The sequence below is a fragment of the Kogia breviceps genome, chromosome 11 (genome assembly GCF_026419965.1).
Source record: "Kogia breviceps isolate mKogBre1 chromosome 11, mKogBre1 haplotype 1, whole genome shotgun sequence".
In the NCBI taxonomy this organism is placed as follows: Eukaryota; Metazoa; Chordata; class Mammalia; order Artiodactyla; family Physeteridae; genus Kogia; species Kogia breviceps.
Genome location: NC_081320.1, coordinates 10,850,854 through 11,139,211, shown reverse-complemented (window position 1 = coordinate 11,139,211; position 288,358 = coordinate 10,850,854). Strand labels below are relative to the sequence as shown.

Below are 288,358 nucleotides of genomic sequence, written 5' to 3'. Positions count from 1 at the left end.
GTGAGTCCCATGCAGGCTCTCCCAGTTCAAGCCAGTGCTCCCTTTCTGAGTGGCTGGGAGGCTTTGAGTCGTAGACTCGTGTGAAGCATTCTTTATTATTTGGGCCTCTCTTATGAACATTGCTGAGGTCAGAGTGAGCTGTGAACGCAACTTTCACACAAGTGCCTTGGAGAGAATCGTGGAGCAATTGCACCTAAAATCCTTTTGTTTTTTCACTTTTGGCCACACTGCCTGGCACGTGGGATCTTAGTTCCCTGACCAGGGATCGAACCCGGGCCCCCTGCAGTGGAAGCACAGAGTCTTAACCACTGGACCACTGGGGAAGTCCCCTAAAAATCCTTTACTATACTATCTAGGTGGGGATTTTTTTCCTCTGTTCTCAAGGTCACCTTGATGGGAGGAAGCTTCCTCTCCCCTTTCCTGGAGGGTTGGGTTGAACACTTTGTTTTTCTCCACTCAACTTGCTGAGCTGCCCCCAGAGAGGAGCTGTGTCACGTCTGACTGGGGAGACTGGTGAGAGCCTGACACACCTTGGGCCACATCTGCAAGGAATGTGGCCACCATGTTGTTTTTGATAACAGTCTCTCTTTCTCGCCCCATCTGAGTCTCACCCTCTGGGAAGAACAGCCAGAGCCACTCTGTTTTCTTTCTGGGGGATATGCACAACTGGGGGAGAACCGGTCTCTCTTGACAGCCCATTTCTCTCCTGTCATCTGCGGGACTTAGTGGCCAATACTTAGCAGACCCAGCTCTCCCCTTTGGCAGTTCCAAGGGCTTCACCTGGGCAGGGATACTGGGAGTCCCCAGTTTGGTCTCAGGGACCAACCAGGTTCCCTAATCCAGCCTTTTCACGGAGCTATGAATTTTGTGAGTTTTGTGTCATTTAGTCTTTATTTTCATCAAGTTTCTTTCATGGCAATTCAGGGAAATTCAAGTTTTCTTGAGCACTGACTACCCACAAATACTCTTAGAAGTGACAACACTCCTTAATGAGTTTGCCCTCCATGGCCTTTTTGTAGTGACATCTCATGAGCTACATTGGCCCCCTTGTCCAGTCTTTGCTCCATAATGTCTGGGGCCTCAGTTGGGGAGACACAGAGGCTGAGACCAGGAATCATCCAAAGGCTTGCCTGTGTTTGTGGCAATTGATGCTGGCCATTAGCTGGGACTTAAGCTGGTGCTATCGGCCAGAACACCTACACATGGCCTGAGTTTTCTCTCAGCATGGTGGTCTCAGAGAGGCCATACTTCTTACGGTAAGTCCCCTACATACGAACAAGTTCTGTTCCGAGAGCACGTTCATAAGTCCAATTTGTTCGTAAGTCCAACAAAGTTAGCCTAGGTATCCAGCTAATACAATCGGCTCTATAGTACTGTACTGTAATAGGTTTATAATACTTTTCACACAAATAGTAGATAAAAACCAGACAAACACAAAAAATAAAGAAGACATTTTTAATCTTACAGTACAGTCCCTTGAAAAGTCCAATAGCTGGCATACCGGGGCTGGCGTCAGGAGAGTTACTGGCTGGAGGAGGGAGAGAAGATGGGAGATGGTAGAGCTGAAGGCTCGTCAGCAATAGGAGACGGAGGGCAAGCTGCAATTCCACTCACGCCTGATGTGATTGGGCACGCCAACTCACGTTTGTATCTTCGAAAGTTCGCAACTTGAAGGTTCGTACGTAGGGGACTTATTGTATATGAAGCTCTGGCTTCCAGCTACAAGGTGGAAACTGCCTCAGCTTTTATTACCTAGCTTTGGAAACCAGGTGTGACACTTTGGCTGCACTCTTGAATGTAAGCAAATTCCAAACTTGTCTGGATCGGTTATATCCCACCCCTTGGTGAAGAATGTCAGGTTCTGGGAGAGCAGGAAGGATCAGAGGTGTTCTTGTGACCACCTTTGGAAACAGAGTCTACCACAGAACAAGCAGGAGATGCAAATGACAGATGCTTCCTCCTTTGTCTGTCCTATTCTACGGGTGGACACAAGCTGGTGGGAGTGTTCTCAGGAACCATCAGTCAAGGAAAAAGTGGTGGGTTTCTCATATATTTGACCAGGAAATACCTGTGGAAGGCAGGGGACTCAGGGACCCTCGCTTTGGAACACTGCTTGCTGGCCACACACCCTGATCTGGACTCTTGAATCTCAGCTCTTGCGACGTGCTGCTGACGTTCGTGCAGCTAGTTATTTGGGGCTAAAACTACTGCCATGAAGGGGTGGGGATATAGGTTTCCATCAAAGTGCTTTGTGTAGAGCCTGCAACTCAGTACATGTTCAATAAAGAAGCCTGTGGTTACCATCGCCTGACTTTCTCATAATCTCTACTGAGGGTCCCACACAGGGGACTGATGTGTCCTTTCTCTTCTTCAGACCTATCTGAAGATGGTCTATGTACAGGAAGAAGGTTTCTACCTGATTACTGCACTAAGGGATTAAAAAGTCGACCCTCGCCCTTTCCAACTCAAGTTCCTAAGAGGCAAGGAGGTTTGGGATAATAATTTGGATATTATAGTATTTGTTCAAATAGATGGGAAACTGCCTTATTATAGTATTGAAGTATAGTTGCTTTACAACGCTGTAAATCACTGTACAGCAAAGTGATTCAGTTATAGATATATATATATATTATATATATATATTTTTTCAGATCTTTTCCATTATAGTTTATTACAAGATATTGAGTATAGTTTCCTGGGCTGTACAGTAGGACCTTGTCGTTTATCTACTTTATATATAGTATTGTGTATCTGCTAATCCCAAACTCCTAATTTATCCCTCCTCTCCTTTCCCCTTTAGCAGCCATAAATTTGTTTTCTCTGTCTGCCAGCTTGAATGCCAACATCAAATAAGCAGATGGTCCCGGCAATGTTTGCAGCCATTAAAAATCATGTTTTCCAAGAATATGTAACGACAGAGGGAAGTAGGATCTAATGTTAAGTGAATTGCTTTGATATTCAAAACTGTGCACCCAGGATGGTTTGGTGAGTCAGCTGTAATAACCACAGGCAGGGAGAGGGGTCAGGCAAACCCTGCTTATTCATTCTCACAGATGGGGAGACAGGGAGGAGGCCCCAGCAGAAGGCGAAGAGCCTGGGGGGGTCAGTTAACACCTAGCTGACAAGGTCAGAGGGGAAGGAGGGTCTTGCTGAGCAAGAAGGAATCAAGGCTGCTGGAAAGGGTTTGGGTAGCACCACAGACAGGCCTCTAACAGTGGACCATTTTCGCATGAGCCAGTCCGGTTGTGTCATCCCAAACCCGTCCTACCCCTTTGACTGGAGGCCATCGGTTGCTGCCCTCTTCTTTGGCAGGCCCTTTAGGTTCCCCTAAGGTCCTGTCTACATGGCTCTTATTTTTATTTTATTTTTAAAATTTTATCATTATTATTTTTTTGCCCTCTCCGCGAGGCTTGCAGGATCTTCGTTTCCCAACCAGGGATTTGAACCCAGGCCCACGGCAGTGAAAGTGCCGAGTCCTAACCACTGGGCCTTCAGGGAATTCCCTTATTTTGATGTTAGAGTGCTATCTGAAAGGCAATGTGAATGCAGTCTAGTCCCATAACTAGAGGATCAGCTTCAATGAATCTCTGTGGCTTCAAAAATAAATTGCACATGTATTTTTCAATTGTCACCACTAACTGTTGTAAATAAACTTGCTTTGGGAAAGGTTGATCATATCTGTGGGCTTATTATGGTCATATGAATGGAATCTGTGAACACAGATTTGGGTGGCCTTTGCAGACAGTGATGTTGCTTTATTTATAGCTGTTGGTTTAGACAGAAATGGAAAGAAAGGAAATTGTCTTTAAAAGGTGAGGAAATGGAAAAGAACAAATTCTGGTTCACAGGGACTGTTTTGATGTGCCATTGGCCTATCTCAGCAGCCCCTGCAAACCTAGGATCTCTTAAGGAGGGAATAAGGAAGAGAGTGCGGGGTTCAGGCTTCAGGAGCCTCTGCCGACCGCGGGTTTGGTCACCTCAGTGGCTTCTTGGTATTCAGGCAGAGGGCATCCTAGCCTTTGCTTCCCTTTCCTGCTTCCTTCCTTAGGTATTATCAGGCATCACTGCATTCATTGGTGCCTGTCTAAATTCCTTCTGAGCGAAAAGTTTTGGACATTCTTGTAAAAAACAAAACAAAACAGGAAAAAGATTTTTTTTAAAAAAGCTTGTGTTATTTCAGAGGAATACATGCTTACTTTTGAAAATATGCATGTTGACTCTTTGCTATAAATCCTTTTTAAAATAATTTTTTATTCTTAAATTGTTGTAGATTCATGGGAAGTTGCAAAGATGGTGCAGAGAAGCCCTGTGTGTTCTCCATCAGTTAACCCCACCGGTTACAACTTAAATAATTATGGTACAATATCAAATGCAGGAAACTGACCTTGGCACAATGTGTGTGTATAGTTTTATGCTGCATTGTTACATGTGTAGATTCCTGAAACCACCACAGCAATCAAGGTACAGAGCTGCTCCATCACCATAAATATCCCCTCGTGTTTCCCCTGATAGTCACACCCTTCTCTCCCCACAAACACTAATCTGTTTTCCATGTCTGTATTTTGGTTATTTTGAAAATGCTATGTAAATTGAATCATACAGTATGTGAGTACCTTTGGAGACTGCATTTTTTCATTCGGCAGAATTCCCCCCCCCCCCCCAGTTTCAACCTGCTATTCCTTTTTATCGCTGAGTAGTACTCCATTGTGATGTTAATTTTATGCGTTAACTTGGCTAGGTCACAGGTTCCCAGATATTTGGGCAAACATTATTCTATTTGTTTCTGTGAAGTTATTTTTAAAGATGAGATTAACATTTAAATCAGTAGAATTTGAATACAGCAGAGGCCCATAATGTGAGTGGGCCTCATCCAATTCATTGAAGGACTTAATAGTAAAAAGATTGACTTCTCCCAAGGAAGAAGGAAACTGCCAACAGACTGTCTTCAGACTTGGGCTACAACATCAACTCTTTTCTGGGTCTCCAGCTTGCCAGGCTATTCTGCAGATTCTAGGCTTGACAGTCTCCACAATTATACAAGCCAATTCCTTAAAATCTATCTATCTATCTATCTATCTATCTATCTATCTATCTATCTATCTATCTATCTATCTATCATCATCATCATCATCTATCTCCCTATCTACCTATCTATCTACCTATCATCTATCTATCTTCTATCTAACTCTAGAGAATGCTTACTAATACATTCATAGTATGATTGTACCAGTACATTTAACCATTCACCCATTCATTGAAGGACATTTTGGTTATTTCCGGTTTCGGGCTATTATAAAAGAAATAAGGTAACAATATAAATTTGTGTAAAAGTTTTTGTGTGGACATAAGTTTTTACTTATCTGGGCTAAACACCCAGGACTGCAGTGGCTGTACTATTTTACCTTCCCGCCAACAATGGATGAGAGATCCAGTTCCTCCAAATCCTCATCAGCATTTGGTTTTGTCACTATTTTCATTTTAGCAATTCTGATGGGTGTGTAGTGATATCTCATTGTAATCTTAATTTGCATTTCTCTAATGACTAGTGTTGTTGAACATCTTTTTATGTGCTTATTTGCCATTCGTGTATCCTCTTCAGTGAAATGCTTTTCATCTCTTTGCCCATTTTCTAGATATGAGTCAGATATACGGTTTTGCAAATAATTTCTCCAAGTCTGTGGTAAGCAAAATCTCAAAGATTTCCCTCCAAGATTCCTGTTCCCTGATTATTCAGTCAAACATTAATCTAGGTACTGCTGTGAAGGGAGTTTTCAGATGCAATTAAAATTGGTAAGTGAGAGACTTCCCTGGTGGTCCAGTGGTCCAGAGCTCCCAATGCAGGGGGCCCGGGTTTGATCCCTGGTCAGGGAACTAGATCCTGCATGCATGCTGCAACAAGAGTTTGCATGCAACAACTAAGACTTGATGCAGCCTAAATAAATAAATATTTTTAAAAGGATTACTGAGTGACTTTGAAATAGGGAAATTATGAATTATCTGGCTCAATGTAAGTACGTGAGACCTTAAAAGTAGAAGAGGAAGAAAGCAGGGGACAGAGAGAGAGAGGGGGAAAGAAGAAGAAGAAGGAGGAGGGGGGACAGGGAAGGGGGAGGAGGTCAGAATGATTTGAAGTGTGAGAAGGATTCAACCCACCATTGCTGACTTTGAAGATGGAGGAAGTGGATCATTAGCAACGGAATGCAGGAGATATCTGGAAACTAAGAATGACCCCAGCAAGGTAATGGTAACAATAGTCCTACAGATGAGTGAAACTGAACTCTGCCACCAACCAGAATGAGTCTGGAAGGTTAATCACCTGGGTCTCTAAAGAAACACGGCCCTCCTGCTAAAGGAGACCTAGAGCAGAGAAACCAGCCTAGCCTACCAGACTTCTGACCTACATAACTGTAAGAGAATGAATGGGTGTTGTTTTAAGCTGTTAAATTTGTGGTAATTTGCTATGGAAGCAATAGAGAACTAATATCCAGTCTGTAGTTTTTCTTTTCATTCTCTTAACAAGATCTTTTGAAGAGCAATCGTTTTTAATTTTGATGAAGTCCACTTTATTGTTTTCTTTCATGAGTTGTGCTTTTGGTGTCAAGTTTAACAACTCTTTACCAAGCCCCAGATGCTGAAGATTTCCCCCTATGTATTCTTACAAATGTTTTATAGTTTACATTCGAAATTTAAATATATGACCTATTTACAGTTAATTTTGTACAAGATTTGAGATGTGTCTGAGTTTCTTTTTTTTTTTTTTTGCCTTTGGATATCCAGTCACTCCAGCACCATTTGTTGAAAACTCTACCCTTCCTCCATAAAACTGCTTTTACACGTTTGTCAAAAATCAGTTGGCTGTTCTTGTGTGGGGCCATGTTTTGGTTTTCTATTCTGCTCCATTGGTCTATGTGTCAATTCTTCTGACAATACCTCACAGTCTTGATTACCATAGTTACATAATGTCTTAAAATTGGGTTGAGTGACTCCTATTTTATTCTTCTTCCTTGAAATTATTTTACCTATTCTAATTCCTTTGTCTCTTCATACAAATTTTTGAATAATCTTGCTTATATTTACAAATATTTTGCTGAGATGTTGATAGGAATTACTTTAAACCTGTACATCAATTTAGAGAGAATTGACATCTTTACTATGTTGAGTATTACAGTCCATGAACATAGGGTGTCTCTCTATTTGTTTAGGTTTTTAAGTTTCTTTCATCAGCAGTTTCTAGATCTTAGCATACAAGTCTTGTACTTATTTTGTTAGATTTATACCTAAATATTTCATTTTTTAAAGGGATTATAAATGGTATTTTATGTTTAGTTTTGGTTTCCATGTATTCATGTGAAGATATAGAAATACAATTAATTTTTGTATGTTAATATTTTACCTTGAGATCTTGATGAACTCCCTTATTAGTTCTAGGAGGTTTTTTTCTTGGTAGATTCCATAGAATTTTCCATGGAGACTATCACATCATTTGCAAAGAGCAACGCTTTACTTCCCTTCTGATCTGTAAGCCTTTTATTTACTTTTCTTGCCTCATTGCCTTAGCTAGAACTTCCAATACTACGTTGTTAATAGTGGTGCGAGCAGACATCCTTATCTTGTTCTTGATCTTAGGTGGAAAGCAGTCAGTCTTTCATCATTAAGTTTGATGCTAGCTACAGTAAGTCCCGTACATGCAAGCCTTCAAGCTGTGAACTTTTGAAGATATGAACGTGCGTTCACATGTCCAGTCATGTAAGTTAGTTCACTTGTCTGGTGTACATTGTCACATGCATGCATCCTCTACAAGTGGTTGTGCTTTTGTGTACTTTACTGTACAGTACTGTATAGAGTACAGTAGTACACTATCTTTATTTCAAGCCCAGGATGTCTGGAAGCAAGTGTAAAAGCAGCGGTGATGTATCTGGTACTGCTAAGAAGTGCCAAGCAATAAAGATGGAAACAAAAGTGAAAATAATTGAGAGAGTGGAGCAACAAGAGGAAGAAGCAGTAACTGAAGAACCAAAGAGATTCGCAATGAAGGAAATGACAAGGGGATTTTCTTTATCTGAGGAGGCACTGTTAGTTTTTGAGACACAGGACCCGAACCTAGAATGGTACACGAAGATTGCAGCAGCCATTCAGAACACAATCCAGTGCTACCGTGTCATCTATGATGAGAAAAAAAGAGCTACTACCCAGACATCACTGGATCATTTTTTTCAAGGTGGGTAGATAAAATTGAATCCAGCAAGGAACCAGAACCTGTGCCATTAAAGTCGGGCGTGAGTGAAATTGCATCTTGTCCTCCGCCTCCTATTGCTGACGAGCCTTCAGCTCTACCATCCCCCACCTCCTCTCCCTCCTCCCGTCAGTAACTCTCCTTGCCTGTTCACTCGATGCCAGCCCCGGTATGCCAGCTGTTGGACTGTACTACTGTACTTTTCAAGGGACTGTACTCTAAGATTAAAAATGTTTTCTTTATTTTTTGTGTTTGTTTTTCATATATGATTTGTGTGAAAAGTATTATAAACTGATTACAGTACAGTACTACATAGCCGATTGTGTTAGTTGGGTACGTAGGCTAAAGTTGTTGAACTTACGAACAAATTGGATTTACGAACACGTTCTTGGAGTGGAACTAATTCGTATGTAAGGAACTTAAAGTATAGTTTTTGATAGATGTTGCTTGTCAAGTTGAGGAAATTCTCCTCTATTCCTAGTTTTCTGAGAGCTTTTGTCTCGAACAGGTACTGAATTTTGTCAAATGCTTTGTTCTGCATTAAATCAGATGATCTTGTAATTCGTCTCCTTTCACCTGTTGATGGTGAACTACATTGATTGATTTTCAAGTATTGAACCAACCTTGCATCTCTGAAATAAACCCCACTTACCATGTGGTATTCTTTTTATATACTGCTAAATTTTATTTATTAATATTTTGTTAAGGATTTTAGCATCCGTAGTCGTGAGATACATTTGTCTTGTCTGTAGTTTTCTTTTTTATACTGTCTTTGTCTGGTTTGATATCAAGTAATACTAGGTTCATAAAATAAATTTCTATTTTCTGGAAGAAACTGTGAAAAATTTGTGTTAAAATGAAAAAACTTCCTTTCAGTGAAATCATCTAGGCCTGGAGATTTCCGTTTAGGAAGTTTTAAAATTATGAGTTAAATTTATTTATTAGTTATAGGGCTGTTCATAGTATCTCTTTCATCTTAGATCAATTGTGGTGGTTACTAATTTTCAAGGAATTTGTTCATTTCATCTTAATTGTCAAATTTATGCATGTAGTGTAATTTGTATTATTTCCTTATTATCCATGTGATATCTGTTATATCTCTTGTTTTATCCCCTTTCATTGATGATACTGGTAATTTGCATTTTCTCTTTTTTGCCAGTCTTGCTAGAGGTTTGTCAGTTTTATTGATCTTTTCAAAGAATCAATTTTTTGTTTCATTGATTTTCTCTATTGACTTTCTGTTTTCAATTTTATTGGCTTCTGCTTTTTCTGATTTCTGCTTTTCTAATTTCTGGTGCACCCCCTCACCCCCTGCAGGAAAGATCTGAACTGTGTCATGGAGGTGAAAGTGAAGAAGTGGTTGGGGGTGAGGAAGATATTTCCATCCCTACATTTGGAGAGTTGCTGATAGGAGGAGGGGATAGGTGGTAGGGAACAGCCCTAGGAATGGAGAAGGGGTTTCCAGACGATCTTGTACATTTGCTCTCCTTCTGTCTCCAGGCTGCTTTGTAGGGTGAGTTGGAGGCTGTGAGGAGATCAGACCACCCCAGACGCTTCCCGGACTCTCTTGAAGGGGATCCTGAATCTGGCAGGGCTCTGGGCACTGGAGGACACAATCCCTCTTAAATCTTTAAATCAGTCAGGAAGAAATGGAAGAGGAAGCGGAGACTCTTTTAGCCTCCATGTCTTGGATATGTCCCTCCCACTTTCAGCACCCATCTGGAGAATTCTGGAGACTCCTCATTTGCATTTAAAGGAATGTTTGCATAGGAGGATTCTTTCTGAAAATGTTTGCATTTGGGGACTCAAATCTCCTAACTAACTGGGTCCAAGAGTTCTTTCTTGTTTGTGGAGGTAAGGTGGCCTGGACAGCGCCCAGCCTGACCTCCTTCCCTGAAGTGGGATTTGTCTGTTCTTAAGCCTGCCCTGGTTATCAAGGAGACGGGGGATGGGGGTGAGCACTGCCACAGCACAGAAGGGCACTCCGTCTACTTAGGAAGACCCAGGCTGCCTTTCACATACAACCACACGCAGGGAAATCTTCCCAGACCTTTTGGAGTTCACACAGCCCTTATAAAATGGCATTTTGATGAGCTGAGCATAAATGAATTGGAAACATTCAGATAATATTTCCCCAGCGTTTAAAAACCAAGGAGAAACGTGCTTGGCAAAGGGTCCAAGGGACTGGGCCAAGAGTTTGAAAAATGATTTGAGATTTGTGATGAACTCAAACTACCACCAGTTTCTCTCGTCTCTGCTTCTGCAGAGAGCCCTGGAGAGGGGCCCTCAGTCAGGAGGGGAGGGGAGAGAGCCACTTTGAAACAACTGTCACCTAATGTGGGGCTTTCTTTCTGGGCTGAGTTTGCTATCAGATCTGTCAATCCATCCATCCATCCATCCATCCATCCATCCATCCATCCATCCATCATTCCACCCACCCATCCATCCATCCATCTCTCTATCCATCCATCCAGTGAGCAGTTATTAAGCACTCACTGTGTCCATTGCTCTGGAAAGACAGAATGTAATGAGCCTCAGCACCTGACCTTTCAGACCTCAGCGTCACGGTGAGAGAAGCTTGAAGACAGGCAGGGTCTTCAGGAGTCAGGGGAAGAATGGTACCCCTTTGAGACTGTCAGGATGATAAGCTTGCCAAAGTTTCCAGTGTCACCCTGGTGGGGGGTTAGGATGCCTCCAGGTTGGACTAAGGACCCACAAGATGAGATGCCATTTGGGATGGAAAGTTAAGGGAGGAGTTCACCCTACACTTGAGCCCAAAGCTGTACTAAACCTGCTCCAGAACAGTGGGATCTATAGACATGACAGCAGTGGGAGGGTCCTCTTTGCTAGGGGAGAGTCCCTCCCTCTAAACACTGCCCTAGGACCATTGCTCATTACCCCATGCAGCCTCCTCCACAACCCTATGAGGAAATACTCTTGTCCTCTCTTAGAAAACAGAGGCTTAGGGTGAGGAGTCAGCCCAGGGTCACCTGGCTGGAACAAGGGGAGCTGGGACCTCAATCTGGGCTCATTAGCTCCTGCACTAAGTGATGGGGCGCCTCTGTAGCAGGTGAGAGCAGAACCAGGGCACCAGTTGCTACAAAATCCAGGCTCTGCCATCAGGCTGGGGATGTAGTGTTTGACCTTAGCCAGGAAGGGCAATGGCTGTGAACGGCAGGTCTGTAAGCTGCAAGGATTTGCCGGCCCAGGGAGAACTCTTGGTGCACCTAAATCCTTGTTGGTGCGGAAGACAGAATCCTGGGAGAGATTTGGAGGCCATGGGATCTGATTTCTAATTACACTGACCCATCGCGTCCCCAAAGGGAACTTTTCATACTTGGACTTTTTTTGTCTTTCTTAGACACGATTATGTTTTGAGTCTGTGGTATAAACTTAAATACCGGGGAACCTAAGATGCATAGTTCAGACTTTTTTCCCCCTTGCCTATATCCCTTACTCTCGCCACTGTGCCCTGCTGGGTGAAAGGATTCTCTGAGTGACGTCCGCACACTGGCCTGCTTCTAAATATAGAATCACCACGAGTGCAACAGCTACAAATGCAGAGCAGAGCAGGGGTGTGGTTCCGGCAATGGAAACACCTGGAAAGCAATGGTGTTTGTGCCCTAATTGTCCAGACTGAAGAATGGCTCTTGGAAAAATTCCAAACAAATCAAAGTACTGTATAGATTTCTCTTGATATATGCAGTGGTGGCATTACTGGGAGAATCGGTATATTTTAAGCCACGTTAAAAAAAAAACAACAACGGGGTTCAGTTCAGGCTCAGATAACAATGAATGGATTTTCACCTACACAGATGTCAAGAATGTTCGAAAAGCACAGGAGATGTGGCGTGATTCTTTGCTGTGAAGGACTCTCCCGGAGTTCCTGATTTGTATCTGACAAATGCTGTCAGAGTCCCTCCCCCATCATGGTGACAACAGAAAAGGTCCCATCGACTTCCTAACTGTGCCCAAGGAGGCCTTGCCTCCCTTGATGAAACCCACTAGCATGAAGGAGACATTTTGGAAAGTATTCTCAGGTGGGCTGCAGATACCACAGCCTGTGTTTGGTAAAGGGATGCTTCTCTCTTTCCACCTGAGAACACAGGACTGTTTTAGACATCTAGAAACTTCTGAGGCCCATCCAAAATTAGCCCCTTTGAAACACAACACGTTACAATGGTTTTCCTGGACAGGTGATGTTTTTCTTCGCGTATGGCTCGACATGAGAAAATGACGGTCACATTCCCAAACAACAACCAACAAAAACACCTTGTAAAACAAACTGGTGCTTTAGAAGGCCAGCTGCTCTTAGAGCCCGAACTTATACAAGTGTTGCCAGTTTCTAAATATGGGGGTGTGAAAAATCATATGTTTCACCAGCCCCAATCACCATGGGGATAAAGGCAAAATTCTGTCTTCAGAATCCTTGGCGTGTCCTCTGATGTCAACAAGCCCCGCAGGCACAGCGTCTGGGTGAAGATGCAACGGGGGGCGGGGGGGGAGTGCTTGGGCTCTTTTGTGGGCAGCAGTTCTGGGGATTCTGAGGCACCTCCAAGCACAGGTGGGATCTGAGTATGAAGGGATCGGGGGACCCTGTCCTTGGGCGGGCTGGGACAACCACGCGTCCCTGGTGTCCCCAGCAGGGATTGGGGGCAAAGCTGGGAGACAGTGCGCTCTGTTCTAGACTCGGTTCCATCCCAGTTAAGAATCCAAACCTCTTTGGGAGCTGGCCCTTCCTCATCAGGAAGTTTGTCTGCATAATACAACGTAAGAGCTCCTGCTTCTGTACCTGGCCTGGTGATAGGGCCCAAGAAAACAGGAAAGAAGGGGAAGCTGGTTCCTTGCAGGAAGAACCCCTGAAAGTGACCCACCAGTTCTCCAAGCCTCCGTGTACCACAAGCTGTGCTTCTGAGGTGCCCTAATGGTCAGGGCTACACATGGTTGGAGCTGGCGTGCTGGGCCCTTCACGGATGCGGGTAGCCCCAGATGCAAGGCCGCTCTCCTCCTGATTCGCAGAGCAGGTTGTGAAGTTTGGACCAAGAAGGACACCAGCTCTATGCCGGAACCACACCCAGTCAATTCACTCTCAGAGGTGTGACAGCAAGTCTGTAGCCTGAGGGTTTGGGTGGTGAAGTTTGGACCTTTAGTCCCTACAACCCTGAATTCTCTTCCTCTTTTAATCCTTATCCTGCCACACAGTCCTAGGAGGGAGATGCTGTGAAGCCCTTGTTACACACCAGGAAACAAGGCCCAGGAAGGTTAAGTGACTTGTTGGAAACCCGCCAAGCCCCAAGGAAAGGCACCAAGATGCAGCCTGCTTCCAAGCCTGCAGCAGAGCTTCGCTTTCTGGAACCTGGCAGAATCAGCCTGTTCTGATGATGACAAACCTGGAGACCCAGGTTCCGGGACCTGCTGCCCGGGCGGGGCGGGGGGCGGGGGGAACCCTTCATGCAGCCGCAGGCCTTCCCTGAACGGTTGCAGCTCTCCACTTCCAGGTGTGGCCGGCTGGCGCTTCCTGCCTGGTGGCTGGGCGGGGCACGTGACCAGTGCTGGCCAATCAGCTGCGAGCCAGTGACGCTGTTCATTTAAGTGCTGTGTAAGCCCCTCCAACACAGAGGTGGGCAACATCTGGGGTGGAGGTCCCTCTATCTGTGGGGTCCCTGAGGGACCCCAGTGACCACCTAGTGGTGGGGCTACAGTTGAAAAAAATCAAGGCCCTCCCAGCCGTGGGTACCTCTGGGGTTATCTGGTGGAAAAAGCCACAGCCAGAGAATTGGCCATCTAGGGAAAGTGTTACTCAAGGAGATGGGAGCAATTCTAGGGAAACACTGCCAGAGTCGAGAGATTCCCCTCACGTGGCTGGATGCAGCGTGGATCTAGGTCCTTATCAAGGCTCTGCCGGCGCAGGGACCAATGTGGACTTGAGCGGGGGAGGGGTAACACGTTCAGTCTTCACCACGTCTTCAGTGCATTTTGCAGAATGAGTTAACGTATGGTCCTTGGGCGCGTGGTTTACACCAGGGCCCCTCAAACTCTGCTGTGCACATAGATTCTCCGGAATCTTGTCGAAAGGCTGATTCTGCTTCAGCAGATCTGGGGTGGGACCTGAGAGTCCACATTTCCTCCGGTCTCTCAGGTGGTCCTGATGCTGTCGGTCAGGACTGCACTTTGAGGAGTGAGGCTTTAGACACCAGAGTGCCTTCTAAGAGCAGTGAGCGTGGGTGAGATGATGGGGTCAGACCCGCCTGTGCAGGCCCCGGTGGTCTCTGGAGCATCACCTGGTGTCTCGGGGTGCCTGGGGTGTTCTGATGATGCTAATAGCTGCTGAGGAACTAGACTGCTGGGCCTGCACAGACACGTTTCAGAGTAGGCTGGGTTTTATTTTGGTCTCTGAAATTTTGCCAGTTTGGCCACAGAATAGATTGTCAGCTCCAAAATAAGTTTCACTTTCTGGCATATCAAAATGATTAGAAGTAAGAGATCTTTTCCTGCTCTTTTTGAATCAAGAAGATAATGAGGCCCAGTGAACCAAAGCCAAGGCACTGAGGTAGGTGGAATCCTAAGACGGGTCCCAAGATCCCGCCCCTGTACACACACACCTTCTCCCAGCTATTCAATCAAACACTAACCTAGGTGCTGCTCTGAAGGGACTCTGCAGATGTAATTAAGGTCCCCAGTCAGTTGAGTTTAGGGAAAGGAGATTACCATGGGTGAGCCTGTCCTAATCAGGTGAGGTCTTAGAAGAGAGATTTGAAGTGTGAGAGGGACTTGAGAAGGAGATTTCCTTTGCTGGTTTTGAAGACGGAGGAGGGTGTGTGTCAGGGAATGCAGTTGGCATCTTGGAGCTGAAAGTGACCCCTGGCTGACAGCCAGCAAGGAAACAGAGATGTCAGTCCTACAACTCAGTCATCCAACCACCTGCATGAGCCTGCAGGTTGAATCTTCCCTAGAACATCCAGAAAAGAATGCACCCATCTGATGCTTTGATTTCAGTCTTGTAAGATCCTAGGCAGAGAACGCCTCACCTAAGGAGATGTAAGCTGACAAACGAGTGTTATTTTAAGCTCTTAGGTTTGGGGTAATTTGATATCCCAAACGATCTGAAATAGGAAACCAATACGGTCACAAGAGGAGCTCTTTATGGCCTTAAGAACTTTATGGTGGCCCCGTGCACATGGAAAAGCCGTGTTCATTTTTTTAGATGGACCTTATGGGTCAGAATTGTCACAGATCAAGTGACTGGAATCTGAAAGGCATCGTTTTTCTACCTTAACGCTAATTTTGTATGTAAAATTTGGTTTATTCTTTTTTTCTTGTAGGAAAATACATAAGAAGAACTTTTATTTCCTTAAAGTGCTTTGCCTGGTAAAGACAGTTGCAGCATTTTAAGTACGGTATTTATGTTTTTCTGTTCAGTCCAGTAGGGAAAATATGGTTTGAGAAGGTTTGGTAACCACTTACACTCACAAAGGGAGATGGGGGCGGGGAGTGGAGGCGGGGTGCCGAAGCTAGGTCAGAATGTTGTCATACATTCTGTTGACTTTTTCTGGTTAAATGTTATTCGGGTTTGTAAAGGGGATCTCAGTTGCTTTCTTAGTCAGTCCGGACTGCCATAACAAGATACCATAGACGGGTGGCTTAGACAACACACATTTATTTCTCATGCTTCTGGAGACTGAGAAGTCAAGATCAAGGTACCAGCAGATTCCGTGCCTGGTGGGGACTCTCTTCCTTGCTTGCAGATGGCTGCCTTCCTGTTATGTCTTCACGTGGCCTTTCCTTGGCAGGTGCTAGCGGGGAGGGGAGGGTTGATAGGGAAGGGAGGGGGGGAGAGAGAGAGAGAGAGAGAGAAAAGAAGGAGAGGAAGAAGAATGGGAAGAAGAAGATGAAGAAAGAGGAGGATAAAAAGGAGGGGAGGGGGAGGAGAAGAGTGAGAGGAAAATGGAGGAAGAGGAGAAAAGGGGTCAGCAGAGGGGGAGAGGGGGAGGGAGACAAAGAGACAGAGCTCTCCTGTCTCTTCCTCTTCTTATAAGGGATCATCACGGGAGAGCACCACCTGATGACCTGATCTAAACTTAATCACCCCCCAGAGACCCCCACCTCCAAAAACCGTCACATTGGGGGATGGAATTTCAACATCTTAAATTGGGGGTGTGGGTCACAAACATTCAGTCTATAACAGTTGTTTGGATAAGAGGTATACAATAGCCAGTTTGATTACCCAGACGTGTTGGGGTAGCATTTTGCATGAGAGCTACCAAGAAAGACTCCTTGGAGGCACATCTCATTCCTCTGGGCCCCTAACTGCAGTCAACTGGGAACTCTGACTTGGGTGGTATCAGACTTTAGAGATTCTGAAGAGATTTCAAAGATGGGACTTTTCATGGATGATCTTACAAACTCAGCAGACTCAGCACAGTTTCCAAATAGCGCAAATATCATTTATTATTATTACTATTTCATAAGTGCCACGATGATTTGTGTTTTAATGGGGGCACAGATGGCTGATTTGGGGGAGAGTCCATGTGTTTTATTCTTTAATTCTAAGTTCAAGTTTTTCAACAGAACTGCCTTACTTTGGGGGAGCACTGCAGCCCCCTGTGCTATCTTTCCTCCATCTCAGCTCTCTTGACTCTCAGAGGAGGTAATGGCTGGACCTACGTTTGGGTGTTGTGAGGGGTCATTTAGGTAAAACCCATGTTGAGCGCTTGACTCGGGTGTCATTGAGGGATCGATCTAGACCCATCGCATCAGCAGAAGGTTGGGGGAAGTTGGGGAAGGGGTGATGTGGCCCGATTTGAGGTGTAGCAAGCTCTGTCTGTGGTGGACCGCAGGAGCATTACCCATAGGAAGGACCACAGAGGCTGGGGGGCACCAAGTTGCCTTCAGGAAAGGGGACCTGGGAGCTAGAGGTGAGGGACCAGGAGGTAGGATTCGATGTGGGTGGTGCAGAGGACAGAGGAGGCAGGCGGGTCTGCAAGGCTCTCAGCCAGGACACGTGGGCAGATGGAGGGAGGAGTAGGGGGAGGGCACAGCAGAGAGGGGAGGCGTGGCTTAGGCTCCAGTCTTGATGCACTGGATGCTCCTAAGTACCGTTTGCTGGAGAGATTTAGGTTCTGTTGGGAAAATTGTTAAGAGTTAAGGAGAGAGGCAAGGATGGGCTATGGAGAGCCACTGATTACACTTTTCTAACATCCACGTTTTTATTAAACCTTCCCCCACCCTGACCATCCCCTTCTGTGTTAGCCTCCTGTGGCTGCAGTAACAAATGACCACAAACCGGGTGGCTTGTGATAGCAGACATGTATTCTCTCACAGCTCTGGAGGCCAGATGTCTGAAATCAAGGTGTCAGCAGGGCCCTGCTCTCTCTGAAGGATCCAGGGCAGGACTCTTCCTTGTCCCTCTAGCTGTTGGCGATGGCCGGCTCTCCTTGGTGTCCTTTGGTTTGTAGATGCATCTCCGGCCTCTGCCTCTGTCTTCACGTGCTGTTCTTCACCGTGTGTCTCTCCTCTTCTTATAAGGACATTGGTCATCCTGGATCTAGAGCTCACCCTAATCCAGTATGACCTTATCTTACCTAACTATACCCGCCAAGATCCTATTTCCGAATCAGGACACATTCTGAGGTTCCAAGTGGACATGAATTTGGGGGGAGACAACTTCCTTGCAGCTTGCATTTCAATATCCACGTGAGTAGAATGTGGATACTAATTTCAGGAACACTATTGCAAATTACACGGTAGCATGAAAATGTTCATATGTAGCACCAGACTAGCGCAAAGCTGGGATTGCCCGTTTATGTGACGTAAGAGTAATGAAGCTGGCTCTGGTACTCCTATTTTTCTCCACCCAAGACCAGATCCAGAACTCATTATCCTTCCAGCTCCCTGCAAAGAAGCCGGTCATGAGAAAATATCATGCATCACAAAACTCTACTGAAAGTTTCCAGGGAAGGTGCAACTCCCAGTCACCAACTGGTGCACGGGGACTGGTCCCTGCAGGGTTATTTTTCTGACTCCTTCCTGCCCAGCCTGGCTCAGGGGCTCCTCCCCTCCTCCAGGAGATCCTTGCCCCACTTCCATTGTGTGGAGTTGTGGCGGGAAGCAGCTGCCCAGCCAGGGGCCAAGTCCCCAGCACCCCTGGCATCTAGATGGGACCCCTTGACCAGTCCTTGCCAGTGAAACCAGAGTGGACACGATATGCATCACCTCTTGATCCGAGGGGTTGTCCACTGGGTGGAAGCCACCGCAGGCTGATGGATCCCGGATCCCTGAATTGCCATATGGAAGGCTGCCTGCTGACCATTCATGGCCTGGGAGCAAGAAAGAAGCGTCCAGGGGAAGTCTCTGAGCTCAGAGGCTTATCAGCCAAAGCACTAGCATCCCCCCTCATGCCATCCGCAATGCAGCTGCCAAGTCCTCATCCCCCATTGCCAGGAGGCACTCGGTTCTGCCCCAGCTCCAATCCCAGCACATATCCCAGCCCTGCGCAGAGGTCAGTGGAACACGTGGTGGCCCAGGGAGCGGGGACCCCTCCTTAGAGGGTGGTAGGCATTATAAACAACCCAGAATTGGTCTGGAGAAAGTTAAACTTAGGCAAATATGATGTTTCAGGATGAACTGGGGATGGAGTGGGGCGGGAGGACAGCTTTGAGGGGTTGAAGGACGCTCTGCGTCACCCAGCACACGCCTAAGTCTCTCTCCTCCTACAGCTTCCAGACAGCATCCCCTTCTGCCACTTAGAAAATGCCAGCATCACTTTGATCCCTGACGTGACTTCATGTGACTCATTCTATTCTATGAGAGAGCATGTGCTGAGGGGTCTTGTGTTTTGGAGAACTTAGTTTTTTTTTTCACCTGCTCACCTGAAAAATTCGGTCCTACGTACAAGGCCATGGTACCACTGACGCGACCAAGATTTCTACCCCATCGCATCTGAGTAAAGGACACGCCTCCTTTTGGCACTGCAGCGTCACTAACGCACGTGGGGGTACTTGTTTCCCCACTTAGCTGTGAGTTTTAAAGCTCTCTCTTTTTTTAAAAAAAATGAATTAATTAATTTTGGGCTGCATTGGGTCTTCGTTGCTGTGTGCGGCCTTTCTCTAGTTGCGGTGAGTGGGGGCTACTCTTCGTTGCGGTGCGCGGGCTTCTCATTGCGGTGGCTTCATTTGTTGCGGAGCATGGGCTCTAGGCGTGCGGGCTTCAGTAGTTGCAGCACATGGGCTCAGTAGTTGTGGCTCGTGGGCTCTAGAGGGCAAGCTCAGTAGTCATTGTGCATGGGCTTATTTGCTCCTCGGCATGTGGGATCTTCCCGGACCAGAGCTCGAACCCGTGTCTCCTGCATTGGCAGGTGGATTCTTAACCAGTGTACCACCAGGGAAGCCCAAGCTGTGATTTTTAAAATGATGATGCAAGCCTGTGGTTTTTGATCCTCGTGTCCATTTAACTTGATGTCCTCTTAACTGTGGCCACTTTTGCACGGAATAGTGCTTTAGTATATTTTATAAGGCATCAGTTATTTTGGCAATTTCATTCACAGATTCATTTATTCAAGTATTTAATGAGCACATATTTTATACCAGGAACTGTTAGAGGCCCAAGGATCTAACAGGAAACAACCCCCAAGGTTTTTTTTTTCACTTTGTAATTAAGTTGTAATTAAGTTTACACTATTTCTTCTTACCTTCAGGTTTGCATTCTGCAGCTGTGTTTGAGGCTGGGAGAAGGTGACTTCTTCAGAACCTGGCAGACAGGGCCTGGAATTGTCCTCTGCCCCTGAGTTTTCCCTGAGTGGTGAGGGCCATGGGACTGCTGCCTGCCGGTCTGTGTATGCAGGACACTTAACCAGAGACAAGCAGTCAGTGAATTACTTATTTTGCATGAATCTTGCATCACTGTTTTGCATTTTACAAATCAACTCATGTTAGTGCAAACTTATCACACTCTTTGGTTTATCAAATACCTAAAAAAAAAATCGCTCCATTTCCCAAGGCAACAGCATCCTGGTCCCTCCACCCCTGAGCTTGCTTCCTCCTCCTTGGGCTCACCAACCCACTTCCCCAACTCAGCACCATCACATAACAGAAAAGCACAAGCTTGGGGCACTCTTAAAGGAGTCCTGACTGCTTAGGAGAAGGTAAGCAGAGGACGAGGTTTGGGGGTGAAGGTGGGCAGTGCAGGGCCAGCAGTTAAGCCTCCCACAAAGGCCAAAGGCAAAGGTCTATTCGTCTCCATTTAAGCACAGAACCGCCTTCATGGATTTTGTTGAGGCCCGTCCTTACTCTTATAGGGCTGAGATGTGGCCGTTTTCACATTTGCATTTGCTGATTTAAAATTGGAAAAGCAGGGTGGGGGGGGTGTGTGATGAACTGGGAGATTGGGACTGACATATATACACTAATGTGTATAAAATAGGTAACTAATGAGAACCTGCTGTATAGCACAGGGACCTCCACTTCGCTGAACGGTAGAAACTAACACAACAGTGTAAAACAACTATATCCCAAGTAAAAAACAAAAATCGGAAAAGATGGCTATTTTTAAAGCAATCAGAACATGGTTATTCTATGTGTGATTCTCCGCACAGCTGAAAATGTTTCTTCCCATCTGTCTGGGGCTCCATCACTGGATGCCCCCAGTGGGTGGGAAATACCAGCATAAACTTGAACTGGCTTGGCTTAATTGGCTGCATGGGGTGATATCCATCCCCCAAATGCAATTTTGCAAGCATCTGATTCTATGTGCGTAACCAGGGTTACAATCCCTGTTCTATGTCAAAATGTTATGAATGAGAAATAGGGGAAAGTCTTATTGCCACAAAAGTTACTATGCTAACTTTGAATAGGTAGGTCCTTAAAAATTCTTTTAGACTTACGTTTTCTGATGATAAAAGTGATATATGCCCACCTTCCAAATGTGGAAATCAACAAAGCACTAAGAAAGAGGTCAACATCCCATATGATCCCAGGTAGGATTTGCTTTCTCACTAGTTTTATTTGGGGCATCCTTAATTCACTAAGACATTTCCCACCTTCTCCCTCTATGTCTTTAGAGCAATAATTCTCCCCTGTTTCTTTCTTGGAATCTCCTGGATGCATTTGTCATCTCTCTGAGGATTCTCTTGCTGAGAGAAGGGTGTTCCCCAGATAGATGAGCTTTGGGACAAAGCTCTATGGAACCCACCCCAGGGAAGGCAGACCTTCTTAAAAAAGGTCATTCAAGGCAGTTCCCAAGGATGAGAGAAGGGGATGGACAAGGACCTTGGAAGGCACACCTGTAATAAAATTAAGACCTCCACCTGGCAAGCATGGGTCCAAGTGCTTGATGAGAATGAACTGGCTCCCCTGCTGGTGCGGTGATGCCCCAGTGCCGATACCACAGGAGGGGTGAGGATGGCTGAGTACCCGGGGGGTCTCCTGTGTCAGGTTTGGCCAGCCGAGGTGTTGCCCAGCCTGTGTACCCTGGCATCAATCACTCTTGTATGGCACCTGAGTGCCTGGCAGATAGTAGGGACCTGATAGGTTTTATTTGTTTGTTTGTTTTTGTTTTTGTTTTTTGGCGGTACGCGGGCCTCCCACCGTTGTGGCCTCTCCCGTTGCGGAGCACAGGCTCCGGACGCGCAGGCTCAGCGGCCACGGCTCACGGGCCCAGCCGCTCCGCAGCACGTGGGATCTTCCCAGACCGGGGCACGAACCCGCGTCCCCTGCATCGGCAGGCCGACTCTCAACCACTGCGCCACCAGGGAAGCCCCTGATAGATTTTTATAGCCAAAATATACGGTACTTTAAAATACCAACCAATAATTACTAGTATTGTAGGAAATGATGTTGTTTCTGAAGAGGAAGGTCCCCATGCTCCCCCAGCTCCAGAGGTCTGACTGCAAAATCCCTTCTCTGGGTTCCTCCGTTCATGTCCAGGCAGGATGGCCACTGTCTGGGTTTCTCTGGGTTTGTCATACCCATATGTGAATCACATACCTGTGTGAGATTTGCCACCCACAGTGTGCCCCCCAGGGCCGCGGTGCTCTGGTGGTCAGTGCAGCCAAAGCCCACGTCACCTGCAAGGTCAGGTACCAGGCTCCTGCACGTGGCTCCGTGAGTTGGGCTGGGCCCCTGTCCTCAGCTTGCTTCTCAGGCCTCTGAGGGATATTTCTTTCCATGAGTTCCACAAGCTCTTGTTTTATCTTCCTTTGACTTATATTTTAAAACCATTTGAGAACTAAAATACTGCCTGCCACGTCAGTAAACAAAGGACGTTTCAGCCATCAAGCCATCACATCACAGCCTCCTAGACTTTGAGCCCTGAGGGAACTCAGGATGAGAAAGCACAGGTTGCCCGCCCCAGATCGCTGAGGTGCACATCAAAGGAATGATCTCAGTGAGCCCAGAATCTTGCATCTTCCCATGCATAGAAAAGCGCTCAATTCCTTGCCATGAGATATCTGGTTTTCTTTTATTAACAGTAATCTTTCGATGTTCCAGCTACCTGGTCTTTGGTTGCAAAAACTCCTACATACCCTGGCTTCCCCACCTCCAGCATAGACATGGCAGCGCAACCTCCACCACCCTCACCACTCACACTGTTATCATAACACCCACCACTACCGAGGCAGGAACTAGATGGGCTCCAGGGTAGACATTGACAGCCAGCCTCCTGTTTACACCTCCAGATAGAAATAACAACAGGAACAGGGTAAACTGCTGGACTCTGTCTCCAGTTGACACTTTAAGATAACAGTAATGGCAGGGGCACCGAGGAGCTGAGTCCTGCCCAGATAAAAGATAAAGAGACCACATATACCTCATTCTCCCAACTACACATGCACAGAAAGGCTCCTTGGGGGTCAGTAAGGGAGGGGGCGTCATCCCATAATAGGTGGTCTCAACCTTCTCCTGGGCGTGTGTGCTGGAATCCATCTCGGAAAACAGTTGCACGCGCCTGTCCCTGTCGGGGAGGGCCCTAGGGCAGGGCAGGTGTGGAGAAAGAAACCAGATGAGTGGCCCAAGGTAAACAAAGAACTGCCCTCCATAAATGACTTAACTGCCTCTTTACTGCACTCCTCATTAGGGAGGACGCCCACACCCTTTCTCTCCGGCTGTGCGTCTCTGCCTTGCTTCTGTCTTAAATAAGCCAACTGTTTCTCTGTGTGCTCTCCCACTTGCTGTGCTGGGTCTCTAATATTAAACTTTGTACCTGTGTTTATAGTTTTTGCCTCCTTGAAACATTCTTGATTCCCAAAGGCGCAAGAGCCAGGGAAACTTTTCTTCTAGCCTCTAGTCCCTAGTGGTCTAGAGGCTATAGGATTCCTGGTTTCCACCCAGGCTACCCAGGTTCAGCTCCTGGGCCGGTAACTAAGATTCTGCTCCAAGCCACTGCTCACCGCTGTCTCCTTGAGATCGCTTCCACAATCACTACAGTTGCCACCGCTGACACTAATAGCGCCACCATGACCACCACCACCATCCCCCGACCCACTCCCCCCCACCACCACCATTGCAACGACACCAACATTCCAATGATCACCGCCACTGACGCCACCACCACCACCAATTACGTGACCTTCACACAGTTACGCCACCGCAATCATCACGAGCGCCTCTATCGCCGTCGCTACCATTACCATCACCACCACTGGTCACCACCCTCACTCCACATACGGGCAAGACTTCACAGCAGAGGTTTGCAAATCGCACTCGAGAAACCCCCAGCCTCTGATGAACCTCTGAGGGGTGGAGTGGAAGTGGGCACGCGGAGGTCACTAAGCAGATGAGGACGCAAGGCTCAGCCTCTCCAGCCTATGGTTCAATCTGAGAAACCCTCATTATTTGCTTTTCCTACTGGAGCTCCTAATCAAATTCCATCAAGGCTCTCAGATCCTAAAAACCGTTTAAGCCACACCGAGGAGGGCACACAATCGAAGGAGACATATAGTGGGTCTGTTTGTCACTGGGGGGGTGGGGTGGCTGTGGGCGGTGATGGGGAGAGGCCTGGACCTACCCTCCTGGGCTGGGACCACGGAAGGCGGCTGGAAGGAAGTAAGGGGAGAGAAGAAAACTTGAAGGCAGCAGAGTCAAAAACTGTTTTTGTTTCTGATGCGTATTCAGGATGCGATAGGTTAATCTAAGCTTGGAACAGCTGGAAGGCTGTGCAGTTTCCTGCAGGGCTCGGCGTGATGACAGGCTGTCCCTTGCAGCCCTGCCGCCCACCGCCTGGCCACGCTGCCCCCATGCCAGGATAGGCGGGATTTTCTGGGAGGGTTTCTCCCTCTGCATTCATTCTGAACACCTTATCCCTGGAGCTGAGGGAGTCTTATCTCTTTGGGATGATAAGTGCTGGACGGCTTTACCGGATAATTCTCTCCCTTGAAATGTTACTCTCTGGGGAAAAATACATACTCTCCTTAGATACGAAACATATCATGTTTTATTAAAATCCAGGCTGGAAACAGAGCTGAGACTTCCAAGCCGGTCCGGCACTGATGACAAGTCGTTCGTTAATCTACTCAACAATTGTTTCCTTGCCCTGCTGTGTCAGACACGGTCACACCGTGAGGCCAGTGTGAAATCGCCCACGTTCCAGATGCTAGCCGAAGTTTTCTTTCTTTTTCTGCTCCGAGGAGCAACTAGATGGGCCTAGGGGTGAGGATGGGGGTGTTGAGGCCAGAGAGGGATGTGTAATGAGGGAACCAGACCCCAAGGTCTACTTCTGGGGTGCGAGCTCACATGTCTACAGGCGGCAGGTGGTGGGTGCAGGGGGCAGCTGTCGGGCGGGGGTGGGGAGCTCTGGGGGACACAGAGCTCGTGACCCCTCTCAAAGGAACGAAGCTCCTCCGCTCCGGCCAGTCCTTGCCATGGGAAAATGAGAGCCACTGTTGGTCCCATCTCAGACGGTCTGATTCGCCCGCCCCCGCCCCTGCCTGAAAGAAACTACAATCTGAATTTTTTTAAATGCAAAAATGCCTGATTTTTAAGCATTGACAATGTATTACTTTTTAAAAATGATAATACTGTGCAGGTCAAATGTACACATTTGGGAATAGTATCTGGCTTCCAGATAGCTGGTGTGCTTTCTCTCCGTGTTTTGTTTTTGCAGTACGCGGGCCTCTCGCTGTTGCGGCCTCTCCCGTTGCGGAGCACAGGCTCGGGACGCGCAGGCGCAGTGGCCACGGCTCACGGGCCCAGCCGCTCCGCGGCACGTGGGATCCTCCCGGACCGGGGCACGAACCCGCGCCCCCTGCATCGGCAGGCGGACTCGCAACCGCTGCGCCACCAGGGAAGCCCTCTCTCTCCGTCTTTTAACCAATAAAGGACTTCTGGTCTCCAGGTGCATGTACAGGGAAAATGTCAGAATATCTATGTCTAAAGAGGACTTGGTTGGTGAAGATCCGTTTTCCCCGACACTGGCAAACCTTTAAGAATCCGTTGGGGAGCGGCCTTGATCTAAGATGCTTCTGGTAGGTCAGGACGCTCTAGGTCCTTTCTCAGGGCAACAAAGTGTTGTGCTCAGAGCGCTGGTCATGGGGTTCGGGGCTGGTATTTTAACTGTCACCAATGCTAATTGCCCCTGCCCCAGTCACCTGTTTCTTACCTGTAAAATGAGAGAAACGGGTGGGGTTCAGGGATTTTAAAATGTGTATGTGGGTGTGTTTAACACTCTTACTTAAAACTCGAGGATACCCTGGCGGTCCAGTAGTTAGGACTTGGTGCTTTCACTGCCAGGGAACTAAGATCCTGCAAGCCGAGAGGCATGGCTGAAACAAGCAAGCAAACAAACAAACAAACAAGCAAACTCAAAACCCCAGCAAATGATGCAGATGCGTTAAGAGCTTCTGCAGAGAAGGCAGGGGGAGGGGCTGCAGCCTCAAACTCCCCTCCCCCACCCCCGGCCATATCTCTTCCAGAATCTTCACTCTGAGTCTATGTTCCCTCCCGCTCCTCTAAGAGCCAAGCTTCTGGGGACCCACATTTGGACGGATGCCTTGAAAGAGGAGGGCTTGGCCAGAGCCACTTCTCGCTTAGAGAGGAGAGTGGAAAGTCCAGAACTCAAGGCAAGTCATCTTCAGAGGTAAAACATCTTTTCCTGGTGAGTTAGAACTCCCAATTCCACTGAGCAAAGAAACACAGCCTAAAGAAACTTCAGGACCAGGAGACGTGGTCTTGGAGGAGGCATGGGGTCAGGTACTGTTTGGCTATCATTCATTAGTGAAAAATCACAAATTCAGTCCTTAGGACTTTGATGGCAAAAATTATATGGATTATGTCCTGCTGGCAAACTGGGCCCTGGCAGTGCCAGTTTTGTACCGGTGCAGCTCCTCCGGCTGTGCCTTTGGCCTTCAGAAAAGCAGGGACCACAAATGTTGATGTGAAACGTTGAGGATAAGCTTTGGTAGAAAAAGCAGAGGGAGAGGGCATGCGGAGTGAACTCTGTTCTGAGACAACATTTGTCACAGGTGCCCTGGTAATTCCTGCTTATCCCACTGGCCTATGGTGTTTGCGAGGGGCTCTTGGCATCCTTGTCTCTAGTACCACCGACAGAATCCCTGCTTCCTGGGGGGATGAACACAGAGATAAAATGTGACACAGGTGGCCTCCTAGGTGGCTGCCAGCCCGCAGTTCCCTGAGGCCTTTCTGCTGGCTCAGCCAGTTCCAGGAGGGCCTGCAGTTCACTCCCATCAGGGCTAGATCTGCAGAGACTTCTGGTTTGTCCTCTGTTATGGACTGAATGTCTCCCCTCCAAATGTATGCCTCCAAGCCTAAACCCCCTGTGCCGTGGTATTAGGAGGTGGGCCTTTGGGAAGTGATTAGGTCACGAGGGTGGAGCCCTCATGAACGGGATTAGTGTCCTTGAAGGAAGAGACACAAGAGAGATGGTCTTTCTCTCTCTCCACCATGTGAGGCGGTGAGGCTACAGCAAGACAGCAAACCAGGGAGGGACTCTCACCAGATCCTGGATCTGCTGTACCTTGATCTTAGATTTCCAGCCTCCAGAGATGTGAGAATTAACTTGTTGTTGTTTCAGCCGCCCAGTTTATGGGATTCTTGTAGAGCAGCCCAAACAGACTAAGACAACTGGCCTCCAATTCTGCAGGAGAGAAATGCAAAGCTGGGTCCATCTTTCGCCTTCCACTGGCTCTCAGGGACCTTGTCACATCTCGGAACTGCAGGAGGCGGTCACCTGGGCAGTGTGGCTTCTCCAGGTGCTGGGTGAGAGGGCCTGGGTCCTCCCGGGGGCTCCCAGGAACGGCAGGCTGGCTGGGAACTCAGGGAAGGAAGAAGCTCCAGACAGAGCAAGAAGGGTCAGGTGTTACCTGAGAAAGGAAGCGAGGGTACAGCAGGGCTGGCGGTTTGAGGCCTCGGCCCAGCCCGGAGATGGGCCCAGATGGGACACTGGGAGAGGCTGCCAGCAGCTGGTGTCTGCACTTCAAAGCTGGTCCCAGAGTAAACATCGGAAGTTGCCCTTGGGCCAGAAACACATGTTTTCACAAATGAAACAAAGCGAGCCTTAGAAATGATTATCCCCAAGCAAAGAGGATTGTCCTTCTCTCTCCCACCCTGTTAGTCCCCGTCCCCCAAATTACAGTGAAAATGGCTGTGGTCAGGGCTGTGCGTGGATGCTTCGTGTACTGGCAGGAAGTACAGTGTGAGTCAAACGCACTGACATGATCTAAGTCCCCTGCTCCGTGATTTCCTCTGGCAGAACCAACGTCACAAATGGGAGAGTTCTGGGGAGACCCTCGGCATCGTCATGTTGAGGTGGGCTTTGGGAAGCACGTGCTTCATGCCCTGCATTTCCGAGACGAGGCCTTGAGGACCAGGAGAGCAGGGGGCCCTGGCCAGGACCACACAGTGAGCTAAGGGGCAGAGGCGCCAAGGAGTTGGAGCCAGAGGCCCGACTGAGGTCACGGCCGTGCCGTCTACTAGTTATGTCATCTTGTGAACACCTGCTCTCTCAGAACCTCATTTTCTCAGCTGCAAAATGGGAATAATAACGGCACCTATTCTAGCGTTTTGGTGTAGCTTGAATGGGTAAAAGCACGTTCAATGCTCAGCACACCGCCTGGGACGTTAATCATTTTTATTCTGCTATTATTAGTGGTCTCAATGCCTTATTCATTGAAATGATTAGTGACTCCTCCTTAAGGGTTTATGATTCAATTTAACAAAGGTTTACTGGATGCATACCATGTAGCCAGTAATGAGGCCACATGTATGGCAACTTGAAGGCTTTAGCCTGGTCCCCTGGAAACCTGCAGTTTCCACCTGGAGGCAGGAGTTGAAGAGATGGCAGTGGGTGTGGCTTTGCGTGTGGACTGGAGGGGAAGGGGCAGGACCTCTGAGCACAGGAGGAGCCAGGGAGGGAGGCCAGGAAAGGTGATGCTTGCAGAAGGAAAGCCAAGGAAGGGAGCCAAGCAAGGAGAGAGATTCGAGGGAGAATATTAGTAGGAAGTGGGCTGAGGCAGGGAAGAAGCTGACAGAGATAGAGTTGGTGTCTGTTTACGCCATTGAGTCGAGACCTGTTGTGTTCTCCCGAGGGAAGAAGGCAGGGTGGGGCTTGCCTTCAAAGCTTACACCCTAGAAGGGCACCCAAGGATAAGAAGTCTTGGGCAGGGAGCCCATGGAGATGGCTCTGTGCTCTTGGGGGTGAGATGACAGCCATTCCCTCACTATAATCTCTTTGGCTTCTTTAAGCCTCAGGGTCCTCATCTGTAAAGTGGGTCACTAATAGCACTGGCTTTATAGGCTGTTGAAGGGACCAAATGGGGAAATACACAGAAATAACTTAGGCCCACGCCGAACACATATTTAATACACGCTTGCCCTTCTGTTTGGGCTTCGGTTTTCTCATATTTAAAAAGGAAGATTACAACAGCCTTTCTGCTCTGGAAAGAAAACGAAAAGGGCCATGCGTGGGAAAGTCATTTGGGAATGTAAACTTGCAAGGTACTATTTATTGTTGGAGGAGACTTCAGTTCAGTTTTGTTGGGGGGACGGGAGGGGGGCACATCAGGGACACGGGGAACTTTATGCATTGAGTTAGGAGAACAAGATACAGACTCACACGCTGGGTTTTGAAAGAAAAAAAAATGGTCTGAAAGAAAGCTGTGTGTTTTCCCAACAGATTTGTGGAAGGAATGTAAAATCCCCCATCACTGGCCTCTAGTTTAATAAAAGAGAGGGAAACTTGATTTATGGGCCTGCCGACTGTATCAGCGACGTGCGGTAACGTCAGTGAGGTGGGAGATGTCATTCTGGGCAAACCGACCTTCCAGAGTGGGAGTGGGCTGCTTGTTAATTACCAATGTCTGCTAATCTTGAAGGTGAGCCAGGAGACATTTGTGCAACTACTTTTCTAGCAGTGATAGGCGGGTGCACATACTGCTAACAGAGGTTCACGTGTGTTCTACCCATCACATCATTGATGGTAAGTCTTTCAAAATTGTGTTTCCAAATGTCCCAGTCTGAGCGTGATGCTTTATGCCAGCTGAGAACTCTTTTTATTGGGGGAGGCGGTAGATAACTCCTCTTTGAGTTTCCCATTGTGAATTTCAGCCTGCAATGGGGCTAGGCTGTCTGCCCCTCGGTGATGAAATTACCCGTGAACCCGCTCCTTGGCGCTCCCGCAACAATCTGGTACCGTGTTGAACACGACGAGGACGTCCCGGAGCTGGAGAAGGTATGTGGTGGTTGTGACCACATCGAAAGGCGGACGTTCGATCAGAGAGAAGCTGGCGAGAAAGAGGCTAGGGAGGGAACTCCCTGGTGGTCCAGTGGTTAGGACTTGGCGCTTTCACTGCTGGCGATCACTCCTCGGGGAGCTAAGATCCCGCAAGCCGGGCAGCGTGGCCAAAACCAAAACAAAACATAACATAGCAAAACAACAACCACCAAAAAAACCTTTAAAAGAAAAAAGAGGCTAGGGAATGGGATGGCAGCCCTTCATCCAGGGGCTGGGAGGGCTGGAGGGTGCGTCCATTCCAATGCAAATTCACTGCCACCAACTGCGTATCCTACAATTCCCATCAGTTCTGCATTACCCAGATTTAGTGCGGACCCCAGAGGTTCGGGGGCTCAGTTCCACAAGCCCACCCACCACTTCAGACACCAGTTGCAAGTCCTGGGTCCCCAGGCTACTCCCACTTCAGCCTGACAACAATTTGTCTGACAACAAATTCCCCACGGGAATTTGGGGGTCCCGTGACCCTCTCTTCAGGTTCCAGAATTTTCTAGAATAACTCACGTTGTTCAGGAAAGGGCTGTACGTAAACAATCACCACTTTCTTATAAAGGGTACGAAGGAGCAACCCGATGAAGAGATTCGTAGAGCAGCAAGGTCTGGGTCGGGGGCGGGGGGGGAGGGGAGGGCGGCAGGTGCAGAAGTTTCTGTCCCGGTGGAATCAGGGTGTGCCACCCTCCTGGGACATCAACATGCTCACCAACTAGGAAGCCCCTCAGCCTCGTTGTTTCAGGTTTCGTCTGGGGTTTCATCACGTAGGCGGGCTTGAGTTAACCATTGGCCGCGTGACTGAACTCCATCTCCAGCCCCTTCCTGAAGACTGGGGGTGCGGTTCAGGGTTCCAACTCCAATCAGGTGCTGGGCAAGGCTCTGCCCTCTCAGAACCTGGTGGTCTTTCTAGGTGAAATGAGGATGGTGACAGGACCTGTCCTTGAGGGGTGTCATCCAGATTCGATAGAAAAGGCCAGTGAAGGCTGGGGGTCCTGCACCGCGGGAGGTCTGAAAGGGCAGGATTCGAGGTGGTGCTGCGAGCTCGAAGGGTATGGATAGCAGAACACCACACTGTTAAGACATCCCCCCAAAGCCCTCAAAGCTCTGCAAAGGTAAAGTTAGGGCACATAACTTTGTCAATATTTGGAATCTGTTGTCTTGGTTGCAAATCTAAATAGCTTGCAGACCCATGAGAATGATGATCGTTAGTACCCAGTCTGAGCCTTGATGGCCCGTTAGGGGACCAAGGCATTTTCGGGGCCATTTCCCTAATGGACTGGTTCTGGGAGGAGAGGCCAGGTCCTTCTACAAACATCCTTTGTCCAGGACTGTGAGGGACATACCCCAATCTAGATAGCCCTTAGACTTGACCTTGACGGCCTTTCTTAAGTTGTTATGATTCTCTGTATTACCCTCATTGATTCTTAGAAGGAGAAATGAGCTCTGCAAACACCTTGCCATATACTTAGGAAGTTGAGTTGATAACTGTGACCAGAAGTATCTTTTGGATATAAGATATGCGTCAAGTGAAACCCAGTTTTTCCCTCACTTCGTCCTCACCTGGGCAACTTCACGGCTAAGGCGTTTGCCACGGGCGCCCCGGGGCTGTGCAAAGGGAGCAGAGCTCCAGGCCTTGGAGCCGCTTAGTCCACAGAGACAGGATTTAGGAGATGGGACTCCTAACTCCAGCTGTGCCCGTACACACCTGAGCACCCTCGGAAAACGAAGTTCCAATTTCTGGACGTTGGTTCCTCGATGCCAATCAAGAGGTTCGACCAGATGGCATTTATTCCTTAGTTTTCCAGTTCTCACCGCCTGTGACGCGGATTCACGCCACCACCGCGAATGACGCTGCTTCCCGAGCATTTAGCACATGCCAGGCCTGGAGTCATCACTTCCTAACCCCAGCCTCATTCTCCCCGCCGGTGACTTCGGGAAGCCACACCTTATCCTCCTCTGCTGATGAGGAAATTGAGGCTCAGAGGCTGAGTCCACCGGGCGAGAGAGAAGCAGCTAAGAAAGAGATAAGGGGAAAACTGGCTTCATTAAAAACTGAAGACCAGTGAAGAGAAGCTGCAACAGAAAGGTGGGTGTGGTGGAAGACAGCTGGAAAGCTCTACCAAAAAAAAACGGGAAAGAGAGAGAGAGACCCCCAACCTCCTGCATAAGAGACTCTGCCTGGCTCGGGGCTGGCCCTGGCATCCTCACTTTGTGCCCAGGAGTAAGGGATGGTCCCCGGGGAACTCGGGAGCCTTGGCGATGACCCTCCGTAAAGAAACAGTTGCACCTTTGCCCCGCGGCTGATAACAAAACAAAGAAACATTCAAATAAGGTGACATGGAACAGAAGTGAGAGACATGGCAAGGTTATCTGAAGAAAAACAGAGCAGGTTTATCTGTGGGCCTCGGGAGGATTGAGCACTGAAGCTTTCTAACCTGCTCTCTGCACAGCCCCCCCCCCGCCCCCCCAGGATTATCTTGAAGGCAGGAGGGAGGAGAGGGAGCAGGGAATTGAAACCATTTGGTCTCGGGGCTGAGAGTGTGTTTTGCAGATTTGGCAAAGAAATGTTCAGTCATTACTTTTATTAACCCTTGCTTGGAAAACAGAGGGCACACGCTTTGGAATCGGCAGAAAGGCAAGGTGGCCAGCAAGGCACCAGGCCTGGGAGGCTTGCAGCCTGGTTGAAGAGAGCCATGCGTCTCCTTGCCTTTTTAGTAGATGACAAATTGTGTCACTTCCACTGGGGGATGATGGATTAAACGTACAGGTGGTTGCCAAAGTAACAGATGGTTCCTTTCCACTTTGCCTCTTGAGTGGCTTACTTTCCTATCTCATGTTTCCCCGACACGGCGCCCCTCACCTCTGTCCCCTGCCTTACCCACTTCCCCGCCAAACAACAAACACGATCCAGCCAGAAATCGTGGTACTTTCGGGCTCCGTATGAGGGTTTGGGTCAGAACTGGGCCCACGCCATGCAGAAGGCTGAGTGCCTTCTTGCGAGTGGCAGGTCTCTGCACTGTGGAGAGTCCCAGCCCATTGCTGGAGAGCTGGTCACCCCAGCAGCACCCGCCGTGGTGCTTAAAAAACGAATAAAGAGAATAATAAGTTTCCAGAGCGAGACTCTTGGGGGAGTGATTTACCCATAGCGTTACAAATAAGCATTAAAGGAAGAGGGGGAGAAGCTCAGGCATTTTTTTTTTTTTTTTTTTTTTTTAAGAAATCTGGTCTTTAATAACATTTGTAAACCTCTTCACCAACTGGAGACCCTTGCGGGGAGAGGGGCCTGAAAAACTCTTTTATGAGTCTGGCCAGTTGCATTCTTAGAAGTTCTTTTTTCTCTTCTGGTAGAAAGGCTTAACGATCTTTATGTTTTGCAGCATCTATTGATCGGATTTGGGTTAAAAAAAACCCTCAAATCTGTTCCCTGAGGTTGGCTGACTTCTCTTTTCTTTCTAAAAAAAAAAAAAAGGAACTTTTGCTTATCTAAAGTTGGGGCAAAATAGAATCTAAGACAAACCATGATGGTTCAGAGAGAAAACCAGCGACAAAGGAAAAATCCAAGATTGACAGAACCAGTGTCTGCTTAGGAAGAAACAGAGCGAAACACTATGAAGTGACACTTCAGGATGACGGCTGCTCTAGAAACCCAGCAGAGTCTGAGGTTATTACCAAGTGTCAGCAGAGAGCACATTCGTGTGAGATCTGAGCATTATTTTTTTTTTTTTAACATCTTTTTTGGAGTATAATTGCTTTACAATGGTGTGTTAGTTTCTGCTTTATAACAAAGTGAATCAGCTATACATATATTCCCATATCTCCTCCCTCTTGCATTATTATTACTATTATTATTATATTCACGAAGCTTAAGAATTAGCCGTGCCTATATTGACAAAGAATCACTGAAACATCATTTTTTGAACAAAAATAAATACCAGAGCTCTGGTTTCCCTTTTGAAAGACTGTGGGCGTGGTGCGTGGGAGGGGGTAAGGGGCGAGTTGGTGTGGGGTTCTCAACAGTCAGAAGCATCCCTGGGCAAGTCCCCGCCCTCCCGGGGCAAAACCATCAGATGCCGTTGCTGGCCGTAACCGCCTAACCCGAAAGAGTGGTGTCTGTGTTGGTCACTGAGCTGGGCTCAGTATGCTAATTTTTAAAATCTCACAGCAAGCCAGTCAGTAGGGTTTTTTTTTGTTTGTTTGTTTGTTTTTAACATCTTTATGGGAGTATAATTGCTTTACAATGGTGTGTTAGTTTCTGCTTTATAACAAAGTAAATCAGCTATACATATACATATGTCCCCATATCTCTTCCCTCTTATGTCTCCCTCCCTCCCACCCTCCCTACCCCACCCCTCTAGGTGGTCACAAAGCACCGAGCTGATCTCCCTGTGCTATGCGGCTGCTTCCCACTAGCTATCTATCTTACATTTGGTAGTGTATATATGTCCATGCCACTCTCTCACTTCGTCACAGCTTACCCTTCCCCCTCCCCGAATCCTCAAGTCCATGCTCTAGTAGGTCTGTGTTTTATTCCCATCCTACCCCTAGTCTCTTCATGACATTTTTTTTTCTTAGATTCCATATATATGTGTTAGCATACAGTATTTGTACAGTATTTGTTTCTCTCCTTCTGACTTACTTCACTCTGTATGACAGACTCCAGGTCCATCCACCTCACTACAAATAACTCCGTTTCGTTTCTTTTTATGGCTGAGTAATATTCCATTGTATGTATGTGCCACATCTTCTTTATGCATTCATCTGCTGATGGACACTTAGGTTGCTTCCATGTCCTGGCTATTGTACATAGAGCTGCAATGAACATTGTGGTACATGACTCTTTTTGAATTATGGTTTTCTCAGGGTCTATGCCCAGTACTGGGATTGCGGGGTCATATGGTAGTTCTATTTGTAGTTTTTTATGGAAACTCCATACTGTTCTCCACAGTGTATCAATTTACATTCCCACCAGCAGTGCAAGAGGGTTCCCTTTTCTCCACACCCTCTCAGTAGGTTTAAGTGGCTGGGTTTATGGATGAGGAGAGTGAGGTTCAGCTGAGCCACCCCTTTGAGGTCACCCAGCTGTAAGCAGTGCAGCTGTGAATAGGTTCAAGGCCATCTCTGCTCCCTGTGCTGCTGGGTCACCTGCACAGAGCCCCCTAACCCCGCTTCCCTGCTTTGAAGGCAGGGCCTTCGATGCCAAGCTGTCTGAATTTGGGCAGCTCTGCAGATGTTGGGGCCATGTTTCCACAGCTGACCCAAGAGCTTGATGCCTGACGCACGTCTGGGTCATCAGTACGAGAGCAGGGAGTTTGGGGAGGAAAAGACCAAAGATGGGAATATGATTTGCCTTCCTTCTCATGGTTCAGGACTCATGGTTGCTAGAGTTTTCCCCATGTGAGAGGCAGGCGTCTGGTTTTAACTAGATGATGAGCATGGAACCTCCAGGAGAGCGTGTGTCCATCAGGATGAAATACTGCGGTTAATGGAATTGTTAGAAATCAGAACAATGATTTTATGTCTTGCACTGCTTGGGGTAACATTTTCCATGTACGCAGGACTTTGTATTGTAACGGTTTGAGACATGATATTTTGTAGATGCCTTCTGGAAAAGAATATGGATGTTCACCAACAATGAAGACCCATGTTCCCTTCCCGGGGAAGGTGATCCTTGAGGCAACAGTGACCTGCCACTTAAGGCACAATGTCACAATTTAGCTACAATATTTTCCCCTTTTATTTCCTTTTTGTCCCCGTGGAATCAAGGACTTCACGCTTTCACATAAAAAGGAGCAATTCCCTCTGTGGCCATGCTTCTTTGAAGGGGTTGATTCCATCAGCTGTAAACAAAAAAGGGTGATGTGAGTGACTTGAGTGGCTTTCACAGCCTGTACGCTAGAAAACAATGGGCTTATTAACCTCCGCACAACCGATCTGTAACACATTCCAAATTGTGATTGAAAGCTGATATCTTAGAAATCCCCATAAATGATAAAGACAAGGTCCCTTTTGGAAAAGAAGCTGGTATACCTCAATGCAGACCTTCCCAGTTTGGAATAGTTCAGACTCCATTGATTTAGGCCAATTTACATCCCTGGGCTAGTTTACATCTGTGTTACATCCCACCTTCTAGCCCTTAGAAGATGCAAGGAATACTCATGTGAACCCCCCCGCCCCCATCTATATGCTTTGGAATGCTCCAGAAAGAGAGGAGGGAGGAAGGGGTCTCAGCAGTATAGCTAGGGGGCCAGTTCTGCCAGGACACTGATGAACAGCTTCGGAGACCAACGCAGAGCTGCTTCAAGTGGCGTGGCCTCAAAGCTTATGGAGCCACCGTCCCATAGAGCAGTGGTTAGAAACACAAAAGCAAGCTATTCTCATTACCTACTGAGGATAGTCGGCCTTGAAAAGTTCTCCCTGGGGGAAGACCCTTTTCTAGAGGTGGTAGTAATTCAGGTTCTTTTTTTTTTTTTTGCGGTATGCGGGCCTCTCACTGCCGTGGCCTCTCCCTCCGCGGAGCACAGGCTCCAGACGCTCAGGCTCAGCGGCCATGGCTCACGGGCCCAGCCGCTCCGCGGCATGCGGGATCTTCTCGGACCGGGGCACGAACCCGCGTCCCCTGCATCGGCAGGCGGACCCCCAACCACTGCGCCACCAGGGAAGCCCCAGGTTTTTTTTTTAAAGTTACTTATTTAGTTAGTTTTGGCTGCGTTGGGTCTTTATTGCTGTGTGCTGGCTTTCTCTAGTTGCGGCGAGCGGGGGCTACTCTGTTGCAGTGTGAGGGCTTCTCATTGCTGTGGCTTCTCTTGTTGCGGAGCACGGGCTCTAGGCACGTGGGCTTCAGTAGTTGTGGCACGTGGGCTCAGTAGTTGTGGCTCACGGGCTTAGGTGCTCTGCAGCATGTGGGATCTTCCCGGACCAGGGCTTGAACCTGTGTCCCCTGCATTGGCAGGCGGATTCTTAACCACTGAGCCACCAGGGAAGCCCAGGAATTCAGTTTTATAGACCAAAGAGCAGGATTTGGTGCTGAGATTGAATAAAACTTTTAAAGTACATGTGAACCTCTTGAAAAGAGCATCATTTACAGGTGATGAACTTTTGTTGTTTGCAGTCATTTCCATAAGAAGCTTGAGGTTAGTCTTCCTGTTAGCAATGTGGTGTCTTTAGGGGGAATCAGACTTAGAACGGCAGCCTCTTTCTCTGGAACATACATTTTACCCTCTGTGCGTGTATTCCGTGTTTTGGATTTGAAGTCCTTAAGAGTATTTCTCCAGAAATGAACCCAGTCTTGCAGAAGCTGACCTTGGGAATCTGTAGGGGTGACTTGGACTTGGATCATCAGGAGGTGGTAGAGTGGAGAGGTGAAGCATGTGGGGCAAATCCCAGCGTCCCTAGTAACTAGGGGTGGCAACTTGGCAAGATGCCTGCTTTTTTGTACCTCAGTGTTCTCATCTGTGAATTGGGGATGATGATGGTAAGATGTGCTTCATAGGTTTATTGGGAGAATTAAACGAGTTCATAATACATATAAAGTGCGACGAACGCTGCTTGACACATGGTGTACGCTCAACTGGGCTAGTTAGTGGTGCCATAGAAGTGGGTGTGACAGTTCCGGGTAGCAGTAGAATTGTGTATTGGCGTTTCGGTGCCACACAGAGTCACCTTCCAAAAGCTGCCTAACATTTCCCCCCGGTCATCTTCAGAGACACTTTCAAAGTCAATTGCATGTATGCACATTCCTTCCTTTTGTGCTGTCAGAAAGAAAGGAGTTGGATATGGTTCAAAACTATGGGGAGGAGGCCAATGAGATAACGTTTTCTATGTGGACCGGGGCAGCTCTTCTAAATTGTCTGTCTCTGATGTTCAGAGAAGCAGCTGCTCCATCTCAGCAGGACCAGCCCTTGATCCTGCCTGGCACAGTTGACAAGAGGGGGGAATCCTGGTTGTGCTTCTCGACTTTGCTCGCAGGTTCTGCTCAGCCTCACTCTCACCTGCGCTGCTGTCTCCTCGCACTCCTCCTGGTGCATTCTGGGTGGCCTTTCCAATGCTTTTTTTTTTTTTTTTTGAGAACCGTTTAATTTAAGTGTCACATACATGGAGAACAATGTGTGCATCGTGCTGAATTATTACAGGGTGAGCACACGCCACCTAGATAAAGACTTTGAGCATTAACAGCACCCAATATGCTCTCTTCCTGTCTCCCTCCAAGCATCACCTCCTCCAAAGGTAACTCGTCTCACTTCCCTCACAGTAGATTGATTCTGCTGGTTTTATTACACTTTGGATAAGTGGAACCATACAGTATGTGGTCTTCTGAGCTTGGCTTCTTTTGCTTAATATTCCTCCACCTGTGAGAACCCTCTGGGTTGTAGTTCTTTCTTTTCCACTGCTGTATAGAGCTCTGTTGTATAAATGTATTCATGAATTCTATTTATTCATCCCTTCTCCCTTTATGGACATTTGAGTGGTTTTCAGTTTTGGACCATTATGAATAGTGGTGCCATGAACATGTCTTTTGACAAATATATGTTGGCATACCTGTTGAGTCTGCATCTAGGAACAGGATGATGGGTCATAGAAGTGTTTATGTTCAGCTTCAGTGACCATTGCCTAACAATTGCCCAAAATGGTTGAACCAATTGATAGCCCCACTAGCAGTGTATGTGTGTTCCTTTGCTGAATATCTTTACAGATACCTGATACTATTAATTTATTTTCTGGAGTGTGTGTAGTAGTGTCTCATTGTGGCTTTGATTTGCATTTCCCTGACGATTAGTGAAGCTGAGCATCTTTGCATGGGCTTGTGTCCCTCTGTATGTCTCTTTTGGAAAAATGTCTGCTCCAGTCCTCTGCCCATTTGTTAACCTTTTTTTTTTTTTTAATGTTGATTTGTATGAGTTCTTTGTGTATTTTGGATATTAACCCCTTATCAGCTATACCATTTGCAAATATCTTCTCCCATTCAATAGGCAGCCTTTTTGTTTTGTTGGTAGTTTCCTTTGCTGTGCAGAAGCTTTTTAGTTTGGTGTAGTCCCATTTGTTTATTTTTGCTTTTGTTTCCCTTGCCTGACATATCCAAAAACTATTGCTAAAAGTGATGTCAAAGACTGTACTGTCTATGTTTTCTTCTAGGAAGTTTATGGTTTAAGTCTTTAATCCGTTTTGAGTTTATTTTTGTATATGGTGTGAGAAAGTGGTCCAGTTTGGTTCTTTTGTATGTAGCTGTTCAGTTTTCCCAACACAACTTGAGAAAAAGCTTTTTCTGAATCTATTGAGATGATCATATGATTTTTATTCTTCATTTTGTTAATGTGGTGTATCACATTGATTAATTTGTGGATATCGAATCATCGTTGCATTCTTGGGATAAATCTCACTTGATCATGATGTATGATACTTTTAATGTATTGTTGAATTCAATTTGCTAATATTTTGTTGAGGATTTTTGCATCTATGTTCATCAGTTATATTGGCCTATAATTTTCTTTTTCTGTGGTGTCTTTGTCTGCTTTTGGTATCCGAGTGATGCAGGCCTTGTAGAATGAATTTGGAAGTGTTCCTTCCTCTAAAATTTTTTGGAATATTTTGAGAATAATAGGCATTACCTCTTTAAATGTTTAGTAGAATTCACTTGTGAAGACGCCTGGTCCTGGATTTTTGTTTGTTGGGAGTTTTTTTGTTACTGATTCAATTACATTACTGGTAATTGGCCCATTCATATTTTGTATTTCTTCCTGACTCAGTCTTGGCAAATTATACATTTCTAGGAATATATCCACTTCTTTTAGGTTGTCCATTTTATTGGCATATAATTGTTTGTAGTAATCTCCCTTGATCCTTTGTATTTTTGTGGTGTTGGTTGTAACTTCTTTTTCATTTCTGATTTTATTGATTTGAGCCCCCTCTCTTTTTTTCTTGATGAGTCTAGTTAAAGGTTTATTAATTTTGTTTACCTTTTCAAAGAACCAGCTCTTAGTTTCATTGATATTTTCCATTTTATTAGTCTCTATTCATATATTTCTGCTCTGATATTTATGATTTTTTTCTAGTAACTTTGGGTTTTGTTTGTTCTTTCTCTAGTTCCTTTAGGTGTAAGATTGGGTTGTTTATTTGAGATTTTCCTCAAGTAGGCTTCTGTTTCATCCCATAGATTTTGGATCATTGTGTTTTCATTTTCATCTGTCTCCAGGTATTTTTTATTTATTTATTTATTTATTTATTTTTTTAGTGGTACATGGGCCTCTCACCGCTGTGGCCTCTCTCGCCGCAGAGCACAGGCTCCGGACGCACAGGCTCAGCAGCCACGGCTCACGGGCCCAGCCGCTCCGCAGCACGTGGGATCCTCCCAGACCAGGGCACGAACCCGTGTCCCCCGCATCGGCAGGCAGACTCTCAACCACTGCGCCACCAGGGAAGCCCTCCAGGTATTTTAAAAATTTCCTCTTTGATTTCTTCAGTGACCCATTTGTTGTTTATTGGCATATTTTTTAGCCTCCATGGGGTTGTGTTTTTTTGCAGTTTTTTTCTTATAGTTGATTTCTAGTCTCATACTGTTGTGGTCAGAAAAATTGCTTCATATGATTTCAATCATTTTAAATTTATTGAACTTTTTTTTGTGGCCTAGCATTTGATCTATCCTGGTAAATGTTCCATGTGCACTTGAAAAGAATGTGTATTCTGCTTTTGGTTGGAATGTTTTCTATATATCTATTAAGTTCATCTGATCTAATGTGTTGCTTAAGGCCAGTGTTTTCTTATTGATTTTCTGTCTGGAGGATCTGTCTATCAAAGCAGTTGGGGTGTTAAAGCCCCTACTATTGTTGTGTTACTGTCAGTTTCTCTCTTTATGTCTGTTAATATTTGTTTTATGAATTTAAGTGCTTCTATTTTGGGTATATTTATATCTTCTTGCTTGTTCGTAAAACTCTTTCATTTCTCCGTCAAATCTGAATGACTGCTTTGCTCGGTAGGATATTCTTGGTTGTAGATTTTTCCTTTTCCCACTTTAAATTTTTCGTACCACTCCCTTTTGGCTTGCAAATTTTCTGCTGAAAAGTCAACTGACAGTCTTATGGGCATTCCCTTGTCCATAATAAGTTGCTTTTCTCTCGCTGCTTTAAAGATTCTTTATCTTTATTACCTCTTTGATTTCATCATCAACCCATTGGTTTTTTAGTAGCATGTTTTTAGTCTCCATGTAAGCATTTTTCCCCTTCATTTCTCTTTCTTCTTTAACACTTGCCATTTTATTTATTTATTTATTTATTTATTTATTTATTTATTTATTTATTTATTTTTGCGGTACATGGGCCTCTCACTGTTGTGGCCTCTCCCGTTGTGGAGCACAGGCTCCGGATGCACAGGCCCAGTGGCCATGACTCATGGGCCCAGCCGCTCCACGGCATGTGGGATCTTCCCGGACCGGGGCACGTACCCATGTCCCCTGCATTGGCAGGCGGACCCTCAACCACTGCACCACCAGGGAAGCCCAACACTTGCCATTTTAATTACAACATGTCTTGGTGAGGACCTCTTTGGCTTATCTTGTTCAGGACTCTCTGTGCTTCCTGTTCCTGGATGTCTTTTTTCCTTTCCCAGGTTAGGAAGGTTTTCAGCTACTATTACTTCAGATAAGTTCTCTACCCCTTTCTCTTTCTCTTCTCTTTCTGGGATCCCTAAGGTTAGTATGCTTATTGTGGTCCCAGAGGTCTCTTAAACTGTCATCATTTTTTAAAATTCTTTTTTTCTTTTTTCTGTTCAGCTTGGGTGATTTCCACTACTCTGTCTTCCAGTTCACTGATCTGTTCCTCTGTGTCATCTAATCCACTGTTGAGTCCTACCAGTGTATTTTTATTTAGTTATTGTACTCTTCAGCTGTTTTTTTTTTTACATTTTCTAACTCTTTGTTAAACTTCTCATTGTGTTCATCATTCTCCCAAATTCACTGAGCATATTTATAATCATTACCTTGAACTTTTTATTAGATAGATTGCTTACCTCCACTTTGATTAGTTCTTCTTCTGGGGTTTTATCTTGTTCCTTTGTTTGGAACATATTCCTTTGTTGCCTCATTTTTCCTAATTCTCTGTGTTTATTTGTATGTATTAGGTTGGTCAGTTATGTTTCCTGATCTTGGAGAAGAAGTCATAGGACATGTCCTATGGGCTCAGCAGCACACTCCCCTCTGTTCATCAGAGCTATATAATCTAGGGGTGCCCTATGTGTGAGCTGAGTGGGCACTTCTGTTGATGCATGTCTGACTACTGTGGGTGTGCTGGTAGGTGGGGCTGGCCCCTGGCCTAACTGCCTGCCAGGAGCTGCCTCATATGAAGGCTGCCAGCCACTGGTGGTTATGGCTGGGTCCCAGTGCAGCTGGCTGCAGGTCCTGGGGGTCCCAGAGCTGATGCCGACCAGTTTGTGGGTGGGACTGGTCCTGCAGTGGCTGGCTGCGGATACTGGGGTGTCTGGGGCTGGTATCATCCCACGTGTGGGTGGGTATCAACTCACTCGTGTGGCTGCTGTGGGGCTCAGGGCTCTGGAGATGGTGCCAGCCTGTTGGTGGTGGGGGACCAGATCCCAGGGCTGCTGGATTTGGGGCCAGGGGTTCTGGGGCTGGTACTGGGCTGCTGGTAGGTAGGGTCAGGGCCTGTGGGATCTCGGGGCTTGTGTCAGTCCATTGGTGGGTGGGCTGGGTCCTGGGTCTGCTTGTGGGAGAGGCTGGGTCCCTGTTCAGCTGGCTGCTTGGCCTGAGGGTTCTGTGACTTGTGCCAACTGGCTGGTGGGCAGGTAAGCCCATGACCTTAATAGACTAAAGGAAGGAATCCAAAGTGGCACTTGCCAACACCAGTGTCTTTGTGGTAGAACGAGCTCCCCAAATGGCTGCCACCAGCATCTAGGTCTCCAAGGTGAGTCCCAGTTGCCTTCTGGGTCTCTGGGAGGCTCTCCAAGATCAGCAAGTAGGTCTGACCCAGGCTCCTTTCAAATGACTGCCTCCGCACTGGGTCTTGGAATGTGTGAATTTTTTGTGTGTCCTTTATGAGCAGAGCTCTGTTTCCTATAGCCCTCAGGCTCTCCATAAGCAAGCCTCACTGGCCTTCAAACCAGATGATCTGGGGGCTCATCTTCCTGGTGCAGAACCCTGAGGCTGATGAGCTTGTTGTGGGGCTCAGACCCCTTGTTCTTTGGGATGAAACTCTGCAATTATGATATCCTCCCATTTGTGGGTCACTTACCCAAGGGTGTGCTATCCAAGTGTTTGAGTCTTGACTATACTGTGTGTTCACCCCTCCAAGCCATCTCATTGTGCTTCCTTCCTTATACCTTTAGTTGTGGAAAATATTTTCTGCTATTCTTCAAGTCGTTCACATCAATAGTTGCTCTGTAAATAGTTCTAATTTTGCTGTGCCCATGGGAGGAGGTGAGCTCAGGGTCTTCCTACTCTACCACCTTGGCCACTCCCCTGAAATACCACTGATTTTTGAATATGGATTGTGTATCCCGTAACCTTGCTGAGCTTGTTTATTAGTTTTAATAGATTTTGTTGTGGATTCTTTAGGATTATATATATAATCATATATATCTATATACATATATATCTATCTATATCTATATCTATCTATATATATATATATATGACTATGCCACCTGCAAATAGATATAGTTTTACTTCTTTTCCAATTAGATATATTTTATTTCTTTTCTTCCTGAGATTTAGCTGATTTTTCTTTCCCTGGACTGCTGCAAGCCTTTGATTAATTTCCAGAGTTCTGAAAAAGTTGATTTTGAGAAATTTTGCCAGTTTTTATATTGCTTTTCTGGGGAGGCAAACTTTTGGAGGTCTTTACTCCTCCACTTTTGCTGATATCACATCAGTCTTTTAATTGGAACATTTGTTTTATTTCCATTTTATATAATTATGTCCATCTTATAATTTGTTTTCTATTTGTAATTTGTTTTATGTTTCTTTTTCTCTCCCTTATTGCTTACGTTTGTATTAATAAAATATTTTTATTGTCCAATTTCTCCTTTTCCATTAGGTAGTTATTTTTATATTCTTGGCCTTTTATACTTGAATATAAATAAATTTTTTTTTCATCATTTCTCAGACAATATTATTACCTTGAAACAGTTTAACTTTGTTTACTCCTCTCATGACTTTTGTGCCATTATAGTAATCGTGAATTTTAATCCTACATATATTTTAGTTTCCGTAAGGCATCATTATTGTTTTGTGCAATTAGTATTTGTTTACATTTACCCACATGTATGCCTTTTTCCTTGCTTTTCTTTGGTTTTCTGGTTTTCTTTTCTTTTCTGGTGGGGGGGAACATTTTCCTTTTGCTAAAGAGTATTTCATTCAGTGTGGGTTTTCTTCTGATGAATACTCTCAGGTTATTGTTGGAGGGACTTGAGGTCTGGAAGTGCATTTATTGTGCCTTCAATTTTGAAAGATATTTCACTGGGTATAGACTTCTTGGTTGTAAGTTTTTTTTTTTTTTCTTTCAGTACTGTTGTTGATCAACTGGAAGCTGTTTTTGTTAACTGTAAGTCTCACTGTTGCTCCTTTGAAGGTCATATGTCTTCCCCGCTCTGGCTGCTTTCAGGATTCTTCTTTTTTTGAGTTTTTGGTTTTCTGTAGTTTTACTATAGTATACCATAGAAGATGCTGTCAATGCTGCACATGTTTTTCCTGGACGTCTTTCACCAGTAGGTGGTTAGATTGAGATCGGAGCAGGGACATACTGAATGACACAACAATTACAACACTTCTAATATTAATATATTTGAAATAGCCATAATGAAGTTTATTTTCATGTGAATCTTAGATTCTTTTGTTCTAGAGAGATGATGAGCCAAGGCCAGTTCTTGGCATATAATTATCACTCTGTAAATATTTCAATGAAATGTTTTAGTAAATCTTTGAATGAATGAATGAATGGGCAGATGGTGGATGGATGGATGAATCAGAGCAAATTGATGGTCAGGTCAAACTGAAGAAAAGTGGGCTTTAGCTTTTGATCAGACAATTATCTAGTTTTCTTGAACAGGTCCCTGAAACCCTCTTGGGGCCACTTTCTTCAGGTCACTTTCTTCACTTGTAACAGGAGGGCATTGGCGTGGAACATCTTAAGGTCCTCTTCTAACTCTACTGGTCTATGAAATGCCTGGCAACAAAGTATCTGTGTGCACAGAGCTCTGAAGTCAACTGTCTTGGTGGCTTCTCGGCTCACCTCAGGGATTCCAGACAGAACAGACTTGACTAATTTGTAAGCTTTTCTGCACAATTTCCTCACATCTGGGAGTAAGGCATTGACACTGGTTGTCCTGCTCCACCCCAGATCAGACGTTTCCTGTGCTCCCACAGCTCCGGGTCAACATCTTTGCTTTCCTGCCCAGCTGTCCAGTCATGCAGCTTCCTGTGTGCTGCCTTCTTCACCTGTGCTCAACTCCCAAGTGCCTGGTATAACATCTGACACATGGTGGGAATTCAGTGAGTCATGAATAAAAGAATTATGTTCCTATATTTTTTTCCTGGGACAGAAGGAGCTCCGTGGCATAATCTTCTTATCAGGTGGAAACTTCTTTCTCTCCTCAAGATGTGGTTTATATGTAGTGGTGGGAAAGAGATAGTTTTTAAAAAATTAATTAATTAATTAATTAATTTCTGGCTGCATTGGGTCTTTGTTGCTGTGCATGGGCTTTCTCTAGTTGCGGTGAGCGGGGGCTGCTCTTTGTTGCAGTGCGCGGGCTCTAGGCATGCGGGCTTCAGTAGTTGTGGCTCGCAGGCTCTAGAGCGCAGGCTCAGCAGCTGTGGTGAACAGGCTTAGTTGCTCCACAGCGTGTGGGATCTTCCTGGACCAGGGCTCAAACTTGTGTCCCCTGCATTGGCAGGCAGATTCTTAACCACTGCACCACCAGGAAATCCCAAGAGATTGTTTTTTAAAAGGAAGGGAACCAGATTCCTTCAAAGCTCTTCCTTGCAGGTTAGCTACTAACTTATGGGGAAAGGGAGGAAGGCCCTTGGTTCAGCTTCCTCTTTCAATTACACCCCTCCCCATGTCCCTGTGCTCTGCATTCCTCGTCTGGATACCACTTCTCTCAGACTCAGAAGGCAAATAAGTTCCCATGCAAGAGGAAGATCCATTTGTTCAGGAGAGTGTTGTGTGCAGGTGTGATTTGGTGCTTGCTTGAGTTCTTGAAATCTCACCCAGCAGAGCTCACTCAGCCCCTTATCCATAGGTCTCAGCAGCAGCAGTTCTACTTTTGGCTTCTTGTATTTTCTTTGTTCCAGTCCACTGAAAGCCTGTGAGACACTGACTGCCTCATATGTTCAGCCTACTGCGAGGGGAACCCGTCACTGTCCATTGCTTACTCTTCCTGTATAGATTATTACAGAATATTGAGTAGAGTTTCCTATGCTATATAGTAGGTCCTTGTTGTTTATTTGATATATAGTAGTGTGTCTATATTAATCCCAACCTCCCAATTTATCCCTCCCCTCCCCTTTCCCCTTTGGTAACCATAAGTTTGTTTTCTAAGTCTGTGGGTCTCTTTCTGTTTTGTAAATAAGTTCATTTGTATCCTCTTTTTTAGATTCCACATATAAATTATATCATATGATATTTGTCTTTCTCTGCCTGGCTTACTTAACTTAGTATGATAATTTCTAGGTCCATCCATCCATGTTGCTGCAAATGGCATTATTTCATCCTTTTTATGGCTGAGTAATATTCCATTGTGTATATATATATACCACACTTCTTTATCCATTCACCTGTTGATGGACACTTAGGTTGATTCCATGCCTTAGGTATCATAAATAGTGCTGCAATGAACAATGGGGTGCATGTATCTTTTCAAAATATGATTTTCTACAGATATATGCCCAGGAGTGGGATTGCTGGATCATATGGTAGCTCTATTTTTAGTTTTTTAAAGAACCCCCCTACTGTTCTGCATAGTAGCTGCAGCAACTTACATTCCCACCAGCTGTGTAGGAGGGTTCCCTTTTCTCCACACCCCCTCCAGCATTTATTATTTGTAGACGTTTTAATGATGGCCATTCTGACCAAAGTGAGGTGATACCTCATTGTAGTTTTGATTTGCATTTCTCTAATTAGCGATGGTGAGCATCTTTTCATGTGCTTTTTGGACATCTGTATGTCTTCTTTGGAGAAATGTCTGTTTAGATGTTCATTTACTTACTTTTCAAGTAGAAAGTCCTTTCTGTGGCAGCCTTTACCTACACTGTGGGAGCTTAACCTTCCTTAAACCTGTTTTATTTGAGGAAAAGATGTCGTGGTTTGCAACCTTGTCTCCATCTGCTCCAGATGGGCGACCTCTGATGGACTCCTCAGAAAATCAATGACAAAGATTCCTCATCTGTACCAATGACAGCAGCGGACGTGAATGGAAGCTCTGGCCCCTGGCTTCAAATCTGGACCTCATGGTCCACTAACTGAGGCATCTTGGGACAGAACCCTGTCTCAGGCTCTGTTTCTCCATCTACATAGTGGGGACTTATTGCTGCAAATAATAAATGAGATGGTACACGTAACAGGCACAGCAGAGTACCCGACTCGATACATGTTAATGGTTGACATTGCTGCAGCCACTGAGACTTGGTAAATATTTAATACCCATTTCTTCCTCTCTTCTTGGCCTAGAGGAGTTTGGATAACAAGTCAGACTGTGATTTCTCTCTTTACTTCAGCAATCGCAGGAAGAATCTAAGCCCCAAAGTCATCTCTTCTGACGCCCCCGTGGTTCCCAGCAGAAGTTGCCAGCATGGGCCTCATGGAAAACCCATTATAAACATCCCCTTACTTTTCAAAAGTTCGACTTATGCCGGTCCACTTTTACAAAAGACCTACATGAGTACTCGTTTTTGCTCATCGAAAGAAATCCCAAGAGGATTTTTACTTAAAAGGCAGAAAGTTAAAGTAGCGATCAGCCTGTGTTTTGCTTTGAGCCATTAGAGGCAGCGCGCAACCCAGCAGCTAAAATAGCACCACCAAGTGCCTTCTCCTGGAACTACACCCAGCATCTCCGCATCAAGCCGCCGTAGCTTTGAACTGTGTCTGCCAGCCTCTGTGCTTGATCGCGATTTATTTTAAGCGTCTGTTAGCAAGATGGGTCCTAAGGTAATTGATGATTTGCTTTATGCTACTTCTGCTTAAGAAAGATTTCCTAGGGACGCTCCGCTTTTGGATAGCGGGGAGGGGGGTGGGGGCGGTTTGGGAGGGGAAGTACCCTTTTAGGAACTCTTTCCTTGTTTGTTATTTGCTGAACTGAAAGGTTCTTCATTCCAAGGACTGCCTACATTTCACGAAGTTGCAGAGTTCCTTCTTTAAAATAAAATGAGGAATTTCCTTTGGAGCAAAGTCCTGTGGGAAGGCAGTGATCTGGTGGGGCTAACACTGCGTCTTCATAGAAAATCAAGGTTCCTCCGTGGGTCACAGTTGCTGTGTCACGACCGCTCTTTGCAAAAGGAGGAAATACCATCAGTTATGAAAAACGAAAAGTCATTGAGGGATTAACGTTGGGTGAAACCCCTTTTGCAATTCAGTAGATCGCAGTCTTCAAAACCATGGTGTATTATGATGATTGTTATTGCATTTTAGAATTCTGAGAATTAGTGACAGAAAAGTCAGAGACTGTGACTCCTTCGTGTCAATTTGTGATGTTTGTCATCTTGATCTTCCTCAGACAGTAAAAGAAATCACACCACTCATTAGGTATTCTTTTTTACCCCCTCTGTTAACCAAAGACTTTTTAATTGTAGTTTTGTATATGGTTTGCTTGACTTTCTTTTTAAAAAAAGTCTTCTGAAGATGATGAGTTTTGTTGAAGCCAATGGGTTTGATCTCCCATGGCAGGGAGCGCCTGGGGGTGTGGACTTTGGTTCTAACCCTTTCTTAAGTGGCAACCTTTTCCTATTGGAGGAACAGCTGCTGAATTTGGAGACCCTTTTTCCCAGAGATGGGAGTCTAGAACCTAGCTCCCAGGGGGCTTAAGTGATCCTTCCCCAGAATGGGTCTCATAGCACGGCCCCGATTCTCAGCCCTGAGCCATTCTGCAGAAGGACGTGTGGATAGCTCAGTGGGCATCTCTGTATGTGTGAGCTGACTGAGTGGACACGGGGGACTTGATTAGGAAACATGAGTCATCTCAAGGAGTTAAAAAAAAAACTGAGAAAATGGACAATTCTTAAATCTACAAAGCATGCTTATTTCGGAGTGATACCAGCATTGCACTCCTACCATGTGTCAGGCTCAGGACCCACTGTTCTCTGTGCATTAGCTCCTTTAGAATTCCCCAAAGCCCTGCAAAGATTTCCCCCTTTACCAATGAGAAAATGAGGTGTAGAAAGGTGAAGGGTGAAGGGCATTGCTAAAAGTCCTAAAACTTAAGTGGTGGAGCGGAGGCAGAGTCTTCAGTGAGCACGAGGGAGAGATGACCTTAAGATGTAGCACGAAAAAAAAAAAGATGTAGCACGAAGGACTTAGGTTAGACACGAGACTCATTTGGGGAGAATAAAGCTCACTGCAAGGCTTTGCAGTGAGTTACTGTGCAGTCTTCTGGATGCCTTTAAAAAAGGCATAGGATGACTTTTGCAAAAGCCAAAAGATGGAAGCAACCCAAGGGTCCATGGACGGATGAATGAATGGATAAACAAGATGTGGTCTATACATAGGATGGAATATTATTCAGTCTTGAAAAGCAAGAAAGTTCTGACACATGCTGCAACATGGATGAGCCTTGAGGACACTATGCTAAGTGAAACAAGCCAGTCACGAAAGGACAAACACTGTATGATTCTGCTCATATAAGAGATACTTAGAGCAGTCCATTTCATAGAGACAGAAAGTAGAATGGTGGCTGGGGGGGGGTGCTGGGAAGAGGGGATATGGGGGTTATTGTTTACTGGGTATGGAGTTTCAGTTGGGGCGATGACAAGAGTTCCGTGGAGGGGTGGTGAGATGGTTACACAACACGGCAAATGTACTTAATGCTACTGAACAATACACGTGAAATGGTTAAGATGGTAAATTTTACGTTATGTGATGACCACAATTAAAAACAAATAGGATGGTTAAACGCAGTACTTCCTGAGGGTGAGGGCTGGTCTCTAGGACAGGTTGTCATGCTCTCAGAAGCTGTGTCACATGTGCTGGGAGAACTGATGTAACTGTCCTGTCTTCCCTGGGCCTGGCCCACGTCCCCTGATGTTCTCTTAATTGTTAACTATTAATTCTGCCTCATACGCTTAGCTCTTAATGTCTCACATGGCTGAGTATCCTCCACCAGGGCTCATCAAGCTTGTGCCCCTGGGAGTGATGTTTTTGTGGGCAAGCCTGGCTCTGTGGTTTCTAAGACGTTGACTAGGTTTCGTGTTGCAACCCTGGAAAGAAGGATTAGGTGCTTTTTGCACGAAAAAAACGTTGTGGCCTGATTTACATGTGGGTAAGTTTTCAAGAATAATTACACACTAGACTCACTGTGGAATGTGTGCTCCAAAAAAGGAAAACAAAGTGTGATGGTAGTTATGAGGCAGATGGAAACATCAAAGAGCTTGTACTTCTGTCAAAGTTCCAGAAATTTTGAGGCACAACTTGTGATGAGTCAAAGAGACCCTTTAGGTCAGGATTCAAGGTTTGGGGGGAGACATCCTCGGTGAATGCCTCCTGCTGGCACACTGAAATTTTCCTCCATTGCTACTTTGCAAATCTGCAAGGGTTCAAGTGCAAGGATTTGTGCTTTTCTCTGCCTTCTCTCTTCTCCACGGCCCTTAGTGCAGACACTAGTGAGGCTGGTGTCTTTTTATATACGTAGTACCTGTTTGTATTTCTCTTTGTGTAAATTGTCTATCCACACTGTCCTGTTAAAAAAAAGGTTTGTAATATATATCTGCTGTAATATAGATCTGCGCGGGCCTCTCACTGTTGTGGCCTCTCCCGTTGCGGAGCACAGGCTCCGGACGGCCATGGCTCACGGGCCCAGCTGCTCCGCGGCATGTGGGATCTTCTGGGACCGGGGCACAAACCCGTGTCCCCTGCATCGGCGGGCGGACTCGCAACCACTGCGCCACCAGGGAAGCCCGATCTGGAAGTTCTTAAGGGAGTAGTAGATCCAGAGCATTCTCATCACATTTTTCTTTCTTTTAAAATTTTTTTTAATTAAAAAAAATTTTAAAACATTTTTATTGGAGTATAATTGCTTTACAATGGTGTGTTAGTTTCTGCTTTATAACAAAGTGAATCAGCTATACCTATACATATGGAATCTAAAAAAATTTTTTAAATTAAAAAAATTTTTTTATTAGAGTATAATTGCTTTACAAAGTGTTAGTTTCTGCTGTACAATGAAGTGAATCAGCTGTATGTATACCTATATCCCCTCCTTCTTGGACCTCCCTCCCATCCCCCCATCCCCCCATCCCCCCCCATCCCCCCCATCTAGGTCACCACAGAGCACGAGCTGAGTTCCCTGTGTTATACAGCAGGTTCCCACTTCTATCTATTTTACCTATGGTAATGTATTTATGTCAAACCTAATCTCCCAATTCGTCCCACCCTCCCCTTCGCCCCTGTGTCCACATGTCTGTTCTCTATGTCTACATCTCTATTCCTGCCCTACAAATATGTTCATCTGTACCATTTTTCTAGATTCCACATATATGCGTTAATATAAGATATTTGTTTTTATACTTGAATTACAATGCTGTGTTAGTTTTAGGTGTACAATAAAGTGATTCAGTTATGTATATGTGTGTGTGTGTATTCTTTTTCAGATTCTTTTCCATTACAGGTTCTTTTGTTCTTTTCGTGTCTATATGAGAAGCTAGATGTTAATTAAACTCACTGTGGTAATCATTTCACAGTATGTGTAGGTCAAACCACTATGCTGCACATCTTAAACTTATACAGTGCTATCTGTCAATTATATCTCAATAAAACTGGGAAAAAAAGAAAAGAGAAAAAAATTTTAAAGACTTTGTTAAAATAGAATGATTATTATGCTTTACTAAGAGTGATAGAAAACAATTTAGAACAGATTTTCTTTTTACAATAGTAAGAGCAAAACAGCGATAAAATGTTCTGGCTAAACTTTACCTGCTCTGCTTGAATATGGATGATCAATTTTATGTAGAAACTGTTTCTCTAGGTAAAAACAGAGCACTATAGTATTTCTGGATCTATGTCATATGGACAGGAGGTTGTGTTAATATATATATATATACACACACACACACACATATATATTCTTTTGTTTGTTTGTTTTTTTGTGGTATACGGGCCTCTCACTGTTGTGGCCTCTCCCGTTGCAGAGCAGAGGCTCCGGACGCGCAGGCTCAGCGGCCATGGCTCACGGGCCCAGCCGCTCTGCAGCATGTGGGATCTTCCCGGACCGGGGCATGAACCCGTGTCCCCTGCATCGGCAGGCGGATTCTCAATCACTGCGCCACCAGGGAAGCCCCCTATATATATTCTTTATCGGATTCTTTTCCCTTATAGGTTATTACAAAATATGAGTATAGTTCCCTGTGCTATACAGTAGGTCCTTGTTGATTATTTTATATACAATAGTGTGTTATCTGTTAATCCCAAACTCCTAATTTATCCCTCTTCCCCACTTTCCCCTTTGGTGATCGTAAATTTGTTTTCTATGTCTGTGGATCCATTTCTGTTTTGTAATAAGTTCATTTGTATCAATTTTTAAATAATTTATTTATTTTATTTTTATTTATTTTTGGCTGTGTTGGGTCTTAGTTGCTGTGTGCAGACTTTCTCTAGTTGTGGCGAGCGGGGGCTACTCATCATTGCGGTACACAGGCTTCTCGTTGCAGTGGCTTCTCTTGTTGCAGAGCACCGGCTCTAGGTGCTCGGGCTTCAGCAGTTGTGGCGCGCGGGTTCAGTAGTTGTGGCTTGCAGGCTCTAGAGCGCAGGCTCAGTAGTTGTGGTGCACAGGCTTAGTTGCTCTGAGGCATGTGGGATCTTCCCGGTCCAGGGCTCGAACCCGTGTCCCCTACACTGGCAGGTGGATTCTTAACCACTGTGCCACTAGGGAAGTCCCTTGTATCAATTTTTTTTTAAATTCCATATATAAACGATATGTGATATTTGTCTTTCTCTGTCTGGCTTACTTAACTTAGTATGATAATCTCTAGGTCCATCCGTGTTGCTGCAAATGTCTTTATTTCATTCTTTTTGATGGCTGAGTAGTATTCTGTTGTATATATGTACCACATCTTCTTTATCCAGTCATCTATCAATGGACATTTAGGTTGCTTCCATGTCTTGGCCATTGTAAATAATGTTGCTATGAACACAGAGGTGCACGTATCTTTTCAAATTATGGTTTTCTCCAGATATATGCCCAGAAGTGGGATTGCATGTTCCTATGGTAACTTTATTTTTAGTTTTTTAAGGAACCTACATACTGTTCTCCATAGTGGCTGCACCAATTCACATTCCCACCGATAGTGTAGGAGGGTTCCCTTTTCTCCATACCCTGTCCAGCATTTATTATTTGTAGGCTTTTTGATGGTAACTATTCTGACCCGTGTGAGTTGATACCTCATTGTAGTTTTGATTTGCATTTCTCTAATAATTAGTGATGTTGAGCATCCAGTATGGTTTCTTATATGGGACATTAATTTCATGTAGCTGCAGAGTAAAAACAGTCTGCAGAGGCTGTGCTCTGATCAAGCAGTCGGCACCTGGAACACCATGACAACATCATTTTAGAAGAGGTTATGCATGGTGAGTTCCACATCTCTATCCAGACAGCTACTCATATGGCTTTCTATCAACATAATACTGTCAGGTTACTTATGCTGTGGGTTTTGGAAGGTTGTATTTCACTGGTGTATACCAAGTCTGGGCAGAAAACTAAGGAGAATGAATGCTGAAATCACAGACCTCTTCATTGACTTTCTTAGGGTAGAAAGAAAAGGGGAGGGGTTCTTACTTTTTCTGATTAAATTATTTATAATTCTGGATACTAATTCTTTATCTGTAATGCATGTTGCAAATATTTGATCCATTCTGTGCTTTTAAACCTTATTTTTGTTCTTGTTGTACACAATAGAAAAATGTATATAGTCCTTTTCTCTATAGTCTTTGCAATTTATTTCTACTTTACCCTAAATTTACAAAAACTTTTATCTTATATTTTTCATAATGCTTTTATAGTGTTTTATATTTGTTCTTTGATTCATTTGGAGGTCAACTTTGTGTGTATGGTGTGAGGTAGGGATCTACCTTAATTCTGTTGCAGTAAACTTGTTCCAATTGAATTTATTTAATCTCCACTAACTTGAGATCCTATCACTTTTGTATTCACTTGCTTACACACACACACACACAAACACACACACACACACAACTAAATTCTAAATTTTTGACTCCATTTAAAGGAGTCAGTTATTTAGCTATTGATCTAGTTTTCAAGAAATGAATCTTTGGTTTCATTTAGCAACTCATTTATTTATGCTTTTATATTTATTAGTTCTGCACTTTTTTGATATTTTGTGGTTTTTGCTTCTTGAGTTGAATGCTTAGTGCATTCATTTTCATTACATTTTTTCTAATATTTGCATTAAAGACTGTAAATCTTTTACAGAATAGCTCTCTGGCTGCAATTTACAGGTTTTGATAAGCAATGCTCTGTATTTGTTTTAAAATAGTTCACAATTCTGTCTGTTTTTGTTTTTTATGTTAATTTATTAATTTTTATCATGTAAGTGCATGTGTTTGAACTAACACTTTGCTACCAGATTACATCACTTTTAAGAGTTAGAGTAATATTGTGATCTTGAATGCTCTAGCAAACAGCTTGACAAAGCAAGACTAAATTAAGTCTTACATATATATATATATATATATATATTTTTTACATTTCAGTGACCACATCTCCTTGTTTTAGGTGTAAAATTAGAAAATTTATTGTACACTTAGCTTACTTGGTCTATTGTATCCTAAGTTTTGGGCACACTCTCTCCTCAAAAGTATCATATTCAATAGCATTTTAAACCTAAAGAGAGTTTGATGATACAGGCTTTAAAACAAATAAGCTTAACTTGAACCAAGTGTTTTAGGACAAAATATGTCAATTGTTTACAGATTGGGTGTGAGACAGGAGATGCAAATTCAAGGTACATTTTTTTGTCTACCTAAAATGTACATCTTTTACTCACTTGAAGACCCCTTTATAGAAGTAGCAAAATCAGCAGTCTTCTTTAATGTAATCAAAATATTCTTAAAGGGACAAAAAAGGATCATGTAGAAAGAATAATGTAAAAGATACTTATTTAAGAATAAAAGACTATGAAAATCTTTTATTATGTTCTGTACAGCCAGTGACTTCCACAAATTTTCAGCGATATAAAGAAGAAAAGCAAAGGGTATTTATATCTAAATACCCTCTAACTACAGTTCTTGATTAAGAGGTGGATATTCTAGGAGGGAAAAAAATACACTGAAAAAAATAACATACAGCAGTGGAAAATTTCAAGAGCAACAATCTGGGAGGCATGAGTAAATGACTTGGCTACGTCTGTTTTTTTAGAAGGTTATTTTAAAGTTCTCAGATGAATTGGGTTTTTGGTTCTTTTTTTGCTATTAATTTATAATTTATGGAATTGAGTTCAGTGAAGGTGCCCTGTGAGATTTCTGCTTTGAGAAACCTGTTGAAGTTTTCTTTGAAGTCTGATAGTGGCCAATTTTTGTGAGGGTTTTGTGTGTTTGAAATTAATGTATATTTTATGCTTGTTGGGTATGCATTTCTCTATTCAGTTATTCCTGTTAATTATATTATTGAAATCTTCTAGATCCTCACTTTTTGGGGATCTATTGTTGAGTTTCGGAAGAGGTGCATTAAAGCATCTGTTGTGAGGTAGGTTGACCACTTCTTGCCTTTCTTTCAGCTTTTAAATGAAATATTTCAAAATTAGTTGTCAGGAGCATCAAGGTTGCTGACTGTTATATAAAATTTACTTTTGTATTAGATATATTTTTCTTTGTCCTTTTTGATGCTTTTATATTTGAATTCTATTGTCTGGAAGTAATATTGTTCCAATGTCTATTTGTTAGTATTTGCCTGCTATGTTCTCTTTTTAATCTTTTCTTTGTATCTTTTTTGCATCATTTTGTTTCAGGAGTGTCCCCTAATCCCAGAATTTCTGCCTTTATAGAAGAATTTAACCTTGACTTTTTACTGATGTGTTTGAATTCATTCCTGCAATGTTGGTCTATGTTTTGTCTCTAAAAAGCTGCCTGTTCATCTCTTTTTTAATTAAAAAAACACATTCTTGCCTTCTGTGGATTGATTGCTTTCTTCATTTTAATCTGTTCTTTTTTATTCTAATAGATTGAAAATAATACATCTCAATTCTATATTTTTCTGGTGATCACAATTAAAACTTTAATTTAGGGACTTCCCTGGTGATACAGTTGTTGAGACTCCATGCTCCCAATGCAGGGGGCCCAGGTTTGATCCCTGGTCTGGTAACTAGATCCCACATGCATGCCACAACTATAAGGAGCCTGCCTGTTACAACTAAGGAGCCCACGTACCACAACCAAGAAGCTGGTGAGCCACAACTAAGGAGCCTGCCTTCCACAACTAAGACCTGATGCAACCAAGTAAATAAATAAATAATAAAAAACTTTGATTTACACATTGACAGTTATTTTCCCCTATTCATGTTGACTTAATTACATCTATATTCCTCATTCCCTCCTGTCCCATCTGAACAAGACATGAACCTTTTTACTTTCCCTCCTATCACCACTTCTCATTTTGAGACCATCTGGAATAAACATCAAGATTATTGTTAATTTTTTCCTACAGTCAATACCTATTTAGATATAACTCTATATTTTATTCTTTTCCTATCACTTTTTTTGGTTCCCTGACCATCTCTTAGATTATACTGCATTTTGCTGAAGGATATTTTCTAGTAATTCTTTCACAGAAGGGACCTGAATAGTAAGTTTTCTGTGTCTGTCTATTAATCAGGTGTTGCTGCATTAATGCTATATAGCAGTTAGCCCATGGTCCTGTGACTTATAATGACAAACTTGTATTTTGCTTACTTGTGGGTCAGCTGGAGTTTGGCTGCTTCTGGATAGGCTTGGCTGGGCTTGGTTCCAACTGTAAGTCAGATTTGGATCTGCTCCATGTACCTCATTATGGGACAGCAGCTCCTGGAGGCATACTCTTCTCATGGCAAATGAAAGGAGTCCGAGAGGCTAAGCCAAACCACATTCCAAGGTTTTGCTCACATATGATTGGCCAAAGCAAGTCACATGGTCAAATCCAAAGCCAATAGGGTGGGCGTATAGACCTCACCTTCTCTGCTGAGATGCACTTCAAGGTACCATAGCCAAGGGAGGGAGTAAAGAACTGAGAACAACAATCCAACTTACCATGACATAACTGGAATTTTTCCCCCTGATACTTGAATGATAGTTTGGTTGGGTATAGAATTTTCTGTTCCCCTCTCCTCCTCCCATTCCTCCTCCTTCTTCTTCTCCTCATTTCCCCCCTTCTCCTCCCTTTGTCCTCTTTTTCTTCTTCATAAAACCTGTCCTCTCTTATACCTAGAAGATTTTACTTGTAAGCGCACAGCAGGCTCTTGCACTGCACACTTTCCTGATGTGGGAAGTCCCCCCAGGCTCACTTTTCTTTTTAATATATCCTTTATCCCAGGAAGGGCCTGGAATTCTTTGTCAGCTGAAAGATGCATTTGTGTACTTGTTGAACATTGGTTGAGTGCTATGTGCCAGGTGCTCAGGTGAGAAGATGGGCATCTGAAGATTATTTGCAGAGGTCCTGCCTGGCAGGAACTTTTCATCCAGTAGAGTGAGACCTTTGTGTAGGGTTATGGTACTTACAAAATATACAATATCATGTCATTTCTGCTTACTGAGGTGGGGAGATGGATGGGCTGGTTGGGAGAGAGTTTATAGTGGCTGAGTCTTAACTGAATCTTGAAAAGTGAGTAGACTTTTTCTGAGCAGTGGAAAGGGGAGCTGTGAAGGAGACGGTGGCTCTTGACCCCATTCCAGGCAGTGAGGCAGTGAGTCTCCAGAAAGTGCTGAACAGGGGAGATATGCAGCTCCATGTGGTTGGGGGTTTCAGAAAGACCCATCTGGTAGCTGTGAGGAGGAGGGGTTGAATGGGGCAGGTCAGATGAGGAGCAGTGTCAAGAGGCTGTTTGGAGTCCTGGGAGTTGGTCAAGAAACTAGTGCCCATGAGGGTCTTCCTGAGTTGGAACCTCTGTACGCACTCATGTACATGCATACACACAGACACTTGCACACACTCAAGTACACTCACACACTGCCAGATGCATAAGCTGCTCGACCAAAGTCACTGCTCAAGCTGGTGTCAGGTCGCATTTATCATGGAAACATTTATCATGTCCATGGAAACAACAGCTCCTGAAAGCCAGTTTCCTTAAAAAACCATCTCTTCTTGGAGCCCTTGGGGACAGGAACAGGGCTGAGCCTGAGAAGGGGAGTAGACCCTCAAGGGGATATAATTGCCTATGTCATTCGGCTGCAAAGTGGGCAAAGTAGGCTTCAGCACAGTTAAATAATCATCTGACAGTTCAAGATGAAGTGATCAGTGTGTTTGGGGGAGGGTGGGGGGAAATATACATCCAAATAACACTTTCTATTGTGCATCAGAGGAGGCGAGAAAGAGAAGGAGTGTGTTTTGTCTAGTCCTAACATGTGTGCTATTAGTAAAGTTTTTACAGTCTTGGCAAAAGTTTACTAGGAAATCAGGGCATATGATTATTTCAGGGAGCCATTATGAATCCAAATAAGTGAGTTTAGAAGTATTTGACAGTCTGTGATTTTTGTTCAGTGATGTCACACATGTCCATTTACCAGTGGGACCTAATTCCAGGGCCTGATTTTGGGCGTCCAGGTTTCCTTCTCAGTGACTGGAGGTCCCTGGCATGGAGCCTCATCATTAAAATCTGGGTCTAGGACAGGAGTGTTCTACATTTTGGAAATGGTTTTATCCTGTATCTAGTTAATGCTAACTGTAATTGGATTTAATTTCCAACAAAATTCAACTGAAACCCCCTTTCACTTTCATACTATTTTCTTGCAGGAGAGTTACAATTAAGTTACCCACAGCATTGTCAGATTTTATTTTGGGTTGAAATGTCTCATGTTTGACTTTGGCACAGAAACAATTTCTTTTAGAGAGGGTCATAAAATATCCTTTCAGCTCTTCTCTTGTAATAGAAAAGTAGAAAAAAAAGTATCTTCACTTTTGTCTATTTTACCCAACAAGGACTTATTGAGTCCATGTCACAGAGCTTAAAACTGTTAGGTGTCGTGTGGGATGGGGTCTGTTTACAAAATACACGCCAAAATGCTCCGTTTCTCTAGAGGCCACGTTTCTAGCAGCCTTGATCATCTGGAACACAGCCAATAACAAGAATGTAGGAAAAACAGCCACCGAACTGCCAAAATATTATCAAAACACCAAGTACCCAAGCTCTGGCTCATAACACACACATATGTTAGGTGCCCCTGCCCAGTCAGTTTTACTCTTCATTTAGAAACAATAGAAATAATCTTGGCTAGATGATTTCCTTGACCCTCAGCACATTAGAACTAAGGATTGTAATGAGGAGCCTTCCAAAAGTAGGTGCCCTGCAGTCAGAGTGACAGCTGACAGGCTGACAGTAAGGCAGGAGAGAGGGGAGCTACAAAAGCAGGTAGAAGCAGATGGCAGGTAGGTCCACTTACTGAGCTGGACCACGGGCAGGAGACACAGTACAGTAACGGGTGGAGGGCACCAGGGAGAATTCAGATTTTGATCCATTTCGGGACTGTACAACACATTGAGAAAACCGTGCATCCCATATGATTAAAATAAAAGCAACTTTGGGACTTCCCTGGGAGTCTAATGGTTAAGACTCCATGCTTTCACGGCGGGGGGCATGGGTTCAATCCCTGGTGGGGGAACTACGATCCTGCACGTGGCACGGTGTGGCCTAAATAACTAAATAATAAAAATAAAATAAAAGCAACTTTGAAACTTTGGATTAAAGGAAGATTCGCTCTTGTGAGACATTATCTCAGGCTACCGCTGAGAAACCTGTAGGCTTGTAGCAGAGGTACCCCATCATCACGGCCCAGGCAGTCAGCAAGTCTCTGAGGGTTTGCTTCTGTCTGGGTAGCTATGGAAGCTGAGTGCAGGGCCCTGCACAGAGTGGGTGGCACACATACTTGTTAGCTCTTCTGGTGCCAAAACAAGATGGAGTATAATCACTCTCCTCCGTTCCCCTCTCCCCCAAAGTATAACCAAATACCCTGGAAATTATTAAAAAGACAATTATAAAAGGACTCAGAGCTGAAAAGGAGGAGGACGATGGGATAGGGACCTCAGGACTTGAGAAACAACTATGCGGTGAGTTCCTTGGGTTTTCATTTTATCTCGTAGACTGGGTGCAGGAGAGGTCTGCCACCTGCAACTGCCAACACGAATAGGCAACAAACAGACAAACAAGAAAAGCCTGCTGTCTTTGGCCAAAGGTCTAAGGAAGGAAGTCCAGCAGAGATCTAGTGGGGACCCCCAGCCTCAACTCTACAACCACAGCCCCTGCAGGAGGTCTGATCTGTTTACAGCAGGAGCAGCAAAGCCTTGGCCATTCCAACCCCTGATCACAAGCTGACCAAGTGGGTGATCTCATACACTCACAGCTGGAGCAATGAAGCCCTGTGTCTGCCTGTGCTCTACCCAGAAACGTAAGGAGACTCAGGCCCGATGGCTTCTGCCCCTTCCTCCCTAGATGGTCACCCGCAGACAGTAAACAACCCAGAGAGGCACCTTCTGCCCCTGCAGAAAACATCATCATAGGTTGAACAAGAGAACTAACAGCACCAGAAGAACAAAACTGACAAGATAGCAAAGTAAGTGCTCAAAAAACTAAACTGTCATTGGAACGAAAGCCCAAAAAAGTAGCACCGAACCTCTACTCTAAAACTAAACAGAGCAACTGCCTACTAAAATAGAAGACTTAAATAGGTCAAGATCAAATGATTAAAACTGCCAGGATACAGGGGGAAAAAACCCCTTCATCATACCAGGAAAACCACAACTTGAATGAAAAATGATAATTAGCTGGTGCAATTCCAAGATGACTCAAATGTTGGAATTATTGGACAAGGATTTTAAAGCAGCTGTCATAGAAGTGCCTCAACAATCAATTACAAATCAAATTCTTCTGAAACAAAGAACAGAAAATTTCAGCAAAGAAATAAATTATAAAAAAGAAGTAAATGAAAATGATAGAATTGAAAAATACAACAACCAAAATAAAAAACTTACTGGGTGGACTTAATAGTAGAGTGGAGATGACAGAGGATAGAAGCAGTAAACTTGAAGAGAGATCAATAGAATTTACTTAGTCTGAACAACAGAGAGATAATAGGCTGGAAAAACATTGGAGAGCCTCAGGGATCTTTGGCACAATAATAAAAAAGATTGAACAGTTCTGTCATTAAAGTTCTAGAGAGTAAAGGCTGAAGATATATCAGAAGAGATAATAGCCAAAAGCTCCCCAAATTGCAAAAGATATAAATCTACAGATTCATGAAGAGGAGCAAATCCCAAATAGGAAAAACTCAAAGAAATCCACACCAAGACACATCACAGTCAAACTTGTAAAAACTAAAGACAAAGACATATTCTTAAAAATAGCCAGAGAAAAATGACACATTAGCTTTAAAGGAACACTGACTTGAATGATGGTGGATTTCTCTTCTGAAACCATGGAGGTCAGAAGGAAGTAGCACAGTATTTTTCAAGTGCTGCAAGGAAAGAACCATTAGCCCCAAATCACATAGTCAGTGAGGCTATCCTTCAGGGTTGAAGGAGAAAAACACTCTCAGATGAAGATAATTTGTTGCTAGCACCTATCCTTAAAGAACACCTAAGACATGGATGTATACACACTACCAAATGTAAAATAGATAGCTAGTGGGAAGCGGCCACATAGCACAGGGAGATCAGCTAGGTGGTTTGTGACCCCCTAGAGGGGTGGGATATGGAGGGTGGGAGGGAGGGAGATACAAGAGGGAGGAGATATGGGGGTATATGTACATGTATAGCTGATTTACTTTGTTATAAAGCAGAAACTAACACACCACTGTAAAGCAATTATACTCCAATAAAGATGTTTTAAAAAAAAAAGTCATCCTATCCAGGATATATCCCAGATCAGTTAAATCATGACCTCTGTGGGTAGAACCCAGGCATCAGTATTTTTTCAAAATGAAAATTTAGTCTAACTATTTTTTAAAAACCACAACAATAAATTCCACTGTCTATATAATCAAAAAACAAACAAACAAACAAAAAAACCCCAGAATGCCTAAGAAAGCTTTCCAAACAGAAGGAAAATGATAATGATAATAGAAAAAAGGCTAGAACCATCAGAAAGGAAAGAGCAATGGAATGGATAAAAAGAAATAAACATAATAGGCTATCCTTCATCCTTCATCTCATGAGTTTCTTTAATCAGATTTTATGGTTTCATGGTCAAAGAAAAAGTTATCACACTGTTTGATGTGTTCAATATTTGTAGAGGGAATACTTTAAAGGTGATTATATTTATTAAATTGAGGTAATAAAGAGACCTAAATGAAAGTGAGATTTCTGTACTTCTCTTGAAATGGTAAAGCATCAACATCAGTAGGCAGTGATAAGTTATATGCATGTATAATAATACGTAGAGCAACCACTAAGGAATCTATACAAAGAAATACTCTCAAAAACGTTATAATTTAATAAAAATGAAGCATCAAAAATGTTCAAGTAATGCAGAAGAAGCCAAGAAAAAACAAACAGGAACAAGAAATAAAGGGAACAAAACAGAAAACAAATAATAGATTTCTTGGATTTTCTACATAGACTATCATGTCATCTCAAATAGGGACAGTTTTATTTCTTACTTTCTGATCTGTATGCCTTTTACTTCCTTTTCCTGCATTATTGCACTGGCTGAAACTTCAGTACCATGTTGAGTAAGAGTGATGAGAGCAGATATCCTTGTCTTGTTCCTGGTCTTAGCATCTGAAAGCAGTCTTTCATCTTTAAGTATACTGTTAACTGTAGCTTTTGTTGTTGTTGTTGTTAAACATTAGCTGTAAGTTTTTTGTAGATGCTTTTTATTAAATTGAGGAAGTACTTCTCTATTTCTAGTTTTCTCAGTTTTCCTCACGAATGGTGCTCAATTTTGTCAAATGTTTTTTATTCATGTATTGATATAATCATATGATTTTTCACTTGATATGTTGACATGATGGATTACACTGATTAATCTTCAAATATTGAAAAGCCTCAAATTCCTGGAATAACCCCACTTGGTTATGGTGTATAACTCTTTTTACATATTCTGCATTATGATTGCAAATATTTATTTATTTTTAATTTTTTGACATCTTTATTGGAATATAATTGCTTTACAATGGTATGTTAGTTTCTGCTTTATAACAAAGTAAATCAGCTATACATATACATAAATCCCCATATCTCCTCCCTCTTGCGTCTCCCTCCCATCCTCCCTATCCCACCCCTCTAGGTGGTCACAAAGCACTGAGCTGATCTCCCTGTGCTATGCAGCTGCTTCCCACTAGCTATCTATTTTACATTTGGTAGTGTATATATGTCCATGCCACTCTCTCACTTTGTCCCAGCTTACCCTTCCCCCTCTCTGTGTCCTCAAGTCCATTCTCTATGTCTGTGTCTTTATTCCTGTCCTGCCCCTAGGTTCTTCAGAACCATTTTTTTCTTTTTTTTTTAGATTCCATATATGTGTGTTAGCATACGGTATTTGTTTTTCTCTTTCTGACTTACTTCACTCTGTATGACAGACTCCAGGTCCATCCACCTCACTACAAATAACTCCGTTTCGTTTCTTTTTATGGCTGAGTAATATTCCATTGTATGTATGTGCCACATCTTCTTTATGCATTCATCTGCTGATGGACACTTAGGTTGCTTCCATGTCCTGGCTATTGTACATAGAGCTGCAATGAACATTGTGGTACATGACTCTTTTTGAATTATGATTTTCTCAGGGTATATGCCCAGTAGTGGGATAGCTGGGTTGTATGGTAGTTCTATTTTTAGTTTTTTAAGGAACCTCCATACTGTTCTCCATAGTGGCTGTATCAATTTACATTCCCACCAACAGTGCAAGAGGGTTCCCTTTTCTCCATACCCTCTTCAGCATTTATTGTTTGTAGATTTTTTAATGATGGCCATTCTGACTGGTGTGAGGTGATACCTCATTGTAGTTTTGATTTGCATTTATCTAGTGATTAGTGATGTTGAGCATCCTTTCACATGTTTGTTGGCAATCTGTATATCTTCTTTGGAGAAATGTCTATTTAGGTCTTCTGCCCATTTTTGGATTGGGCTGTTTGTTTGTTTTTTTTTTTTTTTTGATATTGAGCTGCATGAGCTGCTTGTATGTTTTGGAGAGTAATCCTTTGTCAGTTTCTTCGTTTGCAAATATTTTCTCCCATTCTGAGGGTTGTCTTTTCGTCTTGTTTATGTTTTCCTTTGCTGTGCAAAAGCTTTTAAGTTTCATTAGGTCCTATTTGTTTATTTTTGTTTTTATTTCCATTTCTCTAAGAGGTGGGTCAAAAAGGATCTTGCTGTGATTTATGTCATAGAGTGTTCTGCCTATGTTTTCCTCTAAGAGTTTGATAGTGTCTGGCCTTACATTTAGGTCTTTAATCCATTTTGAGTTTATTTTTGTGTATGGTGTGAGGGACTGTTCTAATTTCATTCTTTTCAATGTAGCTGTCCAGTTTTTCTCAGCACCACTTATTGAAGAGACTGTCTTTTCTCCATTGTATATTCTGATTGTAAATATTTATAAAGGATTTTTACATCTATTTTCATGAGTGATGTGAGCTTGTACTTTTCTTTTTTAAAAATACTCCCCTTGTTTTTGTATCAGGACAATACTTGCTTTATAAAATAAACTGAGAAGTATTCTCTCTTATGTTCTGGAAGAGAGTATATGAAATTGCTATTAAAACTTCTTTAAAGAAGTTTTTCTCCATTTATAGAAAACCATGAAGGCTTGGAAATATCTTTTTGGGGAGCTCCTAAATTTGACTTCAATCTCCTTAATAGTTGTAGGACTATTCAAATTGTCTGTTTCATTTAGGGTAGATTGTGGTGGTTTGTGCTTTTTAATGAATTGGTCCATTTTGTTGCCAAATTTATGCATGTAGAGTTGTTTGTAGTTTTAACCTTATAGACTTTTGATGTTAGCATATCTAGTGATGACTCTTCTTTCATTTGTAAAATTGGTAATTTGTATTTATTCTCTTTTTTCTTTGCTAGAATTGCTAGAGGTTGCCAATTTTATTGATCTTTTAAACAATCAGCTCAGTTTCATTGATTTTTCTCAGTTGTTTTTCTCTTTTACTTTCATTGATTTCTGCTCTTATATTTACTATTTCTTTCTGCTTGCTTTGAATGTATTTTGCTCTTTTATTTCTTAGGTTCTTGAGGTAAAAGCTTGGATTGATTTGAGACATTTTTCTTCCTAATATATGCATTAAGTATTATAAATTTCCCCCTTTTCACTGCTTTAGCTGTGGCTCACAAATTTTCATATGTTGTATTTTCATTTTCATTCAGTTCAGTGAATTTTTAAAAAGTCCTTTGGGACTTCCTCTTTAATCTATAGATTATTTAGAAGTGTATTGTTTAATTTCCAAGTGTCTTGAGATTTTCTTTATTGATTTATAGTTTCATTCCTTTGTGGCTGGAGAACACATTGTATGATTACCATTCTTTCAAATTTGTTGAAGTGACTCATTTATTGAAATGAATTTGTTTTATGGCTCAGGATATGGTTTGTCTTGGCATATGTGGGCAGTGGTAAAGAATGTGTATTCTGTCTTTGTTGGGTGGAGTGTTCTATAAATGTCAGTTATATCTTATCTGTTGATAGCATTTTTCAGTTTTCCTGTTATCTTTGCTGATTTTCTGAAGAGTTGTTCTATCAACTGTTAAGAGGGGGATGTGGAAGTCTCCAAAAATAATTGTAGATTGGTCTATTTCTCCTTTCATTTCTATCAATTTTTGTTTCACATATTTTATAACTCTGTTGTTGTATACACATTTATGATTGCTAAATCTTCTTGGTAGATTGATCCTTTTGTTATTATATAATGTGTCTCTCTGCTTCTGGTAATTTTCTTTGCTTTGAATTCTATATTCTGATATAGCTATTCCTTCTCTCTTTCAATTGAAGTTTGAATATGTACATATATACAAACTTCAATTGAACTTTGTAATATATACATATATCCCCACTGCTTTTTTTTTTCAACCCTGCTTATATCATTATATTTTAAGTGAGTTTCTTATGGACATCATATAATTAGGTCATGTTTTATGATCCACTCTGTCAGTCTTTGCATTTTAATTGGTATAACCATTTACAGTTGATCCTTGAACAAAATGGGTTTGAACTGTGTGGGTCCACTTATATATGGATTTTTTCCCGAATAAATAAATACCACAATACTAAATGATCCAAGGTTGGTTGAATCCACAGATATGGAACGATAGATATGGAGGACTGACTGTAGAGTTATACACCAATTTTTGACTGCACAAAGGTCAGCGGCCCTAGCTCCTGCATTGTTCAAGGGTCAACTATACATTTAATGTAATTATTGATTTGTTATGGCTTAAATCTGGCTTTCTTTTTTGGTTTTCTGTTTGTTCTTTCTGCATTTCTCTCTTTTCCCCTGCTTTTCTGTGGGTTATTTGAACATTTTTTAGAATTTTATAACTATAGAGTTTTAACTTTAGAGTTTTTGAGTGTATCTGTGTGACATTTTAATGATTGCTCTAATAATATATTATATGTACATAACTTATTACAGTCATCATTTTACCAGTTCAAGTGAAGTGTAGAAATCTTATCTGCCTTTATGTCTATTCACTCTCCCCACTTGTATTAAATATTAAGTATTTGTCTTAAATATTTCTGCTAAATATTTAGAACTACATTAAACAGTGCCGTATATTTTGCTTCAGATGTCAAACATAATTTAGAAAGCTCACGGAGAAGAAAAATATATTATATTTACCCATATTTTTGTTTGCAAACTTTCTTCCTGATTTTCTAAGATTCCTTTTATCACTTCTTTTTTTACTTATAGAACTTCCTTTAGTCTTTCTTTTGTGGTAGGTCTTCTGGCCACAAATTCTTAGTTTTCTTTCATTTGAGAATGTCTTGATTTCCCCTTCATTTCTGATATTTTTCCTACATATAGGATTTTTCTGATATACTTTCTGGATTCTAGGTTGACAGTTCTTTTCTTTCAGCACTTGAAAAATATTCCTCTTCCTCCTGGCCTCCATGGTTTCTGATGAGAAATCTGCTGTCATCTGAATTGGTTTTCATCTATAGGTAAGGTGTCACTTTTCCCTTACTGCGTCAAGGTTTTTAAAATTTTATTTAATTTTCAGAAGTTTGAGTATGATAGATATTTGTATGGTTTCTTTGGTTTTATTCTGTTTTGGGTTTGCTCAGTTTCCTGAATCTGTAGTTTATGACTTTAGCCAAATTTGGGAAGTTTTCAGTTATTATTTCTTTGAACAGCTTCTGATCCCTGTCCCTTTTCTTCTCTCTTTCCAGAACTCTGATGATATGAAAGACATACTTTTTGTTACAACCCACAGATCCCCATGGCTCTGCTTGTCTTTTTATTTTTATTCTAATTTTTCTCCCTTAGTCAGACTGAGTAATTTCTATTGTTCTGCTTTACAGCTCACGGATTGTTTTCTTCTGTCTCCTTCATTCTGCCGTTGAGCTCATCCACTGAGCTTTCAATTTCAGTTACTGTATTTTTCAGTTCTAAAATTTTTATTTGATTTTTTAAATATCTACTCTTTCTTTGCTGATACTTTCAACTTATTTGCTGAGTGTTTTTATTTTTTCATTAGTTTAAAGTGTGTTTATAATTGCTTGCTGAAGCTTTTTTTTTTTATGATGGCTACTGTAAAATCTTTGTCTGGTAATTTTAACATCTCTGTTACTTCACTGTTGGTATCTACAGATACCTGCCTGGCGGAGAGGGGTAGGAATGGCTCATTACTACTCCTCATGTGGCCTCAAAGGACATCATCAGTCGGGGAGGGGAGGCATTGGCCTCGTTACTGCTGGGCTCTGGTGAAAATCTGGTGACCTTCCACTCTCCATTGAGACTACCCCAGCAGGGAAGAAATAGAAGCTTCCCAGGTGGTGTCCATCAACACCACGTAGTGGTAGAGGTGCTCCTTATTGCATGGTGTGGGTGAAAGCCTCAGTTCCATACTCAACCTTATCTGACACCACACTGACAGGGAGTTGGGGCACCTCCTTAAACCTGCTGAGGATGGAAGTCTAGGCTCTCCATTTGGCTTTTGCTTGGTAGGAGTGCAGCCGTAGTTTTTTCTATGGTGTTTGATTGGAGTAGGATATTTACCATCTAAAAGTTTTCTGTCTTGCTAGAATGTCCTTTCCTTCTCCTGTCCTTTGGTTAGAGAGAGCAGGCTTTTGCTGGGGCTATTTTTGTCTGTAGTCTTTGGTGTTTTCAGTTTGCTTGGCTTCTTTAGCTCCAAGTCTGGGATATATGAGGCAAAAAGTTGACTCAGAGAATGCATTACTGTTTTGTTACTTGGGTTCTGAGTTCCCTAGTTTGTTTGCCTTCCCCCCACCTTTCAGAGTCTCTCTTTCTCTCTATATATATTATACTAAATGTCCAGGGTTTTTAGTTGGACTTAGCAGGAGGAACAGGAAGGAGTACATGGACTTCACCTTCCTGTAAGCTTAAATTCTGGCATTACATTTTTGACTATAAGAAACTTTCTCATTTAAACTAACTTGTGATTGGTTTCAGCCTGGTGGATTATTAATTTTTAAATGTGATCAAAGTCCAAATAAAATAAAAACATCACTAAAGGGGCTGTATTGAATATACCACCTACCAATTATACTGATTTTTTGAACCGTGACTAGCTTCTGTGAGCAAATCTTGTAATCGGAACCCTCACTGTAGCTTTCTTCTTAGAAATCTGTGTTGAGAAATGCTCTACTCCACTGGGCTTAAGTAGGATTAGCATCTAAACATGTTGCTTAACAAAGCTACACTGTCTATGCAAACTGATTTATAACGGGGAAATCTACTTTTGACATCTCTTTTTAAACATTTTAAAATTAATTAATTAATTAATTAATTTTCGGCTGCATTGGGTCTTTGTTGCTGTGCGTGGGCTTTCTCTAGTTGCCGCGAGTGGGGGCTACTCTTCGCTGCAGTGCATGGGCTTCTCATCGCGGTGACTTCTCTTGTTGCGGAGCACAGGCTTTAGGCACGTGAGCTTCAGTAGTTGTGACGTGTGGGCTCAGCAGTTGTGGCTCGTGGGCTCTACAGTGCAGGCTCAGCAGTTGTGGTGCACGGGCTTAGTTGCTCCGCGGCATGAAGAATCTTCCTGGACGAGGGCTTGAACACATGTCCCCTGCATTGGCAGGCAGATTCTTAACCACTGCACCACCAGGGAAGTCCTTGACATCTCTTAAAGGAACACATCCAGATAATTCATAACAAGCACATACTTAGCAGAGTTGGATTAGCAGGGGGAAAAGAAGTCATTCAGTAAAAACAGTAGATCTGCCATGTGTGAGAAGGATAGTAGGTCCTGGAAGATGGAAAAGGAGAAGTGGTCCCTGATCCAGCAATTCACTGTCTAGTGGGAGAGAGAGAGTGCAAAGAGTTGATTTCAGTGCAGTGGGATAGGTGCTAAAATAGAGGGAAGAAAAGTCCTAGAGGTACCATGACGGAGAAGCTAACTGTCAGGGAGGATGATTGGTACAGATGCTGGAAGGTATAACGGAGAGGCAAGAAGCAACATGTGGACTGAGATTCTGGGGACAATGATGGTGTGGAGGGAACAGTCGTGGGGGAGAACCCATTACTGCTGAAGGACGAAGTGGATGTGGATCCATGTCAGAAGACATAGCTGGAAATACAGACAGGGACAGATTACAAACAATCTGGATGCCCTGGATTAGTGAAAATTCTTTTTAAGTAGTTTCTTTAAAGAAAAAATGGTTTTGAGGAGTTAATACTCTTTAAGTTTTGATTTGTAGATTTGTAATAGTTAAGAATATGGAAGCAAGACTAGGAAGATGCAAAAAATGGGAAACCCTGTTAGATGTGGAAGAAATGGAGGTGAGACCCTCCAAAGGCATTGTTGAGTCAAGAAAATAGAAGAGTAGGGCAGGGTGGAACGCGTCTGCACACGTGATGGGAAATGTTCAGTGGAAGAGGCATCTTTCTAATGGTGGGTGACCCTAAGGCATAGAGCGGGGCTCAGTGGGGAGCCACAGTCAGGCTGCTTTCTCTTTGGTGCAGTAATGTTTTTACAGAGTGATGCATAGATGCCATGGGCTGCCTCATCGTGGGGTGGGTTCCCTGTTACTGGAAGCATGCAAATGTTGGAATGGTTGGCCAGCCACCCATTAGGTTAGTTAAGTTATTTGAAAATATCAGTATCCAGTGGGGTAATTGGAAGACATGATCTCCTGGGCCCTTTTTTAAAATTTTTTTTTTTTGTACTAGGCGGGCCTCTCACTGTTGTGGCCTCTCTCGTCGCGGAGCACAGGCTCCGGACACTCAGGCTCAGCGGCCATGGCTCACGGGCCCAGCCGCTCCGCGGCATGTGGGATCTTCCCGGACCGGGGCACGAACCCACGTCCCCTGCATCGGCAGGCGGACTCTCAACCACTGCGCCACCAGGGAAGCCCTAAAAAAAAATTTTTATTGGAGTATAGTTGATTTGCAATGTTGTGTTAGTTTCTGCTGTACAGGAAGGTGAATCAGTTATACGTACACATATATCCACTCTTTTTTAGATTCTTTTCCTACATAGGTCATTATAGAGTATTCAGTAGAGTTCCCTGTGCTATACAGTCGGTCCTTATTAGTTATCTATTTTATATATAGTAGTGTGTATATGTTAATCCCAACCTCCCAATTCATCCCCTCCCCTTCCCCCACTGGTAACCATAAGTTTATTTTATACATCTGTGACTCTATTTCTGTTTTGTAAATAAGTTCATTTGTACCTTTTTTTGAAGATCTATGATCCTCTCCGAACTCCAAGTAGAGTCTCATGTAGAATAAAATGGATTATGGGTAAATGTTTACTGATAGGCCAGGTAAAGATCACGGTGGGATCAAAGCATGAAACACTCTATCACTGTCCAATCGGAGGGAAATGGACACGTCACAGTTTTCATTATTTATGTTTCCTCCACATATCTTCCTTTTTAAAACCTTCACCGGCATTTTCCACCCTTGCAAGACTGGTCTGACTCCTTTAGCTGTACATTGGGAACTTCCTATGCGTTTAGCTAGGTGAACTCCTCCACATGAACCTAGGGTAGACCGTGTCCCCCGGCATGCCAGCCCCAGAATGAAATTTGTTCCAAGTTGGGGTTATTTTGATCCAGGGCCCTTCTAACCCATTTCAGATTCAGTATTTTCAGGGTTAGGAGGGAGCTTACCAGCCATGGGGAGAAGACAGAGGCAAAACACACCCTTTGCAGGGAGTGACGTGCTTTCCTCCACTGACTATTTTCTCAAATATTAATTCTCCCTCTTCTTCTTTTTCCCTTATCTCCTATCCATCCCTGGGACTGATTAATAATAAAAATGAAAATAAACAATAGCCAGTATATTGGATATTTGTGTTTGAAGCAATGTAATGCATATTTAATATTCTCAACAACCCTAGAAGTAGGTTTTAGTTATTTTCATTTAACAGATGGGGAAACTGAGGCCCAAAATGCCTAGGGAACTTGCCCAAGCTTGCAGCGCGGGAGCCTCTGACTCCTGAGCCTAAATTACAGAGCGTCTCTCTTGTGAAGCCTTAAAGGTTCAAAGATCATTTGCTTTTGCAAAATGGAGTGGAGGGTCTCCCTCCCCACCCAGATATATGGGACTGTTATAGGACCACGTCTGTGAAAAATGCTCCATCACAAGCGTTAGAGTCGATGAATTTTCACACACTGAATACGACCATGTGACTGCCACCAAGATCAAGACACAGAACGTGACCAGCTCTCCCGATGCAGGGCGACCACTGCTCTGACTTCCATCAACATAGATTAGCTTTGCCTGTTGTAGAACTCCTTATAAATGGGATCAGTGTGCCCTCTTTTTTGTCTGGTTACTTCTGTTCAGAATCTGTAAAACCCCGTGGTGTGCTGGTAAATTGTCTTTCAAAAAATAATTTATTTATTATTATAAATAAATAAAAGAAAAAAGAAGGAAAGGAATAAAAGAAAAAGGAATAATTTTTTTTTTTAAAAAGCAATACAATAAAAAGAAAGAAAGAAAGAAAAAGTTCCTATTTGTAGTGTTTGCCCATTTCGATGCTGTGAATATTCCCACCTTGGTGAATTTCAAGCCACCAATGATTTAACAATCAGTTTGCAAGATTCCAGAATATTCCACAGTCAGCTCTTATGAGCTGGTACAAGTCAAACCCACCATGTTATAGGAGTCATTCACGTTGTGGTGTATAGTTTATCATTCTTTCTCATTGTTGTTTAGTATTACAATGTGAACACACGTGGGGCCTTTTCATTATGGCTTTTTTGGCAAAAGTCACTGGTTTTCGGAAAGACCCTCTTTGGTGGATTCATTGCTGCCGGGTGAATCCGGTCCTGTCTCCACTGTGCCGGCACCTTTCCTGACCACTGGCTTCGGCCTCAGCTCTCCAGACAGGAAGCACCGTACCTGCTCCACAGGCTTGTCAGCACTCTTGGCACTCAGTAGGTGCTCAATAAATCTTCCTTGCATCCCTTTCTATCTATTTTTCATCCCAGGGAGGGTGACTGCACCTCAGGTGAAGCCATGTGGAGATGTAGGGCTCGACACCCCTGTGTGGATCTCTGCGGTGTTTTGCTCTGGTGCCCAGAGCACCTGCAGAATTTCTCAGCTTTATTTCCCTGTGGTATCTTTGTTTTTGTTTTTTTAATGAAAAAACATCTATATTAGAGTATAGTTGATTGACAATGTTGTGTTAGCTTCAGGTGTACAGCAAAGCGAATGTATACATATACATATATCTGATCTTTTTCAAATTCTTTTCTCATTTAGGTTATTACAGAATATTGAGTAGAGTTCCCTGTGCTATAGAGTAGGTCCTTGTTGATTATCTATTTTATATATAGCAGTGTGCACACGTTAACACCGAACTCCCAATTTATCCCTCCCCCTCCCCTTTCTCCTTCGGTAGCCATAAATCTGTTCTCTTAATCTGTGAGTCTGTTTCTGTTTTGTAAGTAAGTTCATCTGTATCATTTTTTTTTTTTAGATTTCCATGTGGTCTCTTTAAAGAGGAAGAAGAGAAGGAAAAGCAGGAAGAAGGGAGGGAAGGAAAGAAAAGGAGGGAGGAGGGAAGGTAGGAAGGAAGAAAGGGAAAGAAAGAGGGAAGGAGAGAAAGCAGCTGTCAGGTTTGTCTGCAGGCCTGGCCTGAAAGAAGACTTTTCTGTTACCAATAGATCACTTGCCCCAGCTGCTGTGACGGGCCCAGGAAATCTGTTCACACATGAAAGTGATGTTTGCTTTGTTCAGTGCTGCCTTCTTGCCTCTAAATAGATCATCACAACCCAAGCATCCTCCGGAGAGATACAATCTCCAGGGGAACATGAAAAGAAAACTCTGGGAAAGGCAGTCAAAAGAGTGACACAAATGTGACAAATGAAGGTCACAGAGTGACAATCTGTGAATATGCATATTTTTCTGGGTCAAGGGGAGGGGAAGCTGGGCCTTTTCCAAAGCCAAGTGCCTTGGGGGTCTCTGCAGCGCCAGGAGAGCCTCTGACTCTGAGCTCACCGCCCGCCAGGGCCAGGTCCACTGCCCTGAGGTCCTGGGGAAGGAACCTCTTCCAGGCAGTTGGCACCAGCGTCCTTTCTGTCTGAAGCAGGCAGGAAAGTCATCTCCCGGCTCCCTCATCAACTGGAAAAACACACCGGTGGCGGCCAAGTGAAACAAAATGCCCCTCCCAGCCTGGGAGTTCAACCCACATCCATCTGACAGCTGGCCGTGATGGACGACCGCATCTCCTTCCAAACCCAGAACTGTTGTCTTTGGATCTCCCACCAGCACCCCAATTCCAGGACTTGAGGCCTCCCAATGAAAGCGGCTGGTTACCGTGACCTCTTGAATCAATTCCTCGTGTCCCAAGGGCAAAGACCCTGTTCAGATCCCCAGCTGGAGCCCCGCTTCCTGGCCGTCTGTTTGTCGTTCATGCCACTGCTGCTTCCCTGGGGATTTGGGGAGGATAATCTAGAAGAGGCAGCAGGGTATAAGGAACAGAAACAGTAATAATCCTGGAACGAGCTGGATCTCGTTTTAAATCTGGGCTCTGCAATGTGCTGGTTGCGTGACCTGGGCAAATGCTAGCTCCCCTGGGTCAGGCCCGGTATAATTTCTTCAGGAGCCCTGCAGGGTCAGGATTTCAACCTACTTTCCACGGGGAGAGGTGGAAGGACTGCCAGACCATCTGGCCAAGGTGAGACAGAGCAGGATTTGAACCTGGGCTGGTCTGGCCACAGGGTCACCCTCTGTCCCCTACTCCACACTCACTGCCACAGGCTGGGAATGCATCTGGGCCACTGGCATTCCCATAGGTCTCATAACTCTTCTTGCGGGTGAGGGTGAGGGGGGCTGAGGAGCCCTTCCCGCCCAGAGGAGTACGCGTACTCCTGTTCACGGTGTGACATGTTCATTGCACCCTTCTTTTACAGTTAGATGCCAGGGTTGCTCCCAATTTTTACTATCATAAATGAGACTGTGCAAAGCATTTGCGGTCATAAGTCTTTTCTACGTCTGTATTTCCTTATGAGACATACCTAAAAGCTGAATTACTAGGTCACAGGGTATGAAAAACTTCAGGCTTTAATACCTGATGTCAAATTGCTCTCAATAAGGGTTTTGGTGGTTTATCCTCCCCTCAATCTGAGACTTTTTCCTTGTTACTGGAGGCTCTTTCTGAGTTAAGGTCAAGGCTGGTGTTTTGATATTTCGTTAATACCCAAAATACCCAGTGTGTGCGTGTGTGTGTGTGTGTGTGTTTGGGGGAGGAAGGGTTGCAAAATCATTGTCGATTAAAAAAGGAAGTCCTCAAAGTCGCCCCTTCTGTCTTCCTGACCTGTTGTTTGAATCCCTTAGCATACATGCAATGCACAGAGAATATAAGGAAATTGAAAAAAAAAAAAGAATCTTGTCTAGGATGGTGGGTTATGGGAGGTTTTCTTTTTCAGTCAAAATGTTTTTATAATAAAAATGGGAGGACAGAGGAATCTCCTCCTTAGCCAGAATGTGAACCCAGCTCTCTTAGACGTTAGGCATATCAGGATAGACCATGCCTGTCAATAAACTTTTTAGTTGGAAAATATGGAAGGAACGCCCTTTGTCCCACTTGGAATCCAAAGTCCAAACCTGGTCTGTCTGTCCTCTGGCACAGGTGGACTCTGATTCATCTGCTCTAGCCCTCGGCCTTGAGCAGGTGCCTCTCAGCTGTCAGGCCTCAGAGTGACGTGGCCTGGAGCCAGCCCTCTGGAGCTGACCTGGGATTTACCCGAGAGGAAAGAGCAGGGCTCGCAGGCTGCTCAGGTGGGCTCCCCGAAGAGCAAAGGTGATCAAGCTCTGGCGGACCCTGCTGCCTGGACGTGGGAAACAGCGACAGCCTCTCTGAATGGGAAGATGAAGGATGACCAGTGAGGTCCTGTTACTCAAAGCCCTAGGGACAGGAGGCAACGGATTTCACCTGATCACCTTCAGATTCTGCGTTGCATTTATGCCATTACAAGCGAGGGCGTCTACCATCTTCCTCTTACTTCTTGTCTCCTCGGTTACTGGGAATGGTGACGCCAGCAATCGACTCGGGAGGAGTGGTCCTGAGACGGGGGCCGGTGGCAAGCCCCTCCTGGTCCTTGGGCCGGCACTCTTTATCTAACATGTGATCTGTGCACAGAGAACTTTCATGGTGTCCTATTTTTCCTTTTAAAATCCATTTTATAGTAATGGAAATATATTACGACTATGCTATAATATATAACATTATATCCTATAATATATAGCATATATTATATAATTATATATTATATTTATTATACTTATATATTATAATATATAATACTTATATATAAGTATATATAATATATATACTTATATATAAGTATATATAATATGTAATACTTATACATAATGTAATATATTATCTAGTATAATATATATAAATATATTATACTAGATATTATATATAAAATATAATATCTTATATGTTATAGTATTGTTAGTACAATACTATAATATACAACTCTAATATAATATAATAAGAGAAATAGCAATAGAAAAGAGTAAATGAGAATGAAAAAACCGTCGTCTATTCGGTCAGAACAACACCATTAACATCGGTTATAGGTTGAATCATGTCCCCCACAAATTCATAAGTTGAAGTCCTGACCTCTAGTACTTCAGAATGTAACCCTATTTGGAGATAAAGTCTTTTTTTTTTTTTTTTTTGCGGTACGCGGGCCTCTCACTGTCGTGGCCTCTCCCGTTGCGGAGCACAGGCTCCGGACACGCAGGCTCAGCGGCCATGGCTCACGGGCCCAGCCGCTCCGCGGCATGTGACATCTTCCCAGACCGGGGCACGAACCCGTGTCCCCTGCATCGTCAGGCGGATTCTCAACCACGGCGCCACCAGGGAAGCCCGAGATAAAGTCTTGAAAGAGGTGATTAAGTTAAAATGAGACCCTTAGGGTGGGCGCTCATCCAATCTGGCTGCTGTCCTTCTAAGAAGAGGAAATTGGGACACACAGAGAGGCACCGGGTTACACGCACAGAGGGACGGCCAGGTGAGGACATAGCAAGAAGATGGCCAGAATCTGCAAGCCAAGGAGAGAAGCCTCGGAAGGAACCAGTCGTGCTTACTCCCTGATCTCCGAAGTCCAGCCTCCAGAAACTGAGGAATAAATGTCTGCTGTTTAAGCCACCCTGTCCATGGCATTTTGTTATGGTGGCCACAACATCCCTCTCCATCTCACACACAGTTTAATAAAATTGGAGCCATTCTGCACATACAGCTTTAGACCATGCACTTAACCTCGCCTTGTGGGCATTTTCCAGTGTCCGCTGTTCCCTGTTCCCGGGAAGATAAGTTTCCGTCCTCGGATCTGGGCATTCGAGATCGTGCGCAGATGGCCCTTCTGCTTGGCCACGTGACCTGCTGGCTGCTTCCCAGACTTGCCCCGTCTCTCCTGCTCTTGCCAACCCCACCCTCCCTGAAAGTGCTTTCGCCTAAAAGTCATTCTAGGCCTAGATCATACCTAGAGCCGTTTCACCATGCAGCCTGCTGGCCACACGAGGGCAGGGCATAAATAAACCTACCTGGGTCCCTAGCACTTATCATGGTCCCTCTAACATATATTGTTTTCCACCAACCTTAGAGGATAATACCTTTTTAAAAGGGAGGATTGAGAATTATGGGCAGAATTAAATTACTCACGGGCCTCTGTCTTCTGTTTCCACGGATGTTAGAGGAAGGATATATATTGTGAACAAGTTGGGTTTATAATATAAATAGGAATGCAAGCTTGGTTATGCATTAGAAACAAAATCAATGTAATTCACTATATTAACAGGATGAAAGGTTAACTTAACCAGATCATTTCAATAGATGCGAAAAGCATTTAACAAAGTCTGATACCCATTCATGATAAAAATTCTCAGCAAACCAGGAACGGTAGGGAATTTCTTCAAAATGGTAAAAAGCATTTACAAAATTCCTACAGGCAGCGTCAGACTTGGAGGTGAAAACCTGAATTATTTCCTAGACCCACCTCTCCTCCGGGAAACCTTTCCTGACTCCCGACTAGGTCAAATGCCCGTTCCCTCCGGGGCAGCCCCTCCTCCAAAACAGTGAGCACAATTGCAATTGAAAATGTGTGTGCCCCAGTGAGGTCCCTGTCTGGTTCCTGATCTAGGCACTAAGCTCTGTGGGTGAAAGCCTTCTGCTGGGTGCGGCCCCGTGTCCACGCGGGGCCGAATGAACCACACGGTGAGGGAGGGGCCGTCTGCTTGCACGGCGCTTCAGGCCTGGTGAAGGGGGAGGTTTCTCACAGAAGCACATTCGTACACATATAAACTCCACAGGAAAGACCAATGCTTCTAGTTCGTTCTGGGCCACTGCCCCATAGGGAATAGAAGCTAGCGCTTTGTTCTTCTGACTTGCGAGAGTTTTAGGGCTGGAAGGGCTATTGAGGGTCATCCTGACCCAAATTGTTAGAGAGGTCACTAGGGTCGCGATCTGAAGTGTGTGCACCAAATGCACCCTGAACCCTAGTTTGGAGCTGACGACAGTAGTGAAAACTGCCTAGGAATGAGGTCTGGGGGCAGCAGCCAGTTCTCATGTGGTGGCTCTTTATAATCCTTGCCCCTGGGGGGACTAACACCTACACTTTGAAACGGCTGGAGGAGCACTGCATCTGCCAGCATCCTGGGCCAAAACCCATGCCCCGTAGGCTGCTGGCAGGCCTGCCTTTGCTCTGGTCATCGGAAAGCTGGCTTAGCTCTCTGGGGTCACCTGACCAGGAGGTAGGCCCTGGCCTAACCCCTTCTCCTGCTTGGAGGCTGACTTTCCCCTTCTTTCCCAGGACAGGTAGGCAGCTCCTTATGGATTAAGGCCAGCAGCGACATCCAGCTGATGGGTGTTGGGAGGAGGAATGGCAGGTCTGGGAAGCTCTGCTGGCAAAGACTTTGTATGAGAGTCACAAGACAGCAGGGGTGGAGGGTCAAGGAGGAGAGCTGGGAGTGGCTGGGGAGAAGCCAAGGCCTGTGCACCCCAGCCCTTTGGAGACATGTGTCTCCCCCACTGGACTAGGCTGGTTTCTGCACTGTTCCTCCTGAACTGTCTCATCCAACTGCTCCATATGGTCAAGGGAATGGAAGTGAGGAAAGAACAGGTGCATTTAATCCACCCATCAATTGTGGATTTTCTAAAGGATACATAACCCTCATGTTTGTGGATTCAGGTGCCTCTTTCCTGAGCTCTGTAAAGGGATTATTATTTTGTTTAAAGGAAAAATCATGACTCTTATACAAATGGGGAAACACACCTCAAAGGTTGATTTAATTCATTAATTGGTGAGGAAACCGGTAAGATGTTACAACCAATCCAAGGGAGAAATGAAAATACCACCCATCGATAGGCAAGTGGGAATGCTGAAATGAATTCACAGATAGATGCAAAATTGGTAATAACCACCACTGGACAGAGTTCATTTACACGTATATAAACAAGAATGGTGTGCATTCCTACAATTTGCAGAGCTGTAAAATAGGTCCAAGATGAGGACAAGCAGAGACAAGAGCCAGGAAGGGTACTCTAGATGGAACATGCAGTAATTTTTTCCCCCCAATTTTAAAGCCTTCACAGATCTGGGCATGGATAGCAGCAGGAGACTTGGACATTTATTTCACCAAAACAAGGCAACTGAGGCAGGAGATGGGCTTCAGACAAATGATGACAAATCAAGGTACTAGACTCCCTGTCTGATATGTGCGTGTGAAGAAGAAGCAGAAGCTGGGAAGGAGAGAGGGAAATGGAATAAACAAACAAACAAACAAAAAAGAGTTAAAAGAAAGCCTAAGAGAGGTGGGAGGGGAGCTCTGTTTGCTCATTCACTCCAACACTCATGTCCTCATCCTTCACTGGAAGGAGTACAAGCTCAGCCACCGGCACATGACCCCCATCATGCATATCTTAGTGGGAAAGACACAGTGAGGACAGGTTGAGTAATGGCCCCCCAAAATTGTCCATGTCCTCAACTCCTGGAATATGTGGCTATTGCCATATATGCCAAAAGGGACTCGGCATGTGATTAAAAATTTTGAGATGGAGAGATTATTCTGGATTATCTGAATAGGCCTGATGTATCACAGGGATCCTTATAAAAAGGAGGTAGGTGATCAGGATAGGAAAAAGCAAAGAAGTAGAGATGAGATGGATGCAGCTGCAAGCCATTATTTTACTTATTTTTTTTCCCACTTTAAACATTGTCTACTAGCACATCAAGGAGTTTTCAAAGCTTTTTAGGTGCATAAACACCATATTTCTGAAACCGCTGGTATTATACACTTTCACTTCTCACATACACCAGCTTGGTAACAAGAAACCTTCTGAACAACGTGCAAAATTGAGGTTCTCGGAAATATGCCCGGGGCCTATCACTCCACAGTGTGTCTGCTCGGCTGTTCCCTCTCCCCGACGTGTCCCACCCTGTCCAGAGGGCCCTGGCCAACTCCTGTCCCTTTTGCATGTCCAGCTCCAGCACGGTCTCCGCAGCTTCACCTGGCAGCCCTCCTCCCCCTCTGGAGCAGGAGAGGTGATTGCTCACCTGTGATCCACCCTCCATTAGAGCTTCTCTCTGGTTGTATTAGAGAAGTTGGGTCACCTGAATGTCTCCAGTCTCTGTGCTGTTGGAATCTATGGTTTACCCAAGTCTTAGACGTATTGCCTACATTTTTAGACCTGCAGAATCTGAAAATCTCCCCTAACGTTACCTGCTTACCTGTGGTAAACAATGTTATCCCAGTGTGCATTGGTAGATCTTCTAGATCCTGGGCATTTGGACTTGCACATCTCATGTCTGTTTTGACCTCATTACAACTGTGAGAGCAGAAGGGGATGCAGCTGTCAGTTTCCCCACAGGTGAGCTGCTTCATTCCCAGAACCTGGTCTTATTTATTTCTCTATCTCTGGGGCTAATCCAGTGTCAGACACATAGTGTTATGGGTTGAATTGTGTCACCCTCCCCAAATTCATATGCTTAAGTCCTAACCTCCACTGTGCCAGGATGTGACCTTATTTAGAAAAGTTAGTTGCAGATATAATTAGTTAAGATGAGATCATACTGGAAGTAGGGTGAGGCCCTAATCTAATACGATTGGTGTCCTTAGAAAAAGGGGAAGTCTGGACCCAGACATGTATTCCAGGGGAACACCATATGAAGATAAAGGCAGAGATTGTGAAGATGCTTCTACAAAAGAAGGAGCACCAAAGATTGCCAGCAAACCACCAGAAACTAGGGAGAGAGGCATGGAAAACAGATTCTCCCTCACAGCTCTCAGAAGAAACCAATCCTGCCAACAACTTGATCTTGGACTTGTAACCGCCAGAACTGTAAGATGATAAATTTCTACTGTTTAAGACCACCAATCTGTGGTACTTTGTTAAGACATCCATAGTAAAACAATACACATAGTACGTGTCCTGCGTAAATATTGCGCAAGCGAGTGAATGAATGAATGAATGAACGAACGAACCTTTCCCGTAGCAGAAGACTGCTGAATAATGTCTCATGCTGACTCATGGGGCAATTCATGCTTGTCTGATGATCTTGACGTTGCGAGAGCCAATGCTTTGGCAACTGGTTGAATTATGTGATATGTGTATGAAGCATCTGGCATCCACAGGCTTAATGACAATTAGCAGGGTGACCTGGACAGCGTGGGGTAGCCGTATGAAAAACTGTACTTCTTAGATGAAGGAAAGAACAAATGAGAAACTCTTTTCGCAGCCTTTGACACATGTTAATATGAAGTTATTTTTGAATTGCTTATTCTTTTAGGAAATATCTGATTTTGCAGGGGAAACTAATTAAGGAGCATACACATCGGGGCCTGAGTTATGTTAGGAAATCTCCCCCCATTCCAGCAGTCGGCTTTGTTCTGAGTCTCCACGCTGCAAGATCGGCCCTCGTGGAGCAGGAAGGGGTCAGTCTCTTGTTTACAAGATTGGAGACCAAGATGGGATCTCACTTCATCAGTCCATTTGGCTGTGTTCACACCCTCTTCCTCCTTGTGCCCTGGTCTGAATACACTGACGCTGGTGACAGGCCCTCGTAGTTGCTTATGTCTGTGCCTCTATCAAGTTCACTGACAGCTTCTACTTGAATGTGTTACATTTGAGGGGCGTTGTGGGTTAAACTGTGTCCCTCCCCAAAGGCGTCGAAGTCCTAACCCCTTGTACCTGTGAATGTGAGACCTTATTTGGAAATAGGGACTTTGCCGATGATTAAGTGAAGATGAGGTCATTAGGATGAGTCCTAATCCAACATGACTGATGTCCTTATGAAACGGGGCTGTGTGGATGCACCATACACTCTCACACGTACACAGGGAGAACCACGTGAAGGTGAAGGGAGAGATCAGGGTGACGCATCTACAAGCCAAGGAACGCCAGCAACAAACCCTCCCAAGCAAGAGAGAGGCAGGGATGTAGCCTTGCCTCCCATCCCCCAGAAGCCAGCAACTCTGCTGACATTCGGACCTGGGACTTCGAGCCTCCGGAACTGCAAGAAAATGCATTTTTGTTGTTTTAAGCCCCCCAGCTGGTGGAACTCCGTTATGACAGCCCTAGTAAACCAATAGAAGAGGTGGTCTGAGAGCTTCATACCTGGAACAGTGCATCATTTGGAAGAGGGAAGCCCAGTTTGCCTTTTCACGAACACGAGCATCTCACATTTAAAGACACAGTTCTGGGCTGTCTGAGGATACTTGTAAGCTCCCATCTCAGGCACAAACTACTGGAAGTCACACTGTGAAGTAGTTGTCTTTTTCTTTTATGGTTTTCTTCCCTTCTCGTTTTGTTTCCTTGCTTGTCCCTCTCTTTTCCCGGCAAACAGCTGGCCAGGAGAATTTTATTTATGTTGAGCGGCCTGTGCTTGGCCTGAGCCCCTGGTGCCCATATGCCAAGAGCTGTACCAGGTAAGGAGGTGAGGGGTGTGCTGACCAGCTTACCGTCTTCTCACAGATGAGAGTGGAGACGTCTCTCTGGCCCTATTTACAGCTTGCCCTGCAAGCCCACGTGTCCTCGTAGGCCCTGGTGACAGGTGGAGGGGAAACACAGAGCCAGAGAAGGCTGTTACGGACTGGAAGCGTGTGTCCCTGCAAAATTCATCCACTGAAGCCCTAACCCCCACGTGATGGTTTTTAGAGGTGGGGTCACCGAGAGGTAATTAGGTCATGAGGGTGGGGACTCTTACAAGAAGAGGAAGAGACCAGAGCCCTCTCTCTCCACGACATGAAGACACAGTGAGAAGGCGGCTGTCTGCAAGCCAAGAAGAGGCTTCTCACCAGACATGGAACTAGCTGGCACCTTGATCTTGGACTTCCAGTCTCCAGAACAGTGAGAAGTAAATGTCTCTTGCTTAAGCCACTCAGCCTGTACGTTTTGTTGCAGCAGCCCTAGCAGACTAATACAAAAGCTGTACTTTTCTGCTCCAGAAGGGCAGGACCTCCCAGGATGGAGCAAAGAGCTGTGAAGGCCAGGTTTTGAATCTGGCCACTCAAGATCGGCTCCCTGCCCCAGAACAGAAACAAACCAACTGTGCCCAAGAGGGGGTGTTTTCCAGCCTTGTTGAATGCATTTAGAAACCCCAATACACATGAATTCTCATTAGCCCAGAGAATTAAGCTAGCTTCACTCCTTTGGGGAGAACCAGTCTGCTGCCTGCCCTACGCAAGCACTTTCTAAGCCCTTGTTATGCGCCAGGGAGTCCTGGGACCTCAAAGATGTATAACCACTGAGATGCAGCCAACAGGAAGCCGGCCGTCTTGTATGTGAGCGTGTGTTACAGGAAAGAGGAACACAAAAGGTATTGGCCCAAGGCACAAGCGAGGGAGCTGTCACTTCTAGATGTGACAGCTCTTCTGCAGATGTTACCAGATGTTTCCGCATTGGTAGCTCATCCCCAGACCTTCAGTGAAGGTGGACACCATAGTGACTTAAAAAAAATTAACATGTATTAACCCTCCACAGAATTCCACAAGGTGAGTTTGCATCAATTTTGTTCTAGCTTAGAGCCTGAATATTTTATTTCTGCTGATGTATTTAGTTCTGTTCAAAATCTGTCTATTCAGTACCCACTCTTTGGGCTAGATTCCAGGGAGGAGAGCTGTGTGTGGGACAGGGTACCCACCCTCGGGTGTACAATCTTGGGAGGGAACGATGTCACTCCTGGAACAAGTACACACAGTGTGGGCCTGAACGTCCAGCCTGAGTTACAGAGGGTGGAGTGGGGAGGCCGGCTGCCCTGTCTCATTCAGCCAGGACTGGGTGTTCCTCTGCATCTTGACAGGTGCGGAGCCTTTAGAAAGGCCTGGAGGCTTTCTGGTTGTGAGGCCGTTGTAAGTGAAGTTTGGAGGCAGCTGTGCATTTGGGTTCGCTGGGCTCTTCGGAACAGACGTCTCATTACGGGGTGTAAGACTGGAGACATATACAGACAGAGGTGATTTCTGCCTGGAGACAGACAGCTGTCAACTTTGTCATCTGGGTCCAGGCAATGAATACCTACAAGGGATCTGAGCCTAGAGGTGACATCACAAAACCAAGTCTAACGGAGGTTGATGGCGTGGCAAAGCACACAGAGCTAAAGGATAAGAGAGAGAACAGAGAAATGAACGAAGCAGGACCCGGGACTCGGGGGCTGGCTGGACACGCAGCCTGAGCCTCTGCATTCTTCGTCAAATTCAACACGGATCAGCTTAGAACACAACGAGTTTGATGCCTGCAAATGCTTGTCCTTTTTCTATAAAGCTTGGTATTTTTTAAACCATTTCTTGCTTTTCTAAAGAACAAAGCCTGAAATCCATGCACGGTGATGACTGTTTTGTTCATACTCCCTTCACGGTTAACAGAATTAAATGACATTGTAAAAGAAACCGACACTTCCTTTTGCATTTATCAGTAATAAATCTTTCTTTGGCAAGTGGAGATGCAATCGAATACTATTTTCTTGAATCTCGGGATGGAACAGACGCTCACACGAGGGAGAATCTCTGTTTGGCAGAGGGGAGCCTCTCTTTTTATTCGCATATGGAAAGAGACGTGAACTGGGGGAGCGTTTGCTTCTTCTTAGGCTTCTGTGGTCCACGGTTAACAGGCTTCTCAAGAGAATTTCAAATTCTCTTTCCAGTGAGCTGCAAAGGAACTTAAACCACTTATTTGTTCTGGTCCTGAAATCAGAGGTACTCAGTGAACTCCCCAAGAGTCCTAAACCACGGGAAGAAGTCAGTCTAAGGTAAAGTGACATGTTTAAAAGTTGCCATAAATGCTGGCGACTGGATAGGATGATAGATCTGAGCCATTTCACAAGATTGGTTGGCTCAGTAATAAAAGACATGAACTTGAAGTATATTTCCTCTTGCCTTTCATGGCTATAAAGATCAATAAATTTTGTAAAATTTAAAGGTAAAGGGTGAGACATTTTGGATTTTATGTGAACGGCTTGCCTGGTGACAGTAACCGTGTCACGGACCTTAGAGGCGGAGGTAATTTACAGCGGACGGTTTCTTGGCATTTTCTGTACGCATTTGACGGGTAGTATTTAAAAATCACCCAGCGCATGGTTTTTGATAAGACGCATAACTCAGGGACTCCGAGTTGTTTTATAGGAAAAAGATGAGCACGCATCATGCAGTTAGGATCTGGGCACGTCTCTCCTCCCTCGGGAACGACACGGATGGAAACCTGTCTCCCGACGGGGAGTAATAAAGCGTGCCCGTGAAAGCTGAGTCCTGGACCCCAGCTCAGCGCTCCGAAATTCAGGGCTCTCCCAGGACTTCGGCTGCTTGAAGATGCCGGGACAGACGGGGCCGGGCTGGGGCAGGGAAGAGGCCTCTGCCTGTAAAAAGGGTGGCGGACCATATGCTGTCACTGTTCCAGTGGTGCGCTCTGTCCCCAACCTCTGCCCCAGCCTGAAGCCTTGCTCTCTGATGCTTGGTTTGAGAAGATCACGGAGGGCGATGGAGATTTGCCCTTCACAGCCGAATGCTGCTTCATATGGAGGACCGTGTGTCCTGTTCGTGCAGGAAGCTCACTCTCCTGCTGAACGGGAGGGAGGGGCAGTGATCAGACCCAAACACTCTGGGTTTGCTACCCACCTGGTTCTCAGGAGCAGGCATGCAGGGGCCGGGTGAGCCTGGAGGCTGCTGCATGCAACACGCGAGAGGGGAGAGGGGCCTGCAGACTCCTGCAGCCTCACTCACCAGAGGCTCGTCCAGCACTTCCTGCGTGCCAGGCTGGGTGCCAGGAGCTGGGGGTACTGCAGGGAACAAGCCCGCCCCCTGGGGGAAAGCTCACTTCCTTGAGAAGTCAGCTATCCAATCCATTATGCAGCTTTAAGTGGTATTTAATTCCAACGATGAAAGTGGATCTTGGGAGCTTTGAGAGTCGACAACGGGGAGACCCACCTGGTGAGACGGGGCTGGGGGTGACGGTCAGCGAGGCCCTTTTGGAGAGAATGACGTTTGATGTCTGGAGGGAGCTGCGGGAGACGGAGGAGGAGAAGGAATCTCAGGCAGGGTTAACAGGGCCCTGATGGGCCAGGGGAAGGAAGGGGTTTGGCACGTGGAGGAAGCTGAGGCAGGTGGGGATGGGCGTGGTGTGGCAGCCCAGGGCTGTGGTTTGGGGCTGCCGGGGAAAGCGGAGGCCAGGCCCAGGAACGCCAGGCAGCCAGCGAAGTATTTCAGCAGGACGGTGATATGGATAGACTTGTGTTTCAAAACGGTTGCTCTGGCTTCTGGATGGGGGAGAGACTGGGGTGGGGGGATGCAGAGTCGGGTGGCCGTCGTGAGACCAGTTGGGGCCACTGCGGTAGACCAGGTGGGGGCGGTCGCAGGGGCCCGGACTCAGAAGTCAGCCTTGCAGACGGAGAGGAGGGGACTAGTTCAAGGTGGCTTTTGGTGACAGATGTGGTTAGTTCTTGATTGGGCAGTATCTCTATTCGTTGCCTGCTCGCATCTTCCTTGCCCCCGGACCATCCCCTCTAATTTGTTCAGCTTCTGATTGTAACAAGGGAAACGGTCACATGTCCCCAAGGGTGCGTGCCCTTTCACCTTCTCCCCACAGACCTGCGTGGTGACCCACAGCACATACTTGTGAGACCCGAGGTTGCCAATGAAGGTTTCTTCCCTCTTGGGCTCCTGTATTAGTCAGGATAGACTAAGTGTTGCAGCAGTAACCAATTTCTCCATGATCTCAGTAGCTTAACAGAACCAAGGCTGGTAAGAGTGCCTCTGTCTTCAGGCTGAAGAACCTGGAACGTGCAGCCTCCTTAGCCTCTGCAGCAAAGGAGGGAGACTGGAGGCTCGCTTTTGAGCTGCTTCTCCACGCGTCACTGCCACTCGTATTTCATTGGCCCGAACTAGTCATCATGGCCCTGTCTTACAGCAAGGAAGCCAGGAAATGCAGGAAAGCCAACTGAAACAGCTGATGATCAAATGAGACACTCGGGGAGTATTTCTGTTTCTGTCACACGCCCAGATTCAAGGCAGAGGAGACCCGACCGGTGGGAATCGAGAGAGCTGGCGAAAAGACTCACAGCTCTACACATCACAGGAAAGGCTGTTCCATTACAGGGGGGCTAATTCCCCACAGCCTGGAGAAAAATGCCCAGAACTCAAGTAAAGACCCCAAAGCTGTTTCTCCTCTCGTATTTCTCCTCCTCCTCCTCTTCCGCCACCCCCTCCCCTCCTCCTCCTCCTCCTCCCCCTTCCTCTTCCCCTCCTTCTCTTTTTCCGTCTCCTCCCTCTCCTCTTCCTTCTCCTTCTCCTCCTCCTTTTTTTTTTTTTTTGAAATCAACTCACAGTACTTAGTAATAGTTTAATCTGCTTAAGGCAGTATGTGATTTTTCCCCCACGCCAAAGCCATGTCTGATGGGGCCACAGCAGGTCTCTGCAGCCCAGGGTCTCCCCTGGACCACTACCCACCCTTTCCCAAGCATGGCACAGCCTGGTACAGCCCTGCCCTTTGCCCTTTACCATCGTGGTCATCAGCCTTCAGATGGCCTCCGGTGATTGTCGACTCTGTTTTATTCCCTCTTAGCACTGACCTGTGTAGCTAATCTTGTGGAACAGAGTGTGACTCCCGAGGCTAGGTCATACAAGACATGGTCCCTTCCGCCACATTCTCTCGTGGGTGACTTGCTCTGGGGAAGCTGACCTCAGTCTTGTGACACTTGAGCACTCGGGCAGCCCCCCATGGAGACGTCCACATGTGGAGAGAGACCTGAGGCCTTCTGCCACAGCCAGCACTAACTTGCCAGTCACACACAGGAACCATGCTGGAAGTGGACCCGCCGCCCTAGTCAAGCCTTCACGTGACCGTAGCCCCTGCTGACGTCCACCTGCAATCTTAAGAGAGACCCTGAGCCAGAAACATGCAGCTGAGAATCAGGATTGTGAATCCCAGTGGTCGGGCTCCAAACCCCTGCTCTTATCTTGCTCTTCCATCAAGTTCGGACAGTGTTTCTTGGGAAGGGAATAAAAACGTGTCGGGCAGGCCAAGGGCTTAAGGGACTAGGGCAAAAAAAGATTTATTAGAGGGAGAGTGGTAAGTACAGTAAGTCAGGGAATGACAGGAAAAGACAAATGGGTAAGGTTAGACTGTCTGAGAAATAAAAGGAATTCTCCTGCCTGGCAGAATAGCTTTTCCAAATTCTAGATTAGAAGCTTGATTTCAGTTTGGGATTAAATCTATGTAACTGCAGACAAGGGGTTAATCTTGTGGATCGTTAAGTCAGGGACGTCTGAAATAAAATAAAACTAGCTCAGAGGAAGTCTTTAGTATTTCTGTTTGTTTTTATTTTTTTATTATTATTTTTTTTTTGGTACGCGGGCCTCTCACTGCCGTGGCCCCTCCCATTGCGGAGCACAGGCTCCGGACGCGCAGGCGCAGCGGCCACGGCTCACGGGCCCAGCCGCTCCGCGGCACGTGGGATCCTCCCGGACCGGGGCACGAACCCGCATCCCCTGCATCGGCAGGCGGACTCCCAACCACCGCGCCACCAGGGAAGCCCTCTGTTTGTTTTTATATCTATCTGGGACCAAAGCCTAGGTCATCCTAGCTCACTGCTTTCTTTAGGGCCCTTTCCAACTCCGTGCATCTGAGTAAGCGTGGAGAACAGACCAGCAGACATGGGACAGCTCTGTGCTTCTTGTTAAGTGACGCCGCAGGCCGCCGCTTTCCGGTGCATACCTGCACCAGGAAGACAGCACCAAGCGGACAGCAGGCAGGCGTTGAAGACTGCAGCGGCAGCAGAGGAATTCCTAAGGAGAACAGAAAACACCCATCAGCAAAGCAACCGTGGGCAAAATAAGGTCCAAGACAGCCCTGTGTGCATAGGCTAAATTCTTCCTGGGTTTGGTCCAGGCTCCAGGCTATTCAAACAGAGCACGTGTTTGAAATATTTGGGCAGAAGTCTAATTGTCATCACAGTCTATGAAGTGTGCTCTTGGGTAGAAGATCATCCTCATGGCAGGATGCTCTGTGGGGAAGCTTGTACAAGGGGAGGAACTTGTTTGTCTGCCGACTTCACCTGCCCCGGTGATGTCTGACGCACAGGAATATTGGCAGATGCTGTACCTGCCGCGAATCTGTCGCCTATGGATTGAGCCGCTCACACTAGGGTCTCAAGTTTTAAGCCATTAGTAGCAGCAAGGTTGGCCTGGACCACATCGATGGGGGAGTAAGGGAGAGTGACTAGCTGATATCATCTCAGACTTTAACAGAGGGTGGTTTACACTACGAGAGTACAAGTTACGTAGATAGAAAATGATAGGTGCACAGAGCACTTTATCAACCTCACTGTTTTTTCGCCCTTAGAACAGCACGTCCTGCCTTGGGCCACAGGCAACGTACGCTGGCCTTGAGGAGCTGGGAAAGAAGGGCTGCCCCAGGCCTTTCTCGTGCCTTCCTTAAGGATACTGTTCATGACTCATCCACCACAGGGGGACCGATGGGGATTCCACCACGGGTCAGCGCTGGTCACGGCTGCTTTTTCCAAAGAACGCTTTCTTTGTGTCCAACGGACAGTCTGCATTGTAGAGCTGCCTGGGCTACCTCCTTTGTTTTTGCTTATTTGTTTGCTTTGGTTTGGGGTTTTTTTGGCCACACTGCGCGGCTTGTGGGATCTCGGTACCCCGACCAGGGATTGAAGCCAGGCCCTTGGCCGTGAGAGCGCGGAGTTTTAACCACTGGACCACCAGGGAATTCTCCTCCTTTGTGATGGCTGGAAGGACACCAGAGCCAGAGTGCGGCCCGGCCCTCCAAGCAGCCATGGTGTGCAGGGTGTCATCTAAGTGGCTAGAGAGCAGGTATGGGATGAGGAATTTGGAGGGTCTGGCCTGAGCCAGCACCCAGAGGCTCCGAGACAGGAGGTGACGGGGGGTGGGGGGGGGAGAAGAGGCTGCAAGGAGACAGCGGTAGAACGGAGGTGTGTTAGAGGGAAGGAGCGTGTAAGCGGGTTGAAAGGCCAGCACTCCAGGGACGTGAGGCACGAGAGCCCTGCCTTGGACCCGGTGACCTTGGGAAGGACAAATTCTCTTATCCCTGATACACGCTGTCTGAATCCCTATACACAGAGGGTTTCGGAAGGTAGAGTTTGCAGGTGTGGCCACACCGTGTGGACGGGTCTCCTAGCAAGACGGGCTGCTGCCTGCGCTGCTGGACGCAGCAGCTGTTGGAGCCCCTTTAGTTTTATGGGGGGACGGGTGGGGACCTGAAGTCTAGGACAGGGCTGGGCTGGTCATAGGACCTGGGGAAGAGCTTGTGGCCTCTCAAAGCCTTTATTCCATGTCCTTGGCTTCTTATGAAACAGGCCTAAAACCACCAGACTAAGGAGGTAAGGGGGTGGACGTAAGAAGATAGGCAATCAGTCTGAAATTTGTAAACGTGGGTCAGTGCCGCAAAATGGAAATTCTTGTGTGAATATTTTTTTGAGCCAGCACTTGAGGGACCTGATTTCCTTAGTAGAGTAATAACAAACATTTCCTTCATTAATGACGTAAGGTAAATATTTTCTTCATGTGAAACTCGCTGAATTTACAATAAAATAAAGACATTTATTTATTTATTTATTTATTTATTTATTTATTTTAAAGAAGATGTTGGGGGTAGGAGTTTATTAATTTATTTATGTATTTTTACTGTGTTGGGTCTTCGTTTCTGTGCGCGGGCTTTCTCTAGTTGTGGCAAGCGGGGGCCACGCTTCATCACAGTGCGCGGGCCTCTCACTATCGCGGCCTCTCGTTGCAGAGCACAGGCTCCAGACGCGCAGGCTCAGTAGTTGTGGCTCACGGGCCTAGTTGCTCCGCGGCATGTGGGATCTTCCCAGACCAGGGCTCGAACCCGTGTCCCCTGCATTAGCGGGCAGATTCTCAACCACTGCGCCACCAGGGAAGCCCAACAATAAAATAAAGACATTTAAATACCAACTTGTATTTTAGTAACTGAATTAGAAGGAAAAAGACCAAAGGTCATGGCGGGACCCCGGTATTTGTTGTAGACTAGCTAAATCATCACCTGGGTGTTTCTGCTGTTGCTTGCAAACTGCTCCAGGCACAAAGACACTATTTTAAAAACTCTCTCCATGGCTTTAAAATTCACAATTTTCTCAACTTATTCTTATCAGTTACCATAATACAATTTTTTGTCTAACCTCTACTTGTAGCATAAGTTTTGGAAACAAGATTGTTCTTAAATTTTACTCCCAAACTTGACAGTGTGACCTTGGGAAGTCTTGCTTTCTTCTTGACGTTTTTGATGTTCTGTGTGCAAAGTGGGTATAATTGAGTCTTTCTCAGATCTGTCTTGAGGAATTAAAGAAATAACACATGCAGAAGCACTCAGATCAATTAAAAAGTTTCTTTCTACCTTTGCTTCCACTTCATCTGATTACCTAGGTCAAAAGTTTACCTGGCTCATGGAAAAAAGAGACCCAGCTTTTCCAAGTGGGACAGATTACCTAGCTGTGTTTTGTATCTTGGATCTGTTCCTCATCATTTGGCTGTGTTCTGGGTGAGCACTGAAAGGGGTAGATAAATTAATGCAGGAGGGAAAAGAAAAAAGACTCACTCTTGGCAGGCACAAGGGCACTGAGAGAATCCTGTGATTCTGGCCATACACTGGCTTACAGACTACATTTCCCAGCTGCCTTTGCAGCTGGATGTGGCCAGTGAGTGGTAAGGGGAAGTGTTGTGTGGGGATTCTGGGTAGGTCCCTTAAGGGACGCTAGTTTAGCTGGGTGTTACAATTTCCCTTTTGCCTTTCCTCTTTCCCCTTTCCCCTTTCTGGAATGTGGATAGGATGACTGGAAACACAGGTGACTTTGGATGAGGAGGTCATGCACTGTAAGGATGGCAGAGCAGAAAGGTGGAAGGAGCTCACATGCTTCTCCAGGTGAATCCAGATATCCTGAGCCACCTGTGCCTCCATTTATTTTAGACACAAAATAAGCATTGGTATCACACCTATCTCCCAGGGGCTTCGCTAAGATGAGATAATGTGTATAAAATATTTAGGGTAATGGCAGGCCCACAGAAGTAGGTATCAGGTGTTATTAAGGTGCTGTTCCCCAGCTGGGAAGAGGTTCAGTTTGGCTGGTTAGTCCCTGATGACCTTGTGGAGCTACTGAACTAGTCCTGGACCACCCGCTTTCTGTCTTTGATGTGTGAGAATAAACCCTCCTCTCTTTGAGTTGCCATTATTTTGTGATCCTTCTTAACTATAGGCTGAATTTAATTCTTAATGAACATATGTGCCAAACTATTCTATCAGAGGTGACCACAGGAGCAAAGCAGACCTACTTACTACATTTCCCTTCCTCTCAAAGTCCCACCTAGTCCCAGAGTTTGTGTGTTCCTTCTCTGTCATTATAGGCAGAAACTACCTGGTTATCAGTGGCCGGAGTTGGAATGGCTGCTAACCCATATGGAGTCTTTGTGCAAATCAGAAAAAGGTACCCCTTTCCTAAGACATCTCTCTGTCACTTGCAATAAAAATGTCTTCATGCAAATTGACGTTGCCTGTGATGGGAAGTAGCCTGGCACATGATGCTGCCTGTACCACCATTTGTAGGCCCCTTGAGCCAGTGGTTTCTGCCCACCATGGGGTCAGTGTTCAGGACAGTATGTGACCTTGAACTTCTTCTCCTAGGCCTTCCACCCGTACCTAACACAGGCCTTAGAACAGCCCAGCCAGGGGGCCGGGAGCAGAAAGGGGCCACGACTGTGTTGGATGGGGCAGAAGACAGGTTCTAGCAAGTCCCTGTTGATTAATGACTTTTTACATGAGCAGTTAATTTCTGTCCCAATCACTTGGACCAGTAAATTGGCAGAAGCACTGCTGTTACTCACATTCTGGCCCATGTTTCAAGCTGCCTGGCAGGCTGAGGCTGTTGCTTGGCAGGCTGTGTGTGCAGGGTTGGCTCCTGCAATCAGCCCCTACCTTTGAGCTCTCTGGGAGTCCTGAGCTCCCTGCGTTCCCCATGTTGCTTTGATTGCGAACAAGATAGATGGGGCTTACATAAATATAATCTCTGCAATGGAAAAAGAAAACCCAGGACTTGATTTTGTGCTTTTCAAACGATATTCAGTCCAGGTTTCCAGTGCTGGCTTTAGAATAATCCCCCTTTCCCTCTTTAGCAATTTCCCACACCTCTGCCTGCCCACCCACAGTGGATCGAAGGAAATGGGGGAAAATGGCCAAAGCCCCAGAAGGAAAGGTGCCAGAGCTGTGAGATAGCTGCTGTAGACTTTATAGGATGGCCAACATGGGTCTGAAGAAATATGATCTGACACAGAAGGGACTCAGGTGACTTCAGAAATCACCGTTTGTTGTGAGAAAGTCACTTGCCCTAAAAAAATGTTGGGTTGCTTGTCTGTCATGGTTTAAGCATTTTCTTTTTCTTTTTCTATTTTATTTTAAAAATACGTTTTTAGTAGTTTCAACTTGTTCTGCGAACAAAGAATAGGACAGGACAACGTAAGTTCTTTTGAAATTGCACAATGAATCTTGGTAGCAAGTTGCTCATTCTGAAGGATATATGTCTTAGGTTGCTATTACGTGGAACTGTCCCCTGGCGAATTTATTTAGATCCTTTATTCTTGTTTTTCCTGGTCCCATCTTATTGGTAGCTTATTTGAAAGCTGTGGTTTGCCAGTGTTAGGTTTTTTAAAAGGCAGCAGCCAGTAGGCCAAAGGTAAATCTTCTTTATAACTTGATGCATATAAGATATTATTATAAAGTAAGGGAATTAAAACATTATTTACAACACAACTGTATACAATAAAATAAATGCTGGGTTTTTTCAAAGCAGCTTCCTAGGGGATGTAGACTTATTCTAACCAAGCCCCCAAGGGGCCTGGTTCAGAATTGATCTGGAACTTTCCTCCCTAAATTCCCCCAGAACCCCAGGATGGCTCACAAAAAATACCAACTGGCCGGGGTAGAGCTGCATCTTATTTCTGGTGCCCTTTTGGCTCTCCCCTTGACTCCAAATGACTTCAGACTGTTTCCAGAAAGCTAATCTGCCCTCAGAGGACAATTTGCCACAATTTAGAATTCTCATCAGAGAGGCCACAGTTCTGAGGGACCTCCCAAAGTGTAGTTTGAAAAGTGTTTTGAGTGAGGAAGCTTCATTATGGTGAGCATGTGACCTCCCATGGAGAGGACGTTGATGGGAAATAGTCACTGATAATACGAATTCAGACGTCTTTTCAAAGAGCAGTTTTGAACAGTGCATCTGATCTGATTCTAACCGTGGCCTGTCCTCCCATCGCAAGTGCGAAGTACAGAATTGACCCTCCCTTACCATAAGAATTAGACTGAAAAAGGGAGCTTTCATCCCCAGCCATTTACTAAGTGGAAGTTGAGTCATAGCTGAAAAAGGAATGTCAAACTTCTGTCAATACTAAAAGCCTTCTTCTGAATCACATACTTTTAAATACTTTGATTAATAGAGGGGAAATGAATCACATAGTGAAAGAATTGTGTTTTCATTAAAATGCACACATGTAAAAATTAAAGGACAGGGGAGAGCAAATAGCCCAAGACTTTCTGAGTTGATCCAATCAAAACAATGGAGTAAAAAGATGCTCAACACTGCTAATTATTAGAGAAATGCAAATCAAAACCACAGTGAGGTACCAACCACATCACATCAGTCAGAATGGAGAAAAAGGAACTCTCTGACACTGTTGGTGGGAATGTAAATTGGTACAGCCACCATGGAGAATGGTATGGAGGTTCCTCAAACAACTAAAAATAGAGCTACCACCTGATCCTGCAGTCCCACTCCTGGGCGTATATCCGGACAAAACTGTAATTCCAAAAGATACATGGACCCCAATGTTCATTGCAGCACTCTTCACAACAGCCAAGACATGGAAACAACCTAAATGTCCATCAAGAGATGAATGAATAAAGAAGATGTGGTACATATATACAATGGAATACTACTCAGCCATAAAAAAGAATGAAATAATGCCATTTGCAGCAACATGGATGGACCTAGAGATTATCATACTAAGTGAAGTAAGTCAGAAAGAGAAAGACAGATACCATATGATATCACTTATATGTGGAATCTAAAATATGACACAAATGAACATACATTTGAAACAGAAACTGACTCACAGAGATAGAGAACAGACTTGTGGTTGCCAAGGTGGGGAGGAGGGAAGAATTAGGAGTTTGGAATTAGCAGATGCAAACTATTATATATAGAATGGATAAACAGCAAGGTCCTACTCTATAGCACAGGGAACTATCCTGGGATAAACCGTAATGGAAAAGAATATGAAAAAGAATATATATATATGTATAACTGAATCATTTTGCTGTACAGTAGAAATTAACACAACACTGTAAATTGACTATACTTCAATGAAATAAAAAACCAGAAAAAAACAAAAAAAACCCGATGGACTAGTTTGAGGCCCTTCTGGCAATCAGCGTGTGTTGTGGTGTCTCAGCTGAGGTCCATGGACTAAGGGGTCTCTATTTGCAAGAACAAGCAAAGACAAGAAATTGGGAATCAGTCAAATGCTCGAGCCTACCAGAGACCCGGAGCAAGAGGGATGGGTGCCTTAGCCGTGTCCACCTGGTGCTCATGACGCTTTCAGGAGCCCTTTCTCTGTTCTGTTGCCAGGGGGCTACAGTGGCCAGCCCAGTTTCACCTGTTTTCAGTGCCCCTCTTAGATCCGTGGGTAAGACTCAGAGAAATGCCTCCTGAGGGAATGAGTCCAGGTGATGCAAACATTAAGAAAGGCAACAAAACCTCTTTACCCTTCACCTCTGGAGTCCTGGGGTGCAGCCTGCACAATTGCTCATGTCCTGGGCTCAGAAGAGCCCACGCTTGGTTCAATGCTCTGTTCTTGCTGTCTTGAATTCCTGAGTCCAGGCATATCTCATTTGAAACCAACTGAAGGTTTGTGGCAACCCTGCGTTGAGCAAGTCTATTGGCTCAATTTTTCCAACAGCCTTCACTCGCTTTGTGTCTCTGTGTCATACTTCGGTCATTCCCACAATCTTTCAAACTTTTTCATTAGTATAATATTTGTGATGGTGATCTGTGATCTTTGATGTTAACTACTGCAAAGAGATTACGATTTGCTGAAGTCACAGATGATGGTTAGCATTTTTTAGCAAAAAAGTATTTTTTATTGTTATGTATATATATTTTTAACACAATGCTATTGCACACTTGATAAACTACAGTAAAGTGTAGACATAACTTTTATATGCATTAGGAAACCAAAAAATTTTGTGTGACTCGCTTTATTGCACTATTCAACTTATTGCGGTGGTCTGGAAGCGAGCCCGCAATATCTCCAAGGTGCGTCTGTGCTTTTTGAAGAAGGGGCCCCGGTTTTCATTTGCACTGCAAATTATGTAACTGATCTGATCACCAGTCACCTCCCAAATAACAACGTGGTGGTGCCTGCTTGGGCTAAAAGAGATCACGTGACTTCAGAAAATATGGAATTTGTTATGAGCAAGTCACTTGCCCTCAAAGAAAAAAAAAAAAAAAAGAGGGCTTCTAGTCTGTCATAGTTAAAAATTCCGTTAAAGGGTTATTTACAGTATGTTTCATCCACGTGAGGACTCGTGGTAGATAAACTTGAGAAGGCGTGTTACAGTTACCAGCAAGTGTGGGGAGGCCGTGCAGGTCACCCTCAGACAACGGAAATGGGAGGAGGACGATCTTTTTGTCAACCCCTCATTTCTACCAGGAGCTAATGACACGCCTACAGACAGGCCAGCTGTCCCCAGACGGTCATTTACAAACCTGCTGTGAGTCTGAAAGTCAAGAAGCCGCCCTCGAACCGTGGACACAGTGACGGTTGTCCGTGATCTGCTGAACTGAGTGCCGTCCCTCCGATCATTGAACTCAACTGCTTTGCAGCGCTCAAAGCTGTAGGTTTTCATTTCCCCCCTTTTCTTAAAATTAAAATATGCCACCACCCGGTGACAGGGGAGCCTTGTCAGGTGGTCTTTTCCGAAGTCGAAGGCCAGCCTTTTCCCTCCATCCGCTGAGACAGCATCCAGGGGGTGTGGGCTTGGCTGACAGCCCCCCAGGGCTCCTCCTCCCTCACCTCAGCTTCCTCATTGGTCCCCAGGCACCCCAGGCCTGGTCTGTACCAGCACAGTGACCGCTGAACACCGTCCCAGGCTTTTCCTGGGTATCTTTCTTTTTTTAAATTTTTAAAATAAAAAAAAAATTAAAGCAGCTTTGTTTGTTTGTTTATTTATTGGCCACGCGCATGCGGGATCTTAGTTCCCCGACCAGGGATTGAACCCGTGCCCCCTGCAGTGGAAGCACGGAGTCTTAACCACTAGACGGCCAGGGAATTCCCCTCCTAACTCGGTATCTTTCTAATTCTCATCACCAGGCTCCCCAGTTCTGTCGTGTCTCTTTCTACCTCTGCTGTGATCCTCCTGGTTCCTGTGGTCAGCATGGGGCAGAGATCTGGAACTGGAGCCTTTAGACCAGTTCGAGACCAAGCTCTGCTGTTCAAAAGCTGTGTGATACTGGGCAAGTTACTTAACTTCTCTGTGTCTCTCTTTCCCAACTTACAATAGGGAGGATAACTGTGTCAACCTCACTACGCTGGTTAATCCCTGTGAAGTGCTTTCGGGCAGTGCCTGGCCCCTGGCAGGTTGCGATGATGGCTGTCGTCTCTGGTTTTCCCAGGTGGAAACCTGGCCCAAGTCAGGCACCCAGTAGGGCAGCACGGTGCCCAGCCCAGCCACGGGCAGCCCACATTTCAACAGACGGCTGCGTCCTGAGACGGCCCAGGGTGGACCTGAATGCTCCTACCGATGGCTTTTGTCCCTCGGGTGGTCTGCGGATGCCTTCGGTGTGGAGATGGAGCTGAGGAAACAAAGCCTGGATCCTTATCAGCAGTTTGGAATGAGCAGAGGTGTGAATAGAGTGAGGGTCTGGGCTTCCTTCGTGTTTACAGGATGTGTAAGGGGAGAGAGAGCATTTGGGGTGTTTGAGGAAAGGGCTGATTGGATTGTCGAAAAGGTCTCTGAAACTTAGAATACTTTTGAAGAAATCAATTGTAATGCTCTTTAATTTATATGCAACTCATCTCAGAAATAATGATTGAGTTATAATAACAACAATGATAATATGACTACTACTAATAATAACAAAGCACATTTATTAGGTGTTGGCAAAGTGCCACAATGTCTCATTTGACCCTCAAAAAACCTCCGTGGAAATCAATTATGTCGTAGAATTAGAAGTCCTAAAATAACTGTACATTTTATTTCATAGCAGCAGTAATATCATCAGTGTAAATACTTTTCTGAACAATGAAATACACAGTTATAAATGGTACCCAAACATAAATGTGTAAAGGAAACTCATCGGAGCTTGTTGGCATGATAGCGTGTGTTACGGTATCCTATGTTGACATCCCCGACTGACACAGGAGGACATGGGATCCCGGGAGCTGCGTGTCATTTCCCAGATCACAGCCCCTGAAAGGAGGCGGCCCGACTCCAGGCTCCCAGCCTTTCCGAGACCTCCTGCCTCTCTCTCTGGTTACCGATTCTATGAGGAGATAAAGTGACTTAAGAGCAGCTGTTCATCGCCTCTCAAGTGCTTGAAAATAGTTCTCCTAAGCAAGGAATGCTTTTTCCCCCAAACTATTGTGTTAAAAAAAAAAACCTCCCCTGATTTCCCCACGTCTCTGGATGGGGTTCGTGGTCGTGCGCTCACATCATTTCACGCATGTTGAAAGGAAAAGCAGTTGTCAGTGTTGGCTGTTGTTGGAGATTAAAATCATAGAAAAAGAGAACTTTGCACTTAGATAGCAAGAGTTCCAGAAATGATTTAGCATTGTGTCACCTTACAGATGGCGACCAGTTCCCCCGGGGAAGCTGGTGAGCGTCTCCACGGTCTTCTGCCCACGTTCCCCCAAGCTGCTGCGCCCTTGCTGGGTTCTCAGCAATCCTAGGTCTGGCTGGTGCAATGCCGGGAAGGGCACGTCGGTGGTATGGAGGCTATGTAGGCTGAGGTGGACGGAATAGCAGCCTCACAGCCCTCTCTCAGGCTCCATCCAACCTGCTTCAGGTCAAACCTGCCTGAACTTTCTGAATCACCTGGAAAAGTGCTATCCAGGCCCGGACAGCTCACTTTACACCCAGCAAATGGGAGGAATCAGGAGAAGAGCTGTCTCCTTTGAGGCTCCTGCCCTCCAAACACACCCTTGTCTTCTACTTCCTTCGGAGCTCCAATGCTGCTTCTTCCAGGGAGCCTCTCCTGATTTCCCATCACCACCACAGGGCTGGAGTCCTCTCTGTGCCCCTTTGGCCCCAAGTGACCCCTGTTCTCACTGTATCGGAATGGAATCCCTGGTCCTGTGGCTGGCCCCTCGTTTCTCCTAGCTGGGGAGAACAGTGTCTTAACTGCTTTTGCATTTCTAGCTTATAAGAGGGACAGTTATTCATCATTGCTTTCTTACCCTGACTTAGTCTTCCTTAGTAGATGGAACTCTGTCCTGCTAGTTCCCTAGTCTGGAAGTCATGGGAGGTCAGTCTTTGGCATTTTGACAAGAGACGACCTTTGTGACTTCATGCCTTAGCCACGGTCCCCTTCTGGATCTGTCCCAGTGGGCGCCATGACACCGTGTCATCCCAGAAAAAAGCTATTGTACCCTTATTGAGTCTGTAACCAACGTGACTCAATTTCTCCCTCTCCCTCTCCTCCCTTCTTCCTATTCGTTTTCATTTTTTCCTTTCTTACTATAACCTTAAAAACGCCCTCCTCACTAGTTGTTATTAATTGCATTTATATCCTGGTTTGTCCATGTTATTATAATTTCTTGCCATGAAAAAGTTGTTGTTGTTTTTAAATGTAGTTGGACTGTTAACTTGTTTACAGTTTCTGAATTTTGAATCATAATTAGAAGCAACAGGATTGTAGAATTAATTTTTTTCTATAAGATACATATGTAATTCAGTTTCTTATATGCTAAGCAACCTGTACAAGTCCTCTTGGAATTCATTAGGTTGGATTTTGACCTTTTCTTTTGAGTCAGGTCATTATTTGAAAACCCTTTGCATTCAGCGACATCACAAATGTGCATGATACGTTAAAGATGGGTCTAGCACCCTTCAGCTAAAAGGAAGTGCACCAAGAGATCATAAGATACTTATCAAGTGTTATATCACTCGTTGACTAACCCCACCACTTTTCTCTGACTGGTATCATTTCCCACATAGGGAGTTTCTTCACTTGCCTTTGACTTCCTATGTGGGCTTGTACTGCATAGCCCTCCTCTCTGCATCAGACCCAGGGGATCCAAAGCTCCAAGAAGGGTGCTGGCTCGTGCTTTGTGTTTAAGAAACATTAGTTGAATCTCCAACTGCAAAGCTATGGACCTTCCAGGTGCATTTTCATCTGCAACCCTGACTACATACTTTATCACTGAGTCAGCATCCATACGTTTCCAGGGTCACTGGAAAAGCTGCACATATAGTTTATACGGTGTCAACTTAGAATGCACTTGTGTGGAAAGTTCCACTGCAGTGTATTGGAGAGCCACTTGACGGTTCACGGTGAACTTTTCTTTTCAGCATCTCAGTTTTTGGTCCTGACTTTAGAAATGAGGAAGCTGAACCTCATATATAATAAGTGACTTGTCCAAGATGACCCTATTGTTATTCTAGCTTCTATAGTGCATCTGGCACATGCTGTGTCCTCAATGGAGAGCGTCTGAGGTGACATGATTTTCCCAACTCCCATTCCAGTGCCCACATCACTATCCCATGACAGGCATGATCTGAGACGGTGGTCACTGGCTGGTTTTCCTCCCAAGGTCCTCTACATCAGAGGTCCGCGACCTCTTAGGAACCAGGCTGCAGAGTAGGAGGTGAGCGGCGGGCGAGTGAGTGAAGCTTCATCTGTATGTATCTGCGTAATCGCGCAGATTACGGCCTGAACTCCTCCTCCTGTCAGATCAGCGGCCGCATTAGATTCTCATTGGAGCGCGAACCCTGCTGTGAACTGCGCATGCGAGGGATCTAGGTTGCGCGTTCATGAGAATCTAATGCCTGGTGATCTGAGGTGGAGCTGAGGCGCTGATGCTGGCGCTGGGAAGCGTTTGCACATGCAGATAATCATTAGCAGAAAGGTTTGACTGCACAGAGACCATAATAAATCAATTGCTTGCAGACTCATAGCAAAACCCTATCAGTGAGTGGCCAGTGAAAAAGCAAGCTCAGGGCTCCCACTGATTCTGCATTATGGCGAGTTGTATAATTATTTCATTATATATTACAACGTAATAATAATAGAAATAAAGTGCACAATAAATGTCATGCGAGTGAATCATCCAGAAACCATCTCCCCACTGTGGTCTGTGGAAAAATTGTCTTCCAAGAAACCGGTCCCTGGTGCCAAAAAAGTTGGGCACCGCTGCTCTACAGGGGCAGTCAGGAAGGCAGGGATCATTCGTGCTAACCCCTGCCCTTGTGTCCCACTCTCCCCGGTGAGAAAGCCTCATTTTCCCAACACTCACCATTGGAAAAGTGTATGATAATAATAATATCCACCAAATATTGAGGGCATCCAATATGCCAGTTAATGTGCTATGTATTTAATTCTCACCCAAGCCTTCTTTTTTTTCCCCTTTTTTTTAATGATTAATTTGTTATTGGAGTATAGCTGCTTTACAATGTTGTGTTAGTTTCTGCTATACAGCAAAGTGAATCAGCTGTACGTATACCTATATCTCCTCTTTTTTGGATTTCCTTCCCATTTAGGCCATCACAGAGCATTGAGTACAGTTCCCGGTGCTATACAACAGGTTCTCATTAGTTAGCTATTTTATACATAGTATCAATAGTGTCTGTATGTCAATCCCAATCTCCCAATTCGTCCCACCCACCCCTCCCCCCCTTTCACCCAACCCTGCTTAATGTATTATTACCCTTATTTTATAGAGATGGAAATTGCGCTCAGAGAGGTGATAGAACTAGTTCAAGGCCAAAGGAAAGGCTTAAGCCAGGTGGAGACATAAGTCTGTAACGGCCCCAACACTTTACCCATCGGACTTGGAATTTCCAAACACATTTTTGTTTTAAGATCTTCAGGCACGGAAGTCCTCCTTTGACAGGAGGCTGTGTTCCTTTACATTGTGCGAAATGCAATGACCATGACTCACCTTTGGTGGAGAGGGGTGCTCTGAACCCTCCCTCCCGGCCATCCCTGCTCTCAGGCTGGGCCACCCACTTCTCATGGAGCCTTCAAATTCTCAGTGTCTGTGGGAGAGAGAGTTTGTTTTTCACTTTTGCTGCCATCATTAATTTTATTTAGGAAAGCACTCTTTTTTTTTTTTTTTTTTTTCTTTAAGCACTCTGTCTTGAGAGAGAAATGTAAACACTGGGAGAATGAGAGGACCTTGGAGTGAGCTTGTGTGTGCTCCAGACTTCCTCCGGCTGACCCTCGGCTTCCTGACCCAGCAGACTGGCAGCCCCTGGGCTCATGGGACAGACATTGGCTGGAGGCCAGTGTCCGAGTTGAATGGCTCAGGCCGGACAGTCCTTCTTTCCAGCCAGAGCGGCAACGAGCCCACTCCTGAGAAGGCGCCTTGGCTTGGAAAACAAACTGTGTGTTAGACGTTGGGGTCCATATCAGGGATCTGAGGCCAGAGACAGGGCCAGGCATCTTTATGAGGCCTGGCTTTGCTGCTGGGCTGCTGCAGGTTCCCAGGAGAACCAGGCCCAGCTTAGGAAATGTCCTATCGCCCAAGACAGAGCCCAATGTCTAAGAACTGATATAATTGGGAGACCAATAAAAATTAGAATGTGAAGTAGATGGCCTGGAATAGCTACGATGTTTACTTTTCTTTTAAAATACCCTCTTCCTGTCTCTCTACGGTTATGAATCTATTGCACACTCATCCAAGAAAATTTTGAAGACAAATAAAAATCTCCCATAATCATTCTACCCAGAGATTTAACTTCTATTTTTAAAAAATGTACCTACCAATCATTTTATTTTGTAATTCAGACGTCAGGTGTGCAAAACCAGATTGTGACCCCTGATCCATGACACCCTCTCATCATAAAATGCTTTATTTTGTTTGTTTGTTTGTTTTCATAATGGGCATTTCTACCCAATATGAACACTAGGTCTTTGACAATGACCTATGAAACCTTTGGGTTCAATGGTTTTCCTACGACACACTCACCTATTTACATTTTTTTTTTTTTTTTTTCTTACTTGAGCATGTGCTGTATACACTCCTCCGTGTGCCTCTCAGGGGGTTTTCTGTGGTGGAATTCCATCACTTAGGTTGCTTTCCTCTGCATTGTCCTTTGGATCTCAAAATGGACTGACTGCCCATTTATCTCTCTCTGCACAAGGGCACTTGGAGTTAGGGGTGTCCCTGCTTTCACTCCGCTTATCTCTGGGGCTTTAGCAAAACCACCGCCAAGCCCAGCCAGGTGTCAGCTCAGCTCTCCCTCGAGGGTCCTCAATAAGGAGAGGCTCCAGTGTCCTCTGTGGCCTCGTAAACTGCTGTGGTCCAGTGTGTATCTTGTCATCTGGACCACTACCACCTGAGTTATGAAATTCACATGTTTAAAAAATTTTTTGCTAGAAATCGGAAAAGCTGTTTTTCACCATCATGTACTTGAAAACCCCTCTCAGCCTTCTCCAGAATTCACTTTCGTTTCTATCTTGCCTTTTGCCATCGGTTTCATCCATTGGCTATTCTTTTATAGCCCTTCTCTATATTCCCAAATTTCTCTTGTTTCAGACCAGGATTTGGGTCTGACTTTCCACACCCTGGTGTTCACGAGGCAGACAACTCAGGCTCTTTTGAGCGCATACAGAGCTGGTTCACAGGTACGGGAGGAGAACCTTCCCTTTTTCCCCCACTCCCTGTCCTCTTGTTGCCTCTGTTATTGATTTTCCCAGCTCTTCACTCTATGCACCTATGCCTCTCCTTCCATCCAGAGTCTGCAGTAGAGAAGTGTCCAATCGTGGTGGGTCACATGCCTTATCTAGTGAAAGTCTTGTCTTATGGATGCCAGAAGCCACTCACAAGCATATAAACAATTTTTGATGTTCCTTTGAGATTGATAGATAGCAGGCGATAGTATATGTTTCACAGCATTGCTACAAATAAATGATTTAAAAAACAAAATAAGGGAACTCCCTGGCAGTCCAGTGGTTAAGACTTGGTGCTTTCGATCTCTGGCCGGGGAACTAAGATCCCACAAGCTGTGTGGCACGGCCAAAACAACCCCAAACAAACAAAGACAAAAACAAACAAAAAGCAACAAAAGCAAAAAATAAAACACACACAAAACCGAAAAACCCAACCAACAAACACCCCAAACCAAACCCTTTTCTACAGTGATTAGCATTTCAGATGGCAAGTGCCTTGGAAACGGGAATAGGGTGTCCTCCTCATCCCATCCCTGGCCCCTGGCAGGCAGCTGGCCTCAGGGCATCTTCCAATGCTTTCCGGCCAAATGCATGAAGCGCTGAGTGAAGGCAAGGAGAGGAGGTGGATGGATCACGCCACTTCCTTGGTTGAATCCAGCTTTAGTAGAGAGTTCCTTTCTAGCTGCAAATCCAGAGCAATTCACATCAAGCACTTAATTTTAACGTCTTCGTTTCTCTTGAATGATCCCTCAGGTCAAGCCAAAATATATCCACTTTGTAATAGTTTCATTAATTTCCTTTCAAGTCATTTCAATTGGATTCAGTACAATTCATTCAAACAAATATTTACACAAGGATCATTAGGTGTTGGGCATTGTTACGTGCACATGGCTGAAAAGGGGATGGTCAAGGTTCCTGCAGGGACAAAATTTACATTCTATAAGGAAGCAAGATGCTGAGTTGCTAACCCAAAAATACACAGGGTAAGTTAATTTTGATAAGAGCTACCAAAACAAACACCAACACCACAAAGGAAGTTGAGTGGAATAACGAGCTGTGACTGATGGTGATATGTGTGTGTGTGTGGGGGGGTGAGGCCTGAATGGTGAGGGGCAGCTGCCCTGTGGAGATCCAGGGAGGAGCACTCTAGCAGAGCAATGGACGTGCAAAGGTCCTGGGGTAGCAGAGAATCAATGTATTTCAAGGACAGAAAGGAGGCTGGAGTGCCAGAGCACTGAGGGAAGGAGGCCAGGGGGAAGAGGTATACAGGCATCTCGATTGCAAACAGTGCTGTGTTTTCTCAGAGGCCCCTCTTTGGACTCAGTATGTGGGTGCTGGCGGCTGCCATGAATCCTAGAGCCACAGAAAAGGGCATTTCTGGAAGGAATCTAAGTAAAAACCCAAATAACAAAAAGATGTTATGTTCAAAATCTGTGAAAATGGATAACAAATTGGAAAATTTTTTAAATGAGTGCTTTAGGAAATCATGTTTCCTTCATTTGCCTTCTGTCATGATCTCTGAAAAGATGAAAAACGGTGATTAAAGCCCTGGGAGGAAGAGTTGAAGAACTCAGATATCAGTTACCAGGCTTCCCTGGTGGCACAGTGGTTAAGAACCTGCTTGCCAATGCATGGGACACAGGTTCGAGCCCTAGTCTGGGAAGATCCCACATGCCATGGAGCAACTAAGCCCATGAACCACAACTACTGAGCCTGTGCTCTACAGCTGGAGAGCCACAACTACTGAGCCCATGTGCTGCAACTACTGAAGCCCGCACATCTAGAGCCCAAGCTCCACAACAAGAGAAGCCACCGCAATGAGAAGCCCATGTACTGCAACGAAGAGTAGCCCCCACCTGTCACAACTAGAGAAAGCCCACGCACCGCAACAGACCCAATGCAACCACAAATAAATAATAAATTAATTAATTTTTAAAAATCATAAAAAAAGATATCATAAAAAAAGATATCAGTTACCTTATTACATAAAGAAGATGTGGTATATATACACAATGGAATATTACTCAGCCATAAAAAAGTATGCGATAATGCCATTTGCAGCAACGTGGATGGACCTAGAGATGATCATACTACATGAAGTCAGAGAGAAAAAGACAAACATCCTATGATATCGCTTATATGTGGAACCTAAAATATGATACAAATAAACTTATTTACAAAACAAAAACAGACTCACAGACATAGAGAACAAATTTATGGTTACCAAAGGGGAAAGGGGAGGGATAAATTAGAAACTTGGGAGTAACAGATACACATTACTATATATAAAATAGGTAACCAACGAGGACCTACTGTATAGCACAGGGAACTCTACTCAACACCTTGTAATAACCTATATGGGAAAAGAATCTGAAAAAGAATATATATATATATATATATTTATATGTCACTTTGCTGCACACCTGAATCAAATACAGTGTTGCAAATCAACTATACTCCAATTTAAAAAAAGGTATCAGTGATCTTTTTAAATAATACATTTATTTTATTTTATTATTTATTTTTGGCCGCATTGGGTCTTCATTGCCGCGCGCGGGCTTTCTCTGGTTGCGGCGAGCGGGGGCTACTCTTTGTTGTGGTGCGCGGGCTTCTCATTGCGGCGGCTTCTCTTTTTACGGAGCACGGGCTCTAGGCTCGCGGGCTTCAGTAGTTGAGGCTCATGGGCTCTAGAGCGCAGGCTCGGTAGTTGTGGCTCACGGGCTTAGTTGCTCCGCAGCATGTGGGCTCGAACAGGGCTCAAACCTGTGTCCCTTGCATTGGCAGGTGGATTCTTAACCACTGCGCCACCAGGGAAGTCCAGTATCAGTAATCTTATTTCAAATAAAAAGGAGGCAAAATTGGCATAAACCTTGGGCCAGATTTCTCTTGTACCAAGTCCAGAATCAGCATGTACAACTGAAGCCAATGTACCTCATCTCAGACTTGCTGGACATTCATTTAAGGCTCCAGACCCAGTGTGTGCGAACAGAGCAACATTTCTAGTTGAAAAGGCTCTCAAGGAACATGGATTAGATACCCTCTCGAACAACAATAGCAACAACCATAGAGGGTTGTATTTACTGAAGAAGTCAAACAGTTCGAGAAGAGCTGTGGGGGACAGAGTCAGTGCACAGAAAACAAGCTGTAAACTCAAAACGTCTTTTGGAAAAGGAGATGGCATGGGCCAGCTTTAGAGGCACCGCAGTGTCCGCTGAGTAAGTGCTTGTAACAAATTCTTCTCTTCTGGCGATCTGTACTTTTTCTGATCCACATCAGCAATGATCCAGCATCCAAGGCAAACTCAGCTTAAACCAAGAATCCAAACAAATGGTGATAAGGATGGTACCCTAAATTCAACTCCATTTGAAAGAAGAGAACAAAAGGAAATGGTTGCTATTGCTTGCAGGAACACAATTTTTTTTTTTTACTGTCGTTCATTTACTACTTTGTGTTAATTTCTGCTGTACAGCAAAGGGATTCGGTTATACATATATACATTCTTCTTCATATTCTTTTCCATTATGGCTTATCACAAGATATTGAATATAGTTCAATATACAGTAGGTCCTTGTTGTTTATTCTATATATAATAGTGTGTATCTGTTAAATCCCCAACTCCTAATTTATCCCCTCCCCCTCCCCTCTGGTAACCACAAGTTTGTTTTCTATGTCTCTGGGTCTATTTCTGTTTTGTGTATAAGTCCATTTGTATCATGTTTTTATGTTTTTTTTTAAAGATTCCACATTAAGCCGATCCCCTCAAATGGCAACAATGACACTTAGAATAGAGCAGCTTATCATTATCAAGTCATTCCACCTTGTGGAATAAGAAAGAAACGCACGTAAGAAAAATGAATAAATGCAGCATAAGGTATTTTCCGCCCATTATTGGAGAACACTTTTTTTTTTTTAAGAGACTGAACCACAAGAACAGCTACAATTATGACACGCTTCTCAGAAGGCATTCGGGGAAAATCATGTAGCGTGGTGACACAGCAAGTCTTTCAACATAAAAAAGCCCAGAAAGTGAGCAAAAGCATGTATTTATTTCAGAATCACTGCATACCTTCGAGTAATAAGTGTTGCATGTTGAATCCAGCTGAAATAAACGGTAAGAAGGAGGAGAGCACACAGTTATCTCCACAAACTGGTAAACAGGGTCCATTCTTGATGTTTTTGAGTACAAAATATAAACAAAAGTGACTTAGAAAAACAACAGACAGCGATGCAAGTTTCAAATTTCAGTCAGGAGATAGTGCATCTCACCTCAAACAAAAGGCAGATACTGTGCTTCTTCCAGAAAAGGAGCTGAAGAAAGAGGACCATTATTCAACACTTACTTGTGGTTCGGATCTAACAGCAAAACCAGGTCACAGAAGACCACCTAAAAATTCAGAGACCCTGCCCCATATGCCTCCTGAGTATCCCAGTGAATGGGCACTGAAGGAACCTTCCACGAGATTGCACTGGGAGGAGGAAATATTACAAAGAACTAAAAAGGAAAGTCTGAAACCAAATGTGAAATTAGTTACGAACATGAGAACTTCTTACCACAGAAGAAGAAAAGATACTGCTCATCAGTGAATTCCTGGATGGAATGATTTCAAACTTGTTATGAGAATTCAGAATTTGGAGATTTCACAAGCTATGCTGAAACGGATTCTACCTATGATATTTTAGATATAAGAAAATTAGTCTGTTGGCAATATTTTTTTCAACTTCAACATTTGCTGGCTTTTAGTGTTTTTAAGAAATGTATATTTGGGTTCTTAGTTCTGGTCAAAATGGAGTAGCTCCATTCTTTCTAGGTCCTTCCTCTTACAACTAAAAAAAACTCTGGACGTAACACAGCAAACCTAGGAAGGCTCTGAAAGGGGGAAAGAAGAAGATGAACTGTCTAGGGACATCAAGACTTGAGTAATAACATGGGGGGGGGAATTGTCTGTTTGATTTTTAAATTTAATTTCTTTTGCCTCCTAAATAGCACAAACTGTTGGAAAAGTTTGTAACTCAGAACCACAAATAGATACAAACAAAAAAAGCTGTAAGTAAAACCTGCTTCTTCTAGCCAAAAGACTGGGAAGAGGGCAGCCTAGCAGAATAGAAAACCTTTTCATATTACCAGCTCTGTATCAGTCAAACACCACCAAAAAAACTGTCTCCCATTCCAGGATAAGAGGGGAGATAATCTTCTACACATTCCCACGTCCTGTAGGTGGAAGCAGGTGATGACGCTCTGATTCCCCTGCTGGAGGACTGATCTTCCACCCAATTCCCCACCTGGTAGAAGCAGGTAGTGAGACAGGCCTGGGACCTGGGACCTTTTGCTGCAGTGCTGCAAAGCTTGCACCTGGACACACCTCTCCTAGAGCTACAAAATAACAAAGAAACTATATGGGATTAAAAATAACTGTGTGCACAGCACAATCGGGGCAAATTCTGGACCAAAGGATACAAAAGACAAAAACAACAGCAACAACAAACAAAACCTCAGCTACCACTTCTGAAGAGCCAGGAGCAAAAACATGGTGTTGGGAGCTAAAGCAGGGTACTGTGCATGCGCCCCGTACTCAACACCACCTAAGGGGTGGGCAAAACACCTAAGCCACCCCTCCGGCCCAACCCCTGGACACACCCCTACCCTCACCCCATATAAGGAACAAGCTCGCCCCACCTCAGCCAGCGAACAAGCAAGGGAACCTGTTGTTTGTTCTCGATCGATCCCCGCCCCCACGCCCGCGCTGCGTCAGGGGCTCCAGTAAAGCCTTGCCTGAACTTTTTGTCTGGCCTCTAGTCAATTTCTATTGATTGGGGATTTCTCCCCACTTTCCCCACTGGGAAAGCAAACGGGGGAGCAGATCTTTCACTCTCCCACCGCGGAAGCATGTGGTGCTCTGATTTTCCCACGAGGCAGTAGCAGTGGAGACCAGTGGGACCTGAGCCCCACCCTCGCTTGGAAGCAAAGAGACTCAGTGAGGCTGGGAGAGTGGGAAGTCAGGACTCTTGCCCACTGCCTGGTGTCAGTGAGAAGCGTCAGTGATTGCAGAACCGGTCTCTGCAAAATGGCATGATTTGGTCCTTCATTTCCAGCCCCTTGACTGGCAGGGAGGCATGGGAGAGGGAGGTGCTGAAGAAAGGTGGCCGCAGTGGACCCTGACTCCCCACTTTAATATTACCTCCACGGAGGTAATATTAAATGATCCCCGGCCATGATGTGAGCCCCGGGTTTCATCTTCCTTTTCACCGTCGGCAGACTCACAGGCATTGTCCTAGCTAATTCACCATTAGACATTGTCCTCTGTGATGCCTATTACGTAGTCGCACATTTTCACTAGGTACTGTCGAGAGGCGCACGTTTCCACCCCATGGCAGTGGAGTCCAGCAGAGCTCACAGCCCACTCAGTGAGTCAGGGCTCATAGGAGCCCGGCTGTAAAGCCATTTTTTTTGGCTTCTTTTAACTTACTTGTACTTTCCACGTGTGACAGCAGGAGCATGGGATTCTTTGATCACACAACAGTAAAGCGATGCAAAATGAATTTCAAATCTTATACATCTCCTCTTGGTTTGGCCCTTGGAGGCCAGTTTTCTGGTCTGTAAAATGGGGGTGTGAGAATCATTCCAGCCCCACAGGCTGAGTGACAGTTGAACGTAGGCCTCTGGCACAGGTGCAGGAACTTGTGCCACAATTTCACACTGACGTTGGTCGGCCCGGTGACCTGTCCTGAGCCATGAAATGAACTGCGGGTCTAGGGATGTGTGGGTGTCACACAGCCCACGAGGCCGACTGCATGTGAAAGCTTTGTCTTGCCTTTGAGGGGAGGGTGTGGTTATGGCCCCTGTAAGGGGATGCATTAGACCTGTTTCTTGGGTTGCCAGATTTAGCAAGAGACAAACTGGACATCCAGTGAAATGTAAATACCGGATCAACAACGAATAATTTTGGGTATACATTTGTCCTGTGCAATATTTGGGATACGCTTATACTAAGAACCGTCTGTTGTTTACATGGAATTCAGATTTAACTGGGCATTGTGTATTTCATCTGGCAACCCTCCCAGTTCTCAAGGCCACGCGTTTGCTCATCTCAGCCACTGCTCTCACCTTCTTTGCTGGTTGCAGCTGTGAGCATTTGAGGTTCGCTGATTCTCCGAGATGATCTGGACCGGGTCCCCTCTCCTGGGTCCATGAGTCTCACGGTGGCCCAAGGCCAAGGCCAGGCTAGAATCAGCCCCCACCTCTCCGGAGTCCTCTTTCCCTGATGCTTCTGTCTGTCTTGTCGTGGGTCATCTTTTGATGTTACTGGCCTGAGACCTGGGCAACTTATGGCCCGGCTTCCCAGCAGGTGAGGGGGGAACGGTCTGCCGGGCAGTGCCGAGCTGGGGTCTCCCAGTGTTCCTGCTTCACCAAGGTGGAGAGGCTTGCGGGGCACAGTTCAGAGCCACGAAAGTGGGGAGTCAGGGTCCACAGCGGCCACCTTTCTTCCGCACCTCCCTCTCCCATGCCTCCCTGCCCACGACCCAACATTTCCAGCCTTTAGAAATTCCACGTGAGTCCCTTGCTCAGGGCTAGGGATCCAGTCGGTGGCTCTGGGAGGTGGTGGGACCAGCGTTACCGCCTCTTTCCGGGTCTTTTCAGGAGGTTCTGCAGGGACCGCCCCCCCTACCCTCGCCACCGCCGCCGCTCCTGTGCTCCGGCTGCTGCCCTTCTAGCACATTCCCACAGTTGGTTTCTTTCGTGGCCCGTTGCAGCAACATCCCTGAAACTCCCAAGGAGCCCCGCCTGGCTCCTTGTGTGTTTCCTTTTCCCCAGCGTACGTGGGAACTGCAGCCGTCCGCTGGGATGCACAGCGCACGTGATTTCCACCACTCTCTCGGCGCCGGCTTGCTGTTGGGAGCCCCTGAGAGCTGAGCCCTGAGGGACCCACGTGCCGGAAGTGTGGGCGTGGCAGAGCCCCCGGTGGCCCCCCTGGGCCCCAGCTCCTCCTCCGTCCTCAGCAGACAGATGTGTGGAGCCGCCAGCTGGCTCCCCAGAGCCAACTGGAAGATCTTCAGGAATTTGGTGAGCTGGCTGTTACCCACAGCCATTATTAAAAATTATTTAAGTCTTCAATTAAATAAATTATACCCTAAGCAAAGGTAGTAGATGGTCATGAACTCAAAACTTACCACTTCTAACGATTTTCCTATAGTTTACTATTATCTGGCTCAAGGATATTTACATCAACTGTATCCATACAGTGAGGATGCTCTACTATATGATGGTATATGGCTGCCTGTCTCTTCCCAATTCCGGTCCCCAGAGCTGGGGGGTCCCCAGAGCCGGGGATGTTCTCCGGCTGCTGCCTGCCCAGCTCAGGCCCCACTCCCTCTGGGCTGCTGCTAACAGCAAGCGCCCTCCCTGGAGGAGAAGCAGCCGGGCTGTGAAACCGCACGACGGCCCTGGGCGTGCCTCCCAGCTCTGCTTTTTGCTTTTTGTGTGTGTGTCTCAGCTTCCTCCTCTGTAAAGCCAGAAGGGTTAAATGATGGCCATGGTGATGAATAATGGGGTGTTTGTCTGTATGAGTGTATAAAGCTCTGTCGCCACAGAACTTAGATTCTGGTGGTAGAAACAGATAAGAAATGAATAATCATGAAATACTATCAGATGGCAAGAAGGAAAAGCTACACCCAGGCAAGGGAGCAGACAGAGGCAGGGTGGTCAGGCCAGGTATCTCAGAGGGTCCCTCTGGTGTTGTGAGTCTCCTTTTACTATGTCCAGAGCCCCAAGGGGGGGGGGGGCTTGTCCACTGGTCCCTTGACACCTGCTGTGCTGTCGCCGGAGCTCCTCCCTTCCCCACAGCCCCTCCTGTCCTCCCTCCCTCTCCAGCTGGTCCCATTCCTATTTCTCCCCCCCACCACCCCTTCTCCGGAGTGTCTCCTGCAGCACTGCTCACTGCAACTTCCTGGCAGGAAGTTAAATGTCCTGGCCAGGTCACAAGGCCCAGGCCCTGAGCTCCTGGAGAGACAGTTCTCTTGAAGGCAGTGCCTCCAGCCGGGCCGGGCTCGCTAGGGAGCATTTCCCAGGGAAGTCCTCCCTGGGATGCAGAAGATTCTCTGGGCCCCCCAAGAGACTCCATCATTTGCAATGATTCCTTCAAAGTTCAATAACAAAACTTAAAAAAAAAATTTTTTTAATTGGAGTATAGTTGATTTACACTGTTGTGTCAGTTTCTGCTGTACAGCAAAGTGAATCAGTTATACATGTACATCTAGCCACTCTTGTTTTAGATGCTTTTCCCATATAGGCCATTACAGAGTATTGAGTAGAGTTCCCTGTGCTCTACAGTAGGTTCTTTTTAGATCTATTTTATATATAGTAGTGTGTATACGTCCATCCCAATCTCCCAGTTTATCCCTCCCCCCCCTTATCTCCTGGTAACCATAAATTTCAATAGCAACACTTTTTTTTTTTTTTTTTTTTTTTTTTGCGGTACGCGGGCCTCTCACTGCTGTGGCCTCTCCCGTTGCGGAGCGCAGGCTCCGGACGCGCAGGCTCAGTGGCCATGGCTCACGGTACCAGCCGCTCCGCGGCATGTGGGATCTTCCCGGACCGGGGCACGAACCCGTGTCTCCTGCATCGGCAGGCGGACTCTCAACCACTGCGCCACCAGGGAAGCCCTCAATAGCAACACTTTTAAAGGAAGTATTGATGCATAATATTTCTTTTCATTTATTCATTGGTGTGGAGAGATCATGATGGTATAAAAAGTATGTGATAACATGGTACTGCCAGATAAAAGGATATATTGTGCAAGTTTAGGGGGAGGATTGCAGTAGGTTTCCATACACCACGTGAGCCATAGGACGCTGATGCTGTGGTTAGAATAGGTTTTAGCAGAATGATTCTGAAGGCTGAAACTTATGCTGTTAAGGGCCTAAGTCGTAGTGGCCATGATGAAAAAGGACATGTTCTGGTGTCCACGTCCAGTTTTCAGCACAGGGACAGATCCCCGTGCTGGATGGCTGTGATGGATTGTTCACTGCCCAAACTCAGACCCTGCCAAGGACCTCCCCAGGACGGCATAAATCACCTCACCTGTGGAGTGACCCTTGGCTACCCACGTCTCCCCCTCGGCAGCTGTTTCCTGGACACCCTGCTGGCTCTAGCTGTCCCGTGTTTTCTTCAGAAACCTCCCACTCCCAGGCCCTTCTCTCTGGTCCCCAACCCTACCCCTCTCCTCTCTCCTCTGGCCTCTCCCACGCCCCTCCCCCGCCATCGCAGCCCAGGCTCCTGCATCCTAAATCAAAATGCCAGCCCCTGCAGGCCCTCCGCTCCCCCCAGAGCTGTCAGCAGGTCTCTGTAATGCAGACGCAGCCCTGGCCTCAGCCTCAGGCAGTTTCTCGTGCCTCCTGGGATTTGATCCACACACGTGTCCCACACAGTGGGAATGGCCGGGCTGCCGCCAGGCGCCTGCTCCCAGCCAGCCTTGTGTGGTGGGCCTGCAGTTGCTGCCCCCCAGACGTGGTACTGTTCATACGGCACACACTTCCTCGTGGTGGGCGGCCGTTTGCAGAAAGTTCTAGTGGAAAGATGCAAATGAAGATGAGAACATTCAACAAAGAGAAAGAATTAAAGCCTCCATAGCATGTGCCACAGGAGCCAAGAGAGTCCAAAGCCGAGTGTTTTTGGGAAGTGATGGGGAAGGTGCACGGAGAGGGAGGGGTCCGCCCTGAAGCTTTTGCCCAGCTGGTGTAAGGCCAGGCTTGCGAGGCACCGAGGAGAGCTGTGGGCACTGATTTATTGCCCAGCATGGTGGTGACAGAGCGTCTCTAAACCAAATGCCTTTCGTGTCCACAGCTAAACTTGTCGGGTGGCAGGTGCAGAGCCAGCAGGGAGCAATGCTCGCCCTGCAGAGTGCCTGGGATGGGCGAGGATGCAGGCGTGGAGGGAGCTGGGCCCTGTGGTGAGGGTCAGGCTCCCCGGGGCCACCCTCCTCCAGACGGGAAGCCTTCAAGGCTGAGAGCTCCCTGGAGCAGGGCCTCTCCATCAAGCCATATTCCAAACGGGCTGGGGACATTGTTCCACTTCTGGGGGGCACAGCTGTCTCCCTAACACCACCCCCCCCCCGCCATCCCATTCAAGGCAGTCCCAGCACACTGGCCTGAGTGGGTCGGGCATCCTGGTTTGCCCAGACATGCCGAGGCCTGGCAGCCGGGGCAGCCTTTTGGAGCGAGACTGGGGGACCCCAGTGGGCGCCTCTTACTTGGAGATCCAGCGGTGCAGCTCCTTACCTAACCAGTGTGGTCAACTTTGCCTGAACAGGAACGTGGGGATTTGGAACTTTTCAAAGAATACAAAGTTTCTCTAGTTGAAAAACAAAAATTCCATTTTAAAGCCGTGGGAGTGTGGGTGTGAGTGGATTGTTTTCTGTTTCAGTGGGGGGCAGGCAGGCAGAGACCCGCTGGCCTCCGCTTTCTGGTGTGAACCACGCTGTTCACGTGCTTTGTGACCTTTGTGCTTTTGCTAATTATTGTGTCATTTTAACTCTGGCTGTGTTTTAGTCTTTAAAACAGATGGCGTATTCTGAAGCAAGATCATCTAATTATTCAAGGGATGATCTTGGTGCTAGTGTTAAATAAAAATACACCCACAGTCAGTAATTTTGAGATGAAAGTTAGATGAGATAAAATGCCCTAAAGAAGCCCCCTAAACATCAGGAAATACCGGGCTGCTACCTTTAGAACAAGCATCCTAAGAAATTTTTGAGATGATGCTGAAAATGAAAGTAGTATTAAAGATCCGTAAATAGCCCCAGCGCTTTACCTTGTAGTCAATGTGAAGGAAGATCACTGCAGCATGACAGGAGGGCTTCTGCAGCCCATTCCTCATCTAGGATGTCTCACCCTGCATCCTTAAGGTCAAAGCTCCCAGAGCTCCCAGGGCGGATCATTTCCTGACAGCTGCAGCTGGATGAACCCCACGGGACAGCAGCCTCTCCTTGTCAGTTTCTTCAAGAGAGGGGTCAGTGGATCCGTTCCCAGACCCCATTTCCATGCCTCCAGCCTCAGCTCCACCCACCGGATGCACACAGGGAAGGACTGGGAGGCTGCTCCAGTACCCCACTGACCGTGGGCCCACGTGGGACATGGGATTTGAAGAAGGTGAAGGGGTTCTGACCTTCTACCTATACATCTCGGTAGCTGCTGAATATCTACAATTTTTGCAATTTTGAAAAACAGCTAGGGCTTCCCTGGTGGCGCAGTGGTTGAGAGCCCGCCTGCCGATGCAGGGGACGTGGGTTCGTGCCCCGGTGCGGGAAGATCCCACATGCCACGGAGAGGCTGGGCCTGTGAGCCAGGGCCACTGAGACTGCGCGCCCGGAGCCTGTGCTCCTCAACGGGAGAGGCCACGACAGTGAGAGGCCCGCGTAACGCAAAAACAAACAAACAATAAAACAGCTAATTTTAAAAAAAAAGAAAGAAAGAAGGACTGAGTGCTGCTGTGGAACTTGGGCTTTCCTAGAAGGCAAGGAGGAGGTCAGTGGGAAATCTCAATACAAGGTGGTCAAGCATCTGCCCGTTGCCAGCCGCTGGTCCTGCTCTACAGCACAGTTACCTGAGCAGAGGGCAGCACAGCCACCCTCAATCTGCTCCATATGCCTGAGTGACAGCCATCCGCCAGGGGCCGTGTTGAACATCTTAATCTGCTTGGGCTGCGCTAACCAAAAAGCATTGACTGCATGCGTTAAACAATGGAGGGCATTAATTTCTCGCAGTTCTGGAGGCTGGGGAGCTCCAGATCAGGTGGTGGCAAGGTTTGGTGTCTGGTGAGGGCTCTTTTCCTGGTTTGCACACAGTCACCTTCTTGTATTCTCCCATGGCAGAGAGAGAGGGGGACCTTGGGCTCTTCCTGTTTTTATAAGGGCACTAATCCCATCATGGGGGCTCCAGCCTCATGATCTCATCTAAACCTAATTCCTTCCAAAGGCCCCACTTCCAAATACCATATTGGGGATTAAGGCTTTAACATACGAACTTTGTGAGGACACAGATGTTCAGTCCACATATTAGAGAGGGGCTCAGGATGTTCAAACGGGAGTAAATGCTCCTTAGGAGGATTCCTCGACAAGAGGCTGCTCTCTCTGGTCTGGGGCCCCACCCCACCTCACTTCCCCATAAGACTCTGGGACAGGGCAGCAGTGCCTCCCGCCGCCCCCAGCTCCACAGCATGGCCTTCACCTGTGCTGTCCCTGGCTTGACCACCTGCAGAAACTCAGAGAAAAGGGGCAGCCAGGTCTGCAGAAGAAAGGAGGATAGAGGGTGGGGATGAAACCCCTCCTTTGTTCTAAGAAGAGGTTACTGGGAGGAGCCTGGGCAGACCCTTTGGTACAGGAATTGCCTGGGAAGTATCAGGACGGCCCCGGCCATCAGACCACTGCCAGAGAAATGACCATGAGCTGGCAATGTAGGAGCCTTGTGTCCCTGCGGCCAGGGAAGTCTGGGAGAGAGAAAGATGAATATTGCAGTTATTGCAGAGTGATGGGTCAGTCTTCTATTGGGGGAGACGGAGTCCCCTGCTGTGCATAACCCAGGGAGGGGCCAGCAGACTCCGGAGCCTGCCCTGTCATTGTGAGAGGCTCAGGGGTGCCATCCCATGGAAAAGGGAGCTAGGGGCCATGTCCTGAGGCTACAAAATGCACAACAAGCACTCACTTAGATGGGGAGAGCAGTGAGGAGTTAACTCAACTCTAGCATGACTGCCCCCATCCTCCCCAGTGGAGCCTCCACATTGTCCATACACCACCATGTGCTCAGCTGCAGCTCTGCAGGGCACTGCCCTCTAGAGATGGTGCCACCTCAGTGACTGGGAAGGACTCAGTCTACAAGTTGGGGGACTGAGAGCAGACATTAACAGCACTTCCTGACTCTGCCCAGTCCTTCCCAGGGCCATGCTGCCTACAGCCCATCATAAATCCAGTCACAGCCCAATCTCTTTGAAAATGATTTTGCATATGGAATTGAGCAGCTCAGGGCAATGCAAAGTAACCGTGCCTCAACGCAGAGTAGCCAGCCCTGCTCGATTCTGAGATGAGCATTTCCATTGCACAAACATTTCACACCAGCATGGGATCCTGATAAATTTGCCATCTGTATATGTGGTCCATCCATTTCCACTCATTGCATCAGCAGACATTGTTAAGAGCTGCAATGTAAAAAAGATTATTTGTTGCCTTTTTTTTTTTTTTTTTTTTTTGCAAAAGATATTACATAAGAGAGCTCACTCTGAATCTGAAAAGGGTAATTCTGTGTTAGCATGGTTTTACAGGTTTTAGCTTCTGTCTGGGGGAAGTTTGCAAGCATTGCCTCATTGCTCCCCATTCATTTGTAAAGCAACCTCCTACATGGTGCGATTAAAATAAAAACTTACTCAAATGCTTAGTCAATGCTGAGCAGCCCTTCTTTCATATGTACCCTATGAATGAGTTCTGAAGTAACAGGCCTAGAAAATGAAACTCCTCAAAAAGAATATGAAAATGATTTGAAAAGGTGCCAGAAAGTACTTTGGGGGGGGTGCTGGGGGAGGGATATCAGCTCATGGGACTCTTCCAAGACCTCCAGATTGTGATGGCAAATGAATAACCTCGAGAGTTGATGTGGAGATAAATGACACAGGTTTAAAGTGGGAGGCCCACCCATCATGGACACCACGGGGGCATCTCCTTTTAGTCAACGGTCCACTTCTAAAGGCATGGACTCATGGCTGCCTGTTGGTTACGGGGGTGTCATCAATGCTCTGGCTTTGGGTCCAGCTCTGCTACTTCTTAGCTGTGTGGTCTGGGGCAAGTTGTTTAACCAGCCTGAGTTTCCTTGCCTGTAACATGCAGATAATAATAGCACTTACCCCACCGGGTACCCCTTCCCCATCCCTCAGAGCTCACGAATTAGATTAATCACAGTCCTGGGTTATAACAGTTTCCACCTCTGATCTGTGTGTCGCTGAGTCATTTATTTAGCTCTGTAATGAGTTATTTACAATAGTGTGATGAGCACCCATGTTTCCATCACCCAAAACAAAAGCTATGACCAGGACGGTAACCTACGTCTCACTTTACGGTCCCCAATATCTCATTAACCCCTTCCCTCCATTCCTGAGGTCACTATCGTCTTGAGTCCTGTGTTCCTAATACCCCTGTTTCCCTGTATTTAGTTTTATGCTTCTGTATGTATTTCTAGAAGGTATGAATATTCTTATCTTAATTGTTTTTAATTTTGTAAAGATGGTATGCTACATGTAACTTCGGGGGACTTACTTTTTTCACTTAATGTTATACTGTTAATATCCATCCATAGTATTGTGTGTTACTGTAGTTCATTTGTTCTTACTGGTGCATCACAGGGTATACCATAATGTACTCATCCAGTCTCCCACTGAGGGGCACTAGGGAAGTAAGGGCCCAGACTTGTGCTAGTTAAAACAGTGCTGTTTTAATCATACATGTGCACATCTGCTGTTTTACAAGTATAAGAGTTTCTCTTGGCTATGAATCTTGGAATCATGACAGAGAACATATGAAAGTTCAACTTCAGTCGATCATGCCAAACCATTTTCTAAAGAGTTTGCACCAGTCTACAAGGCCACAAGATTCATCTTCTTTAACACTCCATCATATTAGACTTGTTAAACTTTTTGCTAATTGAATGGGTATAAAATGTTATTTCATTGTGATCTTGATTTGCATTTTTCTTTGTGAATCTCTTTATAAATTAATTGGGCATATATGTTTCCTCTTCTGCAAAATATCTCTTGGTTTCTTTCTCCCATTATTATCCTGGGTTGTTTGTGCTGGTTTTTTTTTTTAAAATTGATTTGTAGCAGTTCTACATATCAATATCTTGTTCCAGTTTCCACTCTGACTTTTCACTGGTTAAAATTATCTCTTGGTGAACAAAAGTTCTTGATTTTGATATAGCTAAATTTATCATTTTATGATCAATTTTAAGTGCTTGTTTAAGAAAATCTGTAGCTCTCAGGAGGTATAAAAGATTGTCACCTGTATTGTCTACTATGAATTTTAAAACTTATTTTTGACATTTAATTTTTTACCAGTTACAGTTTTTTTTTTAATGTTCCAGTTACAGTTGGAGGGAGATAGCCAAGTTCCTTTTTTCTCGCACGGTTAACTGTTTTTTCCAACTCCATTTCATGATGAGTCTCTCCTCTCCTCACTGACCTTCTTTACCCCTCTCTCAGATACCAAAATTCTTTATATGCATGAGAGTCTTTTTCTTTGATCTCATTTGTATTCCACGGTCAAATTTTCTATCCATGAACCAATACTACAAAGTTTTAATTATTCCAGCTTCATAAAAGTCCAGACGTCTTGTAAGGTAAGCTCTCCCTCACTTCTTTTATAGAAATGTCTGCCAATTTTTGGTCCTTTACTCCTTCAAATAAGTTTAGAATCATCTTTTCAGGTTCAATTAAGAAACCTATTGGGAACTTGATAGGAATTCACTGAATGTATAGATTACATTATAATATTAAATCATATTATCCATGAACATGATTTATCTCTCCATTTATTAATATCTCTGCTTTTTAAAAGATTTTTTTTTTTGATGCGGACCATCTTTAAAGTCTTTATTGAATTTGTTACGATATTGCTTCTGTTTTATGTTTTGGTTTTTTGGCTGCAAGGCATGTGGCATGTGGCATCTTAGCTCCCACACCAGGGATCGAACTCTCACCCCCTGCATTGGAAGGTGAAGTCTTAACCACTGGACCACCAGGGAAGTCCCTATTAATACCTCTTAATAAAATTGGATACTTTTCCTTTTAGAGGTCTTCCACGTCTATTGCTAGATTCATTCTCAGGGAATTAATATTTTCTGAAACTATTATAAATGATTTCTCTGTAACTGAACAGGACCCTATGGGGCCTTTATGGGACAGACCTCTCATCTCCTCTGCCTGCTTCTTGTTTGTAGAAAAACTTTAGCCTCCTAGGCCGAGTTCCAAAGAATAATTTAATCAGAAAAGTGAGAAAATGCAGAAACAAAGGAAAACAGTCAAATAAGACAAAATAATAAGAGTTCAGCCATTAAACAAAGTCAAGGGCCTTTAGTTCCTTCTCCAGGGCTATAGATAATACTCTGGGCCAAATCCTTTAGCTGTTTTACAGATACTGAAACCCCCACCAGGGAAGAAGTCAATTATATGCTGCCAACAGCATATAGACCCCAGATTGGTTGGTACCTCAACCCCCCTCCCTCACTCTGTCTTTAAAAACATTTCCCTGAAAGGCATCAGGGAGTTTGGGTCTTTTGAGCACTAGCTACCTGGACTCCTTGCTTGGTGCCCTGCAGTAAATGCTGTACTTTCCTTCACCACAACCCAGTGTCAGTAGATTGGCTTTACTGCATGTGGATGAGCTGACCCAAGTTTGGTTCTATAACATCTCTTTAATTGTACTTCCTAGTTCTTTGATGTGTATACATTTTATCTCTTCACTAAATTTTATTATATCTAACAATTTATAGATTTTTGGAAATTTCTATGTAGACAATCAAACCTTATGCAAATGGTAACAGTTTTACTTCCTTCATAAAATGATTTTAAGGGTGAATTGGGATTATGCAAACAAAGCAAATCTCAGTGGTTGGAAGCTAGTGAGCACTCAAGAAATGCTTGTATAATATTTACTGACATTATTGTCACTAGTAATTGATGGAAGAATTTTAGAAATTGTCTTAACCAATTCCTTCACGTGAAAGGAAGAAACAGAATCCCAGAACAGCTTAACGATTCAACAGGGATCCCACAGCTGCTCCGTGGCAGGACCAGCCCAGAAAACCTAAGCCTCTGGACTACACAGTCAGGGGTCCTGTCTCTTAATCCTCAACCACATACCAACGTGTACTTCCGTCCAGCACAAACACCTGCTAAGAGGAGTGTTTCGGTGAGTGGAGCTTCCCTGCACCTCCATGACAAACATTTATTAAACCAGCAGCATGAATTAAGCTCCTTCTGTGTGCTGGACTTCCCATATCACACACACTTCTGGCAGAGGAAAAATTTAACACTGTAACTCAGACGTGCAGAAAAGGGTAATTTCTTTCATTTAAAAAATTCTCCATAGAAATCTCATTTTCTGCTGACGGCAGTCGGGATAGAGAAGAACATTAAACTTGCCTGCTGAAAGCAACTTGGAGTCTTTGGGTTTAATTCACTTTTGGGTAAATACATAGCTAAATCAAATTCATATTTCCTTCCGAAAAGGTGTCTCTTCCCCTGCTTCTGTCCCAGGATGGCAGCTGAAGAGGGAGAAGCTGATGGATTCTTGTCGTATGTGGTGGGGCCACTGCACTCATCTAGCCTTTGGTCCATAGAGGGTGTTGGTTGGGCTGGGGCTGAGCTGGTCCTGTCTTTAAACATCACCACTGGGCACCACTGAGTCTGGCTGGCCCTTCTGTCCTTTGGGACCACCACAGCTCTGATCTCCCTGGCCTTTCAGATCCTCTCAATATCAGCCTTGTCTGTCGCCTGTTCCCAGGCTTTGTGCTGATGACCTCATGGCAGGTCGGCTCCCAGCTACACCTGTTTCTCCTCTGTGGGCACACAGGAGCACTGGGCCTTTTCAGGCCACGTGGAAGTAGCGGGAGAGGCAGGGGGCGTTTACCTGGATACCTCCCAGCCTTTCTGGTGTGGATGAGGAACAGCACACAGGGTCTTCTCAGACCCTAGCTCAGCCCCTACTTCTCTCAGATCCCTTCCCATCTTGCCCTCTCGTTCTCACCAGACTGGGGGTTTCTCCTGCCACCTCTGCCAGGAGGGGTTGTAAGCAGCTCTTTGCAGGAAACTGCCCTCAGCAGGAAGCCCCTTTCCTTGACACTTTAGCAAAGCTGTATTGTAACTAACTTTTAACCAGGCACCCCATGCTCTACCCATCTCCATCCAGCCAAGCACACCTTTCAAATCTTTTAATCACACAATACCTTGCCCAACTCGTTGGTTCTTTCCATAGATCAAAGAAGCAGGAATGAGGAATAAGTGATTAACAGATGACTGGATCTCCCCCCCAGCTTCCCTTTCCGTAATCTCGCGAACAAACGGTGTGACCAAACTGTGTGAACAAGATAACGCCTGGAGGGACATCACAAGGAGTCCACGAGCGTCCATGCAGAAGGGGCTGGTGACGGCTCTGACCCCCCTATCTCAATGCTTAACTGAGATTACTTCTGGTCCTTCCTTTAGAACTTTCACAGCCAAGCAGAATCTTAGGAGGTGGTCCTCTGGGGACACTGAGTCCACCAACTCCCCAGATAGCCGGCATTCTGATTAAAGACAACGTTCCCCTCTACCAACGTCTATGAACTTGACTCTGTAAGTGGGAAAAGCAGCAGGACCCGGTTCGTTCGGTAACAGGATGGGGACGCAGCCCTCTTCTCTCTGCATCTGTCCCTCAGCCACACTCCTCGCTGCCAGAGGGCGTCTCCCCTGCCTCCCGAGGCTTCAGGAAGCTTCCGAACGGAAGTCCTCATCTGCTCTTCACTCAGGCTCACAGCAAGCAAACCCCACGGTCAAGTCAGCCAGGTCTTGCTCTTGATCGATTCAGGGAGCTTCTGGAACCTAAACTAACGTGTGTCCTCTCTTGCCAAAGCCTCACTTTCAAGATGTTTCCCTGTGGCCTCTGAAAATGTCAGCTTTGACATGCGGTTACCTTCCTAGCAGCTTCCTGATGACCCACAGCGGGCTTTGGGGTTGTGAGTCAGACGCAGCCGTGCAGAGCAAGCCACGCCCCCGCCCTCCCCTTGTGTGTAGGTGACTGACTGTCTTTGTGGACGGGGCACCCTGTTCTCCTTCTTTAGCCCACCTCTGAGCTAAAGAAGGCCAGATCTGACTGTTCTCAGCAGCCTTTCTCTACTTCGTCACCGCCCAGGATGCTGTAGCTAAACATGTCCTTCAAGAATGGCCTCGAGGGCTTCCCTGGCGGCGCAGTGGTTGAGAGTCCGCCCGCCGATGCAGGGAACACGGGTTCGTGCCCGGGTCCGGGAAGATGCCACGTGCCGCGGAGCGGCTGGGCCCGTGAGCCATGGCCGCTGAGCCTGCGCGTCCGGAGCCTGTGCTCCGCGACGGGAGAGGCCACAACAGTGAGAGGCCCGCGTACCGCAAAAAAAAAAAAAAAAAGAATGGCCTCGGACTCACCCAGCAAATCCTTGTTCATTCACCCACTGGGTCTCCATGCAGCCTTTACTGAGGACTCGCTATGGGTGTGGCTGTGAACACCCAGAGACTAAGACAGAAGAAAGCCTTCAGGTTGCTTGAAGGGGCACAGAAAGTGCAGACAGGACTAGTAGCAACTGTGCTGAAGTGGCAATTCCCACATAACCGGGAAGAACAGGTCCCAAGAATCAAGGAAAAGCAAGACTGGGTGGTGGTGGGGGGGGTCTAGTTTCTTGGCTCCTACATAGAAGAAGGCTGAGCAGTATTTACCCTTGCTAAGGGCCATGGGCTTCACGCCCAGTACAAGTCTGAGATTTTTGCCTCTGGGGACCACTGTTCCACCAGGGCTGGGGCCAGAGTGTGTGTCCAACGCTGGCCTCCTGGCTGCCAACCAGGAAGGCAGGTTGCTGTCCTATTCCACCCCCTGATGTGCTTTAGGGCGGGCAGGTGCCTCGGATGGAACCACTCAAGCCGCCGGATGTGGCGGGCCTGCCTTCCAATGCCAACAGAAGTTAAGGAAATTACATAGGGCCCCAAAGGAGCTCTTTGAGAGCTGGGTTATTGTGAAATGTGAAGTGGGGTTGCCTCTGGGAGAAGGCTAAAAGAAACTCGTTTCAATTTTCTTTGGCCTTTGGAAGCATCAGCCTCGGCAGGGTTCACTGCTGCCAAGATGAGCTTTCCGTTGAGAGTCGGGTTCCCCAAATTGTGTCGAAAGGTGACATGGTTTTCCTCACACCAGCAGGGCCTTAGCATGACACCAAGTGTGTGTGTGTGTGTGTGTCTGTGTGTCTGTGTGAGTGTATAAGTATGTATGAGTGTGTGTGTGTATGAGTGTGTGAGTGTGTGTATATAACATGTGCACGTGGAATTCTTTTTGCACATCTCTTAAACACTCTCCCCAACACAGAAGAGTGTGGTTTTTTTTTTTTTTTTCTTTTTTGCTGCTGCTTTTAGCCTAATTTTTCTTAGGTTTTAAAATGTGTGTTAGAGATATCTCAAAACCCTTTCCTCCCAATTCTGAGATGTTCCCCAGTGGGCAGCGGAAGGGTGGTGTGGATGTGGGCAGTGGTAAAGATGCACAGGAGTATTTATTACGTATGTCAGCGCTGAATATTGGAAAAGCTGCACATTCTGAAATATGTCTTACCACTTCTATGTCCAAACATGCGTGCTGTATTTTAAACATTTTATGTTATTTAAAATACAATTAGGGCTTCCCTGGTGGTGCAGTGGTTGAGAGTCCGCCTGCCTATGCAGGGGACATGGGTTCATGCCCCGGTCCGGGAAGATCCCACGTGCCGCGGAGCAGCTGGGCCCGTGAGCCATGGCCGCTGAGCCTGCGCGTCCGGAGCCTGTGCTCCGCAACGGGAGAGGCCACGGCAGTGAGAGGCCCGCGTACCGCAAAAAAAATAAATAAATAAATACAATTAAATGTTAAACTAATATTCAATATTAGTATTAAAAATATTTGCTGGGTTGTATCAATAGAACTGACAGTGTCTTACTACCTCATCTTCACCATTAATTTTTTTTTAGTAAAACTTAGAGTCTTAATATGGCCAAGGAAAGAACGTCTTAATGAGATGATTACCTTTTTCTGATGTTCCTGCTTTATAGAACTTGATCCTCTTTCCTGGAGTTTGGTGAGAATAAGGGAGCATGTGTCTGTCCGGTAACAAAGGTCCCTGTGTTTGACAGCCACAGGGCAAGAACGGGAATGGTGTCAATCGGAAAGTGAGATTTGTTCATTTATTCGTACGAATCCCAAGAAGCCAGGTGGTTTTGGTCACCATGTATGAATCAGAGAGAAAAGACCCATCTCATCTTCCAGCCAAAAATAAATACGTACATAAGTAAAAGAATGCATTCAAGTCCTTTGAGCAAATAAGAACAGCTAATGTGTTTGACTGCTCATTGCATGCCTGTCTCCCTTCTAAGGGCTTTGCACAGAGTCACGTGTGTCTTCTCACAATTGCCCTCTGTGGTCCACGGTTGTATTATTTTCACCCCCATTCTACAGAGAAAGCCACGAGTGGAAGAACAGCCTGCCCAGAGCTGCACAGCTAACACGCAGCTAAATTGGGACTCTCCTCAAGCAGTGTGGTCCAGGCCTGACTCCCTTCTGGCGACCACCTTCACAGAGGATGTGAGAGGCAGGTGCGTTTGATGTCATATTTTGTCTTGGGCCCGTGTCCATCCATTTGCCCTCAGTCTGCCAAGATTAGAGCTGGAGAAAAGTCCTCTCGTTCTCTCTTCAGAATTCTAACAGTGGGCACGGGGGGCTGGTTCTGGGGGCTTCTAAGTGGGCGCTCACCCGCAGCTCCCTGTGGTCCACTCTGCCCCCCTGGGTGACCGCATGGGGCTGCTGTACCAGCCGCACTTGGGCAGACCATGCGTGGGTCCGGGGCTGGGGTGGCGGTGGGATGCTTTATCTTTTATGCTCTGGGGCTCCTGATAGGATTCTTTATTTTCCTGCTTTTCACATCCTTTGCGTTCGGTCGTACAGGAAGGAAGGAAGCCTTGTAGTTCTGACCCATGTCCTTCGGAGCCTGGTGTGGCCCTGCGTCTGGAGTCGTGTGGACACACCTGCAGAGCACGCAAGGACACCCAGCGAGTGGCAACCAGGGAAGACCTTGCCTTATAGGGGTCTCCCTCAGTCTGGTCTCTCCACTGGTCTCTCCTCCCCTTCCAGGAACAGACTGGCTCCGGCCTCGGGACATGATGTTTCCAGGAGAGGGGAAAGGCGATGCTTGCGTCTGTGCAGAAACACCTAGCATGGGGGACTTACCTCTATGGAATCTTCTTAAGTTGAGCAGAGGAGTTCAACTTTGCCAGCCAGTCTTCCCCCCGACACCCACCCCCCCCCAGCACTCCCTGGAGGGTTCTTCCTCTTCTCCCGAGGCTGAGATTTGGGCCCCAGGCTCTGTGCTGGCAGAGCCCATGGAACAGAGGCTGCGTGTCACAGCCGTCTCAGTCTGGCCCCAATTTATCCCTACTCGCGTCCTTTCCCTTGTGTAGAAGAGGGGCCCAGAGCTGCTGACAGAGGCAGATGCTTGGGAACTTGGCCACGGATCCTCTAACTCCGGTGCTCAGGACACGTGGGCCACACGGCCTCCAGATCCTCTGGGTCCTACCCCCCACGAGTGATGACCACAGAAGCAAGGTGCTATAGCTGCAGGAAGAAGAACGCTCTTCACCACCGCCAATGATTTAAGACTAGAATTCACTGGCTCTGCTGCTGTTTCTCAGCGACGATGTCACTTTCCACGCCCCTCCGCTCACCAGAGCCCCTCCCCCCCCCGCCCACCTGTAAGCCAGGGCGCCCGCAGCTGCTGGACGGCACAGCTTCTGCCAGGCCTCCGAAGTGGACGCCCGTGAAGCAACTCTGCCGGAAGCAGATTTTATAGAAAAGGAAAGAAACGCAGAGGATTTGGGGGCAGTGGAACTACTCTGTATGATACTGTAGTGATGGATACATGTCATTTTACAGTGGTCAAACCTATGGAATGTACAACACAAAGAGTGCGCCCTAATGTAAACCATGGACTTTCGTTAATAATAATAATAATGATGATAAGACTCATCGTTGTAACAAATGTCCCACATTAATGCAAGATGTTAATAATAGGGAAGACTGGGGAGGGTGGAGTATATGGGAACTCTTTGTACTTCTGGTTATTTTTCTGTAAACCTAAAACTGCTCAAAAAAAGTCTATTAATAAAAATCCACTTAAAGTGAAAAAAATCAATTAGTCATAAAAAAAGAGAAAGGAAAGAGCAAGGGTGCAGGGCACCGTCTGTTCCCAGAGGACTGATCGTGTGGTGTAGACACAGCCCGGCCTCGTCAGGAAGCAAGAGCCCCCGTGAGCTCTGACAGCTCTTGAGATTGGGGCTGAGGCCTGGCGACAGGACACTAGGCTGATGACAGTGTCTCTCTGGCCCTTGGCTGCCAGTGGGATTCCATACAAAGCCCTGATTTGGATGGAGAGGAGACCTGCCAGAAGGGAAATATGTTGTCTTCATAGGGAGAGGTCCTTTTCAGGTCAGACTGACCCATGCAGGAGGGGGCATGGGGACACACCCAGCCTTTGGTCACCTCACCCCCCGGGCACCCCAGTGCAGCCTCCTGCTTCAGAAGGCGGGGATGCTGCATTCCTGGCTTGCACAAAGATGATGCCCTGTGGCTGGCATAGCCTGGTCCAGGTGAGCAGAAAACTTAAATGACCAACCCTAGAGTGTTCACTGGACCGCTCCAAAGTCAGGAGAGAGACTCTTAGCTGTGGTAAGCTAACTTCCTGGAAATGGAAAGGAAAGATCTTAGGGCAATACAGGTTGTCACGTAGAAATAAAATAGCATTAATAGATTGCTATAAAATTAATAGAATAGAAATGTTTATCGAGCACCCACTCTGAATATGGTACTGTGTAAGGCAGCGATTTAATGAAACGTTGGCACGGATGGCCTTTATTAGTTTGTGTCAAATCTGACCCTCGCCGTTAGCGTTTGGCCGGCTGTCTTCTAGCGGACGTTTCGCTTCACTTGTTTCTTGTTCACTTCAAATGCTCATTGAGTGACTTCCAGGAGGCAGGCGTCATGCTGGGTCCTGAGAATGTGGTGACTCCAAACGAGAGCTCCCAGAGCAGGGGAGGGGCTGCCCTGGGCACCTGTGCTTTTACTATTGGTAACTGTTTAGGGTCCGGTGGGTGGTACCAGGTGGGGGAAGGACACAGACACTTAGGGAAGAAATGGCTGCCCTGTCAGCTTGACAAGGTTAAGAGGGTGTGTAAACCCCTATCTCTCAAGCGTCCCATGACGTCCTCGTGATACTTGCCTTATCCACGCACTGCCAGCAGACTGTTCACTTGGTCATTTCCTTTATGATGGCTCACTCGTGCGTAAATAACTGGACTTAGGGTGCATACTTTACGTTGCTATCAGAAATGAAAAGCCAGTACCACTTGTCATTAATAAATATCAGACTGAACCATATGATCAACTTTCTATGGATAGAAAAAGACTACAATGAAACAAAGAAATGCTCTCCATTCTCTGGCTCATTGGAGGCTGAACCTCAGTCTTGTTCCCTCTGTAGAAAAGATAGATCAGCAAGAACATAGACCAGTAAAAGCTGCCACTTTTTCTCCTTGATGAGGTCAGAGTTCAAAGCGAATGGACTAGGACAGACCTGTTTTCCTCAAAGACCCAAGGTCTAGGAACAGCTAAATCTTCCACAGCAAACAGTTCCCATGGATGAAATCTTGAGTGTGTATTGCTGGTTCATTCATTACTTAATTCCAAGAATGTCTTTAGATCACCGAATACATGCGAAGCATCCTGATAGGCCATTGAGGAGAACACGAAAGAGACGTGACCCTTGTCCCCAAGGGACCAACAACCCTAGTTGGGAGATAATAACTGTATCCCCCAATGTGGTCCAACACACATGGAATAGGAGCCCTAGTTAGGCCAGCACACACTGCCTGGGAGGGGGCACTGGGAAGAAAGATGCTTCTTCTGTTGGGCTGAGTGAGCTGGACAGGCTGCTCCAGAAGGTCCTTTTGAGCTAAATCCAGAGGTCTAATTGGGATCTTAGCAGAGGCTTCAAATGAGAAGGGCTAGTTAAGAATTCAGAGAAAGCCTTGCTGATTCATTAGATCTTTAAGGCCACTGGGATAGGGGCTTCCAGAAGATGTAAAGGGAGTTTGGGTCAGATCCTGGAAGGCCTCGAATATCACTGAGGAGCTTGGGGTTTTGGTAGACAAAGGGGAGCCATTGAAAGTATTTGAGCAGAAGGTGACACAGAGCTAGTCTTTTAGGAGTTACTTGGCCATGCTGTAGAACCATGAATGGGAGCCAGGAAAAAGACACAAGAGGTGTAATGAAGCAGTCAGGGCCAGAGGAGAGAGAGAGCCTGTGCTTGGATGTACACTGGGCGCACCCAGGGAGCATGCCCACAAATGTTGCAATTGGGTTATTATGAATAGCATGGCGTCTGCACGTTCTATACCATGTGGCTTCTGTATATTTCATTTACACTCTTGGAAATGAACACATATAACATGGCAAATTTTATTCACCTTCGAAAACTCACTGTATTGAACATTTGATATTCCAAATGACAATATAGTTAGGCTTTATGAGTGCTAACTACATCCAAGGTGCTGTCCTCAGCCCTTCAAATGTATTAATCACTTAATCCTTACAACCACCCAATGAAGTAGGCCCTATTATTATTCTTGTTTTATCTGTGGGAAACTGATGCATGCAGAAGTTAGGTAACTTGCCTGAGGTCACACAGATAACCCCAGAACTTCTCTAGGATAACTCGCAATGGACTTCCTTTAAATAAAATTCCATTCAGACATTCAGGATGTAATTCTTTCCACAGAGTGGACTTCACAACTTTTTTTTGGAAAAGAGAACTTGAGCACAGGGAATAAGCACCCAACAGGTGCGGGTTAGATGTGGAGGGATGCACTGGAGGGTTGGTTCTTAAGCTTACTGGTCAGCCATTCCTGAGAAGCTTCTCCACCAAGGTTTACAGTCAGTTTCAGAGGTGAATAAACCTTTTCAGATGGTCGGAAAGATGTGCTCTTTTAGTATCCTCTGAAGAATAACCTTCCCTTCTGCAGTTTGCTGATAAAGCAGGAGTCAATCCATGATATTATCATCATGACATGAATGTTTTGCTTTGCTCAAGTTCAGATGTCTAATAAGAGCCATTTTCTTTCCGAGGGCGTGTTATCAGTTTCACGAATATATGCTCTGTATTTCATTAGTATTCTTCTAGCAAAACACGATTCTGAGTCATTTCTGAAATATCTGCTCTCGCCTGCATGTTGTTTCTCAGTTTTTACAAAAATTGCCTTTTCTACTTACTGGCAGAAAAATTTAATACCACACAAGCCTTAAATGGATGTGCTGAGAAAAACACAGCGCACCTATGGAGTTGTGACCACCCAGCCCATCATTCTTGATCATCCATCTCCAGGGAGGAGCCTTGGGAGGGAAGTCTAAGTGGGAGGGATAGAGGAAAAGTTCTATAATATGGATGGATATTCACCATCATGACTTCCTCAGATATTGAGCCAAAATGAGGTTCAGAGAGCTCGTCAGAGGATGTCGAGCGAAGAGAAATGGAAAATTGGAACCGATATGTGAAGAGCTGCTTTATTTATCACAATCAGAAGGTGTCTGATTAAATACCACTCACTTGCATTCAGTAGAAAGCAGTTCTGGCCCAGCCTGGTCTCCCGTCCCAGGTGGACACTCTTCTCTAGGATGAACAAGAAAAGATGTTCTCTACTGTACTAACTAGTAATGTGTTTCTTTCAGTTGGAGGTACCTAGGTCCCTCACTCTATCTCATTATTGTACCAATGGTCTAGCTCACCCCTTAGAAGCCAACCAAAACATTCTCCTCTGTGCTGTGCCCACCGGCCCCTTCCATAGCAGTGATGCCATAGTGGGTCTCTGTCCCAAGTGATCACATGTATTTTAATCACTTGCTTCTGAAGGACCCTGAAGTTCAGGCACTGTTCTGTGACTCTGCCCCTCCCATTTCCACCGGATGTGGATTCTCCATCATTTGATGGTCCATCTGTTTTCCAAAGTGCATGTCTTTGAGATGGAAGCCCCAGACAGGGCTTCCTCTCCCTCTGCAAGTGGGGTTTTGACAAACTCATCTCATTGCATAGCCACGAAAGACCCCCCCAAGAGGTTCTAGAAACTTCTGATCATGAAGGCCACCCGAGCAGACCCTCTCTGGGTGTAAATCAAGTTGTTTTCCGTGGGTTTGTCTTTGCACAAGTCTCTGACGGGGGGCTTGGTCCCCTGAGCCCCAGGCTGAAGGCAGGATCTAGAGATTGTGTTACTGGATCATCTCAGTTTCTTTCAGCCCATGAGAGTGGCTCTTGCTTCTTCCTGGACCGTTGTGAGAAACTGAATGTGACTGCTTGAAAGAGTCTCTGGTTGGTCCTCCAGTCCCCACGTTGCTAGCTGACTGGCTCACACCTCTGAGAGCTCAAGGCTGCTAGAGCTGAACACTGAGGACCCCTTTCCCTCTGGTAGGTGGGACCAAGAATGAACTGGGAGGAGGTTGCCACCTCCAGAAGAAGTACAGGTGCCTCAGGGAGAAGCTCAGATAAGGAGAAAGCAGAGTGGAACCCCTTCACCCCCTCTGTTATCTGTTACCGTGATGAGGCTCCCGACCTGGGGGGTGAAGCCTCGGTCAGCTTGGTCATCGGCCACGCACAGGCACATTGTCACGGGAAAGGGCTTGGGACCCTCTTGGATGCGTGAGTCAGTGCCAGGAGTGGGAGGGGAGGCTTGTCTGGAGGCCCAGGAGGCTGGAGCTGCATTGCGTCCAGGTCCTTTAGATGCACATCTCAGGCCATTTAGGTGACTGGCTCCTGGCTCTTCACCCACAGGCCTGGGACCTCCGCCTGCCTTTCAGGGCAGAGCAAGGGCTGCTCAGTACTGAGGCTAGCAGTCCTGGGAGTGGAGCCTGGGATTCACAGCCCAGAAAGGATAAAGAAGCAAATTTCACGGTCAAGTCGCTTCAACACTTTCTTTCGGACATTTACTATAGCACAGTTGTATGCAAAATACCGTGGAGGATACGCTATGACAAATCCTACCTGCCCTCCCCGCCAAGGATACGAAGTTCTAGCAAGAGTGACCAGCCAACAGTCCAGCTCTAACCAAGGCTAAATCAGATGGAGACCCTCCTGGACTTTCATATATGCCTTTAGAATACATATACCTTTAAAAATAAATAAGCTTCAACAAGTTTGGTCATCAATATATTGGGGCCTATATTAGGGACTAAATTTGTCCTTTCATGAACTGGCTGAGAAACCCTTCATGACAACCCTTCCCCCAGGCCATCGAAGTCAGTTTCAGGAATGTCCTCCAAGCCATGTTGGTACAGTTTCCGAATGGCCCATTGCATTTTGCTTCTATTATTTTATAAAAGTGAACAGGAAACAGAATGAAAGTGTTGTATGCTTGTGATAAGAAGCTTCAACTGTATACATTAAATAGAGGGAAGGCCAAGTTGAAAAATGACTGGAAATTCATTCATTCACACATGCATGCATTCAGCCAGCAAATGTCAACTGATCACCTGCCGTGGATAGACAACTCTTCCAGGCAGACCGAGGTGCCTGCCCTCAGGGAGCTGACAGTCTAGTGAGGGAACAGGAATACACAACGTGCATAATATGTAGAGTGTAGACCCTGAAGAGGGTCATGGATGAAGAGCAGAGCAGGAAAGGGGTGAAGAAGTCACATTGGGAGAATGGTATAACTTGAGAAGGGTGCCAGGGAAGGCCTCACCGGGAAAAGGTGACTTTGGGGTAACACCCAAGGGAACAGAGAACGTGATGTACTCAGATTCCCAGGAGGAAGCCAGCTCATGGCAGAGAGAGCAGCAGATGCAAATGCCCTGAGGTCGGCGCCCACGGTGAGGCTGTGGCCTTCTTCTGGTGTTGTGTCTGAGTCTGTGTTGGTCAAAGGGGAGCACTTCCAACGGCTGCTGGGGCAGAACATCTGGAAAATGGGCTTTTCCTGAAAAGTGTTGGATGAACGTAACTCACATGAACTTCAGCCCAGATGACCAGTCTGCGAATATGGGACACCAAATGTGATTCGTTTAATAATGAAACATTACTGAACATGATTCCCCTCCCTTTGGTGTTCTTGCTCACTGACTCCCAGTGCCTTGAGTGGTGCCATGCCCATAGCTATGACTCAATTAGGGTTTGTTAAGTGGCTATTCCAGAAGCCACCTGAGGGCCATCAGTGTGGCATTTGTTGGTAGGCATCCTGGGCCTTAGGTGAGTGCCCCGTGGGGCCTGTACTGTCTAAGAGCCAAGCATGGGAGCCCATGGACCAGTCACCTGAGAGGTTCTGAGAAGCCCCGAGCACAGGGGCACGGGAGAGGCGACACTGGCACCTTGCAGGTTCAACCAGCCCCATTGTCAGTGAAAGAGTTTTGCTAGGTCACGTTAAAAATAATTACTCAATCCTGAATGTCCTGGGCATGCTCAGTATCACGGAGCCTCTGTTTCCAAATTTCCAGGCAAACTGTTTTTTCTTCTCATCAGCACACTGGAGGGAGAACTGGACTCCCCTTGCTGCCAAAAGTGCCCTTGCTTTCAAATTCAAACCCCAAAGCAGCAGTGTGGATGTTCTTTAAGCTGATCCGTTCAGAGGAACCGCAAATGCCAGCCCCGGTGATGGTTTCTAATTGAATGTGACTTTCTTTGTTTAACGCCTGTCCTTGCCCCCAGCAGCAAACTGACAACCAGGACTTGCCTTTGTGAGCTGAAATGATGTAGCTAATAACCAACAGCCTGTATTAGTTTTTCCTGATAATCTCACAGCACTTTTAATGAGATTGGTGGCAAACATGCCGTTTCTGGGGCAAATTAATTTGTCCTTTTGCAAAACAGAGTGTCAGCGATTTTTATTTCCTTTGTGTCTGACATACAACTGGTGGTGTTTTCAATGGCAATTGATACAACCTAGTATTTCGGCTGCACTGTGAGAATGACAAGGTTTTGCCAAGGGCAATAAAATCAGCATAACCACAATTAAATGTCACATGACTGACATTTGGAAAATGGTCTGCTGATATTTCTCCCTTCATTCTCTGTTCTGTGACTTAGCAAAGGGCCAAAGAGATAAACAAGGCGGCTCAGGTAGTCCGGCCATGGAGGAGCAAAGTGGGCATGAAACGTAGCCCTCTGTCCTTTCTGTGCCCTCATACTCAGTAGATGGGTACTTGCATTCTCTGTATATGTGCTGTTTGGTGACTCGCACTGATGCCGTTTTGCATTGCTGAAGCCATGAAGGTGAAAACTGGCATAAGGGTTGGAAATGCCGCACCCAGCTCTTCCAATCTCTCATTTCCAACGTATTGTTGCCCCCATCCCCTCCAATCTCTCATTTCCAACGTATTGTTGCCCCCATCCCCAAACAAAAATCAACTCGAATTTTCTATCCTAGTGGGAAGAGTTTTGGCCACAGAATCAGTCATGGCAGTTTCCATCTTCTTTGCTGTACATCTTTTATACTACCTCCTTTAATCAAAGTTTAGGATAAAGTTTTGATTTGAGCAGATCATGGAATAACAATGAGAATTAGCTGTCTCTTTCTGAAGTTAGACAGAAAAGAACTTGCATGTTGAATCCACCAATGCAGTTTTAAAATGTAATGCTCCTAGAATGTTAACTGGGGCATTTTTCCGCTGTTTAGGGACCCATCACAGAAGAGAAAGGGATGCTAACATCTTCTTCGATGAGCGTTGGGGTCCTGAAGGATATGAAAGACCTGCAGGGCAGAGTGGGGTGTCTCCACTGGCACAAGGTAAAGAGTGGGCGGGTGTGGTAGATATCATTCTACCCTCTATTTAATTTCATCAACAAACCAGTCAAGAACATGAGAGGCTGTTCCCAGAGCTCCTTTGTCCTGTTAGGGGTTGGCCTCATTGGCATGGCTGGCTGTGGGTTAGATCACACCTGCTAAAAATCAGCAAAGAAAGGGGATATTAGCAACCTGAAACACTATGTAAAACGGGGCCATGGATCAACTCTCTTTCCTTTCTAACTTTTGATTGACAACTTGGAGCAGCTAGTGGTGACAGCTGTGCCCAGAAGGTGAACATTTTCCCTTGAGTTGGGGTCTCAGTTCTATTATTCTTAACTTGGAGTTAAAAGAAGCAAATCAGACAGGTAAATAGTTAGGAGTGGCTTAGAATCCATTATAGCCAACAAAAGCTAGGTATTTTTAAACGTTTGCAACATTGGCACGGACAACAGAGCTAAGTAGAGCTCTGTAGCCCCAGTATGGGCATGACTCTTTCCTGATCCGCAGTCTGCTTGACCCCTGCTGACATTCTTGTGTCCTTGATAGAGTCCTTAGTAATCTATCTCTGAAGAGAGCTTTCCAGCTCAAAAATCATCATGTTCAAGACCCATATGTGGGAGAGCATTTTCAGTCATGAATCTTAGCCAAGACTTTTGGTTCAGGTGATTTGGGGGAAAACATGGGTCCTTCCAGAGCCCACAGGTCATGTGGATGTATAATTCAGTTGGTCTTTCAACTGGGCAGGATTAAGGACAAATTTAAAAATTGTCAGATCAGCCAGACAGCTCTGTCTGTTTCAAGCAGGCTGGAATTCAGGTTCAGCCAGCAGCAGCACTTGGTCCAGGTACTTGAATCTCACCCTGCCCAAATCTTTATAATATGGGAACTCAGATTCCCTTGGCTGGACCCTTCCCTCAGGCAGCAATATTTTTTTCTTTAATGTGAACCTGCCAAGATCGCTGATGATTGCATTTACAGCTTGGAATAAAAAGTTGTTTGTGATCCTATAAATAGGACAGCATATGGTTTTGCTTTTTACCTAAGGCCATTGGTTTCATTTGTCTTCATATTCAAGAGAAGGATAAATAAACTGCTTCCCTTGCTCAGTGGCTTGGCCACCTGAAAAACCAGTATCTGAAGTCAATTCCCAGCGGGAGAACTGGGCTTCACCACATCTCTCTAAATCAGTCTCAGATGTTCTGGTTCTGACTCAGGATGCCACCCCGTAAATGCATAGACGTCTTCCATACTAGACAAAGACCACGTGGCTTTTTGGGTGCTCATGGAGTCACATCTGTGACCGAAATACTGATCCTGCTCAGAGGTAAAGAGAAATGCTTGATGTTACACACAAATGGTATCGTTTAACCTATCCTCCAAATTATCTTCATTTGGTGGTTAGGCTGGGTTCTTTTTGGAATTTCCCCAATTTCACCCAAGCAAATCACATATTTTCATAGGCGCACCAATATAAATGTGTTTAACATAATAAACATTGATAAATATATAAATAAGTACAAGTAAATATAAGTATATAGCACAGCTAACAAGTGCAAATATAAAATATAAATAAATGTATTGTGAACGTGTACTTATAATACAAATATCCATAAAACGTTGTTGAATGAATAAATGGGTCCTTCCCTAAAACAGTCTAAGTGTCTTGAAGAGTCGCCGTGATTCATTCATCTCGTATTAAGTAGTCTCTCTCTGCACGTAATTAATACGACAAATTGAATTTTTTAAATTTTTTTGGCCGCGTGGCTTGTGGAATCTTAGTTCCCCCACCAGGGACTGAACCTGTGTCTGCGGCAGTGAAAGCACAGAGTCCTAACCACTGGACCGCCAGAAAATTCCCAACAAATTGATTTTTATTTGTCATCATAAAATGGAAAATTGTTTCCTGTTATTCTGACTCTCCTAAAGTTAAAATAGAACAATGTTGTGATTTTAGGGTTTATAATTTTTTCCACCCAGAAAATCAATACTTTCTATCTTCCCGATTTCTTATTTAAAAACAAAAAAGAAAAAATTATGCCAAACACAACCCAATGACTATTCATACTATATTTAAACACCAAATCAATATTTAAAATAATGTTGCTAAAAATTAGTTCCAGATGGCTGACAGGTTTAAATGGGAAAAGCAAAACAAGTCAACTTTGAGAAGAAATCATAGGAGACTATCTTCATGACCTTGGCAAAGTCAAAGATTTCTTAAAGCGGACACCAAAAGCACTATAAAAGAAACAAATGGATAAAATAATGTCATTGATGTCATGCTGGGTAATGAAATTCATTTCCTCCACCTGGATGACAAAGAAGGCTATGAGAATCAGAGAGAGCCTGGCGGTGGGACATGTTCCTTCTCTTGGAAGAACGGGCTTTGGAGAAGAGTGTTAATTGACAAACAGGTAAACACTCTTTGGGGGGCAGAAAGGTTCATGGGTGGCATCGTCAGCCGCTACCACGTGGGGCTGGGGAGCCTGCAGTGTGCTGGCCCTTTATGCACGATATCTCTTTCCATCTTAACGGTGACCCAGTGAAGTAGATAAGATGCTAAGCAAGGTCAAATGACTAGCCCAAGATCAGGCAGCTCTTAAATGGTAAGTGGGAAATTGGAGCCCATGTGGGTCCAAGAGGGCACCAGGCCATACACTCCCTGGGTGCAGGCCCTGGGGCTGTGCCCTGGACCACAGCCCAGTGATTGATTGCCAAGCTTAGCATGAGTTTCTGTCTGCTCCATCTCTGCTTTCTTGTGATGAGACCTCCTGTTTGGGCACGTGTTCCGTTTTGTTTCATTCTGAGTATGGATGAACTGTTTGATTAAAAAAAAAAAAAAAATCACGACATAAATTCTAAATGAAGCAGGTATTCAAAGAAATGGTGCTGTTAACTTTCCTGACTTCTAATTTATATTTTCATTGGAAGTCTTTTCAGCGTGAGGACCATATGACACAATTAGATGATAGGGAACAATGAGACCAGCTCCTCCCTGTAAGTTCCAAGGTAATTCAAGGTGACAGTTAACTATTGAATGATCAGAGAAAGGCCTGTTGGGACCTGGCCCAGACTCAGTGTCCTTGAATCTCCTTCCCTCCATGGTGTCTGGTACACTTCACATCGCTGGCAGTCAACAGCTGTAAGATTTATGAAGAACGAGGTAATCACACTCGTTTGGGGGTCTTGGGCTATGAACACTTGAGTGCCATGTAGCATGTTAATATCAATTAAAAACTCCAACACCCGTCTGCTGAGGTTAATGGTATTAAAAGACTTGGCACATATGCCTGGATGTCAGAACGTAGTTTAGACTTTTGCTTTTAGAAGTTCCTCCTATGATTTAGACTCAAAAAGAAACTTCAAGAATTAATGTTCAAACTTCCAGATTGAATGTATTACCCATGTGCTGTAGGGTGTGAATAAAAGTTTATAGCATAGGTTTTGAATAGATTCCTTCATGTGTGTGAGCAAGAGTGTGTCTGTGTCTGTGTCTGTGTGTATAACGCTTGACAATTTCAGGACGGGGCAAAGCTCTGCTGGTGCCACAGTTTCTCTGCACACTTCAAGTCCCATATCAGAAGCCGTGTCGCTAATATCAGTAGCTCCCAATGAGTCTCCGCATTGCTCTAGACCCTTGCTACTCAAAGCGCAGTCGCTGGGTCAGCAGCAATCGCATCACCTGGGAGCTTGTAAGAAGTGCCGAATTGTGGGCTTCCCGAAGACCTTCAGAACCAGAATCCTCAGGACATCTGAATGCCCACGGCAGTTTGAGAAGCTAAGAAACACTACTCTCGACCAAGCATGCAGAGGACACTTTCTCCCACTCTGGTCAGAGCATGTTTCTATGGGCCTTCAGATCCCTGCTTTGGTGATTTTGTAATTAAACATGGTTAGGGGCTGAGCATTTTAAAACTTGTTCGGCTTTCCATGCTTGTTTGGTGTTATGTCTAGAATTTGGGGGCCCTTGGTCGGATCAATTCCTTACTTCTTTGTTCACCAAGCTCTTCTCTGGAGAGAAGGCGGATTACAGACACAACGGGATTCTGCTGTAATAGGAGCTGGCGGGATCCGGCCAGATGTGGGGCTGAGTCTCCAGGCTGAACAAGGGATCTCTCTGAGACAAAATGTCCCTGTCGGTCTGCCATCAGGACCAACAGAGTATTTTAGTCGAATGTTTGGAACTGAGCTACAAACCTGCCTTCAGTTCTGATAATGGCCTACACTTGCAACTACTTTTTTTGTTTTGTAAAAAATAAACAAGCAACAACTTCTCCCCAGCAAACTCTAGATTAAAAACTATTTTAAAATCCTATTTTGCCACTTTGACTTTTTACATAAATGACTGATGGATTTAAAGGCCATTCGTTCTAAGGATCCATTCTACTTCTTGGATTTACCCCCTGATCCCCAGCTTGATTGCTTTGAGTTTTCATAAAATTTGCTTTGTCACATTAGTGTGACTTCAGCGCAGCTGTCATTCTTGGACTCTCTTTCCTCCCCTCTTCCCTCTCAGCAGCCTCCATCTCTGGCTACACACGCCACCTTCGTTCGCATTTACGCCCAGCCTTGACTCCTAGGTTCCCAGCCCCGTGCACCCAGGTGACTTGTGCCCAAACGTTCTTCACTGGGCCCTCAGTCTCATGTGCTGGAAGGAAAGGCCTGAGTACCTTCCCTGTTGACCACCAAGAAGTAACTCCACTGCAGCCCAAATCCAGGTTTTGCTGTTTCTGCGACATCTCATGGACTTGTCAACTGTGCTGTAAGGCTCGGTAAGAAACAGCCTCACAGAGATTCAGCCAGGCTTCAGTTCACACCGTGCCCCGGGTGAACAGGTTGTGCGAGAAATCTGGCCCAGCCTCGTCAGCTTGGAGACAGGGGACAAGGGAGAGGCCTCCGGGGACTCCAGAGTTAGCCAGGGCCCTCCATGGCTTCCGTGCAAATCAGCCCACACATTCATGACATGGGCAGTGTGTTCTCAAGCTGTAAGGAAATCAGCATTTTGTAAGCAGAATGATATTTTACTTGCACTGGAAGTGGAGGATGGGATTATTCTGCAGCAAATCATTTGTACAATGAGGAACCCTCCTGTGATGCAAATGCAGTTCACTTGATAAAAGCCTTCTAAAAGCAGTGCACAAACCCCACGTGCCCATAAGTACACTTTTAGACGCGCAGATACATCAGATAGAGTCACACCAGCAGCGATAAACAAAGCCCCGCATACAGGTGGCTTAAGTCTCAGGAACGATCCAACCATGTGCTTCCTAGTCGTCAGGCCCCCTCCTTACCCAAGTGATCAGAGACCCTGGCTCCTCCCATCTCACAGCCACCATTGTTCTGAGCCTCAGAGGCAGGCGTCTGCATCCAGCCAGCAGATGGGAGAGCTGGAGAAACCCCACCTGCCTCTCAAAAGCCTTGGCCTGGAAGGGCCGCACTTCTCATCACCCCCCATCGGGAAGAACTGGACGCACGGCCCCAGCAGGCTGCAGTGGGGCTGGGTCACGAGTTCTGGGCGCAGGTCACAGTGTGCAGACGGGGTCCCACATTTTGGTTGACAAACACCTTCTCCACCACATCTTACATGCTTATTCAAGGTTTTAACAAGCAAATCTCCTCTAAGATGTCTGATACTTCTTATGTGGAAGTTTGAGTGACTGGTGTATCTTTATTTATGGAGAGTAAATCGAAGCCCTAGGGAAATTTATTTGTATTTTGGCAGCCGTGGGAGGAGAAACAAAGATTCCAGGGACTTCTTGTGCTTTGCAAAGCCTGCTGTTTTCATCACTATGGTATCGATTTTAATTTTTTAAAAAAAGGAAACAAGCAAATGAGAAAGTAGTTAAGTGCACAGAAGCAGCTCTGTGGCCTGTTGTCTGAGACAGGGCTCAGGGCTGTGCGGGCCCTGCCTGTGCGCCCACCGTCTGATTTATCTCGAATCTGTTTCTAGGGAATCAGGGTTGCAGAGGAGTTGCGGAGCCTTTGAAGAACCGGCCCAGGGCTCAAGCCAGCTTGGCACTGTTTACTTCCCTGGATTTCACAACTTTATTGGAACCTGCAAAGAGTTTTGTTTAGCTGTTTTCCCCCCCCGCTAAAACGCAGACGTACCAAGTTCTTGTGAAACTAAAAGTCATCCTGTAACCAAATCCCAGCCCAATCTCCTTTGTTCTGAGTGCAAACATCTCATTAAGGGCTGGGAAGGATGCAGCCTTTGCCTGGAGACACAGGGCCTTAGAGGGAAGGACCCAGTAGTGGAGTCCTACAGGCTTCAGTCTTGACCCAGTTCTGCCATCTGATGGCATCTGACCTCGGGCAAGAATCCTCATTTCTTAGGCCTCAGTTGCCTTATCTATAAAATGGGGCAACATCGCCCACTTTGCTGAGTTTCCAGGTTAGATGGAGGTATGGGGTGGGGGGCAGCTCACGTGCCCAGTAAAGCGGTGGGTGGGAAATGTTACATGGTGTAAACCATGTACGTGTGTGGTCCACACACCAGCTCCTCCTTCCCAGGTGTCTCCTCCTTCCTCCTCCATTCCTGTTTCATGCCCCCATCACTTCTCAGGCGCCTGGGGTCACCTCCGTGTGAGTTTCACGCTTCATCTCTGGTGATCTTTTTTCTGCCTGTCGCACCAGCCACTGCTCCATCCCTAGCATCCTCTGTCACTCCAGTCTGCCTTCCACATCAAGGCCAGATGCGCTTTTTTTTTTTTTTTTAATTTTTATTTCATATTGGAGTCGAGTTGATTAACAATGTTGTGTTAGTTCGGGTGTACAGCAAAGTGATTCAGTTATACGTATACACATATCTATTCTTTTTCCAATTCTTTTCCCATTTAGGTTACTACAGAGTATTGAGCAGAGTTCCCTGGGCTATCCTGCTATATTTAAAATAGATAACCAGCAGATGAGCTTTCTTACAGGCTCTTCTCGACCCTGGGTAGACTTCTGAGGCCACCTGCTTCCCACAAGGTAAGAGACTTGCTAATGACCGTCAGGCCCCAAACATCATGGGTCTGAAATAAATCTTAATCTGATGGTCAAGGTCCTGCAGTCTAATCCCATCTTGTTCTTCTATCTCCTTCTCCTCTCCTCCCTAGCTGACGAATTCAGCTCAGTTCAATCTGATTGAACGAAACATTAGCCAGTCAAAGCCACTGACATTCGTGGAAAGAATGAATGCCTTCCCCATCCTGCTTTCTGGACCCATCTCCTTCACTCTTGGTCTTCCCGAGCCTCGATTGCATTCTTCATTTCCCCCCTCATTTTGTATTTTATCTTTATCCTCACCCTCACCCCTGCCCCAACACTTACTTACAGAATCACTCACCCACTGGTGTGGACAGTCCTGGAGAGGCAAGTATGCCCAGAGAAGACAGATGCAATTGAGTGAGGTTTACAAATGAATGCTAGAATTACTAAACATCCCCAAACCTCGTTTCCTTAGGCTTTAGAGTTCCAATTTATAAATTTGAATAAATTTCATTACTTCATTTACTAACCCAGTTTCACAGCCAATAATCACATCCCCTAAATATTTTAAACTGCATTTAACATCTAATATATTTTATTGTCCTCCTAAGAATTCCCAACGTCCATAACAAGCAAAACTTTCCAAGCATTGAAAACCATTTCTGTAACTCTGATGAATTCAACTTGCCATGTATGTTCAATCCATGTACAACCTAAGACAAATCATTTTCTACCTTTGAACTTACATCCTGATTCGAAAATCAAAGACCCAATTATATCTTTTACAATCAGTAGGCTAATCTGTTGGATTTGTTAAAATTTCCGAAATATTACAAACCTTTTAAAGATGAAGCACACACTGATCGTTTACTAAAACTAATGCGGCTCATTGATGGGTTTGCTTTACTGCCTCATTTCTCTGCTTAATTGTGACCTTGTGTGTTAAGAGACGCACGTGCACCGATTTCCCGGAAGGAACAAGTTGGAGTTTCCATCTCACGGACCCACCAAAGGGATTTAGTCTGAGACTCAGGATTTGAGTTTTCCCAGCAATGTCTGAATTCACTCTGGCACAGATACCACCACTTACCCAGAGAAGTTCCTCTGACCTCAGCTCTTATATCAAAGGTGCACATTGCCCGGTTCTTGGTCCCTTTGACTCTGTCATTGGCTGAGTGTGCATTTCTGGTTTGCTTCTTCATCCCCACTCATCTGGCTTTAACAACTCTCCACTCACCTCTCTTCAGAAATTCACCTCCTCCCGTGAAGCGCCAGAGGCTCTAATTTCACACATGGTTTCCATGGAAGGGAGTCTGTGATCTGTTCCCATTTTTCTTGTTGGGTAAGCCCTCAAACTCTTAGAGGTGTTAAAATGACGTGGAGAGGATTCTCCATCTCTTGCAGGCTCTGTCTCTGGGTTTACACACTGAAACCCTGCAAGGACAGGGGTCTTGGCAGGATGGGGGTCTGTGTCTTCTCTGGGCCTGTTTAGGACCTATTACGCATGCCCGTCAGACCTCACATACCTTTGAAACTGCAGCGGGTTTTCTGTGATTCACATGCTGTCCCCCCCCCGCCCCATGGTACCTACCATGTTACAGGCAGGTACTAAATTACTGTCATCTTGCTGAATGCATTTACCCTGGAGGGAGGGCCAGATGGGAGAGTGATTCGCTCAGGGCCACACAGACCACTGAAGGCAGGAGTGGGGTGGATGTCTGCTGCTGTCAGCGGCACCACATTGGCTGTGCTTTGCACCTCTAGTTAAGCGGCTCACGTAAAACTAATGGGTTTGCTCTTATCCCCATATCCTCAAGGCGGCTTTTAATGACAGAAGCGCTAATTCATATTCCCCAAATGAGAGAGGCTCTGAGATCGTAAAATGTCATCATAATGTTGATCCTTGGGGTTAAAACTTTGGTCGGTCACCGCAGCTGTGGAAAATGTTCAGCTCGTGAAGTTGTCAAAATTACACGAAATACTGTCGTTTGGTGTGCTGGGTCCCTTGGGCTGCAGGAAGCTGGGGCGGGGGTCAGATATTGTGTTTGTTAGACTTTTTTGGTGGCAAGAAAGAGAAAACTGGAGGTCACGTAAGAAAAAGAGAGAGTTGATGGGAAGATTCAGGAGGATCTCATAGAATCAGAAAGAATTTTGAAGAGTGAGGCCTGGGAAGGGGTGGCGAGCAAGTCAGTCCATGGCAGCCCTGGTCCCCGGTGGGCACAGCAGATGGGGACACAGCCCTGTGGATGGTGGCAGAGGTGGGTGTGTCATTTTCTAGATTTGTAGACACCCTTCAGGGTACCCGTTCTATCAATACAGACTAACCTGGACTTAGAGAAAGCGCTGCTGGAGTGGAGGTTTGGTTACCGTGGAGAGGATTGCTAAGTCACAAAGATGTTAGGAGGAGGACCTGGGAGAGACAGAAAGAGGTGTGCACGTGGAAACATGGCTCCTTGCTCCTTGAGCAAAGAGACCCAGCCCCTGCCGGGGACGGTGGCTTCCCCTCTGACCCTGAGTCCACGGCACAGGGTATATACTGAAACACTATATAGATATAGATGTAGATATATAAAACTTTTTCAAGTTCTTTTCCATTATAGGTTATTACAAGATGTTGAATATAGTTCCCTGTGCTGTACAGTAAATCGTTGTTGTTTATCTGTATCTTTTTTTTTTTTTTTTTTTTTTTTTTTGCGGTACACGGGCCTCTCACTGCTGTGGCCTCTCCTGTTGCAGAGCACAGGCTCCGGACGCACGGGCTCAGCGGCCATGGCTCACGGGCCCAGCCGCTCCGCGGCACGTGGGATCCTCCCGGACCGGGGCACGAACCCGAGTCCCCTGCATCGGCAGGCGGACTCTCAACCACTGCGCCACCAGGGAAGCCCTATCTGTATCTTTTAAAAATCTTTTCTTGACTAAAAATTTTTAAATTGTGGTTAAATATATATATAACATAAAATTTACCATTTTAGTCATTTTTAAGTGTATAGCTCAGTGGTATTCAATACATCATAATATTGTGTTACCAGCACTACCATCTGTCTCTAGAACTCTTTTCGTCACCCCAAACTGAAACTCTGTACCCATTAAACAATAACTCCTCCTTCCCTCCTCTCCCAGCCCCTAGAAACCATGGTTCTACTTTCTATCTCTATGATTTTTGACTACTCTAGGTGCGGCATATAAATGGAATCACAACAGGATTTGTCCTTCTGTGACTGGCTTATTTCACTTAGCATAATGTCCTCGAGGTTCATCCACATTGCAACATGTGTCAGAATTTTGTTTCCTTTTTGAAGCTGAATACTATTCCATTGTATATATAGACCACATTTTGTTTATCCACTCATTTGTCATGGACACGGGTCGCTTCCATCTTTTGCCTACTGTAAGTTAACTGCAACAAACATGGGAGTACAAATATCACTTACCCTGCTTTCAATTATTGTGGGTATACCCAGAAGTGGAAGGTCTGGATCATTTGGTAATTCTCTTTTTAATTCGTTCTCCATAGTGGCTGTGCTATTCTACATTCCTACTAACAGCATTCCAATTCCTCCACATTCTCGCCAACACTTGCTATTTTCTGGCTTTTGTGTGTGTGTTTTTTTTAGCCACTTTTTTTTTTTTTTTTTTTTTTTTTTTTCTGGCTTGTTCTCTCACAGGCTTTCCCTCGCCTCCCTCTAGCTATGGGGGTGGGCCATTTTCCCAGGCGCCCCGTCTCTGCCTGGGGAAGCCGTGAGAACGGATGAGTGCCTTTTGAAGGAGGCATTTGGCTTTTGCAATGGAAGAACTTTGGTGTGTGGGGAGCATGGGAAGATTTCCTTCTGCGGCTGGGGAATGACGTTGTCATGTAAACAGGCTAATAGACCTGAGGAAAGGGCTATGGCTTTAGAACGATGAGGATGGAAATGTACCACGATAAGAGCTGCCAGGAGCTAAGCAGCTGTGGGATTGAAGGGTTCCTTGTGTCTTGTGGGCCAGGAAGGGAGTTGGTAGATTGATGACGGAGTTTGCCTTATCCAGGCAAGCCTGGGTCTTCCAGAAAACTTTTGTCTTCCACCAGAAGGTCAATGTAAGAAATGATTTCTCAATGTTAACTATTTCCTTGAGTAATTTGGTCAACTTCCTTTCTCTTCTGAGGACAGTAGTAGAACCCAGTTATGTTTTCAGGATGTTGCTGCTTAGGATCAAATTCTGTTGAAGACTTTCAGGGATGTTTTCGTGCCAGGCATGGGAGCCCTGTGCTACAGACCAATAAGGCCCTGTCCTGGGGTGGGGTGGGAGCGCAGGCGTGGAGAGAATGAGGGGGACATTGACGGGGTGGAGGGACTCGAATTGCCACCAAAATAAATACCAGAGAAAGCCCCCAGGCTCCTGGCTGTGTAGAATTTCCTCTCAGCTAGCTCTCTGCAAGACCCAGTGACAAACATTCATGTACATAACACATTTTAGCGAATCATATGAAGAGCCTAGACAGATGTTTCTCTGAATTGAAAACCAGATTTAGAGAGCAGATTAAGAAATACTGTCCTTGCCGTGTGAATAGCTTTTGAGGGAATGGGGTCCCCACTGCATAGAAGTGCTGTGGCTCCTGCCCATAGGCATTTAGTGTGTCTTTCTTGGTGAGGGGGGATCAGAGCCAGACACGGAGCCAGGGCCCAGCCGCCATGCCCACCCCGCCATGCATCCAACTTGCCTCTCCTCTCCCCTCCCCAGGGCCCCCAGCAACCAGCATACTTCCTATCTCTATTTCCCAACATCCTTTTCCCCTAACCCCTCTAATATAGAAATAGAATCTGGCAAACCATCAAATGTTGGCACAAAGCTTTTACATAGACTTGCTTATATTTATTTACTATTGGCATAGAATTGATTTACAATGTGTTAGTTTCTGCTGTACAGCAAAGTGATTCAGTTATACATATACATACATCCACTCTTTTTGAGATTCTTTCCCCATTAGGCCATTACAGAATTTTTGTTTTTGTCTTTTTTATAAATTTATTTATTTATTTTATGTTTTGGCTGCGTTGGGTCTTCATTGCTGTGCGCAGGCTTTCTCTAGCTGTGGCGAGCGGGGGCTACTCTTCGTTGTGGTGTGCGGGCTTCTCACTGCGGTGGCTTCTCTTGGTTACGGAGCACGGGCTCTAAAGCAAAGGCTCAGTAGTTGTGGCACGCAGGCTCAGCAGTTGTGGCGCATGGGCTTAGTTGTTCCGCGGCATGTGGGATCTTCCCAGACCAGGGCTCGATCCCATGTCCCCTGCATTGGCAGGCGGATTCTTAACCACTGTGCCACCAGGAAAATCCCATTACAGTGTATTGAGTAGAGTTCCCTGTGCTATACAGTAGGTCCTTATTAGTTACCTATTTTTTATATAGTAGTGTGTATATGTCAGTCCAAATACATAGACTTGCTTTAGACTAAAGCCCACTCTGGGGTTTACAGTGTACCTCAGGCTGCCATTTAAATGTCTTGGATGATGAAATAAAAAACTGGATGAACAAACCTAAGAGCTTTGTCTGCACTGGACGGCAAGGAACGAGCCCTCATTGCCTCTCACACAGCTGCCATTGCCGTTCCCACAATGCTTGAAGCCGATTCTGAAGTCAGCTCTTACCTTCTGCATCTGTTTTTACATTATTAGGGAAATTGGCGAGTTTTTGCGTTTGCTGTCAGTTCGTTCATGGGACTTGTCACTCCCGGCCTTCACACATCATATTAACATGTTGTTTAGTTGAGCACAGTAATAAATAAAACTTTGGTTTATTCTTAGACCCAAAGATAAACGTTGGGAGCTATTAAATGCTTTTCTAACTTAATAAGGCCTCCCAGGAGGAATCTGCCTTCAGTAAATCACGGAGTGAAGTCTAAAATTGCCAACCCAAGTAAAATAACTGACGCTCTAATCATGGTTGGTTGATTTATGCACGTTGTTATTTTCCCCTCATCTTTCCCAGTGTGCTTTGTTCAACATTTATTGAGGCTCCTGGTTCTGTAGAATAGCTCAGCAAGACACAGTCTCTGTCATTCATTCATTCATTCATTCATTCATTCATCTATCCAGCCATCTGTTGAGCAGAACTCTATGCCAGGAGTTCTATTCAGGTGTCAATAATTCAGTGAGGATGGTTTGGACCAGGGGTCCCCAATCCCTGGGCCTCGGACCGCTACGTGTCCATGGTCCGTTAGGAACCGGGCTGCACAGCAGGAGGTGAGTGGTGGGTGAGCGAGCAAAGCTTCATCTGCCGCCCCCCATCGCTCACATTACCGCCTGAACCATTCACCCCCTCCCTGATTCATGGAAAAATTGTCTTCCACGAAACCAGTCCCTGGTGCCAAAAAGGTTGGGGACCGCTGGTTTGGACTAAGACATACAATGGAATACTTAGAGAACAGAGACTAAATTGGATATTCACCCAAGAAAACTGTTGTTTGGAGAATGTATTAGTTATCTAAAACAGGCTTTAAGCAATAAACATTTATTATTTTCCCAGTTTCTGTGGGTTAAGAATCTGGACATGGCTTAGCTGGATGTCTTTGGCTTATGACCTCGCATGAAGCTGCGGTCAAGAAGCTGTTGGTCAGGGTTGTGGTCTCACCTGAAGGCTCAGCTGGGGCTGGTGGCATCTGCTTCCTGTGGCTGTTGCCAGGCCCTGACCCCTCACCACTTGGCCTCTCTAGAGAGCAGCCTCGTGACACGGAAGCTAGTGTGAGAGCACGCAAGACAGAAGCTACTGTCTTTTTATAACTTAATGTCTATGGTGACATTTCATCACTTCTGCCATATTCTTTGTTCAAAACAGGTCAGCAAGTCCGGCTCAGACTCAAGGAAGGGAAAAACACAAGAGTATGAATACCGGAGGTGACTTTTGGCCTTCACACATCATGTTCATGTGTCATTTAGTTTAGCACAGAAATAAATAAAACTTTTGTTTACTTTTATATCCAAAGATAAATACTGGGCGTTATTAACTAGTGTTCTAACTTCATAAGGCCTCCCAGGAGGAGATGATTGGCCATGATCAGATGGGGACTGCCTACCACAAAGGGTGTGTAGGTCAGGGGTTCAGCTGCTAGTAACAGACCTGATCCAAGTGGCTCAAACACAGCATTTATTTTTCTAACATAATGAGAAATCTGGAGACAGGTAGTTGCTGGCCTTTGCTCAGAGGCTAAGGGCTTTGTGGTTCTTCTAGCCTTTTGCTTACAGCTCCAAGATTGCTGCTGGAACTCCTGCCATCATGTCTGCATTCCAAGTAGCAGTGGAATACATTGGCAGTGGAGGAAGGAGGTAAAAAGAGTGCCAGCCTGCCATCTATCCTCTTCATTCTAGGGTGTTCCATTCAAAAGCTCAATTCACATTTCCATGGCCATCCCTAGCTGCTAGAGAGACTGTGAAATATAACCATATCCACCATTATCTCAAACTGCCCATTGCCTCCAGCCCCTTCCCACCACTCCTGACTACACATAGACCTGACTACCCTTCTTTTATACCACCATGCCTGCCCCTCAAGCCAATGTTGTGCCCCCGAAGTCACAACTGTACTAATGATTGCTCTTGTGTTTCATGAGTTTGTGTGACTGAGCAGGGGAACCTCAATACCCCCTCCATCCCACTCACTCTCAAGCCCACAAGGAAGGCAGCATTAGGACTTTATCACTGTCAATGGGGGCACAGAAATCGCAAGTACAACCTCCTCAGTACAGCTCAGGAAGTTAATTCAAATATCCGAAAACAACTTGGGTAAGTTCACAGTGCAAAACAGACTTAGGAACTGGGTTATTCATTCATCCATCAGAAGCTCTCTTCTGAGGGTCTGGAGTGTGCTTGGTACCACCTAGGGCCACTGTGGGGAATAAGAGAGGCAAGCATGGAGTAACTCGGAGAGTCCCAGACCCACCCTGCTCTGCCAGGGGCTTAAATGAGTCCTGGAGTGCCATCTGCCTGGCTTCTGTCTTCCCTAAAATAATGAATAGTTAGGAGTCCAGGTCCTGGAAGAAGACCAACTAGGTGTGGGTCCTTGCCTTAGCACTCCTGGGTCCCCTTGGGTGAGCTGCTGAATAGCTCTGGGCCTCAGTTTCCTCATTTATAAAGTGCCCACCTTAGAAAGCCATTGGAGAATTATATGAAAAGATGCATGTTGCTTAGCATATGTCAGGGGCACAGTAAGAGCTGTGCTCATATCAACCAGAGAGATAATTGTGATGATGATTATGGGGAGAATAATGATTGTTTCCATTTTAGAATGTGGTTATCCTTTCCTTACTTATGAGGATATGTCTATCTGTATATGTTGTCTATCTTTCCTAATGCAGAGAGAACACGTTTACACTGCCGAGGGACCCCCTTGCCTCCTTGTCTCCCAGGGTAGGGAAGATTCCAGAACAACTCTTTTTTTTAAATTTAATTTTTGTTGAATATAGTTGAATTACAGTGTTGTGTTAATTACTGCTGTACAGCAAAGTGACTCAGCTACACATACATATGTACATTCTTTTTAATATTTTTTTCCATTACAGTTTATCACAGGATATTGAATATAGTTCCCTGTGCTATACAGTAGGACCTTGTTGTTTATCTATTCTATATATACCAGTTTGCACCTGCTAATCCCAAACTCCCATTCCTACCCTCTCCCACCCCTCTCCCCCTTTGCAACCACCAGTCAGAACAACTCTTGATTGGTCCAGATGCCCATACAATTCTACAGACAAGTGACACCTGACTTACGAGCTTCCATGTGGTCCCAGGGATTCTTTTAAAGTCATAACTGTCATTGCATTTTTCCCAGAAATAAAATGATGTAAGTTGGACCCAGGCCTGCTCACCAAAGATATATTTCACTCTGAACATGGCTTACCTTTAGCATTAATAGGACTAAGCTGAGTTCTGGGTCCTGGGAATTAGGAGAAGATAACAGATTAAGAAATAGAGAAGAAGAGGTTTAAAGGAGACAGGTATGCTGAAGCAAACTTTTGAAATATGGTCTGTTGACTGAAAAAAAAAAAAAAAGCACAACCTAAAAGTTGCGAATTACGTTTTATTTGGCAGACAAAATTGAGGACTTAAGCCCAGGACACAGCATGTCAAGTAACTCTGAGAGACTGCTCTGAAGAGGCAAGGGAAGGAGCCAGAATATATAGGAGTTTTTGCACCAAGACTGGGTAGTGGGAACATCAAAAGATTACTGTTAATTAAAGAAAATCAGACATCTCTAGTTAAGGAATTGAGCGCTTTTCTATGTATGGGAAGATGCCCATATCTATATGGGAAGAGCCCATATCTGGGCTCACTGAAATCATTCCTTGATACGCACCTCAGCGATCTGGGGCCAGCATCCTGTGCTTTCATCCTGAGTCTCCTCAGGGTGCACCACTGGGGGTGGCTGCAGCAGCTGACTGCTAGATGGGGGGGGGTATCCTTCTTCTATCCTGAGTTCCCTCAGGGCTTACCTTCAGAGCTGCTGTAATGTGATGGCTGCATGGCTGCAACGTCCTTTGTTTACTGAAAAGGCAGGCAACATTGTTCGTCCACAGTCACTTGCATCTCCATTCTTCAGTATAATGTCCACCTTCCCGTGTCCTTCCGCTCTTCTTTTGCTGAAGCCAAGGTCACCTCACCCTGGGGAGGCGGTCAGTTTAGGGACAGACAGCCAAGAAGGCATACGCATACCCAGATATATGCTCCTTCACACGAAAATGCCTGTGAACTCAAGCACTGAGTTCAAACGGTCAACATTTTTTTATTTTATTTGTTATTTTTTAAATTTTTTTTGTGGTAGGCGGGCCTCTCACTGTTGTGGCCTCTCCCGTTGCGGAGCACAGGCTCCGGATGCGCAGGCTCAGCGGCCATGGCTCACGGGCCCAGCCGCCCCGCGGCACGTGGGATCTTCCCGGACCGGGGCACGAACCCGTGTCCCCTGCATCGGCAGGCGGACTCTCAACCACTGCGCCACCAGGGAAGCCCCAAACGGTCAACATTTAAGGGAGTTTGTAAAGAGTCATTCTTCAACAAACTATATCAAAGGCTACAATATGTGCCAGGAATATGCTAAGTGCTGGGATTGCAGAGACGAACACATACACAGAGCCTGCCCTCCCGGTGCTGCATTTTTGCAGAAAAGATGTTTGGCTTCAGGGAAGTCAAATCAGACACCAGGGAGCCTCACCAGGGTCCCTTCTGTGGTCAATGCCGGAGGCTGTTCATTGTATCATGCCTGCTGTCTCCCCTCATCCAGGCCCACAGGCTCTCTGTAACCTCAGATGTGCTCGCCACGTGTTACAGGTGGGGACCTGGCTGTTTGGCAGTCTTCACCATGCCAGGACTGTGAATTAGGACAATTCTTGTCTTTCCTGGAAACTAAAATGAGCAGTCTCACTGTCCCACCACACAATCGATGGCATAGTTTCCTTCTTCTTTTGGCGTCTGGATTTTATTTTTCTGGGGGTGCTGTGCCATGAGCCTGCCTCCTTGGTTCAAAGCCAGTGTATGTTTCTGCAGGAAAGAACTTCTGTATTAATGGGGTTGCTTAGCAGGCAGCAAACTACTGGTCCCTGGGATGGACCGCTGAACCAGCCTGGGCATGTCCTTCCCATCTGTCTTAGTTCCGAGTCTGTCTTCCTGTGACTGTCAGCAGACCAGGAGCAGCCCGCAACTTTGGAGGGAACTTGCCTGTGTGTGATGAAGCCTGGGTGTAATGATCCCTTTGAGGACCATCAAAGTTTTACCATGAAAATAGCCCTCCACTGTGGGCACTAGGGAGTTTTAATAATGGAGAATAATGCTTACGTTGTTGTGTTAAGTGAAATAAAGCAGGGCACAAAGTTATGTATACAGTGTGACTACAGCTATGTAAACCAGGAGAGAGAGAAAGAGAGAGAGAGAGAGAGAGAGAGAGAGAATGTGCATGAACAGAAGGAAATGCAGCAAAATATTAATAGCGCTTTGGCTTTGGGAGGTGAGATTTATGGTCTCTACTCCTCTGTATTTTCTAGATCATCCCCAGGCAACATTTATAATTCCTACAATCATAAAACAATAAACTTTATATTAAAATATACATGGTTTCAAGACTTGATACTTTCCCTCCAGCTTTAAGAACATTTGATAAAAGAAGCTCTGGTTCTCAAAGAAGCCCCTGCTATCTTGATTACTGTATTGTTAGAAAAAAAAAAAATGGAGTCGTTTGCCCCCCACGACATCACACCGAGACTTAAATACAGTTTCAACCCCTCCCAGAAATGTGACCTTCAAAATAGTCAATCTGAAATTTATCGATAAACACTAGTGAGGAAATCTGCAGGATAAAGACCCTTGCTTTCCCCTTCCAGTCCCCAAAGTAGAAGTCCTGGCCCCAAATAACTCTTTCTTTTCTTTTGCTAATAACCTTCTTGCCCCACCCTCTTTTCTATAAAAACCTTCCATTTTGTACAACTCTAGAAGGTTGCTAGAAGGGATGTTGCCCAATTTTTTTTTAACATCTTCATTGGAGTATAATTGCCTTACAATTGTGTGTTAGTTTCTGCTTTACAACAAAGTGAATCAGTTATACATATACATATGTTCCCATATCTCTTCCCTCTCGCGTCTCCCTCCCTCTCACCCTCCCTATCCCACCCCTCTAGGTGGTCACAAAGCACCGAGCTGATCTCCCTGTGCTGTGTGGCTGCTTCCCACTAGCTAGCTATTTTACATTTGGTAGTGTATTTATGTCCATGCCACTCTCTCACTTTGTCACGCTTACCCTTCCCCGTCCCCATATCCTCAAGTCCATGCTTCAGTAGGTTTGTGTCTTTATTCCCGTCTTACCCCTAGGTTCTTCATGACCTTTTTTTGTTTTTTTCTTAAATTCCATATATAGGTGTTAGCATACGGTATTTGTTTTTCTCTTTCTGACTCACTTCACTCTGTATGACAGACTCTAGGTCCATCCACCTCACTACAAACAACTCAATTTCATTTCTTTTTATGGCTGAGTAATATTCCATTGTATATATGTGCCACATCTTCTTTATCCAAGAAAGCCAATTAGATCTTCACATTTACTTGGTTGAATTTTGTTTTTTTGACAGTCTTCTCTCACCATTAATGAGATAAATGCTAAACAGAAACTAGTGTCAGTTGGGTGATCCGTAGATAAAATCACCTATGAAATGAAAACAAAACAAAAGCTGTATGAAAACAAAATTAAAATCTTGTATTCTATGTCAGAAGTGAATTTCCTCTTCAGGACACCTTAAGAAATGTTCTGAGTAAAATTAAGGGACTTTTCAATAGTTTTTCAAGCCTATGTTGAACAGAAAGATGTAGTGATCAATGCTGTTTTCCTTTACTGCTTTGTAGATCTGTCTAGAAACTCCAGGGTCCAGGGAGGTCAGAGATGCCCATCTTGCCTGCCCTTGGCAAGTTCTTTTTTGCAATTTCTAGTATGGAATTGTGGGATCATTTTGCTTGAAACTGTTAGTGCCCTGACCAACTTTAAAAAATATATAGTTTATATACTGTTTGTTGCAGACAATGAGATCTTCCTTCCTTCCTTTTTAAAAATTGTGATGAGAATATTTATCATGAGATCTATTCTCTTAAAATTGAAAAAAAAGAGCACTACCATATGATCCAGCAATCTCACTTTTGGGTATTTATCTAGAATAATTGAAATCAGGATCTCAAACAGGTATTTGCACTCCCATATTCCTCGCAGCATTATCCACAATAACCAAGGTGTGGAAACACTCTAAATGTCCATCGACAGATGAAAGGATAAAGAAAATGTGGTATAGGGCTTCCCTGGTGGCGCAGTGGTTGAGAGTCCACCTGCCGATGCAGAGGACACGGGTTCGTGCCCCGGTCCGGGAAGATCCCACGTGCCGCGGAGCGGCTGGGCCCGTGAGTCACGGTCGCTGAGCCTGCGCGTCCGGAGCCTGTGCTCCGCAACGGGAGAGGCCACAGCAGTGAGGGGCCCGCGTACCGCAAAAAAAAACAAAAAAAAAACAAAAACAAAAAAAACAAACAAAGAAAATGTGGTATATACATGACATGGAATGTTATTCATCTTTAATAAAGAAGAAAATCCTGCCATTTGGGACTACATGGATGAACCTGCAGAACTCTATGCTAAATGAAATAAGCCAGTCACAGAACAAATACTGCATGATTCAACTTATATGAGGTACCCAACATAGTCAAACTCATAGAAGAAGAGAGTAGAATGGTGCTTGCAGGGCTTGGGAACAGGGGGAAAATTGGTATAAAGTTTCAGTTGTGCAAAATGAATGCATTCTAGAGATCTGCTGTACAACAGTGTGCCTGGCCAATTTGGAAAGTTCTAAGAGAAGGAGGAGGTCCATCAGATCCCAGATGATGGTGGAGTTGAGACTGCATTGCAGACTCCTAAGTTTAGGTACCCAAATGATTGATTGGTTGATTAGGATAGAGGCCACTATATCAGTTATGCTTAGAATTAGTTGTGCATTCCAGAAACCTCCAACAACAGAGGCTCAAATACAAGAAGTTTTATTCTCTCATGTAGAAGAAACCCAGAGGCAGGCAGTCTAGAGTTACATGGCAGCTACCCAACTTGGCTAACTCAGGCCCCTTCCAGCTCATCATCCTGTCCTCCTCAGGTGGTGGCCATACCAGCTGCAAGGGGGACTAACAAATGCAGAACTGTTCTAGGAAGAATTACCCTGTGCCCAACTGAAAATCAAGAGCTCCATTATTGGGGGCAAAAGGAGAGCAGATACAGGGTTAGGCAGCCAGCTGTTGCTGCCATGGCCACAACCGAAGCTATATTTGGTAGAATGTTCTTGGATCTCCAGGTGAGGCATGGCCAACTCTTAGCAGTGTCCCAGCAGCCTATAAACACATAATAAAGCAGTAAGATGAAAGAGCTGCTCCACACAGCCCAGTTTCCCTCAATGCAATAGGAGCAGGATGACAACAGCACTGCCATTCCAAGAGGGGATGATGGTAGGTGCCCAGGGGGCTCCTAGTCTAGAAATTCTGAAGTTTTCCAGGCAGATAGAGTGAGACCCCTCCCCTGGAGTGCAGGGTCCCACCATCTGTGGGTTCACCTTTGGGGGGGGCCTCCCCATCCATTGTTCTCTGGGGCCCCTGGCTGTATATCATATGGGTTGGGAACCTGCCCTGAGTTGGGGTAGCACAGTGTTTCCAGCCCACCTCCTGATGCTGACAGGTTGGAATTCCATAGCTGGATAGTAAATGCTTTTTAAAAATTGAGGTAAAATTCACATAATATAAAAGTAACCACTTAAAAATGCATAACTCAGTGGCATTTAGTACAACCACAGCACTGGTGCCACCATCACTTCTAGTTCCAAAACATGGTCATAACCCCAAAAGGAAATGCTCTCTCCATCCAGCACTAGCTTCCCATTCCCCCCCTCCCCCCAGCCCCTGGCAACCACTAATCTGCTTTCTATTTCTACGGACCTGCCTATTCTGGATATCTCATATAAATGGAATGGTACAGTGTGTGATCTTTTATGTCTGACTTCTTTCACTTAGCTCCTGTCTTCAAGGTTCATGCATGTTGTGGCCTCAGTAATCCATTCCTTTTCATGGCTGAATGATATTCCATTTTATCAAATGCTTTTTTTCAACTCATGGTTTCTTTGACAATTAGGTTAAAAAAAAAAGAATACACAGTCAGCTTCTGATATATTTGCTTCTAGTCAGTTCCACATGGCTACATGCATACCCAGAGTTCTTGCCAAGACATTGATCTCAGACCTGCCTTGTTTCCTTCCTTTCTTGCCTCTAACTTCTGTCTCTTTTGATCGAATGGTACCTCCCCTGAGTCTTTCTGAAACATGGTGTGGGGAAGTCCATGCCTTTCTCTTCCTCTCTTTCTGAGTCACTTAGGCCTTGATCACTCAATGACCATCCCAGGCTCAGCTCTTAACTATTTGGCATCTAGAAGCAGTTGACTTTTTTTGACTTTACAAGGCCCTGAATTTCTAAACTCTCTCTGTTCCTTTCCTGATGATAACAATTCCATTGACTCTCAGACACCATTGATTGTAAAACAGACCATGATCTTATGCATTACCAAGGGAAAAAAAAACCCTCTGCTAATTAATCACTACCTGTCATATAGTACAAATGCTGTTACACTGTTAAAAAAAAAAAAAAGTGCATCTCAGAGTCCCTGGCAGGCAGTAATAATAATAATTTGAATGGCCAACATCTACTGAGGTCTTCCGTAGTGCCAGGCATTGTGGATTATCCCTGGAGAGAGTTTTCATTATTATTATTATCTCTTTCACACGATGGAAGAATGGAAGCAGACAGAGGAGTCAAGCCCAGCAGCCTGACTCTATAGCCCTTGCTCACATCCTGTTGGGATCTATTTTTCATTTGCCAAACCTGAGTACATTTTCTGTTCTTTCCATCACCCGGTGACCAACACTGATGGTCACCTGTAAGAGTGTGCTTGTGGGTGGGAGGGGATTTTCCCTCTAGAACCTTTCAGTCTAGAGGGAGGGGAAAAGGATTACAGTAAAACAGGAAAGCGGCGAGGGGAGAGGGGTATCCACTGGGAGCCTCACTCAGGCTCATGCTCTATCCCTTCCCTGGCTCACGGTCGTCTCTGTGCTACCAGTGCACGCTGTGTGAGGGACTGTGCCCCTCCAGCCTGTGGTCCACAGGGAATGTGGATCCCCTCTCTCGCACTGTCATAGACCGGATCCCATGGAAGGGCATTGATAGCTCAGCCTGGCTATGCCATGGGGTTACTGCTAGTTGACAACAGATATCTCATCTTCCCTTCTTGCTTAACTCAAGAACAGATCATACTTCAGAAGGCAATGTATCCAGTGAAAAGGAGACATTTCCAAGACTAGCTTGCAGCTAGGAGAGGCCATGAGATTTAATTCTACTTGTGGAACTATTATTTAGAACTTTCAGTAAGACTCCATAGTGGTGGGGCTGGGGGAGGCATTATACACTTTTTTGTCTTCCCTCACTTCCTCCTAATGTCAAGATGGAGAATATAGATTTGCTGGCTGGAGTTCCAGCAGCCATCTTGGACCAGGAGGTCACTTTGACTTTGAAAGCTATGCTCCAGGATGGTATATCAGAAAGATAGGAGCCCAAGGTCCTAGTGATATTTTGGGCCTGCCACGTCAGCCCCTGATACCTGTGCCAGACTGCTTTAACATGAGTGAGAAATAAAATCCTAATTTAAACACTTGTTTCTTTTTTCTGGTAATATGCAACTAGATCAAATCCTGGCTGATGTACTCCCCCACTGTGTGATAGGTGATTTAGGTTGGGTGGAGGTACACTAGGATGATAGAACCATCAGGGCCAAATAAAGCGGGTAGGGGAGGGTCCACCAGGCAATAGCGCTCTTAGACAAAATGACAGCGTACCCACTACAAAGACCTGTCACTTGCCGGGTGCTTCCTAAGGGCTCAGCTCTCTGCTAGGTGCTATACCTGCATCATTATTTAATCCACACCAAAATGCTGTGACAAGACTCTCTTGTGACCATGGTTATTCTCAATGTACAAATGAGGGAACAAAGACTCAGGAAGGTCACTTTACAAGGCCACTTATTTGGGAACCAGGCTCGAATCTGGATCTTTTTGACTCAGGGACAAACCCTTAAGCCCTACATGGACCCCAGAAAGCTGTGCAGATATGAAAGCAGGAGAGTGGCCCAATCAGACCTGTGGCTTTGTCTCATCACAAAAGTGAAAGAAACAGATTGGAGAAGGGAGTGGTACCTGGCAGGTCAGAGGCAGGAAGACACACAGCAGAGCCTGCCATGACTCGGACTAAATGGGGACGGGCAATGCCTGTGAGGCTGTGCTGAGTGGTCCCCAGGACCGAGTGCTTTCACCGGTAACTCCTTCTCAAGCCCTTGGTGGGGCTGGTCCCTATTAGATATGAGATTTAACTCGTAAGTTTCCACTAAGAGCCACTATAGATGAATGCACTATTTCAAGTTCATGTTTGATGACACGTTATAACCCATTACTGGCCATGAGGAAGTGTGCTGATTTTTTTTCAGTATAGTTTTTTAAATTATGAGCTTTTCAAGGGGCAAACTCAGATTGCTTGGGGGTGTATGTGTCCACGTGAAATGAAATGAAAATTAAGAAGCTAATGCTGCTATTGAAAACAATCCCTCGGCTCTAAATCAAGATGGTACATCTGAGGAATCGTCTCCCTCTGATCTCCTGGCAGTACGTCTCAGACCAAAGGACTATTTAGACACTATGTTTGGTTTTGTTTCACCAGTTATCAAGAAACTTCCCAGTTATGCCGAATCCTGCAAAACGCCGAAGACTATAATTTGCTGCTATTTCCAATGGAAAAAAACCATTCATAAATCCTTCCTGCTGGCCAAGAATGGAGGATTTCCACTGCCCTGGCTCTTAATAATACTTTTGCTTTATGTTTTTCTTGTTAACCTTTCAAGAGTGTAGTCTGTCTTCAGCAAATCAGAGACAGCGGATACAAACGGTAACTGATAACACGTTTGCCCGGACGAATGGTATCGTGCTATGTTCAGTATACTCACGAAGCCCCTGATATAGTACCTTCCCCACGTGAGCACTGTTTGTCTTGCTTTTCTTCCAACCTCACTGGCCGAGGGCTCTGGGCTCCATTCCTGCTTGTACACATTATCTCTCTCTGTCATCCAGACCAGATCTTTAATTCCATCTCTAGGACACACTCTCCAACCTGCCCCCAACGTTGAGTTTTCCCCCAGAAATCCAGACCTGCTAACATCTCCCCATGGATGTCTGATAGGCACGTGCAGATTAAATGGGCAAAGCAAGAACCCTCAATTTCTCCCCGCCCCAAACTGCCTTCTCTCTCAACCTTCCCTTCTCAGTCAAGGGCACCACTCAGGTGCTCAGACCAAAAAAATCTAAGGGTTGTGTTTGATGACTGTCTCTCCTTCACTGCCCCCAAATCCAACCCATTCAAGAGCTCTGCCTCCAGTTAACTCTGGTAGGTCCTCATCCTCTATCTCGGCCCCAATCATCAGACTCCCAAAGGGACTCACCGCACTTCCTGTTTCCACTTGGTGCTACACAGGGCTTTACACTCAGCAATAAGAGTTAGCCTTGGAAAATCCCAATCAGACCATGTCACTCTTCTGTTTAAAACCCTCCAGTGCCTCCTCGTTGACCTTGCATAAAATCTGAGCTCCTTCCTTGCCCCTTTCCCAAGCCCATTCTTTCCTCCCTGTTGCTTACCAGGCATCAGCCTTGCTGGCCCTCTCTGAGGTCCCGAGACACACCTCACTCCTTTTTGCCTTGGGGGCCTAGGCTCTAGTTGGCTGCTTGTCCCCGAATGCTGCTGGTTGGCTCCTGGTCATCATTCAGAGCTTAGCTTAAATGGACCTCTCCAGAATGGCCCTTCTAGATGGTCTACTCATCTCAAGTAGTATTCTTCCACCCTATGTTAAATTTTTGCACAGTTCACATCACTAGCCTGGATTTTTCTCGTGTCCTTACTTTCTGTCTCATCCCACCAGAATGATAGCTTCATGAGAACAGAGACCTTTGTGTCTTTTTTCCTGCTGTGTCCCCAGGACCTGTGTCAGTGCTTGGCCTCTGGCAAGCATTAACTGAATTTTTGTTGGATGGTTGAGTTTCCAAAAGTCTTGTATTTTCCTCCATGCAGTCTGACATCTCTATTACAGTCTGCTTTGTTACATAATTTTTTTGGTAACCATGCAGCTCATTCATAAGTACTGAGTTTTCAAAGGTGATGCATATTTAGTATGTGATTCACTCATTAAAAATTCTAGACTTTTGAGTGTATCCTGTGACTCAAGTAATGTATCGATGCGAAAACTTTCAAGTAGTCAAGCATTTTACCAAGTCAATGGCATCGATGACTAATAGATATTTTACTTAGAGATAGTTCTTATTATTCCATACACTTTACATATATTAAATTTTAATTCACATATAACCCTGTGAGTCTGGAACTATTATTGTCTCCATTTTGCAAATGGGCTGGGTGTATTAGTTTTCCAATTCTGTGTAACAAATTACCATAAATTGAGTGGCTTAAAAGAACCCCTATTTACTATGAGTTCACAGTTCTGTGGGTCAGGAGTCTGGGTAGAGCTCACTGTGTTCTCTGAGCAGAGTCTTACCCAATGAAATCAGGGTGTTAGCTGGGTTGGGCTCTTGTGTGGAGGCTTTGGAGGAAAATCCACTTCCAAGCTCATTTGGTTTGGTGACAGAACCCAGTTCCTTGTGGCTGTAGATCTGAGGTTCCTGTTTCCTTGCTGGCTCTCAGCTCTTAAAGGCTGCTCTCATTCCTGAGCACATGACCCCCTTGTGCTTTGAGTCTCTGACTTCCTCTTCTGCTTTCAACCCGGGGAAACTCACCTAACGGGGTCAGGCCCTGCCATATATGCCCTTATCTTAAGGTCAATTGACTTGGCCTTCATTACATCTGCAAAATCCCTTCCCCCAGATAGATTAGTGTTTGCTTGAATACCCAAGATACAAGACTGAGGCTATCGTTATTGTACAAACAATAATTAAGCCCAAATTATAATCCATGCTCACAAATGATCTTAATTAGAAAAACTTCTAGATAGCCACAACAAGTGTTTCGTTTTTCTTCTTCATTTTTGCCACTTGACAGTGACGGGAGATCCCTTAACAGCAAGAATGCTGTCAGTTTCAGTCTAATACGGTGCTTTTGGGGGGTAAAAGATAAGGTGCCAGGGCTTCCCTGGTGGCACAGTGGTTGAGAATCCGCCTGCCGATGCGGGGGACGCGGGTTCGTGCCCCGGTCCGGGAAGATCCCACATGCCGCGGAGCGGCTGGGCCCGTGAGCCATGGCCGCTGAGCCTGCGCGTCCGCAGCCTGTGCTCCGCAACGGGAGAGGCCACAACAGTGAGAGGCCCGCATACCGGAAAAAAAAAAAAAAAAGATAAGGTGCCAGGACTGACCTTGAGCAGTTGTAAGATATGGCTCTGGGCTCTGCTCTCCACAGTGGTGCTGGCAGAGTCTCATCTTGCTCCAAGTGAATGAATCAGAGAGAATGGAATGTGATTTATTTGAGTTGGTGTTTCCAAGAGATGAGCGTCTCTGCCATTCTGAGGAGGACAGCTGCTTTTTACAACTTTGCCTTCTTGGAAAGGCCCTGTGTGCCCGTGCTCCCTATGGTATAGACCAGGGTCAGACCTGCGGCTCCCCGTGGCCAGAGCTCCTAGCTGGCACTTAGGAACAGTCCTCTAGAGGCTCTGCACTTGGGTCACTGTTTCCCGGGGAGTTGGAGTTTGCAAGGTTGCTGGCCTTGCCATCCACCAAAACATCCTCAGTTCTGAGGTTCCTTCATATTTTAACTCACATGAAGAAAAGATGTAAACTTGAGATTCTGGATTTTTTTTGCACCTAAAGAATTAGGTTACTGCATAATGTGTCTGATATCACCTCACACCCGGCTGTGAGTTCAAGTAAACAGTAAAGTTCAGAACTGGAGTGGACCTTTGGGATCATCTGGTCCAGGGATCCCAACCCCGACATGCCTGGACACCTAAGGCATCCAGAATTAGAGCTCATGGTCTTTGCATACAAAATTTTGCATTGTGTATACTTCTATGGCTCTTTAGCAGAGCCATCTGTAGCTTTTGTCAGACCCTCAAAGGCAACTTTGGGCACCCAAAATTAAGAACAGCTGATCTAAGGACCTACTGTATAGTACAGGGAATATATTCAATATCTTTTTCATAATCTATAGTTGTTAAATTTGGGACTTTCTGAAGATGATAAGAGGACTTTTGGAGAATGAGTAAACCCACACTCTGGAGTGAAGAGAATTTTTACCTCATACATGGGAGACACCAAGCTATAAAGACTCTCCAGAAGACCTAAACCAATGGAGAGACATGCTGTGATCCCAGATCGGAAGACTCTACGTAGTAAAGATGTGAATTCTCCCCAATTGATGATGTGCGTTTCCTTTCAAAATCCTATCAGGATTTTTTTTATAGATACAGAAGAGCTGACTCTAAAATTTGTATAGAAAGAAACAGCAATAGCTCAAGCAATTCTGAGAAAGAAAAATAAAGTTGGAGGAATCACATTACCTGGATTTAAGACATCATTCAGACTGCGTGATATTCAGACTGCGTGATATTCAGACTGTGTGATATTGGGGAAGAGAAGAATACATAGATTAATGAAACAGAGCAGGAAGCCCAATACAGGTACACACAAATATGGCCAACTGATCTCTCAAAAAAAAAATTATTGAAGGAAGAATCCTCCTTTCAACTAATGGCGTTGGAACAATTGGACGTCCACACGCAAAAACCAAAATCAAGCAAACCAAAAAGAACCTTAATCTAAACGTCACACTTTGTAAAAAAAATTAACTTAACATTGCTCATAGATCTAACTATAAAATACAGTACTCTAAAACATTTAGAATAAAACAGGAGGAAAATTTTCATTACCTAGACCTAAGGTTAGGCAAAGATTTCTCAGATATGAGGCCAAAAGCACAATCCACAAAGAAAGAAATCAATCTATCGGACTTCATCAAAATAAAGAGTTCTGCTCTGTAAAAGATTCCGTGAAAGAGAATGAAAAACACAAGCCACCGTCTGGAGAAAATATTTGCAGATCCCATATCCGATTTAAAAAGTTGCATCCAGCATGCATAAAGGCAGCTCTAAAGTCAACAGTAAGAACACAAATAATCCAATTAAAAAGCACGTGGAAGATTTGATCACCGTTCACCAAAAAAGATTCACAGATGACAAGATGTACGTGAAAAGATGTTCAACCTCATTAGTCATTAGGGAAATATGAAATAAAGCTATGAGGAGAGACCAGGCTCACCCACCAGATCAGCTAAAATAAAAAATACTGACAATAGCAGTGCTGGTAAGGATAAGGAACAACTGGTCCCTCATACGCACATTGGTGGAGATACAGAGTAGATGGTACAGCCACTCTGGAAGACAATTTGTCAGTTTCTTAGAAAGAGATAGCTATATCTATATACATCTTATAAAGATAAAGATATCTATATCTGTACCTATATATCTGTTAGCATATGAATCAGCAATCCCACTGCTGGGAATTTACAACAGAGAAATAAAAACTCGTGTCCGGGGCTTCCCTGGTGGCGCAGTGGTTGAGAGTCCGCCTGCCGATGCAGGGGACGCGGGTTCGTGCCCCGGTCCGGGAAGATCCCACATGCCGCGGAGCGGCTGGGCCCGTGAGCCATGGCCGCTGAGCCTGCGCGTCTGGAGCCTGTGCTCCGCGACGGGAGAGGCCACAACAGTGAGAGGCCCGCGTACCACAAAAACAAAACAAAACAAAAAACAAAACTCGTGTCCATGCAAAAACCTGTACAAAGATGTTCACAGCAGCTTTCTTTGTCAACACCAGCGCAGTCCTTCAACAGGTGAATGGATAAACAACCAATGGTATATCCATGCAATGGAATAGCCTTAGAAAGAAAAAGGAGTAAATATTGATACACGTAACTTGGGTGGATCTCAAGGCCAAGCGTGTGCATGGGAGTGTGCTGGGGCTATTTTGGAGTAGACTAGTACTTTTGCATCGTCAGTCGTTTCCCAGCAGAGCCCGGGAAGCTCGGTGCCCAGCCTTCCCCAGCTCTTTGCAGAGTACCCCCTCGGGGTCTGTCTGTGGTGTCCAGCCCCACAGCAGGGCGTACTCTATCTCAGTGATATTTTCCCAGCAGCCTTCCCTTTGGGGAACTGGGCTTGATCCTCCATGCAACCTGGGCCACCGCTGGCAATTCTCTCTGGGAACAGTCTTCCCTTTCTTATGTTTCTTCTCCACATCCCAAATCTTACCTCTTCTGTCCCTCTAATGCATCCCGTTACCATAGTGAAAAGTGCCACCTCCACATCAAAGGGGACATTAGTCTCAGCTGTAATGTTTTAGGGTTTTTCATAGAAAGACTATAATCGTGTACTACTTGACACTACATTTAAAAAAATTGATGTCATTTTTCTTTTATCACAAACGATGAAACACACAAGAGCATGTAAATCAGGTCTGCATTGGTCCTCCCCACCGGTCAGTGTCCTGTGCTGCCCGTGAGGTCCCCCTCATTGAGGGCAAGCTTTTCCCATGTCTGGACCCCTCCTCCTACTTGACCAAATTCTTTTTCCCTCTGGTTCTCTCCTGTAGCATCAATGTTTTTCCCCTTCTGGTAAATCATTTCTTTCAGTGAGTTTACAGGCGAGCTATTATTTCTCTCATCTTAACGGAAAAGGAGATTTCTCTTGACCCCATTTCCCGTCCAGTTTTAGCTCCATTTCTCGAAAGCGGTGTCTCTTCTCACTGTCTTCTGTCTCTCTCACCCTTTCTCCAACTCCACCCAGACCTTCACCCCATCCTCCCCAACGAGACCTCCTCTTGCCGAATTCACTGTTGCTCTCCGTCCGCACCTCACGTGACCTCTCAGCAGTGATTTCCAGGTGATCGTTCTCTCCTCTCAAAGCCCCTCCTTCACTTGTCTTCCTCCCACCTTGTCCGCTCCTCCCGATGCCACCTCCGTTCCTTTCCTGCTGACTCCTCGTCACTCCTCGTCACCCCCCCCCCCGACCCCTGAAAGACGCAGGGCCCCGGGCTCAGTTCTTGCTTCCTTTTTCTACCCTCGTTCTTCTGGGAACTCCTCCAGCCTCCTGGCTTTACAGACTATATTCCATCTAATTGAAGATGCCCTCAATTTTAAAAGTACCACTGAGTTCAGTATCACCAAGGATGGAAAAAACACTGCCAATTAAACTCTAACCTCCCATCATTCCAATGTCCATCATGTCCCTTTGTTCTAAGAGTCCCTGAGCTGCTCTGGGGTGAGTGGCACAGCTTCTCCGTCCTAAGCTAAGCCATTGGGGTTGGGGAGCAGGGTTCACACTCTTTTCTCTGTTCCTTTCCCCCAGCTCTCTTCATTGCCCAGCCTGTGGGGTCATGGGGAGGTCTTGGAGAGGCATCACCTGGTACCGTGACCGGCCCTGCCACTTACAGGGGAACTTACCCCGTGGGGTTGTGCAGTGTACAACATGCACAGCTGTGCGTTGTTGCCTGGCTTCACCCACTCCTACAAGTCTTTTCTTCTCTCTTCACAATACCCTGTCCTCGACTTTTGAAACTTAGAAGCGGGGGCTGGAGTCAATTCCAACCAAACGTCAAGGCTGCTGCCAACACGGAGGGATGGAATGAACGTGGGGGCAGCCATGGGGTCTGCTTCACAGGGTCAAAGGCCAGGGAGGGTGTTTTGCAGATGGAGGAGACTTGGGCCTGTGTTTAGGCCCGTGGACAGGAAAAGGTTAAGGATGATGGAGGGAGAGGGCCTATGTGTGGTTAGGAGCCAAATCCTGGAGAAGAAGTGAGGTGGAGGGGGGGGAGGGGCTCTATTTGAAGTGAGGGCTGGATCTTCTCCCACAAAGGAGGGTGGTGATGGGATCTGTTAGTCCAGTGAAAGGAGGACCGCTGACGATATTTCCTGCCACCCTCGTGTCTCATGGGGGATGAGCACTGTGTTGGCGCGTGCAGCTTCATGGGACACTTTGGGAAGTGTCAGGGGATAATTCTAACTGACTCTTTCCATTAATGAGAATTGTTACCATCTTAAGGGGTAGGGCACTTCAAGGCTAGGGGTTTTTCTTTGTTTTTTTGCTATTTGGTTTTTTTGCGGTACGCGGGCCTCTCACCGCTGTGGCCTCTCCCGTTGCGGAGCACAGGCTCCGGACGCGCGGGCTCAGCGGCCACGGCTCACGGGCCCAGCCGCTCCGCGGCACGTGGGATCTTCCCGGACCGGGGCACGAACCCGCGTCCCCTGCATCGGCAGGCGGACTCTCAACCACTGCGCCACCAGGGAAGCCCAAGGCTGGGGTTTTTATTCACTTCTCTAATGAATAGAAAGTACATCCACCTTACACATATCTGCAGAGTTTGGGAGAATACATCATGCGGTAAGGGGATGTGTGTGCAAAGGTTTTTTATAAAAAAAGTCCTTCCTGGGCATCCCTGTGGCCTGGTGGTTAAGAATGTGGCCTCTGACACCAAACGGCCTGGGTTCACATCTGGGCTCTGCAACCCTGGGCAGGCTCCCGGCCTTCTCTGTGCCTCGGAGTCTTTGCTAGAAGTGGGGATGATGTCGCTACCTTCCTCATAGGGTGACTTTGAGGATCAGAGGTCATAATACCCGTGTGTGTTTAGGAGGCTGACTGGCACATATTAAATACTCTTAAATGTGAGCCATCGGTATTTGTAGGACTCCTGGGACAATGCTAGTGTGCACTGTCTTCAGCCCGTTCGCTGTCTTTAGGAGTGAAACTTGTTTATTTGCCGAATTCACGGAAGCCTAAATTCTTCCAGTGCTATTTTCATTGGGGGAAAAGCATGCCGATGTTTAAAACGTGTTACCACGTAGCCACATGTAAAATGTCATCATTGGTTCCTTTCTGGTGGACTGTGCAGAAGTGAATCCTCTCTAGAACATTCTGTATTAACAATCATGGGAGGTGGTGCTGATTCGCCTTGATGAATGATTTATTTATGAATGGATTGATGGCAGCCGCTTCTCACACCGGTGCCCGTTCCCGCTTCCTGGCCCGGATGAGAAGATCTTTGGAAGGAGGGTCAATCGGGAATTGCCACAGTATTCCTGGGATTATCCGATGCAACGGTTCACGGAGCACACAGTTCCACTGCACTTCCACAGTGGTGGCTCAAGGCTCCTGCTATAAGAGGAGGCCTTGCCCCGGAGGACTCCGGAAGCTTCACTGAAACAGCATGGCTGAGGAAGAAACCAATGGTAAAGCAATGACGCCGCTGGTAGGGCACTTCCGTCGGGAGGGAGTGGCTGCCCCTTGTAGCCTACCTTTCCCAACGATTTCAAATTTCTTTAATTCATTCCTGGTGTTTTTTTAAAAAATTAATAATTTTTCAGTTCCCCCAGGGATTCATGAGTTGACCTAATACAAGTCTTCATAAGTAGAGGCTGGCTTTCTACACGGAGCACAAAAATAACAATTCATAATCCCTGTTTCAAGAGCCCTCACAGCCTCCTGGCATCAATGCCTGCTTCCTGTGGGGCTGCTAGACCCTCATGTCCTAAGATGCGTCCCTTTAGGACAGACGGCTCACGAGCCCACCGCACCCACCCGCGTTCCCACTCTCCCCCCAAAGAAAGCACATTGCAACGAATTGCACAACATAGCTGTTCTGGAATTCCAGAAAACCAACAGGCTTTCCACTCTCCTGGAAAAAAATCAAAAACCAAAACACTGCCAGAAACACGAATATTTGGCCCGTTGACTAATATGCCGCAACTTTCACAGGGACCTCAAAGCACTTGGTGTTGTCTGATAGAAAATGCCCCGATTGTCCTGTTGAAAGAACTGAGATCTAGAGTAATGAACAAGTATTATTGCCCTAAAATGAATCCAGCTGTAAGTGGAGAATGGGTTTCCTGACCCCTCCCGGGTGCACACAGATGCCGCTTGCCTGGGTCTTCTGTCCTCTTCCAGAACATCATTTCCTCATTTGCCCTCTGTGCTTTAGGGGTATCAGAGTGTGGCCTGCACAGTGACAGGTACTAAGTTAGAAAGGGTAAAGGGCACCAGTGTTGGCCCGTGGTCTTTCATGGGTCACCCTCCAGAAACCAGGGTGGGCCTGATGCAACCATAGCCACGCTTCCCAGCTGCTCAACATCACACCGATTCTGCTCTTCCGTTGCCTCTCATAATTTAAAAATGTGGGAAGCTGTGGAAGGCTGCCCCACCCCCGGGATCATTCCAAAGAAAACTGGGAGGCAGAGGCTAGTCTCAGTTCTTGCATGGAAACATTCATCAACGGTTTTGAACATTTCCAGGGTTCTACTTTCATTTCATTCCTTGGGACTTGAATATTCAAATCTGGCATAGTCTTGAAGCCTGAAAGATGGATTGAAGAGATTTTGTACATCACTTGATCCTAAAAACAGGGCACACAACCTCTTAATAAATAGCTTTGAAGAGATCATGATTGTAGAGCCCGTGATTTATTACTCTATCAGAGGAAGAGGTGCAGGAGAAAACCTGCACTGAAATAAGCATGACTAGGGCAAACTAACCTCCTGGAAGAAGAAGACAATACCTCATTCCTCTCTCTACCGTGAAATGCCCTGAAAAGAGCAGTTTAGTGCAGGAGATTTGCAATCCGTTACAAAATTTCAGTGTCTATTGGAGGTTCAAATGCATAGGAAGTTCGTGCATTTTCTTTTTCAGCTGTTCCCAGATCTCCTAAATAAAGCATTTCCCTAGTGTAGGCTCCCAGGGCTACATGTAGGGCAGTGGCTGGGTCTGCTTGCTGGGGTCAGGAAGGCTGTTCTTCCAGGAAGGGTTGCAAAGACCCTGGGAACGGGACCAGCCCAGCTCACAAGTATGAAGAGAATGTCGGGAGAGGAAGTGGTGGCTGTGAGTCAGCATGAGTCATCTTGTTCCAATGAGAATGAAGATTGAGGTGTGCGCCTTTTTTTTTTTTTTTTTTTTTTTTGAGTCTCAATCGTGTGGACACATCATTGGGAATGGAGGGAAATAACTGACTGTATGGTCGTTGCTTTTTAAGTTTCAAACTGACATTCCAGGCGGGCTGTGCCTGAGCCAGCATCTGCTTTCAGATCTTCACAGCCTGGTCCTGGGAAGGTGGCGCCCTCAGCTTCTCCCTGGTGAGTAGGTTTCTGTCACTTTCATGTTCATTTCTGCAGTTTGCCTCAGAGTCTCAGCTCTAGGAAAGCTGAGGGGTCTTGGAGCGGATACTGTGTTTCATTCAGACGTTGAAGATCTTTGACTTGAGAAAGGTGGCTCCCCTGCCCTTGTCCCTGTAGCTGCTGTCTGTGAGCCTGATTGTTTGGAGTTTCTTAGCGGTTCATTGTGACAATGCTCATCCTGTATTACCGAGGTGACAGTGACGCTTGGCTGGTTTAAAAGAAGCTGTTTGAGACCCCTCTGTGGAGCCGAAGGGAAGTTCAGAGGTGGAGGTGGGTGACTAAGCCAGGGGTGCTGAGGCCGGGCTGGCTTCCGCTTCTCAGAGGTGGAGGAAAGTCAGCTTCTGAGCAACTTCTGGCCGCGTGGTCTGAGCTGCCCACTTTTAGTGCAAGAAATACAATAAAGAGGCAGCATTTTGGCTTTTCTCTCTAAGGGCGTGAGAAAGATTCCAAGAGCTTATTTGGTGTCTTTTGCCTTTCCTTAACGCTGAAAGTCACAAACGGTAGTAAAAATCAGAAAGAAAATTATGCCGCGGACCGGGGAGCAGGGCGTGAGGAAGGGGGAATTGAGTGGTTTTGAGACCTGACTTGACCTCGGTACGTGTTTCTCAGGCTGTTAACATTCTGATAAAGCTTAGCTTTACAGTCAAGTAAAATACAGGAAACTTTTTTTTTTTTTCAAATGTCGTCTGGTTACTGTAAATGAAACGGTTAAAATGTCATAAATACCTTATGATAAACATTCTTCAAATTTGCTTAAAAATCTGCCCATCCTTAAGCAGGGTATGACAGAGCTTTTTCAGTACAGTCATTTGAGTGTGTGGGCTTCCTGGGTGAATAATGAGTCAGCACCTGATTTCTAAAATTGGAGCAGCTGAGAGAACATTCAGTTTGCCCCGAGCACCGTCTGTTGGCTGGCAGGCCCCCTCTAGGAGGATTCGGCTGTTTGGTCTAACGTTAAAACCAACTTTGGATGCCTCCCCTGTTTGGGTGACGCCTCCAGCTTCGGCCGCAGCTCTGCCATGTGTGGCTGGAGGGGCGCCTGTGCCAGAGCATCTCCTTTGGCTGACGTGGATGGGTTTTAGGTTATGCCATGACCGGATTGGTTGAGTATACGATTGGTTCGATTAAAAATCCAGAGTTTATGAAAGGCTGGGGTGGCCCAGGGCTGAAGCTGTCCTGGCTGAGGGACCCAGTGGGAGAGGCTGTCACCGGGTGAGTTTCAAAGGCCAAGTTCTGCAGGTGACACGTGACGTGGGAAGGTTGTCAGCTTAAAATCCGAGAGCGGGATTCCGAGGAAGAAAACCTCCGTCCGGTTTTATTCTTCTTATCTATAAAATGAGAAAACTATTAAGAAAATTTTAAAAAAATTAATGATTGCGTTGCAGGCTAGCAGCTCAAGGGCCCAGTGCAGGCCTGTCTGAATCCATCCCCGCCCACTAAGTTCTGCTGATCTGCCTGGGATTGGTTTCTTGTGTTCCGATTACTGTTGCTGGGGGTCCCATATTCTTTGGGCCACAGGCCCTGATGAAGCCTCATGTCACAAGGTTCTGATAGCCTTGGGCTTCCAGACCGTGCGTGACACCACCCGTTTCAGGGGACGCCTGGGAGGACTCAGAACCAGCGTCTGCCAAGTGCGTAGAAGAGGGTCTGGACTCAGAAGGGACCCCCTCAATGTTAGCTCTGCTAGCTTCTCTTCTCACCTGTAACCTAAAGGTATCTGGGCTCTCCGAGTTAGTGCCTTGACTTTTTCAAGCAAGATCCTGCGATTCCAGTGGGATCAGCGGTGTTCCAAGGTTGAGCCACTGCCATACAAGTGTCAACCTGGGGCTTCAGCCAGGCAGAGACCAGGGGTTTCCAAGGTGGGAGACCTGCCCAGTGTCTCTTTCTTGGTGAGTTATCTTCCTAAGCGCTCAGAGAAATGCCATCTTCATGGAGACAAGAGCCCGTAAAAGGTGAAACGCCTTAGGAGGTGCCTCTGTGTTCCATGTCTGCCTGCACTTTCTCCTGACCTCGTTTCAGAGACCACACCAGGTATCAAACTTGTGTTTATCACTGTCTTTAAATCCTCCCAGATAAGCACTGTTGGGAAATGGCTTGGAAGTGGCTGATTTTATCCGAGACATTGATTCTGTCATGTAGAAGTCAGGCAGTTGTATGGATGCTAGAGGTCCATTGGTCTCTTACCCATGAGACATAAGCCTGTGATGAACTGCTGTTATCATTTCTGTAATCAGGAGAAAGAGTCATTTAAAAAGGTCAAAAATAAGGTCATGGCCGGGTCTGAAAAGAGAACATTTATTAACATGATTTGCTGCTTTGTCATGTTTTTCTAACTACCCAAAGGTGCTGATTCTAAGTGTGGATGCAGGCAGGGAGTAAAGAGGGAAACATTCTGTGATAGAAACTGAGCAGACGTTTCAAAAGGACACCTACATCAAAAGCAAACGAACAAACAAATGCTGAGAGTTTGACGCCCGGTGCCCTGTGGCTATGGCTTGCTGGCCTGGGCCCTCACTCTCCACTCCCAGTCAACACCATGACCTGGGCTCTCATTACCTCCTGCCACGAGGTTTCCATGGTACCCGATAGGTGTGTGTGTGTGTGTGTGTGTGTGTCCCGCTGTTTGGCAGTTTGGGCAAGTTTCTTAACTTCTTGGTGTCCTACCTTCATCGTTGTGAAATGGGAATATAATAGCACCACCCTCCAGGTCCTTGTAAAGATCAGTGATAAATGGCACACAAGTTACAAGGAGACTCAACAGCCATTAAGTACACATTCAGTGATTTAGAAATATACCCACACACCCTTCCACCTCTTCCCTGGACCCGGAACCCTGTGAATCCAGAAGGAATTGGCTCTCGTGCCCCAGAAGTAAGCTCCTGTCTGTGTCCTGAATGACATGGCGTGTTCTGTATTTGCGGGGTATTTATTGATGAGGTGAATGGGAAGTGCTTCTTGGTTCTCTCCGGGAATACGTGGGGCTCTAGATGTCACGACCATCCTTACCACCATCATCGTCATCATTTTTATCCTTCACATCATCACAGTGAGCACAGCTCCCATTTGATTCAGCTCCAACCATATGGTAGTAACTTTCTGTATATTACCTTTCACCCCCTCCTCCCAACATACACACATATGCACCCTGGAAGGTCGAAAGGATGGCCAGTTACTCAACTCACTGGAGGTCCAGGGTTCCCAGGCGGGTGTATCAGGCAGAGCAGTTGCTTCAAGGGGTGCATTGGTGATGGGAGAACCCCTTACTCCCATCAGGAGAGTCAGGAAAAGCAGGGGGCCCTGGTGGGTTCTGTACATCATCCAGCAGACTGAGGTCACAAGCCAGAAAATATAGGACCACTGAATTCAGACCTGCCCCCGGGGTGGACTCTGTACTCATGCTTCCTGTCTTAAAGCCAGCTACAGTCAACTTCTGGTTATTTGAAAATCATCATAGTATATGGAGCTGACTCATATTGAAAATATTAAGTAAGGTACACTTAAAACTAAAAGCCGGGGGAACATAACAGGACCTTTCCTTGTTGATTCTGGAGGTATTCAAGATCATGCAGTGCCTCAAAAGCCAAATCTTTACACTCGTTCTGCAGGGGTCCAGGAGAAGTGTGTCTTTTTGCTTCGTCTGCCCTCTCCAGAATGGCCCCGTCAAAGTAAGGCATCCAGTGCATTGTCCATCTCCTTTCTGAGTTTAGGCTTTGCATGCTGGGCACTGGCTCCAGCGTGTATGTCAGTCTTAAATGGCACCACTTTGTGGGGAGTTTTTCCCTGCAGCTGCCACTTGCGCTATAATCCAGAGGACCCTCTGCCCAGCGCCATGGGTGGGGCAGTGCTGCGGGGCAGGGTTTGGGCTCCTACCAGACTCAGGGGGGTTCTGGTTAGACCGCAGAGCTCAGGCAGGGAGAAGCCAACAACAGATCAGAAGGAAGTCGAGGCCACAGGAAGGAGGGCTGGGTGGGATGCTTGGCTGTTCTCAGAGGATTACTCTGATTAAAAAAAACACAACAGCAACTGGTTTTATTGCGTCTTGTATAATTGGAAAAGTTAACAGTGATGGCCAGTCTTATCCATTACAGTTTATCTGTTGCTTTCAGTATTGATTATCCTGCAAGTAAAGACTTCTGCTACAGGGGCTTTTAGTCCTTCTAGCCACCCTGTCCTTTCAAAAATGTATCATACTTAACACATTGGAATTTTTAATGATGGCAGAAATGTATCATTTTAGCTGTTCTCACTGGACAAATCATTTATAGTGTGAGAGGGGTGCATGGGTTTCTATCAGTTCAGCTAGATATAAAGGGGTATAAATGGAAATTACAAAATAACAGTGCCTCCAGCGAGTGTTAGATTTACTTTCTCTCAGGGACGAAAAGACAAAGCAAGCTGTCTGTCCAGGGTGAAGGTCAAAGGGCAGTTAGTTCATTCATCTCTCTTCTCTGGCATCCTTAGCATTGGCTTCCTTCCTCAAAATTGTCTTATGGTTTTATGAAGGCTGCTAGAGCTCCAGCCATCACCTCTGCATTCCACACAGGAGGAAGGAAGGAGGTGAGGGCAAAAGGCTAAGAACCCTAGATGTCAGGCTTCTTTAAAGAGCCTTCTTAGAATCTCCAACTAACCCTTTCTGCCTAAGTCTTTCACTGGCCCCCCTATCTATCGAGGATCCTAGGAAATGTTGTTTTTTAACTGGGCACATTGCTGCCCCTGACAACAGGGGTTGTTGACAACACAGGAAGCAGAGGAGAAAGGATATGAGAGGAGCAAAAAGCAGACATGAAATAACCACGTTGCTCTCACTGGAAGTATCAGGAGGGGGGTACAAAGAGACTGTGGCTTCAAGGGCTTTGAACAACTGGAGGAGACATTCAAAGGGACAGAAATCACTTGTTTGATTTTTTTTGGTTATATCTAAGTAGGATTTCTTTTCATTCATGCATTTTGCAAATATTTCTCATTTATCCAATAAAATAATGATAATTCGAGCACTGCTTTGTTTATGGAGTGTTTACTTGGTACCAGGCAAGGTTCTGGATGCTTTGTACATATGACCTCACTTAGTCCTCACCTAACTGTGTGCAGATTCTATCAAGTATCGTCCCCATCACCCAGATGAGGAACTTGGGGCACAGGAGGGTTTAAGGAGATGAGTAAGGTCACACTGTTGGTAAGTAGAGGAGCTTGGCTTTGAACCCAGCCGTCTGGTTCTTGGACCCAGAGATGTGACCCGACAGACAAGGTCTCTCCTATTTGTATCTTTCTGGTGAAATAGACATAAATAAGTCCAATAAGGTCAGGCTGCCATGGGTGCCCCAGGAGACAGGCCCAGGGAAGTGGGGAGCCCTCACCTCTGACAGCACCTCCTGCCCTGGGAAAATGCATTATAGAATCAGGTCCAAGCCGAGCATTCTCCCCCCCCACCTCCCCACTAGGGGACACACCAGGAATCTCAGCTATGTCTGGGCTCATGACTCAGCCCTTTCCTCATAGCCAGCTCTTCCAGAGGACAGGGCCTCCGGAATCAGGACCACGCCCTTCCAGTCCTGAGGGTGCAGCAAGGAAACTGCCCAGACCTGGCTTCAGAGGCTGGGCAGGGTTCCAGGGAAGAGCAGAGCGGCTGAAGTAGAAGAGATTGGGCTTCAAGGGGCTGCAGTTTATTCACATCACTCAATCTGATCAAAGGCCAGAGAAGGGAAAACTGTCACAGTCTCCACTCCACACAACTGCCTGTTATCTAGTGACACAAGTTATCTAGTTACACATCCTCCTAGGCCAGGAGGATGCATGAGGACAGGATGGATTTGGGGGAGGGTGAATGTTTGCTGTTACCCCACCTTGGACCTAAGGCCCCTCCTGTGCTTTGCTTGCTCTGAACCATCCCAGGGCCTTCCTCCTCCAGCTCCTGTACAGATGGGGTGGCCAGTGGAAGATACAGTCTGCAGTGGGGTAGCTGGGGATTTTAGGAAAGCTCCTTAAAGGACCTTGACATCTAAGAGGCTTAACCTTTTCCCCTCTGGTTCCTCCTTCCTCCTGTGTGGAATGCAGAGGTGATGGCTGGAAATCCAGCAGCCTCGTTGAAACCATAAGACAATTTGGAGGAAGGAAGCCAGTGCTAAGGCTGGCAGAGCCAACAGATAGAGCAGGTTTGGGGGGCCAGGAGCTTTACCTGGAGATGTGACTCTTTTTGGAGTGAGTTTACCGAGAGAGGTGGGAGAAATCACTGGTGGAGAAATTCAATTTGTGGGTCAACTAGGAGGGTCCATAGGGTCGTCAGGGTCCTTCCTGTGTGCAGCTGCATTTCGTATCTCTGGTATAACAGGCAAAGGCTCAGGGCTGCAGAGCGACTTCCATAGCCCTCAGGTGCTTTTGCCTTTGTGGGCCCTTCCTGATGAAAAAAAGTATCATGACTGTCTTGGTACAATGAGGCATGTCATCCAGACTGGATTTATTATTATATATTCAATTGCATTCTACTCAGGTTTTTCTTCTGATGTGAAAATAAACTAAAACATTTTATTTTGAGAGTATTATGGGCCCAAGGCCTTGTCCCCTGTGTGCCCAGTGCAGAGGAAGGCCCTGGGAGGGCCTCATCATGGAGAATTGGAGGCTGGTCCCGGTGGGGGGGGGGGGGGATGGCTTCTGGACTGTGGGTGGTCCCCGGGACTATGGGTGGCCCTCTAGACTGTGGGTGGTCCTTTGGACTATGGGTGAGCCTGGCAGCGCCTCTGAGGATGGCAGGCGGGTCTGGCCTATTGTGTATAGCTGGTGAGCCTCAAGTCAGCTTTGGAAATGACGATGTGGGTTTTCAGATAAGGATTCTCAGAGCAGAGTCATCTACCCTGTGTCCATTTTTACTTCCCCATTCCTCTTTCTCCCTGTAATTGCTCCACTTATTCAATGGGTTTGTTCAGGGGGTAAGAGGTTCAGTCTCCAATGCTAAGCCATCAAAACTGGAACACTCCCTTTATTCTCCAAATCTCTAAATTACATTCAATCTGTTCCAAGCTTACCCTGCCCCTACTTTACCCCCTCAACCTGCCTGTTGGGGAATTCAGATTCTTTCATGATTGGGGATCCCTGTTTGTCCTGGTATCATTAAACAATCCTGGGGTTACCCAGTTCCAGAAAACCGGGGCTGGAGGCCGGGGGAGTCCACTGAGGCGGCCGCCAGCACTGCTGCTTCAACGCCGAAGACTTGAAGAGGTCAAGGTGAGGCCCCAGAGCTACTCGGGGTCCTGCTGTAGCCGAATGGGGGCCCGCATGACCCGGGGCTCTTGTCGCCTGACCACAGAGCCCTGCCCGGAGGTGCGCCACCGCTCCTGGGGTCTTGGCACGACCTCCCAGACTCCGTAGCTGCCCTTGGCTGTGTCCGGTGGGAGCGCCTTCTGCATGCCTGTGCTTCCTGCTGGACTTCTTCTAACCTGGGCCTCCGTCTCGGCCTGGGGGGCAGAAAGAGCCGTGATAACAGAGGGGAAGAAACAGAAGACGCTCGGGGGACCCATGGGAGTCACATGGTGTCCTCTGTGGCCTCCCAAACCTCCAGAGCAAGCCGTCCAATGACTGACTGCTGCCACGTGTGGCTAGTGTGACTGGGTACTGAATTGAAATGTTTACTTCATTTCAATTAATTTAAATGTAAGGGTACATAGCCACGTGTGGCCAGTGGTTACCCTATTGGACGGCACAGAGCTAGAGCTTGTTTTCCTAATCCGGGCAGCTTTGAGAGTCGGGCTGTCACCCTGAGGAAGGATGTGGCCCTGGGATGAAAGTTCAGAATTGGGCACCACGTGCGCTGAGGTTCCCTGGAGGGTGGGTATCCTTCCCAGGTGGAGAACCCTTCAGCCAGGAGCTGTGGGCCAGGCAGATGGGGGTCCAGGGCCTCTGCCACCAGTGGCCGTGGGCCTCAATATCCCCATCTCTGGGGGATGAAACCCCAAGTGACTCTCAGGGCCTCGAGGGCCCCAGCTGAGGGGCCTGTCCAGGAGGAAGCCGGGGCTGGGTACCTGACACCTGGAGCATTTCTGCCAGTGGGGTTGATGGCGTTTTCAAGGTGCGGGGGCCTCAAGTGAGGAGCGCACAGCCTGACCATCTGTGCATATTTGGTGAACTTTCCTGTTTGGGGATAGGCATCCTTAGTTGTTTTTTTTTTTTTTTTTTTTTTTTTTTTGGGGTACGCGGGCCTCTCACTGTCGTGGCCTCTCCCGTTGTGGAGCACAGGCTCTGGACGCGCAGGCTCAGCGGCCACGGCTCACGGGCCCAGCCGCTCCGTGGCACGTGGGATCTTCCCGGACCGGGGCACGAACCCGCGTCCCCTGCATCGGCAGGCGGACTCTCAACCACTGTGCCACCAGGGAAGCCCTAGGCATCCTTAGTTTTGTTTGCGTGAAGCCATTCCAGGGACTAAGCTCAGGCGTGGTTCCTGTCACTGGCCTCCTACACATCCCCCCAGTGTGTCTTTTGACTCTTTGACTTTTTAAGAGAGAAGCATTAAACTGTGTTCAGCCATCATTGACAAGAAACACGCAAGCAGGGGGGAGATGATCTGCCCCGGGGGGGGGAAGATGGCAAACCTCGGCCCCCCTGGCCTTGCAGCTCTCGGCACAGCACACGTTCTCTCGGGCACAGATGATGTCCTTGCACACGTATGGGATCGTGGGCTGAGACGCACCGCCATCCCTCCCCTGAGGCACCCCTCGAATTCCAAGATTTCGCTCCCGGCGGCTCCCCCAGGCCCAGTGCCCTTTGCTCTTGGTCCGTGGACCGTCTGTCGGCGGGGAGGCCGTGGGGCACTGATGAAGCAGCTGCTGCAGCTGAACCTCCGCTTTACTGTGCTGCTCACTGCCTGGTAAGTCATCTGTGCCTCCTGACCTCAGTTTCCTAATCTGTGAAATGGGAACAGGAGCGATGAGCACAGAGGATTGTTTTGAGGATGAAAGGAGTTCCTTCATGAAAAATTCTTAGGAAAGTGCCACACATAGTAAGTGTTTTATAGTATTAGCTTGGAATTGATGCCTTTTTGCCATTTACCTGTTTTAATTTCCCCCTTTTCTTAAAAAAAAAAAAAAAAATCAAGGCATAGGTGATTCATATGCCATTTACTCCTGACCTTTCTTTGGGCCCCAGATCTCCACCCCAGCAGTGGTCCATCCACTCCAACCTCGGCATCTGAGGAATTCCGCAGGCTTCTTTTCCAGGCTCAGAGGTAGCATGAGCGGAGGAGCCGTAGACCACAGGGGGAAAGAGATTCTATAGTCCATCCTTTCCTTTTTTAAAAAATTTTTATTTTATACTGGAGTAGAGTTGATTAACGATGTTGTGTTAGTTTCAGGTATACAGTAAAGGGATTCAGTTATACATATACATGTATCTATCCTTTTTCAAGTTCTTTTCCCAGTTAGGTCATTACAGAATATTGAGCAGAGCTCCCTGGGCTATACAGTAGGTCCTTGTCTGTGATCTGTGGGGTTGGCCCAAAAGTTCGTTCGGGTTTTCGGCAAGACGTTCCAGAAAGACCCGACCGAACTTTTTGGCCAACCCAATATTTTAAAGACAACATCCTTTTATGCACTCGTTATTCAGCAAATGTTTCTTAGGACCTGTGGAGGCAGGGGATGAACAAATGTGATTGTGAGGAGGGCTGCCAGAGGAGGGGGCACAGCAGTGCTGGGCGAGGGTGTCTCCCACATAAGGGGGGGGTCTCTGGTGGTCCCTCTGCTGAGAAGACATTTGAGCGGAGATCTGAGAGGAGTAGGGGTGTGTGTGTGTGTGTGTTGCTTGCTTCTCCTGTGCAGATCTGGCAGCTAGAGTGGAGCCCTGGCTCCCCCTCACCAGCTCTGTGGCCGGGAGCCAGTCACTGAGCCTCTCTGGTCCTCGCACAGCGTGGGCAGGGGAACCCACAGCGGCAGGTGGTCAACAGCCCAACTTGAAGTCATCGTCATGACGAAGACATGCTTCCTTTGCCACTGGGAGTTTCCTGGGTTCGAAGGGCACTCCCGCCACCCTCACGACCCCTCTGTGGGAGCCCCATGAGGCGGGCGTCCCCAACCCCCGGGCCACGGACCAGTACCGGTCCACGGCGTGTTCGGAACCGGGCCGCACAGCAGGAGGTGAGCGGCGGGCGAGCGGGTGAAGCTTCATCTGCCTCCCCCCATCTCTCCCCATCACTTGCATGACCGCCTGAACCGTCCCTGCCCCCGGACTCCGTCCCTGGAAAAATTGTCTTCCACGAAACCGGTCCCTGGTACCAAAAAAAGGTTGGGGACCGCTGCATAAGACAGGGATACCTTATGACATAAGGGGTCATCTGATCTATACTTAAACCCCTTCTGTCCTTCCAGACACAGCTGAATCCAAAGCCTCTTTTCTGGTACTTGCACATTTTGGACCTAGCTTTGACCCTGAAGCCACTCCGTCATAGCCATGATCATAATTCTAGTCATAATTCAACACATTCATTAGCATTCACTGGGCAATTATTCTGTCTCCCAAACTGTTGAATTATAACATGAGCCCCAACTTCTTCCACGCCAGAGCCCTTCCAAACGCATGGACGTCACCACTTGTATTCAAGCTCTTCCTTCTTCCTGAGGTTCCTGAAAGATGCAGCAACTGTGACCCCGTGCTGCCCTCCTTGGCACGGACTGCAGTTCTCTGATGTCCCTCTTTACGTGAGCACCATACCCTCCCTTGTAAGGGATACTAGGCTGAGGTTTGGGGCCAGCACGCCCATCTGTTGGACCCGCAAGCAGCTACCATCCCTGCCTCTGTGAGGGGACGTGTTTAAGGCCACATCTCTCTCATTTTGCATTCGAGGTGCTGACTTATTTTTCATTTTTTTAAACAGAAGTAAAATCTTACATTCTCCTTAGTTTGATCTTCTAGATTTGGCCCATATATTCTCTAATTAAAATGTAAAGCTTCACATCATCTGCCCGTTGGAGAGGTATCCCTTTTATGTCTTTATTGGAAGATGGTTTTTTGTGGGTTTTTTTTTTGTGGTACGCGGGCCTCTCACTGTCGTGGCCTCTCCCTTTGCGGAGCACAGGCTCCGGACGCGCAGGCTCAGCGGCCGTGGCTCACGGGCCCAGCCGCTCCGCGGCACGTGGGATCTTCCCGGACCGGGGCACGAACCCGTGTCCCCTGCATCGGCAGGCGGACTCTCAACCACTGCGCCACCAGGGAAGCCCTGGAAGATCTTTTGAATCAGTGTAGACCAGGAGCAGAGGCGTGTGGAACTCCGCGAGGGACTGTCTTCAAGGTTTGCCAGCATCTAACATTCTGGGGCACCTCACCGAATAGAGCCAGCTTACCTTGCCGCCCAGGTTGCAACCGTGTGGATGAAAGGACGAGGAACATACAATCAGATGTGTGATGTGGTCCCATAGACTGGTGGGGCAGGCAGTGATAATTTAGACACTCAGCCAGACTTCAGAAGGACAGCCATTCTCCTTCTTTCCCTCATCCTCGAGCACGGGGAGCTTTTGGCAAGGCTGGCTAACTCTTGGGCAGCTGTTAATTAGATACGAGCAGTAAGTTACCTGAAACTTTCAGAACATTTGAATGCTCCGTTGTGGAATGATTGCTGTTTGAGTTGTTTTACATAGTCACAGCCTCAGGGCTTGTGGGTTGGATGCATTTGATTCGCTTCAGGTTTGCCTTTCAAGCTGGAGCCACGGAGCCCAGCCTGACAGACGGGTGGCTGTCTGTGAATGGTCCCTTTGAAGTCCCCAGACGTGCCAGCTCAGGGTTAAGATCTGCGGCGGGAGAGGTGAGAGACGCAGAATGAGTGCAGACTGCCACCCAGCAGCACGAGAGGTGACTGCAAATCATGAGCTTCCCCGGGAGAAAGTGAGTCTCCCAGGCTCTGTCTGCTGGTCCAAAGCGGGCACTACCCGCTCTGTGTTCACCAGCTGAGTCCATCACCGGGGGACCCTTGGATGGAACAGGAATGGTCACTCGAGAAGGGATTCTATTTTCCAAGGGCACATCCAGATGAAAGCCTTTTTAGGATCATTCAAGTACATTATTTCCAAGAGAAGACAGCTCTTTTGTAACCCCTTCTGGGGCAGCTCGTCCCTGGCCGCAGGGAGTCTCGCAGGTGCTCGGAGGTTGGTGAGTGAGATGGGTGCATCCTCCGGCCACGGGCTCCCCGAGGGCGGCACCTGGAAAGGGGTGCACACGGGGCGCTGTTCAGCTGGTGCGTCTCAGCATCTCTTGAGACGACCGTGTGGATTGTCTCTTTTAATCTGCAAACGTGGTGAATAGGCAATAAGGTTTCCAGCTTTGATTTGTTTGAAGGCGGTTCGGAAATAAAACTATAAAAAGCCGTCCAGCGGAAAGCATGCTGCTCCCACGGTCTCCCATCTGGTTTCCATTGACCTCCCCCACCCATCACCCTATTCTTAGTGTCTTACATATCCATCCAGCCTTGATGCAAATATAAGCACGTAGTTGAATGAGTCGTTTTCCTTTCTTTCCTATTTTCCATAGAAACGATCGCAGTCGTTTTGGACTGTGAAACCACTTTTGTGTGTGGAGAGGATCGGCTTAGGCGCTCTGAGCTCAGCAGCCCTGCGTTTCGGGCTGGCAAATCTCAGGGTTCTAGCGGGGCTGGCTGAACATCCCCTTCTTCTCTGTACTACGGGTGAGGCCCTGAGCTTGCCCAGGTGTCCAGGGGACAGGCAGGCAGGACCTCGCACTCTGGGAAGGCACGTGTGGGCTCCGGTCCCCAGCGAAGCCCCAGGGAGCCAGAGGGGTGAGTTGCGAGGATCAGGCAGTTCTAAGACACGTTCCCAGGGGTCGTGTCTCCATCCCCCAGGGTGACAATCTGGAAACCGGCCGAGGACCAGGAAGAAGAGCAGTGACTCTGAGGCCCTGTGCTTCCTGAGGGTCCCAGACCCCTAGAGTCACCTTGACACCGAATTGTATTGACCAAACAGGCAGATCCGGAAACGGGGGTTGCGGGTTCAAAAGAATTGATCTCAGAATTCTCCTGAGCAAACCTCCCCGCCTAGCGAAAGCCAGTGCTCCAGTGGTGGGAGAAGGAGCCCCAAGCAGTCACGGCTGGCTTTCTCCGAGCACCTGCTCTGGGCCAGTGTCTCACACTCTTTCACTCACCCCCTCAACGATGGTCCCCATTCCTCAGAGGGGAAGCAGCGCCTGAGTCACTGTGCTGACTCAGGCACTGCTTTCCCTCTCAGGTGCTGCGTTTTCTTATTTTTTTTTTTTTTAACAGACTCAATGTAAAGTGGAATGAAAGGGGCTTATTATTATCTTTTAATTTATTATTTTATCTTTGGCTGCGTTGGGTCTTTGTTGCTGCGCTCGGGCTTTCTCTAGTCGCGGCGAGCGGGGGGGGGTGGGCTCCTCTTCGTTGCGGTGCGTGGGCTTCTCATTGTCACGCGGTGTGACAATGTCACGCGGCTACTCCGGGGTAGCCGGAGTCCCAGGCCAGCCAGTCACCCAAGGCCACAGCCATGCCAGCTGCTCAGTGGACAGCTGTCCTCATGGCAGCCCCCGGGCTTGTGGGACTAGCTGGATTTTACCCTCAGAGCACCCAGGGGCTTAGGAGGCAGAAGGCAACCCAGAGACCCAGGGTGGGTGACAGCTTTGCCGAGAGAGGATGGCCCGGCCCTTCTATCCATCCCTGTTTCTTTCAGACGCCGGGCTGGCCCGGTGGCCTCCTCCAGGGGCCCTTCCTGTCGAGGACCATTTAAATCAGCAGGATTTTGAGCTGGATGGAATTCCACGCTTTTGAATACCTTTCGTTTGACTCCTTCTGGGCACAGAATTGACTCTGGCGGAAGAGAAAGCCAATGACAGGTGTTTATTAAGAAGGGGACTTATTTTCGGGGGACTGAGTTTGGGGGAAGAGTTGGGCAGAGTCAATGATAATGAAAGTGAGTAGGAGTCCGACTTTGTGAGTCACCGTCGAGGGCCTCTGGGGGTGTCATGGGTTGGGTTCTGTCTCCCCCAAGTTCACATGTTGAAGTCCCACCCCTCCAGGAACTCAGAAGGAGACCTTATTTGGAAATAGTGTCACACGTAGTGAGGTAAGATGAGGTCATCCTGGAGTACGGTGGGCCCCTAGTCCACGATGGCTGGTGTCCTTACAGGAAGGGGACTTTTGGGGACACCCACACAGAGAGGATGCTGTGGGAAAGTGGCCAGGAACTACCAGGAGGGAGGAGGGCGGCTCGGAACACATGCTTCCCTGGAGCCTTCAGAGGGAGCGTGGCCCTGCGACCCCTTGATCGCGACTTCTAGCCCTCAGAAGTGTGAGATAATACGTTTCCGCGGTTTGAGCCCCCCCCCACCCCGTCATTTTGTGATGGCAGCTCCAGGAAATGAATACGACACGGTGCACATCCTTAAAGGTCCTGAAGGAGGCGCCTCTGAGCAGGTCGCCATCCGCGTCCAGCCCAGCGTGGATTAAGCCTCAAGAAACATCTGCCCGCAAGTAAATGAGTGAATGATGGACGCAGACGATCAGGTTTTCTTTAAGCAAATAAGATGTGCTCACTTTGTTTTCACTTTTCGTGAACTGCCGAAAGGCAAAGGCTCAAAAATGGGATTTGGTCTTAACATTTGCTTAAAGAAAAAGTTAAAAAGGAAAGAAAAGGAAAAGCGTGCTTCATCTTTGTAAGTGATGGGATTGATGTTTTTCGTCCGGTAGGTAGCCTACGGGGTGTGTCCCCATAGGGGGCTGTTTGGGGCTGTCACCCCCAAGGGCCCGCGACTGAGCCATGGGCTCCATGTGAGCAGAGAACCTCACACGAGAACCTCCCCGACAATCGGAACTTTCACCCGAAATGTCGTTTTCCGGCCCCTTTCCCTTCGCCCACGTTCACACGCATCACTCCAGATTCACAGAACGAGGGCAGGGGCTCCCTCGGGCCCGGGAAGTCACATTTTCTGAGGGGATTTTTTGCCGCATTTCCTAGTTATTGAGCACGGGTGTCTGTGAGTCTAACATAAACACGGGTTTGACAAGCAGTTCAGAAAAACAGGAACCATCAATTCATGAGAACTTAAAGAAAAAAATAGTTTAAAGAACCGAGAAGTTGCCACATTATAGTGAAAGAATGTCAGGTTTGGGAAATGACAAAAGTGCGCAGTTTTCACCTCGAAAACCTGGTGGAATCAGTTACACAAGATGTAACCACACACAAACAGAGGCATTTCTTATCACATAAGAGCATTTACAGTCAAGAAGCTTCTTTCAGAGTATTTCATGGAAAGTTATTTTAGCAGCAAGGTGAGCCTTCAGCAATGAATAGTCATCAAGTGAAACCTTGACTTCAAAGTCAGGAGACACAGGAGCCCAGACTCAGAACAGAAGGCCACCGGCGGGGTGGAGGCCCACGTACACAGCCCCCGTCTCGGGCATCATGTGCTGGCCGGGATGCCCTTGTGGCTGGAAAGGGGATGCACCTACCGCCGGGGTCCCCTGCTTGCCGCCCTTTGCTGCAAGTGCCAGCTTTTACATTTTTAAATCATTCTTTTATTGTAAAAGGGAGGGCACGATTTGAAGCAAAGCAAAAACCGCTTATGAAAAATGCTACGTCTGTGGGACGTAGATGGCTTATTACCTTAAGGTACTATCTGAAGAAAACACAAATGCACCAGGTGAAGGTGGCCTGAAGGTAGGGGTGCTGTGTGACTGCCCCAGGACAGAAAAGGGGTTCTGCTGGGACCCCGTGGCAGCACCCAGACCGCTGTCCTGACACCAGGTGCAGGCTTTAGAAATTAAGGCTGGGAAAAGAGTGATGCCCACCCACGTTCCTGTTGCTAGAGCTTTCTGCTGTTCCCGTTCACACATATTTCCTTCCAGTCTTTTTCCTCTGTACTTATTTAGTAATTGCATAAGTAATCGGTAACATAATTAATCTCCTTTAACATTTCGACTGGTGCACTTTATGGAACACCCTTGGCCGCACTTTTGTGGTCAGCTTAGCTTGCAGTCATGCACAACTGGTCTCTCTTCAGGGGACTCTCTATCCAGGGATGTCTTTAAATTTTGCCCCCCCTGCTGAAGAGTTTTATGGCTTAAATCTGATAAAATTGTAGTTATACATCAGAACATGTAAAGGATTGAACCCAACCTCCAGAAATACTGCTTTTTAAAAACAAATGTGTAAACTAGCAGATTGTTCTGGGGAGAGTTGGTTTAAAGGAGAGGTCTGTGGCTTACTAATTATTCTTTTAAAAATTGCCTACTCATATTCCTTGCCCTGTTTCCCCTTCTTCCCTCCCTCCCTCCTTCCCTCCTCTTTCTTTCTTTCTTTATTTCTTTCCCCCTTCCTTCCTTCCTTCCTTCTTTTTCTTTCTTTCTCTTTCTTTCTTTTCTTTCTTTCTTTCTTTCTTTTTTTCTTTCTTTCTTTCTTTCTTTTTTTTCTTTCTTTCTTTCTTTCTTTTCCCCTTCCTACCTTTCTTTCTCCCTTTCTTTCTTTCTTTTCTTTCTTTCCTTTCTTTCATTCTTTCTTTCTCTTTCTTTCTTTCTTTCTTTCTTTCTTTCTTTCTTTCTTTTCCCCTTCCTTTCTTTCTCCCTTTCTTTCTTTTCTTTCTTTCCTTTCTTTCTTTCTTTCTTTCTTTCTTTCTTTCTTTCTTTCTTTCTTTCTTTCTTTCTTTCTTTTCCCCTTCCTTCCTTTCTTTCTCCCTTTCTTTCTTTTCTTTCTTTCCTTTCTTTCATTCTTTCTTTCTTTCTCTTTCTTTCTTTCTTTCTTTTCTTTCATTCATTCTTTCTTTCTTCCTTCCTTTCTTTCCCCCTTTCTTTCTTTCTTTCTCTTTCTTTTCTTTCATTTTTTCTTTCTCTTTCTTTCCTTTCATTCATTCTTTCTCCCTTTCTTTTTTCTTTCTTCTTTCTTTCTTTCCCCCTTTCTTCCTTTCTTTCCCCCTTCCTTCCTTCCTTTCTTTCTTTCTCATTCTTTCTTTTTCTTTTCTTTTCTTTCTTTCTTTCTTTTTCTTTCTTTCCTTCTTTCCTTCTTTCTTTCCTTCTTTCTTTTCTTTCCCCCTCCCTTCCTTTCTTCCTTCCCAACTATTTTTGTTGTTATCTGTAAGAGCTCTTCAAATATTCTGTGTTTTAAACCTTTGATATATATCCCGCAAGTATTTTTTTCCCAGTCTGTTGCTTGACATTTGACTTTGTTTCTTGTGTCTTATTTCTTTTACAGAAATATTTAATTTTTATGTAGTCCAACCTGTTATTATTTTCCTCATCTCCAGGTTTTAGCTTGCCTAGAAGGTCTGCTCCCACCTCTAGATTACAAAAATATTCTCACGTATTTTTTTCCTTCAGGTGATGCGTAATTTTATTTTTGAGATTTAAAATGCCAAGTGTACGGGGATTTATTTTTGTTTATGATTTGAAGTGTTTGGGGGGTTGTCAAATTTGTCTCTAAATGGCCAGCAATTTTTTCCCAGCACCGTTTACTAAGCAGTTCCCTTTTTCCTGCTGAAAATATATTTTAAGTTTAGATATTTTAGGTTGGGGGAGTTAGAAGGGGTTGACACATGTGATTTTGGCTGGCACGTGGGACTGAGGCCTTTGACACAACCCCGCTGCTTTTTAAACATCCTGTGACTTCAGAGCTGAGGGATGCTCGGTGCTTTTAGAGAATGTGAAACAGAAACAGGAAGGGGTCGGGGCAGATAAATGGGGACATATGAACAGTGAACACAGTTGGAGGACAGAACAGCCACAGCAGAGGGGAGAAGATGTCAGGAGAGGGCTAAGGGGAAGCTTGGAGGAAACGGGTCCAGCGGGCGGCCAGCTCATGGGACACAGGTGCTCAGGTGGGCACAGGCCAGGCCGGGCCAGTTCCTGGCACACTCGTGGGATCTGGGAGAATCAGGGTCGGATGGATATCTGCGTATTGAGAACATATGACCTGAACCCGGACAAGTAGAAAAGAAGCCTGATTTTTCTGGGGCCAAAAATAAACAGATCAGTGAGGATCAGGTATGGACACGATCACCAGATCAGGTATGGACGCAGCCTATAAGAAAGAGCCGACCCCACCAAGTGGAGGTGGAGTCAAGCCAGATGATTAGAGGGGGGCTGTCAGGTCTGCTAAGGGCTCGAGTGGATGGAAATATGGGGAGGGCACCCAGAGGGCCGGCCTGAGAGCCCCCATTCAAAGAAGTCTTCCTGGGAGGCTGTGATGTCTGTCTTACCACTGTGAAGACTTAGGGTGAGACCATTAAGTCTCCGGGGTCCATGGCGGAGATTGGCTGAGCCACCCACGTGGTTGTGTGACCTGTGTGTCAAACAGGTCCCCGTGTTCACAGGGTCGGTGCCTGATTGAATGCTCTGCTGTCACCATCTTGAAATTCTTAATAGTGTTTGAACAAGGGACCGTGCCTGTTACCTGGGCCCCATGTGTTCTGAATTTGGGCCTGGACGTAGGTAACAGGCCCCAGCCGCTGTCCTGGGAGCCCAGCTGTCGCTTGCAGTCCTGTTCCAGGGAACCCCGCCCCCCCCCCCCCCCCCGATGGAAGGAAGGCAGGGCCTGCGGGAGGCAAAATGGACTTGTCCATGGTGACTTGGCCTCTCCACGGCTGCTTTATGTAACAGCAGGTCCTGATTTATGAAACATGGCTTGAAAGCAGCTTACGGAAATGAAGGGGAAGGGGGTGAGGAGAGAATTTGCAGAGAAATTCTGCCCCTGTGAAGGAACCTCCAGCCACATGACTCCCTGCACTTGGGCTGTGTTCTCTCTGCTGGAAGAGCCCACGGAGAAAGGAGGCTGCCCGCAGGAGGCCCAGGTGCTCTGCTAAGTGGATGGCTCAGCCGTGCTCTTCTAAAGAGGTTCCCTTCCAGAACTAAGAGTCCAGGGGCCCGAGGGACTATATCTCTGTCCTGAAAAGGCACACTCCAGGGGGTGGAGCTGTTGGACCACGTTTCCAGTTGACCCACTCGTTCCTGGGGAGCCCTTAAGACCGAGAGAATCGTGCTTTCCGTTCATGATTCTCTCAGCACCCACGGTCCTGCCACTCTGTGGCCCTCCCTGTGCAGAAGGCACCACCATGGCCTCAGCATCCAGCACCGAGAGAGCCCCAGAGGAATGTTCCTGGACATTACCTGGACGTTAGGCTCAGGCACCCCTCCTTGGGGACAAACTTGCTGTCAAGTTATAAAGAAAGCACCAGGGGGCCTGATGCCACCCCAGGTTCCTGCCCCAATTCTCCTAAACCTGTGGCTTCCAGGTGAGTTCTCCCGGATTTCATGGATCAGGTTGTGACCACTGAGCGCCCACTGAGGTCAGCCCGCTGCAGGGTCCTTGGAATCTGGTAGCTCAACAACACGTTGGTGAAACACCCGGGACATCTGGCTGCAGTTGTTCCCCTAGGAAGCAGAGGCTTCAAAACAACTTCTTCTCTGCTGTTTTCATGTTCAGGCCACCTGTGGGTCAAGTCATTCAGAAGGTGGCCATGGAGGTGAGGGTGTAGACCACAATAAAGGATATGCTCCCCCAAAAGCCCACAGGCAAGGCTGGAGTGGGAAAACCCAACTTGATCCAAGAGATTTTTTTTTTTTTTTTTTTATCTGCAGGACTTCTCAGAGCCTTTGGCCATGCTTTGTAAATATCCAGAATAGCATAAAATAGGCAGTAGATGGTAGACGGCGGGGAAACCCTCCTGTCTCTTATTTTTTGGAGAATTTTATGGAACCAGAGTTCCAGTGAATGCAATTTGGGATAACACATTTCAATATTATAGAAGATTAGAAGGAATATATTAGTACGGGCTGAAAGAGAGGTGACATTAGGATTGAAATTAAAAAATGGGAGAAGAACCTCATATGGGAGGAGTGGTGTGGTCAGTGGCACGCGGTACCTCCAGGGCTGGCCGCGATAGCCAGATCGCCGTGCTGGGCCTTTCACCTGCAGACAGCGTGCGTGTGCCCACGTGCGCGCGCGCAGGACTTAAAGATATGGCGTGGAGAACAGGATGACGGAGCTTTAGAAAAATGACTTTCTGGGAAGAACTGAAGACCTACTGGAGACTCAGAACCTACTTAGAAGGCACTCGGCACGGAAACTTGCCGTGCGTGGCCAGGAAGGGCTGGCCTGGACCATGGTGGAGGGGGTGGCGCAGATGGGTACACGAGAGCCACAATTAAGACAGAAGGTGCAGCAGGGAGAACTGGCTGAGTTGTGAAACTCCAGGCCGCCCATGTCACCCTTGACATTTGAGAACTCAGAGCAGATGGTAACATCTGGTCCCGTCTGTACACGTGGGTCGGGAGGGTGACCGCAACCGTGTGAGGGGTGGGCACGGGGTGGAGGTCGTTTCTCTCACCCGAGCATCAGGAAGATTGCAGAGGGATCCCCCCTCTTTCTCTCGTGTGCATTGGCTGAGCCACAGGTTCTGGGGCCGAGTGTCCACGCAGGAGACAAAGGTTGAGGAAAAATATCTCCTAAACCCAGGTTTTATGTTTGGATCACAGGCAGCAATTCCAGACCGTCTCCCAAAGAAATTCACCCGGTCTCTGTTCTCTGTCCATTCCCATCTTACCCCACCCCGGGCACACATTTCTGTGTGAACATGCTCTGATGTTCCCCTTATATGCAGACCCCGGGACCATGAAATTTCAATCCCTCCTCAATCAAGGCATACGACCAGGACAGATGGATGGAAGGATTTTAGTACTTAGAGGGGCAGACACGATCATCATCTTACATTATAAAGAACACCAAAATATACCATGGGAAATATTTCTGGTGGCAATGAGGAAGTACTGAGAGTTGAATGAAGTGAAAACCCACAGGTATCTTATTAAGCACCATAGGTTCCAATGAGGACGCAGCCATGAATCAGAAAAGAATTCTGGTGGAAGTGACTTACAGTGGGGGGTATACGCCTAAGCTGAAGGGGGCTTTGGGCCACAGGAACTGGAGGTCAGCGGGGAGAATGACTTAACGCTGAGACCACGGTGCTCATGAAGGAGGCGGCATCTGGACCAGGCCTTGAGAGGAAGGTGGACTTGGACTTGGATGTGCAGCGGTGATGACAGAAGGCTGTCCAGGTGTGGGGGGGGGGGGCAGCCGGTTGGGGGAGCACGGAGGTGGGCGAGTCCAGACTGTGCCAGAAATGAGTGTCGGGTGTCACGTGGCTGGCGAAAGAGTGAATAGAGGTAGAGGCGGACACATCGGCAGGAAGGGAAAAGTGTGTCCTGATCAGACCTGCTGTGCCATAAATATGCAGATGAGTATGGCCCCTCACCCCAGAGCCCTCGGGGACACGCACTCTGCCATGGCTGACGTTGCTCAAAACAGGGCTGAAATCCCCTCCGGGGGACTCCTCTCAGAGCCCTGGAGAGCCACAGTGCAAAGAGCCCTGGCCGCCCCAGCTGTGACCCAGCCAGGCCCGCACCCCTCTCACTTCACCTGGCAGTTTCTAAACTCTCTCCCATGGAATTTTGTCACTCTGTCAAGCATCCAGAAAAAGCACGGTGGCTCCCCAAAAGCTCTTCCGGAAGAAGAGCTTGAAAATGGAAACTTAAGCAGCCAAAACTGTGACTTCCAAACCACAGGGTTGGTTTGAATTACCTGCTTAGTCTTTTATGAACAACCTCACTGTTCAAACTTGTGAGATTCCGGCACAGGCATTCCAGTGAGCCCTGGATTTTGCTGGTTCCGAGTGGCAAGAAAATGCCCTGGCTTTAAGGAACCAGATCCCTTTGGGATATTCTTTATTGATAACATGTTGTAGCTTTAGAGAACCAGATCCCTTTGGCATATTCTTTATTGATAATGTGTTATAGCAGGGAATATGGCTCCAAACTGCGTAGCTGGGGTCTTTCTTTGGGGGATTCTGGGCACTTGCTCCTACTATCGTGGACTTGTCACAGTGGCCAGCGTGGATTCAATTGCCTCTCCCCACCGCTATCTCTCACTGACTCCACAGGGCGTGCGTGTGTATCTGTGTGATACAGTGTTGCCGACGTGGCCGTCTTGGCTCTATACCATAGTCCTTATTATTTAGGATTCCACTGAGAGGATAATACTAAGCTTTGTGAAATCAGAGTTCATAAATTGGCTGAGCCCCTGTGGGTTGAGGATCCTCTGAGCATTTGCAGGCTGGCACGGCCTCAGTTGTGTCTGGTGGCCCAGAAGATACAAACCCTGGACACCTTGCGACTGTTTGTAAGCAAATAGAAACATGGAAGTGATTTTGAAATGTGCATTAGTTTGCTGGGGCTGATGTAACAAAATACGACAGGCTGGATGGCTTAAACAGGCATTTATTTGCTTACAGTTCTGGAGGCCAGAAGTCCGTGATCAAGGTGTTGGTGGGGTTGGTTTCTTCTGAGGCCTCTCTCCTTGGCTTGCAGATGGCCGTCTTCTCCCTGTGTCCTCACGTGGCCCCTCCTGTGTGCCCGAGCACCCCCGATACCTCTCTGTGTGTCTTATCCCCTTCGTCTTATAAGGACAGTCATATTGGATTAGGGCCCACCCATACGACCTCATTTTGCTCTACTCAACTCTTCAAAGGCCCTACCTCCACATACAGTCTCATTCTGAGGGTTTGAGTGGGGGTTAGAACATCAACATATAAATTTGAGGGAAACACAATTCAGCCCATTTATGGTGATGCATTTCAAAGACTCACATCCATACCAATGGATGAATTATGCAGACAGTGGCTGGGTGGGATGTTTGGCCAGTTGATATCATCATCATCGTTCTTGATTATAAAGACAAAATACCTTCACCATTGCATTCTTCGTTCTGGGGTCCATGTTTTCAATAGCAAATTCAGAATTTTGCTAGCTGGAGTATTAAATCTCTTTCGGGGTCCAAAGAGCACACTTTCATCTCTACAGATTTTGACCCATGTGATTCTCACGCTTGTGGGAGCACAGGAGCCCTGGTGTTCGGAGCAGGACCATTTATCCCCGTGATAAGGGGCTGTACCACCTGCTAAATGGCTTGATCTGTGTGGTCGTCCTGACAGAAGGCGGCTCTCGGGGTCAGGCAGGCTGATGGCCAGTTCAGCTCCTCCCCCTGAGACCTGGCGACTCCCTCCCAGGCTTGAACTTCCTGCCCCCAGGCAGGTCTGTCCCATCATAGGGAGGCTTCCATCTGGCCCACCTTCGAGGGTTCTTCTCCAAGCACATTTCAAGGTCAAATTGTATAGGCTTGTTCTGCAAAGGGTTGGCTGTCTTTGGTGGTGCTTTTCTGCTCTAGATGTATGGGTTTTTATTTCTTTTACTTGGCAATTTTTGATATTAATTTCTTCCACATGTTCTATTCACATAGGGATTCACTAAGGTGAGGACCAGGAGGAGACAAGGAATAGCTGAATGAATCAGTTAGGTCTCTCTCCCAGACTTTGAATCGGTTTTATGCTCTTAAATACTATCCACTTGACCTTTCCTTGAGAGCTTTGGTTCTTTTATCACTGGAGTCCCACAGACCAGGGTTTGGATTTTGAGCCCACCGCTTACTAGCCACGTGAGTTAGGTTAATTCAGTTTGCATCCCTGCATCTCAACATCCTCACCTGTAAGATGCAGGTAAACGATAACACCTATTTCTTTTTTTTTTTTTTTTTTTTAAATAAATATTTATTTATTTATTTATGGCTGTGTTGGGTCTTCGTTTCTGTGCAAGGGCTTTCTCTAGTTGCGGCGAGTGGGGGCCACTCTTCATCGCAGTGCACGGGCCTCTCACTGTCGGGGCCTCTCTTGTTGCGGAGCACAGGCTCCAAATGCGCAGGCTCAGTAATTGTGGCTCACGGGCCCAGTTGCCCCCCGGCATGTGGGATCTTCCCGGACCGGGGCTCGAACCCGTGTCCCCTGCATTGGCAGGCGGATTCTGAACCACTGCGCCACCAGGGAAGCCCGATAACACCTATTTCTGAGGCTCCTGCCAATGTTAAATGTAAAACGCAACACAGAGTTCCATACTGAGTGGGTGCTTGGAAAATGTCAGCTATATCATCATTTTTACTCTCACTTTGCACTTGCTGTGGCATTTCACAAAGTAATTGTTCCTTTCCCTAGACTCACCTCAAGCTTCGAGAGGACCCAGTGACCATCTTGTATAACCCCATCTATGCCTCTCTACTCTGTAACATCTCCTCCCATGACCAGGTGCCGGGCCATCTTCTAATGGCTGGAAAAGTTGGGTTTTCATTGAGCCCGTCTGCTTATTGAAAACTTGCCAACTTCTCATCCACATTTGGCCCCTTGAACAGAGCGGTTCAATCTGTCTGTTCTCACATCCCTCTTGCGTCCCTCCAAGATAAGCCCAGACCCAACTGCAAACAGGTAGGATGTGATTCTCACCTCCTGCGCCTCTCCCCCCCGAGGCAGCCTTTTCTCTTCCTACTTCTCCCAACCCACCTCTCTTCAGCTCCCCTCTGATTCACCCTCCCAGTCTCCCTTCCCCTTCACCCCAGCTCTGGGCCTTGCTCCTCTTCCTTAGTCAGCTGGCGGTGGCATCTTATTTGGTTTGCTCCAATTTTTAATCTCTTCCTCACCCTTAAAACCTCCCAACGCTCACCCTCAGCATCTCCTGAAGCCACCTTCCTTGGAAGGGATGAGGAGGCCGATTTTATATAAATCAATTTAAAATTTGATGTCTTCAATGATTAAGTTCTTTCAGGAAATCATTGATGTTAGATTCTGAGACATCTTTCCCGTCTCAAAGAGTGAAGTGATGGGGCTCCATCTTTCTCTGTAAGATCAACAGCAACAATGTCCAAAAGGATCTGAGTTACTTCCTAGCTATGCCTGAGCTGTTTGGCGGTTTCAAACCTCGGCCTCAGATTATCCTGACCGAGTGAGTTCAAATGAGTCCCTAAAAAGGTGTTTCCCACCTAGAGCGCAGGTTGTTGGCTGAGTCCGGGGGTGGACTGTTCGTTTGGACCTCAGACACACTTACTCACAGAAGACAGGTGCCAGGGAAGGTCCCTGGGTCCCTAGTGAAAGCTTGTTCACCCTCCCTGGGGTGACTCTGAGACTAGGACTCCTGACAGCCCCATAACTTTGAACACCGGGATGCTACATTCCTTACAGGTGTACGTGAAGACCCCCCGATGATCCCACTGGGATGCAGGGACCCTCCTCCCTTCCCTGCATCAGCCCACAGCTTGTAGAGTGGCAACCTCAAAGCTCCCCAGGGAAGAAGGCAGGGAAGGGAGATGACAAACTCCCCCCGCAGAGTCGGAAGGAGACCTAGATGCTCAGATTCCCTCCAGGGGTAAGAAAGGGATGTGGGTTTCCCTGCAGGCCAGGATACTGGGGAGAGTCCTGAACCAAGATCAACATTCCCTCCCAGATATCAGCTATTTTTAATGACAGAGCTGGTGAAGAACACGGTTTTCGGGCTTCCCTGGTGGCGCAGTGGTTGGGAGTCCGCCTGCTGATGCAGGGGACGCGGGTTCGTGCCCCGGTCCGGGAGGATCCCACGTGCCACGGAGCGGCTGGGCCCGTGAGCCGTGGCCGCTGGGCCTGTGCGTCCGGAGCCTGTGCTCCGCAACGGGAGAGGCCACAGCAGTGAGAGGCCCGTGTACCACACACACAAAAAAAAAAGAACACGGTTTTCATATGTGGAAACAGTGAGATCCCTCACCTCACATCCCAGCACTCACCAGATGTGTCCACACAGACCAGGGAGAGGAAGGCCATTCTTGAGTAAACGGTGTTCACAGGTTGGACAGAATTTGTACATTTGGTTGTTTTTTTTTTTTTTCCCCCTCAGATGGAATAGTGTGTGGTGGGCAAAAAAAACAAATGCCTCGACTTCTAGCTTTTCCAGAATCTCGGGCAAGTTAACCTCTCCAAAGTCTTGGTTTTATGAACTCTAACTGGAGATGGAGCCCATCTCCTGGGTCCCACCTAATGCAGGGAGGCTGCTCAGGCCAGTGGCTGGTGGGGAATCAGTGAACCGCCCAGGAGGACGCCGCCTGTGCAGTTACAGCTCTCCCTCAACCTGGCCTTGTGCCCAGGACCTTCCGCGGGGGCAGAAACAGCCTCTAAGTTCGCTCAGAATCCCTTGCAAGGAAGGGTGGGCTTTTTCTTGCCTGACATTCCGTGGGTCTCACCCTGAGGGCTGCAGGGCATCACCCTCAATGTGAATCAGCTTTAAACTGAGTGACAGGTCACTAGAGGATTTCTTTACTACGTGGGGCTTTCCGAGAAGCGTCTGTGCTTCGGTAGTTTTTGTCTTATAAAAGTTTCCCACCTGCAGTGGAGTTTATAATTACTTCAAAGCTTTTTATAAATGAACTAGATTTCCTTTGCACTCAGGATAATTTAGAGTCATCCGTCACTTCACTGCAGCTGGGAGCTTCACACAAACCCTGCAAATGCACCTTGAAAATGAATCCGCGAGTAAGTGGGAGCGAGGAAGCATCCCTTTGAGGGAAACAGAAATGACTGTCCAGCAAATGGTTCCTCCAGCGCATCTGCTTGACAATTTCAAAAAAAAAAAAAAAAAAAGTCCTAAATCACTCACCAAGATTATGTGAATCTCATAAATGAAACGATAAGGATTACAACTTAAAAGAATCATTCCGGTCTAAAACTCGTATTATAAAATACCCCTAAATGATTTATTTAGCATAAAAGTGCTGGAGGGCATGCCTGTCTGCCCATGCCCGCTCCATCCCCAGATTTTACCTGCACCGTTTCTGCTTGGGAATTTTTTTTTTTTTTTTTTTTTTGTCAGCATGGGTGTTACCTTAAATTATATCACTTGAGTTAAACTGCAAATAAAATCACACGGAATGCAGACAAAAATGACTGTACTTCCCAATTTCGAGAACGTGCCTTGCATGTGAACTAGACATTTGTCTTCCTAAACCCCAGGAGACCCCAGGATTCTAGGAGTCAGAACACACCTCCAGTTGTCTCTTTCCTCGGATCTGTGTCATTCCTGGCACACGCCTTTCAACTTCCATTCCTGTGAGAAGTGTGCTCTTAGCCTCAGGGCTTTCTTCCTGCCACTCTGCTCCTAATTCATTACTTTATGTTCGCGATTGCCCTTCGGGAAAAGGAGAATCTTGTTTCAGAATTGCACCTGGGCATATTAAAGTAACTACGATGCAAATGCTTAGTTGGCCTTGTATGTACATTCACTTCAGAGTGAAGAATGAATATGTAAGACTGGGAGGGGGGGTGAGGTGGGCGGGGAAATCATTTGCATAATGGTGTTTGCTGCAGGGGGAAACTGAAACCCGGGCTGTGTAGGTGGAGCCCTGTTTCCTCACGTCAGCGCCGTCGCCCACGACCGCCCGCGCCGACACATGATGCTCTGCAGCCGCCCCGGAGACAGAGGGATGGCCGGGCGCTGGGGGCTGGGGAACCAAGTGTGAAACCAGAATCAGCACCTGGAGCTGGGCCGGCTGTGCGCTCCCTGGTCTCACCCGTGAAGAAACACGCCTCCTTTTCTCCTGAGGCGTGTGTGAACCTCTCTCAGTGGGGTCTCATCTGTGTGACAGGGCAAGTCTTGAAAAATTTGGATAGATCACGTTTTTAAAGAATTACTCCTTCCCCGCCCTGAGAGTCAGTTTCTCAGTCGGCTTGAGTGTTGCAGAGCCTGAAACCAGAGGATTAGGGCAGCCCAGGGCCGCCTATTTCGTCGAGAACAGTTCAACCCTCGGGGTGTCATAAAGGCAGCTCCCTGGAACGGCGTCTTTCACCTACTCGACCTGTACCCCTGATGTACTACTGCAAGGCAGTTTGGGTTTGTAGTAGTTTGAAAATCATATGGTCGTACGTGTTCTGTCGTTTTCGCCTAGCTAATGTCTCTAAGCAGCAGGGTGAACCTGGGGGCAGTTGAGGAGTTAACACCAGAGTGGTTTGCATACAAGACGGGTTTGCTCTCAGTACTAGATTTTCCGCTGTAAAATATCTACTCCTTATAGGAGTTGGGCGAATAGGAGCCTTATGGTAGCCGTGTTTCTTTTTGTTCTGTCTTCAGCCAGCAGTTGGCTGATACCCTTGCTGGTCAACAGTGGGGGAGATGGTCTCCTGGACGAGTGGTCCCACCCTGGAGGTCTCAGCCCCACGGGATGTTCTCAGGCCCTCTGAAGTCCACCTGCATATGTCAGCCATTGTAAATAACTGAGAACCTAATGGCTCTGGCATTTATGTAGTCTATGACATAGGGGCTCTTTCAATGTATATGATAAACATTCTTTTATATGCCTAAACTCCTATCATTTAAAAACAAATTACCAGCTTATAAAAATAGAACTCGGAGCATAATGTGTGTGAGGGGCGATGACAGAGGCTCAGGAGACGAGTGGCAAAATGTTCTCTAGGAATTTTCACTTATAAACTTTGATTACTGTTCATTTGGCCTCAGGATTAACATCATGGAACTACTTTTCATTCTTCCGTAATGGGTATAACTTCTCACCATCAACTTCTTAATTTAAAAGTATTTATTTTATGGAACATTGAAAAGATGATTTACACATGTGTGATTTTATTAGGCCTTCGTGGGGTGTTTGCACTGAAAAGCTGTGATTGAGGCCAAAAGACAGGAGCGGGGGAGCTTTATTTAATTCACCTAAACATTTTAACTGGGCTGTGTTAATTTTCATGTTACATTTTGGAAGAAGGAGGAAAAAACGGTTTTAAACCTAGGATTGGGTTATTACACGCGTTTATTTCCACACATTATTACATAAATGATATTAGGTCCCAGGCACCAAGCCACCCTAAGGAATAGTGCTTTTGTCCTTAGGAAGGCCACAGTTTAGAAGGGCAGACAGTTGTGAAAGATAATGTGATATCAACATTCTTGTTTCCCAGGGGCCAAATGTGTGCCAGGCTCTGGACCATGTTCAACTTGTGAATGATCTCACTTCCTCCTCACACAGTCCAAGAGAGTGGTCCTATTCTGATCCCCATTTTACAGATGAGGCAATTGAAGCACAGAGAGGTTAAGTAACTTGTCCAGGGTCACACAGCAGGTAGGTGGCAGGGCCTGGATTTGAAGCCAGACAGTTGGATCCCAGAGTGCATATATTCTCAACTGCCACGGCACTAAACCACACTGTGAACGAAGCCCTGTGGGAACACAGAGAAGAACTCTGAGGCTTCTGTCTGTGGGCGTCCAGGGTGTGTTCAAAAAAGAGTTGATGGGGCTTCCCTGGTGGCGCAGTGGTTGAGAATCCGCCTGCCGATGCAGGGGACATGGGTTCGTGCCCCGGTTCGGGAAGATCCCACATGCCGCGGAGCGGCTGGGCCCGTGAGCCATGGCCGCTGAGCCTGCGCGCCCGGAGCCTGTGCTCCGCAACGGGAGAGGCCACAGCGGTGAGAGGCCCGCGTACCGCAAAAAAAAAAAAAAAAGAGTTGATGTTTAGCTCAACCAGGAAGGGTTGGGACGCCTGTGTTGGATAAATACATAAGGTGGCTTCTCCTGCTAATGACAGTAGAAGCAAAGTGTCACAAGGCCATTTGTTTGCACCTAAAGATACATCACATTTTAAAGGACCCTCGTTACCCATCGTCTTCTTCGATCTCACGCCACGGCCATGTGGTTAATGTCGGTGAGGATGACATTCCTGTCCCCCAGAGCAAGATGTCACTTCTCATACCTGTCATTTCAGGGCATAAAGTGAGTAAAAATACAACACTAAAGAGAATATTTCATCAAGATATGCTGACTGGGGGTTTCACTTACTGAAGTCTAGTATTAGACTTACTAGAAAGTCTCCCAGTAAGTCATGAGAAAAATCGATTTTGAAATGTTCTGATGTAGGTGATATGCACCTGAAAGATGCCAAGCCAGGCTTTGGAGAAGCCTGATGGCCCTCCTGCCCTTCGGTGGCTTTTAGTTAGAAAACTGAATATTTGTTTGGTGCCCACCATGGCCAGCCTTGCACGAGAACCTCTTGGGGCAGCTCCCGTGCCACTTCAGGCAGGAGGGTGATGGTTCCTCAGGAGGAGGTGCTCAGAGCCCAGCAGCGCTGTGAGTGAGGAGAAAACCCGGCGTCCTCCCGCCTGAGCAGTGAGAATGTATCTGCCTCACAGCAGTGACTGTGGTTTACCCATCTTTGTTCCCTTCCTGCCCTTTCCTCGTCTCCCCTCTCCATCCCATGGTATTGGTTGGTGCTTTTTATGGGTTCTTATGTTGAAGCCCCCAAACCCCTACTACCTTAGAATGTGGTGGGATTTGGAGATAGGTCTTCAAAGAGGTCATTCAGACAAAATGAAGTCATCTGGGTGCACGTGAATCCAATATGACCAGTGTCCTTATAAGAAGAAGAGGAGATTAGGGCACGGAGGCATGTAAAGGGAAGGCCACGTGAGGACACGGCGAGAAGGCAGCCACCTATAGGCCAAGAGGAGAGTCCTCAGAAGAAACTGAGCTTGCTAACACCTTGATCTCGGACTTCTGAGCTCCAGAATTTGGAGAAAATCGACTCCTGTCCTTTAAGCCCCGCAGTGTGTGGTGCTTTGTTATGGCAACCGGAGCAGACGGGTACAAGCGCCGATGTATTTTTGTTGACTAAACCCATGGTGAGATGGGTGGGGGGGAGGAAACTGTTGCATAGCTAGAGGAGAAGCAAACCGTAGAGGTCTTTCTCACCCTGGGCAGAGAATTTAAATTCAGTGATGGAGGCAACAGGGAGCACAGTAGGTCCTAGAGCAGGGGAATTCCATGGCCAAAACAATGTTTTAGGAAGACTGGTATGGTGAAGCTCTAGACTTCTGAGCCAGTGAGAGGAACCAGGCCTGGGAACCATAAGAAGGCTTGACAAAGGGCTAGTGGGTAACTGATGGGAGATGATGAAATGAAGGGGGCTCCTTCCTTCCCCGTATGTCAGTGTTCTCTCCTGGAGGGACGGATGAGAACCTCTGAGGGACCAAGAAATTGGAATTCTACCTGGAGACAAGCCCACAAAGGCTCTGATATGACTGGACAGAGACCAGCTTCCTCTCCTATACAATAAGAGCGAACAAGCCGGGCTCCAAGGAATTGAGAATCCACATCCCTGGAGTTCCACAGGGCAGGTGAGGTTTTAGGGGGACCTGGTGTGTTCCCAGTGCCAGACAGATGCTTTCACCTAAGGGGTGTGGCACCCCAGATACCCAGCCCTGGAAAGTGAAGAGAGGGTGAACTGGGGCATCCGTGATCAGAATCCATTCATAGACCAAAGAGGCCATGAAAGATGAGGCCCATGGGCAGCCTGATGGGCTCCTGGGCAGACGTGGCCCCTAGTGCTTCAGTGCCACCAGCTTTCTTTGGCTTTTCAGCCACTGCCAGCGGGAGGCTGGCTGGGGTGCCTTCCCTGGTTCTCGCCTCGGTGGATCTTGGTTACACCTTAAACTGTAGTTCAATATCCTGTTGCTCTTTATTTGTACTCAGGGCTGCACAGTGATGAATGAGTGAAAGATTAGGGCAGATCAAATGTCAAATCTCAGCAGATGCCCTTATGATTAGAGTTGTTGCTACAAAGCAAAGCAAAACTTACGGTATCGAGATTATTATTATTATTATTATTATTTTTTCGGTACTTGGGCCTCTCATTGTTGTGGCCTCTCCCGTTGCGGAGCACAGGCTCCGGACGCACAGGCTCAGCGGCCATGGCTCACGGGCCCAGCCGCTCCGCGGCATGTGGGATCCTCCCGGACCGGGGCACGAACCCGCGTCCCCTGCATCGGCAGGCGGACTCTCAACCACTGCGCCACCAGGGAAGCCCTCGAGATTATTTTTTTAAAGTGCACTTTGATTAAAGTTGAATCCATATTTCTTACTATTTCAAAGTTGGGAATGTGTGAACACCTTTTAAAAGCCCCATTATACAGAGCTATTCTGAAACCAGTAAGGCCAAGAAACCTATGAGCATTATTTATCATAAAATGAAAATCAAGAGCCTTTATATTTTAAACTCCTCAAGAATTATGCTAACCTACTTGGTCAGATTCCATAGCAAAGACTATTGAGCCCCAAAGAAAATAAAATTCCTGGGGCAGGGGCAATTGGAGTTTTGTAAGATGGCGGCTGGATGAGAAATGATGTTGAAAGTAGAAGGAAGTCTAATGATTATATCATGTAGTCCTTTGTCATGACTTAGTCTTCTCTGTTTCAACAGTTTCATCTGACTTTCTATTATTTTCTGTATGTTTTAACTTCTGTTTTTAACTTTCTTTATGATTGTACAATTCTAAGGGACTCTCAGAGAGACCCACCTGGGAAGCCCGGGATAACATCTCTGGGAGTAGGCTTTCTCATCGTGCTAAGGCTTGGAGGGACTAAGAGAACTGTTTCCTGTTGAATTCGATTGTATCTGTCGGTGTACATTTCTGTGTCTTTAGTTAAACGCGATGGACTGCTCAGTAACGCCGAATACTTTAGGGATAAAAGAGGAATCCACACTTGTAGACCCTTTCCTTCAGGAATGGATAGTATATCATTGCAGAGGCTTTCGGATTTAATTCAGAATCTTTCCAGGTTAAGAGTGACAGAAAATGCAACTCGAACTGGCTTAAACAAATTCTAGAACTTACCATCTCATGTCAGTAAGCATTCTCGGAATAGGATTCGCACAGATACCTCTCAAGTGAAGTCAAGACATTTCAACTTTTTTCTCCTCCTGGCTCTGTCTCTAATGTGTCGATTCCCTTCTCAAACAGACCCAACTTTAAGGGCCTCCAGTGGCTGCCACTTGCCTGGGTCCAAATCCAGCAGCGAAGAGCTTTTGTCCCAGCATTCCCCGCAGAAGTGCTGAAACTCACTCTGATTGGACCAGCTGAGGTCATGTGCCTATCCCTGAGCCAATCACAGGGGGTGAAGGACTGTGATGTACTCACTGATTTACCTGCCTTATCTTCACTCCTCTCCCTGGGCGATGGAGTTATGAAGATTGAGAATGGATCACTAAGTCAGCAAACCACAGGTGTCCACTAGATTTTACTCACTGACACAGGTGACTCACTAAATGTATGCTTCCTGGTGTGCAAAGGAGCCATGTCTTGACTTCCAAGTAGCCACGAGTCACTTAACTTAACTAGCTATCCTTTTTGTAGGTTGGCTGAAAGAGGGACCTCAGTATCTTACAAGGTAGCCCCTTACAAATTGAGTATTATGCCTATTATTCTTAAGCCTGGCGTGCAGGTGGTGGCAGGACAGTCCCTATTTAGATATTGTCTGTCATTTCTTCCACCTCCCTCCCAGCAACCCCAACTCCTGCTGCCAAGTGTCTGGCTCCTTCCGTATTGACCTAAAGTGTTGTCTTTTGTGTTTGAGAAGGATTTCTTATTTCATGCAACCACATTTTCTTTCTGTGAAGCAAACACAGGCCTTTTGTCTTTCTGACTTTTTCTACATGTCATTTAGCTAGGATGATTTGCTTCAAAAATGCTCTCTGATGTTGATAAAATGTTTTGTCTTCTCTTATGCCCAAGGAGCAAGTCCTTCCTTAGCAGAAAGTATCACCTAAAGGTTCATCTGTTTTGCCAGTCAAATGCTGCAGAGATGTTCTCTCTAATAAGAATCCCTTTTCTCAGTTTTGACCACTGAGAGGTCGATCAAGGCCACTTAGCAGAACAAAACAACCTCCTATTTCTTTGTCATCCAACTTCAAGGCATATTCAGTGAGTTCTCAACGATTACAGCCAGCAAGCAAAGGATGGCTGCTGTATTATTTGGTGAACTTCATTGTTTATTGTGATTGTTCAGTTCACTTTTAGACCTCACTTCATTTTCAGCCATTTAGAAAGACACTTATTTGTTCTGCGAGAGCATTTGCAGTCTGTTTCTGATTAGTTCAAATGGTCTTGACCAGGGCTAAGTTCACATTTCAGCTTTGATTTATGCCTTCCCTATCTGCAGATATGTTTCTTGTTACCCCATACAACAGAAGACCTCTTCTTATTTATTCCTTCTCATTTTCATGTGAACAAGGTAATTTGGTATCAGAAATACCTAGGCAAGGCTAGGTATGCTAATGTTGTAAGAGAATAAGATATGGAGATAATATATAAAATTATATAAAAATTATATATAAAATTACTGGGGCACAGAAAATAACCTAAGCAATTTTCTTGAGTTGATGATTCCAAATTCTCAGGCGTCCTTCTTGAGAAGAGAAGACATGATCTTAGAACTGTTCAGAGAAGGGTTCCATGGAACTGGGCCAAGGCCTTTGATGAACACATGTCCACAAAGATAGACTGTACGCTCCAGGCCATTTTGAAGAGAAAATGTGGCCACCAAGGTCAATGTTTTAAGTTCTGTGGCCATTTATTCTCTATTCCCTCAATCTCACTGGCCCTGAATCTTGTGTAAAATGTGGGCAGGGTAGGAGCCCAAAGAACGACACGGTAGTCAGATTACAGAAGAAAGACAGAGTTCACAGAAGTCACTGATAATTCAGTAATCACCTCGTGCCTTAGCTGGAATGACCCTCTCAGGGGACCTGTTTGTATGACGAGAAATACAGGTGTTTCAGCCTTTTGTCCACCTCTGAGCCTGGAAACTGCAGTGGACACCCTTCACCCTGATCCCACACCTTTATCCCTGTCTTACACAACCCAGCTCTGCAACAGACGTTATGGGTAGCATTTGTATTTCCATTGTATTCATGGGTCTGTCTGGCAAAATGCAAAATCTTACTGATAACGTGTGAACTCTTCCAGCGTAGAAATGAATACCATCATCCAGATGTACGGAAAACAAGCCCACTTAAATACTTTTAATAACGTATAACTTTTATAGGATGATGCATTCTAGTTATTTCATCTTAACCTCTGCCGCAAAAGACATTTGAAGACCTGAAGTGGGTTCCATGAAAAAAACCCAAAATCCAAATGTAACAGCCTTGGAAAAGATGGTGTGTGTGTGTGTGTGTGTGTGTGTCTGTCTGTCTGTCTGTCTGTCTGTGTCTGTGTGTGTGTCTGCGGGTGTGTCTGTGTCTGTGTGTGTTGTAAGATGTTAGAGTGAGTGCTTTTGTTTTCTTTTCCCCCATTTATAAAGACTTTTGTTCTGCTCTTAGATAAAATACTAATAAACAGGAAGTTGAAAAAAATGTGGTGCAATTGTTCTGAGTGTTGTTTTTCTTGTGAGGCTTTATTACGGGCCATCCCAGACCATCCTATTCAAAGCAGCCCCTGTAGGTGGTGATGTTAAAAAAGAAATGAACCAGTCGGGCTGCTGGAGCCGCCGGGCTCTGCAGCTGCCTGCTTCCCACGTGAAGCCTCAGCGTTAAGGATCCCGGGGGGCTGCACAGACTTCCCAGTGGTTTCCTCTTTATTGGCCCTGAACCAAGTTGTAGAATTTTAAGGATGTGAAAGGAAGGCCATTCCTATGGAAAAAAATATTTTTCTTCTTTACCCCTCATTCTGAGTACACGAGACTTTTTCATTTCCCCTGAATGCTTATTTTTGTGTGTGTGTCTGTGCGTGTGTGTGTGTGTGTGTGTGTGTTAAAGAACCGGGAGCAAACAATTTAACAGGACTGTGGGACCTTTATTTATCTTTAAGACAGTTCATTGGCTACAACCACAACCGTGGGCTGTTGCCATTTGGAACAAGGGGTTAAGAGAATCTGAATCTTGTTTTCCTTTGCTGAAAGGGTGCGACTTTAATAATCACGGCAGTCGTTCGTTTCATGATCTATGATGAGGCGATGGGCAAGAATGGATACTTCTGAAAGTAACCCTCTGCCCTCAGTGAGTCCTGGCCTGTTTGAACTGGGGTCTGGGAGTGCCGGCCCCTGGGACAAGCCGAAGCTAGACAGGGGGAGGTGCCGGGGATGTGCTGATTCTTGTGGGACAATTACCAGTCACAGTGTAATGTCCCCTCCGTCCTTCTAACCCTGCACTTGTGGGGTTTCTATGCCTTCCAGGGCTTCCCTGTTCTGTGTGAGGGCTTGCAGAACCAGGCCTGGAGTTTTAGACCCTCTAGCTTTTTACCTTTTTTCCCCGTGATGGTGTCACCACCTTGGATGTCCCGTAGCTGGGGATGCCAGGCAGGAAACGGGGGCAGAACTGCTGGAAAGGCAAGCTGAGGGAATAGGAATGCTAAGGAGGGGGCAGGCCAGGCTCTGTCCCAAGTGTGCCCAGGGTCCCCGCCCCTCCCCAGAGTCACCCAGAGGACCCCCTTCCACCATCACCCGGGCTTTTCATCCATAGTCACCTCATCTGACCTCCCCAGTGCCTGCTCTGGTCAAGCCTGGGCCCATGGCTGATGCCTGCGCCGCCCAGACAGTTGCCTGTCCTGGACCTGCCCTTCTGTCTTGCTTGTTTTTGCACTTAGTGCTAAGTGAAACTCAATGTTAAAAACTAGAAGGAGGGGCTTCCCTGGTGGCGCAGTGGTTGAAGGTCCGCCTGCCGATGCAGGGGACGAGGGTTCGCGCCCCGGTCCGGGAAGATCCCACGTGCCGCAGGGCGGCTGGGCCCGTGAGCCGTGGCCGCTGCGCCTGCGCGTCCGGAGCCTGCGCTCCGCAACGGGAGAGGCCCGCGTACCGCAAAAAATAAAAATACATAAATAAAAACAAACTAGAAGGAAAAGATAGAGATGCCGTCACAGGAACGTGAGTGTGGGCAGAGCTGAAGGAGAGAGCCAACTGCCCAGACCCTGCCCCAGGGATCCCACGGTCTGGAGCCTCGATGCCATTCAAACAAGCCCTTGTTGCTGTGAAAGTCAAAAACTGGGAGAGAGTAAATAAATCCCTTCTCTGTCACCCTGAACCCGGAGAAAAGCAAACCCCTGGGGCCGTAGGATTTCACCAGTTAGAAATCCCATGAGGTCTTTTCTGGGTTTGGGGGAGGAAGTAGGATGTGTATAAGTGTGTGACATCCTCCCAGTTTCTCGGGAAAGGTTCCAGGGAGACAAATGTCCCCATGTGGAACTTGGTGTTTGAAGGACCTTTCAGGGTCTTTTTAGGGCAAAGGAGCCTGATTTTGACAGGATTAACCAGTTTGCTTTCAGAGGGCAGTGGTCACTGTTTCTGGAAATGGTGAGCAGTGGTTTTCCCTAAGATGTTGCACATTTTAGGTTGAGTACATAGGTATTCAGCACTCTCATGACTATTTTTACCATTTTATTTTCTGTTCAGAGTCAAGAACTGCATCCACCTAAGTTAGCCCCTGTCAGTAAATAGAATGTCCCAGCAATGGAGCATCTAAATGCTTCCTGGACCAGACCCCTGCCATGTCTGTGAAGATACATGATTGGAGTTAAATGCAAAAGTCGAGTCAGGTGAACATATTCTGCAAGAAGTGTTGGGTTGCTTTTGTATATTCTGGCTCCTGAATTACTGAGTCTTTTCGTAGATGGCTGGGCTTAGAGGTTAGAGAGCAGATAAGTAATTTTTCTCTGTAACACTGAGCATTTTCACTGATTTCAGTCTTACTCATTAGCAAATAATCTGCTCACCCACAGATGCCAAGGGTTCCAGAACAGAACCACTCTACCTCCCCCTGTAGCTGGTTTAGACCTCTTTCCCCCTCTGTGGCTTTCACAGTCAAATGTGAGTTGACTGGAAGTCATTTGTGAGTGAGAGGTATTTTTTTTAACATCTTTATTGGAGTATAATTGCTTTACAATGGTGTGTTAGTTTCTGCTTTACAACAAAGTGAATCAGCTATACATATACATACTTCCCCATATCTCTTCCCTCTTGCGTCTCCCTCCCTCCCACCTTCCCTATCCCACCCCTCTAGGGGGTCACAAACCACAGCACGCTCGTCCCTACTCTGTCACAATATTTGGTGGTGGTGGGATGTGTGTGAAATAAAATATCCACCCCAGAGTCCTGTGAAGGTCACCCACGCTTGTATTCTGTCATTCGAAAGTTGGGACATTATTACCCCAAAATGCAATCCGGCTGAACACCAGTTTGTAAGGGCCCTGTTATGAAATTGCGGGAATTTCCATGACCTATGCTCTCTGAGTCGTTTTTAAACATTGGTGCCCTGAGCCTGATCAGCCCGTTTTTATTTTTGACAATTTATAGTTAAGGAGGGATTGAAAATGAATTTGATCTGTTTCACTTTGAAATTTCCCGAAGGTCGTTTTACCAGCTTTAGACCAAAGTCGATAATGCTTTCGTTTTAAACATAGTTATTTTCTTTTTGTGAAGTGATCTCTCCTTGCCTGGTGTGTGGTCTACTGACTTGATGATTTCAAAACCCTACAGTGAGACCCAGCAATCCCACTACCGGGCATATACCCTGAGAAAACCATAATTCAGAGTCATGATCAAAATGTTCATTGCAGCTCTGTTTACGATAGCCAGGACATGGAGGCAACCTAAGTGTCCATCAGCAGACGAATGGATAAAGAAGATGTGGCACATATATACAATGGAATATTACTCAGCCATAACAAGAAATGAAACTGAGTTATTTGTAGTGAGGAGGATGGACCTGGAGTCTGTCATACAGAGTGAAGTAAGTCAGAAGGAGAGAAACAAATACCGTATGCTAACACATATACATGGAATCTAAGGGAAAAAAATGTCATGAAGAGCCTAGGGGTAGGACGGGAATAAAACACAGACCTACTAGAGCATGGCCTTGAGGATACGGGGAGGGGGAAGGGTAAGCTGTGACGAAGTGAGAGAGAGGCATGGTCATATATACACTACCAAATGTAAATTAGAGAGCTAGTGGGAAGCAGCCGCCTAGCACAGGGAGATCAGCTCGGTGCTTTGTGACCACCTAGAGGGGTGGGATAGGGAGGGTGGGAGGGAGGGAGACGCAAGAGGGAAGAGATAAGGGGACATATGTATATGTATAACTGATTCACAGTAGAGGACCTCAATGGTGTAATTTTAGAGCTTTAATGTTTGGTCATTGGTCTGAAATATCCATTCTCTTCTATAAATATATATAAATGTACTCTCTGTAACCGCTCCCTCCAGATAATTAAAAGAGTCTACAATTAATTGTGCCAAATCAGGAATTTGCTTTTCTAGAAGATTTTCCTCTTTTTCTTAGGAAACCTGTTAATAAATCTTCTTGGTCATTGTAATATTTCATATATATTTATATAGTGTATATTTTATGTAGCTAATGTATATATACCAATGATCTGAGTCCTTTTAAAAGAGAAAAATAATATTAGTTGATTCACCTCCATTTCTTTTCAATATCAAAAAGGACATTATAATAATCCCAACAGGAGAGAGTTCAGAAATTGAAGCAAGTTGACATCTGCTGAGCTCTGAAGTAAAATGGAGCATTTAGCTTTCTTTTTTTTTTCTCTGTTAAGCCTTAATAGTTTTTACACATCAGGCCTTTTTAGATCTAAGGTAAATATGATTTAGAATTATATTTCAAATTAGAACTGTCATATGATCATTCACATATTTTGCTGTTGTTATGATATAGTAAACAATGCTCTTTAATCAGTAATTCACATACTGGGTCAGTGATTTTTATGTCCAAATTCACCCACATTGCATGGCATAAATATTTCATAATTGCTTACCTATTAAATTAGTATTTCATATTTGCTTGCCTATGCGATTAAGTTTTCTGTGATGCTACAGCTCATCTTGCAGTACACAAGTCAAAAAAATTAGCAAGATGCATGTGGTTCCATGTACAAAATGAATGACACATGCTGGCCTTATCCATAACTTTGGGGGTTAACAGATGAATTTGAAAAATAAAACTTGCCTTTCCTAGCAGCAAGAAAACCTTTTTCTTTTTCTCTCCTCCTTCCTCTTTTTCTTTTTTTTTCCTTGTTGGTTCTTTTTAATTTTTTAACCACTAAATCATCAACCTCAGCCATCCCTCCTTCAAGGGAATTACTCACTGTATTTTCTGTTGGGATCCATGATGAGTTTCCTGTTGGTTCTCAAAAGTTTACTCAGTGGCGAGACCAAGGTCGTGTACAGAGGACTCGTGATGGGTATGAGAGAGCAGCCTGGCTAATTTTACTTCTGAAATGACTTTTAAAATAGCAGTTTTTAAAGTGTGTCTTTTACCAAACCAAAACAGTGGCATTTATCACTGGATAGTCTCCCTGCCTATAGGCTTTCTATGCAATTAGATGTCGGGTCTCAACTTCCATTATTCAAATCTGTGAAAAAATTTCTCACACCAGTGGCCCTAAAGAAGGCCACTCTGTTTTAATATAACTTACATGAAGCAGGAAAGGAAAAGGACAGTGCACCAAATAAACCGTAATCCTATTTAATCCTCACCATGCTGAGAAGGTTTGTGAATATGAAAATATTGTATGATTGTCCTGACATGAGATGCCTAGGGCTGTGAAATCCAAAGAGAAAGAAAGTATAAGAGGGGTTACCAGGGACTGGGGATAAAGAGGAATGGAGAGTTATTGTTTACCGGGTACCAGGTTTCTGCTTGGAATGAGCAAATTTCTGGACATGGATAGTGGTAATAGTTGTACAACATTGCGAATGTGCTTTTTGCTACTAAATTTTAAGCTTAAAAATAGTTAAAATGGTAAATTTTATGTTATGTATATTTTGCCACTGTAAAAAAAAAAAAAAAAACCCACATGCACGGAAATAAGGCATCTGAATCACTATGTGTAATAAAGTTAGATGCTAGGTGTGATTTGCAAGAAATTATAGGGGGAAAAAAAATCTCAAGAGCCACCACTGAGTGCAGACCTCCGGTTTTACACATCTGAGATCTGAGGCCCGGGAGGAAGCCCGTTCTCACCCCTGAGTGATGACGGGAGACCAGTCCAGGACTCTTAGATGACACTTGTCTGCCTCTCCCCAGAATGGCCATTCCTTCTCATTTGGAGTAACTGTGCCATTGGTTAGATTAGCTTTGTGATAAAGCCCTGTAGCTAGGACTTTTTAAGCCTACAGCCTTTAATCCAGACGGCCCATGAGTTAGCTGGCTGCGTCACTAGGGGAAGGCTCCCAGACCAGAGGCTGATGGCTTCCCCAGCCCCGTGACTGTGTTTCATTTCATGGGAAAATCGTGTTTGAGACCAAAGTGGCTCCTATAGTGGCAGTTTGCTGGCCACTGTCTCCCCCAGAGTGCAAGACACTGTCCCTCGATGTGAGTTTTGGATTTGATGGTCTCTATCTATGCTTTGAAACCTTAATTCATATTTAGTTTACATCTACTTTTCTCAAGTGTACCATCTTACCAAGGGAAGTATATATGCGAGACTTATCCATGTGATGTTTGTAATGTGGTTTAAATCAGCTCGGGAGCTAAACCCTCATGAAACAAACGTCAATAACCACTCTGTGGCGTTGGAATACAATCTCTCAAGCCTCTTCTATGATATGCCTTTATGTTTTACTCCAGTATATATCCGCTATCATCAGACAAGTTCTTGAGCCACGTTTGATTTAAGAAATTCCACTTCGTTGGAATTAGCACGAATTATGTTTAATTTCACACAGGCTATAGTCCCACTTGTAGACGACTTGCCTACTTCCTGAGCGTGAACACTGAGCCCGTGCCAGGTTTTATTGTAACGCATTTGTGCCCAATGTCAGCGTTAATAATTCTGGGTAGAGGCTGCAGTGAAATGCAGAAACTGCCCGAGCGAAGGACCACAAATGCTGGATGTGTGAGACAGGCATGTCAGTGAAACAAGAGCATGACATACTTTTTCTTTCCAAATGAGGCAGCACGACAACTAAAAAGCCATTTTGCCTTTTGCTTTCTAAAATACGTCTTGCTGGAGAAAATGATCGCTTCGTCCCATCCATTGCTCATGGAGATGCCGTTCGGAAAAATCTCGCACAAATGACAGCACTTCTGGGGGATTTATAAGTGGCCATCCCACGCCGTCCCAATGTGGAGCCAGATACATCACCTTCAACATCAAGGTTGTTCCGGGCTGTTTTCTGTGGTTTGTTTTGTAATTCAGCTCACTGGGACTCTTAGGCGAAAGTATGTTTCTCCTCATCTGATGAGTGTTTCCCTGGGTCTGAGCTCCTTCAGAAGTGGACCACACACGTTCAGTTGGGATCGTCTGTTGTAGGAAGGGGGACGGTGGAGGACTCGAGTGGCTGGAGGAGTGTCACCGAGGACAGCCTGGTGATCCAAGTCTCTTGAGAATTATATGCGTTGATCTTGCCCGAGGGGAGCTTGGGCGGGAAAAGGAATAGAACTCACCGCCGTGAAGGTGACTGATGCCCAGGAGATAAAAGCGGTGTTTAGCAATGGTAGGAAGGGTGACCAGAGTAATGGGGTGAAACCAAGGAGGGACGTCCTGGAATTTAATATTAGAAATTAACTTCCAAACAGGGGTGTGTCCGTCAGAGTGTGAAATGGGCTTATCAGAAAAAACTGGGAGACTGGTTCTGGTGACATTGACAAGAAGGTTAGAAGGAGAAGCTGATGAACAGGACGAACTGGCAAATAAGGTGTGTGCTGGCACAGCACTGGGCCAGGTGAGGGCCCAAGGGACAGTGTGGCTTTTTACAGACCCCCCCCCACACACCCAACCAAGCGAAAGGACATCAGGGAAGCCAGGTCTACAGCTGCAGTTCTGCCCCTGAATCAGGAGCTGCCGAAAGCTGAGCTTTTTGTCACCTTAACACCTGGCGTCCCAAATTTGGCCGCCGGAGTTCCTCTGAAAGCCTCTTTATTGCTGTGAGTTAGTTATGAGGCCACAACAGGGAATGACGTGGATGACCGTAATTGGTACCTTTTTTATTACATCTTTGGACTTTCCAAATAAACTGCAGAATTCTCATTCATATCGGAACATTTTCCATGAAAACAATAGTTTATTAAAAGTGCCCGGAAATGTCCCCATTGCCTCCCTGGAGTGGTCTGGCTGGATTTGTTTTTCCCCTGCAGGCAGGGAGATTTATTCCCATAGCAGGGGTTTCCAGTGTCATGTTGACAGTCTTGAGATAATTCTTCCTGGCTTCATGTACTGACCTGCTTTTAAAATAGTCCTGTCACACTACTAGGTAGGCTAAGTCATATTTTCATCACAAGGGAAGAGTGCCTTTTCTCAACGTGCAGGGATCATGCTGCATAGAATACTGATTCTGTGACCAAAGCTCCTTTCCCCTTTAATTTCTACAATTGCTTTTTTAAAAAACTCCATGGACTAAGTATCTGAATCGGAAAGGAGGCCCCGGCTTCCTTCAGGTTCTCTTGGGAGGAACCTCAGGATCTGTGTGGATTTCTCCTCCCTCCCTCCTTCCTTTCTTCCCAAACGTCTCCTCTTTCTCCTCCTCTTTGTCCACTTGCTTTTTTTCCCCCAGCCCCTCATCTTCTCTTTTTTCTGCACTTTTTTTTTTTTTTTTTTTTTGCGGTATGCGGGCCTCTCACTGTTGTGGCCTCTCCCGCTGCGGAGCACAGGCTCCGGACGCACAGGCCCAGCGGCCATGGCTCACGGGCTTAGCTGCTCCGCGGCATGTGGGATCCTCCCGGACCAGGGCACGAACCCGTGTCTCCTGCATCGGCAGGCGGACTCTCAACCACTGCGCCACCAGGGAAGCCCTGCACTTTTTTTAAAAAAAAAACAATGTACATAAATTGCTTTAAAAAATACAAGAAAAATTACTTTTTTTGAATTTTTGCTTGAAAAAAAAAAGACATGAATTAAACACTGAAACCACCCCTTAATATATTAATCTACAGGGAGAGAAGAAGGCCAAGAGAAGCAGCAAATAACAGAAGCAGAACTATTGTATTATTTTTTTTCCAATGGTGGAGAGCCACAGAGAGGTCTGCACTCCCACTAAGCTGGCCATACGTGGCCCATGTTCCCCGCCCCCCGGGGAACGAGATGGGTCAGAACACCAACAGTGAGAAGGAACAGAAAAGCCACAATGCCCTGGGTGGCCCGAGAGTGAGTGCCACCTGGGGCTCACTGGCCTTCCCGGTGACCATGGCCATCTGCCCTCCAACGGGGTACCGTGGGCCAAGCAGGAGAAGAACCTGGTTAAGGAGAAACAGACACTCAGGGCTCCCCTGGGAGAAATCTTGTAATCTGCCAGCCGCGGGGACAGTCTTATCTCCAGACATCACCTCCCCTCCTCCCAACTCCCCCAGTTTGTTCTGAAAAGAGACCAGAAATCCTCCTTTGAGAGCTTCATGTGCACACGAGCCTCCCCCAGGTGTGCTCAGCGCTGGTCTGGGATGGCCAGACCCGCCAGGGGCAGGATGGCCACGGCCCACCTCCTCAGTCTTTCCAGGGGAGGCCAGAGAGGGGCGGGCATGGCGGACGGTAGAGTTTGGTAGGACTTGGTGCAGGCACAGGGGAGGAGGGTCTGTGGGGGACCCTCAGGGACCAAGGGAGCCTAAAGGATGGAGACCCAGGCTCACCGAAGTGCCTGGTGGGAGTGAGGAACCTTCTCCAGGTGGGAAGGATGAACCTATTACTCGGATTTCTTCCTCTTAGCATAAGCTCAGACACCCAATACCGAAGACACTGGCCTCTTGGCTTTGGAAGGCCCCACGGGCAGGAGACGGCAACCCACTTCTTAAACGCTAATGGGGGGGTCCGCGGTGCTCCAGCCAGGGGTGCTCGATGCTGGCGAGGCTGGGTCCTGGAGAACTCGGCAGTCGGACACACGGATCTGTGGACCAGCAGCCTCCGTGAAAGGGGCTCCACGGGCTGTGGGGTGGCGGCCACTGATTTACACAGTGGTGAAGGCGGCCTGGTAAGAAGGCAAGGACGTGGGCGGGGCCAACAGACGTCTGCCATCCTTCCCGACTCTTCACTTGCTGTCATCTGCAGCCGGTTAAACCCCCTACCCCGACCCCATGGCCTCCTTCTCTCTAAATGAGGGTAATAAGAGTTATCGGCCTCAGAAATCTGGGCAAAGTCGATGCTTTACACAAGGCGCCTAGGACCTCAGCAAATGGTAGCTGTCAGTCTTGGCCACCCCATGGTACCCGTCTGTACCCACCCTGGGCCAACTCTGACCAAAGCCCGTGCTGGCAGGGGACACGCCGCGAGCCTGACCGAGCCTGTCCCGACACTGGTCACCCAACTACTCGAAGGAAGCCAGAGGCACGAGACCTACGTGTTGCCTGGTGACAAGTGCCATCCTCCCAGGGAAGGAGGTAACAGGAGGTACATTTCAAACCACAAAGCGACATTTGCCCTTTCCATTCAAATGAGGGGTGGTAGCGTCTAAAGAGAAAATGGCTCACTCGGTCTCCACCAGCTTCTGAGTCACGGCCACCAGCAGGGGCCAGACTCTGGCCACCCCCATGGAAGGCACACGAGAGAGCTGGGGAAGCCACGTCCAGAGAATCGAGGTGAGTCTGGGTTTGAGGACAGAGACTGGGCTTTGCTTCCCACTGGCAAGAAGCAAATATAGATCATTGACGCCACCCCAGTGTTAGGCGTCTCAGTGAATGTGAGCGAAAAATGACAACGGTTTCCAAGTTACTTCTGGAAATAAACTGTGGGTAAATAGCATCTACTTAAAGCCTGGAAACCGAGTTTCCTTTGGTTTGTGTTTTTAAATGCTTTGACGATGTGGTTTGCTTCTCTCTCTCCAAGAACAAAAAAGAAAAAAGCAAATAAAGGCTGACAGTGGAGTGTGATCCACTGCCAAGCTGTTCTAATCGCCTGCCGCCACCTGGGGCAGGACGGTTGGTGACAAGAACAGACAGTCGGTAAGGACATGAGATCCATCCCAAAGGCACCAAACCCAACGTTAAGAAGAAGAAAACACACATTCCAGCATGGAGCAAATGTTGGCATCCTTCGGAGGGAAAATGCAAATGAGGATGATTTCAAGGATTGTTTCTACCTTGTCACCAAACGGAGACATTGCCAAGTGCTCGCGGTTGCAGCTTCTGTTCCCTGGAAGCGATTAGGGCTCATTCCCTAGCAACAGGCAGCAGCGGAAAGAAAGCAGAAAGCATTGCAAGAATGTCACCTAATAAACACAGTGGGAACAGCATCAAGGACAAAGGCAGCCCCAGAGGGAGGGACGCGCTAGGCAGAGTACATCACCTCCCGGCCATCTTGTCTATGCCCTTGGCCACAGGCAGGTGGGAAGGGTCCTGCCGATGTGGGAATCCCTCTGATGTGCTGAAACATTTGGAAGATTTCACATTGGATTTTGCAGGCTCCCATGGCCGCTCTGGATTCGTTCCATCAGAAGTGCTTTAGTGCTATCTCATAACTCTTTTTTTCTGTACTTGTCCTTCTCAAAACCGGTCCGTCAAGCAGATTTGCTGATCAGCGGTCCCTTGGACCTCTGTGCACTGGCTCAGAACCTCAGTCTGGTGTTCGAAGGAGCAGGCAGGTCGGAGCCTCTCAGAATCTAGAAGCAGAGCCCCCTGGGTTTAGGGGAGAGTGAAACCCCTTTCTCCCACCCTCCTTGGACACCAGCTTTCCTGATACTTAGGCATTGGTTTTTGTAACTTCCCAAATGAATGCCACGGCATAGGCAAGAAGAGAGCTCTTAATAAATGAAGTCCAGTTGCCTTTGAGTTTAGAAAATAAATCAGATGGCTATTTCCCACTAAGAAGACAGTTGCAGAGCAGATAATAAGTCGTACCATTCTTGTCCTCTGCCTGTTCCCTGGGCCCCTCTGTACTGCTTCCTTTTCTAGCCGCTCTGTCAGAACCCTGCGGGGGGGTTTCCTCTGACCTGGCTCTCCTGGGGTTGAACGGCAACCTATATGGACACATTTTATGCTACATCTTTTTTTTTTTTAACAAAATGATTAACAATGAAAGAGTTGGGTTTGGGGAGCAGCCCTTTTTAAGACAAGCTATGGAAAGTAATTGATGGGTAGTGGCAGTCTTGAAAACACTTCTTTCTGAAACCCTTTGAAAACTCTCTTGCTAACTGCATGTAAACTCCTTCATTAATATCCTGGATCTGGTACCCCTTGAGCTCTGTGATGTGAATTGAGGTCAAAGGGTCCTAAGGAACAGAGTTCTTATCTGAATGTACATTTTGGTCATATAACATCAACGACCATTTCGCTTTCTGTTTGAAAGATCTGTGTGGTCCCAGGCATGAGGTTCTGTGGTTCAGGGGTGCTGCTGGCTGCAGATTTCGCTTGGGTCTGCTACAGCTCGTCTTAAGCCGAATTTGTCTTAGAGCTTAATTTCCATTTTCAACAAATTAGGCAAAATGAAAAGTGGTCTTTGGAAGAGAGTGAATGGGTGACTAATCCATTCTTCAAACATCTTTCTTGTGATAGTTCAATGGTGGTGATTCACTAACCCATCTCTTGATAAAACATAAAGCATGAATTCACGGTCACTAAACAATCTGACAAAACTACCAAACCATGTTCCTGATTGAAGATGCCTAAAGGCCGATGTTTCTCTGGATCTTTTTACTGCTCCTCTGATGGGACTTTTACTGAGACAGCTTTAGCTTTCATCATGGTAAAACTTTTGGTGTCACTCTGGGTTTTCCTCGTCTTGGACAATGTTAAGTGAAGGGCACCCCGTCTTGTCAGAATGTTTTTTCCAAGACATGCAGCAGGAAGGAGTGGGCTAAAGGTCTGGACCCCTCTCTATTTCAGGAAACATCACGCTTGTCAATAATACCTCGGTCCCTCCTTGCTCTGTCCCCTGCGGTTTGCTTGCTCTGTCCCCATCCCTGTGACTCGGTGTGAAAGCGGGCTTCAATTCCACTTTGTCACCCACGGTCCCACTTTCTTTTTACTTGATCTTAGGTAAGGAAGTGAGAGGACATGGAAAGGATTTGTGTTCTGTAAATAAGAGTTAAATCTTTGCAGATTTTGAGGCTGGAAATCAACAAAACAAGATTTGCTCGCAGAAGTGGTTACTTCTAAACTAAGTATAGACTGGAGATAAATCTGACAACCTCTGACATCTTTAAATGTCAAATCCACCGCACAGCCCAGATGACATCGTACCTAATGATCGAACTCCCTTTAAAATATACTTCATGTAAATACATTTTTTGTGAAACCACAAGCTGTTTCTCTCAGTTTTGTTTTCAGCTGGCTTTGATAAAGAGATTGGGTGGCATTTTACAGCTAATTAAACAGCTTTCAAGCCAACATCATTGAAGAGTTTTAGACTCAAAAATATACTATACTCTTCATGATCCTGGGGTGTTCACAATGCTTTTTAGTTGTGCTAACAGACCCTGTCAGAGGAGAATCATTTAGCTCAAACTTGAGTTTCCAACACAAATCGTCCTATTTCTGATGCTGCAGTTACAGGGTCTGATCTCTGTCAACTTACCAACACAGTAGGTTGAATTCATACTAACAAGAAAAAATGCAATTCCTATGTTCACTTAGATATATTAGTATTTGTGAGATTGCACATTTCTTATACTTGTTACATATCTCATTTGGGGACTAGAGAGCTATCTGTTTTTTCTTTGTGGAAAATAGAAAATGAAATGTGAGAGACCTTTGTTTCCAGGGCAAGGATTCTGAGTTTCTGTGCTTTTTTTTCACTCTTGTCTGTCTGGCTTTTTTCTTTTCTTTTTGCCAGTTACAGTTATTTCTAGATTCTGGAAAATTATTACTTGCTTTAAAGAAAAAAAAAAAAAAAGCTTGGTTTTCTAATTTTAATTTTACAGTATAACCTGTCCTAACCCTTAAAGCCAGGTTACTGTAACAAAATTGTGTCACTTCATACACAATGGATTGGCTCTCAGTAAAAATGTGTATCTAATAAATGGGGGAGAAAACCCTTACTGACACTTAGGAGTGCCTCTAAGTATAACAATCGTATTTTAAAACCTCGGTGTTAACACGTACATTTTGTCAAAAAAAAAGGAAGAATAAGTTAGCTAGTTGCAGGTGAAGTAGTTGTGCTGAGAACATTAATTTCTAATATGGAAGAGTTTACCTTTTGATTTTTCTACTTGCCAAAAAATTGGGAATTAAAAAAAAAATGCTTTGAATCTTTCTTCAATGCAAGCTTTTGTCCTGTGCTACCCTGATCGTAAGAAATTCCCAGGTTATAGATCTAATTGAGGGGGAACTTGAATTTGTTCCGAGAGCACGGCCTTTTTACTTGTGGTAAAACAGAGTTAAAATGACAACGGTTCTGAAGAAAGTGCTTGAAGACCATGTCATGTTTCACTCTTTCCAGATGACTAAAATCACAATCATTTCCAAGTCTATGTCGGGGGAAGGGGATATATGTGGTTTAAGAGTGGCAAGTATTAGCTAAGGTCAGGGGTTTTCTGAATGTGAATATTCGATTATGCTGGTTAAGGGTGAGGGCAGCTATTCTAGGGTAAGATACTCATACAGAAAATGTCTTCAAGTAACAAATTCAGGTGATTCCCAGAGACTTTTTATTCCCTGTCACTTTCATTGCAGGGTTCACTCACGGTTTTTTGGTTTGTTCTTAAACGCTGTTGTCTTACGCAAGTCAGGCTGCCTGCTCTAAAGTGTCAGATCAGTCCCATAATATTGAAAGAGCCGGATCATAAAAACAAGAAGTGTGTAAATTCTGAATCACATGTGAAAACATGTCTGATGTTGAACAGCCGAACCCATTCTCTTGACCAGAAGATGTTATTACATTGATATTGCCTTCAGTTCAAGTTTACGAAAAGCCTTGCCATCCTCTCCCTGAGAATGCTGTAAATTCACCACAAATGTGTGTCCATCCTTCTGAAAGATTGAAAATTCCTCCAAAGTTTTCTGTCCATCAGTACATGTTCTCAGTGTTCATCCTGAGTTGTGTTATTTGTTTGTAGTGCTTTTCAGTGTTTATTTTGCTGCCCTATGTTTTAGGAAGAAATCCACTTTCAGAAGAAATGACTTCTTACCCTCTGTGGGTGTTTACTTTCTTTATTACCTTAAGAATTTTCAAGTAGGAATAGATTAGGAGAATATATATTTGTGCAAAGAACATGGAGGGGAAAGAATTAACTAATTTTTAAATTGTTTGAAATCAGGGGACTGCTGGGCTGGATCTTTTGGGGTTTTTCAAATTGTTCCTGTATTTAATTAGCCAAAGCACTGAGTAGTATTTCTTTCTGATGTAGATGTTGAAAACAGCTTAGTTTTTCTAAATGTAAATAGCAAGGACTAATGCTCTTAGTATTGCCTGTAAAATCTAGAAATGTCTGCAGGCTGTTGTGAACAATTCTGTCTCTTTATGGAGAGTTGTTTGGGCTTTTTAGAAACTCATTAAATTGATTGTGAGTGCCTGAGTGTTATCAGGAAAAGGAGCTTTAGAAAATGGTTTCAGAATGTGTCATTTTCTCCTTGGTTTAATCTGAGATAGTGTGTGGGCATGCTGGTATTTTAAAAGGCTAAAAATGTACATAACGCTGTACCTTCAAATATAAGATAGGATTGCAAACAGAGAAGAGTTCTCTTAAGTCTTCTGTCTGAAATTCTGCTTTTCTTCCAATTAGTTAATTCTTGGATTTTTAGCGAGGGTTCTTTCATCCTTTTTTAATCTTCAATTTGTTGTTGGCATTCAGCATAAACAAATTTTGAAAAGCCATGGCAGCTTTCTATCATTTTGATCTGAATATTTAATGTTTCATCAAATAAAACCCTGTGTTTTCATTTTAACTAGTTTCATTATTTTTTTTAATGAAATGATTTGTGGTAGAAGACTGCTATTTGGTTTCAATATTAATATATAAGATGAACTACGTGGGTGTCATTTATTTTCAGTAGTAAATAACTGCTTAACCGATTCCTTTCCTTTAGCAAAATTCAGTTGACTCCTTTAGAATTTTGCTCTTCACTTTCACACAACATTTGATGTGTGTGGATGAAAAATAAAAATTACACGTTGTATCATTAAAAGCACCTTTCATGGTGTGTCATGTGGTCAGAATCAGGGAATGTCATGTAGCTGGTTGCAAAATCCAATCAGTAGGTTAATCATTAATTAGTCTTGTTTCCAGGAAACTCTACTTAGCTTATTTCAGAATTTGAATTTGCTAGAATTCTTGTTTTTAATCTTTTATGTGTGTGTGTGTCATTTTAACCTGAAAAGGGGGTTAATTTAGCAAGATTAGGTACCTTTTCTGTTTGTATTGTGGCTTCTTCAATTTCTCATAAACGATTTAGTAGCTCAAATGTTGAAAGCAGTTTGGGAACAAAATGTCTGCTTCAACCATGACAAAATTGGCCACAGTTTGCCGATTGGGCTGATAACAAAGCCAGCAACACAAAATAGGTAGAAAAACAGTTTGTTCGGTGATGTGAGACCACTGCAGGTCTTTTTGCATGTTATTTTTTTTCATTCTGATGTTTATGTTGTGCGGGCAGAACGTGGAGAGAGGTTTTTGCTCACCCCTAATTTTGATTAACTATTTCAGCTAGTGGATTTCTTTTAAAACTTCAGAAAATAAGCTGCTCCCCTGGCATCTGAGACACCTTTGAGTTAAAATCCAGCTTTGCACCTAAAGCCCACGTTTCCTCCGGGCTCCACCTGCTTGAAAAACGTCTCGAAGCTCATAACTGGATCTTTTCAAGCAGCACTGTAAATTCCCTTTTTTCAAGACTTCAACGTGGAAAATATATGGCTGTGACTGCATTTTTGCAAGTGTAAAACAAAAACGATAGTTTGCAGTCTAAAAAACGTTCCCTACCTGAGCATACAGCTGACAAAAGTTTTAACAACTAAAAGTACACATTGCCTCTCATGTGGTCGTCACAGACTGTAAACAAATATTAATGTTTTACATGAGACAATACATTTTTTCAAGTGATAGGACGAGATAACAGCATCCTCTCTCTCCTCTCTGTTGTTCTGAATTCTCATGCCTTGAGTGTGTGTCTGATGGTCTTTTTTTTTTTTTTTTTTTTGGTCCTTTTTTTTGTTCTAAAAATCAGATACTCCAGGGCAATAATTAGGATGAGGTTTATGCTTCTCCTTATCTAATCTTTGTTTTCACAAATAAATACAAATAACTCAAACTGAAACTTGATGGCTTTGGTGATAATAAAATAGCAGCCACGGGGAAATTTTCTTCATTTTAATGTTCTTTCACAACCCACATTCAGTTTCGGTAGGAAAATTATTAACCTTTTCTACAGCATGCTAAAGCATAGGTTCATAATAGACGACTGAGTATGATTTGCAGGTTTTGGTTCTATTTTGAGATTTTTTTTGGTGTGCAGTTTTTTCTTTTTCTTTCTGTCTTTCTTTTTTAAATGGCTTTCTTTGACAGCGATAGTCATGACTTGGAGCCTTTTCGTTGGTATCTTTTCAGTGTGGGCACATTTTAGAACATTTGTATTTATTTTTTACGGTGGGAAGGGAAGATTCCTATTTCCTATCCTCTTACCGTTTTGTGCTGTGAAAGAGGAAATGTTCTTTAGTCTCAATGTTTTCCCTCATTTGAATTCTTGGGTGGACACTGTGAATCCCATGCCCCCATTTCAAAAAAACATCCATTTGAGCCACATTTCAGAGAGGGCAGATGGCTCTGGGTTAGGCAGCTGACTTGACTCCTGTCTGCCTTGGGTGGCCTCGTGTCAGTGTCCATCAAACCAAAGCAAGTCGGGCCAGCTTGGGCGTGTGGTCCTGAAGGTCTGCACAGCCACCGGCTTGGATGGGAGGCCTGGGGTGGTGGGGTCTCCCTAGCTGACTGCTGCTAATCTTGCACTTCTGGAAAGGGCGTGGGGGGGGGGCGGTGATCATGATCTGGTAACTCCTGTGTCTTGACCTGAAACGCACAAGGGGTGGAACGTGGGGTGAGAGAGGCCACCGCGTGGGATGCACTCGGAGGGCAGTTTCCATTTTAGGTGTCTTCTTCGCCAAGTCTGGCGGGGACAGTCACACCTGCAGGGAGGGCCCTGGATGGGACATCGTCCTACCCCACGCACACTGCCCTGTGTCTGATAAGGCTATGCCTTGGGTCTCACGGTCCCCTTCTCTGTTGCAGCCCCATGGTTTGTTAAGTCCCCACCCACCCCTGGTGCCCTACCCTACCTGTTCCCACCGGCCCTGCAAAGTGGGAATGGAAACTGAGGAACCCTCATCTTGTCTGTATCCAGTGCTGCCACTTTCAGTGTCATAGCCTGGGTTTGTGTTTTTCTTCTTCTCATACTTCCTGTATGAGGTTCGTTTTTTTTTTAAAATGATAAACAAACTCTTTTTTTTTTTTAAATCTTTTTTTTTTTTTTGACCTGGTCATGTGTTGCCTCCTACCTGTCCGCTTGTGAGCCTTTGGCTGGCGCTCCCGGACCTGAACATCTTCAGGTGTCGATGTGAGCAGGGCCCCAAAGCAGAGTGGGCTCTGCTCCCCTCTTCTCCCAGGGGTGGCAGTCAGGAGGGTCAAGCTGCTGGAGACATTTTCTAGTCTCCTATTTGAGAGAAATGCCAGTAGACAGCTGGCTCGAGATTCTCAGGCAAAGAGCGCGGGGGGGGGGGGGGGGGGGGGGAGGCTACAGTGTGGGAGGATGGGGCTTGGCCAGGAAAGAAATGTGATGCGGAGGGGAAATCCCGGGCGCGGGGGTAGTAGTATCCCATGGTGCCTGGCGCGTGCTATGCAGATGGGCCGCAACTGGATAAGGGGATCGAGGGACGAAGCGTACCAGCATTTCTCCCGGGGTCACCCCGAGGACATGTTGAAAGTCTCAGGTGGTTTCTGCGTTTCTTCCTCCCACTCTGGGGATCCTGGGACAGAGCCATCCAGTGAGGAGCTTGGGTACAGTTGACCAAACTGAGAACGTCAGGAGATGGCCGACCGGCGGTCTCCGCAGTCACAGGGACTTAGCCCGCGGCCCAGGTATCACTCACTGCTGCGCGTGCGTCAGAATCACCTGCGGGCTTGTGAAAACAGACGTCCCTGGGTCTCATCGCCAGAGTTTCCAATTCAGAAGGTCTGGGGCACACCCTGAAAATTTGCATTTCTGAAAATTCTCAGGTGATGCTGCAGATCCAGAGATCCACAATGAGGACTGCTGGGTAGGGCCATGGGCCATGGGTGACTAGGAAACCTAAAAGCCTGTAGGTTGTCTCCATTTTTCCCCTCTAATCCTGAGCTGCTCTTCGTGTGTTCTAGATCAACCTTAGAGGTAAAACCAGCCTTTCAGAAGGCCCTTTGCATCTCTTAGTAATGGTATATAGCAAGGTTGCCTGTAATGTTGACCTTTTACCATGTCAACCAGACTCCAGATCTGCTCAAATATTTTTGAGGTTTAGTTCTTTGAAAAGTAGGTTTTCTTTTAGGGATAGAGCAAGTGACCAAGGTGAGGGAGATGGTACTGAGTAGATCAGGAAACAATCGAGGGAGGCCCAGCTCTTGGGTTGCCCACTCTTTATCTCCATTAGTGGAAACCTTTAGTAGTAACAGAGGGAGGTATTTTGTGGGTCCCTCTCGGTACCAAAAGGTGGGCAAACTTCTGAGATCCTTCGGGGGGCTCAGGGTATTTGAACCACCTGTGAGCCCCTGTTCACCCCAGAAGGTGGCAGGGTGTCAAGATCAGGATGCTGGACTGGAGGCTGGGTGCCGCCATGTACTGGCTGGTGGTTGAACTTCCCCTGCGCCCCGGGTGAGAGAGATGTTCCTAAAGCAGCAACCCGAGAGGGCAGATGCTTCAGGGAGAGCACAGGTCTGGAGCAGTATCTAGCAGATGGGATGAGCTCAACAAACGACGGCCAAGAGGACCCGGCTGCGTTTGGGGCAGCCCTGGGGAAGGCTCGCGCTCTGCTAACGGATTAGTTAAAGGCTGAAACTTTCTGAGCCACGGGTAAGTCTGTAATGATGGGTGGCACGCTTCGTAAAAACTGCGTCTCGGGGAGGTCCCCTCAGGAGAGGTTCTAAGTCTGCTCAGAGTTATGTGGCTTTCATTCTAAAAATGCTCCCCCCCCAAGAAGCAAAGGAAGGGGGCCCCTCAAGGGTGGCTCCCCTCTCTCCTGCCCTGATGTCTCTAGTAGCACAAAAACTTACTCTTTTACACGCGGGATCCATATCACTCAGCCCTAGAACTAGTCTGTAAAAAGCGATGATGTTTTCTGAGCACATCCTCTAGGTTTTAACTTTCTGAGACGTAAAAGCCGAGGACTCCTGAGAGCGAACACCTTGATGTTGTCTAGCAGGTCCCACCCTCCTGGCAACTGTTTCAAAAGCTCAAAAAAATTGGCTTCCAAGACGGTCCAAATCCAACGTGAGTCAACACGAACAGGACGTGAGCGCCTGGCCGCTTGTTTTCCCAAGCGTTGACGGAACCCTTGTGCACAGCGGGCTCGAGTGCGTGTTTTGCACGTGGGTGGCTGGGGGCTGCGGTCTGGCTTTTCGGCACTGAGGTATCGGCAGTGTCATGGATGTTACAGCAAACTGAAGTTTGTGTTCCTCGTTTCCCCACACCCCTGCCCTGGTACTGACTGCCTGGGAAATAGAAGTTTGGATGGAATCAAGGGGAAATGCCCTGACCGGTGACCCATCCAGTCCAGGGATGGGCGTCTGAGCTGCTGTCTCTCTCCCCTTCTTAGTTTCCCAGGCTAGAAGCCTTTCCTCTGCCATTAGGAACCCAAAGGGTGTGATCTGGGAGCTGACTCGGGGCGCATCCAGAAGATTGCCTGGGCTGCATTTCAGGCCCCTGATGAGGACTCGTATTCACAGTGTGATGTACAGGACCCTGAGGCCATCCCTCAGATCTGAGGGAAAGCGGAGCTGGGTACCCACAGTGGGGAGACCTACTGGGGGCCCCCTGAATGCTCCAGACCTGCAGAAACAGCACAGCTCAGCCAAGCTGGGAGTAAGAATAAGGAAGTAACGTGTGACCAGAAGCTTCTCTAGGAATGTCCTAACACAGGGGAGGCGCTGGTGGTCTCCACCCCCTCCCAGTGTCCGCTGGCATAAGGGAAGCCAGATGTGCGATCAGCTCTGAATTAGGGGCGAATCTTTTAGAGTTCCCGGATGTTCCATCTTGGGTTTCTTCAGCGTTAACACAGCCAGATCAGCGAGAAGTCACTCAGCATTTGACTTACGCGTGCACAAGCTCGCACGCAAACTAGCTCAGGTTTTACGGTGGAAAGCTGCAATTCAGAATCTAGGGACAAAGGTAGGAGAGACTCAGGTCTCGGTCCCAGCAATGTGTTTTCCAGCGTGACCTTAGGAAGATTTGCCGACTTCCCTGCTCTGTGTGCTTGTGAAATGCAGGTTGACCAGATGATCCTTCAGGCCCTGCCACCTCTCACTCTGTGATCCCTGGTCCGAGTCCACGTGGTTGGGTGGCCCATACCAAATCCTACCTGGGCTCTTGCACTTTGGTTTTGCCTCCCCACTCAGGAGTAGGGTAACCGGAGAGGAGCGTAGGTTCCTAGGCTGTCTTTCTATTTCAAACTAAAGGAACAAGGTCGCCCCTTCCACCCATGTCAGCCACTGATGCATTTCTTAGTTCCTGTTTCTCTTTGCCCACCCAGGAAGGCACTGTGTATAAAATCTTGGGCCCAGATTCGGATATTGTCAAATTAGAAAATGCTAGCTCATAGAACACACGTCAGGAAACTGGTTTTCCCAGCAGGCTCATTCGAGCAATGTTCTCCCCAGAATGGTAGCGACCATAAAGCCAGCCAGGCCCATCCTCTCTCAGAAAGGCCAGTATTTCACTGCCACTAGGATAGGAGGCCTCTGAGTCAAAAATAATAAAGGCTGCAGGAGTCTGTGGGCTTCAGCTAACTCATACGTGGAGGGCATCTGGGGAAGATATTGAGGCAAAGCAATACAGAGTTTCAAGAAATAAATGCAGACTGTCACACTGTTGTGTGAGTGTCAGGGCAGCAAGGGTTCAGTCAAAGAGGAGCTTTGCTGTCTGCTGCCCTGTGGAACCCTGCCGGCAGAGGTTCCTGTGCAAGAGGGGTTCCGTTCCACATATGTTTGGGAAGCACACAAGAAACGAATGTAAACGGCTTTCTTTATTTCCTGACTTCTCAGGGTCTTCTGCGTGTTACCGTGCATTGCGAATGAATGTCTCCCGGAAGGATGGAGCTTTTCCAGAATCATGCAGCCCCTCCCGCCCCAACCTTTTTGCAAATAATTTTGTGCCATTCACGAAAGTCAGGAAATGGAGAGGGGCCAGGGCAGCTGGCTTTCCCCCGTGAACTCAGGGTTGCATCTGGGGCAGATTGCATGTGGAGGGGATTGCAGGGTCCTCAAGGAAGCTCTGAGCAGTCACGGGCAGAGCCCATTTCCTCTCTGACCATCAGTAGTGGCTGGTCAGAGAATATGTCTGGGAATAGCAGGCAGGTGTGGATTTGACCTTGCTCCCACGGCGATGCTGTCTCCACCCCTCTCTTCCTACTCCAAGCATCTGAGCAGCAGATTTAAGCACAAAGCCGGTCTTTGGGGGAGGTGGTCTCAAGTGGCAGGGCAGTTTTTAATAGAATCATAGGTTTTGGAGCTGTTCTCAGCCCTGTGCTGTCCTCAGGGTCTTTGCTTGGTCAAGGTCCCCCCTCTTACCATCTCTCCTTCCCTCCACCTCGCTGAGGCCGCTCGGTAAAAAGGTTGATCACGATGCTGTGATGTCCCTGGGAGCCCAGCTCTCTCGGATGAGAAGAGGAGAGGGGACCAGAGGTTCGGCCACCATCCTCCTCATCCATCCTCGTCGGACTGCAATTCCACGGTGACCTCTTTGAAGTCTCTTTGGACCCCTGGGGAGAGGTGTTCAGGACATCACCTGGGCAAACACCAGGGCTGTCCTAAGAGTCCTGTGTGACTTCAGCTAGACCAACAGGAGCACATAGGGGAAGGGCCTCGGGGTGCCCCAGGCTTAGACCTGGACCCAGAGGGGCAGAACTGACTTCAACTTTTCAGTAAACAGGCAGTGGGCTTCTGGGAACATCTGCCTTCACAGTCTCTTGTGAATTATTTTTAAACCGATGCCCCGCCCCCCTATCCCCACCGCAATCTTTGTTGATTATCACTGTTTGAATAGATGCTGATAAATTTGATTCCCCATCTTACTGTGGCATTTACGATCTGTCTTTCCCTTTTCGGTTTCCATGTACTGGAGTGACTGTGTCTCAATGCGGCAGTGACCTGTGTTTCTCGTGCATGTTTTTGTTTCAGAATAACTGGGAGATTAAACAGGAAGCTTTATGACACACTTGCTCGAAAATGACACAGGCAGCGAAAAACCAGGACTCAGCCCCCTGCAGCACCTCTACCTGCTGCCCACAGCCGAGTGCAGGGGAAGGGCTGGCCCTGGGACCTGACTGCATCTGCTGTGGACTCTAAGGGCCTCCACATTCCGTGATGATGTCTCTGAGATATTGTGGTTATGGTCTAGTCTGGTCGGTTTCTTATTATGTGGCCAGTCTCTGTGTGTCTCCATCCCTTTTCTTTCATTAAAAGCATAACTAAAGAAAAATGGATTGTTTGCTTATGTTTAAATAGTGATAGAAAGGTTACCAGATAACATTTGAGATTCGTTTCTCTAGGACCACAGGGCAACCCTGCCATAACCACACAGATCATTATGACAGCGTCTAGAAGAAGCGTGTTGAACTTGAATCACTTGTTACTCAGCCTGGTTTGCCCTGCCTTTGCTTCTCTCTCTCTGGAAGACCTCTCAAGAGTCAGTATTGGCATGTTAACATTTGAGAAAAACACTGGGAGACGTTGGGGAGTCTCTTCTCACACCCTCTCCGATCATGACCTACAAATGGTGCCCCCAAATTATCAGCAACCTTGAGCTCGCTTGCTACTGGAGACCTCTCTGTCTTCTCAGCTGCCTCGCTCCCTCCCTCCTCACATCAGTCACCCATTCACTGCTTCATTCCACAAAGGTTTCTTTGGGGCATCCCGTGGGCCACGTTCTGGAGACAAGGCTGAGGATGGGATCCAGTCTGCCCCAGCCTTCTCAGCACCTCTAGCCTACTTGTGCGTGGGCATCGATCGCTGGGCTTTGCTCACCAAGTGTAGGAGGTGCTGGGCAGTTCGTCACAGACCGATAGCATGGTCATGTCCCTTAGACGCCCTGATTTCTTAAATCCACCCTTCACACGGAGCGCCTGGAATTGGCAACTAAACATTCCTTAAAATGAGTAAATGTCAGAGCGTTCCTTCTGTGGGGGGTGGGGGGTGGGCCCCACTCTCTTCCCCCACCCTTAGTAAGACATCTCCATCCTCCCGGGGACCTGGCCAAAGAGGCCATTGGGAGTAGCCTTCCAGCAATTCCTGTTGGTCTTCACGTTTAAGCTAGGAAGGCGTGCAGGTATAATTGAAAATGACCGCGTTGTACTGTTTCACACATCTCAGAATTCATTTATCTGTGGATAACTAGGAGACCACTATGATCATGTCAAAACTCCGTACTGCCCAGCACAGTATATACGAGACGTATATCCGGGTCACAGCCCAAAGGTCCCCAACTCAGAGGGGTCTCTCTGACCACCTGTCCTGAAAGACCCGCCCCCCCACACACAGTTATCCTGTGTTTTCACTTATGAATTAGCTGTCACCTTTCACCTGCCCCTCAGATTTCAGCTCTATAAAGGCAGCTTCTAGTCTGTCTTATCCCTCAGTCTGTCCCCAGCACCTGACACTCCGCTCAGCCATGATGTGTTGACTGGGTCCATTATCTTACCTTTCCTCAGAGCAACGATGTGAGCTTGAGCAGCCCAGTATCCTAACCGCTGTTTGGTGGAAGAGGAAGTTGCCAGTACCTTTACTCTGATGAGCTAAGGAGGTAAACAGAGTAGCCTCGGAGAGGACCCAGGCTTTCTGCCAGCTCTCCGCCCAGGAGGAAAGGCTGATCATGAGCTATCTGCCCTCTGGATATTCAGGTTCTCATCTGAAACCAACCTTGGCATTGCTAATAAACATCCTTCAGTTACGTTGTGTTTGCTTATGTTCCTAAAGAGACAGGTGACCATGTAGTAGAGGCACGTGTCCTCCAAGGAGTGTCTGGAGGGCAGGGCTCTCATCCTTGTCTCTCGGATGAGTCACCAGACTTCTCTGGACGCTAATTTCCTTCGCAGAACACTAGGAAGACCAGATGAAATGATTCCCAAGCTGCCACCCTGCTCTGAGATTCTTTTCTTCCACCTCTGCTGGCTCCATTTCTCTGGGTTCTAGAAGAGGAGGAAACAGTGCAGAAAAGTACCACAGGGCAGCACAGACAAAGACCCCGAGAGTGCCAGGAACCCAGGCCCAGTCGTGGGTTTGTGGACGTGCCCTGTGGGTATATGTTTGAAGTAATGGTTCTGAACCCAGGCCAGACATTAAAATTACCCGGGAGTTTAAAAAAATCCAAATGACCAGGCTCCACCAGGACTAATCACACCAGAATTTGGTTGAGGGGAGGGCGTGGGGGAGGCACAGACATCAGTGTTTTTCAAAACTCCCCGGGTAAGTCCATTGTTTAGCCAAGGTTGAGAACTGCTGGTCTAGGGTTTTATTGTCCACTGTGGTAGCCACCGGCCACAAGTATTTATTGAAAACTCAAAATGTGGCTGGTGTAACGGAGGAACTAAATTTTCAATTCCTTTCTCTTTGAATTAATTTAAATGTAAATGGCCACCTGGGACTGATGGCCACCATACAGGACATCTCAGATAATAGAACATGTATATTGTCACAGAAAGTTCTACCAGGCAGCTCAGTCTAGGGCAGCTCTTGATGCCTGTAACTGCCTAGTGAACTGACCCTGAAAGAAGTTTAAGATCATTGTCCCTGTCTGTTACCTTGACTAAGGCCTGCTCTCCTGTCTTGGGCACGCAATGTACTTTTCACCTACCTTTTGAGCCAGAGCTTGTACAGCCGCAAGAGTGGTGTGATTGAAAGGAATTTAAAGTATTTGCAAAAGTCTAAGCCCCCAACTGAAGTCATCTGGCGTTTTACTCGGTTGCATCTTCGAAGACCCAGCCCTGGAAGGGGAACTTTCTGAATGATTATTTAAGCAGTGGGGAGCAGGCCTTCTGGAAAGAGCTTTTGGAAAGGCAGATTGCCAGAAGAGGGGTTTGGAGCGTTGGAGGTGTTCGGGCTTTGGAGCTGGGCTCAGCTCGGCAGCTCGGCCAGCTCTACCAGTTTGGGGTTAGAGCTGGAGAAACAGAAGCCAGCGCTGAATCACTTTCTGCTGATCGCTTGCAGACTGTCAGACTTTTTTTTTCTTTTTTTGGAGGGAAAGCACCTTACAACAAATAATAATACTATTTTGAATTTCAGAGCTTTCCCTTTTTCAAAGCACTTTACCACCTTTGACTTATTTTATCCTTACAACAAGGCTGTCCCATAGTAGGGAAGGGAGTTTTAGGGCTTGTCACAAACTCCCAAGAGCTTAATATTATGGAAAGAATTTACAAGTAAAGGTGAAGACTCTGAGGTGTTGTTTTGTCGTTTCTGACCACACTCAAGTAGTTGTAGCACAACTAGAATCAAATGTACCCCGGTTTTGTGCTCCTACGGTGAGTTGTGGTTTGAAAGGAAATGTAGGACTTCACATGGGTTCTGTCTTCTTTCATCCCAGCTTTCCAACTCATGTGAGTTGATTCTTTGAAACCCTTTTTTTCTCAGAGGTTTGTGTGATTTGTAAATTTGATAAATATGCTTTCAATGTCTCCCTCCAAGTTATCTTTTAATTCATTGATTTTTATATTGAAGTACAGTTGATTTATTATGTTGTGTTCATTTCTGCTGTACAGCAAAGTGATTCAGATAGATAGAAAGAAAGAAAGATAGATAGATAGATAGATAGATATACACATTCTTTTTTGTCCTTTTTGCGGTACGCGGGCCTCTCACTGTTGCGGCCTCTCCCGTTGCGGAGCACAGGCTCCGGGCGCGCAGGCTCAGCGGCCACGGCTCACGGGCCCAGCCGCTCCGGGGCATGTGGGATCCTCCCGGACCGGGGCACGAACCCGCATCCCCTGCATCGACAGGCGGACTCTCAACCACCGCGCCACCAGGGAAGCCCCACATTCTTCTTTTATGTTCTTTTTCCATTATGGTTTATCACAGGATATTGAATATAGTTCCCTGTGCTATACAGTAGGACCTTCTTGTTTACGCATTCTGTCAAGCGATTTTTAAAAATGGTGACAGGACTGGGCCCTGTGGCCCTCCATGGAAACATTTCTTCTTCCCTCCAATGGCTATAACTGGTGCAAAATTAGCTACAGAATGACACCGTCCCCTTGGAATCTGTAACCTTCTCAATGTGTAGAGCTGCAGAGAACTATTTCAAACCACACTTGCCACAGGAGAGAGAATACTGAATAGTCTGCCCAATTAAGACCTCCCAGGCAGCTAGCCTGGCCGTCTCCAGCAGCTGAAGTGGGATTCAAGGTAGCAGGACTGACACCATGCCGTGCGAGGACCTCTTTGGGATGTCTGTCCTGCCAACTGTGCATTCTTCTGGTCACACCATCCTCTGGCCCATCTTTTGTATCTTATGTGCATAGGATCCGATGAGAGGTTTTCAGATGCTTTACTGAAAGCAAGACACACTTTCTGGGGCATTCCCCTAATCGACTGTTCTGGTGAAGCTCGTCAAAACAGGAAATGAGGTTAGCATGGAATGACTTTCTCTTAGAGAACTTGTGTTGCCTCTTCAGAGACCACCACTTTCTTCCCAAACGCTTGTGAGCTTTGCCTCACACCTCTTCTGGGCTTGCCCGGAAATCGGAGTGAGTCTGATCTTCTGCAGTTTTTAGAACCCATTCCTTTTGAAAGCGGTGGTGATATTTGCTCGTCCCCAGTCTTCCAGACCCTCTCTTTCTCACTTCAGTGTCTCTAAGATGTTTGCAAGTTGCTCTGGAGTTAGATCTGCATGTATTTCAATCGCAGCACAAACACAGCTGAGCTAAGCGTTCCATGTACTTGTCCAGACGGACGTGGTCACACACGGGCTCCCCACCTGGGCTTCAGATGGCTTCCTCCCCATGCTGGTGGGTCTACGTGCTCCCTTTTCGTCAGAGAGGCCAGTAAGAGAAAATGAATCCGGGAGAGATGCAAACTTCGTGGGGGAGAAGCCACGTTCCTCCCCTGGTCCCCGCGTGAGCATCTGGCTCAGAAACGCACTGTGATTGAAACAGCAGGGCCCGGCTTCACTCCTGTGAATCCCCGCATTGGGTTCCGACTCCGTTATCAAAAGCCATGCGGGTTTCCTAGTTTTAGGCGAGCTGGAGCATGCTTATGGAGGCCGAGGCTTTCTGAAAAATGGCCCTACTTGAACTTTCTAGATTCAAGTATCTTTTTGTTAAGACTGAAGTACTTTTGAGTCACATTTGCTTTGATTCAGTGGCTGGGAGTCTTCCTGGGGAAAGTCTAGCCTTGACTCACAGGCGCCTGGGGCGCACCAATGTCTCCAGATGTGAGACCTGGATTCCCTTGGGAAGGTCTGCCTATGCGTGATGCCCTCACTTCTGTAATCCCGGGTCTGTCTCTGTTTTCCCATGACTTATCTGGATCTCAAAAGCCATCTGAGTCCCCATGGCTGGGAATGGGGCACAGCCACTCCACACCCCGTCCGTCAGCTGGGAGTCCCTGCCTTGCGTTTCCGAGGTCTCCAGGTACTGCGTTTTCAGTGCTGACTGGCTTAAGTAGATGGATGAATAAAGGTGCACCTTTGAGAATCGTCCCAGGTCTTTGGTGATTTACAACATTATTTCGAGTCCTCATAACCAGCCGCAGAGGTGGGATTATTATCCTTTTGTTTCAGCTAAGAAAACCGAGTTTCCCTTTGTTTCAAATCACAAAACTAGGAATGTGATGGTTCCTCTTCACTGAAATCCAGAGCAGTCTGGCCTCGCTTATCCCTCTCAAGCTGCCCCCTCTGTATTACATTTTATAAATATGTACAACAAGCACATGCCATTTTTCCTTACGAAGGACTGTGAATGGTTAAGTGCCAGTTGGAAGGAAGATACCAGAGCATCATGGAAAATGGGGCGATTGGAAATCAGATGATCCGTGTGAGGTCCCGGTCCCCTTCTTGCTGCAGCAGCCCTGCAGGAGGGCGGCAGCCCACGAGCATCTTCTGGGGTAACTCAGTGACCGTGGCGGTCCTGCCTCTTGCCAGCCTGGGGTGAGGGTCCTGAGTCACAAAAGGGTCAGGATGTGGACACACCTGTTCTCTGAAAAGTGCCCAGTTCTCAAAGTGTGTGGGAGGGTGGGTGAAAAAGGCAGAGGCCCCACCCATGCCCCTTGGCAGCAGTATCTGCTTTTCAACAAGATCCCAGGGGACCGGGGAGCACAGCTGTTTGCTCTGCTCTCTGGGCCCCTTGAGGTCAGCGCTCTGTGGTCACACCTTTCACCTCCAAAGCCCAACATACGCCTGCCTGACGTAGGTGCTGAAGAAAGGCTGGTAAGGTGAATTTGGTCTTTATTCTTCTGAGGAGCTCGTGGAGTGGGTGAGGAAATCAGTTAGACAGAGGCTCCTGGGGCCCCAGGCAGGCCTCCAGTCCTCAGCTAACGGCGGGGCCATTCAAGAATCAACGAGGGGGCTTCCCTGGTGGCGCAGTGGTTGGGAGTGCGCCTGACGATGCGGGGGACACGGGTTCGTGCCCCGGTCCGGGAGGATCCCACGTGCCGCAGAGCGGCTGGGCCCGTGAGCCGTGGCCGCTGCGCCTGCGCGTCCGGAGCCTGCGCTCCGCAACGGGAGAGGCCCCAGCAGTGAGAGGCCCGCGTACCGCAAAAACAAAAGAAAAGGAATCAATGAGATGGAGAAGGGGGTCAGGATAAGGAACCATGAAACGAGTTCCACCAGTGGAAGCGGTGCTCGCTGCCATTTGAGAAGGAAAAGCAAAAAATGAGGGAAATCTATCATCCGAAACTACTAGTGTCCTGTCTGCACCTCCTACCAGCTCTGATTCCACTATTTGTTTCATCTTTGGAACCTCTAGAGGCAGCAAAACACCGCAGTCCCTGTAGGGGAGGAAACCGCTTACCGTGTTTGCCCCGGACGATCTCATCCATGCCAGCTAGACCTCAGTTAGTGCCTGTTAATGCCTTTCCGCTCTGCCTTTCACTCCCAGACATGTCCTGGTTCGGACAATGAAATAGTGGGTGCTCTATCTTGAGGTCACCTCTTATCGGCTTTTAAATTTTCCCAAGAAGTTGCTTTAGAAACACTCATTGCTGCACACCACGGTCACCTCTTCCAGAAGGAAAGGGGTTTGGCAGCTTATCCACGGCTCTGGCAGGGCTGCCTTAGAAACAGCAGAGTCAAAAACGGGGCAGTGAGAATGAGTGCGTGCGTGTACACCTCTGTGTGTGTGTGTGTGTGTGTGTGTGTGTGTGTGTGTGGTGTGGTCATGTGAGTATTGTGGGGTGCACGAGTGGCATGTGTGGGTGGTGTGCGTGTCTGTGGTGCGAGCGTGTGTGTGTTCATACGTGCTTGTGTGGGTGGCGTGTGTGATGTGGTGTGGTGTGTGGGTAGGGCTGAGCTGGGTGCCCGTGCACGTGCGTGTGTGTGACGTGGGCGTGCTGCGTGGATGGGCGGGTATGGGCACCGCTGTGTGTGCTGTGTACGTGGGCGCGTGCATAAGCCTAGGCGTGGGGATGGCACGTGTGTGGCGTGGGTACAGGTGTCTGTGGCTCACGTGTGTGCGCTCAGTGTGTGTGTGGGGGGTGGGGGGGGCCTGTGTGCTTCGTGCGTGGCCGAGCGTGGGTGTCTGTGGTGTGTGAGCACCCGAGTTCCTGCGTGTGTGGTGGGTGTCTTCAGCTCGGTGTCCCCAGCTGGCATCCCGATTCTGCAGCCTCCCGGACGGACTGCAGAGGCCGCCAAGCGCAGCCAGGCGGGGGCCCTTCTCTCGGTCAAGGCCAGGTTTCCACACAGGTCAGCACAGTGGCTAGATGCTGACCACGGGCGAGGATGGCTGGCCTGGCCCATGGCCGGCGTGTTCCCCTGCCCAGCCCTCACCTGCTGTCCCCTCCAGAAGAGCATTGCTCACGTTAGCTGAGTGCCCCCTGACTTTCCCTGACCTGTCTCTTCCCGAGGCAAGAATGACCCTGGAAAGTACTTCTGAAGGCATGGTCAGTGCTGGGACCCTTCCTCTAGAGTTGGAGAAATGGAGATGCCATAAATTCCAGAACTTGATCCGTCGGGCCCCAGGTCTGGTGTGCGGGGTCTCTGGTCTGCTTGTTTGATCTCTTGGAATCTCGGTTTCCAAAACCATCAACTAGGGAAAATAAAGCTTCCCACGCCGACCAAGGAGGGTATTTGCAACGATGTATGAAAGCACTTAGCCCAACGCCAGGCGCAGAGTACAGAGTCAATAAATGGTGACCATCATCCTATTTTTTTTTTTTTTTTTTTTTGCGGTACGTGGGCCTCTCACTGTTGTGGCCTCTCCCGTTGCGGAGCACAGGCTCCGGACATGCAGGCTCAGCGGCCATGTCTCACGGGCCCAGCCGCTCCGAGGCATGTGGGATCTTCCCGGACCGGGACACGAACCCACGTCCCCTGCATTGGCAGGCGGACTCTCAACCACTGCGCCACCAGGGAAGCCCCATCCTATTATTTTAATGCATAAAAATCGAGGTTTAAAAACTAATAAATGTATCAGGAAGTGGTAGAAATATATCATCAGCAAAAATACTCAGATGGAGTCCTAATGACCTAAGCTGTAAAATCATAGCAAAAGGAAGAAAAGATCTAGAAAGCAAGGAAAGCAGAGACAGCAGTCTCAGGAAAAAAAAAAAAAAAAGGTGTAGAGAGTGAGTGAGCCAGAGCAGTGCAGGGCCAGCCAGCCAGAGCACGGTTTCCTCTGCCGTGACAGTGTGACAAGGGCCTGATCCTGAATCTGCAGAGCCAGACATGGTAGAGGGACATTGATTTGCTTTAATGTAAATATTTTGATGTCTTTCTTTTTCCTGAACTTTTAACCTTGCTGGTAAACAGGGTTCATACAGTAAAAGAATTTTTTTTCTGAGAACTGCCTTTTGAGGAAATAGGAAGAACAAAAGGATTTTTATTAGCTAATTGTCAGTCTTGTTCATGATTAAAAGCTTCATTATTCTGCTTCTTAACTCTGCCTTCAGGAGCCGCTTGACCACCAAAAATGGATGAAAAACACTTTAAAATGTGTAAACACACCAATTCAAAAAATAGCAAACCTGACACAATAAAGGGAGAAAAGTCATTCTGTAGAAGATTTCTGAGACAAGAAAAACAACCAATGCAAACTCCAGTTTGTTGTTTATAATTAGAAACTCCCCGAACTTCATTTCCCTAGAGATTTAGGCCCTGGCTCACCATCTTGGTCCATTTCCAGCCCTTGTAACTTCTGAGATGTTAATGGAAGTCAAGAGGGCATCTGAAGTCCTGGCAGCAAAGGCTGAGCCTTAAGATACACATGTAATAGCCTTTCTTTCTCCAGGCAGATGGCTCACAGCCATCACTGTTTACTAACACTGTCCCCGTGGGTGGATTGTGCAAGAGTATTTTGTGATAAAGGAGAACCAGGACAGGGAACTAACCAGAACAAGGAAGATCTAGGTTGTAGCATGACCTTTTCACTTGAAACTGTCATTTAACCTCTACCCTGTAATTTTCTTAACTGTTAAGTGAAGATAGGACCTTTGGGCTGTGAAGCCTCAGGGAGATGTGGTCAAAACACCAGATCTGTAACTTGCTTTGAAATAGTTGGAGGAAAAGAGAAACCCTCCCCATATCAAGTTGTGATGCAGTCGCATCAGCCTCGTAGTGGATGATGGCAAGTCCTTGAATGTTCCTAGGACCCGACAGCAACTCCAGCCTCCGGAAACTCTTCCTCTCCTGACTTTTTACCTACAACTGTTGTGTCTCTTCTGGTGAAGGCTGGCAGAGCCTATCTTTCAAGTCATGCCCCCATTGAAAGGGAAGCCAAGGACACTGACAATGTTTTAAGTTTCCTAAGATATAGGGCAGGGTTGATAGGACTTCTAAGAGAGTTTCTTGCTGCCCTCTTAGAAGAAGAGGGAAGAAGCAGAGGAGAAGGGGGCAGAGAAGATGAAACAAAAGTGCCAAAACTTTTAAAATTTATTTATTTATTTATGTATTTACGTGTTTATTTTTATTGCGGTCTAGTTGATGTACAATATTATATGAACTTCAGGTGTACAACATAGTGATTCACAGTTTCTAAAGGTTATATTCCATTTATAACTATTGTAAAACACTGGCTATATTCCCTGTGTTGTAAAATATATCCTTGTAGCTTATTTATTTTATACATAGTAGTTTGTACCTCTTAATCCCCTACCCCTATCTTACCACGTTCCCCTTCCCTCTCCCCACTGGCAACCACTAGTTTTGTTCTCTATATCTGTGAGTCTGTTTCTTTTTTGTTATGTCACCAGTTTGTTGTATTTTTTAGATTCCATAAATAAGTGATAAGCATACAGTATTTGTCTTTCTCTGTCTGACTTATTTCACTAAGCATAATACCCTCTAGGTCCATACATGTTATTGTAAATGGCTGAGTAGTATTCCATTGTGTATATATATATATATATATATGTATATACCACTTCTTTATCCATTCATCTCTTGATGGACACTTAGGTTGTTTCCATATCTTGGCTATTGAAAATAGTGCTACTATGAATGTTGGGGTCCATGTGCCTTTCTGAATTCTTGTTTTTGGCTTTGTCAGACATATACCTAGGAGTGGAATTGCTGGGTCATATGGCAGTTCTATTTTTAGTTTTTTCAGAAACCTCCATGCTGTTTTCTGCAGTGGCTGCACCAATTTATATTCCCACCTATTTTAAAGATGTGATTGAAGCAAACCACAAAATGTATTGAGAGAGGCAGCTCGCGGGAAGTCAATCCCTAAGGCTCTGGGTTCCCATTGTTCTCCCCTCCTTTCTTTCAGAATAAATTAAAGAATGGGCTAAAATCCAGGTTGTGTGTATGATATTTTTATCTGATGATGACCTCATACTCCTAATCAGAGCTTATCTGTGTTGTGAAGCACCCCCTTCCTGTTCTACGGGCACCTCACTTCTGTCAATGTTATGAACATACACACATATGAGTCTACTCTGCAGAAAAGCCTAAGGAGGTCTTTGGTCCCCCACAATTCATCTGAAGGTTTAGTTCTGGAAGGCCTGAGCTTGCATTACCAGCAAACTGTTCCACACACTGCAATAGCTCTGTAAATCACCACTCTCCCAAATCAAACAAGGGGAGACGTCAGGAAATACTACAGAATGGAGACTTCTTCAGTTTCTGACCTTTCTAGTTGACAAGGATATCAGTCAGTGCGACATTTATTGGGACTGGTAAGTCTGAATATTCATTTGTAAGGCTTTACTTGTAAATAAAATATTTTTGAGCAATTCAGTTGCCTGCAGTTCATACTTTTTTTCCTCTTGATTCATTTCAACTATTTTTCTTTAAAAACTTTTATTTATTAAATTATAGTTGATTTACTATAGTTGATAGTGTGTTGATTTCAGATGCACAGCTTCAGATTCTTTTCCATCACAGGTTATTACAAGATACTGAATATAATTCCATGTGCTATACAGTTAAGTCCTTGTTTATGTATTTTATACATACTGCAGTGTATTCATCTACTAATCTATCTATTAATCCCATACTCCTAATTTATTCCTCCCCCTCCCCTTTCCCCTTTGGTAACCATAAGTTTGTTTTCTATGTCTGTAAATCTGTTTTGGTTTTGTAAATCCGTTGATTTGCATTGTTTCCATTTCAAACTATTGACGTTGGAAAAACTGTGTGCTGTTTCAGGATGCACTTGTAATCTTGAAAAAGTCATTTAGTTGTGGTGGTGCTTTCTGTCCCTGCTCTGGTTGGTTGGTTGATTCTAGTGTCTACAGGGCTCTTCCTCCCTGGGTTCCTAGTAATGAATAGGCTGCTGGCTGTCCAGCCAGATGATGAAACAGGAGTTTTTAAGGCAAAGACTGCATGGGTAGTATTACTAAATATAGCTCCTGTGTATGTGCACGTGTGTGTTTCTATCTCGAAAGTGCTTTGCAAAGTTACATAAATACTTGTATGGAAGTTGTGGTGTGCCCTGAGAAAAGTATATTTGAAAGTATTCCCTCCACTGGTAAATAAACCTTTCCCAACAATTCATCCTTACCACGGCTCGTCACGTGTGAATCTCCTTCAGCTCTCCTCTCCTGAACCCCTGTTAGGAAAAGGGCTCCCCGAGTGTGGCAAATACTCCCTGTTTCTTATATTGAGTTCAAACAGGAAAATTCTAGTGTTTACTGGGAAAAAAAAAAAAATAGAAAAGAGTAGTGCCTACTTTATATCTGTTGCACCACACTGGTTTAAATGACAAAACAAACACAAGCACGGGAAAGCTGGGCCTCTCTTGAAGAAAAGGTTGTGAAATTACAGGGTTCAAATTAGGCAAAACTTTCCAATCCTCTACGAGTAACATGTCGGGGTACCATTTAGATGCCCCCCCTCCCAGTGCCTGTAAAAATAGATTTTTAGCCTGATTTATACCAGTGTTTGTAACTCTGCAGCATGAAATACGATCTCCTCTGATTCCTCCTTAAATTCAAGGAGAAATACATCTTTCCATCAAATTGAGACATGAAAATAATGTTTACTGAAAACCTTTGAGCATAGTTGTTTTTTTTTTTAAAAAAAAAAGCACTTCCATACAGTCATCCATGGCCCATTTCTCCCCATTTTAAGATGGAGAAATGAAGACTCAGAGTGGGCAAACGACTTGCCCCAAACGACCCAGTTAGGAAGCGGCAAAGCTGGTACTCGGAGTGGGTTTATTTAACCAAACTGTTTAAAATGTGAACTTAGTTTGTGAAACAACCTTATGTGCTTGGTATTATTGTCCCCAGTTTATCACCCATCACCAGGCCCAAGGCAAAGTCATACAACTAAAGACCAGCAGGGGGCTTCCCTGGTGGCTCAGTGGTTGAGAGTCCGCCTGCCGATGCAGGGGACGCGAGTTCGTGCCCCGGTCCGGGAGGATCCCATGTGCCGCGGGGCAGCTGGGCCCGTGAGCCGTGGCCACTGCGCCTGCGCGTCCGGAGCCTGTGCTCCGCAACGGGAGAGGCCATGGCAGTGAGAGGCCCACATACCGTGTAAAAAAGAAAAAAAAAAAAAAAAAAGACCAGCAGGACCACAACAGGGGAGGTAAACGCTCCTGAGCGCTTTAGGGTTTGCGCATTTGCTCTCCTCCGGGTCCAAGTGCAGGATGGAAGTGAGTAAGGAACCTACTTCCAGAAAGGGGCTCCCCTCCGAGAGTCGATGCCTTTCCCTCACTGTGTAGGTCCAGGAGGCTTGTTCTGTCTAGACTGACACAGAAACACGCGGCTCTCCTTTTTTCTGTGTCTCATCACAAAAAACTTGGGAAACGGGAGACCTCCCTGTTCTGGAGTCACCAGCAATCAGCTCCAAGAACCTGAAAACAAACCAACCCTCGGCAGGGAGCGTGGAGGCCTCCGTCGGGGATTCTCCAAGTCTCTGGCGCGGTGGCACAGCAGCCAGATGCTCCTGCTTCAACATGGGGCCTGTGTGGATGGCACCCAATAGGGCATCTCGGGCAAAGCAACGCGGTCCTTCAGCCCCGCCATAAACCCTCGTCCCGCTGATGGCTCCTTCCAATGACTTCTTCAATTGAGCGCTGAACAGTCGGTGAAGGTCAGATACAGGATCTCTTCTTCTCGCCCATGAAGATATTTTTAAAAAGGCTCTGCACACTCACCCCCAGGTCAGGACCTTGATCACTGTGGACTGACAATGTACTGTGAAGAGAGGGAGGGAAAATCCTTTCCCTGAAAGTTCCCATCCATCGTTGAGTAAACATCATAAATCTATGGCAGAAACAGGCAGCCTGTACTCCAGTTAGCTCCTGCTACAGTTTTAGCTTCCAGGCTTAATGCCCTAAACGTGAATGACGTCGTAGCCCAGCACGGGTCTGATTAAGGAGGCAACTTTGCCAACCTGGGGGTCAGAGAGGGGCTCCCTGCTCCCTTCCTTGATTCCCTGCAGCTTAGTAACCACTTCAGCACATTTCCCATTAAATATACAAGGCAACTGAGTGCAATAAAAACTAAAGGATGCGACGGGTAAACACCAGCGTCTCTCCAGGCAGACCTCGCTGGGTGACAGAGAGCAGGTCTGCTGTTTGCCCCCCGGAATCCTAAACGTCCCCCATCACGAACGCCAGCATCAAAGTGGCTCACACCTTACTTCTGCCCAGCGGTCATCTTCAGTCTGTGGGTTACGCTTCCAGGACCATCTGCTTCCCAGGCGGTCACGTGGTCTATACATGGAGTCGCTGGACGTTCCCTAGGTACGTGAGACGTGACTGACGCCCACACGCGGCATCTGAGAACGGGGCTGAGGGTCACACTCAGGAGGTGACTCGGATTCTTAGCACCTGACATCCAATCAGGAAAGAACGGGGCGTTTTGTCTTGCCCAGATGGTGCCAGCCCCTCAGATACGAGTATGGGTCCCTTCCTGGATGGAAGCCGTATTTGTTGAGCTCTTAATGCACGTTGGGCACACTTAATAAGAAATGCTGAGTCTTCTGTGAGGTGGCAGAGGGTCTCTGCCCATGTGATCTTATTCACTGTCCATAACAATCCTGTCCAGGTGATGAAGGATCTCCATGTTTTTCACCTGAGATCAAGCTGAGGCTTATTATGGGGTGACAGTAATGGAGCTGGAATTTGAGCCCCACTCTGACTCCAAATTCAACATTCTTAAGCAATAAAACTTTCCTCCCTCCCCACCCCTGTTTCTATTCCCACCCTCCTAACACACACACCCTTGTGTGGGCCGGTAATACCAAAAACTTACCACAGCACAACTGCATTGGTCCAAATGATAGGGATTTAGAGTCTAAATTTTCCATGATATTGAGGCTTTATAGAGTCAATGTTTCAAGTAAGTTTGTATTTATTTATTTATGGCTGCGTTGGGTCTTCGTTGCTGTGCGTGGGCTTTCTCTAGTTGCGGCGAGCGGGGGCTACCCTTCGTTGTGGTGCGAGGGCTTCTCATTGCGATGGCTTCTCTTGTTGCGGAGCACGGGCTCTAGGCGCACGGGCTTCAGTAGTTGTGGCACGTGGGCTCAGTAGTTGTGGCTCACGGGCTCTAGAGCACAGGCTCAGTAGTTGTGGCACACGGGCTTAGTTGCCCTGCGGCATGTGGGAATTTTCCGGACCAGGGCTTGAACCCGTGTCCCCTGCATTGGCAGGCAGATTCTTAACCACTGCGCCACCAGGGAAGCCCTTCAGGTAAGTTTTGATTTTCTCTTAAACCAGGGTTCAGTAAAATTTTTCTCTAAAGGGCCAAATAGTAAAGGTTTTAGGCTTTGTGAGTCTCTGTCATGACGATTCAATGCTACCACTGTAGCACAAAAACAGTAAGAGGCAATATGGAAAGGAATGGGAGTGGCTGTGTTTCAATAAAACTTTATTTACCAAGACAGGCAGTGGGCCAGATATGGAAAAGAATGGGAGTGGCTGTGTTTCAATAAAACTTTATTTACCAAGACAGGCAGTGGGCCAGATTTGGCCCAAGGGCCACAGGTTGAGACCCTATAGTTTGAAACTCAAGCCATCATTAAAACACCCTAGGGTTTTAGACACTGGGTCTGTCTAACCAATCAGAAGCAAGGCTGGGAGCCCTTGCAGTAAGGGGGCAGAAATGGACAACTGTTTAAGAAGCACTGCTGCCAACATTGCTACTATCCCCAGAGAGCCAGACCAGCAGGTCTCAACATGCGTTCCGCAGAGAGATAGCAACAAGCATTTTGCCAGAAAAGAGTTCTCTGAACTAGTAAGTTCTGGAAACATTGCGCAAGAGAATTAAACTCTTTCCACTACTGCAAGACTTCTCCAGGGCCTTTAATGTGCTAATAATCCTATTAATCTCCAGGAAGGGAAAGCAGTTCAAGTCTCCCCTTCTGGTCTGGCCTTGTGCACAGTCCTTTGTGTGTAGATCATGATGTCTGCACTCTGGGAAGACTGTCCTAGACCCAGGTCCTAAAGTTTTTCGTACTGTCTTACTTTTCTACTTCTTGTCCCACCTGTGAGGGTACCCACCTCAGTTGCTACCGTGCACACAATAGCCCACTTCATCCTCAGAGCAACACTGCGGTCTGGTCAGGGATTATGGACACTGTGTCTCCCATGACCCAGTGCGGATGAGCTCAGCGTGGAGGGTGTGAGAAGGACAGGGTTGGCATGGAGGCTGGTGCATCTCTTTCCTCTGTTTCTACAACCTGCTGCTAGAAGGTCTGGTATTTATGAGATCATAAATAGAATGTTCCAGAACCTCAAGAGTCTCCTGTGCTCCTGGTTTGAGAGACTAGGTGGAAAATCTCCGTAAGAACACAGACTCAGAGCTTCATGGAGCCTGACACAGGAACAGCTGGCTTTAGTCAGGAAATGTAGGGACTCTGACGGGAGCACAGATACGGGACATTTATGCCCGGAAGGTCATCACCTCCTGAGACCTTGGTGAGAAGGCAGGACTTGAGGTCGGGAGTCGCTGCTGTTGTGGAGAAACCATTTAGGGAGGGTAGTTTGGGGCAAGACTCTTAGCTCTGAGGAGCTTTTGCTTCACCATCTCTACAATAGAAATGCTGATACCTGCCAGCCTGGGCTCGGAGCATGGGGGCTGGTGGGGAGGTGTGTGAGAGAGCTTTGCAATGAAGCCTGAGTGATTGTGTGGAGGAAGAGAATTGCGAGCAATTCAGACCTTTCTGGGTCCTTCTGAGGAGCTAGGCATTGTGGCAAAGCTTGGGATTTGACTTACAGGACAAGCTTCTTTAAGCATTTGCTTTAGTCGCCAGCTTTGAGCCCACTCTTGAAAACGAAGCAGTAAATAATGAGAGACCTAAAAAGCTCCAACCAGTCCGAAAAGACCTCCAGCATATGGAACGCAGAGGTTGATAGAGGGAGGGCCTCTGCCCCTCCATGGGGCAGTGGTCAAGGGGTTCCTGAGCCTTATTTATAATGTGTAGTGGTTTACGAGGAGGCTGTGAATTATTTCTGTAATTGAAAGTTGGTTTTTAAAATAGACAAAGGGAATCAGGAAAAAAGATGTGACTTTAGGCTCAGACTCATTTCCATCTCAAAAAGATGGGTGAGTACTGTGAAAACGTCCTTAGATTTGTTGATCTGTTGTTATCACCCCGTTTTGTTTCTCTCTCTCTCTCTCTTTTTTTTTTCCATTTGTATGGCCACCTGACTTTCCTAGTGGTGATTACTAAGAAAACTCCTAAACTGAATCAAAACAACAATGACAAAAGCAAAAACAAAGACCCAAGTCACCAGCAGCACAACTCAGACCCTTTTGGCTAGTGTGGGTTTTCCACAGGCCGTCTTTGTGTTTCAAATGCACCTGTTTCCTTTTTTCTTTCTTATTTCCCCAGAACCACTGAGAAGCCCTCTCTCTTTCCCAGGGGCCCAAAAGGACCTCCCTGTGGTGGGACCCACACGGGCCTTGGGGCCATGCATTTCTGGCAGAGCTGGGGAGCCCCATCCTGCTTCCCCCCACCTCCGCACCCCAGGATGAAGGGCCTTCCCAGGTGAGGCTCCCACTCCACCCAGGCAGGTGCCTGCTCCTAAAGCCAGGTTTCAGGGAAAGCCTTTTGTGGCTCTCTCCCTCATCCTTGGTCTTTCAGAGGAGACTTTTTTTTGGCCACATCGCAGCAGCTTGCAGGATCTTAGTTCCTCCGACAGGGATGGAACCCGTGCCCCCTGCAGCGGAAGCGTGGAGTCCTAACCACTGGACCGCCAGGGAATTCCCTCAGATGAGACGTTTTATGGGGAAAGGAACCACCTTCTTATGAGGAATCAGTCCACAGGGAGACCACTGCCCCTATCAGTGGGGCCCTTGTATCTCCTGCCTAGAAAGTACAGTTCCCTGTTTCCTCCTGGGTTGTGAGAAACGGCTTCTAATCCTTCCATTTCCAAAGTCTCACCTCCCCAGCGTATCGATTTTACAAATGAGAGCTTCTGGGCCTCTCTCTGATCCAGGCAGGCAAGGGGAACGTGGCCTCCCCTCGCCACAGTGAGCCAGGAGAAAGAGCGCGCAGGTTAAGAGCCAGACAGGCATGAGTTCACATCCCAGCCCTGACCCTGCACTAGCTGTGTGATCCAAGGCCACTCACTCAACCTCTCTGAGCCTCAGTTTCCCCATTTCTAAAATGGGGACAAGACCAAACCCTGACCCGTGGGGTTGTTGCAGGGGAGAAGAGACGCCATGCCTGTGCAGGGCCCGGCGCTGGTGCCCAGTGGAGGGGTTTCGGAGCGGGGCCTGACAGCTCACCAGGAAAGGCTGCGGCCCGTCCATCCCGGGGAGGCCCTGCCAGATCAGAGGGAAGCTGAGCAAGCCACTTGAAAGGGACCTTGACTCATTTTGTGGTAACTGAATGTGCAGTTCAGGAAGTGCTTCGCAAGAGCGAACTGGGCTCCAGCCGCCCCCTCGAACCCCTGCCCCCTGCTCCGAATCTTCGGTGCGAGGATGCTGGTCCCAGCAGCGTTCCCGGCCTGAGCTGCTGCGCATGCGCGCGCATGCGCATGCGCACTGCCGGCCCAATAAAGGCTCGCCGGGGGTGGGGTCCGGGGCTGGAGGACAGACCGCCCGAGCGCTTGGGTCCACCCCTGAGGCCAGGCGCTCCGTTTGCTGAGCCTCTTGTAACTGGCACTCCCACGTGTCAGCCCAGCGCCCAGCACTTGACATTTAATAGTCACAAGCAGCTCCCCTGGAAAGTACTAAACTTCTCACCATTTAAGGATAGGGAAACTGAGGCACGCAGAGGTTTTGAAATTCCCAGGCACATGGAGGATGATGTGTCTGGAGCTGGGATTTGAACCCGGGGAGTTGGACCGCAGAGGCTGCCTCTTAACCTAACCACTGGCATCTAGAGCCTGGCACACGGTAGGTCTCAGTGGTTCCTAACAGGAGTGGAGATGGGGCCACTGCACGTGATGTTGTGAGTATGGCGGGAAAGAAGGGTGTAGGGTGACCTCAACCCCTGCTGCTGTTTCCTGGTGGGTGGGGAAGGGGCTGTGAATGTGGAGGAACCTCAGGGCATGTGGCAGGGTCCCCTCCGCTCCTGGTGGGCTGCCCCCCAAGCCTCTGGTATCAGCTGCCCTGGGAGCTGGCGTGGTCATGTCCGCTGCACCCTCTTAGACCCTCCAGGCCGCCGGGCCTCCCACTGAACACCCCAAGGACGCCGGCAGCAGGAGCCCATGGAGCAAGTACTGAGGCCATCGGAGAACCATGGGGTGACCTGCTGGGAGGCTGGTGCCACTGGGGACCAGAGACTAGATGAGGCGGGGAACCTCTGAGAGGAAGAGGCTGCCTGGCCTTTAGCCCTGATCCGTCCACCCCCATCTGCCATCCCCAGGCTGGCCACGTGGGGTTTCCAGGGAGAGGGAAGTGGGGGAGTGAAGTGACGTGGGTGGCACAGAATTGCAGAGCTGGCCTCCAGGCCTTGAGAAGAGCAGATCCTCCTCTGTCCCCTGCCTCAGAGGCCTTGGGGAGTGAGAACTCTGTACATTGAGCTGTACCCCTGCTGGGAAGTCAGGGCCTGTCCTAGTTCCTCATTCAAGGCGCACACGCTAATCCCCAAGGCAGTTAAAAACCCCGAGTTGCCCAACTTGGCCTGAGGAAGCCTGGCGCGTTGTCCCACACACCCTTACAGCCCGAGCCCTGGCTGCTAGGCCTGGTCTGTCTGGCCTCCAAGGCCAGACAGTGACCTGCATCCTGGAGTCCACGTGTCGAGGAGGAAGCTGCCATTCTGACGGCCCAGAAACATCTGTTCCCCATTCGTCACTGTCGAGCTCTGATGTCTTTGGGGGCAAAGTTTGAAGGACAGTTTTTACTGTTGTAACCGAAAAAGCAAAAGGAAACAATTCCAGGCCTCCTTTATTTCAGAACTTGTTTGTGTGTCAGTAGAAAGCCATTCCAGTAAACAGGAGCTTTGACCAAGTTACCCTCCCCCATGATGAGTCGCTGGGGCGGCTCCTCTCTCCTCACCCCTGCTTCACGCCCCATTGTGCTGAGAAGTGTTGAGATAAATACATTTGGGCTGAGGCTGGAACAAAATGAGCAGAAAAATGTTTCACTTTCTCCCGGGCTTGTCTGTGCATCTTTCAGAGGACACCTGTGATGGGGCAGTGTGCCTGATCAAAATGCCTTGAGCAACAGCGGCTGCTCTCGGAGCAGCACCATCGTTTACCTTTCTAGCCTGTAGCTCAGCTCCTACTCTGATCTGTTTGTTTCCAATATGCGCTTGTTCACACAATGGATACACTAGTTCAGACTCACAGGTACTGCGGCGGCACCCAGATCAGCCCTGAGAGCTCTTACAGCCTTCCCACCCTGGGCCCTGGCAAGCGCGAGTGTCACCGGATTCAGAACAGCCATAAGATGCCCTGTCTGCTGGAGGCTGAGGGCGGTGAGCTGTCCTTTTGGAGCTAACGAAGGACCACCGCTTGTCCCATGGCCCTACTGAGCCCCGGAGGACGCTCCCACTTAGGGAGAGGTTCTGGGTTGCGACCCAAGGAGAATGCTCCCCAGCAGGAGGCAGGGTCTGTGTTCCTGGGATGTGACAAGTGAGGCCCTTGGTCCCTGTCTACCTTCCTGCTTGTCATGCAAAGTGTTTTGGTTTCCTGTGGCCGCTGTAATACCCTTGGTGGCTTAAAACAACACAAGTGTATTCTCTGACAGTTCTGGAGGCCAGATGCCCAAACTCAGTCTCACTGGGGTCAAGGCAAAGTATCGTTCTGTTTTGGAGGCTTTAGAGGAGATTCGGCTTCCTTGACTGTTCCAGCTTCTAGAGGCTGCCTGCACCCCTGAGTAGTGCTGATACTTGAAGAAGCCTAGTTACAAAGATGCGACCGAACCCTGCCAGGAGAGCTGCAGTGTGTTCGGGGCTACCCATCTCTGTTGCATCCAGTTTCCTCTGGGGCGGCGCCCCTTCCTTCCATTGTAATATCTTGGGGAGGGGGATGGCTGCAAAAGCCTCACCGGAGCGAGAGGTACCAGTTCTTCCCCCCCTCTTCCGGTGCAGCCGGTGGGGGACACGTCACCACGCTCCGTCATCGGGCTGCAGTTTTCTGAGACTTGGGCACTGACCTTGTTCAGCTCCGCAGTGCCCCCCTGACCACATTAGTCCTACTTCGTGCCTGTTTTTGCCACTCTCTTCTCTTCCCTGCCCATTCCCAAACCCAGCGACCCAGCCTTCCCCGTGATTCCGGGAACTGCCATCTTCTTAGCACACAGGCCCTTTGTGATGGAGTTCAAAGATGAAAATTCTGTTGCTTGCACTCAAGGCCTGTGATACGAGGATTGTCGGTCTGCTGTGTTGAATAAACGGAGGACTCGAGGGTTCAGTTTAGTGCCATCTTACAGATGGCTTGATGCGTCTTGGAAACCAGGTCCCGCCATCAAGGCCCTGGCTGCTGTTAATGAGGGGTGTGCTGGGGGTGCTTTGTGGGGGAGGGGCAGCGATAGAGGATGGAGTTGGTTTTACTGATCTCTGCCCCTGCTTCTCTGTTGCACAACAACAGGCTCTTCGATTACATACCATGGCATCATTATTGCCAGAGCTGTGATGGGGTTCAGAATATGCTACTCCAAAATGGGGCACCTGGACGTGTCGAGTATTTTAAGCTGAAGGGACTTGAGAAAATGCAGCTGGGAGCTTACTCTGTCCTCCACCCCACTTGCCCTTCTTCCCTGAAACAGGTCATAAAACCCTCAGGTGAGAGGCGCCCTCCCTTTACCTAGAGGAAAAGAGCATCCTTATCTCTAAAGACAAAGAGACACCAAGAAGAATCCTAACCAACGGACCTTGTTAAGATTCCCCCAGTGTGATACACTCGTACTCCTTCACCTGTCCTATTCCTCCATGCCTGGATGCTCATTAAACCCAGCACAAAACACTCAGGTCTAACTGTCACTTTGGGTCTTCATTTCCTTATGAAGGCTTCCAGATCACGTAAAACGTCTATTAAATAAATGCGTATGCTTTTCTCCGGTTAATCTTTGTCAGTTTAGTTTTCAGACCCCAGGACCCCACAATGATCAAGGAAAGACTTTTTCCTCTGCTTCAGCCCTCTATTTTCTCATTAAACTCCCACTTACCCTGCTATGTGCAGGACACAGAGGATACAGGAGCAGGCATGCAACGGCAGGTTAGCAACGGCAGGCCAGAGCCTTAGTGAATGCTGGCAGCGTTTTTGTTTAGTTTCATCTCTGAAGCACCTCAGTGTGCAACGCGTATTTGTTGAATGAATGAACGAACGGAGGTTGCAGTCCAAACCAGCCTTCTTGCTGGTGGACCGGCGTGCCCATCTAAAGCTGCAGGCACGCGTCAGCAACGAACCTCCAAACCCAGCTGAAGAGCAGTGAACGTTGCTCATTTCCTTTTTGTTTTGTTTATATGTTTTACCCCTCCAGGACTCCCATGGACCAGAAACAAAACCCAAACTCGAATCCCCAACTCAGGCTTTTACTTGAAGGTAAGAACGCTCAGAAAAGGGCAGTGAATACTGGTGCTGTACAGTTTTCAAGCATTTTGGAATGACATAGATCTAAAGGAAACAGCAACAAGAAGTAAATATTCTTTATCATCAGAATGGATAGCTGTGAAATTTACAGGTAACTTACAGTTGTTAAAAACTCCTTCTAAACTATGGGTCTCCTTGGAAACTAACCCGGTGTCCTCGGGCTGGAGGTACCAAGAAGAGCCAAGAGAGACTAACTGTAGCTGAGATCCAAGGAGTCATGGGATGGGATGGATGATATCAAACAGAACTCAAAGCCAGGAGAAGCAGGCAGGATGTAGGTGGAGGCATCCGCATCAAGAAGCCTTTTGAACAGAGGCTCTAAGTCAGGAGGCAGATGCCCTGCGGAGAGGGACAGCCTCTGAGCAACAACGCTTGACCTGCTGGCCGGGTAACTGAGAAATTTCCTGAGATACTGGGCTTTCAGTGCTAAAACGGGGACAGTCTCAGGCCAGCTGGGATGGTGGGTCACTCAAGTTCCCATCTGTCTCTGGCATTCTCTAGCGATGAATGAGCCTCAGTCCCCGGGGCCACCAGAATACCCCTGATGTCCAGTGGTTATGCTTGGGGTGGGAGTGGGGTGAGAGTGGGGGAAAGGATCACCCTCCCATCCCCTCCTGGAGCAGAAACAAGGGCTTTTCTAGGATTTTGGACTCTGGAGTGGAAGGTGAGTGCTTAAAAGCCTTTAGGATTTCGTGGGAATAATAAGATTTTCTATTTAACAATAAATTTTAATATTCAAAAAAATGCAGACATGTTTCTCAGAGTTGGGACTGAGTCAGTGCAGAAAATATCCTTTCTCGGGGAAGGACTGGGCGTTTGGGATTAGCAGATGTAAACTAGTATATATAGGATGGATAAACCACAAGGGCCTACTGTAGAGCACAGGGAACTCTATTCAATATCCTGGGATAAACCGTCATGGAAAAGAATATTTTTAAATGTCCATATGTGTGTAACTGAGTCACTTTGCTTTACAGCAGAGATGGGCACAACATAAGTCGACTATCCTTCAATTTAAAAAAAGTAATTAAAAAAAGAAAAGAAAATATCCTTTCTCCAGACGTGAAACTGCACTGGAGTTCATTTGAATTTCAAAGGGAGTGCAGCTTACTTTGAGCCAACACAGCTCAATGAATCCTACTGTGGCACGTCTTACTACCAGGCGTACACCTTAGTGCAGAGGGACTCTGCAATCTAGATTTGGAGTGGTGAGGTCTCTGGCCACTGTTTCCCCTTCTCTCTTCCCAGAGGCTGCTTCTCTCATGGCCCATCTCTCATATTTTGATCCTCTAGAAATGCACAAATAACGGCATGTCAGAAGTGCAAAGAAATTTAACTTTCATCTCTTTTTTTTTGTTAATATCTAAGCTCATCTTGCACTCAAAGCCCCTTTCCTATTGGTAGCAACAAAATTTTTCATTTAACTAACTGAAGAGTCCTCAGTTTCTACTGCTTTAAAACTTAGACTCGGTGAGATCTAAGTTTCTGTTGTCACCGAAGGTTTCTTTTCCCCTTTTCCTTTTCCAAGACACGGTCCAGGTGCCAGAAATGGATCTGTGTGCCCTGTCGCATTCAGAAAGGAGGGTCTGGCCTCCCAAGGAAGCAGAGTTCCTCCCTCCTGGTCTTTGGTCATTAGCCTCTGACCTCACTGTGTCCCCCACCTTGGCATCTATGTCTGGGGTTACTTGTGGACTGTTCTCACCACGGGCACAGTGCTAAGGGCTGCTGTGACCTGTGTCTGTCCTCAGATTGGCTGGGAAGTCATCAGTGGCAAGATTATACCACAATTTGTTTATCTAGTCACCTGTTGATGGCAATTTGGGCTATTTCCAATTTTGGAGTCCTGTGAATAAAGCTGTGAAGAATATATGCAAGTCACTTTGTGGACAAATGTTTTTTTATTTTTTTCTCTGGGGAAAATACCTAGGTCATACTGTAAGTGTATGTTGAATTTATAAGTAAAAGCGATTGTATGTTCCCACCAGCACAGTAAGAGAGTTCCAGTTGTTCTACGTCTTTGCCAACATTTGCAAGGGTCAGTCTTTATAAAATTTTAAGCATTCTAGCGCGTGAGAAATGATAGCTCATTGTGCTTTTAATTTGCATTTGTCTAATGACTAATTATGTTGAGCAGCTTTGCATGTGCTTATTGGTTATCTGCAAAGTGTCTATGCTTGTTCTTTGCCTATTTTGTGTGTGTGTGTGTGGTACGCGGGCCTCTCACTGTTGTGGCCTCTCCCGTTGCGGGGCACAGGCTCCGGACGCGCATGCTCAGCGGCCATGGCTCACGGGCCCAGCCGCTCCGCGGCACGTGGGATCCTCCCGGACCGGGGCACGAACCCGCGTCCCCTGCATCGGCAGGTGGACTCCCAACCACTGCGCCACCAGGGAAGCCTTCTTTGCCTATTTTTAATACTGGATTGTATATCTTTCATTATGGATCTATAGCAATACTTTATTCTGGATACAAGTACTTTGCCAGCTAAATATATGGTGAATATTTTCTCTCAGTCTATGGTTTGTCTCTTTTTAAAGAAAAGAATTTGATGGGGACCAATTTATCATAAAAAATTTTGATTAGGGCTTTGCATGTCCTAAGAAATCTCTGCCTGCCCCAGGATTGCAAAGATCTTCTATGTTTTCTTCCACAGGTTTCGTAGCTTTAGGATTTTACTCAAGTTTATAATGGATTAACCTAAATATGTGCTGATTAATTTTTATTTGGAGGTTTTCTAGATACTCTGTTGGTGATTTCTAATTCCCGTGTGGTCAGAAATGCATGCTGTATGATATCATATAGATCATAGGCAAAAACAATTACTGGTTATCTCTAAAAGAAATTACAGAAGGACAAAAAGGTAGTCTTTTATTTTGCTCACATGTTTACCACTTTTGGTATCTTCTTCCCCTGTTGAAGACGCAGGTTTCCTTCTGCTGTCATTTCTCTTCAACCTGAATCACTTCCTTTCACATTTCCTGATGAAGAATTCTCTCAGCTTCATTTAATTTAAAATGTCTATTACCTGAATTGTTTGAAGGATTTATTTAACTGGATGTAGAACTTTAGCATTAATCATTTCATTATCTTATCATCCCATGATCTCTGGCTTCATTGCTTCTGATAAAAAGTCAAATGTGATTCATCTTTGTATCTGTGTCATTTTCTTCTCCGGCTGCTCAAAACTTTTTATTTTTCAGCAGTTTAACTATGTCATGCCTTTCTGTGGTGTGTGTGTATGTTTATGTTCCTTGGAGTTTATTGAGATTCTTGGGGTTTACAGGTTAATGTTTTCCATCAGATTTAGGACGTTTTCAACCATATTCTTTTAAATACTTTTCCCGCCCATTTTCCCTCTGAGATTCCAATTACACATTTATTAGAATGCTCGGTATTGTACCAGATGTCACTGAAGCTCTTTCATTTTAAAAAATCTGCTTTGCTCTGTGTTTTTAAGATTGGCTAATTTGTATTGGCCTGTCTTGTAGGTCACTTACCCTTTTTTCTGTTGCCTCCCAGATGTTAGAGCTATCCACTGAATTTTTCATTTCTGAGTCTTGTCAGTTCTGGAACTTCCATTTGGTTCTTTTTAAAGAATCGTTTCTGTTGCTCTGCTGAGATTCTCTACCTCTTCACTCATTATGCCAATGTTGTCCTTTAATTCCTCAAATATATTTATAATAGCTGTCAAGACTATAAATTTCCAGTCTGCTAATTCCAACACCTGGGTTACCTTGCAGTTCTGTTGATTGATTTTTTTTCTGGAGTAGGGGTCACATTTTTCTGTTTCTTTGAATATCTAGTAGTTTTTTTTTTTATTGTATACTGTTTTGTGGACAATGGGTTTAGAGAGTCTGTATCTTTTGTCTTGCTTTGATGATAGCAGGCAGTTAATTATGGCATATCACCTTGAAGTTGTGGAAGCTTGATTTTTACTCTTTAAGATGGATCTGTTTTGATGGTTTTCTTAGTCTGAGGGAAATGTCTTTAATCCTGGGACACAATCTTTGCTCCCTCCCCTCCCCCTTCCCTGGATATCAATAGAATGTCCCACATGTTGATGAGATCTCTCCTGGAAAAACTGACAGGATTCAAACTCCAAACTCTGTCTCTCATTACATGGGCAGCAGTTAAAATCTCTACTCAGCTTTTAAAAGTTGTAGCTTCTTTCAGGATCTAGCTCTTCAATTCCCAGCCACTCTGGCAGCCCTGAACTCTGTCCTCTGACACTTCAAACAGTAAGATTGCAGCTCTCTGTCTGGCAGACTGAGGAGAGCCCTCAGCAGAAAACTGTCTAAACGTAGATCTCATCCAGTGCGGTTCCTTCTTTCAAAGGTCAAAGCCCCCTACCTGCTTCTGCTTGATCTCCAGTGCTTCCAAATCGTTGGTTTCTAATATTTTGTTTGGAGTCTCTACTTGTTATCTGCAGGGGGATTGGCCCAGTAGGGGCTACTCTACCATCATGAGAACTAGAACTTCTTCTATACCCGTTTTAAGGATTTTAAAATGTATTGCAAAACTGGCCTTCACACATATTGTACCAAATTACATTCTCACTGGTGGTGGATGAGAGTCCTTGATATCCTGCCCCCTTGGCAGCCAGAATTTCTGAGGCTAAATATCATGGAATGCCAGAACCTTAGAGACCAGCAGGTACAGTAATTCCTGGTTCAAGGTCCCTGGATCCCAAAAGGATTCATGAAGGTAGTATAGGGTTGAAGGACAATTTTTATAAGTTACAAATGCTATTTCCAAATATAAAAAGCAGAGTTACCCATAACTAAAACTTCAAGTGACATTACTTTTGGTTAAAATGACATATTTTTCATGGAGACTTCGGTTTCTTTTTCTAGCCAGGACTTCTGCTTGGTAGTTAGTTATGTTTTTGGCCAACCCAAATTGGCAAAATACGTTATTACTGATAAGCAAAGTGTGGCTTTTAGGACATAGGAACCTTGGGGAGAAAGTGAATCAGAGGAATTGCTGGTGGCCCTGGACCCTTTGAGCAGTGATGGGTGTTTCCTGCAGATGAATTTAGATTTCATCACTGGATCTCTCTTTGTCTGGATAGCTTTGTCGGCTAGAGCTTTAGCCCCTTTATTTACTGAGGCCCAAGGAGCTCAGAGAACTTTGCCTGGAGTCGCACAGACTTACTCCCACTGTGGGTACAGAGATCAAACCCCAAGATCAGCCTTTGTTCTGAACGCAGAGACACATCTTTTTTAAAAAAAAATAAATTTATTTATTTTGTTTATTTTTATTTTTGGTTGTGTGGGGTCTTCATTGCTGCACGCGGGCTTTTCTTTAGTTGCGGCGAGCAGGGGCTGCTCTTCGTAGCGGTGCGCGGCTTCGCATTGCGGTGGCTTCTCTTGTTGCGGAGCGTGGGCTCTAGGCACACGGGCTTCAGTAGCTGTGGCTCACGGGCTCAGCAGTTGTGGCTCGCGGGCTCTAGAGCGCAGGCTCAGTAGTTGTGGCGCACCGGCTTAGATGCTCCGCGGCATGTGGGATCTTCCCGGACCAGGGCTCGAACCCGTTTCCCCTGAATCGGCAGGCGGATTCCAAACCACTGCACCACCAGGGAATCCCCTACAGAGACACATCTTAACTGTGAAGGAGTAATTCTACTATCTACCATGGTTCAGAGAGGAAAATAGCAAATGGTAAACTCAGAGAAGGGTATTTTGGAGAACTGTCTTGGGAGCATTTTAACGGATGGGCAGCTGTGTTCTTTGAAGTGCCTGTGATTCCCGTGTCACTAACTTTCAGAGGCAAGACAGACCCGGTGGCATCCAGGTGAACAGATTTTCGCTGAGCATGGCGACCCATTGTATCTTACCAGGTTTTCCTTTATTTGCTACAGTGTTCATTTCTTATATTTTAATGCTGGATTTGGCTTTGTGTGTGTGGCTTCACTTCAGTCTTGCTTCCTAGATTTCCAGAGGCAAACACTTGCCATCTTTCGTAAAAGCCGGAAACGACTGGAGTCATGTAAACACACAGATTGCTTTTCCTTTTATCACTCCTCCAACATCCAGGCAAATGTTACATATTCCTTAGTATATATTTTTCTGTAGCCAAACTTAGGTTTATTTCACCACGTGTTTTTTTTCCAGGGAAATCAGAGTCCCCCATTGGAGGCAGTGGTCATGAAGCCATGGAGACTTTTTTGTGTGTGTGTGATACGCGGGCCTCTCACTGTTGTGGCCTCTCCCGTCGCGGAGCACAGGCTCCGGACGCGCAGGCTCAGCGGCCACGGCTCACGGGCCCAGCCGCTCCACGGCACGTGGGATCCTCCCAGACCGGGGCACGAACCCGTGTCCCCTGCAGCGGCAGGCGGATTCTCAACCACTGCGCCACCAGGGAAGGCCAGCCATGGAGACTTTTGTCAAAGTCTTATTGCTTCAGAAGGACTTAGGTCAACCTTTAATTGCCTCTACCCAGAGATACAAGGTGCCTTTGCTGCGTGCGTGTGTGGTCATGTGTGTAAGAGTGAGGACGAGTGTAAGAGGCCAGGCCTCTTGGCCATTTTACTTTGACTTGTGCTCTCAGAAGACCAGCGGGCCGAGCAGGGTCAGGTGAGGCCAGGGCACTCCTGCCCGGTGTTGTATGGAGCTGTCTCAGAAATCTAGGACCCAGTTCGGCTGCCTCAGACCCATCTCAGGGGTCTGGGATCGGGGTGACCAGATCCCCTGGGAGGCAAGGAAGCAGCCTCACAGGAAGGAGAAGCTGGTCCAACCATGGAGTGGAGAGGCCTCTGACCTCCAGGCCACCATAGGCTTTTATCCCCTTCACCTCAGGAGCAAACCCTTTCCCACTTGTTTTTCCATCCAGCCAGGCCAGCGCTGTCACAAAGAGGGAAGACCCAAGGGCCCCATATCCTGGCGCTGCAGCCAGGACTAATTTCAAGCGTACATGGGCTTCCCTGGTGGCGCAGTGGTTGAGAATCCGCCTGCCGATGCAGGAGACACGGGTTCGTGCCCTGGTCCGGGAAGATCCCACATGCCGCGGAGCAACTAAGCCCGTGAGCCATGGCCGCTAGGCCTGCGCGTCCAGAGCCTGTGCTCCGCAACGGGAGAAGCCACAACAGTGAGAGGCCCGCGTACCGCAAAAAAAAAAAAAAAAAAAAAAAAAAAAAAAAGCGTACACCTGGGGACTTCCCTGGTGGGCCAGTGGTTAAGGCTCTGTACTTCCACCGCGGGTTCGATCCCTGGTCTGGGAACTAAGATCCATATGCAGCATGGCCAAAAAAAAAAAAAAAAAGACACCTGGAGTGGTGCTGGGACCGCGTGCAGCGAGGGGGCAACAGCCCTGCAGAGACTGGCTGCGGAAGGAGGGGGCAGGAAAGGCCTCCCAGAGGAGGGGGATTTAGCCATCTGTGATGAAAGGTGCAGGACACCGGCAGCAGGAGGCCTGGAAGGCTGTCTCGTCTCCACCTTGAACCCTGTGAACTCAGTCAAATCCTTCCCTTTGAAGTCTTCTATCCGGAGAGCAAGGCTGGAAGCGCGGGGGTGGGGGTGGGGGTGGGGGTGGGCTCCAGTTGTGCAATGCTAATCCTGAGGGCGGGGCAGTTGCAGATAAGATGTGAAAGGGGGGGTCTGTTCTTGGTCCAGGCCTTGCAGCCCTCTGAGCAGGATGCATGATTCCTTCTGGGGCTTCAGACCCCCTTGCGCCATCTCTTTCTCCTTCTCCACCTTGTCCATTCTCCTGCAGCTGGAACCGAGAGAGCCTCGCTTCCTGCCTCTGCTCTGTCCTTGTCACCATTTGTGACAATTATATGTGGGGTGAGAACAGGACCAGGGGACCCTTTAGGCTTTAGCCCAGTCCATTTGGATCTGTAAATTGTGGGGGTTTTTTCTACGTTCATCTGAGCTCTTCAAATAAAAAGATTTGAGAAGCTGAATGCTTTGGACTGCTGACAAAAAGAATCGACAATTTATAATAGGACTAGAAAAGAGTTTTATCTGAGCCAAACTGAGGACTATAGCCCAGAAGACAGCCTCTCAGATGACTGAGGAACTGCTCTGCAGAAGCATCGTTTTCAGCACAGTTTTACATGTTGTCAGAACAAAGAACATTACGTGAGTCGGGGATCCATTCCTTCAAGGTACCAGACCAGATCATCGTGTACATAGTGAGTCAGTATGGCTTTGGCACCTGGGAAGGGAGTCTTCTCATCCAAAAGGTACCAGCATTGGCGTCCCAGGAAGAAAGGCGTTTGGTCTTTATGTTTAACACGGACGTTCTTTACTTTTGGTAAATTTTCTTTAATAATTAAAGCAGATGTACAATGTACGTTTGGGAGGCCGCAAACAGGCTGTTTTAGTCAGCATAAAATTCAAGTTAACCCATATATAAGCCAGAACGACTTCCCCATACCTCAACATGTGAAAATTTCTTTTATCAGGACACATATAAAAATATGTGTGGGCTCTGAAGCCAGACTGCCTGGTTTAATCCCAGCTCCAACTCATACTAGCTGTGTGACCTTGGGCAAGTTACTTAACTTGCCTGGTCTTTGGTTTCCTCATCTGTAGAATATGACAATAATAGTAGCTATCTCATCATTATTAGGATTATATTAGCTATTATGTATGAAATTCTTTAAAAGTTCCTGGCATGTAGAAAGTACTATATAAGTGTGAGCCATCATCGTTTTTACATTATTTTGCTTCCTTTCTCTTTGTTCATTTCACATTTCTAATTCCTAAAAGAGATCCCAATTTTCTTTTCATTTAGGTGAAAGGGAAGTCTGGCTACCTCCTGCCTCCTTAGCCCTGGCCTGTACACACTCCTCACCTTTGCTTTTCTCACTGGAGCTAAAGATACAGTTGTTGCCTCCATGCCCAGTTAGGGGCATTGAGACACAGAGCAGAGGTACTTCCTAGACTGTGGTTTGGGTGCCTGTACTGTCTTTCAGCTGTCTTTTCAACTCTGTGTAATTTTTGTCATCCTCATTATCAAGGATATTCTTTTGTCATAATTATTTTTTTGAAAATTAACATATGCACATTGTAAAAAACTTCAAGTACAAAAAGCCCCCTAACCCTTGTCCGAAGGCTGATTTCCTTCCCTTGACTGGTAATCACTGTTATCAGTTTCCTGCATGTCCTTCCAGGCTGGTTCTAGAACAGCATTCATTTGTTAACATCTTCTCTGCTTACCAATCGACGCCATTGGTACAGGTGTGTAAATGAGTGTGGGTGTACAGGGCTGGGTGAGAATGACCTCTGGGCTAAGTTGCCCACCTCCCCACAGCCAAGGCCATCTGCAGGCACCTGCAAGCCACCAAGGTTACAGACCTCAGGGCTGGGCCTTTCTTAGTCCAGAGGAATTCAAGAGCCAGTTTGGTGAGTTGAATGTCTTGGCACCAAGGTCAATGCCTGACCTTGGAGCCCAGTTCTAAAATCCACCCTCAGCCTTTGCTCTGACACCCACAGCCTGGTTCCTGAACGCCTCCAACCTCTTCCCTTCAGCATGGCTCTTTGACCTGAGACTTTGCTCAGGAGCTCACCCTGTCCCCTCCAATCTTGCCCAGAAACCCACACGAGAGACCAGGGCTGACCCACTGCAGCCACATCCCACCCCTTGTGTCTGGTCCTCCTTGTGTCTCGGAGTCACTGGGCTCTCTCTGCCAGGACCCTTGCTGGAACCCACTGACACTGCCCCTGTCCTGCACTGCCTCTGATTCTGTGGGCTCCACACTCTATGGGGAAAACTCCCTCTCCCTGGCTTGTTGCAACCCCAAGCACCTTAGGGTTCAAGACCTAGCGGTGTGACTCGGAGAGATTCACTTAACCTCTACGAGCCTCAGTTTCCTTATCTACAAAATGGGCATGATATTCCCCACATGCCTCGCAGGGTTGGTCCCAGCCTAGTATTTAAGCGCTGCCACGTGGATAGAAGTCCCTTTGGCTTCCTTCCACCCACCTCATGGAGATATTGAATTTCCAGGTCCTATCAGCTCCCTCTCCAAATGGCCCTCACGGCTCGCCAAGCTTCAGGCTCCCATTTTGATTTAGGGATTGAAACCAGGGAATTTCAGGTGACTTAGCTTTCATACCTCCCAGACTGGCCATTAGAACAGCTCCAGGAGAAGATCACCTCTAAGTTTCTTGGAGGGTGGGTAGCAATGACATCATAATAAAAATGGAGGTCGCTATTCATTGAGCAGTAACTGTGTGCCAGGGATTCTGCCAGGAGCTGCACGTGAACGACCTCAAGGATCCCTGTGACAAGCTATGGAAGCAACTACCGCCATTGACTTGTGGTTGAGATGCCCAGATAGAGGCTCAGAGGCCAGAAGGGATCTGATAAGGTTGTGTGGCTAACAGATGGGAGACTGGCATTTAACCTGTGGAAAGTCTCGAAGATCACCTAATTTATTCAGAGCTTGCAAGAGGAAGGGGGTCAGCTCCCATCACTTGCGTGTGGCAGAGACTCAAAGGCAGAAAGGGAATGGGAAAGCTTTATCGTGGGGGAGGGGTGGGAAGGGATTGGAGGCTACTGGCCTGGGGAATCTGGAGACGGGCTGTCCAGGACGGGGTATCCCACGTGAGGGATCCCATCTGACTTTCTCTTGGTGGTCCTGTGTTGGAAGTGGGGACGAAAATTAGGGAAGCTGCAGTGATTCATCAAGTCCTGGCCATTGGGGCTGAGCGTTACAGAAGTCACTGTTTAGCTTCCCGGATTGTCAAACAAACTAGGAATCCGGGTTTCTGTGAGTGTGACTGAACGCAGGCTCTCTTCCTGGGCTGTTTACTGCGGACAAGGGCTTGGTTCCCCGGGCAGGTTGCTGCAGGTTGTGAGGCAGAGTCCGTGTTTATATACAGTCTGGTCATTGTCCATTGGGATAGTCAACCTCTTAAGCCCAAAAAGGACATCTAACTCTGTGTTCTTGGAATCTGGAAAATTCCACAAGGGCCATTCCAAGAGCATCTCAGAAGAGCGCCCCAGATCCTGAAACTAACCGAGGTTCAGCCTGTCCCTAGCTGTTGACCTCCGTGGCTCCCACGTGGGCAGGGTTCTTCTGCTTCAGAGGCCTGATGTTCCACCGGCGGCTTCCGACAGCGGTAGCTGCAGCGTTTCCCCGGGGGGTCCAAGCTCCTCTCCAGCCAGAGGCCACGCACAGGGTGAGGTTAACGGTCCCACCCCCCTGGGGCTGCAGAGACCAGCTCCCCAGACTGGCCGACTCTCCGGCTCTCCTTGCCTAAGGCAGCCAAGACGGTTTCTACTGGGCACGTTTTCTGTGTGGTGTGTTTTTCTTTCTTTGGGAGCTCATAAAATTCCCCTGTCTGCCCTGGGCCTCTCGGTCTTTAATCTTCAGCCTCTCCTGGAGCTGTCCCTATTTCTATTTAATTATGCCTGTTTTTTTTTTTTTTTTAATGGAAGTTTCTTATTGACTTTTTATGAAGATACAGAGACGTGGATAGACTCCAACAAAAATGAAATCTTTATGGAAGAGTCATCTCTCTCCTGGAGCCTCCTGACAAATGTTCCTCCTTGGATACCTAGACATCTGTACATATTGGTGGGGAGTTGGGGGCAGGGGGGATAGTCGCTCTGGTCTTGGCTGGAGCTCAGCCAGCTGAGTGGCAGGCAGATGAGCGGGTTATTACTACAGCATCATGACCGCGGAGGGAGTGGGGTACAGCTCAGCGGGGGGCGGGGCAGGGCGGTGACCTGAGACACGGAAAAGGAGAAGTAAATCTTTCCCAGGTACAATCCCTTTGCCTCGGTGGCAGCTGAATTGGCACTGCTCCCTGATCCCAGGCAATCTGGCTACATGACCGCACAGGCGTGGAGGTGACACGTTCAGTGACCCCTCATTCAGCATCTCCTGCCCTGCCCCCCCGCCCCCAGCCTGCCCTGAGAAGCCTTTGTCTTTGGGCCTAACACCAGACGTGACTGTCTGGGGTCACTGGCTTGTTTCCCTTGGGCGAGCTTCCCAGAGTGTGGTCTGGGGACGGCTTGGGATCCACAGATGCTTCTCCGGGGATCAGGGGCCTATACGGGGAGTGAGTACTTGTGCCAGGAGGGGAAGGAACAATTATTCACTTACAAATCGGTATTAGGAACCACGCACACACTACATGCCCAGCCCAGATCTGGGCACCAGGGACTTCAAAGTCATGGTCCCTTGTTCCATGGAGCTGACATTCTTGAAGGAGGAAACAGGCCAAAATAACAGCCAAAAAAGTCAAGTAAATATGTAAATGACGTGACGATTTCAGATTGTGGAGAGAGCATATGGGACAAACAGGGAGAGAAGAGAAGGCTGTTGGGAATGAGGAAGGGCGTCTGTTTTCGACAAACGGGCAGGGAAGGCCGCCTGCTGACATTGGAGATGAGCAGGTCTCAGGTCAGGGGAGAAACGGTCCAGGCAGAGGGGCTAGCAAGTGCAAAGGCCCTGGGGCACTTGTGGAGTTGAGAAACAGAGAGAAGGCGCGGGTGGCTGGGATGGTGTGAGCCCCGGGGGAGTAGAGGGAGGTGAGGCTGGGTCAGGTCTGGGGGCTTTGCAAATAAGCTTCCTGATTAACAGCTCTTATTTCAAGTACAACATGAGCCACTGAGTGGATTTAGGGAGTAGAGGCCTGACACAAACTGATGTTCATTTTAAAGACGCCATTTTGGCTGCTGGATCTCTGGAGAACGGACTGTAGAATTGTATTCAAACCAAGATGCCTAGTTTTCAGAGCTTTGAGAAGGCAGCAGGAGTTTTCTGCTCTCAAGGGATTTGGGGAGGAGGGAGATGTTGGGGTCACTGTTTCTTCAGGTTGTTTGGGTCAAGAGCTGTTTCCTTAAACTGCAAGGCTTCCTGCAAAACTTGTCCCCAGCCTAAGTTTTGAGGACAACTGAGAAGTGATAGTTATGTTTGCCTCCCTGCAAGTATATACTTTCAGGAGAGGACAGAGCACTGTAGACCTCACATGTGAATTTTGTCAAGGAATGGAATCTCCTATATGAGTGACAGCTGTCTACCCAGTAGGAGGAACGGTCATATACATCCTAATAAGGGAGGAAATGAACATATTTTAGCACCTATCATGGCAGACTCTGTCCCTTGTGTTAGGTCTTATAACTGCCACCACTGCCCTGAAAAGTACTGTTAAATATGAGATCTGGGACCAGAGAGGTTAAGTAACTTGCCGAAGGTCACACAGCACTAAAAGGCAGAACTGGGGTTTGACTCAAGTCTGCCTGATTCCAGTGCCCTTGCTTCTGTCACTCTCCACGGTGGCCTTGGACAGCATCCATGTGCTCTCTCCCATAAATACTGTCATGGTTCCTCAGGGAGAATGAAGATCATGGCTGGGTGAGGCTAGGGCACCCTCGGGAGACCCTTGTGTCTTCCTGCCATGGGCCCAAGAGCACAGAGCCTGCCTGAGGCCTGCAAGCTTTCAAAAAACATGCTTGACACTGGCACAAAAAGTAGCTCCAGGGTTTAAGAAGAAAGCTGCAAAACCAGAGCTAGGAACATAGATCCATAAAGAATAAGAAAAGGGAAAGATTTTATTTTACCTTCATTTCTTCCTTCTCCCACACTCATCTCTGCCTTGTGCAGCCCCAAGTTTCTGACCTGTATCTCTTTCCTTCTGCCTGAAAAACTTCTTTTAACATTACCTGCAGGGCAGATCTAATGGCAATGAATGCCCTCTGTTTTTGTTTGAGAAAATCTTTCTTTCTCCTTCACTTTTTTCCAATTCAATTTTTATTTTGAGATAATTGGAAATTCAGCTGTGTTGTAAGAAATGAATCAGAGAAGTCCTGTGTGCCCCTTATTCACAAAAGTAACATCTTGTAGAATGATAGTAGATATCACAACCAGAATATTGACATCAGTACACTTTTATGTATACTCATTGGTGTGTGTGTGTGTGTGCGCGCGTGCATGTGTGCACATTTAGTTCTGTGCGTTTGTATCCCATGGGTTGGTCTGCGTATCTATCACCACAGTCAAGGTATGTTTTATTTCCATCACCACAAGGATCTCTCCTGTTGCCCACTTATAACCCAAGCTCACTCCTTCCCACTCTCCCTGCTTCCTCAACCCTGCCAACCAATGGTCTGTTCTCTTTTAATAATTTTACAATTTCAAGAATAATATATAAATGGGGTCGTGGTTACATATGCCTTCTTTGCTCAGTGTAACTCTCTGGAGATTCATCCATGATATTGGGTGTATTGATACCCAACCTCCCTCCTGATTGCTGAGTGCTATTCTGTGGTGTAGGCGTACCACGGTTTGTGTGTGTAACCACTCATCACCAAAGGACATCTGGGCTGTTCGTAGTTTTTGACAGGGAGATCAGGGAGAAAGTGGTCCAAGAGAGGATGGAGAAAGAGACCCCACCAAACCAAGCCAAACCAACCAAGAAACAAAAAAATGAGAGAGAGAGAACAAACAAGGCTGCACAGAGAGTGAGGATGGAGAGAATGACGCCGGGGGGGGGGGGGGTGGGAGTGGGGGTGGAAATGGCTGCTCCAGGAGGGGCCATCAGGGATGAAGAGAGAATTGCAAAGAGTGGAAGGTCATAAGATATATAATCGTACCCCCATAGATTCCTCATTTGCAGCAAAACTCACATTCTCAGACAAACAGGAACTTTCACGATGGACTCTTCTTCTTTTGGGAAGTTGAAGCACAGGTCCTGCCCGCATGTGCGTGCAACACGCTCCCTCGCTTGCTCTTGCACACGCACTTTTGCAAACACACAGTTCTGCACGTGTGCACACAAGGCCAGCCCCAGTGTAGCAGCGTTGTGAGGGGCCCTGTCTCCTTCTCTCTTTTTTTTTTTTTTTCCTGCGGTACGAGGGCCTCTCACTGCTGTGGCCTCTCCCGTTGTTGCGGAGCACAGGCTCCGGACGCGCAGGCCCAGCGGCCATGGCTCACGGGCCCAGCCGCTCCGCGACATGTGGGATCCTCCCGGACCGGGGCACGAACCCGCGTCCCCTGCATCGGCAGGCGGACTCTCAACCACTGCGCCGCCATGGAAGGCCTCCTCCTCTTTTAAGGCAGTTGTTTTTGTAAACATCAGGGAGTGGTCTTTTCTAATAGCTCCTGGTCACCAGCCCCCTCCCCCACTGATGCTTCTTGGGGGTTGGGAGGCGAGGAGGAAAGAGCCATATTCTTGGCATCCTGATTAGAACTTGGAATTTAGTGCCCACTAGAAATAATGCACGGGGCATGGAGTTTTAGAATTAAGTCTTTTGTGGAATGTCTTAGGACCCTAGTCACCCCAAAACATTGCGTCCATGGGAAAATGCACCTTGAGTTCCATCTTGCAAATGGATTTTTATGGGTTTGAGTGTTATGTAAACTCTTCATAGTATCCTAGTGATATGTATTTATTATTAAAAAAAAAAAAAAACTTCGAGGATAAAGAAGAAAGCAAATATAACCCATAGTGTTTTACTGCATACATTTTTTTTTTCTTACAGAAATGTGATCATATTGCACATCCTGCATCGTATCTGGCCTTATTTGGTGATTGTGTAAGGTAGAATTCTAAATATGGCCCCCCAAGATTCTATGTCTAAATCCCAGAACCTATGCATACCGCGAGCTATCATGCCCGTGAAAATATTATCTTACATGGCACAAAAGAACTTGGTAGATTTCATTAAGATTATTCGTTAGTTGACTCTAATATAGGGAGGTGATCCTGGATTATCTGGATGGGCCCAAGGGAATCCCATGTGCCCTTAAAGGCAGAAGGAGAAGTCAGAGAGACTCGAAGCGTAAGAGGGATTTGATGTACCACTGCTGTCTTTGAAGATGGGGCCACAAGCTGAGGAAATGGGCTGAGAATGACCCCAGCTGACGGCCAGTAAGGAGATGGGGATCTTAGGCCTAGAATCACAGAGAAGAGAATTCTGCCAACTTTAAAGCATCTATAAGCAGAGGCTTCCACGGATCTTCCAGATAAGAGCATAGGCTAGCTAACACCTTGATTTCAGCTTGGGGGACCCCGAGCGGAGCCCCAAGTGAGCCCACCCAGACTTCTAATCTATAGAACTGTGAGATAATAAATGGGGGTGTTGTTTTAAGCTGCCAACGTTTGTGATAAATGGTTATGCAGCATGAGAAAACGAATCCTGCCATAAACCACAAGCATTTTCCATGCCAGTGAGCTTATGTGACATGTCTTCGTGGCTGCAGAGTATTCTATCACGTGGATGTCCCATACTTTGGTGGGTGTCCTTTTAACGACGGACACTAAATCATCCCTGAGTTTAACACACTCATCTGCAGATGAGACTCCCGAGCCAAGTCCTCACGTATCTCACTCTTATTTACTGGGGCAGAGGGTTCTAAGAATCACCCTCCCCATCTGTGGGCCCCAGCCAGAGTAGACTAGATTCATTATTTCCAATGTGTGCAGGTCTTGCTGACACTGTGCCCTGACTTCAAACAACAACTCTACCCATGCCCTGCCTCACCTTAGTAGACACACTTTTTAAAAAGCAGAACCTCTAAACTTCTACTTACAGTCAAAAAGAGTAGCAGGGACCAGACTGATCCTCTCTCATGAAACAAACAAAAAAAATGGCAAAGCCGTATGAATCTACAAAAAGTTACTAGAACTGAACACTGAGTTCAGAAAGCATGCAAGTTATAAGATCAACATAAGAAAATCACTTGCATTTTTATGTACTAGCAATGGACAATCAGAAATTGAAATAAAAAACAAGATTTGTAGTAACCTAAAAAATAAGAAATACTTAGGGATAAATCTGACAAAGGATTTGAAAGGCTATATGCTGAAAACTACAAAGTATTGCTGAGAAGAATTAAATAAAACCTAAATAAATAGAAAGATATACCATGTTCTGAGTCAGAACACTCTGCTTTTAAGATGGTGATTTTCTCCAAGTTGATATATCAATTCAACACAATCCCAGTCAAAAATCCTTGAAAGCTTTTTCTTTTTTTTTTTTTTGTAGAAATTGATAAACTGATCCTAAAATTCAAAAGAAAACATAATAGACCTGGAATAGCCAAAAGGGTTTTGAAAAAGAAAAGAACAAATTTGGAGAACTAACACTACCTGATTTTAGATCTTATAAAGTTACAAGAATAAAACAGTATGGTATTGGAATTCAGAGGGACAAATGCATCAACAGAACAGAATGTGTATTTCAGATATAGACCAACTGATTTTCAACCACAATGAGAAGGCAGTTCAGTAGAAAAAAGATACTCTTTCCACAAGTCACGCTGGAACAATTGAATATCCACCTGCACGAAAAGTCGAACTTCAATCAATAACTTGCGCTCTATGCAAAAATAAACTCAAAATGAATCATAGGTCTAATTTTAAAGCCTATAGTTATATAAGTTCTACAAGAAAATATAGAAGAAAATTCTAGGCAGAAAGGGGAGGTCAGAGAGCCTCTGAAACTGAAACTGAAACTCTGGGTTAGGCAAAGACATTTTAGATATGACAGCAAAAGCATGACATATGAAAAATTTGATACATTAGACCTCACGAAATTTAAGGACTTCTGCTCTGTGAGAGGCACTGTTAAGAGAATGAAAAGATAAGCCATAGACTAGATCATATTCGCAGGTCACATATCTGACAACAGACTCGCATCCAGAATATTAAAAAAAAAAAAACTCTCAAAATCAGTAATAAGAGAACAATCTAATTTTATAAATGGGAAAAAGAATTGAACATAGCTTCATCAAAGAAGATGTATGAATGCCAAATAAGCATAATATCATTAGTAATTAGGAAAATGAACAGTTAGACAACAATGAGATACCACTCCACACCTATTAGGACATCTGAAATTTAAAATACTGATTATACCGAGATGTGGAGCAACTGGCACCTTACACGCTGCCAGTGGGCGTGTGACATGGCACATCCACTGTGGAAAACAGATGGGCATCAAATTTTCTTAGAAAATTAAACATACATTCATCCTATGACCCAGCCATTCCACTCTTAGGTATTTGCCCAAGAGAAATGAAAGCACATGTCTGCTCACATGAATGTTAATAGCAGCTTTATTTTTATTTTTAATTTTTTAATATCTTTATTGGAGTATAATTGCTTTACAATGGTGCGTTAGTTTCTGCTTTATAACAAAGTGAATCAGTTATACATAGACATATGTTCCCATATCTCCTCCCTCTTGTGTCTCCATCCCTCCCACCCTCCCTATCCCACCCCTCTAGGTGGTCACTAAGCACCGAGCTGATCTCCCTGTGCCATGCGGCTGCTTCCCACTAGCTATCCCACATTTGGTAGTGTATATATGTCCCTGCCACTCTCTCACTTTGTCACGCTTACCCTTCCCCCTCCCCACATCCTCAAGTCCATGCTCTAGTAGGTCTGTGTCTTTATTCCCGTCTTACCCCTAGGTTCTTCATGACCTTTTTTTCCCCTTAGATTCCATATATATGTGTTAGCATATGGTATTTGTTTTTCTCCTGACTCACTTCACTCTGTATGACAGACTCTAGGTCCATCCACCTCGCTACAAATAACTCAGTTTCGTTTCTTTTTATGGCTGAGTAATATTCCATTGGGTATATGTGCCACATCTTCTTTATCCATTCATCTGCTGATGGACACTTAGGTTGCTTCCATGTCCTGGCTGTTGTAAATAAAGCTGCAGTGAACATTTTGGTACATGACTCTTTTTGAATTATGGTTTTCTCAGGGTATATGCCCAGTAGTGGGATTGAGCAGCTTTATTTTTAATGGCTCAGAACTGGAAACAATCCAAAGGTATAGCAACAAGTAAATAAACAGTACTGTGTCCATATAATGGAATACGGAGCAAAAAGAAGGAATAAACTATTGACACCTGTAAGAACATGAATGAATTGCAACTAATTACTCTGAGTGAAAGAAGTCAGAGAGAAAAGGTACGAAATGCCTGATTCTACTTACATGTAACTTCAGGAGATGTAGACTAATCTACAGTGACAGAGAGGAGAAGAGTGTGAATTCATAGTGTTACATGCATATATTAGAAGAAAAAGAAAGATCTAGGGAATTCCCTGGCGGTCCAGTGGTTAGGACTCCGCACTTTTACTGCCAAGGGCGCGGGTTCGGTCCCTGGTTGGGGAAGCTGCATGGCACAGACAAGTTAGGAAGGAAGGAAGGAAAGAAGTGGGGGGGGGGAGGGAGGAAGAAGAAAAACAGAAAGATCTAAAAATCAACATTCAAGTTCTTAGGAAATGTTTTTCATGTATGCAAAAGTTTTTAAATGATTTAAGAGGTTGAAGGGTTCTGGGATGGAATGCTGAATGTGACAAAAGAATCTAACTGTATTACAAATGTATGAAATCACCTCACTGAAGGGGTGGGCGGAAGAGGGTCCGACCTAAGTAGCACTGGAAATGATGGGAGGCTGTGAGACCAAAAGCAGAAAGCAGGAGGAATCGTACGTACCACTGTATTCTAGTTGAGAAAGTTGTTTCCCGTGGGGGTATGGAAAATGAAGCCACCAGTCATGAAATCGGGAGCTGAAAAGTTAAACGAACGGATGGCAGATTGTGGGAGCCAAGTGTCTCACCATTGGAGTGGGAGGTAACAGACAAGGCAGGGGAGAAGCCTGGAGTGGTCCACGGGGTAGAGGAATAGCAATGGAGACTTCAATAGGGACTCACGTTTAGCTTAATAGAGATACAGACGAATGCATACAAAGTATTTGTAGATATGGGTTGGTATAAATATCCATATTTACTTGCTCTGTCAGCTAAGAAGTCCGGAGAGAAATGGTGCCCCTGTAGCAATGAGCACACCTAGTGCCCAGGTCTTAGATTTTGCGACCGTTCTCCAGTAAAAGGGACTAGGACTTCTTGGAGGACTATGCGGGATGAGCCTGGAGCATTTTGTGGTGCTAGAGAATAAGAAAAGTGCTCAGAAAAACAAACAGCAGCACGTGATGATGGATGTGTGTCAAAGGAACACAGCAGCCATGCAAAAGAGCTCTCAGTGGCCAAAGCTGGAACAATCTGAGAAATAAGATAAGGTAGTATTGGATTATAAATAATCCAAATATAAAATAAATATGGATAATTTCATGCTGATAATATGAATAAGTAAATGGAGAATAGGTAAATCTTCCACACGGTGGAATTTCAAATAATTGATATAGATAATTTGCCCCCAAGGAGATAGAGCATAACTCCCAGTCCCTCAGTGTGGGCTGTGGGCAGGGCAACTTCCTTTCAAAAGGAGTACAGCGTGGAAAGGGAGAAAAAGAAGCTTTAGAGAAACTCAGCAAACACCACCTCGGCCCGATGATCTAGGTCAGCATCAAGAGTCATACGGCATCTTGAATGTTTGTATCCTTGATGTCATGTGATGGGAATATGGCTTCTGGGTCTTCCTCCCAGAAATCCACAATCCCAACCTAATCATGAGAAAGCACCCGACAAATCCCAATTGGGGGACATTCTGCAAACTGCCTGACCAGTACTCCTGAAAAATGGCAAGATCATAAAACATAAGGAAAGTCTGAGACACTGTCACAACCAAGAGGATCCTTAGGAGACAGGACAACTTCATGTAACATGATGTCCTGGATGGACTCCGAGGACAGAAGATGGAGATCAGGCAAAAACTAAGGGGGTCTGAATAAAGTGTAGACTTTCATTAACAGTGTATCTATATTGGTCATTAATTGTGACAAATGGGCCACAGTAATGTAAGACATTAACAACAGAAGAAACGAGATGTGATGAACTCTTTTCGCAACTTTTCTGGAAATCTAAACTTATGCCGGAATAAAAGCTTCATTAAATAGGAAAGCTACTCTCTTCCCCTCCCCCTCTCTCCTCTCTCCTCCCTCCCTGCTTCCCTTCCTTTAAGAACAGCAGTATCACACACGTTCCAGCACCTTGCATCACTCTGTGTGTGTGCAGTCTGCTCCAATCCCCAGACAGGCAAATAGGGCCAGGGAGGGGAAGTAACATGTCTGGGTAGCAAAGTGTGAGCCGTGGCCCCAGGACTCGAACTGGGCTCTCCTGGCCCTACACCATCACCTTGCCACGCCGCTTTCCACATGTCCCTCTGAGCACGAAGCATTGGAATTGAAACACTTATACTCCAACTTGACTTGCCTGGACTTGACCTACAAGTTGGAGGCACCATCTTGCTGTTCCTTCCCCTTGGAAGCAACCGTCTCGAAAAGAAGACAGCCAGGGGCTGGCACTGGTGCTGGAATGCCTTCCTGTCCACAGAACTAGCCCTCATCTCTCTGTGCTAAGCACTTTCACAGGTAATGATGTCATTTGGTCAAGCCCCCAAAATATCATGAAAGGAAGTGATCCTTCCCAATTTGCAGATGAGAACACGGAGGCTAGAAAGTGACTACAACTGGATGCAAACCCTTCTCCTTTTTCCCGATCACCTGTCCACCCTGGCTCTGGCTCTGACCAGCACCCACCTGCCCGGGGTCCCAAATAGAAGCTGCTCATTCCTCCAGGTGAGAGCTCATGACATCCATCACCACCCATGGCTTGACATGGCCTCCCTAACAGATAATCACCTGTTCTCTGCATATGAGTGTGCCTTAGGGAGCTTATCAAATCCCAAAGGGGAAATTGCATCCTCTGGGGAGCATATCTGTGGCGAGGGGACCGTCTTGTTTCCTTTAGCTGTCCTTCTGGATCACAGCCGAGTCCCCCAGCGAATGCACGTGGCACCCGAGAGAGTGGGCAGAAGCGTTTCTGCTGAGTGTGATGAAACCTTGCAAGCACTCTGAGGGTTGAAACTTTGAAGAGGTTGACATCTTTGAGAGCTGAAGAACCTTTGAGAGCTGAAGAACCTTTGAATCTCCCTTCGGCTCCCTCTACCACGACCACAGCCCTTCTCTTGATGTCAAACACGTGCTCAGATTGAAAACAATGAGGCATGTGTCTAAGCCGACAGGACCGTTTTGCTTGTTGCTTCCTCGGTGTTGGAAACAGACCTGCCTTGGAGATCCCCACGACACTTTAAATGGAGGACACCCCCTGTCGGTCGTACCTACGGATTTGCGAGAAAGGACAGGGGATGGCTTCTCTGCCGCCTGGAAGGGCGCCTGTGTGACCTGGCAGCGTTGGGGGTGGGCCCCTCTTCCAGCTGAGGAGAAGAGGGGACAAAGGTGCCCGGACTTACTGGGAAGCATGTCACGATTAAACTGAAATGTCCAGGAGCCCATAGCGGGACCCTTCCAGAAGAGTGTATGACATGACCCCCTTCACCCACACCAGCCATACAGGTGACATCCTCCTCTACGTGATAAACAGCCTCCCTTCAAACCAGAACACCTGGCTTCCATGCTCTCTTCTGCCACTGAACCAGCCAGGGCACCCTGGGTGAGTCCCATGGTCTCTTACCCAAGAAGCGGACTGAATATTTTCTGAAGAATCCCAGCTCTAAAAGTCTATGAGTTCTTTTGTCTCTGAGTTAATGGGAAATCGGCTACATCTCGTCCTCCTCTCTATATGGTCAAAGGTAGGAAACATTAACAGCCAGGGGTGAGCTGACCAAATTCTGAAGAGGGAAGGATTTGGGGACCAAATGGGGAAGGATTTGGGACCAAAACAGGTAGCAAGAGTATATGAACAGAGGAAATTCAGGTTGAATCAACTGTCAACAGATCTTTATTGAGTAACTTCTACGTAAGAGTCACCAAACTGTTGGAGGGAGAAAAGATAAAACCAAGATTCTCTCCCTGAAAATCCTACATTCTAAGTGATACATTCCGTAATGCTCAGCAGAGGAAAAATAACCCAGAACTTGCATATACAGTAGGCACTGTGGGAAACCAGTAAGGCTAAAAGAGAGACAGATATAGAGCAAGAGGTCAATTTCAGGCGTAGAGCAATGAAAGAAAGGGAGGAAGTGTAGCCTTCAAGCATCAAGCCCAGTTAATAGGGCCTTACTTTATGGTCGATCCTAGCCCTCCAGAATTTAGCCCTAGGTACCACCATGCCCAAAGCTCCATCACTAGGACGGGGCTGCCAGGATTCTGGGGATGACGGCAGGTTTTGAGAGGATGTTGGGGTCACTGGGCTGCGAGGATACTGGAGAGAGAGCGGAATGGGGTGGGGAGGCCGAGGCCTGATGCAAAGTGGGGGCTATTTTACATTAAGGACTACATAGTGGGCCAGGGTATGAGGCAAAGTGGGCCCCCTACACCCCCGCACACCTGTTTACTGACGCTCTGTAGGACCTAATTTCTCACCGGCGTGAGCTAACACTAGAAGCTCCTGACCACCCCTCATAAGTTTCATCATGTGAACGAGTTTTCAGGTCTCCTCCTGGAAACAAGGTGAGGTAACTGGGAAGTTGGCAAGAGGCTGGGGCTCTAAGTTGGCTGGACAAGAAGGATTGTTCTGCATCCTAATTTGCAGAGGGTCCCACCTGTGTCCAGAAGGGGAAGTGGATGCTTGTCTTGCTTTGGAGACCTCATGGGGGAATGAAACAGAATATAATTTCTGTCGAGAACAAAGCAGGGTTAGAGTTCCGAGAAGGAAGTCCTGCTTGCTAAGGGGATGGTCTGAGCTGAGAACTCATGGGTTGTGCTTGCATTGCACGGTTCTACCCTTTGCTCCAACAACAAAACGTAGACTCGGTGTCTGTAGCACAGAGCTGGAGGGGCCTTCATAGTTGGATTTAAGGGTAAACTAACCATGACACCTGGGTCCCTCATCTGTGCCTTTTCATCATCTGTATCGGTTTGCTGGGACCATAACCAAGTTATCAAAGCAGGGGCTTAGAACAGAAACTTACTGTCTCAGTTCTGCAGACCTGAAGTCTGAGATCAAGATGTCGGCAGGGTTGGCTCCTTCTGAGGCCGGAGGGGAAATCTGTTCCAGGCCTCTCCCGGCTCCTGGCAGTTGGCTGGCTGTCTTTGGCGGTCCTTAGCTTGTTGCTGCTTCACCCCAATCTCTGCCTTCATCTACACATGGTGTTCTTTTTGTGTGAATGCCTCTGTGTCCAGATTTCCCTTTTTTAATTTTTATAAGGACATCAGTCATGTTGGATTAGGGGCCCACACTAATCCCGTAGGACCCCACCTTAACTAATTATATCAGCCATGACCCTATTTCCAAGTAAGATCACATTTTGAGTTTCTGGGGGTTAGGCTTTTAACATGTGAATGTAGCGGGACATAATTCAACCCATAACAGCATCCTTTCTGCACAGGGAGCCAAGCTGGAGGACCCCTCGGGTCACAGGAATAAGGGATGCAGTGGGCTGGGGCCCTCCCTGTTTGAAGCAGCTTTGGGGGACCCTTCATCCCTGCATCACAGGTGTAGGTTGAGCTCAGGTCCATGGCAGAGCTCGGTGTGAGCTGAGATCACTGGACCTCCACCCCCCTGCTGGGGGCGGGCACTGGGGCAGGACTCCCGGGCCCACCCCGACAGGGGGCCACCCCAGGCTGAGGGTGACCCTGTGATTCTGGCACACACCCAGAGGTGAGAACCACTGCCCCGTGCGGCACAGCCCGAATGGGCTGCTCTGGGCACCAGCTGAACCCACCCGGATAAGACGTGGCCCCGCTGTGCTTTAGCTTCCCCCACTGTGAAATGGAGGTGATGCTCTGTCCTGCCCTGCCCACCTCAGGTCAGGCGAAGCCCCAGTAGGAAAACAAGATGGGACGGCTTTGAGAAGACCCCACACCTGGCTACACAGAGAGTACTGATGCTCTGTGCAGCCCTGGCCAGCGGGCGCCATCCGTCTGTCTCATCTCCTCGGGGCATCCCGAGTGCCTGCTGGCAGGGACACCGTCTGATGACTCAAACGTACCTGGCCTTCCCCAGCCCCGCTTCACACGCAGCACAGGCTCAGCCAGTCCTCGTTGGCAGCCTGCCCCACCTCTCCGGCTGCTCAAGGCAGAGGCTGAAACCTACCCGGCTTGCGTTTCAGGAGTCCTGGCCTGCCCTCCCGGGCGCTGAGCTCTGAGGGCAGCAGCCTTTGGGGCTGGGCTCTGGCCAGGTGAGCCAGCTGCACCTGTAGCTCCGGTTTCTCCCTTGCCCCACCACCCCCAGCTTTTTTTCCAGAGTGCCTCCATCCTGCAAGACTGACAGCTGACTCTGGGCTGGGAACAGAGTGTAGGAAGTGGTCTTTGCAAACGTCCCTCACGGCCCCAGTTGCCAGAAGCCCCACTGCCGCCGTGTTGCCTTATTTACCCTGGCCAACAGGCCTCTCCTGGCTGCCCTGAGAAAACAGATTATGGTCCAGAGCCAGGTCCTTGCGTGTTTCCTCTCTGGAGGTGAATTGAGTTTTAAAAGAAAGGTTTTTCTGCTGCCTGTGACACCGTTTTGGTTCGTTTTATCTGTGTCCACCTGCGGGCCAGGGAACTAACCTGCTGCCCAGGGCCGGCCCAGCGAATGTTGCAAGGCGAGCAAAGCTCACGAGTGTGGGTCTGACACCGCACCAAGGAGGCCTGTTCTCCTCCACAGAGCATTGTGTGAGGGAGGCCCAGGCTCAAATCTGAACAGGGCTCTGCGTAACTCGATATGTTTTCTTTCGTTGCTGTAGTCACTGTGTGCCAGATTTAACTCTGACCCGTCTGTGTCTGTGTATGTTGGGTTGTTGCAGGGGGAGGGGAGAAGGGGGGGGGGCACCGGAGGGGGAGGGGAGTGTATCCATGTGGGTTTTTTTTTCCTCTCCATCTTCCTTTTTTCCTTTGCCTGCCTTGCTCACTCTTTGCTAATATATACCCTAACACGACTGTCCTCATGTCTCGGTCCTTAACCCTTTGGGGATGAGCCGTGCGCTTTGTGTGTCCTGTAATGCATCTTTGCAAACTCCCTCAGGCGCCCTGTCTGCGAAGGGACAGCCCTATCAAGAGTTAACAGCGGGCCTCTGGAAACGTGAACTTCCCCAGAAGTGCTTGTGCAGTAATTAGCAGAGCCCCACTCAGATACAGAAAAAGATCCCCTCGATTATAAACAAACAAGCAGCGAAGGACCTCAGAGCCAAGAGTCACCAGTGTGCCCCAGGCCCGTGGCGGGTACCCCCTTTGCAAAAGGCTCAGATCCTGTACCTTCCAGAAATGGGATGGATAAGCCTGATGCTCCAGCAAGATTCAGAAGGAAGGTGGGAATCTGTTGTCCAATGAAAACCTATCAGGCTGGGCCTCTCTCCTGAGATGCCCAAGGTGAACTGACCCAAGGATGGTAGAAAGAGTCACTCTTGGCGGCCTGGGCTGATGGATGGATGTTCTTTCCTGGGTGAATAGAACCCTTGCTTCACGTTGCTGGAGGCAGATGCAGGCTGGCAAAATATTTTGGTACCTACTAAAGGGTGGTGGCCAGAGAGAGCTCCTCACACAGGGCGGCCTCTGCTCTCAAGGGGGGTGGACATCATTCCTTAGGCCCCAGGGCCCCACGGGATCGGGGGCTGGGAGTGAAGAGCCTCAGTCTCGCTGTTTGTTTCTCCCCGCCGTCACAGAAATGCTGAAAAATACAGAAATTTGGGTCTCCTCGCGAGGGGAAGATGTCTTGGCTCATCCTGGGCTATATTTAGAATGGAAAATGTGCTGGCTCAGAGAAAACTGGTCATGTGCCCATCTCCAGGCTGCACACTGAGCTGGGAACCCCGCCCCATCGGCCCTCCTCCCCATCCCTCACACAGCTCTGACACCCGCTTCCTCCTCCAGGGAGCCCTCCCAGCCTGTAAGGGGCTACACAGGGTAAGGCCCGGTTTTCCCGGTTAATAAACTTGACAAGCGTCTCCCTCTCGTGAAGACCGTGAGAACCTAGTGTAGCGCTGTTTGCGAGGCCGGGTGTGAGCTCAGAGCTCAGGAGGGCACGTTGGACCTGAACGTGGAAATTCCACTACCTTCCCCCACTCCTGCTTCTCCAGGGCTGAGGGCTGGGACAGCGTGGCAGGCAGTGGACAGGGATCCGGGCCCGAACGACAGTCCTGGGTCCAGCGCCACGACTGTATGCTGGGGAGTAATGTCACCTTAGGCACAGAGAGCTTCGTGGTGGCGATGATTCAGCCGGTCCCCATCAGCACCCAGTTAACTTTCTTTTCATAACCATCAAAATGTTTTTTTTTTTTCTTTTTGTGGTACGCGGGCCTCTCACTGCTGTGGCCTCTCCCGTTGCGGAGCACAGGCTCCGGACGCGCAGGCTCAGCGGCCACGGCTCACGGGCCCAGCCGCTCCGCGGCACGTGGGATCTTCCCGGACCGGGGCACGAACCCGTGTCCCCTGCATCGGCAGGCGGACTCTCAACCACTGCGCCACCAGGGAAGCCCCATCAAAATGTTTTTAATGAACCTGGAGGTTTGTTGCATCACTGTTTCGCTTGTGAAGCTGCACATGATTTCTCAGAAAGAACAATCCAAACTCGCCCTGTCGCCGATGCTGGCCCAGCACTACTTCCCACTTTACTGGGGACAGGGGTCAGAAGAGGCACCGCTGAAGACAGGCGTCTGTCACCCGTGCTCGTGGGGACAAGGGGGACAAGGAGGCAGTGGGTACACGGTGATACTCTCACTTCTCACTTCGTGGGGCTTTAGCACATGAACTGACACATCATGTCCTAGAGGCCCGTCCAGAGGGGAAGAGGACAACCTTTGCCTGCTTTAGACGGCCTTTCTTAAACCCAGTGCATTTGCACTACGATTTTCCTATTCAGTTATTGCATCATCTCAGAAGAAAACTCTCTTATAACTAGTGCAGCTTGGGCTGGCTTGAACATCTAGCACCTCCCCACACACCATTTGATCTATTGCTTCAAAATAATTTGTTTCCATTTATCAGGCTACTGAGTTCCACCAATCACCTGGAAGCAGCCCCATATTTGTTGCTCAGAAAAACTGGCCCTTTCAAAGAGCTACTCAAAGGCGGCCTGGGACAGTAGCCACTTGGAAGGGACACTTTAAGACAACAACTGATCCTTTGCACAGGATATTTGAGGCCCCCAGAGGGCAAATAAGGTTCCCTTCCTTGTACCCTCCACTGGTTTCACCAGCCTCCCCCTCTGAGGTCTACACAGCTTGAAGTATGTGCCTTCTAGCTCAAAACTGAAATTTTCAAATTGAAAAAAAAAGAGAGACAGAGAGAGAAGACAAATGTGAAGTAACATTGACTAGATCATCGAGGCAGCCTGTCAACCATATTTTGCCTCTCTGATTTTTATTTTCAGCCCTAGTGTCACACCTTCCTTGTCATCAATTTTTAACACGTGAGCATTTTTTAATTAAAATCCAGTGTCATCGAACAGGGCATAGATTGTGAGCAATATTCTCTTTGTTCTAGAAATCCACATGTAATGAAGCTGCCATTCACAATTGTTTTCCACGGGGGGCTGCTTATTTTAAAAAGAATGATTTTCAAGGAACAGAAATAGGTGCATTTTCCCAGCATGGGGTCCATCAGGAATGAAAAACTTACCAATTATAGCCCAGGCCCTGGGGGGACTGTGAGTGTGGCAGGGATATTGTCAGATGTCAATTTGGGCTGATTGTTTCTGAGGCCACATGACTACGATTCTTGGGTTTCCTGTGGTGCATTCTATAGACTGATGTCCCTTTTTAGAGATAAATTATTAGATGAATGTTTATAGATGAATGCACATTCAATGTGCTGGAGTTGAGGTGGGGAGCCCTGCGAAGCTGCAGGAAAAGGCTTTAGAAGACAGACAGGGACTAGGGCGCTGAGCTGGGCCACCCGTTGCCTGTGACCGAGACCTCCTGCACCGGAGACAAGAATCCTGATAGCCAGACCCCAAGTCTCACCTGGAGAATGAGTGAAACCAAAGCAGCCTCTGCCAAAGGCCCCAAAGGCCCACCATGGGGGTCACGAACCACAGTAGGGCCTGGTTTTTTGGTTTGTTTTCAATCCCTGAGCCAACAGGTAAAAATCTAGTGGCTTCTGGCTCTCTTTACAACAACAGAGGATTGGGGCTCACACTGTCTGATTCCCCCAGTATCAATCTGCTAAAGCTGTTTGTTAGCTGCCACGGTCCCTCACTCCTTAGCTACTGAGCCCCGTGGGTCTCTTGAGTTGTGGCCTCGCCTCACGGGACATTTAGATAGGAAGAACAATCTTTCTTCCTTTGGGGCGCCTCATGCCCTCCTAGCGGGGTAGTTGTGGGCAAATCATCCTAGAGCCTCAGTTTTCCCATCTCTACAATGGGCTGACAATGGGCCCTCACAGGGTGGCCCGTAAAAGCTCCCTCCCCTCTGCCTGCACATCCTCAGGGGCCACCGGTGTGTTTCTCGGGAGGGAAGTCAGCTGGGTACTCTGTGTGTCAGCAGCCTGCATGCCGTCGTCCTCCTGAACGGCTTGTTGGAGGAGTGAAGACAGAATTATTCAGAAACGAGTGATTTCCCAGCTGAGGTCTCCTCTCTGATGACAAAGGACTCCCTCGGCCCACATGGGAGGTGAGGCACCACTTACCTGCTGCGGAGAGGCTGCTGGGACCATCTTGAGTTTGTTTGTAACTAATCTCCAGTAATTTAGATCTTTTTCATTCACAGTAAATCCGATTCCCTCGACAACATCTACGGTAAAATATCAGGAGTGTGTGTGGAGACCAAGCGTGGGGAGGCTTTTTGTTTTGCCACCACCAAATCCATAGTTACCCTCCAAGTTGAAATCTTATCATATTTAACTGGTTCCACATAAACAGATCTGTGTATATTTTCAGTAGTTTCAGCTGAAACCTGTTAAGAACAGATGTGCAGATGGTCGCCCAGCACTGATCCATTTAAATGTATTTTTCCACGAGCAGCGTTTTCCCTCTGTGCCCTCCCTTGAGGAGGAAGAATAAGAAAGGGGGACCGTCATTAAGATGGATATTACACGCTTCTGAGTCTCTGCAACCAGGGTTTGCTCTTGGTTCTCCAACAGCAGTGTGGCTCACGAGGCTGTGACACAGGGTGTGCTGATAATGGACGATGTCTGAGCCCACGTGGCTGGAGGATGGGCCCTTAGCTCTCTCTGGCTGCCACCCATGTCAGGGTGCTTTCCCGGCTGCTGGGGAATCAAGCAGCTCCTGGCCAAAGGCTGGAGTAAGTAAGTTATTCACCTCTTTGACCCTTTAGTTTTTTTCAGCAGAAAAAAATAAAAGGTGAGAGGGGATATAAAAGAACTCCCACAACTCAGCAACAACCAAAACCAAGTCATCCGATTTCTACCTGGGCAAAGGACTTGAAAAGCTATTTCTCCAAAGGAGACAAATGGCCAAGAAGCCACGAAGAGATGGTCAGCATCGCTGAGAATTAGGGAAATGCAAATCAAAACTATAAGGAGATATCACCTCACACCCACGAAGAGGGTTAGTATTAAAATTAAAAAAAAAAAACAAAACAGAAAATGCCAAGTATTGGCAAGGATGTGGAGAAATTGGAACCCTCATACACTGCTGGTGGGAAATGGAGGTATGGAGGTTCCTCAAAAAATTAAAAATAGAACGGCCATATATGATCCAGCAATTCCTCTTCTGGGTATAGAGCCCAAAGCTCTGAAAGCAAGATTGCAGAGCCTTTTTTGCACTCATGTTTATAGCAGCAGTAGTTGCAGTAGCCAAAAGGCGGAAGCAACCCATGTGTCCATCAACAGATGAATGTATAACTAAATGTGCTCCGTCCATACAGTGGAATATTATTCAGCCTTTCAAAGGGAGGGCTTCCCTGGTGGCGCAGTGGTTGAGAATCTACCTGCTAATGCAGGGGACAGGGGTTCGAGCCCTGGTCTGGGAGGATCCCACATGCCGCGGAGCAACTAAGCCCGTGAGCCGCAACTACTGAGCCTGCGCTCCGCAACAAGAAAGGCCGCGATAGTGAGAGGCCAGTGCACCGCGATGAAGAGTTGGCCCCAGCTTGCCACAACTAGAGAAAGCCCTGGCACAGAAACGAAGACCCAGCATAGCAAAAATAAACAAATTAATTAATATTTTTTTAAAAAGGGAATTTGGACACACACTACAACAGAGATGAACCTCCAGGACATTACGCCAATTGAACTAAGCCAGTCGCCAAAAGACAAATCCTGTATGATTCCACTTACATGAGGTATATAGAGTAGGCAAATTCACAGAAACAGAAAGTAGAAGGGTGGCAGCCAGGGGCCGGGGGGAGGGGGCAGTGGGGAGTTACTATTTAATAGGTATAGAGTTTCAGTTTTGCAAGACGAAAAAGTGCTGGAGATCCGTTGCATAACAATATTTATGTACTTACTACTGAACTGTACACTTAAAATGATTAAGATGGTAAAAATGAAAATAGGGGGAGAGAGGGTCAAATTGTGATACTGATCCATGGATGGGTGAGAGGATTCCATGAGATAATGTGCACTTAGCAGGACTTTATCCTGTGGGCTGCGGAGATTATAACTAAGATGGAATGAGATAAGGCGGGTTGTTTCCCCAGCTTTGAATTTTTGTTCTCCAGAAGGCTCCTCTCCCACCCTCCCATTTGCCCACCTGACAGAGCTCATCCGGCCTCCCAGGTCGCCATCACAGGCTGTAGCCATCTCAAGGACTGTCCCCATGGGCTCAGTCCGTGCCTCTGGGGTACAGAGTTCTGCCCTCCGGCCTGCTTTCCCCAGCTGGCGCTGGCTGTGAGAGGCTGCCTGGCTGCTTTCAGTGGCCTCTAAATAAACCACAGGGCCCCCAGTTCCTTCTGTCTGCAGGCTTTTCATCCCACTGAATTTGCCCTGCATTGGGAGGGGGAGGGAGAGCTTGGGTGGGGGAACATGATGGCAGATGAGCCTCAGGGGTTCAATGCCAGCTGCTTCCAGCTCCAGTTCTGACCCAGTCGAACCCCTTAGCCCCAGTGTGTCATGGGTGAAAGAGGGGTGAGGGCAGAGATGGGCTTCATAATCTCTAAAGATTCCAGATCTTTGGTGGGGGGGGGGGGCTCTGTCCTCCGAGTTCTGTCCAGCCTGGTCCCCTTCACAGGGCACAGCATCCGACAAATTTAACATGCCTGAGTTTGCTTGGGACCTAACAGGACATTGTAAGCTGAGCGTTAACACAAGCACGTCTGTGTTTTCACGTGAGCTGGGACCTGGTGGTGGTATGTCCTGGGCTCTGAGAGCAGCACGAGGCTTGGAGGCCCTGGCAGAGCCCTGGCAGAGAGATCTTTGGCAAGACAGGCATCTCTGCTACCGGACAGGAGGACACCCCCAGCAGGGCTTGGACTCATCTGAATAGAAAGGTGAGCAGCTGATTTGGGAGGTGAGATCAGATTCCCGGGGCAGAGCGATACCACATTTGTCTTAATGAGGAGGAAAGAGCAAAATCAAAGCATTCGTTAACACTTCAAAGAAGTTAAAAGAGCCCATTTGGTTCCCAAGTGCTACCTCTCCTGGCCGGTTAAGTGTCTGGTGGAGAATCCCATTCTCCTACTCGGGGGGAAGATGCCAAGGGCTTCTCTTGCTGGCTGAGAATTGTGGGGAGGCCCCCTGCTCTTGGCGGGGGGGTGCTGCTTCTGGATCCCAGCCTCTGATCTGTTTCGGAGATGCTTCTAGGGATTCATACTTGTCTGTGGACATCTTGATCTTCTCCAGGCTTTTCATATCCCTTCTGTATGTCTTTCCCCTGATGATTTTCTTCCCGGCTCTTTTGGCTGTCGTTTGCAGAAGTTAATACTCAGAAGCCCTGATTTCTAGGACCAGTTCTGGACTTTACGGGAGCGAAAATCAATAGGCTCAAAACTTGGCTTCATTATTCATTTGACTCAGACTGGTTTGGGGCAACACCTCTGAACCCCAGCCAGAAACATCCCCAGACGGGGCTCTTGCCTGGAATCTCACTGCTCACACAGGAGACTTGAGCGCACTTAGCAAGTGAGAAAGATGCCGTTCCCCTCCCCCACCCCACCCCACCCCGGGGACTTTCAGTCCAGAGCTGCCCCTCCTGAATAGAGACCCCCGAAGTGAGCCTGATGAGACTCTGCCACTCTGCCTCCGTCTCCTCCAGACTGCTTCTAGATTCCCTTCCTTTACTCATGTTGCAACCCCCCAACCACCAATATTTTCAGAATCTACACACACGTTCACCCATCACTCTGGTTTCCAAATATTATCTTTATCAATACAGTGGTGTTTCCCTAAAATGACTGACAGCTGCATGACCTTTCTTTAAAGCCACAAATGAAAGGGGACTTAAAAGATGTGTGTGTGTGTGTGCGCATGTGCTCAAGTGCACGCCTGCCTATCGCACACACGCCTAATGGAAACCAGGATAAATGACAGAGAACAGCAATGTAACGATTACAAAAAGGTATACGAGGCATACCCCATTAGTGAGCTACATTTTGTTCAAAGCTGAGACCGTCAGGCAGAATAACATGCCTTTGTGCCGGAATGCAGTCAGCTGTAGCAATGACTAATAATATAGTTGAGGATCTGTTCACATTTTTCCCCTTTTGTGCCTATTTTCATAAGTTAATAACTCAAGCATGAAATTGTTTCAGGCTGAAAACTGGTGGTGAGAGCACAGCAAACTTTGTGGGAAACAACTCTGTGTTTTTGTTGTTACTTAATTTAGTTTGGCTGTTTTTAAGTTAGGGGAGTGGAAATGTCCATGCGAGTTTTCTTGACCCATGTGTGTTTGCGAAGCCCAAGAAAGTTTGGGATTGTGTTATACAAAGCACATTTTTACTGACTACAGATAGAAGTTTCTTTTCATACACGTGTGCTTCTGCTTAGTACAGGTCGGGATCGTTGGCGGCAGGGGGTGGGTAGGTTTGGAAGAAATTGAATCAGAACGTTATAAATGACATCATTCTGGACTCACCTGCCTTCAACTAGAAAACTTCTGTCCCAAGTCAAAGAGCCTGGTGAGCAAACAGCCGCCTTCAACAGCTGGGGGTGGGAGTAGGGGTGAAACCTACTGCTGGGTCTTAGTAAATTCCTGGAACAAAGGAAGGGGCAGAAACGAGATGAGTGATAGTAATGCTGCTTATTCCTCCAGGAGTCCCGTTTACTGAGCATTTTCCTGTACCCAGAACCAGAGAAAGTCCAAGTGCAGGAAACCAGATTTGCTACAAGTCTTTAAACATTTTTCCTTCCTCTTCTTTTATTGGGGCAGGAGACTGAAAAATACAGAAAAATGCAGAGAATAATATAACAAATACCTAAGTACCCACATTCCAGAATTAACAAATGTTAAGATTTTGTAATGATGATGCTAATATTACTGATAGACTTGTTTTCTTTCCTTTATTTCACAGATGGGCCAAGTGAGGTGCTGGAGGGGATAGGACGCGGCTGAAGGCTGAGGTGTGCAGCCTCCAGCATCTCTCTTCTTGACGAATTGGATCCCTACAAGGAGATCTTCAAGCTGGTAAAGCAAGCATTATTCTCCCACTTTATAGCTGAAGAGCTTGGGTCCCCAGTGGATGTGGACAAGGGTCTCCGTGTTCTAAGCCCTGTGCTGGGCTCCGGGGACAGAACAGAAGACAAAGCCCAAAGCAGCCCAGATCCCTGCCGGAGGGAGGGATACAGAGAGTGCCTGCGTGGATGGGAAGCAATTCCCTGCAGCCAGGGTCAGCTCCACCAGGCTCCTAATCCAGAAGCAAGCCAGCAAATTTTACTTAGGGAGACATTCCACAGAAAAATGTGTACTTCGTAGGGTATATTTGAATCAATGACTCAGTTACGGATCATTGCCAAAGAAAAACAAAATATCCTGCCACCCTGTGAGATGATGTGATGATTGTTATTTTTACTAGTAGATTGCTCCATTTATAAATCTTTGATAAATCCCTTTCCTCAGCCAAACGGCATCTGAACCTGTGGAGAGTTTTTTTTAAAAAAAAAAAAAAGAAAAAAAAGAAATTGACGAGGGATGCGAGCTGGCCTTCTGTGTGTCCCGCAGCTTCTCAGGCTACAGCTCGGTGCGCGTTGTATCGGTTGAGCCCACGCTGGGTTGCATCATATTCTGCAAATTCACGTGCTCTCTGAGGGCGACAGGAGCCGGCTCGGGGTCCACCAGCTGGAATCTCAGAAAGCGCGGTCTCTAAAAATATCCAGCTCTACAGATTCACTTGGGGCCCAGGGGGCTTCTAGATTGACAGCTCCCTTTACGCACCAACCACGGGTTCAAAAAGAAAGGGAAAAAAAAAAAAAATCAGCATGCTCTTTTGAGTTGATTGATTTCTAGCTCCGGAGAGTTTTCGCAGGTCATTTCAGAGTGATGGAAACTCCCCGGAATTATTTTAGGAAAAGTAAAAGACAGCAAAACTTAACTAGCAGCCAGGCTTTGTCCGGGTCTGCGGCTCCGGCGGGCGCAGGCGGACGCCCAGCCTCACCGCGGCCAAGGTCACGGTTAGGCTGCGCCGGCACCTCTGCGCGGTCTGGCACGGACGGACGCGCGCCCGGCAGGTCCGTGGGGCTGCAGCCCGCCCCTCTCCAGCCCAGCCTGGAGTGCTGCCTTCCCCCGCGCATCCCCGGAAGGCGAGGGGCAGGCACGGAACTCGAAGTTCCAACGTGTAAGGGAGAAAACTGTGTCCAGTCCGCCTGAAATGAAGCACACAGCCCTGGGTGTTCAGGGTCTCCCAGCCCGATGTGTACGAATTGGTCCCCCGAGCAGTATACAGGGCAGTGTTTTTGGGGAAAAGTACTTCCTGCTGCTTCCAAAGACAGAAAAACCACGGGGTTCCGACATGAGGGCGTTGGCTTTATCAGCTTAGAGCAGGTCCTTCCTGGCCTCAGTCCAGGGCCCTTCCTACCACCTAGGCAGAGACACAGTCAGACAGAAAGGCACAGCTCAAGCGCTGACACACACACCGAGAGTTGTGTTCAACCCTCAAAAAACTGTTAGGAACAGATTGCAGAGTCGGGGTGCATTCTACCTTCCTCTCTTCCGTCGCACTGGGCACTGTGCCGCCTTTGGAGTCACCTCAATCCAAGGACAAGCAAACCTAAAGAGGGCAGTCTGGGGCCTCCAAGGAAACACCAGAAAGATTGTTTTTAAACCAGATTCCTCATTACTGCCGGGGGTGGCCTTGTGTGACCCTGGAAAGCTGGCTTTACCGTGGCCCTGTGAAGAGGCAGTTGGGCAGGGAAGAAGTTAAGACAGTTCCTTGAATGGATTCCTTGAGTGGGGTTTGAAAAGATTTGGTTAAGGATCTCCCCATCATTTCTAAAAACCCGCTAGCCAAATGTGAGAATTCCAGTCGTGCCCTGTCCTCATTAGTGCTTATTACAGTCAGACTTTCTGTCGTAATCATTCTGATACATGCGTAGTGAGAGCTCTTTGTGATTTTAATTTGCATCTCTCTGACTAAAAATAATGAGCATCTTTTCATATACTTGTTTGTCATTCATATATGTTCTTTGGTGATATGTCTGTTTAAATATTTTGCATATACACACACACACATATATACATATATATATATATATATATAGAGAGAGAGAGAGAGAGAGAGAGAGAGAGAGAGAGAGAGAATTTTCAGTAAATACAAGCTGTTATTTAAAAGATCTTAATCTGGGTTTCTCTGATAGTGGTGATTAATATAGTAGCAGTGGGGTTGAAACACCACCATAGTGAGCCTGACCTTGACTCACATGAGACTTCTAATCCATGTTTTTAGGAAAAAGAAGTTGAATTCATATTGCATTAAGGAAGAACATTACCCAGTTTATTAAAAAAAAGACTTTTGCCCATTTTTTAAAAATTAGGTTGTTTTCTTATTATTGAGTCTTGGCAGTTCTTTATATATTATGAACATAAGCCCCTTATTAGACATGATTTGCAAATGTTTTCTTCCAGACTATAACTTGTCTTTTCATTTTCTTAACAATGACTTTTTGTTTTTAATTTTAAAGAAGTCCAATTTATCATTTTTTTCTCTTATGGATTATGCTTTTGGCTTTGTATCTAAGAAATCTTTGCCTAATCCAGGGTCATGAAGATTTTCTTCTAGAAGCTATAGATATTTCAATCTATGATGATCCATTTTGAGTTAATTTTTGTAAATGGTATGAGGTACAGATCAAAGTTCACTTTTTTGGCCTTTGGATATCCCAGTGTGCCCTCAACATTTGTTGAAAAAATTTCTCCACTGCATTGCTTTGCACCTTTGTGAAAAATCAGTTGTCCATAAATGAGTCTAATTTTAGACTCTTGATTCTGAAGTTCCATTGGTGTTTGTGCTTGTCTTTACTCCACCGTCCTGATTATTGTAACCTCATAAGTCTTGAAATCAAGTGATGTAAGTTCTTCAACTTTGCTTTTCTTTTGCAAAGTTGTTTTGATTATTCTAAGTCCTCTGCATTTCCATGTGAGTTTCAGAATCAGCTTGTCCATTTCTACAGAAAATCTGCTGAGATTTTGATTGGAATTACATTGAATCTACAGATCAATTTGGTGAGAATTTACACCTTAAAAATATTGAGTCATCTCACAGATATAGAGAACAAGCTAGTGGTTACTAGTGGGGAAAGGGAAGTGGGGAGGAGTAATATAGGGGTAGGGGGAAAAAGGGTTATTATGGAATTATATGAAATCATGTGT

The 288,358-nt window shown here is 46.5% G+C and overlaps 1 long non-coding RNA gene across 1 annotated transcript; it reads left to right on the top strand.

The window, feature by feature from the left end:
• The first annotated feature begins 170,427 nt into the window (after nucleotides 1-170,427).
• LOC131765811 (uncharacterized) lies at nucleotides 170,428-287,544 on the top strand. Its single transcript, XR_010835372.1, has 3 exons — nucleotides 170,428-170,606; nucleotides 250,801-250,862; nucleotides 285,069-287,544. It is a non-coding gene; the product is annotated as an uncharacterized lncRNA (long non-coding RNA).
• The last annotated feature ends 814 nt before the right edge of the window (nucleotides 287,545-288,358 follow it).